We start from the raw sequence: 288,358 nt of genomic DNA, 5'->3' as shown, positions 1-288,358 counted from the left end.
TAGGTTTTGATTGATTAATATGTAAAATGCAGAATTTCTTTCTCCTGAGAATACTTAAGGTTTTATCAATATAAAAGAGGCGACATCTCGGTTCAAAGAATGCATCTTAGGAGTGAGGTTTTGTTGAGAGTTAATTTTGAATTTTAACTTTGGAAAGGCTGAGACTTGGAGGAGTCTTTCAATAGACTAAAATGACTGTTACTTGGAGATAATGGAAGTTAAAACAGTCTGGATTAAATTTCAGCCAAGTACTGTATTGCAATCCAATGTCCCATAAGTTTCAAAACTTTGTACTCAGGTTATTTCTGGCAACTGCACGGCCACTGATATACCTCATTGCAGTATTATTGTGCCAGCATAACAATGATTTTCATTGAGATCTAGAGATATTTGTGCTATAGTTTTGTGAATGAAGCACTTTAAAATTAAATTAGCTGTTCAGCTAGGCCAGAGTTATTCTAAATGAGTGGAATTGAGTCATCAGAATGGCAAAGTCCACATGGCAGGCAAGCTCAAACATAGTAAGATGTTTTAATCAAACAAAGTGTTACACACCACTCACAATTCAGCTTACAAATAAAATTCTGAAAGATTGTTGTGCGAATTATTACTGCACAAATTTGTAAAGCAACTAATACAAATTGGTGAATTTGCTCAAGGAAGTCTCCAGTACAATGATTACATGGAAATAAAAAAGCCAGATTATTATAACTGAGTCTAGATCAGAGTGGTGCTGGAAAAGCACAGCAGTTCTGGCAGCATCTGAGGAGGAGTAAAATCGACATTTCAGGCAAAAGCCCTTCATCAGGAATATTATAACTGCGAAACAAGCCACTGTACCGAACGAGGTAGAAATTATACAAAGTGCAAAAAACTTTGGCATCAGTTGATAGTGTTGAATGTGGAGAGCCATCTACATACTTTCTGGTCATTCTCAACTAACTTCTTACTCTACTAAAATGTTTTCTACTTTAGAACTGCAAAGTAGAAGCAGTCTGTGGATGCCTCAGATGTTTGGATAGAAATTTCATCTGATGGGACTATTCCCATTTGCAAAAATGCTTAATATTTGACATACAGTGGGATAACGCTTTCACCACCTCTCTAATCCTCTTTCTTGGGGCCTCACTGAAGTGAAGAAAGCTACATTTGCACAAATGGCATCATCTTCTTTGTCACATTATTCAGGCTGAAGTTCTGTGAAGTAGTACAGTAAGGAGAATTTGTAATTTCTTGAAAGTGTGTGCAGGGTATCTGTAACTGTTTTTGACAATGATAAACAGGATGTAAGAATTTGTAATAACTAAAGGATCAATTACAATTTTCCTGGATAATAAATAATTCTGATCCTGATTACCTAGCTACCTTGACATGGAGGCATTACCAACAGGAATGAAGAAAAAAGCTGTGTGGCTAGACACAAATGGAAGGTTGCAAGACAGAGGAGAATTTCTAGCAGGAGAGCTGGAAATTGAAGGTGATCAATACAGATGAAGACAAAAAAAAAGAGATAGACATAGAAAGTGGAACATAAGTAATTTTGTGAGGAGAAGCAGCAAATCTCTCACAGGAAGAGAACACGTTTCCTGCTTGGTAGAAAAAAAAACTTAGATAAATGTGCAAGTTGGCTGAAAAGACCCTAAATGTGGAAAGCTGTGTTAACAGTCCAGAGAGACAGCGAGGGCTGCAGATGCTGGAGAGTCAGGAGTCAAAAGGTGTTGCTCTGGAAAAGCACAACAGGGCAGATAGGATCAAAGGAGCAGGAGGGTCAACGTTTCAGACATAAGCCCTTCATCAGGAATGTGGAGGGGAGAGTAGAGGCAAGGAAGAAGCTAAGAGTTAAATTGGATACTCACAGATCCTTGTGGAAGGAGAAGGAGGAGACCTCCCGAAACACTGTTGAGTGGGTGATATTTGTCGTTGAAAGAAACTTTGGAAAGCTACAACATCAGGGCTGTCATGACCTAAGGGACAGAGGGATCATCGAAGCAAATCTTAATGATAAACATACACATGAACCTTAGGGGCAAATTGTCAGATAGGTCTCCTGACTTGCCCTTTACAAAGAACTGTTTACTGTGGAACTATATAATGTCATAAATACTGAAGGGGTGTGTTATGGTTTGGAAAGACAGGTCTCTGTTGCATCAAATATCTAAATTGAAATTTCTCTTTTTATTTGAAGTATTATTTGCCTATTACTTGTTTAATTTGAAACAGTTTGATACATGTTAAAAATTAAAAGTTGCAACAAAAATTTTCTTCAAATTTTTTTATTTAGATGTCACGTAGCAAATGTGGTTATTTTGGTTTAAGGATCACTCACTGGGAACATAACATGCGAGTTCACACCAGCAACTCAATTCACACAATGCACACATCCCACTCATGACATGGCAATAAGAGCCAGGCAAGTATGCTCCTTCCTAAAAACGAACCACAACAACAGCAATCAGGTTCCAGCTTGAAGAAGCACTGGGACTGGGGAAAGAAGCACCAACGGAAGCTATATATCAGGAAAAAGAAGCTAGTAGTTTATGAAACCGAATGGGCACTTATGTTGTGATCAGTTATTTGTGGAAATTAAATGCATGTGGAAACGGGTGCACTTTTTTGCACTGATGTGCTGAATAAAGTGAGTCGTAGAAATCCAAAACAACTCTGAAGTATCATAATAATCTAGGATGATTATTAGATTAAATAATTAGTTCTTTACTTAAAGGTGGTGATGGTGAAGATATTACCGCAGCAGTGATCGGCAGTAAAAAAAAAGCTACCTTAGTTGATATATCCTCAGATTTGCTACAGGTGTTCCAGTTGTATCCATTCCTAATGCTCTGCTCCAGACACCTCTCTGCCTCAAAAGCAGCTAGGCCAACTTTCCAGGGAAAGTGTTCACCCAGCCCTTTTTGAATTGGTAAGGCTGTGCACAGTACTACATGTTACAACTATATTCAACACACATGCTGCAAAATTACTCCTAGTCCATCAAGGCAGTGGAAATTCCTCATTCAGACTCTGGACATGCACTCCAGCAGATGTATCAGTCCTATTGTAACATGCCATCCACACAGTGCTTAACGCAATTCTGACCTATATCTGAGAGTCAAGACCTCATGCAACCACAGAATGCTCAGGCAGGGCTGAATTCGCAAGAATGGCTGCCTTGTGCAACCCCCTTGGTCAGGCTTCCCAGAGGAAGACATCAATTTGATCAAGGAATTCACCACAGGAATTTGTAAGTTTAGCTTGGATTAATTTAGAGTAACATTGGATAGGTTTTTCAGAAATATGTATTTAGAAATATAGTTTATAAAAATATGAGGTGTGAGATTTTCGCACACATGGGAAGAATATTCACTATGATCATTGTCAACATTCTCCATCATTGCAGGTTACGTTCCCATAATTTATCAGTTCACTGGTGGAAATTAATTACCAGTTGTCAGTCAGTCAGTCAGTCAAAACATCTCATGAAATCTTCTGGTGGTCTCACATTCATCAAGAGAAATAATGACCTTTTCATGGAGATTTTAAATTTCTTTCTTACTGGGACTAAATAAAATTCAATTTCTGTTGCTGTTCCTTCCTAAATTCTGACTCCTGATTCAAACTGGTGAATCGGAGAGGAAACTTGTGGGGGATTGCTGTGCATACATTGGTGGGCATTTATCCTGCATTACAACAGTGAAAATACTTCAAAGAGCCTTTGGGGCATCCTGCAGTCATGTAAAAATACAACTTAAATGCAAGTCTTCCTTGTCTTTTATTCAACTGAAAAACCAAATTATGAATTATTGTGCTGAATGCAATCCATTCTAGAGCATGCAGAGATTAGACCCCCAAAATAACACTGAGACAACATTTACCGGAAGAAGGCCTGCTCTTGAGATTCAATAAAATCAATGTTAATTGTGTTCATCTCTAGTTGCACTGAGCTGCTCACAAAATGGTTAGGAGTGTGTAAAGCTATTAAAAATGCTATCTTAAATAGTTTTCCAACCACATATTCCACTGTGCAATTACTGGCACCCAGTAATATGCATTAACTTTCCATTTCACTAGTGCAACAGAACCAGATCTACAGAGACATGCAAGTGCTCCTCACAATGGCAGATTTACAGCTCAATGATAAACCTATCGGTTTTCTTGTTGATGGTTCGCAAGACTGGTTATCTTTCAAAATCTCTTGTGCAAGCACCACAGGACAGATATTATTTGGTCACTAACTGCAACAAATACATACATATTATTTTACATTTCACTGCAGTTAATAAATCACGTTGGAAACAACTGAGAAGAACTCATGTTCTAATGAAAATTAGATTGACTTCCTGTATCACTCCCACACATAGGCAAAGTTAGAATAAATTGAAAATTCATAACAGCCAATTCTCTACAAAACACTACAGCAAGAAAAATCATCATCTAAACTAGACGTTGTCAAAAGACGACTAACAAAAAAAAAGTTAACGTACCATTTTGAATTAGAATTCGCTTTATTGGCATATGTACTCACCTGTAAAGTACAAAGTTTACAAGTTGCCACTTGTGGTGCCATCTTAGGTACATAAGGTGCGTAGGTGTAAATTCTTAAATATAAATTCTTAGGAGAAAGAAATTTAAAAAAGTGGGAGGCCTTTTAGGATAAAATTGTTGCTAATTGACCTTCTCCTGTATACTTGTTCTTACTGAATGCCAGAAATGCCTAGACTTCAAACTACAATTTACAATGCTTTAAACCTACAGTGTTTCATTCTACATTTATGGGCTAGTCTCAAGAACTTGCTAAATTCCCATGCCTCAGGAACAGGGCTAGTTTTCATACCAGGCCAAGCTTTGTTCAATTACTTTGACGGGTAACTTTTAAACGTTTGAGCATGAAGAGGTTTAGAGACACAAAAAAAAATGGTATGTATCTCGTTAATATATTTTACAATTAGCTCGATCAACTTGCCCAAACATCAGTATCCAACAGAACATACAATGACAATCCAATCCAGTCCTTGCTAGTCCAGCCAAGGTAGAACATGGAGATTTTTGCTGGTTCAGCATTTGAAGATTAGAACCTGCTGATCTCTCTGACATGCTGAATTCCATCCCACTCCACTTCAGCCATCAAATACAGCTTTGAAAATGCTTCCAAAACTGCAAAGACTGGTAGGTGTAGGGAATGCTGGATGACTAGAGAAATTGAGGTTTTGGTTAAGAAAAAGAAGGAATCATATGACAGGTATAAGCAGGAGAGATTGAGTGAATCCTTAGAAGAGTATAAAGGCAGGAGCATACTAAAGAGGGAAATGAGGAGGGCAAAAAGAAGACATTAGATAGCTTTGGTAAATAGGGTTAAGGAAAATCCAAAGAGTTTTTAATAAATACATTAAGGACAAAAGGGTAACTATGGTGAGAATAGAGCCCCATAAAGATCAGCAAGGCAGCCTACTCAGGAGATGGGAGAGATACCAAACGAGTATTTTCCATTAATGTTTACGGTGGAGAAGGGTGTGGAAGATATAGAATGTGGGGAAATAGATAGTGACATCTTGAAAAATGTCCATATTAAAGAGGAGATGGTGCTGGATGTCTTGAAACACATAAAAGTGGATAAATCCCCAAGACCTGATCAGATGTACCCCAGAACTCTGTGGGAAGCTAGGGTGTTGATTGCTGGGCCTCTTGCTGAGATATTTGTATCATCAGTAGTCACAGGTGAGGTGCCGGAAGACTGCAGGTTGGCTAACATGGTGCCACTGTTTAAGAAAGGTGGTAAGGACAAACCAGGGAACTATAGACCAGTGAGCCTAACATCAGTGGTGGGCAAGTTGTTGGAGGGAATCCTGAGGGACATGATGTACATGTATTTGGAAAGGCAAGGACTGATTAGGGATAGCCAGCATGGCTGTGTGTGGGAGATCACGTCTCACAAATTTGATTGAGTTTTTAACGAAGTAATAAAGAGGACTGATGAGGGCAGAGCGGTAAACATGACCTATATGGAGTTCAGTAAGGCGTTCGACAAGGTTCCTCATGGGAGACTGATTGGCAAGGTTAGACCTCAGGGAATACAAGGAGAACTAGCCATTTGGATTCAGAACTGGTTCTAAGGTAGAAGACTGAGGGTTGCTTTTCAGACCGGAGGCCTGTGACAGTGGTGTGCCACAAGGATTGTTGCTTGGTCCACTAATTTTCGTCATTTATATAAATGATTTGGATGTGAACATATGAGGTAAGTTAGTAAGTTTGCAGATGAAACCAAAATTCGAGGTGTGGTGGACAGCTTACCTCAGATTATAACGGGATCTTAAATCAGATGGACCAATAGGCTGAGGAGTGGATTTAGATAAATGTGGGGTGCTGCATTTTAGAAAAACAAATCTTTGCAGGGCTTATACACTTAATGTTAAGGTCCTAGGGAGTGTTGCTGAACAAAGAACTTGACATGCAGGTTCATAGTTTCTTGAAAGTGGAGTTGCAGGTAGATAGGATAGTAAAGGAGGCATTTGGTATGCTTTCCTTTATTGGTCAGAGCATTGAGTACAGGAGTTGGGAGGTCATGTTGCTGTAAAGGACATTGGTTAGGCCACTGTTGAAATATTGTGTGCAACTCTGGTCTCCTTCGTATCAGAAGGATGTTGTGAAACTTGAAAGGGTTCAAAAAAAGATTTACAAGGATGTTACCAGGATTGGAGGATTTGAGCTATAGGGAGAGGCTGAATAGGCTGGGGCTATTCTCCCTGAAGCATCGGAGGCGGAGGGGTGACCTTATAGAAGTTTATAAAATCATGACAGGCTGGGGTAGGATAAACAGATAAAGTATTTTCCCTGAGAGTGAGCGAGTCCAGAACTAGAGAGCATAGGTTTAGGATGAGAGAGGGGAAAGATATAAAAAGGGACCCCAGAGGCAAATGTTTTCACACAAGGTGGTGCATGTATGGAATGATCTGTCAGAGGAAGTGATGGAGGCTGGTACAATTGCAACATTTAAAAGGCATCTGGATGGTTATACAAATAGGAAGGGTTTAGAGGGATACGGGCCAAGTGTTGGCAAATAGGATTAGATTAGGTTAGGATATCTGATCGGCATGGACGTGTTGGACCAAAGGGTCTGTTTCCGTGCTGTACACCTCTATGATTCTATGAGTCTTACCTTTACCTACCATTAACCACAAGGTTGCACAGCTTGCTCCTAGATGCCACGAAGTCCCTTAATTGAGCTCCTATGAAAAGTGGTATTGGAAGTAATCATTTTAAATCAGGCTTCAATTTCTTCTGTCACTTACTTTCAAAAGATGAAGGAAAGACAAACTGCTGTTTTCAGGAATTAAAATAAAGTTTACTCTCCTAGCCAGTATACTGTGAACTTTCAGACATTCTGAAAAGTGGGAAACAGACAAACTGTTAAAAAATGGCTGCTGCAAATCATTCTGCCATTTGAGTTATAGCCAGTCAATCAAATCCCTAGTGAATACCTACTTAAATATAGACATTGGCAGTTATCCAAAGAATGCAGACATCTTTTTGTTTGAGGATGAGCCAACACAAAAAGACAATGGATTTCCCAGACTGCCTGACTCCATGTTCTATACAAGACAAAAAGGAAGATTGAAACTCAATTTATGGCAAATGGAAGTGTGAGTTCTCACCATCCCATGGTAGCGTGATGGCTTTCCCTAACCAAACTGGATTGGCTGTACCTCAAATGTTTTCCCACAATATAGGATGTGGAATCAGAGATGTACAGCATGGAAACAGACCTTTCTGTCCAACTCATCCATGCCGACCATATATCTCAACCAATCTAGTCCCACCTGCCAGCACCCAGCCCATATCCCTCCAAACCCTTTCTATTCATATACCTATCCAGATGCCTTTTAAATGTTGCAATTGTACCAGCCTCCACCACATCCTCTGGCAGCTCATTCAATACACATACCACCCTCTGCGTGAAAAAGTTGCCCCTTAGGTCTCTTTTATATCTTTCCCTTCTCACCCTAAACCTATGCCCTCTAGTTCTGGACTCACCCACTCCAGGGAAAAAACTTTGTCTATTTATCCTCTCGTTGCCTTTCAAGATTTTAAAAATCTTTATATTATTGGAATACCACTCCTTATTTGAAACAGGATCTTGAACGTGGAAAAAAAAACAATTTTCTGTCTGTTTTAAACGCATCACTGAGGAGTTTGCAGGCAGTTCCACCAAAGCCATCAGAACCATCAGTTCACCCAGCCCATGAACCATCCAGAAGTAGTCGTTCTAAATGCCTCACTCAAGGTGGGATATTTATGTGTAGACATTCACAATGGCTTTAGAGGCAAAATAAAGTCCACTCCCACCTCAAAAGGAGTGAGATTACATAACACAGCTTTCTAAAAGTGCACACATTCCAGACATGAAAGGTGAACTAACCCTCTGGCACACAAAACAGTGAGAAAACAATGCTAATTACGCTTAAACATACAGTAGCTTGCTCCACATCCATTCTGCCCCAGTGCATCTGCAACAACTGGGCCCTGTACTATGTAAAGTGCCATGCAATTTCAAAGTTCAAACAAAGAATACAAGAAATGAGATGGGGCTCTTGCAGCACAATGGTAGTGTCCCTCCCTCTGAACCAGAGAGGTCTTGAGTTCAAGTCCCACCTGCTCGAGAGTAGCATCACAGCACCTCTGAACAGTTTGACAAGGAATATCTATAGTATTCCTTGCAACTTTCAACCTCATACCTCTCTCTAGTAAGTATCACTGAAGAGAAGTCAAAGTCCATATTTCAGAAACACATCAGAAGAATAAAATATTTACCTGACACGCTGAAAGACTGAGAAATTGTTAAATTTGCCATTAATTTTTCAGAGGATTGTATAATGACTCTTGGAACACACTTAGTCATTTCAGTTACAAGAAGGATGTATGTCATGGGGAGGGGTGACTGCTGGCCATCAAAACTGGGTGTATAAACAGAAAAGGAAACCAAGGAGGTCCATGAATGGTGGAAACAACATCCTAGAAATTAAAGACAAAATTCCTGGGCACTGTTTCAAGCAATCCACACAAGTAAAAGAAAGCAACACAGTATTACAAATGTGTTTTCTTCATTTGCATCAAAGATTTTTCAGTGCATTAGTTATAAGAATATTGGATGTGGGTAAATGATAGGTTGTTTGACTTGTAAGGCAGTTGAAGGCAGGATGTCATGAAGTAAAACCTCCATGAATACAACACTGAGTTGGCAACTCCCCAGACTGGCAACATTATTGGACATATGGCACCTCCCATCAGGGCAGCAGTCTGAGAAAATCAGCCTTACAAAGGGTCAACTAAGAACTGAGCACAGTCCCTTTCCTTCAGAGTATGTGTACCCTTCACGGATCTACTTAATCTGTTTCAAAGAAAAAAAAAGTGTTGCTTTTCTGTTCTAGTTACATACCAGGCAAACTTAGAAATAGTGCAGCAGCAGTCGCAATTCTCTATTCATTACAATAAGAACATAAGAACTTGGAGCAGGAGTAGGCAATTCAGCCTCTTGAGCCTGCTCTGCCCTTCAATTCAGTGACAATTGATCTCACCTTAACCTCAACTCCACTTTTCTGCCCACTCCCCATAACCCCTTAACCTGTAACTAATTAAAACTCTCTCTCTAACACCTCCTTAAATTAATTCAAGGTCACAGTATCAACCATACTCCACGGACATGAAGTCCCACAGATTCATCACACTTTGAGGGAAGTTATTTCTCCTCTTCTGTTTTAAATCCAAATGCCTTTGTCCCAAAACTCTGACCTCTCACTCCAGCTTGCCCTCTTTACATCTACTTTGGCAATCCACTTTATATCTAATTGAGGTATGTAAGATGTTCTCATTTCTACTAATCTCCAGAGAATATAGGCCTAAAGTGCTCAATCTCTCTTCAGAAGACAAACCATTCAATTCCGGAATCAATTTAGTAAACCTCATTTGCATTGCCTCCAAAGCAATTATATCCATCCTCAAGCAGGGGACAAAAACTGGACCAATATTCCAGGTCTAGGCTCACCAATGTCTTGTCTAGTTCCCTATTTTTATACTCTATTCCTTTAACAATAAACATTAAATTCTGTTTGCGTTCTTTTATTACCTGTTGTACCTGCATATTAGTTTTGTGATTTATGAACAAGGACACCCAGATTCCCCTGCACCAAAGTGCTCTTATGTTTTCTCCGTTTAAAGAAGGTACTTTTCTATTCTTCCAATCAAACTAGATAACATCACACTTATCCACATTAACTCCATCTACCAAATTTTGGCCCATTAACCTAACCTATCTAGATCCATTTGTAAATTTCTTATATCTTCATTGTCACCTTAGTGCGATGGCCTGAGATGGAAATCTTGTTCATGTGGAATTTTGAGAGTTATGCTCATTGTATGTGGGCATATGAGAATAGTGGAAAGTTTACCCCTTAATTATTTGAAGAAAAATCCTACTATTTTCTTCTCACCTTTTCAACACTGAATTTAGTCTTTTCCATTACTCCCTCCCTAACTTAAAAATTGTCTTGGCTCTTTTCAAGGAAGTCAGCATTAACTGTCATCAGACAAGTCTGCAACAGGTTATACTGGGAAAAATCAACACCTCCTGTCAAAAGTAGCTTGAAACCTGTGAATTTTATACTCATTCAGAAATCTCATTGTGACTTTATTTATAGCAAGTCAAGCAATACCCATATAAATTGGTTTTAACCTTTTTTTTAAACCTACATTTAGATTGACATTTTTTAAAACATCAAAAAACATGGGAATAGTTCAGGAAAATGACGTTCACCTCATGACATGGAAGAACACGTTCAAGGGGTCAAGGGGTTGAACTGCCCACTCCTACTTCATATCTTATGTTTTACTATACAAAAGAGCGGTACTGAATGTGCAAGCGAATGGACATTCCTGTAACAGTACAAAATCTGAAACACTGATGGGTAGTGAAGTTCCAGGATGCAAAGAAAGGAAGGAATAATAAGTGGGGCTGTGGTAAAGAGATGAATTAAGTGAGTGAGTACTAAGAAGGCTTATATGAGATGGGAAGGGGGGACGGTGATGGAGGAAGAATGCTACAACACTGCATAGGCCAGGAAGAACAAAGTAAAGAAATAACACAGGGTCAACAGCAATGAAGTAAATATATGAATGAATGAACAGACACAGCTGAGATGAAGACATTTGAGTTGAACCACATCAGCATGGAAAATAATGCAATAACCCAAGGAGGAATGGAGCTAGCGGGGAATAAAAGGAATGCCTGTGGCTTAAAACAAATACAAAAAAAAGACAGGAACAGACTGGCTCAGAGTGGTGCAACCAGTTCCTTCCTGAGGACTGTGCTGACAGTGCCTAGTTTTCCCTCTCCTCTCTCACCTTGCAGTTCTGTAATCTGCGGGTATTACATACAGCCTCTACCTTCGGCAGCTTGGATAGAGTCATAAGGCACAGAAACAGAACCTTCGGTTCAACTTGTCCACGCTGACCAGACATCCCAATCTGGCCTAGTCTCATTGGCCAGCATTTAGACCATATCCCTCTAGAACAGAGAGATGGACAGTGTGGAAGAAAGCAATGACAGCAAAAGAAGCAAAATAGTCATGTGGAGTAAAAGGTTAATCATGCCTTTATTCAGAGAATAGCTACTGAGCAGCTACATGGAACTGGAACCAGGGTCTGTAGAATTTCAGCGATGCCTTCTCTTCACATCTAGTTTATAATTATGCCCATTAAATGTTTACTTACCTGGATGAAGACCTCATCTTACTCATGTCAGAGGTCAGTATTTGGGTGCAAAATACACTTAGAAAGGAATTGGGGCAATTTACTGGTTTATGTCACTTACAAAGTAGTTAAGTGACATTTACAATTTTAAAAACTGATTGAGGAAGTTTAAGTGGTTTGAAAGATAGCTTTGGTCTTAATATACAGTAATTCAGCAGAGTACATAATTCAGTAATTTAAAAAAGCAGTGAAGGTATTCTTTAATTGATGGGGGAATTTAGCCATAACAAATAGGACTGGTTTCATTATGAGTAAAGGTTACACATTTGGCTGAAAGCAAATAAAATAGATGAGGATAAAATAAAGATTAATTAATGATAATTAAGGATAAAATTAATGAGTTGTTGCTTTTAATGCAGTGTTTGTTTTTGCTGAATCATGGGATGAGGGTATTGCTCATTGGGCCAGTATTTATTTTCTGTTCCCAGTTGCCCTTGAGAAGGTGGTGGTGAGCAGCCTTGAATCACTGTAGGCCACTTGTTGTAGACAAACCCACAATGCTGTTAGAGATGGAGTTCCAAGATTTTAACCCAACACCGCTGAAGGAAAGATAATATGATATATTTCAATGTCAAGATAATACGTGGTGTGGAGAGGAACTTGCATGTGGTGGCCTTCCCATGGATCGGATGCCCTTGTCCTTCGAGCGGTTGTGGATTTGGAAGGTGCTGTCGAAAGAGACGTGGTGAATTTGTGTCAAACTAGCATAGCCCATGAAACCCCAATATGCAGGCCATTCCAAAATGGATGAGATTCTTGACTCATTATGGCACAATGATAAAGGAAATTGCACGAGAATTATAATCTGTCAAAACAAAATAAGACTTCTGTAAAATACATTCCCAAACTAAAGAAACTCTCAGTGCAAATAAGTCAAGAAATGAGCCAAGAAATCAACATTATATACATGTTGATAGGAGACCCAAATACAAATAAAAAAGTCCTGGCCAGACTCTTCTGCAAAGGCAATAATAAGCAGCAAAGGCAAGAAATTTGAAATGATCATTGAAATGACCAAAAGAGATAGTCCAAATTGTAAAGGAGTCGAAAATGTGTTGCTGCTTAAAGCACAGCAGGTCAGGCAGCATCCAAGGAATAGGAAATTCGACGTTTCGGGCATAAGCCCTTCATCATTCCTGATGAAGGGCTTATGCCCGAAACGTCGAATTTCCTATTCCTTGGATGCTGTCTGACCTGCTGTGCTTTAACCAGCAACACATTTTCAACTGTGATCTCCAGCATCTGCAGACCTCATTTTTTACTCAAATTGTAAAGGAGTTCTTTACCTGAGCTGGTAGGGGAGATCCACTGGATTTCAGGGACTTCCAGGCCATGCCAGCCCTGGTCACAGTCTCAGTCAAAAGTTTAGATGTCACCATCATTATTGAAGCCACCCAACACCGAAATGCCCCCATTTAATCCCTTGGTGCCTGTGGCAAGGTCAGTCACATTCAGTCTGCAGGCAGGAACGCCATGTTGATTTTATAGTCAGTCAATCTAAAGCTAATCCAGGAACCTGGAAGTCCTCAAATATGTAGATGAGAGATATGGCAAAATCAAAGTTGATATAATTAAGTGGGAAGATTAACAGAGATGAAGATTGTGGATGCTGGAATTATAAGTTAAAGATTCACAACTTAAATTTCATCCTTGATACCACAGCAGCTATTCCTGTTATCTCTAGGCAGAGTACAAGAAATCTATAAAACACATTTGCTTACACACACTGGTGTTAAACTGACTAATTATTCCAATAACATTATTCCAATGGTAGGTCAAGTTAGTGTTAGGGTTCAATAAAGTGATGTAACCCATCGTTTGCCATTAGGTAGTTGAAGGAGGAAACAAGTGTCCCTAATGGGAAGAAATTGGCCAAATAGTTAAACAGCGATATTTACAGGATGCATTAATAAAATGCATTGGACACTGAGAAAGTGCTAGAGTCATAGAGATGTGCAGCATGGAAACAGACCCTTCGGTCCAACCCAATATCCCAACCAATCTGTCCTACCTGACAGCATCCGACGCAAATCCCTACAAATCCTTCCTATTCATATACCCATCCAAATGTCTTTTAAATGTTGCAATTGTACCAGCCTGCACTATTTCCTTTGGCAGCTCATTCTATACATGTACCACCCTCTGCGTGAAAACGTTGCCCCTTAGGTCTTTTTATATCTTTCCCCTTTCACTCTAAACATATGCCCTCTAGATCTGGACTCCCCACCCCAGGGAAAAGACTTTGCCTATTTACCTTTTCCATGCTCATCATAATTTTGTAAACCTCTATAAGGTCACCCCTCAGCCTCTGACGCTCCAGGGAAAACAGCCCCAGCCTCTTCAGCCTCTCCCTATAGTTCAAATCCTCCAACCCTAGCAACATCCTTGTAAATCTTTTCTGAACCCTTTCAAGTTTCACAACATCTTTCCGGTAGGAAGGAGACGAGAATTGCACACAATATTCCAGTGACCTAACCAATATCCTGTACAGCCGCAACATGACCTCCCAATTCCTGTACTCAATATTCTGACCAATAAAGGAAAGCATACCAAACACCTTCTTTACTATCCTATCTACCAGCGACTCCACCTTCAAGGAGCTATGAACCTGCGATCCAAGGTCTCTTTCTTCAACAACACTCCCTAGGACCTTACCATTAAGTGTATAAGTCCTGCTAAGATTTGCTTTTCCAAAATGCAGCACCTCGCATTTATCTGAATTAAACTCCATCTGCCACTTCTCAGTCCACTGTCCCATCTGATCAAGATCCCATTGTAATCTGAGATAACCTTCTTCACTGTCCACTACACCTCCAATTTTGGTGTCATCTGCAAATTTACTAACTATATCTCTTATGCTCACCTCCAAATCATTTATATAAATAAAGAAAAGAAGTGGACCCAGTACCGATCCTTGTGGCACTCCACTGGTCACAGGCCTCCAGTCTGACAAACAACCTTCCACCACCACCCTCTATTCTACCTTTGAGCCAGTTCTGTATCCAAATGGCTAATTCTCCCTGTATTCCATGAGATCTAACCTTGCTAATCAGTCTCCCATGGGGAACCTTGTCAAACGCCTTACTGAAGTCCATATAGATCACATCTACCGTTCTGCCCTCATCAATTCTCTTTGTTACTTCTTCAAAAAACTCAATCAAGTTTGTGAGACATGATCTCCCCACACACAAAGCCATGTTGACTATCCCTAGTCAGTCCTTGCCTTTCCAAATACATGCCCATCTTGTCCCTCAGGATTGCCTCCAACAATTTGCCCAACGGCATTAGGAGAACACAAAGAGCTCTTTCACCAAGGAAAACCAAAATGATAAAATTATGGATTAGAAGTCAATATAAAGGACAAAGTACAGCCAGCAATTTGCAAGGTCAGGCTAGTGCTGATTGCAGCTGGACCCAGCAGTAAAAAGATGGGTAGATTAGAAAGATCAGAAGCAATTAAGATGGCGAAGAGAAGTGAATGGGATACTGAAAGCAAAGGCCAGATTTTCTCAATGACAGATGGCCCTAAGATGACTGCTGAACGCAAAATCATAAGATACACACCGAACATGACAACTTATCACTTTTATGAGGCAGGAATGGCAATGCATTGAGTTTTGCACTTTGAGCATTTCATGGGGGCAGCTGTCCTCATGAAATCAGCAGCCTCTCTGTAATTTTGTGACCCAGCTTAACTTTGTGAATTTGTTTCGAAAGACAGGGTACCCACTCAAAAGAGAAAAAGAAGGACAGATTGCACCTAAATTGGAAGGGGACTAATATGCTGGCAGGGAACTTTGCTAGAACTGCTTGGGAGGATTTAAACTAGTAAGGTGGGGGAGTGAGGGGAGAGAATGGGGTGGGACCCAGGGAGATAGTGAGGAAGGAGATAAATCTGAGACTGGTACAGTTGAGAACAGAAGTGAGTCAATCAATCAGTCAGGGCAGGCAGGGACAAGGTAGGACGAATAAATTAAACTGCATTTATTTCAATGCAAGAGGCCTAACAGGGAAGGCAGATGAACTCAGGGCACGGTTAGGAACATGGGACTGGGATATCATAGCAATTACAAAAGCATAGCTCAGGGATGGGCAGGATTGGCAGCTTAATGTTCCAGGATACAAATGCTACAGGAAGGAGAGAAAGGAAGGAGGCAAGAGAGGAGGGGAAGTGGCATTTTTGATAAGGGATAGCATTACAGCTGTGCTGGAAGTTATTTGGGTGGAACTGAGAAATAAGAAAGGGATGATCACCTTATTGGGATTGTATTATAGACAACCCCAATAGTCCAAGGGAAATTGAGAAACAAACTTGTAAGGAGATCTCAGCTATTTGTAAGAATAATAGGGTAGTTATGGTATTTTAACTTTCCAAACATTGACTGACTGCCATAGTGTTAAAGGTTTAGATGGAGAGGAATTTAAGTGCGTACAAGACAATTTACTGATTCAGTATGTGGATGTACCTACTAGGGAAGGTGCAAAACTTGACCTACTCTTGGGAAATAAGGCAGGACAGGTGACTGAGGTGTCAGTGGGGGAGCACTTTGGGACCAGCGACCATAATTCTATTTGTTTTAAAATAGTGATGGAAAAGGATAGACCAGATCTAAAAGTTGAAGTTCTAAATTGGAGAAAGGCCAATTTTGACTGTATTAAGCAAGAACTTTCAAAAGCTGATTGGGGGCAGTTGTTCACAGGTAAAGGGTCAGCTGGAAAATAGGAAGTCTTCATAAATGAGACAACGAGAATCCAGAGAAAGTAGATTCCTGTCAGAGTGAAAAGGAAGGCTGGTAGGTATACGGAATGCTGGATGACTAAAGAAATTGAGGGTTTGGTTTAGAAAAAGGAGGAAGCATATGTCAGGTACAGACAGGATAAATCAAGTGAATCCTCAGAACAGGATAAAGGAAGTAGGAGTATACTTAAGAGGGAAATCAGCAGGGCAAAAAGGGGACACGAGATAGTGTTGGCAAATAGAATTAAGGAGAATCCAAAGAGTTTTTACAAATACATTAAGGACAAAAGGGTAGCGAGGGAGAGAATGGGGCCCCTCAAAGATCAGGCTAAGATAAAAGGTAAGGAGGAGCAACTTGGGGGAGGGGCCCTCAGACTCAGCACCGCCTTCTTGACCTGCAATCTTCTTCCCAACCTCTCCGCGCCCCACCCCCTCTCTGGCCTATCACCCTCACCTTAACCTCCTTCCACCTATCACATTTCCAATGCCCCTTCCCCAAGTCCCTCCTCCTTACCTTTTATCTTAGCCTGCTTGGCACACCCTCATTCCTGAAGAAGGGCTTATGCCCGAAACGTCGATTCTCCTGCTCCTTGGATGCTGCCTGACCTACTGCGCTTTTCCAGCAACACATTTTTCAGCTCTGATCACCAGCATCTGCAGTCCTCACTTTCCCCCTCAAAGATCAGCAAGGTGGCCTTTGTGTGGAACCACAGAAAATGGGGGAGATACTGAATGTATATTTTGCGTCAGTATTTACTGTGGAAAAGGATATGGAAGATATAGACTGGAGGGAAATAGATGATGACATCTTGCAAAATGTCCAGATTACAGAGGAGGAAGTGCTGGATGTCTTGAAATGGTTAAAGGTGGATAAATCCCCAGGACCTGATCAGGTGTACCTGAGGACTCTGTGGGAAGCTAGAGAAGTGATTGCTGGGCCTCTTGCTGAGATATTTGTATCATCGATAGTCACAGGTGAGGTGCCAGAAGACTGGAGGTTGGCAAACGTGGTGCCACTGTTTAAAAAGGGTGGTAAAGACAAGCCAGGTAACTATAGACCGGTGAGCCTGACCTCAGTGGTGGGCAAGTTGTTGGAGGGAATCCTGCGGGACAGGATGTACATTCATTTGGAAAGGCAGGGACTGATTCGGGATAGTCAACATAGCTGTGTGCGTGGGAAATAATGTCTTCAAAAAACTCAATCAAGTTTGTGAGAAGTAACAAAGAGGATTGATGAGGGCAGAACAGTAGATGTGAGCTAGATGGAGCTCAGTAAGGCGTTCAACAAGGTTCCCCATGGGAGACTGATTAGCAAGGTTAGATCTCATGGAATACAGGGAGAACTAGCCATGTGGATACAGAACTGGCTCAAAGGTAAAAGACAGAGGGTGATGGTGGAGGGTTGTTTTTCAGACTGGAGACCTGTGACCAGTGGAGTGCCACAAGGATCGGTGCTGGGTCCTCTACTTTTTGTCATTTCCATAAATGATTTGAATGCGAGCATGAGAGGTACAGTTAGGAAGTTTGCAGATGACACCAAAATTGGAGCTGTAGTGGACAGCGAAGAAGGTTACCTCAGATTACAATAGGATCTGGACCAGACGGGCTAATGGGCTGAGAAGTGGCAGATGGAATTTAATTCAAACAAATGTGAGGTGCTGCATTTTGGGAATGCAAATCTTAGCAGGACTTATACACTTAATGGTAAGGTCCGAGGGAGTATTGCTGAACAAAGAGACCTTGGAGTGCAGGTTCATAGCTCCTTGAAAGTGGAGTCGCAGGTAGGTAGGATAGTGAAGAAGGTGTCTGGTCGGTGTGGACAGTTTGAACCGAAGGGTCTGTTTCCATGCTGTACATCTCTATGATTCTATGACTCTATGTGAAAGAGAGAGAGAGAGAGAGAGAGAGAGAGAGACAAACATACACAGAAACAGAGAGACGGAGACAGAGACACAGACAATAGATCTCATTTCTCTGTATTGCTCCTAGTCCTACACTGGGTCTACACTGTTACAATGCTCCCAGCTTAAGGCCAGTCCCCGTCCCCAGGTCAGATTCCTGGGGTCACAGATTCCTGAGGTCACTGGGGAGGACTGGATGAGCTCTCCAGCCATTTTTCAGCGAGTTCCATATGGGTTCTGCCTGATTTACAGCAGGGATCTGGCACAACACTATAAGGAATTCAGGACCAGTAGTTATTTCAGCTACTCCAAATGTAAATACAAAAATGGGACAGCTGCAGTGCTTTATGGATGCAGGCTATTAAATAATTTCAGTTCTATAAATAGATGAGTGTACTCACTGTCCAAGTTAAATAAATATTCCAACATTAAAGTACCTTGCCCAAAGCAGCAGAGTTATAAATCCTGCATGATAACATTCTTACGCTAGAGATGTTGCAGAATTGCTTCATATATATATGCATCTTCAATTAACCTAATAATGGCTAAAAGCATGAACATATGGCTCTCAGAAGGATATTATCATGGTGCACTAATAGATGAGGCAGTATAACTGGTTTATAAAGCATGGAAAGATGTCCCGCAGCACATATTAAACTTTAATAGCTCAAGAATACTTTACCTTAAAAGTTAATGAACTGGGACTATGCTGTAAACCATAAGGTCGTATTAATAGAGGGGGAAAAAAAAGAATAAAAACACAATAAATGGGATATATTTAGAAATCTTTATTTTGAATGCTCTGTTCTTTTATAAAAGCTTTTCTATTGCTTTGGCAATCTCAGTTCTAAGGAGAATGACCCAGTGGCCACTATCGAGCATCATGTATTGTGTAGAGTACAACAGCACAAATAAAAAAGGCACAGAGAGATCAGCAGCATTCCACCCCCACCCCCACCTCAAGTCCCAGTGACTACTTCAGGCAGACAAAATGGAAACAAACAGTTTGAGTATTCAAGTGGAAAAAAGGCCATAAAAAAACATTTAAAAAGTCACTTTCTCTATGGCAAAAGACCGATGTTTTCTCCTTAAAATAAGTGTTACATTCCTGCTTTTCACTCAAATTGATCCATATCATATGTAGACCTGTGGAGCCTCAAAATCCTAATACCCTTTCACCAGCAGTACTGCATACCTCTTCCTTGGCAGCACAAGGCTTATAAAAAAAGTTATAACTTATAAGCCAGTTACATCACCAAGTTGGACTTAATGCATCGTTACTGGCAGATACCTTTATCTGAGACGGCAAAAGAAATTTCTGCATTTTTCACCCCAAATGGGCTATATCAGTTTAAAGTGATGCCCTTTGGAATGAAGTATGCATCTGCCACATTCCAAAGATTCATGAACAGAGTTGTGGCTGGGTTAACAAACTGTGTAGTCTATTTGGATGATGTAGTGATCTTTAGTAAGTCCTGGAAAGATCACATGGTACAGTTTGAACAACTATGAGAAGCAAAACTGGTGATAAACTTAAATAAAATGGAATGCGCGAAAGTAGAGGTGACATTCTTGGGACGTAACATCGGTCATGGAAGGTTGACCCCCACGGAACACAAAGACAAAGGCCATCAAGGAATTTCCATGATCAACCTTGAAGAAAGAGGTGCTTTGGTTCTTAGGACTCAGCAGATTCTATCGGACGTTTAGATCAGAGTGGTGCTGGAAAAGCATCCAATGAGCAGGAAAATCAACATTTCGGGCAAAAGCCCTTCATTTCCTGCTCCTTGGATGCTGCCTGACCTGTTGCGCTTTTCCAGCACTACTCTGATCTAAACTCTGGTTTCCAGCATTTGCAGTCCTCACTTTTGCCTAGATTCTATCAGACGTTTGTTCTAAACTTCAGCAGTGTAGTGGCTCCGTTAACTAATTTGCTGAAGAAGAACACAAAAGTTTAGGTGGACGGAACAATGCCAGGAGGCATTCGATCATTTGAAAACAAGATGAACCAACAAACCAGTTTTAGCTCCAAACTTTTCAAAACCTTTTAAAGTTGCCATCGATGCTATTGACATTGGAGTTGGAGTTGTGTTCCTACAGGAAGAGGAGGATGGGATGAACTGCCATTTGGTTACTTTTCGAAAAGGATCAACATCCACCAGAGGAAATACTCTGCAATCGAAAAGGAACTATTGAGTTTGGTACTGGCCTTACAACATTTTAATATGTATATCACGAACAATGTGTCAGAGACAGTTGTGTACACTGATCACAATCCGCTTACATTCTTAAAATGTTTTAAAGGTAAGAATGTGACTATGTCGTTGGAGTCTTATGCTACAGACTTTTAATTTAAAAATAATACATGTTACAGGTTGGAAGAATGTAATCACAGATGCGTTATCACAGATTTAACGGAGAGTGTTTAGGTGAAATTTGTCTTTATTTAATGTTACATTATATATAATACACATGTATATGGGAAGAAGTTAAGGTAAACTTATATTAAAGTTATGTTAGGGTAATGTGTTTATAAAATAGAGGAAAAAAAATGAAGCCATCTTTTTGTTGTGAGGGTTCATTTTTTTCCTTTCTTCGGGTGGGGGGGGTGGGGGTGAGGGAGGTGGTGTTGTGAAGATGTGGGTGAACTATACTTTTAAGGGAAAATAAAAAAAAGAGAGTGATAGCACCAAGTCTTCTCAATAAGACACAAAGTAACATGTGCTCCTGCTACTAGAGTAGCTAGTTGCCTGGAAACGGAAAAAAAAGATTCAAAGTAGGCCAATGAGTTTAAATTATACCCTGAAGTATACCAAATTCCAATCAAATTTGAATTGAGTGTATTGACAATCTTAAAAGCCAATGACACAATCAGATGCTCTAGGGTATAAGACCAGGGAAGTATTGAACAGTTGGAGAAGGACTGCCAATCCCAGCATGTAAACATGCTGCCTGAAAAATAGTTCTCTTAAAAGGTTACCTTTTCAATCAATAACCTGTGATGCAGAAATTCCTAAGAAGAAAGGACGACACAGGAAGATCCGAACAGAAGGACCAAAAGCTGCCTGGTTGAGATAAGTAGTGTTGTTTTGTAAATCTTAATTGGGAGTTTTTTTGGACAGGTATTATAGAAAGAAAAGTAAAAGATAGTTTAGAGTAAGGACTTGTACATAGTTGTTAGTTAATTATTCCCTGTTATACTTTAAGAAATAAAGTTGTTAAAATTTTTACTTTAAATATTTCTTGGCCACTTGAATTCTTACAGATTACTGCATGGGAAAATCTTTGTGTTGCTGGTTTTAAATTAAGCAGGAGGGTTTACCCAGTGTCGTAACACCAAACATGCAGATTATTAGAAAGATAAAACAAGACTGTTCGGTGAATGACTCTGCCAAAACTGCTTCAACCAGATACAAAACAGAAATTGCTGGATAATCTCAATAGATCTGGCAGCATCAATGGAGAGAAAGCAGATTTAACGTTTTGGGTCCAGTAACCCTTCTTCAGAACCAGATATTTAGCTTATATGGAATTGGGTGCATCTTACATGGAACAGATTTTCCTTCCACCCATCATACAGATGTACTCTTTCTCTCAGGCCCAACTCAGTGTCCTCCATGCTGATTTAATGAACTTGAGGACACACTTGCATCCCATTTGAAAAGGGATGGGAAGGAAACCAACTGACAGTTCTCTAATGATCTTCCAAACTCAGCATTTGTTATTATCCCAGCTAACGGTCTTGTCAGACAAGTCAGATCCCAGAATATTGTTTAGTTGGTTAACATGGTGGCTAGTCATAGAGATATATTCACTTGAGATTGCAGACTCTCTCAATAAATGGAGATTTATTAGATAAAAGAATGAACAAAAAATTCTAAATATAGAAGACAGGGGGAATGATCTCACAGCACATACTATAATGAAGTTTCAACCTGACACTGTTACATTGGCTCAAGTTCAGAGAAATCACACCCATACTGTAACTCTTTAGATGCTATTAACTGTCTGATTACAGTTTATTTTCCACGGTATATGGACATTCTGGGATGAGCCCACGATCCTCATTCTCACGGGGGTGAAGAAATTGTTTCTTACGGTTTATGAATCACGGTAATCAGCAATTACTGTTTCCTGTCTAGCAGTTACAAGACTCGGTTATTCAAATGGGTTAAAAAACATCCTTCCAAGAGACGAATCTCTGAGAACTTTGTGATTTTGAATCCTATGGCTCATATTCCTCCAGTCAAAAGTACCCTTGCTTAATATTTTCAAATTCCATGTAGATCTGCCCAAGCTGTTTCCATAAATTTAGAAACTCCTACCTTTGTGCTTCAGGGATTAACTCACATGCACCCAGCACTGCTTCCTTTACAATGTTATAATCTTTAGAAACCTACCCGAGAGTGAAGCACAAATTTCCTGTGCTTTAACTTAATTTGCATGGGCAATGACCAATTTGTCATTGGCAAATTAACTTACTATTTCTTAAATAATGCAAAGAAAATCTCAACATCCCTTTCCCTCAATTCTTGGTACACTCTGTTCAAGCTGAAATTGGACTTTAATTAATTACTATAATTTTCCCTATTACAGCCTTCAACTTTTGAAGTCTCTTTTTCTAAATTGCATCACGTAAAGCTTATATTTTCCTTTCTCTCTTGAATCTCTCGTTCCAATCTGCTCGTTTCTTCCTGATCTGTACAGGTCATTTTCTTCTCTTCAAAGTTCAGGTTTTTAAAACTCCCTTTCCATCTCTAGCTCCTATATTTTTTCGTAATGCTAAAACAGCTTTAACTGTAACTAAATACACTGAACCGATTCCAATGTGTCACTGTTCAGAGTACCTGGTCTCTCCTGCATTTCTAATAAACCCAACTGTAATGCTAATTTTTCCAATCTCTGCCTTTTTAGCTCTAGCATGCAATTCCACTTCTAGCTCACTGATCAATTCAATCAGCTTGGCTTTTGGCATCTCTAAGTTTGTCAGGGACATTGCTTACACTTCAGTAGTTTCTAATCCTATCATATTTTTGATAGTACAAAAAAAAACTGGAGTTCCTTTTACCCCTTCACAATTCCACATCCAATCTGCCATTGCCTCTGTTCCAATATTCACAGTGGTTAGCACTGCTGCCTCACAGCACCTGAGACCCAGGTTCAATTCCCGACTCAGGTGACTGACTGTGTGGAGTTTGCACATTCTCCCCGTGTCTGCGTGGGTTTCCTCCGGGTGCTCCGGTTTCCTCCCACAGTCCAAAGATGTGCAGGTCAGGTGAATTGGCCATGCTAAATTGCCCGTAGTGTTAGGTAAGGGGTAAATGTAGGGGTATGGGTGGGTTGCGCTTCGGCGGGTCGGTGTGGACTTGTTGGGCCGAAGGGCCTGTTTCCACATTGTAAGTAATCTAATCTAATCTAATCTAATCTAATCTAATCTAATCAAACATATCCCCAAACTTTGTCATTACGCACCAGGTTGGGACTGGACATCAAGAGTCACCACAATGTGAAAAGATTTAGTTTGATTATTCAGTGTACCTGACAGATGGACTCAGGTTAACAGAAAACACTCACGACTCAGGTGAGTTCACGTTTATGGTTAAAGTAATAAGAAAACATCTGTTGACTACAAATAAATTGTCTTTAACCAATGACAATTAGGAAGTATGAATTGCTAACTTATAACTCTGCAACTTTCTTAAAGTTATTCCCTTCACAAACAGACAAAAAGACAATTGGGAAAAGAAAAATTAAAAATCAGGGAAACATGTTCAGTAGCACCAGTCTGGACTGAAGGATTCAACAAGTTATTTCCTTCTGTTTCTTCCAAATTTTTGTCGCCGGTACAAAATGTACGCTGTAGGGGCTTCCTCAGCCATCTCCAAGCTTTGTTTAATGTGAATTTGTGGGTGGCTCTGTGAGGAAGATGTGAATTGTGATGAAAACACTGATTTTTTTTCAGTCTTCAGATGAATCCACTCTGTCATCAATGCAGTCAAACATTTATTTCTGCGATTTCATGCTGTCTTGCAAAACCTTGGAATATCTCGATGGACTATGCAGCTTCAGTTCGGGAAACAGATGGGAGAGAGTGACTGGGCAGTCACTACTCTTCAGGGTAATGAGGGTAATCTTCCTTTTCTACCATTGATATTTTGTTAACTTTCCAATCCACACCTCAAAAAAGTGCTGGCAGACATCCAGGCAATTCAGTTAGCCTCACACTGTGTAGGTGAAATCTTAACATTCACTAAGCAATATGGCTTCTTGAATGTTCCACCACCAGACATGACAGCTGTTTGGTGCCACCCATGTTGGCACAGGTCAGAGCAGTGGCATGTTCCTTGCTTTGTTTCCTCATTATTTTTCACTGATAATACGCAGACTGGTGGAAAGCAATCTGTTTCACCCATGTTAAAAATAAATCCTGGTGCATATTCATTCAGGACATGGGCAAGACTATTTCGCAGCCATCACTAAGATTGCCCATAATTTTGCACTATTTGACTTAAGTTGCTTCGATTGGTTGACATGGTCATATACAAGTGTACATGGATTTGGCTAATCCAGAGTTAGTAGTCCAGGGCTTTGGCTTAACTTCATGGGCATCCTTCCATTGGACTTCCCGTTTGATAGTGGGAATACCATTGGTATGCTTGCCTTTATTTGTCAGAGGATTGAGTATAGGAGTTGGGCGGTCATTTAACAGCTGTACAAGACATTAGTTAGGTCACTTTTGGAATATTCTGTGCAATTCTGGGTTCCCTCCTATAGGAAGGATGTTGTGAAACTTGAAAGGGCTCAGAAAAGATTAAGAAGGATGTGGCCAAGGTTGGAGGGTTTGAGCTAAAGGAAGAGGTTGAATAGACTGGGGCGGTTTTCCCTGGAGTGTCAGAGGCTGAAGGGTGACCTGACAGGGGTTTATAAAATCAAGAGGGGCATGGATAGGGCAAATGGCCAAGGTCTTTCCCTGGTGTGGGGGAGTCCAGAACTAGAGGGCATAAGTTCAGGGTGAGAGGGGAAAGATATAAAAAAAAAGGACCTAAGGGGCAACTCTTTCCACACAGACGGGAGTGCATGTATGGAATGAGCTGCCAGAGGAAGTGGTGGAGGCTGGTACAATGACAACAACATTTAAAAAGGCATCTGGATGGGTATATGAATAGGAAGGGTTTGGAGGGATATGGGCCGGGTGTTGACAGGTGGGACTAGATTTACTTAGGATATCTGATCAGCATGGACGGTTGGACCAAAGGGTCTGTTTCCATGCTGTACATCTTTATGACAACTTCAGCACAACTAGGGCTTCATGTTTTTGGAATTGGACTCTTTGAAATTTCACTGTATAAGACAAACATTATATCCTACTTAAATCACTATCATTGTAGTCAGTTACATAGAAACATTGATTCTCTATATCTTTACTGGATAAGCAAAATAAACCACAAGGCCTGTACAAAGTTACACTTTTATAATGTAACTGAGTAAGCGCTGTAGAGTGTCACAATTGAATGAGCTATGATCTGGGAGTGTTAACTCCTCAGCCATTGTCACCTATCAGTTATATTTAGGTTGGAGGTTCTATTATCAGAGGAGGTCAGGTCTTGAGTATTCACTTCTGCATCCTAATACAGTATAGTAGTAATGTTTATGTCTTAAAAAGCAGTCAATTCATTTTGGTTCGGTAAACGTAGGAATAAAGTTCTGTAATCTGCTTTATTATTATGTAGTTCTTTCACACACTCCACACACACACCCCACACACACACTTTAAATATGAAAGTAGCTTAAGGATGCATAATGCACAACTTTACATACTTTTGTTATGTTTATTTAACCCAAAATCAAGTACTAACTGTTACTATATTAAAAAACGTGAAGTACATTTTCAGCCACAACATCAATAAGTCTTAATGAGAATTCTACGAACCTGCAATATGGAAAAATATTTTGGATCAACATCTCTGGGACCAGGCAGGGCTTGAACCCAGGGCCCTCCTAGCTCAGCAGTAGAGACACTACCATTGCACAAGGGCTGTTGTGGTGCAATGTGAATATCTGTACATCAGTTAGAGATTCAGGCTGGTGATCCCAGACTTAAATCATTAGCAACTGACACCACTCTCTCATGCTGGAAAAGCACAGCAGGTCAGGCAGCATATCAGAGGAGCAGGAGAATCAATGTTTCAGGCAAAAGCCCTTCATCATACAACTGACATTTCAGGGAGCCAAATCTGGAGATGACAGCAAGTGACACCCATAGGTGACTGCTATGCTCAGGAAACTAAGAGGAGACTGGTCACAGACTGTGCAAACCGATCATGATCATGGTCAGTGTGAGAGAAAGGATTCAAAAATCATCCAGCTTCTGGAAAACCGAAGAATCACAGACAAGATAGCTTCCCAACTGGGAACAAACCACAGAGGAAGAGACAGAGAAGGAAGACAATTTGTGACTTTGCACCTTTAGATAAAGTCAGGAGGCAAGGATCTTGTTGATCCAGAAAAGTTGCTGCCTAATTTTTATATTTTGTTACTTAATAAACATTTCCTATTATTAATGACACTCGTCACAGTCAAAAGAAAAGGACAACGGAGAACTACAAACCTGCGTATACAGAAAACCGACAAACACTGACCAAATACTTAACTACACCAGCAACTATCCCAACACACAAACAAAGCTGTATCAGAACACTATTCCAAATGGGCCACCACACACTGCAACACAGACAAACTTTGGAAAACAGAGGAGAACCACCTGTACAACGTATTCAAGAACCGATACTCAAAAAGTACAGTGTGCAGATTCCTCAAGAACAAACCACGACAAGCAGACCAAACACAGCCAGAAACCCTAATCACCTTACCATACATCAAAGAAGTTTCAGAAATGACAGCCAGACTACGAAGACCCCTTGGACTCCTAGTAGCACACAAACCCACTAACACATTCAAACAAAAACTAACAAACTAAAAAGACCCAGTACAACCCATGGACAAAAACAACGTCATCTACAAAATTCCATGCAAGGACTGCCACAAACACTACATAGGACAAAACAGGAAGAAAGTTAGCCACCAGGATACACAAACACCAGTTAGCCACAAAAAGACACGACCCTCTCTCCCTTGTAGCCCTACACACGGATGAAAAAACTACCATTTCAATTAAGACAATACATCTATCCTGGGATAGGCTAAGCAAAGACATGCCAAAGAATTCCTAGAGGCCTGGCACTCCACCCACAACGCCATAAACAAACACATAGATCTATATGCCATCTATCAACCCCTCAGAAAATGAACAGGAAATGACATCACCACAACCCCCAGGAACCCCATCCAGGAGAAAGATATAAATAGAAAGCAGGAGACAACAGCTTCGCTTCACTTGGGAGGTCACCACTGATGATGTTAGCTCGCCAGGTAATGAAATGTCTGGATATCAAACCAACAGCTCAGCGAGCAAACCTACACCCTAAACCTCAACCTGAGCTACAAACCTTGCATTAATGACACTGCAGGAACTCCCGTTACCTGTAGTGTCAAAGTCTAAAAAAAACAGAAAAGATTATTCAAATGGGGAAGATTCCGACTAACACAGTTGGAAAACCCAAAACTCACTTTGGGCAGTGGGAATGAATGTGAACTGAGAATGAGAAAGCAGCATTGCCGGAGGCAAAGAAACAGGCATTCCTACATTCCCTGAATATACAGGGGCAGCAGAAAAAAAATACCCCAGGAAGAAACTGCGTTTCACCATCAGAAATAAATACCTTGAACATGTGTCATATTTGCTTTCAAGCATCCACATGATCAGGGTGTTAAACAGTTCTGATCAAGTGGATAGCTATATCAGATTCAATTATATTCAGTCAACCTGAAGTAGAATTTCAGTCTTCCAGCTGACCTTTCACCACATTAATGAAATGGCAAAGTCTTGAAGTTCCAATTTCAATCTAATGACAGGTTGATCCCATAACAGTCATCACTAATCAAGTTCTGTTCTCTCTCTCAGGTTAAATGATATGGCACTTTGTCAAGAAAGTGCAACAGAGCATGAGGAAGTAGTAATTTACTAACTGCTTTCAGTGGTTTATGTGCTTCTATTGTTTATGGAGGTACCACCCAAACACAGATGTGGAATCATGAATGAAGGTTGATCCAAGTGTACAATGTCCTCCTCTCCCATCACTTGTTAGCTGTCATCCAAATAAATTCTGAAACACATACCCACATAAGCGGATGAGGCAGGCTGTCTACCCCTGGCCAAAGCCACCATGTAACTCAGGAACTCCGTATTCCTCCTGGCTCGGCAGTTAGGCACAGCCAAAACATCCCCGTATATACTGCCTTTTTAAAAGGGATTAAATGCGCAACATCAGTTAAAAAAAAAGCTAAAAAGGTGACCGTGTGCTTAAATAAATTGCTTGAGCACTGCAATCAGAAAGTATTAGATGGTATGCAGCTCAGGAATGAACACAAGTTTGTCACTCTTTGTTTGGTGACAATTCCAAAGAGTCTTGCCTCATTTCTTGTGGAGAAAGAGACAGTTCTGGCTATGCTTTGACACTATCCATAACTACTTTTAGCTGGGATGAAAATTTCTTTGATCATCAGAAATTGTTTGAAACAATTTCCCCAGTTTCCCCTGTTATTTTTTCTTCCATTAATGTTGATGCATTTCTCACTATCTGGTCCTGCTTCCTCCCCAAGTTATTTTATTCCCTCCAATTCAACCCCCAACTGTTACTTTCAGTTATACCGATATCATACTGGTCTAAGGTATCAAACAATGCTGGATATGCTTGTTTCAGAAACTCTGAAACAGATGTAGAGATGTAATGGCTGCTTCTATTTCAGATTCCCTGTGCATATAAACCTTCCACAGAAGAGGACAGATAGGAGGTTAATTTTTTATTTATTCATTCACAGGTTGATTCACTGACAAGGCTAGCATATATTGTCCATCCCTAATTGCCCAGAGGGAAGTTAATGGTAAACCACTTTATTGTGGGTCTGGAATCACATGTAGGCCAAACTACACAAGGATGACAGATTGCCTTCCCTAAAAAGGATATTAGGGAACTAGATGGGTTTTACCCAACAATTGACAATGAATTCATGGTCATCATTAAGAATCCTAACTCCAGATTTGTAACTGAATTCAAATTCCACCATCTGCTGAGACAGGATGCAAACAGGTCCCCAGTACAGTCCGGCCATAATACCACTAGGCCATTGCCTCCCACTCAAATACATTGCTGCACTATGTCGCTACCACCAAAGCACTACAATGTACAATTCACAATATGTAGAAGAATACTGGGGACAAGGACTATTGTTTGATATTTATGGCAGTTACTCATACTTGATCCATGCCTATGTTCCTACCCCAGAGAAGGCTGCTTGCAGCCTCTTCTTTTTTAGCCCAATCAAAAATGTCCTTCTATGCCAGTTTCCCTCAGTATCGCTATGACCTGGATTTGGGAGCATGTGGAATATGCAGAACACAGTAACAGTGACTCATGCCAAAGCCCTGTTGCCTGTGGAGAAGGTGGTGTTTGACTTTCTTGTACTGCTACAGTTTGTGTGGTGAAAGTGCTCCCACAATGCAGTTGGGATATTACAGGTGGAGTTTCAGATAGGAACCTCTAATTGTAACACCAGATTTGGACAGAATTACTCAATTCATCAGAACCTGGATATTCGCAATGTATGTACACATCAGGATTGTGTTGGAATTTTCTCCACCTACCAGCATCAGTGCAGTCCCCGACAATATTAAAGTGAACATCTTCCAAGACAAACCACTGTGACTGTGATTGTGACTGAATGTCCACGGAGCAGCAAAGATTATACATAAAAGAAGGACAAATGGAGGTAAGTGATTGCCATATAAAGAACTTACCTCGATGCCAACGGTCTTTTTGCAGCAGAGAGCGGCGGGAGCTGGGCAGAAGTTCAGGCGGAGCGCAAAGCCAGTCAGGAAGGTATGTGATTGCTATTAGAGTGGGTGTGTTCTAAACCCCAGGTCCTACAAAGTAGTGTTTCCCTCCCTCCCTCCTCCTCTAACCTAAATTAAGAGTCCACAGACTTGTCACAAAAAGAGGGTCTAAGGAAGTTTGGATTGAAGAGTGAGGCTTCAGCTCAGGAGTCTTTGACAAGGAGGTTGAGTGAAGTGATTACGCCACAGTTGAAGAGGGTGAAGACATGACTGCCCAGCTGGTTCAGTGCGCTACGTGCTTGATGTGGGAGGTCAATGACTCTGGTGTGTCTGGCTCGTATATGTGTGGAAAGTGTGTGCACATTCAGTTTTTGACCAAGCATATTGCAGCGCTGATGAAAGAACTCGAGGACCTTAGGCTCATCCAAGAGAACGAGATCTTTCTGGACAAGACCTTCAGCAAGGTTATTACACCAATCGTGCCAGAAGAGAGCAGATGATGAGGAAGGTAGAGAGGAGACAGGTGCAAGAGACCATGGGGGAAGTACCTGTCAGGAACAAGTTGAAGCTTTTGAAAACAGTAGAGACTGATGACACTGCCAGTTCACAAGGCGGCCAGGTCTGTCAATCAAAAGTTGGCACAGAGGCAGAGCGGAAGAGTCAGACATTGCACAGAGCCGTGGTAATAGGGGATTCCATTGTGAGAGGAACTGACCGGGGTTTTTGTGGCAGCAGACGGGATTTAAGGATGGTGTGTTGCCTTCCTGGTGCCAGGGTGAAAGACATCGCGGACAGAGTGCAGGAAATCCTCAAGGACGAGGGTGAAGAGCCAGAGGTGGTGTTACATGTCGGTGCAAATGATTCGGGAAGAAGAGGGGGAACATACTACAGCGGGACTTCGGAGAACTAGGAAGAAGGCTGAAAAGCAGGACGTCCAAGGTGGTTATCTCCGGTTTGCTTCCAGTTCCTCAGGCTGGTGTGGCCAGAAACAGGGAGATAATGGACTTGAACGTATGGTTGGGGAACTGGTGCAGGAAGCAAGGATTTAAGTTCTTGGATCACTGGGGTATGTTTTGTGGTCAGCATAAATTCTACAAGAGGGTCGGTTTGCACCTTAATAGGTTAGGGACCAGCATTCTGGCAGGTAGAACAAGAGAAGTCAAGAAAGACAACTGTATCAATGAGGCAGAAAACTCGGAAAGGGATCATGCTGTAAGGTTGAGTGAAATAGGGATAGATAGGAAGGGTGAGAGCAGTAACAAATTAAAAATACTGTATATGAACGCACGAAGCATTAGACATAAGATGGATGAGCTTGACGCGCTTTTGGAAATTGGCAGATACGATATTGTGGGGATAACTGAGATGTGGCTTCAAATGGACAGAGCCTGGGAAATGAATATTCAAGGTTACACGTGCTATCGTAAGGACAGGCTGACGGGCAGAGGGGGTGGGGTGGCCTTGTTGGTAAGGGAGGATATTCAATTCCTTGCGTGGGGGGGACCTAGAGTCAGGGGATGTAGAGTCAGTGTGGATAGAGCTGCGAAATACTAAGGGTAAAAGGACCCTCTTGGGAGTCATCGACAGACCCCCAAACAGTAGTCTGGATGTCGGATGTAAGTTGAATCAGGAGCTGAAATTGGCCTGTGGTAAAGATGTTACTACAGTTGTTATGGGGGATTTTAACATGCAGGTAGACTGGGAGAATCAGGATGATACTGGACCTCAAGAAAGAGACTTTGTGGAGTGCCTCAGAGATGGATTCTTAGAGCAGCTGGTGCTGGAGTCGACCAGGGAGAAGGCAATTCTGGATCTAGTATTGTGTAACGAACCAGAATTGGTCAGAGACCTCAAAGTGAAGGTGCCATTGGGAAGTAGTGATCATAATACATTAAGCTTCAATTTGCAATTTGAGAGGGAGAGGGTACAGTTGGAAGTGACAGTACTTCTGTTGAATAAAGGGAACTATGGAGCAGTGAGGGAGGAGCTGGCCAAAGTTCAATGGTGCAATACCTTAGCAGGGATGACTGTGGAGGAACAATGGCGGATATTTCTGTGTATAATGCAGAAGTTGCAGGATCAGTTCATTCCTAAAAGGAAGAAAGATCCCAGGAGGAGGCTTGGGCGGCCGTGGCTGAAGTTAAGGGAAATTAAGAAACATATAAAGTTAAAAGAAAAAAAAAATAACATAGCAAAGATAAGTGGGAAAACGAAGGACTGGGAAGCTTTTAAAGAACAACAGAGGATTACTAAGAAGGAAATTCGCAGAGGAAAAATGAGGTACGAAGGTAAACTGGCCAATAATATAAAGGAGGATAGTAAAAGCTTTTTTAAGTATGTGCAAGGCAAAAAAATGGTTAGGACTAAAATTGGGCCCTTGAAGACAGAAAAAAGGGAATATATTACAGGGAACAAAGAAATAGCAGAAGAATTAAATGGGTACTTCAGATCTGTGTTCACTGGGGAAGACACAAGCAATCTCCCTGAGGTAACAGTGGCTGAAGGACCTGAACTTAAGGGAATCTACATTTGCCAGGACTTGGTGTTGGAGAGACTGTTAGGTCTGAAGGTTAATAAGTCTCCGGGGCCTGATGGTCTACATCCCAGGGTACTGAAGGAGGTGGCTCAGGAAATCGTGGATGCGTTGGTGATTATTTTCCAGAGTTCGATAGATTCGGGGTCGGTTCCTGAGGATTGGAGGGTGGCTAATGTTATACCACTTTTTAAGAAAGGTGGGAGAGAGAAAGCAGGAAATTATAGACCAGTTAGTCTGACCTCAGTGGTGGGAAAGATGCTGGAGTCTATTATAAAGGATGAAATTACGGCACATCTGGATAGTAGTAACAGGATAGGACAAAGTCAGCATGGATTTATGAAGGGGAAATCATGCTTGACTAATCTTCTTGAATTTTGAGGATGTAACTCTGAAGATGGACGAGGGAGATCCAGTAGATGTAGTGTACCTGGACTTTCAAAAAGCTTTTGATAAAATCCCACACAGGAGGTTAGTGAGTAAACTTAGGGTGCATGGTATTGGGGAAAGTACTAGATTGGATTGAAAATTGGTTGGCTGATAGGAAACAAAGGGGAGTGATAAACGGCTCCATTTCGGAATGGTAGGCAGTGACCAGTGGGGTACAGCAGGGATCCGTGCTGAAACTGCAGCTTTTTACCATCTTCTCTTTCATTAACATATATTGTATCAGCAATAACATTAGCAAATTTGCTGATGATACAAAGCTGGGTGGCAGGGTGAAATGTGATGAGGATGTTAGAAGATTACAGGGTGACCTGGACAAGTTAGGTGAGTGGGCAGATGCATGGCAGATGCAGTTTAATGTGGATTAATGTATGGTTATCCATTTTGGTGGCAAGAACAGGAAGGCAGATCACTACCTCAATGGAATCAATTTAGGTAAAGGGGCAGTACAGAGAGATCTGGGTGTTCTTGTACACCAGTCAATGAACGTAAGCATGCAGGTACAGCAGGTAGTGAAGAAGGCTAATAGCATGCTGGCCTTCATAACAAGAGAAATTGAGTATAGAAGCAAAGAGGTGCTTCTGCAGCTGTACAGGGCCCTGGTGAGACCACACCTGGAGTACTGTGTGCAGTTTTGGTCTCCAAATTGGAGGAAAGACATTCTGGCTGTTGAGGGAGTGCAGCGTAGGTTCACGAGGTCAATGACTGGAATGGAGGGATTATCTTACACTGAAAGACTGAAGCGACTGGCCTTGTATACCCTTGAGTTTAGAAGACTGAGAGGGGATCTGATTGAGACATAAGACTATGAAAGGATTGGACACTCTGGCAGCAGGAAACATGTTTCCGCTGATGGGTGAGGGCCGAACCAGAGGACACAGCTTAAAAATACGGGGTAGACCATTTAGGACAGAGATGAGGAGAAACTTCTTCACCCAGAGAGTAGTGGCTGTATGGAATGCTCTGCCCCAGAGGGCAGTGGAGGCCCAGTCTCTGGATTCATTTAAGAAAGAGTTGGATAGAGCTCTCAAAGATAGTGGAATCAAGGGTTATGGAGATAAGGCAGGAAGCGGATACTGATTAGGAATGATCAGCCATGATCATATTGAATGGCGGTGCTGGCTTGAAGGGCTGAATGGCCTACTCCTGCAATTATTGTCTATTGTAATTTTAATCAATGAGCCACCCCCTACTAACTGTCCTGGCCTCACTCCAACATTGCTTCCTACTTTGTGGATGTATTTTTAAACTACACCACGCCCTAGGAAGCAGCCAGAATCAAATCCTGCACCATTTTTTCTTCCAATTTAAGTGAGCAGTTAAAAACAAGGTTTGATTGTTCGCTTCCTGTCAGGCTGGTTATAGTAAAACTAAAATGCTGGAGGTAGGAACTGTATAACCAGTACATTCCACTATGATAGCTCATCGAGCAATTAAAATAAACCAAGATCTTGGTGACACAGCGATTTTGTCCCACCTCTGGGACAGGAGGTCTAGAACCAAGTTCCATCATGATCCAACTCCAGACAGATACGTTCGAACAGATCATTTAAAAGGTAACTTAGAACAAGGGAAGTTCTCCACATCTAAGCAAAGGAACACTGATGCATCAATATTAATCAGTAAAAAAAGTCTAGAAAGTGTCACCAATAATCAATAACCTACTTATGAGGTGCAGTTTGTGTTCTGCCAGGGTCACGCAGCTCTTGACTTCATTACAACCTTGGTTTAACTGTGGACAAAACTCCAGGGGTGAGATGAGAGTGACAGCCTTGAGATCAAGGCCATATTTGACTGAGCGCAGCACCAAGGAGCCCTAACAAAAAAAACAAAGTCACTGGGAAGTAACTGCAAAAAAAAACCTTTCTCCCGATTGGAGCCATACTTGGCACATAGGAAGGTGGTTGTTGTTGTTGGAAGTCAGACACTTCAGCTCCACGACAGACATTTCGGCTCCATGATATCTCTGATCTTCAATAAGATAGAACCTAACTATCACCCCTTGACATTCAATGGCATTGGTAACACAGAATTCCTTGCTATCAACATCATGGAGGTCACCATTAACCAGAAACTGAATTGAACCAACCATGTAAAAACAGTGGCTACAAGAGCAGGTCAGATGCTAGGAATCCCGCAGTGAATAACTCACCGAACTTCCCAGAGCTTGTCCTACATCAACAAGGCATTAGTCAGGATTGTGATGTAATACTCCCACTTGCTGAGAGTGAGAGGCTGCAGTAAGATTTGGACAGGTTAGGAGATTGGGCAAAGAAATGGCAGATGGAATACAACATGGGAAAACGTGTGGTCATGAATTTTAGTAGGAAAAATAGAGGCATAGATTCGTTTCTAAATGAGGAAAAAATTCAAAGCCTCTTTGTGCTTCAGACTTGTGGAGTTCTAGTCCAGGATTCTCTCAAGATAAACTTGCAGATTGAGTCAGTAGTTAGGAGGGCAAATGCAATGATGGGATTTATCTTAAGAGGACTTGAATATAAAAGCAGCGATATACTTCTGAGGATCAACAAGGCTCTGGTCAGACTACATTTGGAGTAGTGTGCGCAGTTTTGGGCCCAAACCTCAGACAGGATGTACTGGCCCTGGAGTGTATTCAGAGGAGGTTCATGAGAATGGTCCCAGGAATGCAAAGCCTAACATATGAGGAACATTTAAGGACTCTGGGTCTATACTTGGAGTGGAGAAAGATGGTGGTGGGGGGGGGGGGGGGGGGGGGGGGGGGGAGGCTAGTTGAAACTTACAGAATACTGAATGGCCTGGACAGAGTGGATGTTGGGAAGAGGTTTCCATTGGTAGGACAGACCAGGACCCGACGGCATAGCATTAGAGTACAGTAAAGGGAAGACCTTTTATATGGAGAAAAAGAAGAAACTTCTTCAGCCAGAGAGTAGTGAATCTATGAAATTCATTGCCACAGAAGGCTGTGGAGGCTAGGTCATGGAGTAGGTTTAAGACGGAGATAGATAGGTTCTTGAGTATCAAGGGGATCAAGGGTTACTGGGAGAATGGGGTTGACAAATTTATCAGCCATGAATGAATGACGGAGCAGACTCAATGGGTTGAATGGCCTAATTTCTGCTCCTGTGTCTTATGGTCTTGCCTGGATGAGTGTAGCTCCAATACTCAAGAGGCTTGACACTATCTATCTAGGATAAAGCAGCACACTGATTGATAGAACAGATGGTTCCTATCATCAATGCTCAGTAGAAGAAGTGTGCATCATTTGCAAGATGCACTGCAGAAATTCGCCAAAAGATTTTTAATCAGCACCTTCCAAATCAACCACATTTAGAAGGTTGAGGGCAGCAGGTTTCCCTCCAAGCCACTCACCATCCTGACTTGGAATTATATCACTTGTTTTTCATGATCACTGGGAATTTCCTTTCTACTGGTACTGTGGGTCACCCTACAGCACAGACTGCAGCAGCTCAAGAAGACAGCTCACCACCACCTCCTCAGGGACATCCAGGGATGGTGGTAAGTGTTAGCCCAGCCAGTGATACCCATGTCCAATTGGGGAACCAAAGAATCTCCAAAAGCCTTTAGATTTCTAAAAATTTACAAGCAGGCTATTTTTGTTGCCAGGTGGTTAATTTACAAACACAAATAGCTCTTACAATTATAATACGTGTTTTATTTCATTAGATGACTTGGTCTTTTGAAAACTATGTCGTCTCAGGAGTATGTTAATATTTGCAGGTTGTCCCTACAATAATATTTGTAAATAAAGCACTGAGCCAAGGAAACTTACTGGGCAAGGGCAGCTCCCCTTTCTGAAAGTAAACTATCTTCAGTTACTACAGAGAGATCTAACAGAGTTCACAAGGCTCACTATATTCAACTCATTCATCAAAAGGGAAAAAAACTGTAAAAATAAGACAAGTGTACAACAAATGGGTTTGAACATTCAATTCTTGTGATAGCAGAACTATATATTCTTCATTTTCAATATTCCCAGCTGTGCAGCCAGAACTTCAGCTCCAAAGGAAATCACAGCTTGTTAAGTAAAGGGCATTGTCATTGCCTGGATTTCAACTTCCACCAAAACTCAGCAGCTTATCAGACAGCCACTGGTAACCTGAATTGTGGCTATAATTCATTATTCCCCTCCACAATCCCCAAAACCCCATTGCTAGCTGCATTTCTCTCCTTGCTCCTGGAATGGGATTTGACAATGTACTTTACCTTTCCATAGGCAACTGCTGCCTCTACAGTATTGTTACTATTCTGCAAGAAACGTATGACATACTGTAGCCAGATGGGATAAGCATCGGTCAAAATTGCAGAAAAAGCATTTTGCAACAAAGCATAATTTGTGAACTATAGGTTCCTTTTCAGGACTTCATTGAAATGTGCCATGAGTAGCCAGGAAGTTGTGTGATAATGATTCATTAATGGATTTTTAAAGGTTTAACCAGGAGGGTAGACCTTGCTGTCTAATACGGTGGTAAAGGGAGAAATCCTCAAGACATTGAAGATGAGTACTTGAAACACCAAAGTATACAAGGTTACAGGTGAAAACTAGACAAGTTGGAATGTAATAGATACATGCATGCTGCAGACACGATGGGTTAAAGGCCACTTCCCATGCTATAAAAACTGACTATTTCACTCTTGAAACACTTAATGCACTTTGATGGAATTCCTTTATCAGCCACTTTAGAGGAGCCATTAATCAGTTACAGAATATACAACCCTTGTGATTTTACAAGTAATTGCTAAAGTATTATTTACTGGAACAGGTAATGACCCATCTAAAATCCAAATGATTTTTTAAAAGTATTAAGTCTTTGATATTTGCAATATAATTGGCAGGCTCCAGCTATTTAAAACACTTTCATATTCCTCTTTCATTTTGGCTCCTATTCCATTTTTAAACTCATCTGAAGTTCTACGGACATGTCCCACCAAAATATTAAAATGTTTTCCTTTCTCTTCCACATACTATCTGGCCTGCTGCCTAGTTCCAGTACTTTAAACATTTTTGGGGAAAATGTTCTTGGTGGTGGGGGTGCTTGGTGCATCTTCCCCTCCCCACCCCTCTCTGCCTTCCACAAGGACTGCTCCCTCCAACAGTCCTTGGTTCACGCCACTCCAATCACCGAACCCCCAGGTACCTTCCCCAGCAACCAGAAAAGACAAAACCTGCTGGTACACCATTCCCCTCACCTCCCCTCCATCCAGGGCCCCAAACAGCCCTTCCAGGTGAGACAGAGGTTCTCTATTCCTGAGATGCTGCCTAACCTGCTGTGCTTTGACCAGCAACACATTTGCAGCTGTGATCTCCAGCATCTGCAGACCTCATTTTTTACTCGAAGATTTTAACCTACTGCGAATCCTCTTACAAGGATGCCTTCCTTGAAGAAGCTCTCTTCCTCCCTCTACAAGGATTTACCTTTTATCTCAGCCTGCTTGGCTCTCTCTCTCTTATTCCTGATGAAGGGCTTATGCTCGAAACGTCGAATTCTCTATTCCTGAGATGCTGCCTAACCTGCTGTGCTTTGACCAGCAACACATTTGCAGCTGTGATCTCCAGCATCTGCAGACCTCATTTTTTACTCGAAGATTACACCTACCTCACTTCCAACCTAGTTTACTGCATCAGGTGCTCCCAATGTGGTCTTCTCTACAATCGGGGAGACCAAATGTAAACTTACGGAAGGGATCACCGAGCATCTCAGCTGGGTCCGCAGGGGCTGGCCGGACTTCAGTCACCGCCCATTTCAATCCCGCTTCCCACTCCCTTTCAGACATGACGGCCCTTGGCCTCCTCCATTGCCAAAACAAAACAAACCAGCACCTATTGGAGGAACAACACCTCATCTTCCAACTGGGCATCCTACAGCAGAGGACTCAACACAGGGTTCTCCAATTTAAAATAACCTCCCTCCCCATCCCACAACTCCCTTCCCAGCCACAAACCGGATTCATTCTTCACATTGGCCACACCAGTCTCCACCTAGCCCCACTTCACTATCCTGTCCCTGCCACCCCCTTTATCTGCAGCTCCCCCCCACCTCCAACCCCAGTCCTAAAGAAGGGTTACATCAGAAACAGACTTCTCCAACTCCAGCTGCTGCCTGGCTTGCTGTGGTCTTCCAGCCTCCTGCCGGTCTACTTTGGATTCCAGTATCTGGAGTTTTATTTTGTCCCTTCCAATCAATAGGGCAGACAAATGCCAGCATTTTCTTCTTTCTTACTCATTCATGGGGAGTGGCTGTCGCTGGCTAGAAAACAGTATTTAGCGTTAATCATTAATTGCCCTGGAGACACTGCTGATGAGCCACCTTCTTGAATCGTTGCTGTGTGTGTGTGTGAGATATATAAACCTACAGCATTGTTAGGAAGGGTTTTGACCGAGTGACAATTGAAGGAATGGTGGTTTTCCTTTACCACACCAGACTGAACATGCCCTGTGAATCGTATTATAAATGAGCAGACAGCAAAAGTGACCACACAGTGAGCAAGAGGAGCAGATAGTCCCTTAGTGGTGAGGATTGCTCATATATCATCTGGCAGCACTATTGCGATTGTACTGTAATGCACTATACTCAATGCCATTGGGTCATTTCCAGGTCATATCATGTGAGTTCTGCCTGAATACAGCTCCGCAGCTCATTGTCTGTCAGGGTTGCATCTTGTGCAGATTTTTAAAAGGAAATCAGCAGGTGACTGGCCCACTTTACAGGGAATGCATCTAGAAAATCACATTAACATATGGCCTCTGGGTAAAGAATATTTGCCCCATCACCCATTGGATGACTATCTCCATAACAGTGGCCTGGATAAAAGATTGAAAATCTAATTAGGCACATAATACTACAAAGGCTGATGACAGGATCTTGGAGGGTAGATAGGCATTTTTAGTGCCTAGACAGGTTGAAAAAGGTTCGGTTTCATGCTCTAGGCACTTGCCTGGGACAAGTCTTGAGATGGCTCAGCTTTAAGATCCCAAAAGTTCCAAGGAGCACATCTTATGGTTTTTCTTATTACCACAAGAGCTGTGAAATGTTACAGCAATAATTTATCCCATGAACCCTCTTAGTGGAGGATCTCCTGCAAATAGCAATGACCAGTTACCAGTAAAACAGTAGGGATAAGCAGCGCTTGGGACAAATCACTGAGCAGCTGCACATCACCCTCATAAGACAATCCTTATGGTATTAATTTTAATAAGTTAAATTAAAAAATTAAATTGTCAAATGTACTGAGGCACAATGAAAAGCTTTGACCGAAAAGCAATACAGGCAGATTACAGAGCTAAGTAGCATAGATAAGCAAATAGGTAAACAGCAGCAAAAACAAAAACCCAGTACAGGCAAATATTAAAGAGTTTGCAAGTCCATTCAGTATTCTAACAGTAGGGTAGAAATTTGTTACGAAACTGGCTGGTGCATGTATTCAGGCTTTTGTACGTTCTCCCCAATGGTAGAGGTTGTAGAAAAAAATTGGCAGGGTGGGATGGATCTTTGAGAATGCTGGCGGCCTTTCCTTGACAGCGGTCCTGGTGAATGGATTCTGTAGATGAAAGGTTGGCCTTTGTGATTGTCCGGGCCGAGTTCACCACTCTCTGTAAACATCTCCAATCTTGAATGGTACAGTTGCCATGTAGTGATACATCCAGGCAGAATGCTCTCGATGACACACCTATAAAAGTCGGCAAGGGTATTCAGCATCATGCCAAGTTTTCTTAGCTGCCTGAAGAAGAAGAGACATTGTTGGGCCTTTGTAACCAGTGCGTCCACATGAAGAGTCCAAGAAAGTTTGTTGTTGGTGATCACACCCTAGAGCTTGACACTCTCCACTTGTTCCACCTCTGTGCTGTTAGTGTGTGTGAGAGAGTGTGTGTGAGTGTGTGTGAGAGTGTGTGTGAGAGTGTGTGTGAGAGTGTGTGTGAGAGTGTGTGTGAGAGTGTGTGTGTGAGTGTGGGGGGGGGGGGGGGGTGCGGGGGGCTGTGCATGAGTAACATCCTGCTGAAAGTCAGTAGCGAGTTCTTTTGTTTTGCCACTATTGGGAGCTAGGTTGTTCTCAGGGCACCATTTTTCCACGTCTTCCACCTCCCATCTGTAGTCGGTTTTGTTGTCATCTGAGATTCAACCAACTATGGTGGTGTCAGCAGCAAACTTGTAAATGGCATTAGTCTGGCATTTGGCGACGCAGTAATGGGTATACAGTGAGTACAGTAGGGGGCTCAGTACACACCCCTGGAGGGCTCCAGTGTTGAATGTTAGTGAGGATGATTGTGGCCTGTGGGTCAGGAAACGAGGAGCCAGTTGCAGAGCAAGATTTAGGCAGTCAGTGTGGCAGTCAGTCAGTATCTCGAGGGGATTAGTGTTGAAGGCTGAACTGTAGTCAATGAGTAGGATTCTTACATAGGTGTTCTTGGTGTCAAGATGTTCTAGGGATGAGTGAAGGCCAAGTGATATGGTATCTGACGTGAACCTGTTGGTCTGATAGGCAAATTGAAGTGGGTCAAGAGTAGTGGGGAGGCTGGAATTGATTAATGCCATGACCAGCCTTTCAAAGCAGTTGATGACCACCGAAGTTATGGCCATCGGGCAGTAGTTATTGAGACATGCTGCATGAACCTTATTAGGCACAGGGATGATGTTATAGAGGTAAAAACAATGACTGCAGATGCTGGAAACCAGATTCTGGATCAGTGGTGCTGGAAGAGCACAGCAGTTCAGGCAGCATCCAACGAGCAGTGAAATCAACGTTTCGGGCAAAAGCTCTTCATCAGGAATAAAAAAGGGATGATATTGGCCATCTTGAAACAGGCAGGGACAGTGGCTTGCTGCAGGGAGAGGTTGTATATGTCCGAGAAGACCTCTGCCCCAAGTACACGGCCTGCTACTCCATCTGGTCCCATTGCTTTCCTTGGATTCACACCAAGAAAAACTGATCTGATCGCTGATGCAATGACTGTTGAGATAGGTTTGTCAGGACTTGTCCAAGTAGGTGTCTGGGAGGGATGTGTCATTGTCTGCTATCTTGCACTGACTCTTTTTTGAACCTGTGATGTCATTCAGTCCTTGCCATAATTGCCGGATGCCCGTCTGGGTCTAGTTTGGATCAGTATTGATCTTTTGCCATCTTAATGGCTCTGCGAAGGTCACACTTGGATTCCTTATATTTGAGTGGGTCTCCTGATCTGAAGGCCTCCCGCCTGATCTTTAGCAAGTTCTGTACATCCCGATTCATCCAGGGGTTCCTGTTGGAGAACACCCAGATTGATGTCCTCTGTATGCAGTCCTCCGCACACTTGCTGATAAAAGTCCGTGGTGGTATATCCATCCAAGATACCTGTGGACTGTTTGAACATGGTACCAATCAGCCAAATCAGACAGCACCGGAGTTGATCCTCTGCCTCCTCCAACCAACACTGGACCTGTATCTAAGAGGGGGGTCTCCTGCTTGAGCTTTTGCCTGTCAGTGGGAGAAGAAGCACAGCATTGTGGTCTGAGTTCCGAAAGAAGGGCAGGGAATGGAGAGATAGGCATCTTTCACACAGTGGTGTAGCAGTGGTCTAAAAATGTTTGGGCCCTTGGTGGGGCAGATAATGTTACGGTGGTACTGGGCAACACCTTCTTTATGTTGGCTTGATGAAGTTGCCAGTTACAATAAACAGGGCCTCTGGGCGTTCAGTCTCCACTGTGTGGAGTACAACATGTCCAGAGCTTCCTCAACCTTTGCTTGTGGTGGTGTGTACACAGTTAAGTACAGTAGCGATAAATTCCCATGGTAGATAGAAGAGGTGACATTTGATGGTGAGGAATTAAAAGTTGGTTTGGGGAGCAATGGCTGCCCAGGGTTGCAATGTCCATGTACCACAAGTTGTTGATTAAAAAGTAAACTCCTTCAACTCTGTCTTACCCAAGGCTGCAGCACAGTCCATACAACAGATAGAAAAACCATCAGCTTGAAGTGCGCAGTCAGGAATGGATAGGTTGAGCCAGGTTTCTGTGAAGCGGAGTGCACAGCAGTCCCACAGTTCATGCTGGAAGCTGAGCAGTGATCGGAGTGAGTCCAGCTTGTTATCCAGAGATTGTACATTTGCTTGGAATAAGCTAGGAAAGCGGGGGGGTTCTTGAAACCATGGAGTCTCAGTCTTACTAGCAGGCTAGCACGCTTACCCCACTTCCTCACAGGTTTCTTGCATTTGAGTGGTCCGGTGGAGTGGATGGTGACTACTTCCAGTAAAGTGATTCTTCCTGGGACCCTGGGAAGCAGGGAGGTTGTCCCCAATGAAGCAGGTAATTTACTGTGTGGGTTTATTTTTAAAACCAGATGGAGCTTGCTTAGGACCCAGTGGAGAAAGTACGTTTCTTTTCATGCTCAGATCTGTCCAGTTAGTTACTGGTTTCAGTGGTTAAGTTATAAACTATTATGTCATGAAGCGCCTTTATATCAGTGTCTTATCATTACATTTTTGTTATTACATGTTGCCACCTTCAAAACAAACATAAACAGTGACCAGGTGCCATTATCACCTCCTCAAAAGGTCATCCTGCAAGGAGTACAAAGTTTCAGTGATGTTCCCAGCAAGGAGGATTGTAAACCACAGAGTCACAGCCAGGGGTGCCACAAGTCTTTGGTAACTGGTCTCCCAAGTCTCCCAAGAGACAGTTTTATGCTCAGTCTCTGCTGGAAAAGTGGGATATCTTCAACCATTTCCCACACCTTCAGCTCTTTCTCTTTACTTCTCCATGAAACACCCCATGCCACTTCGCCAACAGCAATCTGTCTCCACGAGGATAAGCTTCAAAATGATTGCATGAGGACAAAAGTAGTGACAGAGGCAGGTCAAGTTGGAATGTAGGAGTGTTGGGCAGGACTCCATTTGCAGACCACTGCCAACTCCCTTTCGCATCAATTCTCCCTTACCACTACCATAATGGAGGTAATAACTGTCACACTGTAACAATGAAGGGGGGAAAGAGGGAGAGGGAGATGATGTTGATGAGGCAGTGAATCTACAGGAAAGGGGATAAGAAGTGATGGATGAACATTAGCCCCTAATGATTGTGAGGGCGAACACTTATAGTTCACAGCAACATCAGGAAAACAAAGCAAGTGTACACTCACCAAGTTGGCATTCATCAGATGTTGAGATCTTGACATCTCCTGTAGCAAGGAGAAAGTGAGGTCTGCAGATGGAGATCAGAGCTGAAAGTGTGGCTGGAAAAGCACAGCAGGTCAGGCAGCATCCCAGGAACAGGAGATTCGACAGGAATTCCTGATTCCTGAAGAAGGGCTTATGCCCGAAACGTCGAATCTCCTGTTCCTTGGATGCTGCCTGACCCGCTGCGCTTTTCCAGCCACACATTTTCATCTCCTGTAGCAACCACAGATTTCCTCACCACGGTTCTTTCCTTGTACAACATAAAAAGGGTTTGATGGTGGTGGTGTGCTCCCCACACACAAACCCCAAATAGTGCATCTTGATGGGATTGCTGCTCTATTTTTTTCTGCATTACGATTGGACACAAGGGGAGCACAGAGAAAAAAGGAGATGTGTGTATCCCGAATTCACTCATCTCCATGGAAAACCACTCACTCCTAGCATCCATGCTCAATTATATGTTTATTCAAAGTAAATGACAATAATTTAGGAGTTCTGATAAAATTAGTGAGTTGCCATTTTATTAGAAGAGGATTTCTTTTTAAATGCCATTGCTGGATGCAGGGTTTGCACTACTTTCAATACTATACATAAAGGCTAATGTGTTGGCTATTGGTAAACAGTGAAAAAAAAAAAGCTGGAGCAGTGCAAAGCAATATTTTGAAATCAGAGTCCTACATCACAGAAACAGACCCTTCTATCCAACCTGTCCATGCTAGCCAAGTTTCCCATACCAACTAATCCCATTGGCCCGCATTTGGCCAAAGTCCCTTGAAACCTCCGATTCATGTACATATCCAAATATCTTTTAAATGTTCTACCTGTACATGCATCTACTTTCTTTGGCAGTTCATTCCACATATGAACCACCCTGTGTGAGAGAGCGTTGCCCGTGAAGTCCCTTTTAAATCTTTATGCCCTCTAGTTTTGAAATTCCCTACCCCTGAGAAAAGGCCTTTGCTATTCATCTTACCTATGCCACTGAAATTTTATTAACCTCTCTAGGGTCACTGCTCAACCTCCCATGCTCCAGTGAAAGAAGTCCCAGCCAATCCAGCCTCTCCTTATAACTCAAACTCCAGTCCCAGTAATATCATTGGGAATCTTTACTCCAATTGGTTAACATCCTTCCTACAGCAGGGCACCCAGAACTTTACATGGTACTCCTAAAGTGGCCTTACCAATGTCCTGTATAATTGCAACATGACATCCCAACTCTTACACTCAAATGGTCTGAATAATGAAGGCAAGCATGCCAAATGCTTTCTATGCCACCCTATCTACCTGTGACAGTGAGGACAATATCCTCTAATTGCAGCTGTAGCTGCATAGCTGAAGCTCTGTTAAAGTCCACCTATTAAAACAGAAAAAAAACAATGCAATCACCACTGAAAGTCAGGAAAATTGCAAGGCACTCCTCACACCATCACCAAACATTTCTCAAAAAAAAAGCCATAATCTTGAACATATTCCTCTGCAAAACAAACAGTTCAATAATAAGCCAAAAAAAAGTTGTTCATGAGATGTGGACACCACTGGCTGGACGAGCATTCTCAATTACCTATTTAAAACAAATTGGTGGTGAGCGGCCTCCAATAACTGCTGCAGTCTTTGTGGTGCAGAATCACCCTCCATGTTGTTAGGAAGTGCCAGGAATTTGACCCTGGAAACAGTGAAGTAACAGTGAGATATTTTCAAATCAGGATGGGAAGTGGCATAGAGGAACCTGTCATATCTGCTGCTCTTGTCCAGCTAGACAGCAGAGCTCATTAGATCTGGAATGTGCTGGTTAAGAAGCCTTGGCAAGATACTACAGTGCATCTTGTAAATGGTGTACACTAATTGTTACCAATGTGCATCTTTGGTGGGGAGTGAATACATATTGTTACAAGCAGAAAAAGGGGAGGGGGTGGTCACAGCTCCGGTCCTATTTTAACACCCTTCCTCTTGCATTGCAGTTTAAGCACCTAGTAATAAACAGTTCAATTAAACTTAACCAGTCAACAAAGAGACAATGCAAAGGTTTTCTTGGAGGGGAATTTTATTATCCATTAGCCCTCAAAGTATGCACCACCAAGAAAAACACAAACACCAATTTTGAAACTACAGAAAAGAGTGTCTATTACAGACAGGAAGATAAATGCAAGTGCAGTTATAGATATTAAGAGTATTTTTCGGTTGTGAGAACAAAAGAACCCAAGTCTAACTGTTTAGCAGTTCATCTATAACAGTGGTGAAGTTTGCAGATCTTAGTTCTGTGAATAATGATTTTTTCCAACTTGTTTTTACTTCAACTTTAATTGAATATGTCAGGAACACTCGAGAGCGAGTGAGCGTGCGAGCATGAAGCTGGATAGTTGTAGACAACATTTTACCTCTCAATATCTGCAGTTAAGAAAGAGAGTATAACAAGATGCAAATTTCCTCAAACTTTCACTGCTTTGATTAAAATAGCACTTTAAGGCAGCTGGTTTTATCTAGTCCATGCAGATTGCCTCAGCCTGTTAGGTGATCACAGAAGTCATTTTCAATCAGAAATGTCCTTTTATAAACATTTGTTGGTCTATGGAAGTCTCAGGTATTAAAGTCATACAATGGAAATTGATCATTGTGGCAAAAAAAAATGGACTAATGATATAAAAATACCACTTTAGACAGGAAAGTATAACACCTATACATGTTTGCTGTCCTTTGGACAACATACTCCTGATGGACAAAGTAAACAGAATTCATGAAGTCTTTCAGTTAAACTTTCACAGTAAGAGCCAAATAAATGCCTGGTTGGTGGCAGAGTTGGAAATTGTTACAGATTGATACAAATTGACATGATTTATGGGTGAGAATACTTTGTTTCTGCAGAGAGAAGCATACCAACATTAACAATGCAGATGAAGCGACAGGTAAATATTTGGAATGTTGGCTTGGTTTCTCTGGGGGCTCAGTTCGTCTTTGGGATTAAATGGTTGGTGTAGAGCTGTTGCAGCTTCAGATTTTACACAGTATTCAGATACTGTGGCAAATCTATTAATTCAGTCTAAGGATAACTTTATGGAGATTCTTTCACTTTTAATTCAAACTGTAAATTCAGTTTTGTCTGGAGTATGCTTTCTATGAATTAGAAGCAAAATTACTGATTTCACTTCTAAAAATGCAAGATTTTAAATTTTGAAGAAAGCTTGCTTCCTAAACAAAAGCGTCTTTCATTTCCTCAGAACTTTTCCTGTAACTTTTGCGGAAAGTCCACAGAAATTCCAGAGAAACAATGCATTCTGTGGATCTTCCGCCAAGGTGCTGCAGAAATTCCAGGTTATTAATAGTCGCTAAGCCTTGACCAATGTACAGTCTTTCCCATTTTTGACTTTTCTTGTAATAAAAAAAAGAGGAATCGCTACAGTTTAAAAAAAACTGTTTGGCTGTTTAAGTTGGAAAACTCGGCACAGCCTGCACAATGGGCGTGATTTCCTCAAATTTGTAAATGTTGGTGGTGTTCTCTTCCCTTGTGGTCTGTAATTCTCAAAAGTAGCTGTTGACAGAGCTACAGCGCATCTCCTTAACATGATAGAATGCCTCAGTATAACTACGGTCATGGTGTTGATGAATCCGGCTGAAGTTCTACATCAACATCAAGTATTATTGAGTATGCATTAATGCAAAATGCTCCAGTGAGCACTAAAGCCAAGTATATTTGAGAATGCCTCGACAATTCCACAGAATACTAATCTGTTTTGTGGCCAGTCGGAATATAGACTTGCCTAAAGTTGCTTTTTTAAAAACAAAATTGCTCAAAATCCCATTTGAGGCAATTTACAGACTCATTGAGCCTCTTCATTACAAAATGCAAAAAAGATTCTACTCGTACATTGCTAACAATAATAGCCATTATCTTTAGTGGTTACAATTCTACCTGTCAGAGGCCAATCATTGCAGTCCTTGGTCAGACTCAGAATTAATACAGCACAGAAGGATGCCATTTGGTCCATCAAGTCCGAACCAGCTCTTTGAATGATCCATCCAGTTAGTGCAACTCCTCAAGGCACTGATTTCTTCAGGCACTTTATTAGAAAGTGATGATCAAATCTGTATCAAATATCCTAAGTCCAAATCACTTATGGCTAACAAAAGGATATTACTCAGATTGTCAATCACCTTAAAGCTATTGCTTGTGGAATTACTTGAGGAATGTGTGAATTGTTCAAGTCAAGTACAATGTCTGTCCACCTCAGTGTAATTATCCCAGTTGTTACATCAGACAATAAAATGCAATGTTGACTAATTGTGGCAATTGTGTCTCTCGATTAATCTCCAATAGAATTAGATCCAAGGGAAGGAAACCCCAAAACAAACATGATCAAGGAACAAGAGTAGGCACTTAGCACTTTAAGCCACTTAAAGATTAGATCATGGCTAATCTGATTTTAACTTCAACTGTACATTCATGAATATCACTAATAATTTTTCATCCCCTTGATAATCAATCTGCCTTAAAAATTTTAACCTGCATCCACTGCGTTCTGAGGAAGGGAACTTCAAAGACTCATAACCATGAGGAAAAAAACTGTTCTAATCTCTGCTTAAAATGGGCACCCTTTTTAAAGGTATGAAATCTTTGGGAATATGTACCCATTCCTTCCAAGAATGCTGCACTTACCATAAATCATATCTCAAATTATTGATACTAAAAAAAAGTAATATTTTATGGAACGCAGCATTCCCAGTACAACCGCCTTCGGTTCCTAGATCAACGGCCTGCTCTCTATCTCAAATAGAATTGTGGTTACACAGTAGAAATACCAGCACCCAACACCACTCAAATCCTCTGAAGTTGTAAAATTTAGCACAGGACTTGGACTAAATCAGACACCAAATACATTCACCACTGACCAAAAGTTAAATTTGGAATATTAGAAAGCAAAAGGAATCTGAGCTGATTTCCTCAATTTTTAGGAGTAGCAATTACTGATGCATTATTTTGGAACTGTATGGGGAAAGAAAAATCAAAAATGATGGCACTTTTCAAAATGAGGACATTTTTCAAAGGCATGACCACATGGGCAGTGATTCAAACAGAGAGAAGAATCTGTTCTAAGAAAAGTAAGTAAAACAGCAAAATGCACAGCTTACCGAAGAGAAACTGGGGTATGGGAGCTCACAGCACAGGAGCAGTCAAGTGGCTTTTTAAACTGTAATCTTACTAAGTTTCTTCTGTAAATCGACAGCGAGTAGAAAGGGGTCTTTTTGATTACGTTATTGAGATCTGTCCCTTGATTAAAAAAATGTACTAAGCTAGTCTGAAGCAGTATTTTTACAGGAGTATGATGATGCTATTTTCTGATTAAGATGCATTGATGGCCTTTAGGAGAGATGTGATCTTCCTGTCGGATGGGAGATTAGGGAGAGTTTCCATGATAAATGGTGACTATGCCTGCAGGAAGTGTTTGGTTGTGAATCTTTTCAGATCGCATGGATTGGTTACAGCAGCAGCTAGAGGAAATGGGGAATTTAGAGGAGTAGGGGGTGTGATGGATGGCAGTTGCAGTGAGGGAGATAAATTGAACAAACAATCAGGTAGAGATGTGACCTCCAGGAAGGATAGAAGTAGACAACTAGTGCAGGAGTCTCCTGTGGCTATCCCCATCTCAAGCAAATATACAGTTTTGGAAAATGTAGGAATGATGGACTCACATGGATTTGGCACGGACAGCCAGGTTTCTGGTTCCAAGACTGGCTTTAATGTAACAAGGGGTACGCCGGATTCCAAGTGATCGACTGTGATGGGGGCCTCTCTATGGGATATAGACTTCTGCAACCAATAGCAAGATATCAGAATGGTTTGTTGCCAGGATCAAAGATATCTTGGACAGACATTCTCAAAAGGAAGAGGGATCAGCAGGAGTTTTTGTACACATTGTCAATCCAAAGTGAAAAGGGATGAGATTCTGAAGAGAGAATATATGAAGTTAGACAGGAGTTCAAAAAGATCCTTGAGGGTAGTAGTATCTTGGGGGGGGCATTGTTTTTCATTTTGGCAGTATTTAGGGAGAATATTCTTGGGAATATGTCGGGGAAAGTATTTGGGTGGAACTGAGAAATAAAGGGATGATCACATTATTGGGATTGTACTGTAGACCTGCCAGTACTTAATAGGAAAATTGAGAGACAAATATTTTTAAAGGTGATCTGAGTTATTGGCAAGAATAATAGGGTAGGAGAAAGTGAGGACTGCAGATGGTGGAGATCAGAGCTGAAAATGCATTGCTGGAAAAGCGCAGCAGGTCACGCAGCTTCCAAGGAGCAGGAGAATCGATGTTTCGGGCATGAGCCCTTCAGGAATGAGGAAAGTGTGCCAAGCAGGCTAAGATAAAAAGGTAGGGAGGAGGGACTGGGGGGAGGGGTGTTGGAAATGTGATATGTGGAAGGAGGTCAAGGTGAGGGTGATAAGCCAGAGTGGGGGTGGGGGCAGAGAGGTCAGGAAGAAGATTGCAGGTTAGGAAGGTGGTGCTGCGTTCGAGGGTTGGGTTGGAGACAAGGCGGGGGGAGGAGAAATGAGGAAACTGGAGAAATCTGAGTTCATCTCTTGTGGTTGGAGGGTTCCTAGGCGGAAGATGAAGCGCTCTTCCTCCAGCTGTCGTGTTGCTATGGTCTGGCGATGGAGGAGTCCAAGAACCTGCATATCCTTGGTGGAGTGGGAGGGGGAGTTGAAGTGTTGAGCCGCGGGGTAGTTGGGTTGGTTGGTGCGGGTATCCCAGAGGCGTTGTCTGAAACGTTCTGCAAGTAGCAGCCTGTCTCCTCAATATAGAGGAGGCCACATCGGGTGCAGCGGATGCAGTAAACGGTGTGTGGAGGTGCAGGTGAATTTGTGGCGGATATGGAAGCATCCCTTGGGGCCTTGGAGGGAAGGAAAGGGGGAGGTGTGGGCGCAAGTTTTGTACTTCTTGCGGTTGCAGGAGAAGGTGCCGGGAGTGGAGATTGGGTTGGTGGAGGGTGTGGACCTAACGAGGGAGTCGCAGAGGGAGTGGTCTTTTCCATACGCTGATAGGGGAGGGGACGGAAATATATCCCTGGTGGTGGGGTCTGTTTGGGGGTGGCGGAAATGGCGACGGATGATACGATGTATATGGAGATTGGTGGGGTGGTAGGTGAGGACCAGTGGGGTTCCGTCCTGGTGGCGATTGGAGGGGCGGGGCTCAAGGGCAGAGGAGTGGGAAGTGGAGGAGATGCGGTGGAGAGCATCATCGGCCACGTCTGGGGGGAAATTGTGGTCTTTGAAGGAGGAGGCCATCTGGGTTGTTCGGTATTGGAACTGATCCTCCTGGGAGCAGATGCAGCGGAGATGAAGGAATTGGGAATATGGGATGGCGTTTTTACAGGGGGCAGGGTGGGAGGAGGTGTAGTCTAGGTAGCTGTGGGAGTCGGTCGGTTTATAGTAAGCGTCCATGTTGATTCGGTCGCCCGAGATAGAAATGGAGGTCTAGGAAGGGGAGGGAGGAGGTAAATTTGAGGTCGGGGTGGAAGGTGCTGGTAAAGTGGATGAACTGTTCAACCTCCTCGTGGGAACACGAGGCAGCGCTAATACAATCATCGATGTAGCAGAGGAAAAGGTGGGGGGTGGTGCCAGTGTAGCTGCAGAAGATGGACTGTTCCACATATCCTACAAAGAGACAGACATAGCTGGGACCCATGCGGGTGCCCATGGCTACTCCTTTGGTTTGGAGGAAGTGGGAGGATTGGAAAAAGAGAAGTTGTTCAGAATGAGGAACAGTTCAGTCAGTCGAAGGAGGGTGTCGGTGGAAGGGTACTGGTTGGTACGGTTGGAAAGGAAGAAGCGGAGGGCTTTGAGTCCTTTGTGATGGGGGATGGAGGTGTACAGGACTGGATGTCTATGGTGAAGATAAGGCATTGGGGACCAGAGAAGCGAAAATCCTGGAGGAGGCGGAGGGCGGGGATGGTGTCCTGAACGTAGGTGGGGAGTTCTTGGACTAAGGGGGACAGAACCGTGTCGAGGTATGCAGAGATGAGTTCGGTGGGGCAGGAGCAGGCTGAGACAATAGGTCGGCCAGGGCAGTCAGGTTTGTGGATTTTGGGCAGGAGGTAGAAATGGGCGGTGCGGGGTTGTGGGACTATGAGGTTGGAGGCAGTGGATGGGAGATCCCCTGAGGAGATGAGGTTATGAGTGGTCTGGGAGATGATGGTTTGGTGGTAGGAGGTGGGGTCATGGTCAAGGAAGCAGTAGGAGGAGGTGTCCGCGAGCTGGCGTTTAGCCTCAGCGGTGTTAAGATCGGTGCACCAAACTACCACCGCGCCTCCCTTGTCTGCCGGTTTGATAATGAGGTTGGGGTTGGAGCGGAGGGAGTGGAGGGCTGCACGTTCTGAGGGTGAGAGGTTGGAGTGGGTGAGAGGGGTGGAGAGGTTGAGGCGCTTAATGTCATGGCGGCAGTTGGCTATGAAGAGATCGAGGGCAGGTAAGAGGCCAGCACAGAGTGTCCGGGTGGATGGGGTGTGTTGGAGGCAGGAGAAGGGGTCATCAGAGAGTGGACGAGAATCCTGGTTGAAGAAGTAGGTGCAGAGGCAAAGGCGGCGGAAGAATTGTTCGATGGCGCGCCACGTGTCGAACTCGTTAATCCGAGAACGTACAGGAATGAGGGTAAGACCTCTACCGAGGACTGAGCTATGCCTGCCTCTTCGTAGGATATGTGGAACAGTCCATTTTCCGCAGCTATACTGGCACCACCCCCCAATACATCGATGACTGACTGCATCGGCACTGCCTCGTGCTCCAACGAGGAGGTTGAACAGTTCATCCACTTTACATACCACCTTCCACCGCGACCTCAAAATTTACGTGGACCATCTCAGACTCCTCCCTCCCTTTCCTAGACCTCTCCATTTCTATCTCGGGCGACCAAATCAACACGGACATTTACTATAAACCGACCGACTCCCACAGCTACCTAGACTACATCTACTCCCACCCTGCCCCCTGTAAAAACACTATCCCATATTCCCAATTCCTTCGTCTCTGCTGCATCTGCTCCCAGGAGGACCAGTTCCAACAACGAACAACCCAGATGGCCTCCTCCTTCAAAGACTGCAATTTCCCCCCAGACATGGCCGATGATGCTCTCCACCACATCTCCTCCACTTCCCACTTCTCTGCCCTTGAGCCCCGCCCCTCCAATTGCCACCAGGACAGAACCCCACTGGTCCTCACCTACCACCCCACCAACCTCCATATACATCATATCATCCGTCGCCATTTCCGCCACCTCCAAATAGACCCCACCACCAGGGATATATTTCCCTCCCCTCCATTATCAGCGTATGGAAAAGACCACTCCCTCCGCGACTCCCTCGTCAGGTCCACACCCCCCACCAACCCAACCTCCACTCCCGGCACCTTCCCCTGCAACCGCAAGAAATACAAAACTTGCGCCCACACCTCCCCCCTTTACTTCCCTCCAAGGCCCCAAGGGATGCTTCCATATCCGCCACAAATTCACCTGCACCTCCACACACATCATTTACTGCATCCGCTGCACCCGATGTGGCCTCCTCTATATTGGGGAGGCAGGCCGCCTACTTGCGGAACATTTCAGAGAACGCCTCTGGGACAGCCGGACCAACCAACCCAACCACCCCGTGGCTCAACACTTCAACTCCCCCCTCCCACTCCATCAAGGACATGCAGGTCCTTGGACTCCTCCATCGCCAGACCATAGCAACACGACGGCTGGAGGAAGAGCGCCTCATCTCCCACCTAGAAACCCTCCAACCACAAGGGATGAACTCAGATTTCTCCAGTTTCCTCATTTCCCCTCCCCCCACCTTGTCTCAGTCCCAGCCCTCGAACTCGGCACCACCTTCCTAACCTGTAATCTTCTTCCTGACCTCTCCGCCCCACCCCCACTCCGGCCTATCACCCTCACCTTAACCTCCTTCCACCTATCGCATTTCCAATGCCCCTCCCCCAAGTCCCTCCTCCCTACCTTTTATCTTAGCCTGCTTGGCACACTATCCTAATTCCTGAAGAATAATAGGGTGGTTATCGTAGAGGATTTTAACTTTCCAAACATAAACTGGGACTGCCATATTGTTAAGGGCTTGGATGGAGAAGAATTTGTTAAGTGTTAAGATAATTTTCTCATTCAATGTGTGGATGTATCTACTAGAGAAGGTGCAAAACTTGACTTTTTTTTTTGGGGGGAAAAAAAAAGAGTGGGAGTGAGAAAGCACTTTGGTGCCAGCAACCATAATTCTATTAGTTTAAAATATAGTGTTGGAAAGGATAGACTGGATCTAAAAGCTGAACTGCTAAATTGGAGGAAGGCCAAATTTGATGTTATTAGGCAAGAACTTTCAAAAGCTGATTGAGGGCGGATGTTTGCCAGTAAAAAGAATGGCTAGAAAATGGGAAGCTTTGAAAATGACAGAGTGAGCCAGAGACAATATGTTACTACAAGGGTGAAAGGCAAGGCTAGTAGGTTTAGGGAATGTTGGATGACTTGAGAAATTGAGATTTTGATCACGAATAAAGGAGAAAGCATGTATCAGGTATAGATAGCAGAAATTAAGGATATAAACACAATAGGAGCATACTAAAGAGGGAAACTAGGAGGCCAAAAAGTAGACATGAGATAACTTTGGCAAATAGGGTTAAGGAGAATCCAGAGGATTCTACAAGTACATTAAGGACAAAAAGGTTATCTAGAAAGAGTATAGGGCTGGGCTTGTGCCCGAAACGTCGAATTTCCTATTCCTTGGATGCTGCCTGACCTGCTGTGCTTTAACCAGCAACACATTTTCAACTTTATCTAAAGATCAGTAAGGCCACCTATGTTTTCAACTGTAGGAGATGGGGGAGATACTATTTTACAGCAGTGTTCATGGTGGTGAAGGATATGGAAGATGGAGAATATGGCAAAATAAACAACATCTTGAAAAATGTCAATGTCAATAAACACAAAAGAGGTAGTGTCGGACGTCCTAAAACACGAAAACAAAAAGTATATAAATCACCAGGACTTGATCAGAAGTACTCCAGAACTCTGTGGGAAGCTAGGAAGGGGATTGCTGGGTCCATTGCTGAGATATTTATATCATCGATAGCCATAGGGGAGGTGCCAGAAGACTGGAGGTTGGCTAATATGGTGCCATTGTTCTAGAAAGGTGGCAAGGAAAAGTCAGGAAATTATAGGCTGGTGAGTAGGTTGGAGGGAATCCTGAGGGACAGAATTTACAGGGAAAGGCAAGGACTGATTAAGGGTAGTCAACATGGCTTTGTGGGGGAAATTGTGTCTCACAAACTAGATATAGATTTTTGAAGTAGCAACAAAGAAGATTGATGATGGCAGAGCAGCGACGTGATCTACTTGGACTTCAGTAAGGCATTTGAAAATGTTCCTCATGGTGGCCTGGTTTGCAAGTTTAGATCACATGGATTACATGGCAAACTATCCACTTGGATACAGAAATGGCTCAAATGTAGAAGACAGAGGGCGGTGGTGGAGGACTACTTTTAAGACTGGAGGCATATGACCAGCAGTGTACCACAAGGATCAGGGCTGGGTCCACTGCTTTGTCATTTATATAAATGATTTGGATGTGAACACAGCAGGTATAGTTAGTAAGTTTGCAGATTACACCAAAATTGGGGGTGTTGTGGACAGCGAAGTAGTTTACAACAGTGGTGCTGGAAAAGCACAGCAGGTCAGGCAGCATCTGAGGAGCAAGGGAAAAAAAAATAGACGTTTCGGGCAAAAGCCCTTCATCAGGAATGCATCGGCGCCACTTCATGCTCCCGTGAGGAGGTTGAGTAGTTCATCAACTTCACCAACACATTCCACCCAGACCTTAAGTTCACCTGGATCATCTCTAACATCTCCCTCCCTTTCCTGGACCTCTCCATCTCCAGTAATGATGACCGACACTATTCCTGATGAAGTGTTTTTGCCCAAAACGTTGATTTTCCTGCTCCTCGGATGCTGCCTGACCTGCTGTGCTTTTCCAGCACCACTGATCTAAACTCTGGTTTCAAGCATCTGCGTCCTCACTTTTGCCCAGTGAAGATGTTTACCTCTGATTACAGAGGATCTTGACCAGATGGGTCAAGTGGTCAAGGAGTGGCAGATGGAGTTGAATTTAGATAAATGAGAGGTGCTGCATTTTGGGAAAATAAATCTTAGCAGGACTTATACACCTTAATGGTAAAGTCCTAGGGAGTGTTGATGAACAACGAGACCTTGGAGTGCAGGTTCATATCTCCTTGAAAGTGAAGTTGCAGGTAGATAGGATAGTGAAGAAGGCGTTTGGTATGCTTTCCTTTACTGGTCAAAGTATGGAGTACAGGAGATGGGAGGTCATGTTGAGGCTGTACAAGACATTGATTAGGCCACTGTTGGAATATTGCATGCAATTCTGGTCTCCCTCCTATAGGAAGGATATTGTGAAACATGAAAGGGTTCAGAAAAGATTTACAAGCATGTTGCTAGGGCTGGAGGATTTGAGCTATAGGGAGAGGCTGAACAGGATGGGGCTGTTTTCCCTGGAGAATCTGAGGCTGAGGGTGATTTTAGGAGGTTTATATAATCATGAGGGGCATGGATAGGATAAATAGACAAGGTATTTTCCCTGAGGAGGGAGAGTCCAAAGCTAGATGGCATAGATTTAAAGGGAGAACATTTTCACAGAGGGTGGTGCATATATGGACTGAGCTGCCAGAGGAAGTTGTGGAGGCTGGCACACTTATAACATTTAAAAAGCATCTAGATGGGTATATGAATAGGAAGGGTTTAGAGGGATATGGGCCAAATGCTGGGAAATGGGACTAAATCCTCCAACTGGTCAGCATGGAGGAGTTGGACCAAAAAAAAGGGTCTGTTTCCATGCTATGAATCTCTAACTCAACTAAAGGAGCAAAAGAAGGTTAATCTTCTTTAAAAACTACTCCATCTACAAGGCTCAATCACACATGGATGGGCATAACAACAAGAATTTACTGTGTTCATCCAGGCCTCAGTATTCTGGCTTCTGTCACTTGCGTAATAACTGCTATTGTGTACCAGCCACTCACTTGCAGTTTATGAACTCAAAGCTACTCGGACAACACCTCCTAACACTGCAATTTCGCTCACCGAGAAGGCCAAAAACAGCAATGTCAAGGGAATTCCATTATCTCGATGTTCTGCTCCAAGTCACACATAATCCGAACATATACATGCATTATCTTATCATTGGCTGAAATACCTCAGAACTCTTGATTTAAATACTATTGTTGCAGTTCAATCATCTGTAATGATAATTGCTGACCAACAGGCAACCAACGTCTATATTCTTATGGCAACTAAGTGATGGAAAGAAATGTGCTCTTGTTCATACACATTCAGGGAATAAAGTCTTATTATTCAAACCTGACTATTAAAGAAATTGAACCGTAGTCTCACCAATTCCAGGCTGGATTTGCTATTACATCCTCATTAATAGCGATCATTTCTATTAATGCCAAATGCAGTAATATTGCTGCATATCTGCTTCTTTCCTTAACAACCTGGAAATGCTAGACTAATGGAAAGTGACTGATAAATTATCAAGACAGATTGCGGCCAGTTTTTTTTCTGGATTTGAGCCAACTCCAGAGCTATATAAAAAGCAGTAGGCAGGATCCAATCCATGCAGTTGCAATCTTCACCAGCATGGGGATAAGGTTGGTCAGTATCAAGCCACCCCCCAGTTCCAATGCAGGGGTAGGCATCTCAGACTTCCATAAATTTTCATTTGAGTTAGGCCAGATTCTCCACCATTCATGGGCCACGATGCCACATAGCTGTCACAAACCCACACAGTCTGGATTCAGGAACCTTTTGAAAGGCAAAACCCCAAAGATATTCCATGCCGCCTCGTGCCCCTTCACCCAGGCCACACTGTGTACAAAACCAAACAGCCATAAAAAAATGGGCAACTATTGAAGAGATGATGAGAAAGGAAACACCCACTGGGAAAAGAACAGTTTTTCCATAAAATGTTCAGACAGGCTCATTAAAAGAGCAGAAATGGAAGTTGCATCCACTTCACACTTCTTAATCTTGTATGAATAAACATACACAAGAAAAAATAAACTATAGCCTCAAAGATGTCAATCAAACAAACACACCAATTCAGTTTCTCCAGACACCTGCTGAGCTTATGCACTTGAGTCTTGGAGCTCAGCCAGGTATTCATAAAGAGCCCAAGTGGAGAATCAGGTGTCTGTTGTTGCTGTTACAGTTCCCAGATGGTTCATAATGAATATTTGACTGTGCTCCAAGATTCAGATGCTCAGGTAGGGGCCTTAAGGCCACCTACAATCTGCTTCTAGGTCAGTAAACTTGACTGTCCTGCCCAGAACACAAACTGCCCATAATGCCCTTTAAATAGAGGCAAATCTGCCAAGTTGGGAAACTTACTGACTTGACCCATGCTCCCTTGGTAGGAAAATCTAGCCCCAAGTCTCTTTCTCCTATATTAGGATTACTATTAATAATCTAGTGTCAAGTGATAAATGTTTACAACCAGGGTAAATATTAATTTAAGAAAGGTGTAACAGTTGTTAGCTACTGGATGCTTATGAACTTACAAACTTCACTTATCCCTGCTGAATCTAGAACTCTTGTTGGTTTATCAAGAGACAGAGACTTAATGAATTAATGAATTTCCTTACAAATTGCAGAGACTAACATATTAAAACATGCTCTTTAAATTTTGCAGCCATCATCTTTGGATATAGATTACTACAATTAAATGGAATTGACACCAGTTTGTCTCTTTACTTGACTATAGATGCAGACAATGGATCGATGTTAATAAAACCGCATAAGTGGTGAATGAAACCAATACATCTGAATCAAAACCATTTTTTAAAAAATTATGCAAATTATAGTGCACACGTTACATAAACCAGCAGTCTCATTAAAGGACTGCTACCAACTCCATGGCAGAAGAGAAATGGATCAAATACTGAAATGGCAAATGCTTCTTATATAGTCAAACCCAATCAGGTTCCAAGATAGACCAGAACGATTCTCAGCACATGATAGGTTTTGCTTGCTGACATAGACTTGTGCAGTTTTTGGAAAATGTGCACTTACAGTTGACTTCTCTGGACCATAGGGATTTCAAAGAGAGAATTTGCCAGTCTGCTGCTATACAAGTTTGCTCACCACCACCTGCCCATTCAGTCCGAAGAGACCGACAGAGTACATGGAATGTATTCCATCTATATTTGGTCAGGTACATTCCAATGTGAAATCATGGGTGAAGTACTGACAAAATGTATTTTTCTTATTACTTATCACATCAGCAAGGCTGGATGCCAAAATAATATTGGATTCTTGGCACAAAGCATGGCCAAGATGGCAGCGGAGGGCAAGAATTAGAATTATCAAGCCTCCTTGCCCAGTACAATTGGACACAGTCAGTTTTTAAAAACTCATTGTCACCCAGCCTTGATAGGCAAGCTATTTTTGCAGCAAATACTGTGTGGTCACTTTCATTTATCTTCAATCCAAGGCTGGGAACCAACAATGGCAGAAACACCACATTTTAATCTGAACGTGGAAGATTGAATAGTTTCTGCAGCATTCAGAAACAGGCTGATGCAAAATCCATACAACTGAACAGAAAATCTCTTTCTACAATATTTACAGCAGCAATATATTTCTTCCTCACAAACTACATCATGCACCACATCTCAACATAAGCCTTCAGTTCTTAGTTACCATTTTATTGCTACGTCATTTCATCCACAGGAAAGGTCAAGGAAGTCCAGCCTGTGATCAGGTACAATTGGATTGGAATTTTTGGATGGGTAATATAGTAAATGCCACTTGAACCAGGCACACACAACAGCAACAATACATTGGAGGGCCTTAAACAGAAACAAGCCACTAAATTCTGCTTGAAAATCTCAGAAACATGAATGGACCCAGGCTGAGCTTATGTAGAAGCTGCCACAAAGGAGTTGACAGGATCTTACAGCCTTGAAGCAAGACAAATCCTTGGGAGCACCCATAGTTTCTCAGCAGGTTGCTCTGTAAGTCAACAGGACTGCTTAGCTTCCATACAATTAAGGAGCTATTGATATGTGTTTTTTAAAAAAACAGTTATTTCAGAGGATACATCCTACTTGCAACTCAGAAGATTCAATTATAGCTACAGCAATTACTAAATGCTGTAGCACTGATCAGAAATGAATCCAGTATTCAGTCTGTGACAGCAATGCAAATTACCAATGAGACTTAAACACAGCAAATTAAAAGGAACAATCATAATGTTTAGGATTTGTTAAACAGGAAAATAACTCGCCCATGAAGGCTTTGCTCTGTGAATCTATAGTTAGCTGCTGAAGAAATGGTTTACAAATGTTTGTCGTGATTGCGGAGGTAAAGTAAATAGGGGAAAACACACCAGGAAATCACTAAATATTGATGAAAGGCTACAGGGAATGTTCTAAAGTTACGTTCATAGCACAAAAGCAAAAATGCCTATAAATAGATCTCTTTATTCCCACAAAATAATCAAATTCACACTACTTCCATTTCAAACTAATCTTCCTATGATTTGTCTATTATTCGCCCAAATTGCAGCCATCATTGGCCTCAGTTTCCAAACACACAAAGGAGAATTTGTTTGGGGTGGGGTGGGGGGGGGGGGGTGCAGAAGAAAGGAGACTGCTATTAACAATTCTTCTTCTTCCATGGAAACAATACTTTATTACAATAATTCCTGGGAAGTTTATTTACCCTGGCAGACTGGCCAATTAGAACAATAGAACTCCCCTACAGTGTGGAAGCAGGCCATTCAGCCCATTGAGTTCACACCAACCCTCCAAAGAGCATCCTATCCAGATCCACATCTGCAACCCTGTATTTCCCATGGATAATCCACCAAGCCTACACATCCCTGGACACTATGGGCAATTTAGCATGGCCAGTCCACCTAACCTGCATATCTTTGGACTATGGGAGGAAACATAGAAATAGAGAATAACAGCAGGTGCAGGCCATTCAGCCCTGTTCTACCATTCAGTACGATCATGGCTAATTATTGATTCAGTACTAAAGTCCCACTTTCTCTCAATACCCTTTTAACTGCAGGATCTATATTGAAGTCCTTCCTTGAAAACGTTGACCTCAACCATCATGAGGCAGAGACTTCCATGGGCTTACCACTCTAGATGTAGACATTTCATCCCCACTCAGCCCCAAACTGGAGGATCTGCAGGAAATCCACCCACACAGAATGTGCAAACTCCATAAAGACAGTTGCCAGAGGGTGAAATCAAACCCAGGTCCCTGGCACATTGAGGCAGCAGTGGTCACCACCGAGCCACCATGCCACCCCTAATTGTAGAAACAGCATTACTATGTTCAAGTACAAGCCTTCTGTAAAACTCATCAAGATAGACAAGAGCCCTTTCAACCAGTCAAATTTCATAATTTTGGAACTGCCTTACCACAGACTAATTATGGGATTGAGTAACTCGTTCTCAAATGAGTTTAGTGTTTCTAATCACCCTACCAAGTATCCTGAGGAGTCTTTGGATATAGTGATAACAACCTTGCCTCTAGGCCATGAGGCCTGGGCTCAAGTTCCACTGGAATATAATTGCATTGGAGGCAGTTCAGAGAACGTGCTCAATATTAATTCCAGAGATGAAAGGCTCCTTGTGAGGAGCGATTCAGCAGTTTAGAAGAATAAAAAAGGAGATATAATTAGAGGTATATAAAATGCTAATGGGGCCTGATGATGTAGATGTCAAGCAAATGGTTCCCCATGATATAGAGGAGATGATAGTTTTAGGGTAAAGGGTGGTAAATTAAAAAAAAGATGAGGAGAAATTATTTTTCTCAAAGAAAAGTCATGAACCTGTGAGATTCACTACCCCAAGAACGCGGTAGAGACTGGGATGCTCAATAAATTAAAGGTGGAGGCAGACAGATTTTTAATTAGTAACGGGTTGAAAGGTTATGGGGATCAGGCTGGAAAGTGGAAAGTGAGGCCAAGATGAGATCAGCCATGGTTGTGTTAGATGGTAGAGGAGGTGCAAGGCATTGAGTTGCCTATTCCTGCTCCTAGTTCTTATATTCTGCTCCAGAGGTACGCCACAGCAGGGCTAAACAGGTTGACTTAATTATGTCTGCCAGGGGTCCTGCTTTAGCTGCTAGCTAGTCTCTGCAGAGAGGTTATCTCTTTGAAATATGTACCATTGTAAAAAGGTTTCAAATGATCTCTGTGAGGAAACCTAAAACAGCGTCCCAGAATAAAAGGGCTGATCGTTTAGGAGTGGGATGAGAAGTTTCTTCACTCAATGAGTCGAGTGTCTTTGGGGCTGTCTGTTCTATTCTTAAATCTATTCCAGACTTGAATCTATTTTAGATTTCTCAGGGAAAAAAGAAACAACAGAAAGGAGGAAGTGGCAAAGAAGCAGAGTTGAGACAGAAGGTCAGCCATGATTGTAGACATTTAAGTTCACACATTCTAAAAAATTTGTGTTCCCCCCCCACCAAATTTACTTTCAACAACCTTGAATGTTTGCTCTCTTGGTCCTACTCATCTAAAAATATTATTTTGATTTCCCATTAAGTAGCCAGAGGTACATCTCGAGATGGCAACATCATCTTTATAGATGACAACTACCTTAAGCAAACAAACAATGACTGGGGGAAATGTAATGCTAAATTGAGGATTGAAAGTTCAGTATTTACTATTTTGGGGACCAAGTATAATATTAAACATGGTTACATTGTGATTTAACAAAAATTCTCTTTTACCGTGCCAAAGTTCCTCCATATTATCACAACTCTTCAGATTCCCCAACTGAAAGTGATCAGTTGGTGCAGCTGTGTCTGCCAGTTGTTATGCAGGAATACAAAGGATCAATATTAAGTGGGTATAATTGACAAATATAGCCCAGAATTGGAGAGACTACAATTCAATTTGCTGAATAGTCAATTGTGAATGGTAAAAGCCCCTCCCATCTTCAATACTACCGCTGTCATGTTCAACTATTTTTAATTCCTCCTTGAACACACATTTCCTTTGATAATCAATTTCTGAAACTCTTATAAAGATGCTATAGAGTGTATATTTAGAATGTGAAGCAAACACAGATGAACAAAGAGCAATGAACAAGTGAGTTTTGAATAAGGAGAGATCATTCTTTGAGTTGGGATGTGAAGGGGAGAGAAACCAATCCAGGAGATGATCTGACTATCTTCTGATAGACATGAGGCCACATCGGTGGCACAGTAGTTTGCACTGGAGCCTCATAGTGCCAGAGACTTCGGTTTGATTCCAGCTTTGGGAAACTGTGCGAATTCCACACATTCTCCATGTCTGCATGGGTTTCATCCAGGTGCTCTGGCTTCCTCCCACATTCCTCAGATGTGTGGTTAGGTGGATTGATTTTGCTAATCCAGAATTATGTACATTAGGTGGATTACCATGGGAAATGTGGGGTTACAGGGATAGAATGGGGTCTGAGTGTGGTGCTCTTCAGAGGGTCAGTGCAGACTCGATGCGCAAAAATGACCATTTTCGACATTGTAGGAATTCTATGATTATAAAATCCTGAATTCGGAAGAGGCCAGCTTACTGCACAACATGTTAATTTAGTCATAATGCCAAGCTGGTTAACACCATTCTAACTCATGAAAAGAATTAGTAGTTAGTGTGCTATGAACATGAGAATTTGAGGAACAAATTGCCTTTAGCCTCATGAGCCATTGTTTTCCGAGGATTAATCTCATTTCCTGCAGTTCTGCCATTGCACAATCCTTGCAGTTTCCGCTAATGCATCGAAGGGTCACTCTCAGTCATTATTATGCTTTAGATCTTCATTTTTCTTCAGTAAACCAGTTAGAATGGAAGTTTCCCCACTCTTAAAATCAGAAATTGCAGCAGCTGGTCCATTCATAATCCAGAAAATAAACCAGAAAGCATCAAATGTCAGACCATGACATTCCATGGGGATTCTGGCAGAAGACAGGTGGGAAAAACAAAGACAGAACTGGTCATTTATGTTGCTTGCCCTGAGATTTCTAAAGGCCCTCTGCATGAGTTGAGTGGCAGACTAGCAGAAACCGCTCAAAGGCCTTCTGTCTCCATTACTGGGGATCTGTCTGTTGTTCCACAGAAATATGGAGGTAGGTCAAAATTATGTGACATGCTAGGAGTTTGAGAGCAAATGTTGATTTTTTTTATACTTGAATATAAACAGGAAGCTTTAAATTAAGATTAAATCATTAAATTTCAGAAACAAACAAAAAGGGCAAGTTATTTAGCTGTCTGGGTGTTTTTTTGAAATCGGAGATTCGTAGAGGTGTAGGAGAAGGTGGCATTGGTAGGTAGAGGACAGATGCTTTTTGACACCGTGAGAAAAATTCTCATTACCAAAATATTCATTAAAAAACAAACAAGAACATTAAAAGAAAAGCAGGAGATTTCACGAAAATGGTTCTGACCCATGATGTACAACTGAATACAGAAGAATTAGTTCACTAATCAAGCAAAAACATATCACTGAAGTAAGTTTGCAAAACATGCTTGGGTTTTCTGTTATGTAGAAATAACTAGCAACTGAAATGTGTTGTGATTTTACCTGTTACTATATACAATACACCTCAAACTGGAAAATAGCTAATGATTTGAACTCCTTAATCTGCTGTACTAGAGACTAAGAGGGATACATATGAAAAAGACACGAAACCTGGCTGGTCCAGGGCTCCTTGGGAGAGGAATCCCGAATGAATACAGGTTTTGTTACATTTGATGTTAACATATTCCGAGCATGTATCTCACTACCCAATTTGTGTGTTATCCCTTGGGTTTTCTTTTCTCCTTTCTCTTATTTGAATAATGCAAGAGACTTAATTATACACTCTGGTTAGTTGTAGGTTGTAGTTGAGTTTTGTTTTTTTTCTTTTGTTACATTTTGGTTATTATTTATTTAAGATTTAATTGTATATCAATGTTTGTACTTGAGAGTTTTGTTTTTGTAAGTTTGTAAAAATGTTAAATTTCTAATAAAAATATCTATATAAAAAAAAGAAAAAGACACGAGTCACCTATCCTGATCTGAAGAGAATATTGTTACATCTTTGGTTACGATTCTAAGTATAAGATAGTGTAAGTGAATTCCCAACAGGGTCAGAAGCCAAGGCTAACTTAAGAAAGTGGCTGATGCTACTGAACCGGAGAAGGAATCTGTATCAGATAAAAATTGCTAGTCTCCTCTTTTCCAAAAGAAAGAAACCAACTTTCTCAACTAGAAAACAGTACTTGAGCTTGTAACTTTCAAAAAATATTAAAATCCATCCCACAATTAGACAACCAGGATGGTACACAGTGAGATTAGGCCAGCGATATATGTCACAATCATACAAATTATTACCTACTGAACGTTATCCATCTGTTAATGCAATCCAACAGTTCATTTACCTTTTGTACCAGAGTGAAGCTTTATGCTACAGCTTTCATAAATTATTCAATTATAAATAACCAAGACTTGTTTTTTCCTGATTACTCATCACAACTTTGCTCTGTATAGCAGCATTTGATTCTTTTCTCCGCATCCCATATATAAAATGCTTTATAAAATGTTAAAGAACATCAGATCTCCTCTCAGTCTTCTCTTTCCTGGGGAGAATGCCCCCAACCTGCTTAATAATTCCTCATTCCCAATACAGCTTCTTTGTACTTTCTCCTAAACCTCCGAAAGTCTCTTTTGCATCTTTTTGTATTTTAGTACAAACTTGCAAATTATTATCCAAATATCCAAGTTAGGAAATTGATGTGGATGGCAAACAATAGTCACCCCAGTGCTGATTTCTCTGGGTTCCCCTCTTCTTGTTAGTCTAAATCCTCTCCTCAAAGTCTACCCTTGGTTTTGTAGGAATTTTCCAATCCATTCTGTTACCTGGCTTCAAAAGGTGACCCATCAGTAATTTTAATCCTACTCAGCTTACATACATCATTTACAGACAAAAATAACTGCAAATGCTGGAATCCAAGGGAGACAAGCAGGAGGCTGGGAGAACACAGCATCGAGAGGTGGAGAAGTCAACATTTCAGTTGTAACCCTTCTGCAGCCTAGATTTGCATTCCCTATTTAGGTTGACTGAAGAATACAACAATCGCTATCTAGTACACACTGCTGCCAGGTTTACATTTCAATTCTGTGCATACATCTTATTGATACATTAGAATCATTAGATCTTCAGACTTGTTATACAAGAAACTACAGCTACATTCAAATGTTATTGTTATTTCAATAAAGCCAGCTGCATGTTGAATTGTGACCAATCACACAACTGAACTTTTGCCAGAAGCCAACTGAGATAAAAAGTAGGTCAAACGAAATGGACAGCAGAGAAAGTTGACTGGTTTTACTGGAATAAACAAATTTTAACTGTACTTTAATCCATCAGAATATAATTGTAAGCTCAGTGACAGGCCATCATGTCCAGGCCAACTCTTTGACAGACCTGTCCTGTCTTGGCATATTTGTGCCAGAACACAAGCATTGGGAGCAGCAGTAGGCATTCGGCCCCTCAAGACTGTTCCAACTTTCAATAAAATCACAGTTGATCTTCCTGCCTGCCCTCACAACCCTTGTCAATCAAGTTCTTCCTAACCAAGCCTTGAACATACTCAATGTTGCAACCTCCATTCCCAGAAGGGAAGAAAAATTCACCTCATCTTAGTTTAATATGAGCAGGTCTCCCACATAACACTGTCTCCTCATTCCAGAGCTCCCCACATGGTAAGCACAGGTAATGCTGGTTAGACTAAAATAAAATAAATCTGCATTTCATTTATTGGCATGATTAATTGTGTGGAAACTAAAACAGTCTAACAATCTTTACTGCTGTCATGAAAGAGTCATGCCTTGTTCTATTTAATTTACATTAATTTCACTTTAGTGGATGTAGCTAATCATGTCAAGGAAAGAAACTTCACATGATCTGTTACCTAATAATGCCACACCATTCCCTTTTTCTCTGTACTCGTGGCTATTTCTGCTCCAGGTGTACAGACACCATGCCTGAAATCAGACAGAAACCACTAACGTGTCTGGTTGCAGCTTCATGAGTAGCCCATCTCTGGTTCAAACCATTGTTTGCTTGGGGATAAAAAAAAGTGCAGATATCTTTTTCCAGCCTAATAACAAAGCTAGAAATCTCACAACACCAGGTTATAATCCAATAGGTTTAATGGAAAGCATTAGCTTTTGGAGCACCACTCCATCAGGTACTCCATAACCACCTGATAAAGGAGTGGCACTCTGAAAGCTAGGGCTTCCAATTAAACCTGTTGGACTATAACCTGGTGTTGAGAGATTCCTAACTTTGTACACCCCAGTCCAACACCAGCATCTCCAAATCATGACATAATAACAAAAAAAGGTACACATTAGCCAGATATCAGCAATGTGACAATTCTATGACTGGTAAATAATCCCTAACCAACCACACTGTGAAAGTTTCCAGTACATATCCAATAACCTGACACTACCACTTGCATAAGAGAATCAACAATTCCAGTTGTTTCCAGATCAAAACAGCAAGTGCTTGAGATTTATAAAAGGCAGTGTGAAAGAGAAAGGCTGATTAAAGCTCCCAATGAGGCCCTCCATCAGAATATCCCAAACACAGTGAGCCTTGTAATATGCTTTCCACGTCCTTCATGCATTTGAAATCTTAGCACACCATCAGCTGCCACTTTTGTCAAAATTCTGCTTCTGATGAGGGGCCCGTGGGAAAAGCCCTGGTCCTTATTCCTCACTGGCTGCCTCCTGAGCGCTTCTGTTTCTCAGGCGTCCAAATCAGAAGCCCCCAGGTCAGTTAAACAGAGACTCCCTCTGTATATACACATACACACGGTTTAGAAAATACAAATCAGATTACATATACGCAGACCAGGCAGTGACATAGCACATTGATGAACCATTTGCTCAGAATGAGAACGTCAAAAAGATTGCAGAAAACCATTCACTCTTCACGCACTCCAGTGTGTACTGTCTAATACTTGGCGGTTGACGGGAGAGAGAGAGAGAGAGGATCTGTTACAAGGCGTGCTGCTGTGTGTAACAAAATCTAAGAGAACTCCATGCGATAATAATACACAGATGCTAATGACCCTCTTGGAAGAACGCGATGCTTTCCTGAGGTAGGTGTAAATTGCTGAACTGGTTCCAAACAGAATCTGTACGCATCCCTCCCATCCCAGTGATCAGGTACTGCAGGGCTGTTGGATGTGAAAAAGAAATAAAAGCGGGGGGTGGGGGTGAAGCGCCCTTGAGATTTGTGAACTTCACTCCCACGCAGCAACAAGGGATTACGAAAAAGTCCTCTCTTTCCCATCCAATCCAATCCAAGCCCAGCACTCGGCCGAGTGTCCCTTGTTCTCCCAGACCGTCTCCTCATCCACCCCCCAGCACCTCCCATCAGGAGCCCAGGGATAGTACAGCATTGAAAACCTCAGGGCTGTATATAATTGCTGGACCAGTGTCCTAACCCGGAGCTGGACAGGACACTTCTCCGGGGCGTACCGAGGGCGGGCCGGGGAATGTTCACAGTCAAGAGGCTATCCCTGGGACCCTGGATAAGACCCTCTCAGCCAGAGCTGCAGCCAGCTTCATTTATAATCCGGCTAAATGTACACACACACACAATAACCCAACCCCACCTCCCCCCTCTCACGCCAAAAACCTCGAAATAAAACTTACCCAAACACCTCGAGCTTCGCACTGTGCTGAAACAGATTGACTGTGAGGAGCCAAGCACCTCTGGAGTGTTCACGCTGTCGAACTGCAGCCCAGAGAGAAATCCCTTACTTCTCCCCCACAGTGGCTCCGGCTTCCACAGAAATAGCAAAAGACCCATTGACGTCAGCCTACAGCTCCATGTGTGGCCAATTGGAGAAACAACTCAAGAAGTGGGACTGAAACATCCATTAAAACACACACAAGCAGAAATCCTGGTGGAAAGGATCACACATCAGCACGTATCCCGGTATGGGGATCCAGGGAGACAGTTTCTGCGACACTCTTCCCACAGCAGACAGCAAGTCTTCTCACCATGAGGATGATTTGGAGATGCCGGTGTTGGACTGGGGTGTAGAAAGTTAAAAATCACACAACACCAGGTTAACCTGGAGGAATGCAGTGGTGTTTGTCGAAGTTCGTCCCAAACAGTGCCGTGACACGGGACTCCATGCTCTACGGCCTGTTCCCCGGGACGCACACCGAGACGAACATCAACTGTGCCTGGAGGATCATCAACTCGGTGAAGGACGCTCTCTGGGCGGTCCAGTTGAAGGAGTTGACCCTGACTGAGTGTTGCAGACTGGCACATTCCAAGGTCCAGGACTACGTGTTGAGGGACGCGCTGAAGCTTGGGGCAACTGCCGCCAAGGCGCGGTGGGGAAAGACCACCGTGTAACATCTGCCTGCCTAACGAAGAACAGGGGCCCATGCAGTCATTTGGGCTCTGCTGACGTCTCAGCTAAAAAAATGTAATTGTACAGACCTGTAAATAGGAATGATTAATCTGTTTCAGTAGGCAAAGAAATGGAAAGTCTACATATGTATAGCATGTCCACTTGTATATATCATCAAAGTATTTTATGAATAAAGTATATTTTTGAAATAAAAAAAGATTTTTAACTTTCTACACTCTGAGGAAGTACAAGGGGAGTTCATTGTACAGGCGCTGGGTACTGGCACTTGGAGGAAAGCGTTGGAGTTCCTACACTCACTGCAGGTAACTCAGAGGCTGACTGAGAAAATAAACTAGCCTGAGGACAACAGCAGAGGGAGCTGACTGATTACCTGACTAACGGAAGCTCGACACCAGACTGCAAACCATATGGGTGCTGTATGAGTGGACAGGGGATGGGTCAGGCTAGCTCAACAAAAGGCAGCCAAGTAAAAACAGCAGACAATGGCAGAGGCATTTACCCGAGTCTCAGAAAGGGTCAGGGCCTAAACAAGGAGTTAATTTATTATTTCTGTCAGAGTTGATGCGAACGTTGTCCATCCCTGTATCACCCTTGAGCAGATGATGGTGAGCCACCTACTTGAATCAAAAACAGAAATTAAGAGTATGGTGCTACAAAAGCACAGCCAGTCAGACAGCATCCGAGGAGCAGGAGAATCGAAGTTTTGGGCATGAGCCCTTCATCAGGAATAAGCGAATGGCTTATGCCCAAAAAGTTGATTCTCCTGCTCCTCGGATGCTGCATGATCTGCTGTGCTTTTCCAGCACCACACTCTCGATTCTGATCTCCAGCATCTGCAGTCCTCACTTTCTCAAGAACAGAAATTGTTGGAAAAGCTCAGCAGGTCTGGCAACTTCTGCTGAGAGGTAGAATTCTGAGAAGCTAGGAAAGTGATTGCTGGGCCTCTTGCTGAGATATTTCTAACACCGATAGTCTCAGGTGGGGTGCCGGACGTCTGGAGGTTGGCTAACGTGGTGCCACTATTTAAGAAAGTTGGTAAGGACAAACCAGGGAACTGTAGACTAGTGAGCCTGATGTCAGTGGTTGGTAAGTTGTTGGAGGGAATCCTGAGGGACAGGATGTATGTGTATTTGGAAAGGCAAGGAGTGATTAGGGATAGCCAGCATGGCTTTGTGCGTGGGAAATCATGTCTCACAAACTTGATTGGGTTTTTTGAAGAAGGAACAAAGAGGATTGATGAGGGCAGAGTGGTAGATGTGATCTATATGAACTTCAGTAAGGTTCGACAAGGTTCCCCTTGGTTAGCAAGGTTAGATCTCAAGGAATACAGGGAGAACTAGCCATTTGGATACAGAACTGGCTCAAAGGTAGAAGATTGATTGAGCATGTTCCAATGTGTTCTGATATCGAGCAATAGCAGAAATTACATTGAAATAATAGTTATTCCTGTCTTTTCCTATTTTTGCAACCAGCCTCTTATTGTATTGTGTCCAGTTTCCATCTCTGTCCTTATTGTTCATTGGCATTACTCCTTGAGTAACCGCATTGTGGTTCCTACTTTTGAATACTTTTTAAAAATGGATCTCTCTGTTAATAAGGTTGCCAACCCAACTTAGGTAGTTGAGTGTGTTTCATAAAGGGGAGAGCTGGGCTGTGTATCAGACAGATGGAAACTTTATACTTAATGTGAATTTTTCAGTGGTTTGATTTGCAGAACACGTTTTGGATGCCTGACTGACCAAAAAGAATCATAGCAATGTGCAGCAGTCTGCTTGAGTGATCCACAGAGGCTGGTGGTGGAGGGTTGTTTTTCAGATTGGAGGCCTGTGACCAGTGGAGTGCCACAAGGATCGGTGCTGGGTCCACTACTTGTTGTCATTTACATAAATGATTTGAATGTGAGGATAAGTGGTACAGTTAGTAAGTTAGTAGATGACACCAAAATTGGAAGTGTAGTGGATAGTGAAGAAGGTTACCTCGGATTACAGTGGAATCTTGATCAGAAGAGCCAATGAGCTGAGGAGTGGCAGATTGAATTTAATTCAGATAAATGCGTGGTGCTGCATTTTGAGAAAGCAAATCTTATGCACTTAATGATAAGGTCCTAGGGAGTGTTGCTGAACAAAGACACCTTGGGGTGCACGTTCATAGCTCCTTGAAAGCAGAGTTGCAGGTGAAGAAGGCATTTGGTATGCTTTTCTTTATTGGTCAGAGTATTGAGTGCAGGAGTTGGGCGGCTGTACAGGACATTAGTTTGGCCACTTTTGCAGTATTGTGTGCAATTCTAGTCACCTTCCTATCAGAAGGATGTTGTGGAACGTGAAAAGGTTCAGAAACAGTTTACAACGATGTTGCCAGGATTGGAGGATTTGAACTAAAGGGAAACGTTGAATAGAGTGGGGCTGTTTTCCCTGGAGCATCAGAGGCCGAGGGGTGACCTTATAGAGGCTTATAAAATCATGAGGGTCGTGGATAGGGTAAATAAACAAGGTCTTTTCCCTGGGGTGGTGGAGTCTAGACCTAGAGGGTAGGTTCAGGGTGAGAGGGGAAAGATATAAAAGAGAACTAAGGGGCAACATTTTTATGCAGAGGCTGGTGCGTGTATGGAATGGGCTGCCAGAGGAAGTGGTGGAGGCTGGTACAACTGCAATATTTAAAAAAACGTCTGGATGCGTATAAGAATAGGATGGGTTTGGAGGGATATGGGCCGGGTGCTGGAAAAGGGACTCGATTGGGTTGGGATAGCTGATCGGCATGGACAAGTTGGGCCGAATGATCTGTTTCTGTGCTGAATACCTGTATGACTCTAAATCAGAGTTAACGTTCTGGGTTGAGTGACCCTTCCTCAGAACTGACTTAAATCATTTGATGAGCAAGCAAATGTTGTTAGGGAGGAAGTGCCTGGAGTTTCAACCAGTGACACTGATATATTTCCAAGTCAGGACAGTGAGTGTCTTGGACGCAAAGTTGCAGGTGGTGGTATTCCCCTGCATCTGCTGCTCTTGTCCCTCTAGATGGTACTGAATTTAGAAGGTATTTCTTGCAGTGCATCTTGTGGGTTATATATACACTGCTGCTACTGAGTCATGGAGAGAGTGAATGCTTAAAGTGGTGAACAATAGCAGGTTGTTTCCAGGCAAGTGATGAGTATTCCATCACATCCCTGACTTTTAGCTGATTGACAGGCTTTGAGAAGTCAGGAGAACTCCCAGTTTCTAACCAGCTCTAGTTGCCTGTCTGCACCACATTTCCAGCAGCAATATAGGTTGCTAACGGTCTTTAAACTTCATTCAGAAGGCCTCTTCATTTGCTGGGATCACTCAAGCAGACTGCTGCACATTGCTATAATTCTTTTTGGTCAGTCAGGCATCCAAAACATGTTCTGCAAATCAAACCACTGAAAAATTCACATTAAGTATAAAGTTTCCATCTGTCTGATACACAGCCCAGCTCTCCCCTTTGTGAAACACACTCAACTACCTAAGTTGGGTTGGCAACCTTATTAACAGAGAGATCCATTTTTTAAAAGTATTCAAATGTAGGAACCACAATGTGGCTACTCAAGGAGTAATGCCAATGAACAATAAGGACAGAGATGGAAACTGGACACAATACAATAAGAGGCTGGCTGCAAAAATAGGAAAAGACAGGAATAACTGTTATTTCAATGTAATTTCTGCTATTACTCGATATCAGAACACATTGGAACATGCTCAATCAATCAAGGTTGGGAGACACAAGCAAATTTTTAATAAATTCTGACTGGTCTAGTAAACTGAAGTCCAGCTAAAAGAATGGACTGGAATTTAAAGGGTTTGTGATGGTGAATCTTCACCCTTCAGTAATCACTAAAAACAGAAGATGTGGTGAGGCCACCATCTTTTTCATTCTCATATCACTGCCAGAAAGCATATTAAAAACTTAAGCCTTGTTCATTGAGGTTGAACTGGGGTTTAATATTAATGAGAGCAATAATCTCTCCTGAGCAGTTTATCTGGCCCTGGCAAATATGTTGAATGGTATTCAATGACTAATTGCGGTGTTCTTTTACAGCAATTTTAAAAATAATTGTTGAAAAGATCAAAAGATTTTCATAATATTTCATCTCTGGCTGTCACCTCATCTTAATCCTAATTTATCTCTGTACAGTGTTTTTAAGGAGTAATATGATATTGCTGCTAATCATTTCCTGTTTGGCTGCCTGAGGAGAATTCTTTAATGCAATTGGTGTTTGTACTGCTGACGATTCCCATTGAGGAATGCTACAACCAAATGCATAGTGAGAAAGTTAAGATTCTCACTGCAAAGATTATTGATGTCTCAGCAAGGTTTTCTTCAAGATCAGTGGCATATGCATTTGCCTCACTCTTGTAAAACCAAAGAGTGTAAAGAACTACAATTAGAAATTAACTGGCTGTAACTGTGCATCTCACTGGCCAGAAACAGAAACGTTTAAGCTTTTCCATTCTGTCTGTTGTGATATTTGTTTGTAGGATCATCTGAAACTGAGAAGGGAAGAACACCAACTATATGAGATGCATATATCAAGGCCCCTTTAAGAAGGCAGGCTGACAGATGTGTCATGAACAACGCCCTGGAGAAGCAAGAACCTGGCTGCCAGGTTTCATATTAAAAAGTATGCAAGAAAAAACTTCATTTGGAATCAAGCCTGGGGCCTGGCTGGTTTGCCTACCATAAAAAAATTGCAAATGTTCTTTTTGCTGTATATGCACAAAGATACGTATCTTGTGTCATTACCTGGACTACCCACAAAAGCCAGGCATCGTATTTAGTATGATACAGTGTAAAGAAATCATACAGTCTGTCATCAAATCTGATTTTTTTCTTTATTATTCTTGGATATTGAGTCAAAAAGTGTGGTGCTGGAAATGCACAACCAGTCAGGATGCATCCGAGGAGCAGGAGAGCCAACATTTCAAGCATAATCTCTTCATCAGGAGTGTCACATTCCTGATGAAGAGCTTATGCTCGAAACATCGACTCTCCTGCCCCTCAGATGCTACCTGACTGGCTGTGCTTTTACAGCACCACACTTTTTGATTCTGATTCCCAGCATCTGCAGGCCTCACTTTCTCCTATTCTTGGATATTCTCAGTTATAGAGTCAATGTACGTTATGCCCCATTAATCACCACATCTTCCACTTCCTCTTGAATTGGATTTAAAATATTGCATCTTAATAAAAGCTCACATAGTATTCATGTGACATTACTGGAGTTGTGCCTAAAGCAGTTCATGATAAAAAAAAGTATCTGTCAAGTGGAGCTCAATTTGGAGCATGTTGTTTGGATAAAAATTAGAAAATATTATTTAAGTTAATGGAATCTCTCCTATCAACCTACCTTGCTCTGCTGGTGAAATATCTGCTCATCACCAACTACTGAACCAAGAACTCCAAGAAAACCAAAGTTCAACAAAGAGAATTGCCTAGCACTGAACAATTATTGGTTGTAAGTTGGATGGGGATTTTAGCACAACTATACTCCTGAATATAGTTAGAAAAGTGAAGGACATATTTCAAACCCCGCCAAGGTAATTTGTTTGATTGTAGTTCAAGACATTGTTGGGTATACTTACTGGTCTGCCTATCCCTGATGTGCTAGCTACTATAAACTAAATCTAATTTCAACAGTTTGCATTAGTGTGCATCAGTCTGTGTTCCTGCTTAAAAAAAATGTTACTCTATTCATTAGCAGGGACTGAACAGTAGTAAATAATTTGTCTGTTTTAGGGGAACACTAATTCAGTAAGAGGAATAGTTTTTTTACAATGTCTTCTTTAAAAAAATAAATCTTCTAAATGATAGCAAGGCGATTAAGAACTCTACTTCGGTCTGTCTTTTCTCCTGCCCTTGTTTCCAAGTATTGGGCTATGGACTTCCATTGGATTGGTTCTTGCTTGTCAGCAAAGAATGAGAAGGGCGGACTTTGCCCAAAACGTCAATTTTTCCTGCTCCTGCTGTGCTTTTCCAGCACCATTCTAATCTTGACAAAGAATGAAAGTGGTTTGACATTGTCCTCTGCAAGGCAGCTGACTGGCAGGCTCTTCCACTTCTCCTGCCTGCTATCTATAGGTATGGAAGGACTTACAGGCTGACAATTTACCTATTTGGTTCCATTACCAAAAGCCTTCTGTGCTTATATGGGATGTAGGTATAGGATATAAACTTGGACCTTCTTGTGTATAGGGCAAACAATACCTCTGTGCCACAAGACCTCTACTGTACCTTACAGATATTACTACTCTTGAGGACCTCCTTTTTAAATTCCTGCCTAAATCTCTGTAATCTCCCTTCAGAATCTAATCCTTTTCCCTTCCCACATCGTTGTTTCCAATGTGAACAATGACCTCTTGCTGGCCCCTCTCCAGTAAGGCCTGGTAAATTATATTAAACTATGGAATAAGCTTTTAGTTGCATCTGTATCAGTTCAAAATGATGTTGCTCCAATGGCTAACATGTAGGAAAATGGCTAATGTTTCCTGTGAGAAGAAAATTCAGCAAAGTAATCTGGTAAAACTGAGACCACAACAGTCTCTCTATTAGCAGATTGGGCTTCAGAGACTTCAGGGAAGTTCATTCAGTAAAGGCACGGTCTTTTTAAAGAGATGTAAAATTGAGTTCCCATGATGGTGTGCTGGTTCAGTTACAATTTAAAGATCACTGTTTGGAAAACATTAGCAAATTCTTTCAGTGTCTTACACAGCACTGTGCAGTCAATCAATACACCAAATAAAATCTTCTCATCCACCCTGTTCCTCTTTTGATACCTTGCTATGCACAGTGTATTGTATTTCAAGTTATTGTACTTAGGAACACTCTTGTCAGGTTTCTAAGATGTAAAACCAGGGAATGTAGCAATCTAGGTCTGTATTTATCTTCCCAAACATGATAGTGTTAAGTTTCTGACAGACAGCTGGTGAAACTGGAGACCAAAAGCTAATCATTATTCAGTTTTAGATTTATTCGCAGTATGAAACATGACAGTGGCACATTAGTCACAATGCAATGTGAATGTTTACTGTTCTGACAGCAAATCCCTGTCTATTATTTTAATAGGGACATTTATCAATTCATTTAAGAATTGTTAGGATCAGCATTACAAGATCAACAAAAAAACTGGTATAAGCATGTTAAGTGTTTGTATCAAAACAGCACCGATTGGAAAATATGCAATGTTGTTTCTCCCCAGCTGGATTTCGTTCCATTTCTTTATCGTTAATATAGATGACTAATACACTGCTGATTCGTTTCTGCACAATGGTATTCTCGAGTAGCAAAATTATTAATATTTCTTTTAAAGAAAGGATATTTTTGGAAAAAGTAGGGGGTGATGGATTCTCAGGGGAACGTAGCTAGAACAGCCAAATTTCTGGTATTGAGACTGGCTCTAATGCAATGAGGGGTAGGTCAGGTTCCAAGGGATCAATTGTGTTAGGGGATTCTCTAATCCGAGGTACAGACAGACGTTTCTGTGGCCAGCAGTGAAAAAGAAGAATAGAGTGTTGCTTTCCTAGTGCCATGATCAAGGATGTCTCAGGATGCAGAATGTTCTCACGGGGGAGACGGGCCAGCAAGAGGTCATTGTCCACAGCAATGGAACCAACAATATAGGAAGGAAAAGGATGAGATTCTGAAGGGAGATTACAGAGATTTAGGTAGGAATTTAAAAAGGAGGTCCTCGAGAGTAATAATATCTGTATTACTCCCGGTGGCGTGAGCCAGTGAGGGCAGGAACGGGAGGATAGAGCAGATGAATGCATGGCTGAGGAGCTGGTGTATAGAAGAAGGATTCACATTTTTGGATCATTGGAATCTCTTTTGGGGTAGAAGTAACTTGTACAAGAAGGACAGATTGCACCTAAATTGGAAGGGGACTAATATACTGGCAGGGAAATTTACTACAGCTGCTCGGGAGGATTTAAACTAGTAAGGTGGGGGTTGGGGGGGGGTTGCGGGTGGTTGGGGGAGGTGTGGTTTGGGGGGGATGGTTGGTGGGACTGTGGGACCCAGGGAGATAGTGAGGAAAGAGATAAATCTGAGACTGGTACAGTTGAGAACAGAAGCGAGTCAAACAGTCAGGGCAGGCAGGGACAAGGTAGGACTAATAAATTAAACTGCATTTACTTCAATGCAAGGGGCCTAATAGGGAAGGCAGATGAACTCGGAGCATGGTTAGGAACATGAGACTGGGATATCATAGCAATTACAGAAACATGGCTCAGGGATGGACAGGACTGGCAGCTTAATGTTCCAAGATACAAATGCTACAGGAAGGATAGAAAGGGAGGCAAGAGAGAAGGGGGAGCGGCATTTTTGATAAGGGATAGCATTACAGCTGTGCTGAGGGAGGATATTCCAGGAAATACATCCAGGGAAGTTATTTGGGTGGAACTCAGAAACAAGAAAGGGATGATCACCTTATTGAGATTGTATTATAGATCCCCTAACAGTCAGAGGGAAATTGAGAAATAAACTTGTAAGGAGATCTCAGCTATCTGTAAGAATAATAGGGTGGTTATGATAGGGGATTTTAATTTTCCAAACATAGACTGGGACTGCCATAGTGTTAAGGGTTTAGATGGAGAGGAATTTGTTAAGTGTGTACAAGACAATTTTCTGATTCAGTATTTGGATGTACCTAGTAGAGAAGGTGCAAAACTTGACCTACTCTTTGGAAATAAGGCAGGGCAGGTGGCTGAGGTGTCAGTGGGGGAACACTTTGGGGCCAGCGACCATAATTCTGTTAGTTTTAAAATCATGATGGAAAAGGATAGACCAGATCTAAAAGTTGAAGTTCTAAATTGGAGAAAGGCCAATTTTGACAGTATTAGGCAAGAACTTTCAAAAGCTGATTGGGGGCAGATGTTCATAGGTAAAGGGTCAGCTGGAAAATAGGAAGCCTTCAGAAATGAGATAACGAGACTCCAGAGAAAGTATATTCCTGTCAGGGTGAAAGGTAAGGCTGGTAGGTATAGGGAATGCAGGATGACTAAAGAAATTGACGGTTTGGTTTAGAAAAAGAAGGAAGCATATGTAAGGTATAGACGGATAGATCGAGTGAATCTTTAGAAGAGTATAAAGGAAGTAGGGGTATACTAAAGAGAGAAATCAGGAGGGCAAAACAGGGACATGAGATAGCTTTGACAAGTAGAATTAAAAAGAATCCAAAGGGTTTTTACAAATACATTAAGGACAAAAGGGTAACTAGGGAGAGAATAGGGGTCCTCAAAGATCAGCAAGGTTGTCTTTGTGTGGAGCCGCGGAAAATGGGGGAGAAACTAAATGAGTATTTTGCATCAGTATTTACTATGGAAAAGGATATGGAAAATAGATGGTGACATCTTGCAAAATGCCCATATTACAGAGGAGGAAGTGCTGGATGTCTTGAAACAGATAAAGATGGATAAATCCCCAGTAACTGATCAGGTGTACCCAAGAGATCTGTGGGAAGCTAGAGAAGTGATTGCTGGGCCTCTTGCTGAGATATTTGTATTATCGATAGTCACAGGTAAGGTGCTGGAAGATTGGAGGTTGGCTAACGTGGTGCCACTGTTTAAGAAGGGTGGTAAGGACAAACCAGGGAACTATAGACCAGTGAGCCTGACCTCAGTGGTGGGCAAGTTGTTGGAGGGAATCCTGAGGGACAGGATGTACACGTATTTGGAAAGGCAAGGACTGATTAGGGATAGTCAACATGGCTTTCTGCGTGGGAAATCATGTCTCACAAACTTGAGTGAGTTTTTTGAGGATGTAACAAAGAGGATTGATGAGGGCAGAGCGGTAGATGTGATCTATATGGACTTCAGTAAGGCGTTCGACAAGGTTTCCCATGGGAGACTGATTAGCAAGGTTAGATCTCATGGAATACAAGGAGAACTAGCCATTTGGATACAGAACTGGCTCAAAGGTAGAAGACAGAGGGTGATGGTGGAGGGTTGTTTTTCAAACTGGAGGCCTGTGACCAGTGGAGTGCCACATGGATTGGTGCTGTGCCCTCTACTTTTTGTCGTTTACATAAATGATTAGGATGCGAGCATAAGAGGTACAGTTAGTAAGTTTGCAGATGACACCAAAATTGGAGGTGTAGTGGACAGCGAAAAGGGTTACTTCAGATTACAACAGGGTCTTGATCCGTGGGCCAGTGGGCTGAGAAATGGCAAATGGAGTTTAATTTAGATAAATGCAAGGTGCTGCATTTTGGGAAAGCAAATCTTATCAGGACTTAAACACTTAATGGTATGGTCCTAGGGAGTGTTGCTGAACAAAGAGACCTTGGAGTGCAGGTTCATAGCTCCTTGAAAGTGGAGTCGCAGGGAGATAGGATATGAAGAAGGTGTTTGGTATACTTTCCTTTATTGGTCAGAGTATTGAGTACAGGAGTTGGGAGGTCATATTACGGCTGTACAGGACATTGGTTAGGCCACTGTTGGAATATTGCATGCAATTTTGGTCTCCTTCCTATCGGAAAGATGTTGTGAAACTTGAAAGGGTTCAGAAAAGATTTACAAGGATGTTTCCAGGGTTGGAGGATTTGAGCTACAGAGAGAGGCTGAGCAGGCTGGGGCTGTTTTCCCTAGAGGGTCAGAGGCTGAGGGATGACCTTATAGAGGTTTACAAAATTGTGAGGGAAATGGATAGGGTAAATAGGCAAAGTCTTTTCCTTGGGATTGGGGAGTCCAGAACTAGAGGGCATAGGTTTAGGGTGAGAGGGGAAAGATATATAAGAGACCTAAGAGGCAACTTTTTCACACAGAGGGTGGTACGTGTATGGAATGAGCTGCCAGAGGATGTGGTGGAGGCTGCTACAATTGCAACATGTAAGAGGCATTTGAATGGGTATAGGAATAGGAAGGGTTTGGAGGGATATGGGCCGGGTGCTGGCAGGTGAGACTAGATTGGGTTGGGATATCTGGTCAGCATGAACAGGTTGAACCAAAGGGTTTATTTCCATGCTGTACATCTCTATGACTCTATGAATAGCCTGACCAGGAAAGGAGTGGCATCAATAAACTACATGACCAGATTCTTGGGCACACCCATTTTTGGTGATGGGAAAAATTATGATTTAAATTAAAATATGTGCCAGTGTATATTAGAAATAATGAACTTAAATTATAACATTCCTCTATTCTCAATTAGACCATTCCTCAAATGGATCAGTTTAAGGCATCTGGTATTTCATGAATACATTTACTGGCTCCTATCAGTATCAAGACGCTTAAGTTTCTGATGTGGTTATTACTATTCTGATCAGGACAGATATCACTCACTAACCTACATAATACTGAGGTAATCTTAGAGCTGTGTTAAACCTTCTCTTGTAATCGGATTCCTTCTGGTCAAATCAGTGACTTCTAAACTTAACCTGAATAAATCATACTTCACTAGCATTGACTATATTTAATAGACCATCTACATCGACTTAGCTTTCCTACAGAATACCAGTAAAGTTAACCACATTCAGACTATAGTATAAAAAGGAGGATAATCCACAGGGTTCCATTCCTGACCAACCCTGTTGAGAAGTATACGCTAAAATAACTCCACGGTATCTCATCACCAAGTCCCTCTTTATTTTTGTGTGCATAGTACATGTCACTGACCCAGCTAGCTCAGAGCTGGCTCCTAAAGGAAGCAGAAACCCTGATAATCCTGTTTGTTTTTTTTTCTCAAAAGGTTATGCTGTGTGATCAAAATGCACTGTATATTTTTTTATAACCCCTACACTACCGCCTAACTGCGGTAGTGCTTATTTTTCCCCAGCACCCACGATGTGACACTCTTGTTTTTTTTCTTAGCGCTTATTTATTCCCCAGCACCCATGGTATGTGTGTGCAAGGGTGAGACACAGTGAGAGACACAAAGTGCACGAATCTTTATTCAATTTCCACCACCAGGAGGATAGGAAAACACTCAAGTGGCCAGTGACAAGCAGTGCCCTTCACATCAAAGGGCAATGCTTTGTGATCAAACAGTGAAGGGGAGGTCAGGGACTAAATCAAAATAGAGTTGGAGGGGGAAATGCTCCTGTTAGTATCTGTCAACCGTTGCTCCCTGATTGGACCCGGTTAACAGCCCCAATCACGGAACTCATATTCTATGGTGTCCACCTGACTGACCTTTTTCTGAACAACACACATCAGGTACTATCAGATTTACTGTGATATCTTCATTTGTTAAATATCTACAGGCACCATTGTCCAGGCTCATATGTAACAAACAGTGACAAGATAACATAGTATTATTGATTGATTTATTTTCTTTATTCTTCAGGAAAGACATGAAGGCTTTGATGAGGGTAGGGAAGAGATTTGCCAGTTCTGAGGAATGGTCACTCGACCCAAAATGCCAGACCTGCTGAACTTTTCCAGTAATTTCAACTTTTTTTTCTGGCTGAGATTTTATAGAATAGGTTGAGCAGTGAGGGGTAAAAAGAAGAATTTGCATTGAAAGTATTTTTTGGAATCAGCAGGTATTTAAAAGTGCTTTATAGCGAGTGGAATATTTCTGAAGCATTGTAAGCGATGTAGTGTAGGTTAACATCCCTCTTCTTCCTCAATCAGGTATTGTGGAATCTTTCCATTCGCCTGAGACAGTGTCTCACTTTAACATTTTCACCTGAAAGACAGTACACCCTGAGTTGCTGCACTAAGGGAGCAGTCAAGTTATTTTGTGCCAAACCCACCACTCTGTGACAGAGAGTAAGAGTGTCACTAATTGAGTCACAGCTGACCTGCTTTCAGTTTGTGTGGATAAACTGTAGAAGTTAGAACTGTTTTCCATTGTGTAGAAAAGGAATTAATTTGGAAGAGGGGTTTGAAATTATAAAGGGTTTAGGTGAAGTTACTGAAGAGAAACTGTTGCCAAATCTGAAAGATGGAATAGAAACTACAGGTTTAAGGAGATTGGCATGGGAACCAGAGATGACATGAGCAGAACCATTATTAATACAATAAGTGTTTACAGTTTAGAAGAGACCACCTTTTAGAGTGGTAGGTACAGATTTGATAATAGCTTGCAAAAGAATTGAATATTTGAAGAGGAAAAAATGTAAAGGTATAAGAAAGGAAGATGCCAGTGGGGCTGAGTTGATTGGTCCTTGCAAAGAAGGTATGGACTTAATGGACTGAATGGCCTTCACTTGTCCTGTATTTCCCTGTGATTTCATAAGTCTATCCATGAAGTGGATGGAAAAGAAACAGCGGAAACAAAATTAATGTAAGAAATATATTTTATTCTTTTTTTGAGTTTGTCACATAGTGCAGTCCATTTTTGTACATACATAGGAAACTGCAAACTTGATTGCAGGATGTTGCATGTCTTCCTATCACCTTAGATTTAAACTTAATCAACAGCCAATCTCCCTTCTACTCACTAGAAATGTCCAATAAGATCATAAGAAATAGAAGTGGAAGTAAGGCCATTCGGCCCATTGTGTCCACTCCACCATTCAATCATGGCTGATGGGCATTTCAATGCCACTTGAAATGTAGCAATAAAGCTCCCTCTATTTACACTCTCAAAATCGGACTTCACAGTGATATTCTACACACACTTCCAAAATCAAGGTCATTTTATATACAGCAATTTTAGATGCTCCTTTTAAGTTTCCTATTTTTGAGAAGTGAATCCCTACCTGCTATTAATAGTCTTCTTACGGTGTGGTTTCCACTTTTAGATACCAAATCACATTCTGTAAGAGCTTAGTTTCCCAAACTCTGGGTCCACTGACTCACAAATATCTGTTATCTCTCATAGAGTCATGCAGCACGGAAATGGACCATTTGGTCCAACCCGTCTATATCGACCAAGTATCCAAAACTGAACTTGTCCCGGTTATTTGCATTTGGCCCATATCCCTGTAAAAGTTTCTTATTCATACCTGTCCAAACGTCTTTAAATGTTGTAATTGTGCCTGCCTCTACCACTTCCTCTGTTAGCTTGTTCTATATATGCATCATCCTCTGTGTGAAAACATTGCCCCTTTAGGTCCCTTTTAATCTTTCCGCTCTCACCTTAAATCTCTGCCTTCTAGTTTGGACTCCCCGATCCTGCAGCTATTCACCCATCCATGGCTCTCATGATTTTGTAAATCTTAGCTCTCATGATTTTGTAAACCTTTTTAAGGTCACCCCTCAGCCTCTGATTTCATGCTTCACTGTACTTTCAGATACAATCTTTCAAAGCAGCTTTGTTTGGTCATTAAGTTCAAGTACTGTCTCAATTGTCCAGTCCACAAAACATCGTGCCAATGAATAATTCCTTGCAAAAAAAGTTCCTTTTAAGAGCTTGGTTTTCATTGGGAAAGATCAATTATTCTTAAAAACAATAAATTTAGCAGATTCCCTATACTTGTTGTAAATTAAAATAAAAAGTTCATAGTCTGTCCACCCACGCGCTACATCTTCTGTGCAGCCTAAGTTTCTCATCGTAAATGCAGTTTTGTAACAGTGTATCTTACTTTATTGCTCTAAAGAGGTTAGATTTATTGTACGATGTGAAGGGAGATCAGCGCAGTGTCTCTGTGACAAATCGAGGGTGGATAAAAAGCTAAATTGGATAAGCAAAGCAGTGATGCTGTAAAATCTGATTTAATATTTATTATCTATGTGTACTTTGCATGCACACAGTGCCATGGCAACAAGAAGTGTTTAAGTTCAGTAAGAGAATCAAGGAAATATCAAAGCCAAGAAATTTAATAATAAGCCATTGTCTAATATTTGAAACCAGCAGATACATTTTGCAGACTATTATGAGAGCACACCAAAAAAGCATTACCTACTTCATAGCAACAGACAATTATTTTTGACCATTTTTGCACAACATTGACCATAGGACTATCTCATTTTGTTTCATTACCCTATACAGTGATATTGAGTGATTTTGACTCTGATCTCCAGCATCTGCAGTCCTCACTTTCTCCTATACAGTGACATTGCTTGTTGTCTCAGTGCTTTAATCTGGATGGATTTATTCTCGGGGAGGTATACTGTAAAAAAAATCAATACGAGGGTAACTTGTATTCACCAGCTTGAATATAACTAAATATAGTTCGTCCAACTTGTTTACATGCAGTTTGAGAAAACATCAGTCTTGAATGAAAAAGATGAATAAATTAATTAAGGAAAGAAGTTGCATAAAATACAGGAAAGAATAAAGGGCAAAAAAGAGGGTGGGGGTGGATTAGTCATGCTACACAAAGAAATGCCTGTTAAGAACTTTGAGAACATGGAAAATTCAAGTTTTTCTTTTTCTGTTTTATCAATCAGAGCCATGAATTAGGATTAATCTTGATTTGAACCCCTTTTCCTCATATGAGTAGTATGTTTACAAGAAAATTTCTTGACTGGAAAAGCAGGGAGATATAAAGGTTGCAGGAAGACCAGGTTACTTTAACTTGGGCACATCTATATCAGGCAAATGAAATATAAGTTTCCAATAAACTGATTTGAAATCCATATTGTAAGGAGAACACCCATAAACCACTCCAGTTGTGCTCTCATGAGGGGTTACAAGAAAAATGGCCACATAGGATGGAGTGTACAGACAAACAGAATCTTATGAAATTCAGCAGGATGCAACATAAACATGGTTCTTATGCTGTATGACTCTATATGCCTCTCTCTATGAAAGGCTATTGTGGAAAATGAAAGTTCATGGTGTAGTGGGTAACATCTTGGCACGGATAGAAGATGGACTGGCCCACAGGAAACAGGACGTAGGTATAAAAGGGTAAATTCTGCTTTATAAAATGAAATGAGTGGATTGTCAAGAAGGATGGGTCTCACCTAAAGTGGGAGGACACAAATATCCTGGCAGGAAGGTTTGCTAATAACGTTCAGGAGAGTTTAAACTAGTGTGGCAGTGGAATGGGAACCAGAAGAGTGGGTCTGCATGTGCAGTGATTGAGGAGAAGGTTAAGTGAAATAAGACTAACATGAAGAACAAGCAGGGTAAGGTTAATGAACATGGGGCTCTGGCGGTCTGAAGTGTATTTATTTCAATGTAAGGAGTAGAACAAGTAAGGCAGGTGGACTTGGAGTCTGGATTAGCACATGGAACTATGATGTTTTGGATATTATGGAAACTTGGTTGAGAGAAGGAAAGGACTGGCAGCTCAACGTTGCAGGGTTTACTTGTCTCCGACATGATAGAGAGGGATATAAAAGGGATGGGGGAGTTGTATTAGTGATGAAGAAGAATGTCACAACTGTACTAAGAGAGAACATCTTGGAAAGCTCATCCAGCCAGGCCATGTGGATATAACTCCGGAATAAGAAATGTGCAGTTACTATGATGGGGTTATACTACAGCCTTCCAATAGCTAGCAATAGATAGAGGAACAGATATGTAAGCAGATCATGGAAAAATGTAACACAATGGGAGATTTTAACTAGCCCGACAGTGACTGAGACTCCCTTAGTTCCAGGGCTTAGATGGGGTAGAATTTCTAAACAGGGTCCAGGAGAGTTTCTAGAAACAATATGAAAATAGTCCAACTAGGGAAGGAGCCATACTAGACCTCATTTTGGGGAATGAGCCTAGCCAGGTAATTAAGGTTTAGGTGAGGAGCATTTTGAGAATTGTGATCACAATTCATAGGTTTAAGATAGTTATGGATAATCCTTAAGGAGTAATTAGCCATCCTCCTTAAATATAACAGTAAAATAGACAGAAACTAGGAAAATTGGGACTGCTGTTTGAAGGTAAATCTACAAAACTGACCAGAATTCAGGATCAGCATGTTCCTGTTAGGATGAAAGTTTAGTCAATAAGAAAAAAAAGTAAGATTTACAAAATTGAAATCAGACAAGGCCCATGAGGAATTTAAAGGAAACAGGAAATAAATTAAACAAGGAATTAGGAGGGTTAAAGGGGTGATGAAATGTCCTTGACAAATAGATTAAGGATCATCCCATGGCATTTTATACATATATTAGAAGTGCGAAGATAGCTAGGGAAAGGGTAGGCCCACTCAAGGACCAAGGAGGGCATTTATGTGTGAAGCCAGCAGAGGTGGGTCAGATCTCCTTGATGATTACTTTGTGTCAGTATTCCCCAAGGAGGTGGAGATGGGTAATGGAAAGATTAGGAGGGCCACGTTGATGTTCTGGGGAATATCAATATTAAGAAGGAGGACATGTCATGAAAACACTAAGGTAGATAAATCCTCAGGATCTGATAAGATCTATTCCAAATACCAAAGGAGGTAAGGGAAGAGATTGCTGGGGCTTTGACAGATATCTTTGTATTTTATTTTGCAAAGTCCCAGAAGACTGGAGACTAGCCAATGTTGTTCCTTTCTTTAAGAAGGGCAACAGGGATAATCCAGGAAATTATAGGCTGTTGAACCTTACATCAGTGGTATGAAAATTATTTGGTGAAGTTTCTTCGGGACAAGATTTACTTGCATTTGGAAAAGAATGGACTTATTAGAGTTAGTCAGATGACTTTGTGCAAGGAGATCTTGTCTCACACATTTGATTGAGTTTTTCAAGGAAGTGATGAAGATGATTGATGAGGATAGTGTACTGGGTGTTATCTACATAGACTTTACTAAAGCCTTTGACAAGCTTCCCTCATAGTAGACTTATCTAGAAGATTAAGGCACATGGGATCCACAGTGAATTGTTAAGTTGGATTGACTTAGTAATGAATGACATAGATATCATAGAATCCATGCAGTGTGGATGTAGGCCATTCAGCCCATCGAGTCCACACCGAGCCTCTGAAGAGCATCCCATCCACACCATCCCTGTAACCTGCAATTTCCATGGCTAATCCATATAACCCACGCATACCTCAATACAATGAGATGTTTAGCTTGGCCAATCCACCTAACCTGCACATCTTTGGACTGTGGGAGGAAACCGGGGGAATGTGTAAACTCCATGGAGCCAGTCACCTGAGGTGGAACAGAACCCAGGTTCCTGGCGCCTTGAGGCAGCAGCGCTAACCACTGAGCCACCATGCCGCCCCAATTCTTTGGCGTGCAATGCCTTGAATGTGCAAGGCAGTCAAAATCAGAGCGGAGACAATGAAGATGACGACACGAGGAGAAAAAAAAGAAAAGACAGATGGTAATTGTGGAGAAGTGTTTTTCTGACTTGAAATCTGTGACCAGTCGTATTCCACAAGGATCATTGCTGTGACCTCTGTTGTTTATAATATCGAAATGATTTGGATGAAAATGTAAATGGTCTGATTCAGAAGTTTGCAGGAGATACAAAAATTGATGAAGTTGTGAATAGCGAGGAAGTTGAGCAAAGAATAAAGCAGGATAAAGATCAGTTGGAAAGTTGGATGGAGAAAAGGCAGATGGAGTTTAATGGAGTTGCATTCCTGGAGATCAGATGCAAGAGGACAGTATACAGTTAATGGCAGGAGCCTTAGGAGCATTGGTTTAGAGAGAGACCTTGGAGTGCAAGCCCATAGTTCCTTGAAAGTCACAACGTAGATGGATAAAGTGGTAAAGAAGGTGTTCAGATGTTTAACTTTCATCAGTCAGGGTGAAAGGGGTTTGAGTACAGTATGGTACCCATGTCCTAATGGGTAAAAGGGGGGTGTCAGGTCCTGATGGACGAAGGAAGTCAGGTTAGATCTGGGGCAGGCAGGCAAAGGGGATTGGATCCTGGGTCCCAGGTGCAAGATGAATGGTGTCAGGTCACAATGTGAGGGAGTGTAGAGTTGTGGGTGAGTGGGTTAACTATGGGTTTATTTAATAGTTACTCAGGATTTAGGCTATGAACTTAACAGTCTAACTTCTACTGAACAATTAGTTACTTATTTTAATCAGAACCCTGTGAATTTGCTGATTTAAATAGAGACATCCAAAATGCCCCAGGTTCAGGGAATTGCTCAGCAGGGCCTTCACTTTTCTGGGAGAAAGTGAGGACTGCAGATGCTGGAGATCAGAGCTGAAAATGTGTTGCTGGGAGAATGTGTTGTTTCCAGCAACACATTTTCAGCTCTTCACTTTTCTGGGTAAGTCTTTAGAAGTGTGTACTGATGGGTATTCTGCAGCACAACTACTATCTACACTGGGATAACTTCAGCCTGACTATAGGAGAATCCAGACCATTGATTTTAGGGGAGTCTCTTTTAAAAATAAGTAACTTTTAAAACCAAGGTGAGGAGAATGTCCCCCACCCCTTACAAAAGGTCTTTGAAATGCTGTCTCTCAAAAGACAATGGAAGTGAAGTCTTTGATTATTTTTAAGGCTGAGGTAGGATAGATTCTTGCAAGGTGAGGGGTTGAAAGATTTTCTGGAGGAAGATGGGAATGTGAAGTAATCAGCTTAACCTTGATCTTATTGACTAGCAGCAGAGGCCAAAGGGGCAGAGTGGCCTACTCTCATTCCTAGTTGGCATGGTTTCACATACTTTTGTGCAAAATACTTGAGAAAACTAATCAGTTTAAAGCCTAAGAATGTATAAAATTTACATTTCTTAGCAGAGGTATGAAAGTTTGCATTAGGAGTAACTGCTGAAGGATGGATCAGAAGCAGTCAACATTTTGTTTTAAAGACTAAGTGTGAGATCTCCACTCAGGGACAGGTTAGGTTTTCTCATATGTATTTTTAATCAGCCTGTTTAGATGTGTTATGGCATACCTCTGGAATAGGTGGGTTTTGAACCTGGGCTACCTGCCTCAAAGATAGGAACACTTCTGCTATGTCACATGAGTACATCCTTCCAAGCTCACTTACCAGTAAAATGCCAAATTGGATGACGAGGATGTTCCAGCCACCAGGAACAGCTGGGCTGCAAATTCCAAAATGTTGAGGGTAGCGTAGTGGTTCAGTGCTAGGGACCCAGGTTTGATTCCAGCCTCAGGCAACTGTCTGTATGGAGTTTGCAATTCTCCCCTTGTCTGTGAGGGTTTCCTCCCACAGTCCAAAGACGTGCAGGTTAGGTGAATTAGTCGTGATAAATTGCCTACAGTGTTCAGGGGTGTGTAGGTTAGGTGCATTAGTCAGGGGAAATGTAGAGTAATAAAATAGGGGAAAGGGTCTGGATGGGACACTCTTCAGAGGGTTGGTCTGGACTTGTTGGGCCAAATGGCCTGTTTCCACACTGCAGGGATTCTCTAATTCTATTCTATAATTCATAATGCATTTTGAAAGGGAATGGATAGCACATCACTCTCTGCAACCCAGGGACATCACTCACTCTCTGATCATCACCCCAACTGAATCCTGGAGATGTCAGAGACAAGGTAAAAGGCTTTGGAAGGCTGTCCCAGAGCAAATGGAAGATCTTTTCTCTAGGGATGGCAACAAAAGGTCATGATGAATGTAGCCGAGACGGAGGCAGCTGTAGAGGTCAGCACCTGCGCTTAGTAACAGAACCTGGTTCCAGTGTCATACGGCAATGGATGACCTGCTGCACTCCGCCCGGGTACGTACCTCAGTCTACTCTGTTGCAGTGGACAATAGGGAACCGGTGGATTTATCTGGTGTATCTGGATTCGAGAAGGCATTCAACAAGGTTCAGCACAAAAGGCTGCTGCATGAGGTAAATGTGCGTAGTGTTACGGGTAATGTATTAGCATGGATAGAAGATTGGTTCACTAACAGAAAGCAGAGTGGAGATAAATAGGTGTTTTTCTGGTTGGGGATCAGTAGCTAGTGGTATGCCTCAGGGAAGTGACCAATTGTAATGTGTCAAAGTTCACAGATGATACTAAGGTTAGAGCAAAGTGTGCAGAGGACAGTGAAAGTCTGCAGAGCGATATAGACAGATTAAGTGAGTGGGCAAGGGTTGGGCAAATAGAGTACAATGTTGGTAAATGTGAAATCATCCATTTTGTTTATTTTTTAGATTAGATTCCCTACAGTGCAGTGTGGAAACATGCCCTTCAGCCCAACCAGCCCACACCGACCCCCCAAAGGGTAACCCACCCAGAACCATTTCCCTCTGACTAATGCACCTAGTACTATGGGCAATTTAGCATGGCCAATTCACCTGACCTGCACATCTTTGGACTGTGGGAGGAAACTGGAGCACCTGGAGGAAACCCATGCAGACACGGGGAGAATGCGCAAACTCCACACAGTCACCCGAGGTTGGGATTGAACCTGAGACCCTGGTTCTGTGAGGCAGCAGTGCTAACCACTGAGGCACAGTGCTGCCCCTGTAAATGGTGAAAAAAATTGCAGCATGCTGTTGTGCAGAGGGACCTTGGCTTTCAGGTGCAGAAGATAATTAAGAAGACAACGGAATACTGTCCTTCATTGCTAGAGGGATGGAATTTAAAAATAGGGAGGTTGTGCTGAGTAGGGTGCTGGTGAGACCACACCTAGAGTACTGTCTACAGTTTTGGTCTCCTGAGAAAGGATGTACTGGCACTGGAGGGGGTGCACACGATGTTCACAAGGTTGATTCCAGAGTTGAGAAGATTGGTTTATGAGGATAGACTGAGTTAATTGGGACTAAACGCATTGGAATTTAGAAGTATGAGGGGGGATCTTACAGAAATATATACAATAATGAAGGGAATAGATAAGATAGAAGCAGGGAGGTTGTTTCCACTGGTGAGTGAGACTAGAACCAATTAAATCCTCAATCCAACATTTTAAAAGTGTAGGACCAGAAAATGCCACTGGAATATGTGGCTGAATGTTAGATTGGAAATTTACTGAAGAGAAAACTAGAATGTCATGGTGCCCAGTGTAATATGTGTGTCTGTTAGAGGTACTTCACTGCAAGAAGTGAAGCCTACCACATATATCCATGCTAATTATTCAATTGTATAGGACAGGGGTTTCGTTGACATTTGATTTATTGAGGGATGATTGCAAAATCTTTCATTAGATTATCCACATATAGTATTCATTAGATGGTGTTTCTCTTTGTAGACTACGATTACGAACTCCTTGCACCCCACTCCCAGCCAAAACCATCACTTCTGTGGAGTTCCCAAGTCCCACAAACCATCCTGCAAAACAAAAATGTTGTAATGATGACATGTGCACATACATGCAGCAGGAGGTGATGTGTTATACGCCTGAGAAATGAAAATGGAGCTGTGTCCAACGCTGCAGCACATCCATAATGTGTAATGAGAATCTGACACCAATTCCTGCCAATCCTCAAGCCTCTTGCTCCAGTGGCCTGGGCCAGTCTGAAGATCCATTGTTGCTCCAGCCTCAATGGAGCACCACACACATCGCACTCAGTAGAGGACAAGCAACAGTTTTATCTCTTCTTTCCTCTCTAAGCAATTACCCATCTGGGAACGGATCTTTCATGAACCCTGGAAGTATTAAAGTGAAAAAAGATTTTTGAAGGCTATAGGTGTCAACTTTTAATAGGTTTTTAGTTTGCAGTTTCTGCATGATTGCTAGAGATGTCATCTTTGTTCATTATAATTCTCTCGAAATGTTAAAAGTGTATGTTAAACCTACCCCCTTTGTATACTCTCACCCGGTTAGCAGGACTCGCACTGATATTTTCATGACCACTTGGCATCTAAAAGTGCTTTGCAGACAACTGTCATTAGGTAGTCTCTGTCATAATATAGGAAACACGGCAACCAAAGACAACTCCCACAAACAGCAAACTCATAACAGACCAGATAATCTGTATATTGTTCTGTTGATTGAGCGATGAATTTTAGTCAGAGTATTGGGAATAACTCCCCCATCTGAGAAATATTCCCACTGATTCTTTTACATTCACCCACACAGTAAATTTAACATCCCATCTGAAAGACATCACCTCTGGAGAGCAGCACTCCACAATTTGCCCTGGGAGTGTGATTTGAATGGAAACCTTTGCTGCCTCTGTCCTCATTTGACAAGCTCTCAAATTCCCTAAACCTCTCCACACCTTTACATCTCTTTCCATCTTTTGACTTAGCTTCTGTCCTAGCATTCTTCATGTGCTTTGGTATCAAGTTTTGTTTTTAAACCCTCTTGTAATGTGCCTTGGGATGTTTTATTATTTTAAAGATGCTATATTACAAGTCAATGTTATTTCCAGCATCTGAGAGATGGGAGCAGCTTGTCACTCTTAACCTGTATTTGTTTTTTGTTACAATGTGATGTCTGATACAAATGTCAAGCTCAACAGCTCTGAGCGGATAGAGCTGGTTTATGAAAATCCAGCCAAAACAGTGGCGCAGTTCGGAGAATCCTGGCTAAAGCCCCCCACCTGCAGGCTGACACAGGAACAGCAATTGATGTGTTGGAGTACTTGGAGTACAATGGATGGTACTGTATCCATTGAAAGTACAACGAATTCACTGAAAGGGAACCCAAATGATCGATCAATAATTTAGGCTCAATCGGCTTGAAACACAATGTTTTATTTGAACACACATAGTCTTTCAAATTGGCATGTATTGAGAAGTCACCTCATATCTACATGAAAATTACAATATATTCAGTTGCAAAGTTAAAAATCCACACAACACCAGGTTATAGTCCAACAGGTTTATTTGGAAGCACTAGCTTTAGAAAGGCTGCTTCTTCATCAGGTAGTTGTGGAGCAGGAACATAAGACACAGAATTTACAGCAAAAGGTCACAGTATCATCCAGCTGAAATATATTAAACAAACTCACTATTGGACTGTAACCTGGTATTGTGTGATTTTTAATTTTGTCCACCCTAGACCAACACCGGCTTCTCCAAATCATTATTCAATTGCAGGGGGACTGCTCACATATTAATATGGAGTAGAGGTTCAAGATAGCCAAGGAGACCACTGTGCAGCCCAATCTGTGTCTATTTTTCATTTGTTAATGTGTTACAAAGGCCTGACTTTGTACAATAAAAGGTGTGGAAGAATGTTGGGAGTTATTTCTTCATTTCTGCAGCAGGAATGGCGAGGGCGGAAACCATGGGGCTTTGGAAAGACAAATTCTTCATTTAAAAACTTATCAGAGTGCAGAGGCTTCTGGGAAGCCTGATGAAGAACCACCTGATGGAGCTAGGATGGAACTTAGAGCTAGAACAAACAGTGTTGTTATCTCCGGTTTGTTACCTGTGCCATGTGCTAGTAAGACGAGGGATAGGGAGACAGAGCAGTTGAACATGCAGCTACAGGGATGGCGCAGGAGGGAGGGTTTTAGATACCTCGATATTGGGGCTTATTCGAAGGGAGGTGGGACCTCTACAAATGGGATGGTCTACATATGAATCAGAGGGTATCAATATCCTTGGGGGGAGATTTGCTAATGTTCTTTGGGAAGGTTTAAACTAATTCAGCAGGGGGATGGGAACCTGAATTGTAGCTCCAGTGTCCAGGAGGTTGAGAGTAGTGAGATCATGAATAAGTTTTCAAGGTCGCAGGAGTGTACCAGCAGGCAGGAAGGTGGTTTGAAGTGTGTCTACTTCAATGCCAGGACCATTCGGAATAAGATGGGAGAATTTGCAGCAAGGGTTGGTACCTGGAACTTGGATGTTATGACCATTTCTGAGACACAGATAGAGAAGGGACAGGAATGGTTGTTGCAGGTTTTGGGGTTTAGATGTTTTAGTAAGATCAGGGAAGGTGCTTAATGAGGGTGAGGTGTGGCATTGTTAGTCAAGGACAGTATTATGGCGGCAGAAAGGAGGTTTGAGGACTCATCTACAGAGGTAGCATGGACTGAGGTAAGAAATAGGAGAAGAGAGGTCACCCTGTTGGGTGTTTTCTTTAGGCCTTCAAATAGTTCTAGAGATGTAAACGAAAGGGTAGCAAAGATGATTCTGGATAGGAGCGAAAGTAACAGGGTGGTTATTTTGGGGGAACTTTAACTTTCCAAATATTGACTGGAAACACTATAGTTTGAGTACTTTAGACAGGGCAGTTTTTGTCCAATGTGTGCAAGATGGTTTCCTGACAAAGTATATAGACAGGCCAACAAGGGGTGAGGCCACATTGAATTTGGTACTGAGTAATGAACCCGGTCAGGTGTTAGATGTGGAGGTAGGTGAGCACTTTGGTGATACTGACCACAATACAGTTATGTTTACTTTAGCGATGGAAAGAGACAGGTATACACCGGATGGCAAGAGCTATAGCTGGGGGAAAGGTAATTACGATGCAATTAGACAAGATTTAGGATGCATAGGACGGGGAAGGAAACTGCAGGGGATGGGCACAGTTGAAATGTGAAGTTTATTCAAGGAACAGATACTACATGTCCTTGACAAGTATGTACTGTCAGGCATGGAGGAAGTGGTTGAGCGAGAGAGCTGTGGTTTATTAAAGAAGTTGAATCTCTTGTCAAGAGGGAGAAAAACGCTTATGTGAAGATGAGACATGAAGGCTCAGTTAGGGCACTTGAGAGTTATGAGTTAGCCAGGAAAGACCTGAAGAGAGAGCCAAGAACCCCCAGGAGGGGACATGAGAAGTCTTTGGCAGGTAGGATCAAGGAAACCCTAACGCTTTCTATAGGTATGTCAGGAACAAACGAATGACCAGGGTAAGATTAGGGCCAGTCAACGACAGTGGTGGGAAATTGTACATGGAGTCTGAAAAGATAGGAGAGGGGCTAAATGCATATTTTCCGTCAGTATTCATACAGGAAAAAGACAATGTTGTCGAGGAGAATACTGAAATACAGGCTGTGAGACTAAACAGGATTTAGGTTCATCAGGAGGAGGTGTTAGCAATACAAATAGATGAGTGAAAATAGATAAGTCACATGGGCCGGCTGGGATTTATCCTAGGAATCTCTGGGAAACGAGGGAGGAGATTGCAAAAACTTTGGCTTTGATTTTTATGTCGTTGTTGTCTATAGGAATTGTGCCAGAAGACTGGAAGATAGCAAATGTTGTCCCCTTATTCAAGTAGGGGAGTAGAGACAATCCTGTAATTATAGACCAGTGAACCTTACTTCTGTTATGGGCAATGTTTTGGAAAGGATTATAAGAGATTGGATTTATAATCATCTCGAAAGGAGTAATTTGATTAGGGATAGTCAACATAATTTTGTGAAGGATAGGTCATGTTATGAAGATGTTAGTGTGTACTGGACCTTTAAGAGAGAGTGGAAGCTAGCACGGACTTAGAGAGGCACAGAGTGTGCTGAAAAATGTAAAAATGTAACATTTGATTGTGAAACAACTAGCCGGAGCTGCGTTGCCATGGTACACAACAAATTTGAATTTAGCCAATCAATTTAAATCATGCTCCAAGAGACCAAATTCCAATCGAATTTGAATTTTAATGCTTTGATGACATTAAACCAATGAGGCAGTCTGATAGTTTGGGATATATAAAATCGGGTATTTTGAACAGTTAGCCAGAGTGGCAAAGAGCACCAATAAAATCTGGCCTGCAGAGCCTGTCTCTGAAAGGCACCTTTTCAAATGAAATTTGTGAAACAGATGACTGAAGAAAAGACCTAGGAAATACAGATGCCAAGGGAAAAGTGGCAACTGTCTAGTTTTGAAATTTGATTTTTTTTTATAAACTTAATCTGCGCGGGGTGGGTGTGGGGGCTGAGCGGAGGGTGGGGAAGGTGGTGTTTATTGGATCAGTCTATTGTTGTAGAGTGGGAGGTAGATAAATTGATCAGACAAAGGAGGATTACTGTGGAGATAGTTGTTGTTAATTGTTCTCATATTTCTTGGTGTTAAAGAATAAATTGTTAATTCTTTCTCTAAACAGTGGGAATTTGTAGTTCTTTGTCATTCATCCCTTAACAGATTACAACACAAGGTAAGCTTTTCTGTGGGTCTGGTTCAAATTAGCAGAAGTGTTTATTCTGTGCCGTAACAGTCTTGCCTCACAAACCTTATTGAGATCTTTGAGATGGTGACCAAACATGTGGATTAGGGTAAAGCAGTTGATGTGGTGTATATGGATTTCAGTAAAGTGTTTGATAAGGTTCTCCATGGTAGGCTTTGCATAAAATACGGGAGCATGGGATTGTGGGTGATTTAGCGGTTTGGATCAGAAATTAGTTAGCTGAAAGAAGACAGAGAATGGTGGTTGATGGGGAATTATTCATCTTAGAGTTCAGTTACTAGTGGTGTGCCACAAGGATCTGTTTTGGGGTCACTGCTGTTTGTCATTGTTATAAATAACATGGATGAGGGCATGGAAGGGTGGGTTAATAAATTTGCAGATGACACTAAAGTTGGTGGAATTGTGGACAGTGCAGAAGGATGTGGCAGGTTATGGAGGGATGTAGATAAGCTGTAGAGTTGGGCTGAGAGGTGACAAGTGGAGTTTGATACAGAAAGATTTGAGTTAATTCACTTTGGAAGGAGTAACAGGTATACAGAATACTGGGCTAATGGTAAGAATAGGTGAGCAGAGAGATCTTGGTGTCCATGTGCCTAGATCACTGCAAGTTGCCATCCAGGTTGATAGGGTTGTTAAGAAGGCATATGGTGTGTTAGCTTTTATTGGTAGAGGGATTGAGTTTCAGAGCCATGAGGTCATGTTGCAGCTGTACAAAACTCTGGTGCGGCCACACTTGGAGTATTGCTTTGGAAAGGGTTCAGAGGAGATATACTAGGATTTTGCCTGGTATGGAGGGAAGGTCTTAGGAAGAAAGTCTGAGGGACTTGAGGCTGTTTTCATTAGAGAGAAGGTTGAGAGGAGACTTAATAGAGGCATACAAGATGATCAGCGGATTAGACAGGGTGGACAATGAGAGCCTTTTTCCTCACATAGTGATAGCTAGCATGAGGGGACATAGCTTTAAATTGATGGGTAATAGATATAGGACAGATGTCAGAGGTAGGATATGGAATGCCCTGCTTGCAGCAGTAGTGGACTTGCCTAAATTAAGGGCATTTAAATAGTCATTGGATAAGCATATGGATGATAATGGAGTAGTGTAGGTTAGATGGGTTTTCAAGGGCCAATGGGCCTGTACTGCGCTGTAATGTTCTATGTTAACGCTGGAAAAATTCAATAATTATTTTCTGCTAACTGCGCTGTCTTTGGACAAGTGATACCATCCACCATGTCATCAATGTCGTCAAAGATCTTTTCTGTGTTTTTATGCTGCAGTGCAAAATCCTGGAGCATCTCAATGGCCCTTATAGCTTCACTGGCTGAGCGACCAGGCAGTCATCACACTCTTCAGGCTCATCGGCCTCCTCACTTTCCTCAGTTGAAGAACATACTGCATCTATGATTACCTCATCTTTCAGTACCACAGTGCAATGTATGTTTCCATGGCTGCTCCATTGGAATTTCCATGACGACAAACAAGAAAAGCTTTGTCAGTGTTAAAAATACCCCTTGGCACTTGCTCATACAGGACATGGGTGAGACCATTTTGCAATCAATTATCTCTGATTGCTACCATGACTACCACATACTTAACATTGAAGATGATGCTGTGCCTTGTCTTGGAGCATTCATTGCCCAACTTAGAAACAGGACCAGAATCATAAAATCTTACAGTGCAGAAACCAACATTAGATTAGATTAGATTACTTACAGCATGGAAATAGGCCCTTCGGCCCAACAAGTCCATTCCGTCCCTCCGAAGAGCAACCCACCCACATCCATTCCCCTACATTTACCCCTTTACCTAACACTACGGGCAATTTAGCATAGCCAATTCACCTAACCTACACATTTTTGGACTGTGGGAGGAACCCGGAAGAAACCCACGCAGACACGGAGAGAATGTGCAAACTCCATACAGACAGTTGCCTGAAGCGGGAACTGAACCCAGGTTTCTGGCTCTGTGAGGCAGCAGTGCTAACCACTGGGCACCATGCCGACTACTAAGAGGCCATTCAGCCCATCAAGTTTGCACCAACCCTCTGAATTGCATCTCACCCAGACTCAGACCCCTACCTATCCCTGTAATCCTGCATTTCCTGTGACGAATTCACCTAGCCTGCACACCTCTGAACACACTAGACAATTTAGCATGGCCAATCCACCTAAACTGCACTTTTTTGGACTGTGGGAGAAAACAGGAGTATCTGGTCGAAATCTACAGGGAGAATGTGCTAAATACAATGCACTGCACTGTGATAGCAGTTATGTGTATGAGCATTTTTAGCAGCAGAAACTAAACACTTCACAGTGTCTACTTATTGTGTAACTAGTAAAATATTTGTATAAGTCCTCATTCCTGTCAATTGGGACACTTCACCACATACCTTTGTGGAGCTAGGCTACTGATTTTTTTTTAATAACAAGGATCATTTGTCCTGTAGGATTTTCCACTTTTAAGATGCTTGAAATTTAATTCTGTGTATTCAGTTGGATGAGATGCCACAAGGTATGAATATCTTTCTGATTCTAATCTTTCACCTGATAAACAGCACCAGTTCACTGCACTGACATAGTGGGAGTAGGGAAAAGACCATGAACCACTGGACTTTAAGTGACCCAGTGATCTTGGCTTAATAGACAACAGTCCTCCATAGCAATAGAGTGCGTTGATTTAGTTGGTTACCTTCCATTAGATCTCCACCCACTCCCAAACCTTGTCTACATCCGGCACATGATGTGTGCGTCCCTTTGAGGCTCATGATTCTGTAGACAGATTAAAGTATCAGTCCTCCATTTTTATATGACCTTTGGTTGCTTTTATCTGTATCTAGTTTTATCTTCAAATAAATAGCCCATGTTATTTTATTCCCAATTTTTGTTGTATATTTGGCATCTTTGTGATAAACAGAAGAACGCACTAGCCCATACTGCCACTCCACATTGTTTTTGTCTTCCCATGTCAATACTACAATTCAGAGAAACAGTTTTCAGGAAGCTTTCAAGGAATTGATGATTTTACAAAACACAGAGGTGTAATGTAAATGCTTGGGAACACATTAATGCACTTTCTATTGAGTCTTTCTTCAAGATCTCTCTGGGACCAGCAAGGCCAGCTGGAGACCTCTAGTGTTGATCCTGCTGAAGTGCTTGAGGAGCTCACACAAACCATCAGAATAAAACTGACTTGACTGGTCTCTCTGGCCCAGGACCTGCTAGTTGCCCAGCACTGACCTGAAATTAAGTACAAATGTTGCGTTCTCCAGTTAAAAAGCTGTCAGGATTTAAATTACTCGAGATACCCCAAACATTTGCAGGTGGGGAAGGTGTTCCCAGGCACATTTGTTGAGACTGGTTAGAATGGCAGCTGGCAAGACCACGTTGACTAGGTTGCAGCAATTATGCATCCATCAGTTCACTGGGATGACTTGGGCCTGAGTCACTGGGCATTTTTAATCAGCTCGAAAATTGATATTTCACCGCTTCTCATGTTTTTATGCAAATACTGTGTAAATCGAGTGAGTGAGACTCTCCACGCCATCTGCAGAGATTTGGTTTAATGCTCTCCTTCAGCTTACTTGCAAGTCCATGTGCCACCAGATGGTGCTGCAAGTCAACAAAAACATGGTGACTTAAATGCTGAAACTTGTCAAGTCTGCAATCTTCATGATTCATGTCAGAAACAATCTGGGGAGGAAATCATGCCTGGCAACTGTGGTGTCTGCACACATTTAAATGGACTGGCTACTTGGTAGGGCCTGGTTACAGAGCTAAATAACCAGAGTCTGAATCTCCAGTGACCCCACTGAGATCAGGTCAGAAGCTGTGTGGCGAGCCCAGGTCAGGGGCCAGTGATGGAACAAGGCTCAGATCAGGATCCGTGGTGGGGCAGAGGATCGGAGGTCAGAGGATCGGAGACTGGAGGCCGAGGTCATGTTCAGCACCAACTCTGTCCCCACCTTGGTCCATGGTACAACACAGGATTACTTACATAATAAACAGCAGAAGCAGCCTGCAACAGACAGAGCTAAGTAATCTCACAGCCAATAGATCAGTCTTCTATAGCCCTGCCACATCCAGACATGAATGGTGCAGGATAAGTATATAACTCATTGGAGGAGGTTCCACAAATATCCCCATCCTCAATGATGAAAGAACCCAGTACATCAGTGCAAAAGCTAAGGCTGAAGCATTCGCAGCAATCATCATCCAGACGTGCCAAGTGGATGAGTTATCTCCGCCACCTCCAGTGGTCCCCAGCATTACAGATACCAATCTTCAGCCAATTTGAATCACTCCACGTGATATCAAGAAATGGTTGGAGACCCTGGATACTGCAAAACCTGTGGACCATGACAACATTCCTGCAACAGTACTGAAGATTTGTGATCCAGAATGTGTCACACCCCTAGCCAACTGTTCTAGTACAGGTACAACATGATACACATATGACAATGTAGAAAATTTCCCAGGTATGTGCTGTACATAGAAAGCAGGACAAATCCAACCAGGTCAATTACCACCCCATTAGTCTACTCTTGATCAGGAGGTATCATCAATAGTGTTATCGAGCAACACCTGCTCAGCAATAACAGTGATGCCCAGTTTGGATTTCGCCAGGGCCATTCAGCTCCTGACATCATTACAGCCTTGATTTAAACATGGACAAAAGAGCTGAAATCCAGAGGTGATGTGAGACTCCCAACACTTAGCATTAACAGAACAGTTAACTAAGTGTGACATCCAGGAGCTGTAACAAATCTGGAGTGAATGGGAATCGGGGGTAAAACACCAGGCTAGTCATAGTCATATCTGGCACATAGGAAGATGGTTGTGGTTGTTAGAGGTCAGTCATCTCAGCTCCACGACATCTTTGCAGGAGTTCCTCAGGGTAGTATCCTAGACATAACCATCTTCTGCTGCTTTATCAATTACCTTTCTTCTACCATGAGGTGAGATGTGAGGATAGTCATTAATGAGTGTACAATGTTCAGCGCCATTTGCAAATCCTCAAATACTGAAGCAGTCCATGTTCAAATGCAACAAGATGTGGATAATAACCAGGCTTCAACCATTTAAATGCCAGGCAATAATTATCTCCAATAAAAGAGAATTGATAAATCCCCTAACCATCCCTTTGAAGTTAAAAGGCATTTTCTTCCTGGAATTCCTCATCATTAATATCTTGAGAATTACCATTGTTCAGAAACCGAACTGAGCCAACCACATAAATACAGTGGCTACAGGAGCAGGTCAGAGGCTAGGAATCTGATAGTGAATAACTCACCTCCTAATTCCCTGAAAGCCTGTCCATCATCTATAAGGCACAAATCAGGATTCCCCACATTCCTGGATGAGTGTAGCTCCAACAACACTTAAGGAGTTCAACACACTGCAAGAGCATGAGATCCTAAAAAACAGGATGGGAAGTGGTTCATTCAGCCCATCAAGGCTGCGCTGCCAACTGGACCTTTCTCCTTATCCCCCTCACCCTTGTTTCCCTCACTGCCTTTCTTGACTTTACTAACCATCCCAGCCTGAACAGCCCTCTGCTGTAAGGAATTCCACAGATTCATTACCCTCTGAGAGAAGAAATTCCTCCTCATCGCTGTTTTAAAAGGACAACTCCTTACTCCAAGATTATGCCACCTGGTTTTCAACTCTTCCACAAAGGAAACAACCTTTCCTCATGTACCATATTATGTCCACTGGGAATCTTGAATGTTTCATAGAACCAGAGAAAATAGGAGCAGGAGTAGGCCATTCAGCCATTTAAGCCTGCTTCACCATTCAATATGATCATGGCTGATCATCAACTCAGGGGCCTGTTCCCACTTTCTCCCCAATAGCTTTTGATCCTAAGAACTGTATCAACTTCCTTCTTGAAAATATCTAATGTTTTGTATTCAAACGCTTTCTGTGGCAGAGGGTCTAACATGCTTACTGCACTCTGGGTGAAAAAAATTCCTTCTCATCTCGACCTAAATGACTCGACCGATATCTTTGGGCTACAACTCCTGGTTCTGAACTCCCCGGTCATTAGGTATATACTTCCGTGTTTACCTGTTAGAATTTTATAGGCTTATATGAGACTCCCCCCTCATTCTTTTAAATTGCAGTGACTATAATCCTAACTGATCCAATCTCCATTCACACACCAGTCTTGTCGTCCAGTGATTTCACTACATGTCTTTAGCCATGACACATGCAAAGAGAAAGAGAATGATCAGTACAACCTATTTGAGCTCATTGATTAACCTTCAGCTGAGATTCTTCAGGCATCAATACATCTTGGTAAACAAAGAGCAATAGCAGATTCAAATTTGATGAGAATGAAACAAGGCAAGATCAAAAAGATATTTCAACGTGTCATCTTCCAGGAAGAATTATCAGTGCCAGTCATAGCATTCTTCAAGTCGTATGTTGAGGTCACTGGTAAAACAAATGTGGTGGATGAATGAAGACAATCAACTTGATTTTCAAATTGAAATGAACAAGTTACATACTCTTCGACACAGATGTATTTGCAGGTTGAGAATAAAGGTTTGTTTAAACAGATTGAAGGAGGATGGCTTAAGATTCCAAGTGAACCAACACTGAGAGGGGATAACTAATGCCTACAGATTCGGGAATAGACAAACCTATCTCATTAGAGCAGTCCACTTCCATGAGGGGAATTCAGGAGATTAAACCCCAAACGACGTTGCGCCACAACTACCTGATTCATCAGGGAAGAGTTCTGCCGCAAAAGAAATTAAGGAGGTTACAATCTTCAAGGTAAGGTAAAACATCAACAACCTGGTTGAAATGAAACAATGTCCTTAGCGAAGAACTTTTAAGAGATAAAAGGTCTCCTAGTAAAGAGAGACTCTACAGATCACACAGAGTCAAGAAAAAAAATTAATACCAACAGTTCTCATGTCAAAGATCTGCCAGTTATTCATCTCCAAAGAAAGAGTGTTCTAAAAGAATTGTGAACTCTCCAGACCATCTGAATTTGTGAAGTCAGAGTCTTAGAGAGGCTTGGGGTTGTAGTCATGTTAACTGTAGGGAAAAAGCTTGGGGCAAGATGCATAAGGTAATTATTCTGAAATTGCATTAAGCTCCACCAACCAGGTAAGGTCAAAAGGATCACGGTGGGGAAAAAGGCAAACAGGTTAGGATCCGCATACATGAACACCAACTAGCCACGAAACGACACGACTAGCTATCCCTAGTAGCCACACACTCAGACAACAAGCAACATGAATTCGATTGGGAAAACACTACTATCATAGGGCAAGCCAGACAGAGAACAGCCAGGGAATTCCTAGAGGCATGGCATTCATCCACAAATTCCATCAACAGACACATTGACCTGGACCCAATATACCAATCACTACAGCGGACAGCTGAAACTGACACCCGGAAGCGGCAAGGACAGACCACTATAAATGCCGGAAGAAACATCAAAGAAGCGCTTCTCAGGAGGCTCCACAGCACTGATGATGTCTCCTAGCCAGGGAACGAAACGTTTGCAACAAAAACTTCCAGTTTGGTGAACAGAACCACTACAACAAGCACCCGAGCTACAAATCTTCGCACAAACTTTGAAGGTTTGGATCCTGTAGAGTAGAAATCCACATTACATGTCTGCTTATAGATTGGATGGCTGGTTTGCAATGCAGCATAACACCAACAACACAGGTTCAATTCTTGCATCAGCCGAGGTTCTTATGAAGATCCCACCTCCTTGCCTGAGGTGAGGTGACCCTCACCACCAGTCATCTCTCTTGAGTGAGTGAGTGGAACTATGGAGATGTTACCTTTACATAGTTTTAGAAACAATGTTATCTTACTAATGTAACTTGTTCCATAATTACAATCATGCAATGAAGTACACCTTGTTTAAGGGCAAGAGGCTTGTTAACAATAATTTAACGGTAGGAAACTACCCCAACAACAAACTGGTTATGATTGGTAAAGCAAGACGTACAACAGTGTGAGGATGGAATTTCAGAGCCTAAGCACCAGGCGACTTTAGACATGGCCATCAATGGCGAACCAATTAAAATTGGGCTCAAGATACCAGAAACCCAGCAACACAGAATAGTTTAAGGGATGGTGAGGTTGGGTAGGGTTACCGAGAAGAGGAGGGGCAAAGACAGGGAAGGATTTTAAAGTAGGTGTGGCAATTGTGCACTTACAATATTTTATATAGAATGCTAATTGGTCTATAAATTGACACAAAAAATGTTACAAAGTGGCTTCCATGAGTCACATGACTATCCTTGTGGTTTCAGCTGGCACTGGACTAAACGTATCTCAAGAAGAAATTACAACAAACTTTTATAAAATCAATGGATATTTTCAAAGGTGAATAGAAACTCCTTCAGAATTGTTCCTATGTGGTGTAAGCAGTTTTCCCTATCTCACCCACAACCAGATAGAAGAAAATCACCAAGCTCATGGGTGAGGAATTAAAAAGGTTAATAACCCCATTGAAAGACAATGGATGGGACCCCTTGGGTAACCCAATACCACATAGAGAAGCATGATTCAACAGTTTCGGGATAACAGCCCAGTTATGCATCATATCTGGCTACTCTGTGACCATGTGAGAAGTATCTTGAAGCAGTTACTATGCTCAGCAAGGAAATCAGGAAGGTGTCCAGTTCTACTCTTCTGAAGCACACTACTAAGAACCAAAACCTGCAGTGTCTTCAAAGTGAAATAAAGGAACCTTCGCTCACTTCTGGAACTTATTTTGCTAAGGCACCTGTGGGAGAAACTTTTAACTGTCACTACATAAACCATCTCAGCTGCTAAATCTTTTTTCAAGTTTTCAACTCCTACAGTTTGGAAAGAGAATCTTCAAGCAAACCATGCCTGTGATAATATTAGAGACTTGATATAATTTTCAGCTTCATAAACAACTTGTATCCTTACTTACTTGAGAGTTATAGAGATATATAACATGGAAATAAACCTTTCAATCCAACTTTTCCATGCCCACCAGATATCCTAAATAAATCTAATCTCATTTGCCAGGATTTGGCCTATATCCATCTAAATCCTTTCTATTCATATACCCATTCAGATGCTGTAATTGAACAGCCAGTTGTCATGGTGCATATAAGCACCAGTGATATAGGTTTAAAAAAACGGGATAAGGTCCTACAAGCAGAATTTAGGGAGTTAGGAGCCAAGTTAAAAAGTAGACCTTAGAGGAAGCAATCTCAGGATTGCTACTCATGCCATGGGCTAGTCAGAATTGAAAAGAAAGAATAGGCAGGATGAATGCGTGGCTTGAGAAATGGTACAGGAGGAAGGGGTTCAGATTTTTGGGACATTGGGACCAGTTCTAGGGGAGGTGGGACTATTACAAATTGAATGGTCTATGTCTGGGCCAGACTGGAACCAATGTCCTTGGAGGTGCTTTTGCTAACGTTGTTTGGGAGGGTTTAAACGAATGTGGCAGGGGGATGGGAACCAAATGAGAAGGTCAGTGGACAGGGAGGAGGTAGTAACTAAAGCCTGTAAGTAACTAGATAATGAAGTCAGTGTGACTAAGCGGAAGAGTAGGCAGGAAGCAGAGAATGCAAAGGGACTGGTGGTCTGAGTTGCATTTGTTTTATATCAAGAAGTGTAGTAGGTAAGGCAGATGAATTTAGGGTTTGGATTAGTATCTTAGGAGTATGATGTTATTCCTATTACTGAGACTTGGTCGAGGGAAGGGCATGATTGGCAACTAAATATCCCAGAATATCGATGCTTCAGGCAGGTTAGAGGGAGAGGTTAAAGGGGTGGAGGAGTTGCATTACTGATCAGAGAGGATATCGCAGCTGTGCTGAAGGAGGGCACTATGGAGGACTCAAGCAGTGAGGCGATATGGGCAGAGCTCAGAAATAGGAATGGTGCGGTAACAATGTTGGGATTATACTACAGGCTTCCCAATAGTGAATGTGAGATAGAGGTACAAACATGTAGAGAGAGATCATAGAAAGATGTAGGAGCAACAGGGTGGTGGCAGTGATAGGAGATTTTAATTTTCCCAACATTGACTGGGATTCACTTAGTGTTAGAGATCTAGATGGAGCAGAATTTGTAAGGAGCTTCCAGGGGAGTTTTCTAGTGCCGTATGTAAATATTCCAACTCTGGATGGGCCATACTGGACCTGGTGTTGGGGAATGAGCCCGGCCAGGTGGATGAAGTTTCAGTTGGGGATTCGTTTGGGAATAGTGATCACAATTCTGGAAAATCTTTGAATACTCATGGACAAAGACGAGAGTAGTCCTAAAGGAAGAGTGCTAAATTGGGGGAAGTCCAGCTGTACCAAAATTCGGCAGGAGTTGGGGAATGTGGATTGGGAGCAGTTGTTTGAGTGTAAATCCACATTTAATACGCGGGAGGCTTTTAAAGAGAGGCTCATTAGAGAGCAAGACAGATATGTCCCTGTGAAAATGAGGGATAGACATGGCAAGATTAGGGAATCATGGATGACAGGTGAAATTGTGAGACTAGCTAAGAGGAAAAAGAAGGATACATAAGGTGTTGGTGACTGAAGACAGACAAAACTTAGGACGAATATCAGGAATGTAGGACCAATCTGAAACAAGTAATTAAGAGCGCTAAAAGGGGTCAAGAAATATCTTTAGCAAGCAGGGTTAAGGAAAATCCCAAAGCCTTTTATTCATATATAAGGAGCAAAAGGGTAACTAGAGAAAGGGTTGACCCACTCAAGGATGAAGGAGGAAAGTTATGCGTGGAGTCAGAGAAAATGGATGAGATTCTTAATGACTCCCTTGCATCATTATTCACCGAGAAGAGGGACGTGGCGGATATTGAGGTTAAGGATAGATGTTTGATTACTGAAGGTCAAGTAGGCAAAAGGAGGGAGGAAGTGTTGAGTTTTCTAAAAGGAGGGCCTAGATGGGATCTATCCCAGGGTACTGAGGGAAGCGAGAGAGGAAATAGCTGGGGCCTTTAGATATCTTTGCAGCATCTTTGAATATGGGTGAGGTCCTCAAGGACTGGAGAATTGCTAATGTTGTCTCCTTGTTTCAGAAGGGCAGCAGGGATATTGCAGGTAATTATAGACCTGTGAGCCTGACATCAGTGGTAGGGGAGCTGCTGGAGAAGATACTAAGGGATAGGATCTACTCCCATTTGGAAGAAAATGGGCTTATCAGTGACAGGCAACATGGTTTTGTGCAGGGAAGATCAACTTCATAGAATTCTTTGAGGAAGTGACAAAGTTGATTGATGAGGGAAGGGCTGTTGATGTCATACACATGGACTTCAGTAAGACATTTGATAAGGTTCTCTATAGTGGGCTGATGGAGAAAGTGAAGTCGCATAGGGTCCAGGCTAGATGGATAAAGAACTGGCTGAGCCATAGGACACAGAGAGTAGTAGTAGAAGAGAGTTTCTTAAAATGGAGAACTGTAACCAGTGGTGTTCCACAGGGATTTGTGCTGGGATCACTGATGTTTGTGATATATATGTGATTTGAGGGAAGGTATAGGTGTTCTGATTAGCAACTTTGCAGATGACACTAAAATTGGTGGAGTAGCAGATAGTGAAGGAGACTGCCAGAGAATACTGCAGAATATAGATAGATTGGAGAGATGGGCGGAGAAATATCAAATGCAGTTCAATTGGGCAAATGTGAGGTGATGCATTTTGAAAGAACCAATTCAAGACCGAACTATACGGTAAATGGAAAAACACTGGGGAAAATTGATGCACAGAGAAATCTGGGTGTTCAGGTCCATCATACCCTGAAGGTGACAACGCAGGTCAATAGAGTGGTTAAGAAAGCATACAGCAGCTTTCCTTCATTGGATGGGGTAGTGAGTACAGGGGTTGACAGGTCATGTTACAGTTGTGTAAGACTTTGATTCAGCCACATTTGGAATACTGCATCCAGTCCTAGTTGCCACATTACCAAAAAGATGTGGATGCTTTGGAGAGGGTGTAGAGGAGTTTCACCAGTATGTTGCTTGGTATCGATGGCACTAGCTATGAAGAGATGTTGAGTAGATTATGATTATTTTCATTAGACAAACAGAGGTTGAAGGGGGGCCTGAATGAGGTCTACAAAATCATGATAGGTGTAAACAGGTTGACTAGAAAGAAGCTTTTTCCCAGAGTGAGGAATTCAATTACTAGAGGTCATGAGTTCAAAGTGAGAGAGAAAAGGTTTAAGGGAGATATGTTCTTCACACAGAGTGGTGGGTGCCTGGAATGCATTGCCAGAGGAGGTGGTAGGGGCAGGAATGGTAGCGTCATTTAGGTGTATCTAGGCAGATACATGAATGGGCAGGGAACAAAGGGATTCAGATCCTTAGAAAATAGGTAACAGGTTTAGGATCAACACAGGCTTAGAGGGCCAAAGGGCCTGTTCCTGAGCTGTGATTTTCTTTGTCTTTTGGTCTTCTTTGTTGTAACTGTACCAGCCTCTACCACTTCCTCTGGCAGCTCATTCCATACACGCACCACCCTCTGCATGAAAAACTGCCCCTTAGGTCCCTTTTAGATTTTTCTCCTCTCACCTTAAACCTAGGCCCTCTAGTTTTGGACTCCCTCACCCCAGGGAAAAGCCCTTGTCTAGTTACCCCACCCAGGCCTCTCATGATTTTATATACCTCTTTAAGGTCAGCACTCAGCCTTTGACACACCAGGGAAAACAGCCCCAGCCTATTCAACCTCTCCCCATAGCTCAAATCCTCCAACCCTGGCAACATCCTTGTAATCTTTTCTGAACCTTTTCAAGTTTCACAACATCCTTCCAACAGGATAGAGACCAGAACTGCCTCAAAATTCCAAAAGTGGCCTAACCAATGTTCTGTACAGAAACAACATGACCTCCCAACTCCTGCACTCAGTGCTCTGACCAATAAAGGAAAGCATACCAAACTCCTTCTTCACTATCCTATCTACTTGCGACTCTACTTTCAAGGAACAATGAACCTGCACTCCAAGGTCCCTTTGTTCAGCAACACTCCCTAGGACCTTACCATTAACTGTATAAGTTCTGCCCTGATTTGCCTTTCCAAACTGCTGCATCTCACATTTATCTAAATTAAAAATCACAGAACACCAGGTTATCGTCTAACAGGTTTATTTGGAAGCACTATCTTTTGGAGCACTGCTCCTTCATCAGGTGGCTGTGGAGTATAAGATCGTCAGTGATGTAACTGAACTTATATATTGAAAAAGACCTGGATTGTTTGTTAAGTCTCTCATCTTTTAGAATGAACATGTTGGTTTCAGTATTATTACATGTGTAGGCCCCTTAACCAGAATGTAGGGCAGAAAATAAATTAGGAGGCAGAAAAAGCATGCCAGAAAAGCACTATAACCCAACACTGAAAACATAAGGTTTTTAGATGAGATAGAGAGAAAGGTAACAAAAAGGTGGGGGTAATTTTTGCCATAGAAATTATTTATGCTGTGAAGACGGTTCATGTATTGGAAAGGTCAACAAAGGAGGCCATATGGATTTAGCTAAGGAACAAAAATGGACAGCATGGTGGCTCAGTGGCTGGCACTGCTGCCTCACAGTGCCAGGGACCTAGGTTTGATTCCCACCTCGGGCAATTGTCTGTGTGGAGTTTGCACATTCTCCCTGTGTCTGCGTGGGTTTCCTCCCACATTCCAAAGATGTGCAGGTTAGGTGGGAGGGTTGGTGTGGACTTGTTGGCTGAAGGGCCTGTTTCCATACTGTAGGGAATCTAATCATAAAAAGGGTAGTCACACTGTATGGAGTGTACTATAGACTGTAAAGGACCATATATTTACTTTTTTACACTATAACTGGAATGGAAGTCAGACTGCTATGGAACTGATATGCCAGGAGAGTTTTGCTACTTGAAAAAAAATCAAGTGGTGTACGTTTGTTACTTATCAAAGCAGTGACAGAGACAGAGTGGCCTTGAGAGTACTTGACAACAGCTCTCTGATTGTAACTAACTGCAATTCAACCAAGGTTATAAATGCAGGGTCATCAGAGACATCCAGAGCCTGCAAGTGGAAAACGTCTCTATCTGTGGGGAAAAGACAGAAAAACCAAGAAAACTTAAAAGAAAGAATGCAAACAAGAGAAGACATACATCCACTAGATTCACTATTGAAGTGAAGGATGAGCATCACTATACAGGCAGCAGTGTGTCATCATTGCTGGAATCAAAGGAATTGTGAGAAACAATTTAACCCACCTTTGTGATCTGAACTTTGATCTTTTGAGTTTTATTTTCTCTGTATAAAACCATCCGTCATTTGTCTGCCTTAATTGTGAATGTGTGTAGATTTTGGGGTTTCCAAAGGGTATAATCTATGATAAATAGTAAAAAGCTAGGGATCGTTTCTATGCCATTTCTTAAAGTTGTGTGTGTTAGAGTTATTTTCTGTTAATGATGAAACCTGGTGTGAATTGCCTTTTTGCCCAACAAACAAGCAGTCAGGCAAATTGGTCATCTTAGTAGTTTGGGTGGAATTTTATACACTCAGGGACAAAGGGCTCTTGTGACATAATGGTAATGTCCATACTCTGAACCAGAATATCTGGTTCAAGTCCTACCTGCTCCAGATGTGTATAATAATATCTCTGATCAGGCTGATTAGAAAATATCTACATTTAGGGACTGCTTATGGAACAATGGGACATGATTATTGACACGTATTTCCTAGTTAGTTTATGACAAGACTCCCAAGCAGTCAAAAGGAGATGTAAGGACAAATCTGAGAATTGCAAACACAATAGAACATAATAGTCAGGAATTGTAACTGCTCCAATATTCGAGTAAAAAATGAGGTCTGCAGATGCTGGAGATCACAGCTGCAAATGTGTTGCTGGTCAAAGCACAGCAGGCCAGGCAGCATCTCAGGAATAGAGAATTCGATGTTTCGAGCATAAGCCCTTCATCAGGAATAAGAGAGAGTAGCCAAGCAGGCTAAGATAAAAGGTAGGGAGGAGGGACTAGGGGGAGGGGCGATGGAGGTGGGATAGGTGGAAGGAGGTCAAGGTGAGGGTGATAGGCCGGAGTGGGGTGGGGGCGGAGAGGTCAGGAAGAGGATTGCAGGTTAGGAGGGCGGTGCTGAGTTGAGGGAACCGACTGAGACAAGGTGGGGGGAGGGGAAATGAGGAAACTGGAGAAATCTGAATTCATACCTTGTGGTTGGAGGGTTCCCAGGCGGAAGATGAGGCGCTCCTCCTCCAGCCGTCGTGTTGTTATGTTCTGCCGGCGGAGGAGTCCAAGGACCTGCATGTCCTCGGTGGAGTGGGAGGGAGAGTTAAAGTGTTGAGCCACGGGGTGATTGGGTTGGTTGGTTCGGGCGGCCCGGAGGTGTTCTCTGAGAACCCAATCACCCCGTGGCTCAACACTTTAACTCTCCCTCCCACTCCACCGAGGACATGCAGGTCCTTGGACTCCTCCACCGGCAGAACATAACAACACGACGGCTGGAGGAGGAGCGCCTCATCTTCCGCCTGGGAACCCTCCAACCACAAGGTATGAATTCAGATTTCTCCAGTTTCCTCATTTCCCCTCCCCCCACCTTGTCTCAGTCGGTTCCCTCAACTCAGCACCGCCCTCCTAACCTGCAATCCTCTTCCTGACCTCTCCGTCCCCACCCCACTCCGGCCTATCACCCTCACCTTGACCTCCTTCCACCTATCCCACCTCCATCGCCCCTCCCCCTAGTCCCTCCTCCCTACCTTTTATCTTAGCCTGCTTGGCTACTCTCTCTTATTCCTGATGAAGGGCTTATGCTCGAAACATCGAATTCTCTATTCCTGAGATGCTGCCTGGCCTGCTGTGCTTTGACCAGCAACACATTTGCTGCTCCAATATTCACTCAATTAGTGGCAGGAATTGAGGGAGCAGAATTATTGACGTGCATTCAGGAGAATTTTTGTGACCATTGTGTAGTAAGTCCAGCAAGAGAGGGCACAGTCTGGACTTGGTTTAAGGTAATGAAGCTGAACGGAAGAAGGATTGGCAGTGGGATATATTTTAATGGTAGTGATCATGAACAAGAGTTAGAGTTCTAAATAAGGTCCATACCAATTTTCCTCAGGTAAGGAGTGATTTAGTGAGAGTAGACAGCAACTTGAAGGTAAATCAGTATTAGAGAAGCATGCATTCAAAGTGGAGGTTCAGAGGATTTAAAGTAAACATGTTAACACTACAATAAAGATTGAAATGATCAAAGGTGGAGCATCCTGGACCTCAAAGATTTTACAGAGTAACATAAGATAGAAATAGAGAGCTTTATATCTGCCAGCCTTAATCAGGAACCAATACAAACAATGCTAAATAGAGGACTTTAGTTCAATTAGGATGCAGCAGTTTTCAATTACCTTTTGTTTATGGTGGACAGGATGTGGTGGGCTAGGTAGGTGTGCATTAGAATCGTCACATTTACAGATTCCACCAAAGGTGTGAGTAAAGTATTTAGTAGCGTATGGTTGAAATACCTCATTACCACTGGTTGTCCTGCCCTTAAATCTGAGACGTGCTTTGCTCCTGCTCAGTATGGGCTCAAAGTGATATGCACCAATAAAACATGAGGGGCATTAATATGCAAAATTATCCTTTGAGAGTTTAAAATTTTGAACAAATAATACAACAAATGCCATATACCACATAGTACAAAAGTTCTCATTCAAAAGGCATAATCTAATCTCATTTTCTCCAATTTTTATAAGTTGTTTCAGTTGTCATGATGTTACAGGGAACTATGTTCTCTACCACAGATAATTCCACTGAGAGTCTAACTACCACACTTATGCCCAATTTCCTTTGTCTTCAATTCTGTTTTTAACTGCAAGACAAGCCAAGAAATCAGGAGAGTGACCATTGGCAAGCATTCAAAATTTTTGTGAACAAGGTCATTTGTCAAAACAATGGAAAACAAGACAGCATTATGTTAATTAGTTCAGATCCCAATGTCAAACATGTAAGGAGATATTACTTCAAATACATAAGGTGAAGAAGCATTCCTAGCATTTCCCAAAGGAAGATCAAACTGAATAGATGTCTACTTGTGGAGGTGGTTAACTGAGACACTTACAAATCAGACCATTCAGGTTGCTCTTGCAGAGGTGTCCTAAACGAGAGGGTTTAGGTTTAAGGTGAGAGGGGAATAAAAGGGATCTGAGGGGCAACATTTTTAATGCAAAGGGTGGTGTTTGTATGGAACAAGTTGCCAGTGGAGGCTGGTACAATTCCAACATTTAAAAGGTATCTTGATGGGTATCTGAATGGGAAGGTTTTAAAGAGATTTAGGTCAAATGGTGGTAAATGGGACAAGATCAGTTTAGGGTATCTGGTCAACATGGACGAGTTGGACCATAGGGCATGTTTCTTTGCTGTATAACTCCTTGACTCTATGACTGTATAAATGCAGCCCCAGTACTGATCCCTATGGCATTCCACTAGATACAGGTTGCCATCCTGAAAATGGCCCTTACCCCAAATCTCAGTCTTCTATTAGTCAGCCAATCCTCTATCCACACTGACATACTACCATTGGTTCTTATCTTATTAAAAAGTGTGGTCTGCAGATGCTGGAGATCAGAGCTGAAAATGTGTTGCTGGTTAAAGCGCAGCAGGTCAGGCAGCATCCAAGGAACAGGAAATTCGACGTTTCGGGCAAAAGCCCGACACATTTTCCTCATTCCTGATGAAGGGCTTTTGCCCGAAACGTCGAATTTCCTGTTCCTTGGATGCTGCCTGACCTGCTGCGCTTTAACCAGCAACACATTTTCAGCTCTGATCTCCAGCATCTGCAGACCTCACTATTTACTCGAAGATTTTAACCTACAGCGAATTCTCTTGCAAGGATGCCTTCCTTGAAGAAGCTCTCTTCCTCCCTCTACAAGGATTTCAGTGAGTCTCTCTCTCTCTCCATCGCCCCTCCCCCAAGTCCCTCCTCCCTACCTTTTATCTTAGCCTGCTGGACACATTTTCCTCATTCCTGATGAAGGGCTTTTGCCCGAAACGTTGAATTTCCTGTTCCTTGGATGCTGCCTGACCTGCTGTGCTTTAACCAGCAACACATTTTCAGCTCTTATCTTATTAAGTAGACTAATGTATGATATCTTATCAAATGCCTTCCGAGACTCCAAATAGATCACATCCACTGCTTTCCCTTTTTCTATTCCGATTATTACCTCTTTAAAGAATTCCAATAAATGTATCAGGCAAGATTTACCCTTCATGAGGCCATGCTGATGTTGCTTGATTATATAACGTATTTCCAAATGCTTTGCTAATCATATCCTTGTACATTTTTCTAAGGACAGACATTAAGCTAACTGACCTTTTTTTATGTCTCCTCCCATTTCAAATAAAGTTAGTACATTGACAGTTCTCCAACCCTCTGAGACTTCTCTAGAATCTATGGATTCCTGGAAGATTATTACCACTGCACCCATTATCTCTATAATTAATTCTTTTAATATTTTTGCATTTTCCCCATCAGGTTCAGGGGACTTATCAGTCTTTAACCCCATTAGTTTCCATATACATTTCCTCTCATGATAGTTACTGCATTTATTTCTCCTCTTTTTGACCATTGATTATTTTATAATTTTGGAATGCTGTCAATGTCTTCAATTGTGAAATCTGATGCAAAGTATCTATTCAATTCCTCTGCCATTTCCTGGTTCACCTAGTTCTTTAAGGGACCTGTGTTTTCAGTTACTCTCTTCTTTTTAATGCATTTGAAGAAGCTCTTGTTGTCCATATTGATATTACTTGCAATTGTACTTTCAAGGTTGATCTAGGCCATCTTTTTTCCCCCTCATCTTCTGGTTTTTGAACTTTCTCAATCCTGTTTTACCACTACACTTTTTAAATTCAATTTGACGCTCTTCTTCTCTGGTTAACCATGTCGAAAACTGTTTTAGTGACCTATCAAAGAAATGCAAGGATATTATCTTCACCTTAACCATTGATTAAAATCATGGTTCCTTTCAAGAATATAGAGGACATTGCATCTTCAAAGAGAGAAACTGATCTTTGGCATAATGACTTTTTCTAAAGAAGATGACACATTTTGCTTAAAAGAAGATTAATTTATAGAATCCTTACAATGTGGAAACAGGCCCTTCAGCCCAACAAGTCCACACTGACCCACTGAAGAGTAACCCATCCAGACCCCTTCCTCTATCCTATTATCCTACATTTTCCACTGATAAAGGCACCTAACCAACACATCCCTGAACACTATGAGCAATTTTGCATGATCAATCCACCAAACCCGCACAGAGTCAGAGAATCATACAGATGTACAGCATGGAAACAGACCCTTTGGTCCAAATCATCAATGCTCACCATTAATCCCAATCTAATCTAGTCCCATTTGCCAGCACTTGTCCCATATCCCTCTACACCCTTCCTATTCATATATCCATCCAGATGTATGGAGTGTATTTGCTCTTCAAATAATGTCACTGCATTTATTTTCTTTCCTTCCCTATTTAAATTTCACAACTTTATAAGTATATTCAACCTATTTCTAGAATCTTTTAGCGAGATTGCTCAATTTCCTCCAATTTTATGATCTGTTGCTTTCTAAAATCATTGATCCCTAGAAAGTGAATGGGTATATTTCATGTTCGCCTGGAATCTTCTCATTTCAACAACTTAACATATTTTACTAATTTTGTGGATTGGTCTATCTGTGATTTTATTAAATTAAGATGACAAATGGTTTGATTCATGCTTTGTGACAAAGCAGATATACATCATTCTTTAATTTTTCTTCTTACACATGAAACATCTCACATCACCAGGGTTTGTGTTATTTCTCCTTTTATTATTAATACAAGCCATTTATTATTTCCAACTTTGGAATCAAATCTAGTCTATTGCAATTGGCTGTGCTTTTAAAGATAGATCACATTTTTAAAATTATGTGTTTTAAATTCTGTGAATCACCAGTATTTTTGATTGAACTTAAATGGGAAATTCTCGAAATAACAGAATGAGAGTGATACTGGCTAGACAGCATTCATTTCCGGTCCTTAATTGTCCAGATGACTGCTATGGGTCTCAAGTCTCATGGGACATGGGTAATATGTGGGCTTTTCCCAACAATTGGCAATGGTTTCATGGTCATCATTAGACTTCTAATTATTTTTTTCTCTTCTAATCAGATTCAAATTCCACCATCTCCCACGGAGGGATTCAAACCTGAGTTCCCAGAACACACCTGGGTCTCCAAATTAATAGTCTCGTGATACTAGGCCATTGATTCCTCTAGGCAACGTGCTATTCATTTTATTCACATTTTAAGATGCTTAAAAATGAGAAGAATTTCAGGTTGAACAATGTTTTAAACTAAAATGGAAAAAAATATACAGAAATCATCAGCAAACACAATTTGTAAGAAAATCATTTTAATCAATTTGTTCAGAGACAGTATTATATATCTCTGGAGCAGGTGGGACTTGAACCCAGGTTTCGGGGCTCAGAGGTATTAACACTAACACTGCACAGGAGCCCAAACATTTCTCAAAGCAAAAATGGCTTTCAGACTAATACAATGCTGTCTATTATCTCATCCATTTTTACCTCGTCCACAACACTTTCCCACCCACTGCCTCATTTGAGGATTGGTGATGTAATTTTCAAATTAATAACCCCATACATTAAGGAGATTTTTGTTTTTCTGGTAAGCCTACTGATGAATCATAAATGTGAGAACACTGTCACCTGCAAGTCACACACCACCCTTACTTGGAAAATATATTGTCATTGTTGGAGTAACTCAATCAAAATTCTGGTCCTCCCTCTTAGAGCACAGTAAGTATTCCTACACATGGACTGAAGAAGTTCATCGTACTCATTACTACTGCGAAGGAAAATTATGGACATGCCATGAATGCTCTCCTTTGTTAGCAATGTGACATCACAAAAACCAATTAGAAATTAACTCAGAGTCAATGTTTCAATTCTCTCTGGTTGAGAAAACATAAAAGTAATGGAGATGGACTGTGTAGGTGCAACCAAGAGCAAAAAGTATGTGGTAAAACCTGTGTAGGATTACTGTTTTAATTGAAGGATGGAGTGGAGGTGGGTCTGACAGTTGAGGAAAAGGTGGTGGGTGCAGAGGGAAGGGTTGGAGGAGGTTTCAGGTCTAGTGGCTATGTAAACCAGCTTAATGAGTAATACCTGGCAAGCATATGTTCAAACCTGTTTTTTGAAAGGTTATGAAAGGCTATTTGCAAGGTTGAAAGGAACATTCACATCATTCAGCTTAAGAGGATTCTCCTCTCATTTCCAGGTTGTGTTATTTACAGTTAAACATTGCATAGTTACTAGACACTGGACACACGAACCACCTTCTGTTCAGTGTCACTGCTTCCAACAGTGACAGTACATCCAAAATAAACATCGCCTATTTCATAGTAGTAACAGGAATGTTTGCCTCACCATTCAATTTCTTCAACTGCTTAATTTAGCTGGATTCTGTATTTTTGAGAAGGTCTCTTCCAAACCTCCTTCAAGCTTTGGAACTGACACTGTAAGCGCTACCTAGCGAAGGAGAACTCTTTCTGACTCTTCATAAGCAAGTCTGTTACTGCTTACATTATTTACCACTCCTGTGGAATTCTTGCTATGATCAAGTATTAATGATATCAGAGCTTTTCATGCATAGTGTATCATCTGATCATCTCACGGGAACCAGGGCCTTAGTGAGACCACACACTTTAAGCATTGTCTGCAGTTTTGATCACCTTTTCGGGGGATGTTCAGATTATGGAGAGAGTGCAACGAAGCTTTACCAAGCTGATTCTTGGGATGGCAGGCTGAGCTATGAAGAATTAACTGGTTACAACTACATTCAGGAGCTTAGAAACGTATAAAATACAACAGGATGGGACAGGATAAATGGAAAAGGATGTCCCAACGATCAGGAAGTCCACAAGCAGGGGTCACAGTTTAAGGATATAGGTCAGGCCATTTAGGACCCAGATGTGGAGAAATTTCTTCACGCACAGTGGTGAGCCTTTGGAATTCTCTGCTGCAGAAAGCAGTTGAGACTAAGACATTGAAATGTTTTTGAGAAGTCCTTCTAGCTAAAAGAATCAAAAGATGTGGGAAGAAAGCAGGAAGAGGGTACTGGGTCAGATGATTAACCATGTTCCTAATGAACGGCAGAGCAGACTTGAAGGGCCAAATGAACTACTTCTGCTCCTATTTCCAGATTTTATTTTTTAAATTCAGGTGTGTTACAACACACCTCTGGAGCATGTGGGACTTGAACCCACACTTTCAGGTCTCCCATTTTCTATGGGCAAGTGCGAGGCTGCAGTATTTTATCACATAATCTGCTTTGAATACATGAAACCAAAGATTTCAAGCAATGTTTCGTTTTATGCACAGACCATTTAAATAGAAAGAAAAAAGTATAATGGTTCGTCAAAAAATGCTTCGCTTAAATGTTATAATCAAGATTTTGGATGCAGTTCAAAAACACTTATCCAGCCAAAGTTCCAGAAGCAGCCCAAATTATGCTTAAATGCCAGCATACTCAAACAATCTTTTTGGAAGCAGGGTTATAGAGGTGGGAATAAACAGCGACGTTGTGGGTAACCAGCAGGTGATGGTGAACCAGCAGCACATTTTATCTTTCTCCTGTTTATTTTGAAGATCCTCTTGACTCAACAATAGTAAGGTGGTACACTTTCGCCCTCATCTGACAATTACTGCAGTCACAAGTGGATCAGCTACTTTCTTAACAAAATTAAATGCAGAAGAATCACATGAGATTTGGGCACGCAAAATCTACATGCATCAGGTCCACAAAACCACCCAAAATTGAGTGGCCACTTTCCTTTTGCAGCATTCACAAAAGAAACTCAACACTTTGTTTTGGCTGTGCTTCCTGTGAATGCATGAAAGAAAAAGGTGTGATCATTATGTGCAGAACAATCCTGCAGCTCGTCCTGTCAGTCATAGGCTGGATCTGTGCATGTGAACTATCATATTGATCTTTCATTATTGACAATTATCTTTACTTCTTAAAGAAGTGAAAAGGGCCATCATGCTATTGCTAGACAACCATTTGCTCAGTCAGTAGGCTCAATGCAAGTTCACTTTAGAGTCAGACCTTTTGGGTCATTTCAAAATACCTGCTTTATTGGCGTTAGAGGCCTCTTCAAAGGAGGGAAAGAAAAGGTTAAATAATTTGCCCAATTGAAGAATATCTAACAGCAAAACCAGTTTACAGAACAAAATGTTCCATTAGCTGAAACGAATACCCAGCTCTCATGTCATCTCCACATTAAGGAATGCTTAGAATATTCCTTCTACAATAGTTATCGAACAAATAATCCCCCATCTCATTTTGGGAGGGCTAACAAAACAAGGGAATAAATAATAAATGGTGGGGAGGGAGGGGGGGGATGGGGGAAGAGGAGCAAACAAAAAAGACAAAAGGGCCAAGCAAATCATCGATCTGGACTACATGGCCACAGGTCTCTGAAGATGGAATACAGAGGTGGTGGTAAAGGAAGCCCCTCTGATGCTCTTCTCCATTGTGAGAGGCTTTCAATACAAAGCAGTAATGTAATGTTGGAACTGTATAAGACTGTGGTTAGAATACAGCTGGTGCTGCTTAAAGTTTAGGTCACCATTTTACAGGAAAGACATCATTATGGAATGTAGAGATTCGTAAGAATGCTACCAGGGCTTGAAGCCCCATGAGGAAAGATTGGATGGGCTAGGTTTATTGCCTTTAGAACAGAGGAGGCTGAGTGATGACAAAGTATAAAGCAATGAGTGACTTGGATAGGACTGGACAGGGAAGACCTGTTTGCTTATTGAAGACGCCAATCACTAGACGGCACAGTTTTAAGATGATTGTCACGAGAATGAGAAGGGACATGAGAAAAAGCCTTGTTTTTAAAAGCTAGTGGATGATGGGTGGCTGGAATTAAGGAACCTGGATCTGCACCTGAAGAGCTGTAGTCTGCAGCTCAGTTGCTTGAAAGTGGAATTAGAATAGGCAGCTTATTTATTCAGTGGACATAGACATGATAGGCTGAATGTCCTTTTTCTTTGCTGGAACTGTTCTCCATTTTCTATCTCTGTGCAATATTTTTATTCTATTGTAAAAGATGGTTACTGCTTCTAAAGATGTTAAGCAGCAAAACCCTGTCTCATACACAATTTCCCACAATCTCAAGATGACTAACCTTTCTAATTCTTGACTTTTCATAATTTATAGTCTTTAAAATACTAACTGAAGCACAATTTCCTATTTACTTGGTCTTCTCGCAGAATCTTTTCACTATACTAATCTTCTAGTCAACATTATGTTTGTCTTTTGAAAAGGTCTTGGAACAAAGTGCACAATGTTATCTGCAACCTAGTATTGAAAATCTATACAACTATTCTTTACAATCCACTTAATGTGAAAGAAAAATCACTCCAATTCCAAAAGAATTCAGGATGAATAAATGCAACTACTTCTTTGGGCAAACAGAATTCTGATACTAGTTTATGCACAAATTTAGATAGCCCTTAGACCACGGTAGTGTTTTAGTTTTGCAATGTGTGAAGAGGGGTTGGTCCATTACTATGTCCTGGTGCTCAGTTTATGCTACTTGGAGATACCAGAGGTTAAGCATTTGGAACTCAAACATGGTGCACAAACTGATGAAAAATTGAAATCCCAAAACCGCATATTTAAACTTTGAGTAGACTAAGGAACACCTCTACAAGTATAAGATTGAAGATAGAATAAAAATTTCACATACAAGGTCAAAATCAACACAACTGATGTTGCCATATGTTTTCCTACTATATATTGGCCTTGCACTATTTAAAGACTATGTGGATACAAGCATAGGGTCATCACAGAATCCCTTGTCGTGTGAAAGTAGGCCATTTGGCCCATTGGGTTTACACTGATTCTCTGACCACCCAGACCTTCCCCCATAGCCTTTGCCTGTAACCTTGCATTTCCCATGTCTAATCCATCTAGCATACACATACCTGGACATTTCAAATAATTTAGCATGGCCAATCAACCTAACCTACACATCATTGGACTGTGGGAGGAAACCACAGCACCTGGAGGAAACCCAGGCAGATACAAGGAGAATGTGCAAACTTCACGGAGACTGTTGCCTGAGGGTGGATTTGAACCCAGGTTCCTGGCGCAGGGAAGCAGCAGTGATAACCACTGAGCCACTGTGCAGTTTGTGTTCCTATTATGTAGATTACAGAAAAAATTGGATTACTTCTATTATGATTCTCGCACACAGCAGAAATTGTAATAAACACTACAACTCTAATAAGTTGTTAGTTGGCACAAAAGTAGGGGAATAAGGTTTGCAATTCTAAACATGCTAATGAAGGAAGCAACAGGAGCGTATGGACTGCAGCAAGTACAATGAACGCAAATTTCTTTTATTTTAATACAAAAATGCATTTTTCCACATGTGCACTGGTTTGCCAACTCTTTGGTACAGTACACTTTGATATTTGGAATCTCAATTTAATAAACCATATTTGTTAAACTGAACACGATTACCCAAACCAAACCAATGATTTGATAAGTAGTTTGGATAAACAGAAGCATACTGTACAACCTGCTCAATAGCAGGCTCAGTTTTACATTGTGACTGAAATGTACTGTGAATACCAAACTAAATATTCTTATAAATTAAATGAGAAGATCTATATACCAGTTTTAGATCAGTTTAACAATGGCTTGGCAGAATGAGGGAGAGACTATATTTCACCTCTGTTAAAATTAAGAAATCATAACATTTAATTTAAAATTTATCCAATGATGAATGGATGAGGCAAACAAAAGGGCTTTTCCCATCAGGTTTAATAGTCACACACAAAATGTAAAGCATTCTCTGGTTTTATTCGGAATTTCCCTACTTCCCTCTATACAAGAACCTTTGATGAAACTTTTGACAAAGGCAGCAGTGAAATTTCAGAAACATTTCAGTTCTCCTAGGCCAAATGACCATAATCACAGTGTAACAATACATGATCTACTGTCATCTTTGGCTGGGGTTAGGCTAACAGGATACTGACTAGCCAAAGCCTAGGAGGTTACGGTCAAAGCTACTACAGCCTGTGGTTTGGACTTCCAGCTACAAGCCAAATACAGGAATGTTTACCACCACTGAACCTCCAGGTGTGTGACAGCATTACCTTCCATAAATTTTATAGACAAATGAAAAAATTAATCTACAAAACCTGGACCTAGTTATATTATTACACACAATTACACACATTTTATTATATTCTACACAAAACCAAAGTTCTTCGTCTTAATGGCTAGTAACAGTTTTTGTTTGAGAATCTGTTTGGAGGAATAAAGTGGGACATATAGACGCGAGATGCAAGTGTTTGCTGTTGGAAGATGTTGATCGTCTGGTGGTCGAATGGTGATTGATGGCATTGGTTGGAAACCCTCCTCACTGGCAGGCAACGATGGGCTCGATGTCCAGAAATACACCTAAAATCCAGAAAGAAAACCAATCACATCAGTCAGCAAATTACTCCCATAAGTCACTCCTCAGCACTATTATTATCTGATTTATCAAGATTAAATGTACTTATCCTTGCTTAAATCTGCATTAGTTTTCCAAACACAATTTAAAAATAAATCAGAAGTTGCGAGAAAAGCTCAGCAGGTCTGGCAGCATCTGTGGAGAGAAATCAGAATTAATGTTTTGGGTCTGGTGACCCTTCCACAGAACTGCAGTTCTGAGGAAGGGTCACCGGACCCAAAACATTAATTCTGATTCCTCTCCACAGATGCTGCCAGACCTGCTGAGCTTTTCCAGCAACTTCTGATTTTGTTTCTCATTTACAGCATCCGCAGTTCTTTCGGTTTTTATTTTAAAATAAATTGCTTTAGAGTCATACCAGATCCTGTCTTTCTGTCATGCTCATCTTCTCCACAATAGACCAGAACCACCGTTTAAACTGTAGCAATTTCTCAGCATTTTCCCCTGTCATAACAAAACAAATGTTACATTCATGCCTCTGGGACTAACCTGGAAATACCCACTCAATGCTTTAATTGCTTAATGGTGCCTCTTGTGAAAACAGCTGAACTTAAGAAGTCATAAATAAAAAAGAATGTAACCACCTTTCTCTGGCGGGGAAGAATATTGTAGTGATTGGGGGGGGGGGGGGGGGGGGGGGTGGGGGGAAAATGAGATTAAAAAATCTACAGTATAACTTACCTGTGAGTTTGACAGTGGTGGGTAAGTTGTTGGAGGGCATTCTGAGATATTGGATTTTTACACCTTTTGGAGGGGGAAGGACTGATTAGGGACAGTCAGCATGGCTTTATGCTTGGGAAATAAGGATGTAACCAAAAAGATTGATGACTGCAGAGCGGTAGTTGTCATCTACATGGCCTTTAGTAAAACCTTTACAAGGTTCTACATGGTAGACAAAATTAAGGTTCGATCACATGGGAATCAGGGAGAGCTTGCCAACTGCAGAAAAAAATTGGCATGATAATAGGAGACATAGGGTGATAGTGGAAAGCATTTTTCAGTCTGGTGACCTGTGACTAACAGTGTTCCACTGGGATCTGTGCTGGGTCTGCTTTTGTTTGTAATTATGTAAACTATTTGGATGAGCATGGGTTAATAGATTTGCGGATGACATCAAAATTGGTGGTATAGTCATCAGTGAAGATTACCCAAGACTATAAAGGGATTTTGATTAATTGGGCCAATGGGCTGAAGAGTGGCAGATGAGTTTAATTTGGATAAATACAAAGCATTGCATTTTTGTAAAACAAACAAGGGCAGAACTTATACAGTTAATGGTCGGACCCTAGATTGTGTTGTCGAACAAAAGATCTTGGGGTTCAGGTACACAGTTGTTTGAAATTTGCATTAGATGTAGACAGCATGCTTGCCTTCACTGCTCAGACCATTTTGAATGAGAGAGTTTGGACATCATGTTGGAGGTAAATACAGGATATTGATGAGGCCACTTTTAGTGTATAGTTCTAATACCCCTGCTATAGGAAGGGTATTATTAACTTGGAGAGGGCTCAGAAACGAGTTACCAGGATGTTGCTGGAAGGTTTGCATTTAAGGATAGGCAGGGACTTTGTTCACTGGAACATCAGGAGGTTGAGAGGTGTATATTTTATACAGGTGTATAAAATTCTGAGGGGCACAGATAAGCAAAGGTCTTTCTCCTAGGGTAGGTGAGTTCAAAACTAGGGGCCATATTTTTAAGATGAGAGGAATAAGTTTTAAAAGGGACCTGAGGAGCAACGTTTTCAGACTAGGGTGGTTCATATGGGGAATGAACTACGAGAGGAAGTGGCGGATGCATGTACTGTTACAACATCTAAAAGACATTTAGATAGGTACATGAATAGGAAAGATTTAGAGGGATATGGGCCAAATGCAGACACTGGAACCAACTTTGATTGGGAAACTGGTCGGTAAGGATGGGTTGGACTGAAGGGTCTGTTTCTGTGTTGTATGACTCTATGAAGGGACAGCAGTATTTGACACAAATTGAAGCAGTGGAGTAGCAATTCCACAGGCTTGTGCCTGCAATTCCTATAATTAAACACTCAACTTCAAGCTTGTAGAAGGGAATGCTCACCTGACCACTAAATAGTCAGATACCTTCCTGTCAGGAAGGAAAAAGTTCTAGTCACTATTTCTTGGCAGGCCAATAAGCTGTGCTGTGTGAGGGACTTTGACTTGATGCTACCTTAAAAATGACCAGAAAACACTAAGCTTAAACCATATCATTTGTAAAGATTTACTAAATTTAAGAGGTTACTACTGAAGAGTTTCTACTAAAATGACTTCAGAAAATTTATATGAAATCCTAAAAAAGCTTGAATATTTTGCTTCATACAGGATATATACAAACTTAGGAGCAGTAGGCCATTATTCCTCTCAATAGGGCTCCATCTTTTGATAAAATCATGTCCAATCTGTGGCCCCAACTCCACTTCCTGCCTACTTCCAATATCCCTTGTCAGTCTATCTAATCTGCCTAAATAATGTTCAATGACCTTACTCTTGCTGTCTGGGAATGGAAGTTCTATACACCCAAGTACCAGAGAATAAAAAACACTCATCGCCCCAAAGGGAGACCCTTTTTTTTAAAATACAAAATTTAGTCCTAGTCTCTCCATTGGATCTCATGTGTTCCAAAGATAATCTGCCAATGTTCTAAATACTAAGGAACACAGACTCAATGCGTTCAAACTTTCTTCATAAAATCCTTCACACAAACCTTCAAACTGTTTCCACCACAATTCTGCTCTTTGTTAAATAAGGAGACTAAAACTGTCCAGAAGTACACAACATAAGGTCTCACCAATACCTAGATGGCTGCAGAACGATACCCGACTTGTATATGCCACTCCCTTTGTAACAATTTTTCATTTGTCTTCCTAAATAATTTGTTGTACCTACAAAAAAACTTGTGATGTCATCCCAGGACATCCAAATCCCCCTGTATCTCAACTTCTTCAGTTTTTCTCCATATGAACATGCTGCTTTTGTAGTCTTCCTGCCAAAGTGGATGAGTTCACTTTTATCCACATTATATGCTATCTGCCAATTTTTTTGCCTACTTGTGTAACATGCCAGATCTCTTTCCAACCTTTGTGTCATCAGCAAATATTTCAATCATAGTTTAGGTCACTCAGAGTCTTGTGATTCAGTGGTGTCCTTATCTCAAGGCAAGGAGGCCCAGGTTCAAGTTTCACTTACTGCAAAAAAGTGTGTCAGACATATCTGAACAGACTGATTAAAGATAGCTACACATTCTGTCCCTTCATCTACATTATTAATAGAGACTGTAAGTAGTTGACACTCCAGCATGTATCCCTGTGGTACACCACTCTTTATATTTTGCTAACTCAAAAATGACCCAAGTATGCCCATTGCTTCCTGAGATAACCAAGCCTCTGTTCATGTTATAATCACTGGAGTTGAAAAGAGTGATTTTTGACTTGATTGAAGATTCTGAAGTTTCTTGGCAAGATGGACAGAGAAATCATTTTTTCTCTTGTTGGTGACATGTTAAAGTTGGGATTGTCCCTTTAGGTCAAAGCTGAGGAGAAATTTTTTTTATCTCAGAAGAGATGCTACTTTGGAACACTGCCTCAGAAGGCAGTGTCATTGAATAGGTTTAAGACAGAGGTAGTTTTATAACGTTAAAAACAAACTGCTGGCAAAACTCAACAGATCTGGCAGCATCGATGGGGAGAAAACAGAGTTAGCTTTTTGATTCCAGTAACTTTCATGAGAACTGCTAAGTTTCACCAGCAATTTCTGTTTTTGTTCCAGTTCTCCAGCATTTGCACTTGTTTTAAAAACATAAGGTGATCTAGAGTAGCTGGGAACATAAATTTTTAAATATGAATAGATTTTTAATGATTTACTGAATGGTGGAGCAGACTCGAAGCAAATGGTCTACTTTGCTCCTGGCTCTTCTGTTTCTTTGGTACCCCCTACACCGTGAGCTCATGTAGAAACCTTTGATGTGTCTTCTGGAAATCAAAAGGACACTTCACCCACAGGTTCTTCTTCATCTACTTCATACTTCCTTAAAAGAACTGCAATAGATTAAATCAACACAACTGCTCTTTCATAAATCATACTGACTCTGATTGCACTGAGATTTTCTAACTGTTAATTAACATCCTCTCTATTTCAGATGTTAAGCCAACTGGCCTGTATAATTTTCTCCTTTTTATATCACCCTTTCTCAAAGGAGGTGTATTCATTATTCGCCAATGTGATTATTTTCTTACTGCCACCTTGCTCTCTTCCCTTGTCCTTTCATTAACTTATATCTTCCCACAACATTTAGTTTAAAGCCCTCTCTCACTGCCCTAAAAACAGGCCTGATTACATTGTTAGATAAGTATTATTGCACGCATTCATTGTTCTGTACACAAGACTGGTATCCCAATGTTAAAACATCCACCAGCATTTAATCATCTTAATTTCCCTACACAGCCCAAAGCAAACAGTTAGTCCTTACCAGATTCATCATTGAAAGATGTGTAGCTAATCAACATTTGAACATTCACTTCGCCACATCCATTGACTAAGAGCCTAAAATCTTCTGCTGTCAGATCTTCTAGTGAATTCTTAGGAAGTACATCCAGTAGTCCTTTTCGCATTGCCTGTAAATTAACAAAAATCAATATACATTAAACACAAAGCAATTGATCACTGAAAGTGTACAAACAGCAACATTTTAAAAATTATCTATAATTTAACCCAGAAACAAATGGTTTTAGACAGGCCTTTACAGGAGATGGAGCTTGGATTTAACAGCTCATTTGATAATGCAACATTTCCCAAGGTTGAACAATTATGTCTATTCTCAATCAATTAGCACAAGAAATAAGTGAAAACCAAAAAATAAATCACTCTTCTGCAAATAATTTCCTTCCTATTGCCTTCTCATCTACATAAGTAAAGGATGCAAAATGTTACTGTATTTAAGTGATCAAATCAGGGTTCAGCTGAGCCAGGCCATGGACAAATAGAGCTAGCCAAATTAAGGGATGAATTGGAGGCGAGTAGAAGATGGATCAGAGGAAAAAACGCGGAAAAACATATTCACCCAAAAGGTGGCGTTTGTCTGGAATTCATGACCCAATTTGGTGGTCAAGGCGGAAACCTCAACCTACTTAAACGTAATGTATGGATTCTCTGTGCTTTTCTAAGGTTCAACATGAATTGAAGTACGTCCTGCTGCATGACAAGGTTTAAAAATTGCTTTGCCATGAGTCTTCATAAAAAGACCACAATGGTGAATTACCAATAGCACACTGAACATTAAAGTAAAAAGATGTCAACAGATTGGCCTGCTGGTCCCAACATATTCACTAGAGAAAGTTAAAAGAAATGGGAGCTGTGTTCTGTGAGCACAGTATTTGTATTTAACAGTCTGCTGAAGTTAAGAACTGTTTCCACTTCATACAGATATATATATAATATATATATATAAAAAAAAAGAGTCAGGAACAAAAAAAATCTGTGGTATAGGTGCCATTATCCTTCAGAATGTGGTGATGAACCAATTAGCTTCACTTGGAATGCAAATTGCTGTCCAAGATTATAATTTGTTGTAAGAGATTATTAATGTACAAATATCATGACAAGATGCCATCTATTAAATAACACAAATACTGTGGGATTAAAGGGCAGATTTTGGGTAAGGTAAAGTTTTGGTTGCATGTTTGTGTAAGTTGCCATTAGTCGTAGTCGGTTTGCTTCTTCTAAGTGGCAATTAATGCAGTCCTAAAGAAATAAGTTTTCGTGCAATTAATTGCCACAATCTGCATCAAATGATTTGATTGAAGCGTTTCATGAAAATAAATTATGCAAAAATATCACATGGGGACAGGGAAATAGATTTCAAATGTAAAATGCACAAATTAATGAAGGGTTTTGACAAAATAAGAATGGAGAAATAATTTACACAAGTTACCATTGAGATGATGCAAAACCATTATCAATAACCACCTTCCTAAAAGAATGCAACTAATTCCTGTATAACTCTTGTCCAAGAGAAGGATGATCTCATATCCCACTAACGTCATTTAATTTCAATTAAGGCTCAGTTGTATGCCATGGAGAGTTGAGAAAGATCTAATCATCATAATCCAGAAACATCTGAAGTTTCACCCAAAGTCCCATGAAGTTATAACAACATCACATAGGAGTGATCTTCCTCACAATACTTCATTGTAAACAGAAATACTCTGCTACCCTTTAAGGCCTCATGTGAAACACTATGTCCAGCTTTGGTGTTGTCATATTAGGGAAGAGAGTGGGAGATGTCCTGCAAAGATTCAACGGTAGCTCACCAGATTTAAACTATGTATTAAGGCCTTGGTTAGCATAGGGTGCAATCTGTGGTGCTTCAAACTCTAGACAATTAAAGAGATTTAATATAAATTTTCAAAGAACTACAAGTATTATCTTCTGTCCAATCCATAGAATGAGTTGGTTGGTTTAGGAAATACCAGACAGTACAAGAAAATCTAAGTTAGATGTAAGAAAGGATTCTTCTCTTCAAGCACCCCACCCCACCCCCACCTCCACCTGCTGCTTGCAAGATTGCTTTCAGTCATTAGAGAAATTCTTCAGTTTTGTTTAAAAAGCATCACATGAGAGATTCTGTGAAGGTATAGCGAGGGTGGGGGAAGGAACAGATTTCCACACTTGACTTTTCACATGCAGTAACTGAAGCCTACATACGACCAAAGGATTATGTTGTGTCATTTTTTACTTAAAGAATTTCACCTGGTGTCAGTTACGTTCTTATTGCCTTCAACTCCAATGGAGCAAACTTCATTATTAAGAATCACATTTTCTGTGCAACAGCAAGTGTTTCCATAGCATCATAACTGATTTACTTTCACTGCAGTCTCAATGAATAACCTAATAAGTAATCTTTCCAACAAAAGTAACAAATTTGCATTAGAAATAAAAGGGACTCACATGAAGGGGCTGCTCAGCAACCACCAACATTCGATATTCTGCATATTTCCTAACATATTCGTAAACATTCAAAGGAGTGACTGGGATGTTGGCTCCGCCCGGAACAAGTTCGACCTGGAAAGAAAACATTTTTTTAAAACTGAGCTACAGTTACTGAAAAGACATTTGGGCTTTAACCTAAAGTAATACTGTATTAGAATGCCTTTTTTCAGGCAGCTGTCACATGAAGGTGCAACATTAGGCAGGGGGTGAGAATCAAAGCATTATTTGCATTACAGTGCCCAATTGTTATCCTTGCACAACAGAAAAGGTAGTTGGAAGCTTTCACAAACAATTCTGTAGTCAGAAGAATGTTTAATCTGTGAGGCAAATGCCAAGTAGTATTGCTCTTGATGTGCTTAGACTCATTTCTATTCCTCCCTTCTAAATATATTGTAGTCCACTCATAAGGATATTGTAATGCTCAAAGGGTAAGAAGAAAAAAAAACTTGTAGGGAAACTAACTACATTGATTATAAACTCAATCAACACTGTAAAGGTTGGCACATTGCATGATTGTGTCAATTCGACGAGGTTATTTTGTGAAAGCGATGGGGTTAAAAGTTTCTACTTTGATAATATTTTTGTCAGACCTTGTAATTAATCTGTAGAATTTATTTGCTTTGAATGGTTCACACCCTGTAACCAATTTTGCATCTTGGTCTGGCAGTTTAGGAGACTAATTTCTTCATTAGCTTGAAATGTGACATTGTGCAAAGAGGAATCAAGTTTTTTTTAAACATACAAGTATGTTTGTCTTGCACACTATGACAAGGTGTGTAACAAAGAAGGATAGGAAAGGCAGCAACTGGTGGTCATGATCCTCATGTGCAGCAATGAATCCTTCAGCCAACGAATGCCACGGCATTATGAAGAATCATTTCAATCATCTGGCACATAACTGGTGAACCACAGAGAATGCATCCCAATAATGTTTTTACAAAATTGTACCAAATTAATGAAATGTACTTTAAGAAAAGACTTTTTAAAGAAGTGACATATGCGGCACTTGCATCCTACAGTCATAACTGGAATTGCAGCTGGGAAGCATTCTAATATAGTATTACTTCAGGTTAAAGTATAAATGCTTATTCATCTACTCAAAACCAAACAAGGTTTACTAGTTGTGAGGAGTCACTGAGAAAACATACCTGACCTCCACCTTCTTCCTTACATAGATCAATAGCAAAAGCTAGGTCCATTGCTGCAAAGACTGCATATGCATCCTGGCTCTGGGAGGCGAGGATTAGTTGGCGTAAACTTTCATACATCACATGATCAAAGAAAGCAAAATCATGCCAATTCACCTGGAAAGTTAAGAAATTATTTCCAAATCAAATTAACTCCTAATAGTATACAAAAATAGAAAAAGTCAACAAATTAAGCATTCAATAGAAGCACATTCTTACTTTTCTTCCTAGAAGAATTTTAATAACATGCCTATTTAGGGTTATCGGGCAGAGTTCATTTTGTAGCAGACATAGACCCAATATCCTGAAAAGGAACAGAAGAGTATACTAATGTAATTAAAGTTCAAACTAGTATTCCAACATGCACAATAGATTCACAACTGATGTCATAAAAACTTCATGATTGCATAGCACCTGACTTTACCTGCCAATATTACGGAAACAATTGAGACGTGCTTCTGTGTTTTTGCCTGGCCTTGGTGAATAGAAGCCTCTCTTTCCAGGCTGGTAGAAGAGTGGCGCATTGTCATCACCATCATCTGGCTCATCCAATTCCATATCGACTACACTTCGGCTCGAGCCATGTCGTTTTCTAGTGTCCTGCTGCAGAAGAATAAAAGAAATCACCTATAACTTGTAGAAGCTTTGGTTGTAGCAGGACTACATCTGTACTGACTGAACTTTTGCTTTTCTCTTTTGCTGAAGCAGAACTATGAAACATCATAGTCCAGGGACTTGCAGCAAAGTGTGCACAGATTATTACTTATTACAGGTAGGCATGTGCACATATAGACAGACAACTTGATGGAGTTTAGAATTAGTGACATGTTCGAACCTGATATGTTTCAACATAAACATGTAATATTCTAAGTTCTGTCAGGGCTTGAAGACTAAAATCACGCTGTTTTCCCTGCTTGAGTTCAGACCCAGGGTGTGTCCCCGGATGTGGCATAGATGATGTGGTTCTGTTCGCCGAGCTGGGAATTTGTGTTGCAGACGTTTCGTCCCCTGTCAAGGTGACATCCTCAGTGCTTGGGAGCCTCCTGTGAAGCGCTTCTGTGATCTTTCCTCTGGCATTTGTAGTGGTTTGAATCTGCCGCTTCCGGCTGTCAGTTCCAACTGTCCGTTGCAGTGGTCGGTACATTGGGTCCAGGTCGATGTGCTTATTGATTGAATCTGTGGAAGAGTGCCATGCCTCTAGGAATTACCTGGCTGCTCTCTGTTTGGCTTGTCCTATAATAGTAGTGTTGTCCCAGTCGAATTCATGCTGCTTGTCATCTGCGTGTGTGGCTACTAAGGATAGCTGGTCGTGTCGTTTTGTGGCTAGTTGGTGTTCATGGATGCGGATCGTTAGCTGTCTTCCTGTCTGTCCTATGAAGTGTTTTGTGCAGTCTTTGCATGGGATTTTGTACACTACTTTGGTTCTGCTCATGCTGGGTAATGGGTCCTTCATTCTGGTTTGTTGTTGTCAGAGAGTGGTTGTTGGTTTGTGTGACAATGGAACAAGGACATGCCACAACCCAAAGGACTAGCCACACTACCATACATCAAGAGCATATCCGAATTGACAGCCAGACTATTGCGACCACAAGGACTCATAACAGCACACAAACCAACAGCCACTCTCAGACAACAACAAACCAGAACGAAGGACCCGATACCCAGCATGAGCAAAACCAATGTAGTGTACAAAATCCCATGCAAGGACTGCACAAAACACTTCATAGGACAGACAGGAAGACAGTTAACGATCCGCATCCATGAACACCAACTAGCCACAAAACGACACGACCAGCTATCCTTAGTAGCCACACATGCAGATGACATGCAACATGAATTCGACTGGGACAACACTACTATTATAGGACAAGCCAAACAGAGAGCAGCCAGGGAATTCATAGAGGCATGGCACTCTCCCACAGATTCAATCAATAAGCACATCGACCTGGATCCAATGTACCGACCACTGCAACGGACAGCTGGAACTGACAGCCGGAAGCAGCAGATTCAAACCACTACAAATGCCGGAGGAAAGATCACAGAAGCGCTTAACAAGAGGCTCCCAAGCACTGAGGATGTCACCGAGACGGGACGAAACATCTGCAACACAAATTCCCAGCTTGGTGAACAGAACCACAACAACGAGCACCCGAGGTACAAATCTTCTCACAAACTTTGAATGGCATAGATGATTTAGGACTGATAGGAGGAAAGATTTCCTTACTCAACCAGTAGTGATCCTGTGGAATTCTTTTCAAAAGATGGCTGTGAAGGCCAATTCACAGAATATATCGAAGAAAGAAATAGATAGTTTGTCAATTTTAAAGGCAAAAGGTATGGGTGGAAGCAGGACATTGCGATCAGCCATGATCATAAGGATTGGCAGAGCAAACTCAAAGGGTTGAATGGCATTTTCCTGTTCCCAGTTTGTATGTAAATAGAATTCAACATAACATGGATAGACAACATTATAAATAGACAAGTGGCAGACAATTTAATACAGAAGAAATCTGAGTGACACATTTTGTCTGAAGGGACAGAGAGGCAATGTAGACTTATAGAACATAACAATGCATTGTAGGCCCTTCGGCCCTTGATGTTACACCAACCTGTGGAACCAATCTGATGTCCACTTATCCTACACTATTCCATTTTCCTTCATATGTTTATCCAATGACCATTTAAATGTCCCTAAAGTTGGCAAGTCTACCACAGATGCAGGCAGTGCTTTCCACGCCCCTAATACACCGAGTAAATAAACTCCTCTCACATCTGTCCTTATCTATCACTCCTCAATTTAAATCCATGTCTCCTCATGCTAACCATCACTATCTGAGAAAAAAGGCTCTCACTGTCCACCCTATCTAACCCACTGATCATCTTATGTTTCAATTAAGTCGCCTCTCAACCTCCTCCTCTCTAATGAAAACAGCCTGAAGTCCCTCGCCTTTCCTCATAAGACCTTCCCACCAAACAAGGCAACATCCTAGTGTATCTCCTCTGAGCCCTTTCCAAAGCTTCCACATCCTTCCTATAATGTGGTGACCAGAACGGTACGCAATACGGCTGCACCAGAGTTTTGGACAGCTGTAGCATGATCTCATGGCTCCAAAACTCAATCCTTCTACCAATAAAAGCTAACACACCATACATTTAGGCCTACTTAACAACCCTATCAACCCTGGTGCAACGTTTTTCTAGATCCATGAATATAGACAACAAGATTTCTCTGCTCATTTACACCATCAAGAATCTTATCATTAGCCCAGTACTCTACATTCCTGCTGATCCTTCCAAAGTGAACCAACTTGCATTTTTCCACATTAAACTCAATTGTCCACCTCTCAGCCCAGCTCTGCAGCTTATCTATGTCCTTCTGTAACCTGCAACATTCTTCAAAACTATCCATAGCTCCATCGACCTTCGTGTCCCCCGCAAATTTACTAATCCATCCTTCTACGCCCTCATCTGGGTCATTTATGAAAATGATAAACAGCAGTGGACCCAAAACAGATTGGTACACTACTAGTAACTGAACTTCAGGATGAACATTTCCCATCAACCGCCACCCTCCGTCTTCCTTCAGCTCGCCAATTTCTGATCCAAACTGCCAAATCACCCTCAATCCCATGCCTCCGTATTTTGTGCAATAGCCTACCGTGGGGAACCTCATTAAACACCTTACTGAAATCCATATACACCACAATCGTTTTATCCTCATCCAACTGTTTGGTCACCATCCCAAAGAACTCAGTAAGGTTTGTGAGGCACAACCTACCCTTCACAAAACCATGTTTACCAGTCCTAATTAACTTATTCCTCTCTAGATAATTATAAATCCTATCTCTTACCACTTTTACCAGCACTTTACCCACAACTGAAGAAAGGGTCACTATAATTCCCAGTAGACATATGACGACATAAATCCCTAGGACTAGATTAGATTACTTACAGTGTAGAAAGAGGCCCTACGGCCCAACAAGTCCACACCGACCCGCCGAAGCGCAACCCACCCATACCCCTACATTTACCCCTTACCTAACACTACGGGCAATTTAGCATGGCCAATTCACCTGACCCGCACATCTTTGGACTGTGGGAGGAAACCGGAGCACCCGGAGGAAACCCACGCAGACACGGGGAGAACGTGCAAACTCCACACAGCCAGTCGCCTGAGTCGGGAATTGAACCCGGGTCTCAGGCGCTGAGAGGCAGCAGTGCTAACCACTGTACCGCCCACAAACTCTGTGGAAAGCTAGGGAAGTGAATGCTGGGCCTCTTGTTGAGATACTTGTATCATTGATAGTCACAGGTGAGGTGCCAGATGACTGGAGGCTAGCTAACGCGGTATCATTATTTAAGAAAGATGGTAAGGACGAGCCAGGGAACTATAGACCAGTAAGCCTGGCATCAGTAGTGGGCAAATTGTTGGAAGGAATCCTGAAGGATAGGATTTACACCCATGCGGAAAGGCAAGGCATGTTTAGGGATAGTCAACATTGTTTTGTGCATGGGAAATCATGTCTCACAAACTTGATTGAGTTTTTTGAAGTAGCAGCAAAGAGGACTGATGGGAGCAGAGTGGTTGATGTGATCTATATGAACTTCAGTAAGGTGTTCAATAAGGTTCCCCATGGGAGACTGGTTAGCAAGGCTAGATCTCACGGAATACAGGGAGAACTAACCACTTGGATACAGAACTGGCTTAAAAGGTAGAAGACAGAGGGTGGTGGTGAAGGGTTGTTTTTCAGACTAGGGGCCTGTGTCCAGTGGAGTGCAACAAGGATCGGTGCTGGGTCCACTACTTTTCATCATTTATATAAATGATTTGGAGGTGAGCATAAGAGGAAGCGTTAGTAAGTTTGCAGATGACACCAAAATTGGAGGTATAGTGGACAGCGAGGAGGGTTACCTCAGTTTACAATGGGATCTTGATCAGATGGGCCAATGGGCTGAGAAGTAGCAGATGGAGTTTAATTCAGATAAATGCGAGGTGCTGTATTTTGGGAAAGCCAATCTGAGCAGGACTTATACACTTAATGGTAAGGTCTGAGGGAATGTTGCTGAATAAAGAGACCTTGGAGTGCAGGTTCATAGCTCCTTGAAAGTAGAGTCACAAGTAGATAGGATAGTGATGAAGGAGTTTGGTATGTTTTCCTTTTTTGGACAGAGCATTCAGTATAGGAGTTGAGAGGTCATGATTCAGCTGTACCAGACATTGGTTAGGCCACTTTTGCAATATTGCATGCAATTCTGGTCTCCTTCCTCTTGGAAAGATGTTGTGAAACTTGAAAAGGTTCAGAAAAGATTTACAAGGATGTTGCCAGGGTTGGAGGATTTGAGTTATAGCGAGAGGCTGAATAGGCTAGGGCTGTTTTCCCTGGAGCATCAGAGGCTGAGGGGTGACCTTATAGGGGCTTTAAAAATCATGAGGGGCATGGATAGGATAAATACACAAGGTCTTTTCCTGGGGTGGGGAGTCCAGAACTAGAGGGCAAAGGTTTAAAGTGAGAGGGAAAAGATATAAAAGGGACCTAAGGATCAACGTTTTCACGCAGAGGGTGGTACAGGTATGGAATGAGCTGCCAGAGGAAGTGGTGGAGGCTGGTACAAATGCATTATTTAAAAGACACCTGGATGGATATATAAATAGGAAGGGTTTAGAGGGATATAGGCTAAGTGCTGACAAACGGGATTAGATTAGGTTGGGATATCTGGTCGGCATGGACAATTTGGACTGAAGGGTCTGCTTCCGTGCTGTACATCTCTATGACTCTATAAAGATCAAAGCCATAGGCTCTGCAGTCTCCTTCCTGGCTTCCCAGAGAATCCCAGGATAAATTCCATCTGGCCCAGGGAACTTACCTATTTTCATAATTTCCAGAATTGCTAACACCTTCTTATGAACCTCAATCCCGTCTAATCTAGTAGCCTGTATGTCAGTATTCTCAACAACATGGTTTTTAACAGTGTGAATGCTGACAAAAAAAAATGGATTTAGCGCTTCTTCTATCTCCACAGACTCCATGCACAACTTCCCAGTACTATCCTTGATTTGGGCCTAATCTGTCTCTAGTCATTCTTTTATTCCTGGTATACCTGTAGAAAAGAAAGTTTAAGAGTTTTCCTTGATCCTATCTTCCAACAACTTCTCACGTCTCCTCCTGGCTCTGCTTAGCTCTCTCTTTAGGTCTTTCTTGACTAACTTGTAATTCTTAAGCACCCTAACTGAGCCTTCACATCTCATCCTAACGTGAGCCGTCTTCTTTCGCTTGACAAGCGATTCAACGTTTTTAGTAAAATACTGTTTTCTTACTCAACCACTTTCTCCCTGCTCAACAGATACATACTTATCAAAGACACAAAGTAGCTGCAACTTGAGTAAGCTCCACATTTCAATTGTGTCCATCTCCTGCAGTTTCCTTCCCCATCCTATGCATCCTAAATCTTGCCTAATTGCATCATAATTGCCTTTCCCTCTGCAATAACGCTTGCCCTGTGTTATATACCTATCTTTCTCCATTGCTAAAGTAAACATAACATGGCATTGTTCTGAGATGGATGGTCAGGGATAGATGGACCTGAGTGGTGGGATATTCTGAGAGAGCAGTTATTAAAGCATATTGAATCTTGAGCTTCATAAATATGGAGTACAAAAATAGGGAGGTAATGTGGAAGTTTCATGAAGCTCTGGTTAGACCATAATTGAAGTACCATAACCAGTCATAGCCATTTCACAGAACGAAGGATATATCCCGTGGAGGCAGAAAATGAGACTCACACATTTCCAGACATTTAGGATGAGATACTGGCAAATTGGTAACATCATTGGATTCTAAATCCAGAGACTATACAAATACTTCAGTGAAGAATAGATTCAAATGCTACCACAGTAATCAGTGGAATTTAAGTTCAGTGAACTCATCCAGAATTGAATGCCTGTCTTAATAATAATGAACATAAAACTATCAATAGTTGTAAAAACTGACTTGGTTCACAAATATGCTTTTAGGAAGGAAGTCTGCCATCCATACCTTTTGTGACCTACATGCTCCTCTGGACCCACAGTAATGTGGTTAGCTCTTAATTAACTTCTGAAGTCATTCAGTTCAAAAGCAATTAGAGATGGCCATTATATGCTGGCCCTTGGTAACAACGCCCACATCTCAAAAGAAAAGCTGGGGTTGCACCCCCTGGAGTGAAGGAGATGAGGGAAGGTTTGAGAGAGGCATACAAGATTCTGACAAATTCAGATATGGTACACAAAGAAAAGCTGCTCTCATTCGCTGAAAGTTTAATTACAGCACACAGGTTTAAGTTTTAGTGCAGAAAACACCGGCAGGTGGGGCAGTGAGGAAAAAGGCTTCTGCATAAACACAGGGAATGGCAATTACCTAGAACGTGCCAACCATCAGGATCTTAAGGAGAATACCATTCATGATGTAAAAAAGGAAATTGGATCACCACCAGACAAAATAAATCTGCAGGGCTAGACTGGGGGAAACAGGATTGACTGGATTTGTCTGCAAAGGGTCAGCATAGACCAGATGGGCCAAATCATTTTATTCTCAGCCAAAATAATAGAATAAAATTGAAAAGGCTAGCACTGGAATTCTGGAAATCAAAAATTTTTGCTGCTCACAACTGTTAGATTATCAGCAATAAGAACATATGAAAACAAACATAACATAGAAGTCATGCAAAAAATACCACCAGGTAATAATATTTGCCACGTACTTATAATTATGAAAAATTTTCCTCTACTGCAAGCCCATTCCATAATCTCAAACCCAAATGATTAGATTTATTCAAAAGTGCATTTTTTTTACCTGAGATTTATCTGATGAGTCGAGCAATCCTAAGTCCAATATACTATCAGCACCATTTTCCCTGCAGAAAAATTGCAATTTTTAGTAGGACAGATTTTTACAACACAAATACAGGATTAGAGAGAATCATGGTTTTATGAATTTTCTTTACCTTCCATGTGCAATTATGAGTTCCATGGCCTCATCAACTCTTGCTCTTAGTGAGTCTTCACTAGCTAAAAGTAGCAAAAGCTGTGCAGGAGATAATTCTAGTAGCATTCCTGTAATTTTACTGGCAAATGCCTGAAATTTAAATTTAAAAAATCAATTAATGCATTACAACTTTTATTTCAAGCTCAAATTTTCTTGCCAAAATAAATCAAACTTGAATAAGGTTCTACAGGTAGAGATTACACCATACTTGACAGTATACTTACTGGTTGCATCGCTTGAACCCGAGGGTACAGTCGCTCTCCAAGTGCTTGTCGATGGGCTGGCAGCGGATCTAGATCATCACTAGGATTTCCTTCTGATGCTGGCCGGAAAGGTCTAGTATCTATGGAAAGTTGCCTTCTTGATTCCCTAAGAATTAAAAACAAATACTAACTTTATGTCCAATCGTTATTGCATTATATCTGAACAATCACCCACAGAATTGCTGCATTATTTCTTCAACACATGATTTACACTAAACTGGAAATGTGAGTGGAGCCATCCTCGACTTTTAATTATTTAAATAATGTGGAAATTTATTTAAGCAGTAAACTTCACATCTGTATTTAGAACACACTAAGTTCTTTCAAACAAAACTAATCTGGAATGTCTTTTTACTGCACCATGTGAATTTGTTACACAGTTTTTCAAGTTGAAGTGGAAATAGGAAATTCATTTCACCAAGTTGTTTTTCAGGATCTAATCTGATTATTCAGTACTGTAAGTAGAGAATGTGCTAACTTTTCAGTATTTTCTTGGTATTTGTAAGTTAGTTCTATAGTGCCAGTACTTGATCTGTTCAGGTGCTTGACAACCATTCCACAATTAAAACGTATGAAACTGACCTTTGAAGTGACATGTCAAGTTTGATGTGAAAATGTGAAAGCTGATTAAATGCCTTGGCTTTGTGAGAACAGCTCCAAATCTCAATTTGATATGAACGTATTGAAATAATTTGATCGTTGAAGCAGACTTGTAACAAAACGGATTAGAAAAGTTCCATGTTTTAGATTTTCCACAAACCCTGGTCGCAGCAACACACACCAAGCAGCATGACTGAAAAAATATTGGAGTTTGCAAGATAACGAACTGCAATGTTTTACATATGACATTCCAGGGAACATTTTTCACAAAGGAATCTGGATTAACCGATTCCTTGGCAAATCCAAGTACAATAAATTTCAAGCAGTGGTTAGTGATACATTGAGAACACAGGCTGGATAGCAAACATTAAATATTTTTCAGCTTAGTAGACAAGGCTGCAGTGCATAAAAACTGTCGCAAATGCAAGCTGGAATTGGATTTCACTGATCTGATAAAATTCAAACTCCATTTATATCACTGACATAAAATCTTGCCTTTGTTAGCTTCCTCAAAGTTGCAACTTGCAGGTAAACCTAAGCAAACTGTTTGTTTACATGAACAAACAGTTATATTGATTTAAATGGAATTTGAACGGAATCGAAATGTGAAGTCACAAAACTGTCTAGGATTGAACTATAGGTAATGACAATTCTCCTCTCTTCAATCAGAGATCTGAGTCTATGTAAATACCAGAGTAAGACCAGGTCTATAGCATAAGCAGTTTTTTTTTAAATAAAGTAGGACAGGAGAAAGTACAATATAAAATTGAACCACATCTTTCTTTTTCCTTCAATTGTTTGTGTATATACATAAAGACATTATTTCAATTGTGCTTCATATCATGCAAAGCCTTTTGTATTTAACAGCTGATATAACAGTTTGCACTCACCTATCTCTGTCTCGACGAGAGCCTGCTCTCATTCCACCACTTCTCCTCATTTCCCTCTCTCTCTCTCTTTCTCGCTCCCTCTCTCTGTTTCTCAACCGTTGCATTAAACCTAAGGCAAAAACAACTGATCAAAAACTTTGATATTCGATTTTATTAGTGCTATTAAAAGATACATTGAAGACAGCTGTACCACTGATTAAATTAATTTTAAGGACCACAACATGGTTAAATTTTACAAGATTTCAAAGCTCTTTTGAAAATCTACAAATGTTAAGAATATATTTTGGATCTAATCGTAATATTTAATGCTACTTCCAACATAATCGGAACCCATCTCTCTGCATATATATATCTAAAAGCTCTAACAGTATAGGCTTTGGAAACCTTGCCTTACATAACGAATAGAAAAATACATTAAAAACTAACCCTACAGTTAAAAGAGCACAGTAAGAATGCATTACTGTTTAGCACTCTACATAATCTTTCATAGAAAATAATACCAACGAACTGGAAAAATAACCTTCATGAGGAAGATCAGTAGCTTGCCATCATATGCGTTAAAAAAAGAGACTTAGTTTCAACAAACAGCTCTCTCAAAGACATCAGTGAGTTATTTTATCCTTTTATTTCCACTGTTCTGGGTTTTGATAATTCGCTCCTTTGATGTAATAATGATCAGTAGGGTTGGAGGCTATGTGATGTGAAAAAGACATGCAGTCTAGGATTAATCATGATTGCATTAGCTTGCCTGATCTGAGTGTAACAGTTAGACGTTATGCCACCAAATTTTCCTGTTAAGTATTTTGAGATGGTGACAACATTAAGTTCTATTGAAAGGTTCCTTCAATTTTCCAAATACAAGTTAAGTGGTCAGTGATTTAGGAACTACATGCATATTAGTTTCTTGAGGAGTATTCAAAGATGACATACTGGTTTGTAATCCCTTGCTAGCATTCTGTATACAGTCCAGGTTTGGCAATTTTTCACTAGATAGAAAGGCTTGTGCAATTGCAGTGTAAAAACTTCGAGCCACTCCACTGCCCTCTCCTGGTTCATCTTTGAATGTAACCTTCACCCTGTGTACAGTCATTGGAGTTGTAGTGCATCGACGGCCAAAATGGTTATTTAGCTGCCTCATTGTTTGCTGAATCAAGAGGTCACGATCTCGATCAACCTGAAACACCACAGAAATTAAACATGAACAGCCTCTTCTCATCAACATCCAAAAAATGTCAAGACATATGTGAACTAATAGAGCAAATACTATCCAAATAAAACAGGAAGTTGCCATTTAAAAAAAGTTTAAAAAGACTACTTGATGAAGACAAACATAAAATAGCAAATATATATTCATTTCATCCTAATAATCAGGATGTTTACATGTCAATTAAAGCTCGCTAAGACTTCGAAGGACTGGCTAAACTTTACATAACCCAGAAAATTCCAGGTTTAATGTTTATATTGTATGAATGAATGATTGTAACCAGCCAAGATGCAGGCAGTCTGATTGGTGATAACATTTGAAGCCAGGGAAGAGAACATACAACCCAGGTTCTCAGCATTGACTGTTACCCACTTGCAAATACACACATGGGAACTTCAGTCACATGAAATCAGCATCAACTGCAATGTTCCTGATAATCAAAGAAATTATTGCCCATGCTCACTTATGCAAATGACTACCTGAATAAGGACAGAGGTAAAGTCACCAACATCCCAAAGGACCTTGGGCTGCTCTCTAATTAGAGAGATGCAACTGATGGTGGGTTTACCCTGAGGGAAACCACACCTCAGGCCGGGGGAAAGGTTGAGAAGGTGTGAACTCTGTGGTGACATCAACCAGCTCAGGAACTGAATCCACACTGTTGGTGTCATTCTGCATTGCAAATCTGCCATCCAGTCAACTGAACTGACTCCCTGCCCCGAGTAAGGGATAAAGCACTACCAGATCTCATGCAAAAGTGCCCAGCTTCTTAAGACAGTGGTTGTAAGAATACAAATTCATGTAGGACTTGCTTTTACTACAACAAAATGCAGTTTGATTTAAAATAAAGACTAAAATGCCCATACCAGCTTCCAAGGAAAAAAAAACCTCTTATCCTCTCCCACCTTAACTGCTGGTTCTAGAAGTCACTGGCTCATACAGGCCTCAGAGGCCCAGATTGGTGAAAAGAAAATTAGAGGGATATGTCTGCTTATTACCTCTAAAGTTAGGTCTCTAGACTGAGCATTTCTTAGTTTCTCCATTTCTCGTCGGAATTTCGACTCTTTAACTTCAAAACCACCAAGTTCAGTCAAAATCTGTTGAAAGAAAAGTCCACTCTACATTATTTGAATTGAAATTATGTTCAGCCTGAACACAAAATAATCATAATGGTCTAGTATTTTAAAATTTTAATGTTGTAAGTTAAATATCCTTACTGATCCAGGTTCAGCTCCTACATCCTCCATAAACACTCTTCCAAAGAGTTCTAATGATAGGCGCCAACGCCCCAACAACATGTCATGAGAAACCACCATACCCATGAAACTACACTGCGGCCTGATAATCAATAAAAACAAGGAATTAATGATACATTTTTAACACCACAAGCAATAACAAAATATAAAAAAATTCAGCAGAGCTTTGTAAAATTTTACACTATTTGAAAGACAATTAGAATTTAATAAAAACATCAAGATTACAAAGGAATGGGAAGAACAGTTACCTAAATGAAGTAAGTGGTGGTCCTTCACTTTCAGTAAGCCCAATCTCAGCCAGTAAACTGCTTTTTAGTTGTGCTGCAAGGTCCTGAGCAGATGGTCCTATTCGTGAATTTTCAGATTCATCTTCTGGTAATACTTGCTCATCCGTGGCCTTCCTCTGACGATTTTGCATACTCATAACATTCTTCAGGTTAGAACAGTAAGACATTTTTGTGGGAAGCACCTAAGGAATAAACCACAACATTCCAGTAAATGAGTAATGTTCAGCTTAAAAATACTTCTGCAACTACGCTCAGTTTAACATTTTGACACGAACTGCGTTTACAGTCATCTTGGTTTCCTTAAGGCAAAAGTGAAATGTTAGATTAACCAAAAGCATAAAACAAGATCACTTCTGTAAGTTTTGATAGAATGTAAAAGAAAGCTAAGTGTTCAGCTAGTGAATATGCAAATGTACTTTTGATATTGTGAGTACAACAAGATCAATGTTGTGTACCAGCTGCTTTTTCTCGAGTATGTTGAATTGATAGTAGAATTAAAAGCACAAGTGATCAAAAATAGCTTCCTGGAGAAGATCCAAGATGGCGGCGACCCAGCAAGTCTGAATCTATAGTGCTCCTCCCAAGACTTGGGCAAAGTGGGCCAGCTGCCTCTACCACACTTACCAAATCATTTAAAATAGTTTTTACTTAATGTAATTAGGTGCTCAGTACTAAATTTAAACAGTCTAGTCTCCTGTAAAAATGACTAGGGAAAAGAGCCCGCAGTTCTCAACAGGCAGGAGCCCCTCCCCAAACCTCCCCAGCTGCAGCAGAGGCATCCATAGCTGCCCCGGAGGACTTATCTACGGTGGTGAGCCTCACGGAAATAATCTCCAAACATGACGTGAAGATCGACGTCTTCATCCAAGAGTCCCAGAAACATCGAGGAAATCGAGCACCGAGTCAGAGGGGCAGAGCTAAAGGCTGCGTACTCCAAGACTATAGCAGAATCGGTCGTGGATCGGGTCCGGACTCTTGAACAGCAAGTCCAGACCGTAGAGAATCACACTGACGACCTCGAGAATAGAGGTCATCGAAAAAATATTCGTTTGCTGGGCCTTCCCAAACAGGAAAGTGTTCCTCGAGCAGTGGCTTCCACAGCTGTTAAATCTGGAGGCTGGATCAGACCAAGTAAGGGTGGAATGGGCCTACCGGGTTGCAGTGCGCGGGCCCGACTTGAACCAGTGCCCCCACCCTGTCCTGTTCCGGCTGCAGAGCTATAAGGAGAGGCAGATGCTCTTGGAAGCTTCCAGAAATCTTGGGAAAGACCCCAAGCCATGATTTATAAAGGATCTAAGATTATGTTATTCCAGAACTTTCCCCCAGCTTTGGTCCGAAAGAGGAAGGCGTTTGATGAAGCGAAGAAGCGTTTAAGGGACTTAAAAACATTCAGTACTCCTTGCGCCACCCAGCTACGCTACGCTTCAGCCACGAAGGGTCCGTGTACAACTTCGGATCACCGGAGAAGGCCAAGGAATTTTTGGACTCTCTTAGATAAATTGTAAGAGTTAATTGATGTTGTTTTGTCCTCCTCCCACCCCGGTTTATTCCCTTTATTTTAAAGCTTTCATTACATTATTATCTCTGGGGGGTGGGGAGAGGGGTTTATTTATTTGTTCTCCACTTCGGGATTTTCTCCCCCCTTCTTTCTAAAAATATATATACAGGCCAGGGGGTCTAGTTAATGTAGGTGGGTGGGGTTGGGGGGAAAGAGAGGTGGTTACCTTATCCTATTTTATCTGTTTTTAGGAGCGTGGTTATTTTCTCCTGTTATTTTGTATTACTATATTTAATTATTACTTGTTTTAGTTCTATAATTTTATAGTTCTACATGTTCATACATGGTATTAATATTACCAAATATATCCAGATGTTGGTGTGGGTAGGGTACTCATTGTTAACTCTAGCTCAGTAGTATATTTGAAATTTTTTTATCCTATCATGGGGTGCCTGGGTCAAGGGTGGGACACTGGTTAAGAGGGGATATGATGGGCTTTTGGAAAGGAAGTGATGCCCCCTGGGAACAAGGGGGAAAATCTCAGTTTAAATACATTTTATATATTTTTAAATTTGGAAATACCTTTTGATTATACTGATCTGAGTGTATTAAAGAACCTTTATTTTTGTGAATTTTATATGCTCTATGCTCGGAATATTTTGGATAGGGTTTCTTCTCCCCGAGGTGTCTCGGGCTTGCCTGGTGATTATGGTTAATCAGTCGATTAAATGGTGCACCTGGAATGTCATGGGGAGTAATTCACCAATCAAAAGGAAGAAAATATTATCAAACCTCAAGAAAGAAAGGGTTGATATAGCTCTCCTACAGGAGATATACTTATTGGATAAAGAACACTTGAAATTACGACAGGGAAGACATTATTTTCCATTCTCTTTCTGTGCAAGGAAAAATATTTTGGTAAACTGGGTGGCTGAGGGCCCTCATGCACTTGCGAATTGGCACAGAATAATTATGGAATATATTCCCTGACTTTCTTACAAATATGGTGCACCAAAAAACCAAATTATTCCATAAAATATGGCAGCCCTTCTTGAATTACACAAATACAGATATCTTGGTCATCCTAACAAGGGCTTTTATTTAATTGAGATGGTGAATCTGGCTGGTCCGGGACCCCTTGGGAGAGGAATCCCGCACGAATATGGGTTTTGTTATGATCTGATGTTAACACATTCCGAGCATGTATATCACTACTCAATTTCTGTGTTATCCATCGTTTTTTTTCTCTTGAATAATGTAAGAGATTTAATCATACACTCTGGTTAGTTGTAGGTTAGATGAGTAGTTAGTTGAGTTTTGGTTTTTTTTTCTCTCGGTAGTTCTTTTTTCCTATTTGATAGATTTTGGTTATTATTTAAAATTTAATTGTATATCAATGTTTATACTTTGGTTTTTTTTTTAGTTTTCTTTTGTTACCGTGTAATAACATGCTAAACTTTCAATAAAAATATTTTAAAAAAAGCTTCCTACATACTGGATGTAAAGAAAGTGGACTTCTAACTGAAAAATAATTTTCAAGATGCTCAATAATTCCAAACCTTCTGAACTTGAATTTGATTTCCTTTACCTGCAGGAAAACTGATAAGTGCATTCTGATGCATACAACCTAGCTTACTATGTCCCATTCCTGAACTACTTATGTTCACTGACTTACAGCGACTCCTACTTTAACAACAAAACTAAAATTAGCATTGGTCCATATTCAGTCATGGCGTCATTTCTTCTTTTCCTCCAACTGCATAAATCTCTGTGATAGCTGCACTCATTTCATTCTGCTTTGGGTATCTTAACTTTAACTCTAACTTTGCCATGGTTGGTAACCATGCCTTCAGTTGCCTGGGTTCATAGCATTGGAATTTTCTTCCTAAACCCCTCTGCCTCTCTGAGGTCCATTAAGACTCTCCTCAAAATCAGTCTTCTTGACGAAGCAGTCCAAACATTTGATAACGAGGCTTAGAACCAACTTTTGTTTTAGAGCACTCCTGTGAAATGACTTGGGAAGCGTTATTATATTGTACTACTATATAAATACAAATTGTTGCTATATTCCACTGGCTTAAAAACAAGGAAAAACTGCAAGCAAGGAAGGAGAAAAGTATTTTCTAATACATGAACATTTACTTCATTGGCATCTTCTACAAAAGAAGTACAAGAGATTGAATGCTGCAGCAGGAAATGGCAGTACTGAAGGAGTAATACATTTCTGCACACAGTCCCTTACCATACATTTGATGAGAAAACACTTTGTATCTGCAGATCTTACCTCTAGGCAGTTTCTATCCACAGTTACTTCAGTTATACCTTTCCCAAGGCCTGAAAAGGAGGAATATAAACCTTGGCTTGGGCGACCAAATAAATCTTCTTTTCTAGCGTTGGGCTGGAGAAAGAGAAAGACCCAAAACACAATTTAAAACAATTTTCCCTAAAGAACTAGTAAATGAGCATTCTAATTTGAGTCTTCCTTCAAAGCTTGAGCACAGAATATAACTTGCATAGGCAGTCATTGCAACATGATTAACAGTAAAGACATCATCGTCTTACCAGATCATAGGTCTGCTCTCTTATTAGACAGAGATGACTGGTGGTGGATTAAACTGAGTCATCACACCCCTGGCAAGGGGAAAGGTTGAGAAGGAGAGTCCTTCATGGTAACCTCAGCTGGTGTAGGATTTGCTGATTCCACAATGTTGGTGTCACTTTGCATTACGAACTAGGCACCCAGGCAACTGTGCTAACCAACCTCCCAGAACCACATTCCTGATGAAGGGCTTATGCCCAAAACATCAATTCTCCTGATCATCAGATGCTGCCCGACCTGCTGTGCTTTTCCAGCAGCACATTCTTGTCCCAGAACCACAGCAAGAAACTTATAAATAAAATGCCTGAGCAGACTATTCAGTGCTCTTATGCTTACCTGTAAAAGGTGTGGTTGGTCTGCTAGAGGAATTGCTTCACCTAGAGAAACTTCAAATGGATTTGGGGGAATACAGCCAAGGAAGGTCATGGAATCAGAACGCCGAAAGAAAGGATGATTTTGGCCCGCTTCTGTGGAAAGTGTTTCATCATCTTTGTCATGCAGGCCAGAACCTAAAATGGAAAAGTCTCAGCTTTTGATCACAGCACACATATAGCCATATCCACTACTAACAAACCAAATAGTTCAATAATGAAATGCAAAAGAAATGAACTTGCCTAGCAGAATTTTAGAAACTGGAACTATGAATAATGGATACAAAAGCTGTCAATTAAATTAAAATGACTAAAGTCAATATAGATTATGTAAAGTTCCAATGACATTAATTGACATAGCTGGTTTTAAAGTGCGATGGACACAAACAGCTGCTGCATTTCATGCTCAGCACTCCTAGAATAAATTAATCTGGGGTCTTCTGGTGCATTGATTGCGGTCATACTCTGGGCCAAAACATCCAGGTGTAAGTCCCAAGGACCAAAGAGTTGTGACATAACATATCTAAAATAGGTAACTGACAAATTAATTGGTACATCATTCTTGTCAATCCAAATACTTATCAAACAAGGAAAGTATTTAAGAAATATAGGATCGGTGGCTTTGGAGAAATCTCATTTATAACCATAATCACAATTAAACACACCGAGTTAGTCCCCGAGTCAGGATCACTAGCATGTCCATTTCTGATTAGGACATGAGTGAATGAACAGGACAGTTGGCAGAGCCCTGTAAGTCTAACATAACTAACGTCCATAAAAAAAGTGAAGAAAGTAACACTTCCCTTAAAATAAAAAGACCTAAAAATAGCGTGGAGAAAAGTCCATAAAATTGCAACCACGTTGAACATAAAGCTAGAACAATGTTGAACCAAAAATAATGTCATGTTCTAACTGATACTCAGAATAAGTAATCAAACTCAATTGTAAAAAGAACAACGTGTGCCAACAAAGAATCAAAAACACAACTAACAGGTACTACAGGTTCTACAAATGACTGAAAGTTCATTATGCAGATAGGAAAAGGTAAATAAGGAAACAGGTACCAGTAACAATGAAAGATACAACTGAGTGGAATATAGAAAAAAAGTGGTGACTGCAAGTGTGCATTATGAACAGTTCACTTATAGAACAAACAACAAAAAGCCTATCCCTACGTTTAGGCTCGTCACTGTGCAAAGCCTGCATGCTCACAAACAGGTGCCAGATAGCTGCCCAAAATTGGATCTTGATTCTTATGCAAATAATTGGTGAATACCAATTAGCAACTCTTCCCAGTTTATATTGACTAATTTGAAATAATTTATTCAGTGACAGCAGCATTCTTGGAAGTGTTGAACAAAGAAAGTGAAAATAGAAGAAAGGAACACAGTGGGGTTTCAGGGGAAATGAGCCAATGCCACAAAGAGCTTTGCAGAGCTCTCGGTGCCGTGTCAATTTTCTCTTAAAGTCACAAAACAGGTATTAGGTTGTTATTAGCATTTACAAGGGCTCCACACCTTTTGTTTTTAAAAAGGAAAGACCTGTAAAGTGTCCAGAACAGTGCAGAACAGGCCCTTTGGCCCTCGATGTTACACTGACCTGTGAACTCTTCTCAGCTCGTCCCCCTATACTATCCCAAAATCATCCATGTGCTTTTCTAAGGATTGTTTAAATCTCCCTAATGTGGCTGAGTTGACTACATTAGCAGGTAGTGCATTCCACATCCTTCCCACTCTCTACATAAAGAACCTGCCTCTGACATCTGTCTTAAATCTATCATCCCTCAATTTGTAACTATGCCCCCTCGTACAAGCTGATATCATCATCCTTGGAAAAAGACCTTCACTATCTACCCTATCTAATCCTCTGATTATCTTGTATGTCTCTATTAAATCCCCTCTTCGCCTTCTTCTTGCCAATGACAACAGGTCCAAGTCTCTCAGCTTTTCCTCATTAGACCTTCCCTCTAGATCAGGCAACATCCTGGTAAATCTCCTCTGCACCTTTTCCATTGTTTCCACATCCTTCCAAAGTATGGGGACCAGAACTGTACACAATAGCCCAAGTGTGGCTGCACCAGCATTTTGTATTGTTGCAGCATGAGATTGCGGCTCCGGAACTCAATCCCTCAACAAATGAAATCTAACATATCGTATGGCTTCTTAACAGCATTACCAATCTGGGTGGCAACTTTCAGGGATCTATGTACATGGACTCCCAGATCCCTCTGCACATCCACACTACCAAGAATCTTTCCATTGACCCAGTACTCTGCCTTCCTGTTATTCTTCCCAAAGTGCATCACCTCACATATAGCTGCATTGAACTCCATTTGCTACCTCTCAGCCCAATTCTGCAGTTTATCCAAGTTCCCCTGCAACCTGTAACATTCTTCCGTACTCCACCGACTTTAGTGTCGTCTGCTAATTTACTAATCCATCCACCTCTGCCTGCATCTAAGTCATTTATACAAAAGACAAACAACATTGGTCCCAAAACAGGTCCTTGTGGCATACTACTCGTAACCGGACTCCAGGCTGAATACTTTCCATCAACCACCACTTGCTGCCTTCTTTCAGAAAGCCAGTTTCTAATCCAAACTGCTAAATCGGCCTCAATTCCATTTCTCTGTATTTTCTCCAACAGCCTACCATGTTGCAGTGTGCTAATTCTTTGATCTTCATATTATCTCTTAGACTCCTTTTAATTAAGCAGAGAGAGGTTCAATTTCTTCCCCAAAAAATCTATATTTTCTCATTATACCATCATTTTAAAATAAGTTCCGAGACATAGTTGAGAAATTCTTATTTCTGCAATATATTACAGGTCAATTACCTAGTATGTGTTATTAAAAGTCCATTCATAGATGTAAAAAAGAATTTAAAATTACAGTAAATGAGAGAATTAAATAGTCCATTCAATAATGCACAGCTCATTAAGCACAAAAGGACTCACTCTGATTTGTATCATCATCATTTTCATGCTCCGAATCCTCATTGTCAAGACCCAGCTCCAACAACTCTCGAGTCCTATGAAGATTGGCACATTACAGATATCGTTCCAAAATAAAAGTTTTAATAACTTATTTCTGGTAAGACAAACTCCATTTAATATTAACACACTAAACATGAGATAACAATTGCTTTTAAAGTTATGGCAGATGCCCACTTCCTTTAAATACCACTCAACCCTTAAATCGAAGAAAAATGAGATTTTATGCCAAACTGCTTCCTACTGTGGAATCCTCTTGAAAAACAAAACTGCCATTTGAAATAATATGATAGCACCCATTTCACCCATAGATTTCCACCCTGATGAAAATTTACTCAAGGAGGAAATATTTCGGTTACAAATTAAGCAGCTCAACAATTTGTATTAGATTTTGCATTTATAATTTAAATAGCAACATAAGGTAAGTGAACATGTTTAAAGCATTGTTGATTCATTCCCACAATTTACACAACCTAATTTCAAACAACAATGAAGCATCTCGTTCACAGTAGTACAACTCCATCTTAGAGTAGCAAAGTGACTTTATTTTCTTATATATGAAGGTAAGGATTTGACATCCACATCAAAAACTGCATTATTTTTGAATACTCAAGTATTTAAACTAAATACAGCAAATTTTTGTGAATACAAGCCATGGTCTCTTTCAAGTCATAAAGCAAAGGAACACAACCTCTGGCCGCCCATCTCTAGGCTGACCATTAAACACCAAACTACATTAATCCCATTTACCTGCATTGGCCTACAGCATATTAGGGCCTGGCATTTTAAGTACTCATCCACATGTTCCTTAAACATTGCAAAAGTACTTGCCTCCACCACCCTCACAGACATGTTTCACATGTCTACCACCCTCTAGGTGAAACAAGTTTTCCTCCACTTTCCTCCAAACCACTTAGTCCTCACTTAAACTTATGCTCTGACTTAAGACAGACTGCTGCAGGGAAGAGATCTTCACAATCTACTGTCTACATCTCTCAATTTTGTTTACCTCAGATACCCCTTCAGCCTCACCTGCTCCAAGGAACAAAATAAGCCCAGCCTAACCATTCTCTCCTCATAATGGAGACATTTCATCCCGGACTCTGCACCCTCTCCAGTGCAAACACATTCTTCTGATGGTGTGGTGACCAGAACTGCACAAGGAATTCCATCTGTGGCTTAACAGAAGTTGTAACAAGCGATCCTTGCTCCAAAATTCTATACCACTTTGTTTACATGTGCTGAGTCCTTTAGGGATCTATGGACTTATACACCAAGATCCCATCCCTAAGCACCAGATATCCTTCCCTTACTGAAATGCATCATTTTACATTTAGTCAGGTTTAAGTTCAACGCCATTGCTCTCCCCAATCATTATGCATAGCAACACTAATTTTCATGTCACCTGCAAACTTAATTATACCTTCGGCATTTACATTCAAGTCATAACGTACACCAACAGTACGGTTGCAGCACTGAAGCCTGTGGTACACCACTGGTCACAGGCTTCCAATACAAAAACAACCCACCACCACCCCCCTTTGCCTCCAGTTTGTAAGCTAATTTTGGATCCAGTTTGCCAACTTGCCTTGGATTCCATGGACTCTTATTAGATAAGTTTTCCACGTGGGACCTAGTCAAAGGCCCTTACTGATATCCATGTAATCACCTCAACTCATCAGTATATTTAGACACCCTCTCAAAACTCAAATGAATGGGATAGGATTCTCCTTTAACAAACCCACACTGACTATCCCTGATCAACTCCTGCCTTTTCAAGTATCGATTAACCCTGCCCTTCAGATTTTCTCTATAATTTCCTGACCACTGATATCAAACTAATTGGTCTGCAATTACCTGGTTTATTCCAGTTGCCCTTCTTAAATAAACAAATCACATTAGCTATCCTCCTGCCACTTCACCCATGGGCAGCAAAGCATGAAATCTGTCCAATTCTCCAGTATATGTTGATTACTTGGTTAAGCTATCAATCACACCGTAGCATAATTACTAACAAGTATCAGAACAATGTTGTTATCGGAGCTGGGAAGAAATTGGATGCTCTGCAGTTAATGCATTAGTTTCGTCCCCTCAAACCTTTATGCCATCTGTAAAACTGAAGTCAAAAGTGTGACAGAATCATCACCAGTGGGATAACTATAACTTCAAGAACATAAGTAACTCTACATCACCCAGGACAGCAATCTAGTAGCTGTCCCTTCCATGAGATTCAATACACATCTCCTCGACCATCAGTTCACTGTGGTCACAGTATACAGCAGGATTCACTGCATAAGTCCTACTTCTGCAAACTCCATTCACAAGACAAATAAGAGCAACAAGATCAAAGGGATACTGAGATCTTGCGTTATAAACTCTCAAAGACATATTTATACTGTTACCCATTCATCAAAATACCACTGTTTTGCTGCACTGCACTGGCACAAAATACTGTAGTATCATAAGCAAGACTACAAGACAGTCAATTAGGTATATTAAGGGTGGACAATAAAGTAATTTTTCTATCAACACAATGCAAAAATAGTTTTTAAAAACTGAACACAAAGTACCGTTTTCGATCCAGTTGTGGTGTATCCAACGTTGTCTGCTGGTTCATTGCTTTAATCCAGTAAATAAGTGCCTGGAAGACGTATGCTACATGCTTTAATGAGCAAACGTCCAGCACTGGCAGTACATCAGAATGCTCATCATTATGGGAACGCATGAGAGAAAGGGCATAATTGAGAAAATCACCACGTGCAGACATCATTCCTTGACGAGCATTCAACAAAGTAGCACGTCTGGGAAGATAAAAAACATTGGCAAAATTACAATGAGCATCAACATCTACAATTCATCCACAGCAAATTAGCTCAGTGCACAAGTAAATCAGACCAAATAAAGCATAAAAGCCTGCCTTCTATACTACATTTAGTTTGATAATGATTAGATTAACATTTTGTGCTCTAGAACTTGAAAATTTAAAATTTTGATTTTTAAAAAGTATTATTCTTCTGGACAGATAACATTGCTTGCTATGCATGCTAATAATACTTCTGCTTGTTAAGCACAATGGCTCCATTGAGATAATTGCAATCAAAATTAAACATGCTTAAGTAATCCATTTACAAATACGTCAACACCATAACATCAAATCAGGTCCAAGTGTGAATTCCAAAACCATAAATTTAGATTCTTACTTTATAGCAAATAAAATATTTGATGGAATATTTATCAAATTGTGTTTAGAGGCTAATGCACATGATAGGAGTGTGTAATGAATGGATACTAATGCATTCCAATTCCTCCAACTATCAAATACACAAGCTTTGAATTGAATCAGATAGTATTGATTAGCATAATTTTGGATTTCCCAACATTTAAAGGATGTTGCACACTTATTTTCCTACTTCACATTCATTCTGTGAGAATGCCTTGTCTGCACATCTAACATGTCACATCTAACATGTAATTGGGCAAAAATGAAAAACATATTCATGTTAAGCAATCCAGAATAAAAGGGGTTGCTGAGCCCAAAGTGAAATCATCCAGTTGGTGACAATTTTTATTCAACAAAAAATAACAGACTGGGCAGAAAGTTCTTCAATAACATGACACCAATGCTCATTACAACTGGTGGTCAACTACCCTCTTCATACACTTCAAAATGCCCTAATTTGCGTCAGCGCTCCCTTCCATTATAGGAACAGATTGTACAGATTAAAGTGTGTGCACAGTACTGTATCAAATCCACCTTATGCATTTAAAATTTAACACAATACAAAGTTAACAAAACTTAACAAAAATCTCTTCATGCAGAAGGGGCAGTGAAGTGTTGTCCTCCTGGAGGTATTTATGGAAATTTTATGGATAAGCGATATGAATAAAATCTTGGGGGGAGGGAACAGGTTTATATAAAGAATATTTTTGGTAGACTTTTCCCACAAAGCCAATGGCAGATTATCTCTGAGTAGCTCTACAGAAACCAGGTCACTAGCCTGAAAAGCTGTCAAAGCAGCCGGAGAACTAGCTTAATTGGGAAATTGACATCTATAGCACATAGCATTTCCAAGAATGGCATTACTCTGGAACAAACTACCTGAATAAAGTACACTATGACTTTAGCAGTTCACCTCAACTAAATGACAACATATCATTAAAATGCAAGATTCCAGAAAGTGAGGGGTTACCTTCTTCCCTCTAATGTTCTCAGACTGGCTTCTTCACGTGCTGTTAGTCTCTCTCGCCTGGCAGAATTTTGAGAAGCATGTAAAGGATGGCTGGGGTGACCAGGATCCCCTGCAGAGGACAATGCTGAACCGTAGCGTAACTGTGCCTCAGTGGAGTCCATGATGCTAACCATCCAGTTCCACGTGGGCATCAGCTTTTCCTCCACATAATTCTGAAGAAACAACCAAACAAAATCTTAAGCAATTTCCCAGTCTCGGCCTTAGCTACAAATCGAGTATGGGGTGCTGGAAAAGCACAGATCAGGCAGCCTCTGAGGAGCAGGAGAGTTGAAGTTTCAAGCCTGATGAAGGCCTTTTGCCCAAAACATCGAGATCCTGCTCCTCGGATACTGCCTGACCTGCTGTGTTTTTCCAGCACTACATTCTATTCTCTAATCTCCAGCATCTGTAGTCCTCATTTTTGGCTTAGCTACAAGTCTGCAATCTAAAATTAGTTCAACTTCCGCATTTGAATGCCATCTAATTGGGACTGTGGAACCAGAAGAGAAACAATAACCTGCCCTTCGGAGCTTAAGAACATTCAGGTAGTCCTTATGCAGAGGTGGTCCTTGTTCTATCAACCTTTCATGCTTCTTTCAGAAAACTGCAGTAACATGCTAGTTGTGGTAAGAAGAAAGTTTGGACACAGAAACTTTATATAAGTAACACGTTATATGGCAAACTGAGGGGGCAGGTGGTGAGGCAATTATTTGCATGCAGAATTAAGTTCAACTTTGAACACAAGTTCAGTGATTAATTAAGGAGGTGAAAGTGAGGACTGCAGATGCTGGAGATTTGAGTCAAGATTAGAGTGGCGCTTCATCAGGGCTCCTGCTCGAAACGTCGATTTGCCTGCTCCTCGGATACTGCCTGACCTGCTGTGCATTTCCAGCACCACTCTAATCTTGATTTGGAGATACCGGTGCTGGATAGGGGTGTACAAAGTTAAAAATCACACAACACCAGGTTATAGTCCAACAGGTTTAATTGGAAGCACACTAGCTTTCAGAGCGCCGCTCCTGATGAAGGCAACCACCTGATGAAAGGTCAACATCAGTACTTCAAACTCTTAACACCTTGTTACCACATTAAGATTGCTCAGGTTTGCAACATCTCTCTCAGTAAAATACAGAAATAAGGTCAAGAAAACATTGATATCAAGTTATGTTACTGCAGTAACACGGCAGGAGACTTAAAACAATTTTTGTGGCTTAAACAAAAGTAAAAATTCCATCAATGACAATCTGTGACTTAGGTGAGCTGGGCTACCAAATTGCCTTTCAGAAGACAAAGATTATTGGTAAGGTTTCAGTTGCTATCATGAGTGAGTGTAATTTTCTTCACAAATGTGGGACTTACAGTGGAGTAAGTGTGTGCTGGAACACTTCAAAATCTTTTAATCATTAGCTAGGAGAATCTTAGAATATTAGATTTATTCCTAACTTAAAGGAAACAACGCACCGACGTGAAGAAAAATGGAGGTTCAAATACCACAATGTTTAAAACTTGTGGCAAAATAGGAGAACTCAATAGTATTTCAATATAACTGACATTAAGAGCATCTGGAAGGAAATTTAGAATATTCGGCTTTTTTTCCACATTATGTTGACGTTTTAATCCAGAATTTTATGTATTTATTCCAAAATCTCAGACAGACACTACAAATGGTGATTAAACAGCACTTGTGAAACAGAAAAACATTTCAAAGTGCTTCACATCTACATAATTACAAACCGACGCGAAGGCAAAGAGTGAAATTCTAGGAAGGGTGAATAACAGCTTGGTAAAAGGTGGGTTTTAAAAGCGTAAACGTCAAGTAAGGCAGACAAGCTGTATGGCTCATGATTGAATTCCTGTGGGAAGATCCAACAGCTAGATGCCAGCAGTGCTTTCTAACAAAGGAATCAAAGCTTCCTCGTGTGAACGAGAAAATGAAGAACAGTTGCCATCCAAATAGAATAAGATCTTCTGTTTTAGAAAAAATGAAACAAAATGATGAAAAAATTACAAATTCATTGTTGAGCTGGTAAAGCGGTGAAGGGTCTATTCAACAAAAAAAAAACAGGTGCTCTTCTTCACACTTGCGTTGATCAACACTGGAGAAGCAGGAGACAGAGAACAGAGGTTAGTGTGAAAGCAAAGTGGTGATTTAAAATAAAAAGCAACTGGAAACTCAGGATCACCCTTACAGATTAAAAAGGTAGAGTTGCCAGTCCTACCCTACCACAGGGTTGCTCTGTCATCAGAGAGAGATGAGGAGTGGTGAATTAAGTCGAGGACAGTCCTCCATAGTAACCTCAGCTAGAGCAGGAACTGAACCCACACTGTTGGCATCACTCTGCGTCACAAACCAGCCACCTAGCCAAATAAGCCAACAGACAACTTTGTTGCTCCACAAAGCAATTACCATACTGGTGTCTTGCCTCTCCAGCATAAAGACAATTGCACTGGATGCAGTGAACACTGAATTGAAAAAAGTACACCCCATTGTTCCATCTGAAAGCAGTGCTTGTGACTTTGAACAGTGAGGATAGAGAAGGTAAAAGGGTATGTGCTGCATAAAAAGTTGCTGTGGAAAGGAATGGGCGGAAGGGTTTTGACTGAAGAGAGTTGAGCCTAAGGATATGTGCTGTATGACTCCAGAGGACCCTTTGTGTGATCTGCTAATTCTAGCACATATTAATTAAAAAGGATAATACGTGAGTAGAACCGGCATATAATGGGGTACAGGGCATAGTATATCTAATGAACAGAAGGAGTGTAGCAGATGTACACCTCTTGCCAGCACATTGAAATAGATGAATTTGAGGCAATGAGCCATTGATGCATTTTTCAGCAAATGGGTTGAAGCAGGATGAGGCTTCAATGATTTAACTGAGGAGGAAGCAACCAGTCTCTTTCTGTATCGGAGAATATGGACATGAAAGTTCAGCTCAGGATCAAAAAGGACACAACTTGAGAAGAGTCTTGTTTAGATTAACAGTAGTTGGTGATCTAGTTCTGCACCCACAGGGAGAGGTATAGAACTTAGACCACATGCCGTAGTTGTAGGTATGTTCGCTGAGCTGGGAAGTTGATTTGCAGACGTGTTGTTCCCTGTCTAGGTGACAGCTTCAGTGCTTTGGAGCCTCCTGTGAAGCGCTGCTGTATTGCGAGACACAGACAAGCAAGGAAATGGAAATACGGTGCCAACCGCCTAAGCACTACCTATCAATAGACCCAAATACAGTATAGCAGCACTTCACAGGAGGCTCCAAAGCACTGAAGATTATGGGCAATTTAGCTTGGTGAATTCACCTAACCTGCACATCTTTGGATTGTGGGAGCACCCAGAGGAAACCTATGCTGACACGGTGAGAATGTGTAAACTCCACACAGACAGCCACCTGAGGCAGGTGCTGTGAGGCAGCAGTGCTAATCTCTGAGCCACTGTGCCAAATGAAGATGACTAGCTTTCCCTTGGTTTGGCTGTAGGAAAATACAAATTGTCAAAGACTGGATGTCAGAAACTCAGTTTGCCAAAAAAAAGCATTGAAAAATTTAAGAGGCAGTGGAGTGTTAAAGCTGGCTGTTGGCAATATATGCATACATAAGCATCAACTCCATATCCATGGATAATATTGCCACAGGAAGTAATTGTGAGAAAATGGGTGATAGGGACGAAAAACAGATCCTGGAGATAACAGCAAGAACAACAACTGGATAAGTAATGTGATGTGGGTGAAATGAGATGGCTCTGTTAAGCTGCATCATTGATAAACATTAGGAGTATGATGGCAATGTTAATAGCTACAAACAGGGAAGGGAACAACTGATGAGAAAAGTCAATCATTTCAACTTTAGCTGGCATGGGAGTAAGGAAGAGAAGCTGATCTCATGGATGAGACGAACACTCACTTTGCATTGTCTGATGGAATGGAAAATCATGAGAGGCAGCCCTGTTGCACAATTTCTTTATTGTGTATATATGGCAGCTTCTTGTGACTTTCCATTCCGTCAGTCAATGCAAAGTGAAGAACAGGGTTGAAAGTCGTCGAGGAAATTAAACCCAATAGGACTGAATGGAAACAAAAAGCAAATAATATCATGGAAATCATGAAATCTGGAGCAAACAAGGTAAATACTGGATCAGTGGGTACCTGAATACAAGGAATTATAAATTAGGGAATTAGAGATTTCTCAAAAAATCATTCTAAACAAAGACACCAAAAATGCTTGCTACCTCTATTTTGTTAGCACATAACAGTACAAACCTGCAAGTTCATGGCATCCTGATATGTTATTTTCAAGGCAGCTGGTATCTGAGAGTACACCAAGTGATTATACTTTGGAATTAAACCCATGAGGTCAGAGATCTGCCGTATGACAATACTATAAGCTCGTGCCAGGCTACTTGCTGATGTGAGGTAACTGCTGGAATTGCTTGCTTCCAGAGCTGCCGCTGCCGCTGCTGCACTAGTACTGATGGTAGCACTGCGTCGCAAGGTTGAAGGATCAATATAAATTAAACCTGCTGAGCCCCCTGAAAGACAGATATGTGAAGAAATTACTGTTCTCTAAAATATTGCCAATGAAATTTATACATCAAGTACAATTAACCATATTCTCTTAAACCTCTCAAACATAAATTGAAGAAAGAATGAGAGCCAGCTCACAATTAGAATGAGCCACATTTACTGGCATGTGCTTGGCTCCCAATATTGAGATCATATGGGGATTTCAAGTCTACACAGGTCAATAATGTGCGCAGCATAGCCTTTCTTGAGGCAAGTTTCTAGTTAGCCTGTGTTTGCCCTTTTTAAGAACAGCAGATGCTTCCCAAAGCAACAGGCCCAAGAGAAACCAGAGAATGGTTATCAACCTGATGAGGAGAGATGGGCACCGTTGAAGCGAGGACACTCCAACATCGAAGAGCTCTTGGCCATTTTGTGAAAATTTGAGAATTAAAGAAGTGTGGATTGGGAACCTTCTCACTGGATTAGTTTTGCTTACTTCTATGGGCTGCAGCTCTTTTTTTTTGGAGCATGGAGTCCTGGATGCTTCTGGCTTGAACCAGGAATCTGTTTCTATGGAGTTCTAGGCTTTGCCATTAGTAGGGAGCCACTACCATGATAGGACATTTGAAAAAAAAGATAATGATCTCAAGGTGGACCTTAATTGGCAGTCTGCCCCAACAAAGCAACAACTCTGCTTCCAGCTCACCTCTGGAAAACCAAGCACAATGGGCAGACTGAATGTGGCTTCTCACTATTTTCCTACTCCCTTTGTCTAAACTTGTCTCCACAGGGTCAAGAAAACACAGCCTAATGTTTTGCTTTGGTGTTTTCAAATTAATTTCTTGCGGAAATTTCAAATTGAGTCACAAATAAAAAGATCTTAATTTAGCCTTTTAAAGGAAATCTCATTTAAAATTTGAACACTGTCTCCGGCAAGTATGTCATCTCTAGCATTGTGCAATAACACTGCTACTGACTGCAAAGTGTTTTACTGGGCATCCATAGTGAGCAGCTAGGGTAATGTCACCAGGCTCAAGATTAATGTGGTGCTAGAAAAGCACAGCAGGTTAGGCAGCATCCGAGGAGAAGGAAAATCAACATTTCGGGCAAAAGCCTAATTTCCTGATGAAGGGCTTTTTCAGCACCACATGAATCTGGACTCTGATCTCCAGTCCTCACTTTTGCCTAATGTGACCAGGCTGTCCAAACTGCTGGTCACATGAAAAGATTTTGACAGAACCCCATACAAGTAACGAAGCAAACGGAAATCACATTTTACATGGATGAGAAAACACTGAGAATCATATGGAATAACGACAGAAGCTAAAATATTCCAATGTGACACCAAAATTGTAGTGGACAGCGAAGGAGGTTACCTCGGATTACAACATGATCTTGATCAGATGGGTCAATGGGCTGAGTGGCAGATGGAGTTTAGTTCAGAAAAATGCAAGGTGCCGCATTTTGGGAAAGCAAATCAGGGCAGGACTTATACATTTAATAGTAAGGTTCTAGGGAGTGTTGCTGACAAAGAAACCTTGGAGTGCAGGTTCATAGCTCCTTGAAAGTGGAGATGCAGGTTGATAGGATAGCGAAGGCGGCATTTGATATGCTTTCCTTTATTGGTCAGACTACTGAGTGCAGGTATTGGAGGTCATTTTGGAGGTGGACAGGACATTGGTTAGGCCACTGTTGGAATATTTCGTGCAATTCTGGTCTCCTTCCTATCGGAAAGATGTTGTGAAATGTGAAAAGGTTCAGAAAAGATCTACAAGGGTGTTGCTAGGGTTGGAGGATTTGAGCTATAGGGAAAAGCTGAATAGGCTGGGGCTGTTTTCCCTGAAGCGGAGGCTGGGGGTGATTTAATAGAGGTTCATAAAACTATGAGGGATGTGGATAGGGTAAATAGACAAGGTCTTTTCTCTGGGGTAGGGGAGTCCAGAACTAGAGGGCATAGGGTTTAGGGTGAGGGGCAAGTTATATAGGTAACCTAAGGGGCAACCTTTTCACACAGAAGGTGGTGCGTGCGTGGAATGGGCTGGCAGAGGAGGTGATGGAGCCTAGTACAATTGCAACATTTAAAAAGCATCTGGATGGGAATGTGAACAGGAAGGGTTTGAAGGGATATGGGCCGTATGCTGGCAGGTGGGACTAGATTGGGTTGGGATATCTGGTCGGCATGGACAAGTTGGATCAAAAGGGTCTGTTTCCGTACTGTACATCTCTATGACTCTACAAATAGCCCTTTACAGTTTTAAAATTATGCTTTCCAGGCCAATTCTACTGTTCCTCAAATTTTAGAAGGCACATTAAGAACATCCAGTTGAATTAAGTAATTTTTAAAGGGGCTTACAGCAGTTAAAGTGGTACAGGAAAATTAAAATTCTCACGTATTTCAATGACGGCCAGCTCTTCAACAGGCCAAAACACAGCCTACACTGGATATTAAAGTAGCAAGCCACAACTTTGGACTTGTACTAATCCACGATTGCAAAGTTGCAGTCAGTATCAAAATGATTATTAACAGCAAGGGCTGACTGCACAAAGTCAACCACCCATCCTCAACCTCCACACTCAAAATCTCAAGTAATTTTCCATTAAGACTCACCTGCAGGAGTGCTAGTACTAGATGGAGTAGTATTAGTTGACCTTTGGTTCTGGGTACTGCGTACAGCCCATTGCATGGAGCGTGGTGCCTGAGCTGCACTGTTTGCATGAGAACTGCTGGTGGTTCTCTCCAAAGGTTCATCCTGCAAAAATGTATCCTGTTCTTCATCATCACTCTGGCTGCTGCTACTATCAGAATCACTAGAGTCATTGGATTGAGAGTCATCCTCAGAGAAAAAGGCTGGAACGCTGCTGGCACCTTAATAATCAGGCAAGTTACTAGGTTAGAAAGACAAGTAACCATGATTACAGAGGAACCTCGATTATCAGAATATCGATTATCAGAATTTCAGATTATCTGAAGATTTCAAGGTCCCACAAAAACGTTACAAAGAGGTAAATGTATTTGATTTACCCATACTGAAGAGCATGTGAAAACACTGGCAAAAACAAAGAAAGACAAGCAGCTCAAGCATCAGCAACTGGATATTTTTAGGTAGGGGTTGTTACACTGGCCTTCACAAAACTAAGTGGTTTACAGTATTCCTGTCACTTTACCAGGCTGGTCATTAAAAAACAGGCTGACAATGTAAACGCATGTGCGAGGCGGTACTTCTGTGTTTCTATTGCATGACTGGGTTCCCGAAAACTGACAAAAGCTCTTACAATCGCAGCTGCTGCTCGGGACCTTGTTTAATGCTGGGATTTGATATACAGTATTTATATGATGGCAAGTACTTCTCATTTTAACCCATAATTGGCAGACTGCAAGGATTAGTTTAAATAGCAGACTCATTAAAATTATATTTAAACAAATTCTGTGGTGGAGCACAGTGTTGGATCAGTATGGCTCCCTTGTTTAAGATAAAATCGATTACCCAAATAATTGATTATCCAAATGAAATAGTGCCCACCCATCTCGTTCGGATAACCGAGTTTCCTCTGCAATTACATGTAGACAGCCAATGTATTCTTTGTAGTTTGGTGAAGTAGTGACAATATTCACATGAAACAGGTACTCTCAAGTTAAGCAATTTAGGATTCAAAAATCATGCTAACAACAAAGGCTGAGAGAAATATAGTGCAGACCTTCTGATTAAATCTGCTTTTGTATATAACAGTGGTCATTACAAACCACCATTAAAAAACAATCTTCATTAAAATATTGCAATATAAATACACTTGCTACAAATAAGCTGGTTTGAACAAAAATTTGAAGCAATTACTGCTCTAAGCGGCCCATTTATATAGTAAACAAAGCAGGAGCTGGGTAAGATTTTGAACTTTATTATTTGAAGAATTGTAACTGAATCACCTGCTTCAGATCCTGCAGTAGCTGCAGTGACAACACTCCTGCGTCCACTGGCATTGTCCTGGTTGCTATGGTTGCTTTCGCTGTCACTTTCAGTCTCTGCTGCTGCCAAGAGATCAAGTTCCATATCACTCCCTGAAAGGAGTCAAAACAAAATTTCTCAATATAAATCATGAATGAAGCACAACAAAATGATGATTTATTTTAGGTTGAACTTCAACCATCATTCTTTTAAACAACCTTCTCAACTATTGACTACATACACTAATATGGCTCAACATAAACACAAGCAGAAAATAATCAATAATCCTGGATGAACAGGAAAGAGTCTCTCATGCGAAACAAAATGTGCAAAGTAAATGTTCAAGCTGCGTTCACTAGACAGAACTTTGCAGAAGGAGCCCATTATAATTAGTGTTTAAAAAGGCTACCTCTGCTGACATCCAAGAGTATGTGTAGAAGAAATAAAAGGTCAAACCTTTTTAAAGCAAAAGTTAGTGAACACAAATATGAAAGCAACCGAGCAAAAGTATATTTGACACATGTAAAAATTGTCAAGTGAAGTACTTTTTCAAAGTTTTACTAAAAAAATTGGCCTTTTATTGTTCATGCTGAAAAGGTCAGAAGTGAGTATGCGCAGCTGGAAATGCACAACACGAAGAAGTGGTACCCGGATAAATGACAGGACATAAATACATGTTCCATACCATCGTCATCATGTTCATCATGTTGCCCCTCAGCTTCAGTATTTTCTTCACCCTGCTCTTCTTGCTCATCATGATGGTCTTCTTCTCCAGCTACCCCTTCAACGACCTCAACCTTGAAGATGGTACAAAGAAATTACTGAAAAACATTTCTAGAGTGCATTTCATATTTTCAGCACGTCACATCACGTTTCACAACTCTCAAGTTAAACTTTTGATAGTCATTCTCATGTAAGAAAACCAAAGTCAATTTATCTGCTGCTTTTGAAGCTTTTGGTTATAGCAGTGATGCAGAATACATAAGGCACTAGCACATCTGGCTTACTGGGTATCTGGACATCGCAAATTATGCCTGAGTATTTTGGTTATGTGCTTTACTTACAATCATACAGCTATACAGCAAGGAAACAGACTCTTCAGTCCAACCCATCCATGCAATTCAGATACCCAAATTAGTCACGCCCGATCTGCCAGTATTTGGTCCATATCTCTCTAAATCCTTCTTATTCATATGCCCATCCAGATGCCTTTTAAAGATGTTGAAATTGCATCAGCCTCCTCTGGCAGCTCATTGCATACACGCACCACCCTCCGTGTGAAAAAGTTGCCCCTTAAGTCCCTTCTAAACCTTTCCCTCCTCACCTTAAACCTATGCCTTCCAGTTTTAGATTCACCAATCCTGGAAAAAACACCTTCACTATTCACTCTATCCATGCCCCTCATGATTTTATAAATCTCTAAGGTCACCTTTCAGCCTCTGATCTCCAGGGAAAATAGTCCCAGTCCATTCAACCTCTCCCTATAGCTCAAATCCTCCAGCCCTGGCAACATCCTGGTAATCTTTTTGAACTCTTACAATTTGATGACGAAAAGCAGTGGACCCAGCACCGATCCTTGTGGCCCACCAATGGCCAGAGGCCTCCAGTCTGAAAGTAACCCTCTACCATCACCCTCTGTTTTCTATCTTCAAGCCAGTTCTGTAGCCAACTTGCTAGTTCTCCTCGTATTCTACGTGATCTAACTTTGCTAACCAGTCTACCCTGAGGAACCTTGTTGAATGCCTTTTTGAAGTTCATATAGATCATGTCCATTGCTCTGCCTTCATCAATTCTCTTAGTTACATCTTCAACAAAAATCTCAAGTTCGTGAAACACGATTTCCCACAAAGCCATGTCGACTATTCCTAATCAGTCTTTGCTTTTCCAAATATATTAAATCCTGTCCCTCAGTATCCCTTCCAACAACTTGCCACCACTGATGTCAGAGTCACAGGTCTATAGTTCCCTGGCTTCCTTACCACCTTTCTGTAATAGTGGCATCACATTAGCAAACTTCCAGTCTTTTGGCACCTCACCTGCAGGTATCAATGATCCAAATAACTCAGCAAAGGGCCCAATCTCTTCCCTAGCTTCACACGGAGTTCTAGGGTACATCTGATAAGGTCCTGGGGATTTATCCACCTTTATGCATTTTAAGGCATCCAGAACTTACTCATCTTTAAAATGGACATTTTTAAAGATGTATTTGGAGAAAGTGAGGACTGCAAGTGCTGGAGATCAGAGTAGAGGGTGTGGTGCGAGCAAAGCACAGCAGGTCAGGCAGCATCTGAGGAGCAGGAGAATAGTAGACATTTCGGGCATAAGCCCTTCATCAGGACCCTGATCCTGACCTGCTGTGCTTTTCCAGACCGCACTTCAGGCATTTTTGAAGATGTCACTATTTATTTCCCCAAGTTCCCTATCTTCCATATCGTTCTCTACAGGACACACTGATGCAAAATATTCATTTCGTATTCAAGGTTTGCGTTAAGATTTGTGGCTTGGGTGCGAGCTGCCGTAGTTGTGGGTATGTTCTGCTGGGAAGTTGATTTGCGGACGTTACTTCCCCAGTCTAGCTGACAGCTTCAAGTGATTTGGAGCCTCCTGTGAAGCCTTTGGTGAACATACTCGCAACTATGGCAACTCATTTAGAATCACCCCTCTGCCATCTCCTGCGGTTCCACACAGAGGTGGCCCTATTCTCATCCTAGTTACCCTTTTATCCTTAATGTATTTGTAGAATCCCTTTGGATTCTCCTTAACCCTATTTGTCAAACTACTCTCATGTCCCCTTTTTGCTCTCCTGATTATCTCACGTATACTCCTATTGCTTTTGTAATCTAAGGATTCACTTGATCTCTGCTATCTATACCTCACAAACGCTTCCTTCATTTCTTGACCAAAACTTCAATTCCTCTAGTGATCCAGCATTCCCTATCACTACAGCCTTGCCCTTCACCCTAACAGGAACACACTGTTTCTGGACTCTTGTTATATCATTTTTGAAGGTTTCCCATTTTCCAGCTGCCCCTTTACCAGCAAACATCCGCTCCAAGCAATTTATGAACATTCTCGCCTAATACTGTCAAAATTGGGCTTCCTCCAATTAAGAACTTCAGTTTTTAGATTCAGTCTATCCTTTTCCACAACAATTTTAAAACTAACAGAGTTATGGTCGTTGACCCCAAAGTGCTCTATCACTGACACCTCCGTCACTTGCCCTGCCTTATTTCTCAAAGCTGGGTTAAGTTTTGCACCTTCTCTCGTAGGTACATCCACATACTGAATCAAAATATTTTCTTGTACACACTTAAATTCCTGTTCATCCAAACTCTTAAACACTATGATAGTCCCAGACTATATCTGGAAAATTAAAATTCCCTAGAATAACCACTCTATTATTCCTAAAGATAACTGAGATCTACTTACAAATTTGTTTCTGAATTTCCCACTGACTATTGGGGGGTCTATAGTATAATCCCAATAAGGTGACCATCCCTATCTTGTTTGAGTTCTACCCAAATAATTTTCCTGGACATACTTTCAGGAATAACCTCCCAAAGTACAGCCAAAATGCTATCCATCATCAAAAACGCCACTCCACCTCCTCTCTTGCCCACCTTTCAGTCCTTCCTTTAGCACCTATTCCCTGGAAACAAAACTGCCAGTCCTGTCCATCCCTGAGCCACATTTCTGTAACTGCTATAACATCCCAGCCCCATGTTCCCAATCATGCTCTGAATTCATCTGCCTTCCTTGTAAGGCCTCTTGTACTGAAACAAATGCACTTTCTCAGTCCTACCTTGTTCTCTGCTTTATTCTTGTCTACCCTGACTGCTTGATGTGCTCCTTTTCCCAACTGCACTTGTCTCAAAGTGATCACTTTTCTCACCATTTCCCAGAAAAAGGTGGGTTCTTTTTTTACAAAAAAATTAATGGAACAGGCCCATTTCTAATTGCTCAGAGGGCAGTTAAAAGTCAATCACTTTGCTGTGGGTCGGGAATCCCTAAGCCAGACCAGGTTAATGATACGGTTTCCTTGGCTCAAGGACATTAGTGAACCAGATGGGATTTTCCAACAACCATCAATGGATTCATTGTCACATCAGACTCCTAACTCCAGGTTTTTATTGAATTCAAACTCCACCATCTGCCTCAGCAGGATTTGAACCCAGGTTCCTCGAAACTGGGAACTGGGTTTCGGTTAACAGTCCAGCAATAATACCACTAGGCCACTGCCGCCCCATTTTATTATCCAAAATATCATCAGATGCTACGAGACTGAAATAGTCACCACAAAGGAAGCAGGTTAAAATATATGTTTCTTAAGAATATTAAAGGTTTAAGGTAAGCACATTTACAATACTTTCACCACTCATCATAATTGTCTCATGAAAGCATTGAAAGATGTATAACTGCAGCTCCAGTCGTGTACGGATAAATTAAAACGACCTTCTTGCAAATTAAGACAAGACTAACTACCACCACCCAGCCTAATTGAAGTCTATATCAAAAATATGTTGAATTCGTATCTTGCAGAATCAATTATGTCTATTTGGTGAGTTATGTTCATTTCTCTATGCCAGTTTTGGAGAGAGTCAAAAAAGAATAGGTCTGAATAAACAAAGGAACAGAAAAAATTCTTAAAATAAAAAAAACCTGCAACACTTAAGAGTCAACCACTGTGCTGTGGGTTGGGAGTCCTTAAGCTAGACCAGGTAAGGATGGGAGTGTTTGACTTTTGAGGGGGAAGAATCTATAGCAAATTATGTACCGAACAGACTTACCTCTTCCACATCTGCTGTCACAATATCATCTTGCTCTTCATCTCTGCCACGAACAGGTTGAGACTGGCTAATGTGTCGCTGCTGAGGATTGCGAATGATGTACGAAGACTGAGACTGGCTGGAACTGCAAAAGATGATGGATTACTAGAGCACAACTTAGCTGCAAAATTAATGGCTCAAGTCAGCATAAAATGACAGTTGTACAGTTACCTGGTAGATTGATCAGATGACTGCCTTGGAGGAAGTGGCTCAACTGAGAACAGCTCTTCACTGCCTTGCATAGCATCTAGACTGGTGCTTGCCAATGTAAAGGGAGCTGTTGGGCGTGCAATGCCCATTCTAACAGGAACAATAAGCGATTCAGCCACATTACAGAGTTCCTCTACAGCATAGGGTAACAGAGCCTGGAACACCCGTTTACATTTGCCAATTGGTTGAGGTACAAAGTTGCTACAAAAGAATGGGAAACAATTGTTAAAGTAGATTTACGAGGTGCTATAAACATTCTGTAAATCTGGGTACAATGTAAATTACTTAAAGTACTTATATTTTCTCAAAATTTGAGATTTGACAAAATGGTTGAAATTGTTAGCTTAACAGAACATTTTGTAGTAAATCAGATGAAGTCTAAGTAGGCTAGGGCAAGGCAAACAGATCTTTTAGTTTGGTAGGTGTAATGTTTTTGTCTGAATTGCACATTTAACTAGACAAAACTTCTGAGCATGTTTTTGAGAAGAGTAAATCAGAAGATGTATCCTAAAGTAATTAATTACAGTGGAAAGGTTGTCATTATTTCTGTAGATAAACATTTGCTTACTTTTTTTTCTTTGATGAAGCCATTTCTACACTAAGTATGACAAACACTCTTGCTACTGAACGTAGAAATCTCATGGTGACGGTAATGGCCTCTTCTCGACGTCCTGGAGTATATTTATTCTGTAGCTCCTTCACCAGTGTTCCAAGTAAAGTATCCAAAAGCTGCAAAATATTTTGAAAAATTTTAAATACATTTAAAAAATCTGCTTACACTTTTGATACACATTTGAAAGCATCATGAAGGAAAAGCAAGAAAATAGCTTTGTCTGAAAGGGTGACATTTAGCAGAAAAGCAACTTACATCACTATATCAAAAATTCTAACTGGAGAATTTCTCGATGTCAAAAATATAGCATCCAAACACACTTGTATAACGAGAAGATGCCACAGTCCAACTGGACCATAGGACTACTCTCATTAGAGGGAGACAACTGATGGTGGTTTTAACCTGACGGTTGCCATGCCTCAGGCAAGGAAAGAAACTGTGAAGGAGAATCCTTCACGATAGCCTCAGCCGGTTTGGGAACTAAAACCGCGCTGGAGGTGTCACTCTGCATCAGAAATCAGTCATCTAGCCAAACGAGCTGACTGGATAGCTCATTTTAAATAACAGTATTCCATATACCACCTAATAAACATGTGACACATGTTGATTAAATACATCTTAAATAATACTGGTTTGTTGCTTTGAATTTAATTAAGCTACAAGATATTGAAGAACTAGTTAACTGCTCTATAGTAAAACAATTATCTCACTGCTCGATCTTCTATGACATACGTACCAAAATGTCAGCTGTACACTTCACAATGAGACAATGTGTGAAGCAGTCTAGACGAATTGTGCCACTTTGCTGAGAAAGGTATACCTGCTCTTCTGGGAGGAGATGAGCTATCCTACTGCTTGCACTAAGCCTAAAAAATAGCAAAAGAAAATTTACTGTTTCTTTGCTTTCATGTGGTTTAAATGCATCAAAAAGCATCATGTGTGCATTTACTTACGGGTCCTTGCTTTCTTGCGATCCAAACATTATCATAGATTTCAATGCATTCCAGTCCTGAAGGACACGCTCCAAAGCCAATTGGGCAAATCTAGGAGGCTCTAAATCATGATCAGGCATATCAGAATCTGTGACGAAATACAGCAAAAGTAATGCACTGCTCTTAGTAATGCACTTCTGCTCAAAACCTAGTGTCTAAAGACAGCAACTACCCTTACATCAAAACTGTGGCAATCAATAGAACAGTAGTGTTTTAGATAGTCAAAGTGTGAACTGGTTGCAGGTTGAAATCATACACTCAAGTTGAAAACATAAAAGTAGCACAGAACGACAATTTGCAACTACAGTCATTTAAAATAATCAATTATCAAAATTTATTTTGAATGGCAGTGTTTTGAGTTACATTCGAAAAAAGTACTTAAGATTTGATGCAAGCAAATAAATGTGATTCCTTCCCTGTACATATTATAAACATATGGTTAGAGATGAGAAACCATAGCAAAACAATTCTAAACCGAACACCAAATTGTTCCCTTCTTGATGACTAAATACTTAAAATCCACCTCAACATATTTCTGGTCATTTTCCCGTTTTGTTGAACAGTGGCTTGGCAGCTGATTTTGTTTGATTATACATTTGAACTGCCTGGGAATGACTTGAGCATTAGTAGCATTTTTTTTTCAGCGAATCAGTGCTGGGCAGATTAAGGGCATGCTTTCTGCATGTCCATCAAGTAGTTAAATTACTGCAACTAAACACCTGGATGGCACACTGCACTTTTTAATAATGCAGATTATTGGGATTCTGTGAACACAGCATCATTAACTTGGACCTTGGAACTGGTCCCCTGCTTGCAACAAAATGTTAAGAGAATATAGAATGAGAAGTATACAGTTTATGAGAAGCAAAACATGTCAAATAAGGGTTTTTGTTCTGCTCTCATTATTCTGCAGCTTAGTTGCTCATACACTAATAATTCAATCAAAAATCAAAAACTGCGGAAAAATGAATAATTAAAGCTTTAAACAGCAACTAAAAGCTCACAGTGAATCATATTTACTTAAACTGCAAACAATCTGGTTATTTAATTAGAAATCATCTATTTAAAGTTGGAATTGTACCAGCCAGTGCTGGATCAACTAGTCACTGGTAACTCCTGAATGAGAAGGAAGGAACATGGGTTTCATTTACCTCAAATGAAGATATTCTATTAGTTTCAACGAAATGCAAACATCCTCAAAAAGAAAATTCTAAATACTAGAACAAAATGTTAAATAATGCAAAGTGTATTCAGGATATTATTTCTCAATTGCAAAATATGTCAATAATCAAATCCCACTATTCCACTCGCCTTCACAAGTGTGTAACTACCCAATTAAATTACGAAGATGCCAGAAGGACTATTCAGAACAAAAAAAATCAATACCAAATTTTGTTATGAACAGGAATAATGCTTAATTGTAAACGAACTTTTCTTGAACAAATGGCTAAGATAACAGATTATTAACTTACTATAATGTCACAAACGACTCCCCTTGAAACATCCCATATTTTCATTCACAAATAAGAGATAAAGTAGTTTAACAAAAACATTGTTTGGAAGAAATATAAAAAAAACTTCTGCAGAATAAATGATCTGACTACAAAGATTAAGTTATTTTTCATTGGAAAGTAACTCTCTGCCTCAGTGCTTAGGTTTTCTTAGCTCCTGGTAAACCAAATAACTTTGTTGATAGATTTGGATTTTTTTTAAAAAGCTGCTGCGCCCTCACCTCCACCTTCACCCAAGCCCCTTAAAACAGCAGGTGGATGGCCACCTTGACAAACAGCAGCCAACTCTTGCTCTCTCTCCCCTACTGTCCTTAGCTACAAGCTCTCCCAACTCCCCTCTCACTTATGCCACTTAACCAACTTCCTCTCTGCCTTTCCAATCACCGGTTGACAATGAGAAGCTCACTAGTGAACAGCAACAAGCAAGGAAGAATAAAAAGACTGCAATTGGACAAGCTATCCCTCGTTGTTCTCAACATTCTATTCACGTGGGTGAATGTGCTCTGAAGGCAATTTGGGGATTTTGAGGGCAGATTTGCCCACTGCCCCCAGTTATGTTGAGAGACGCAAAACTCCAACTGCAAAATCCTTCAATCTGTTCATTGGATCTTTTAAGTAACAACTTAATCGGTTATTTCATCTCCACAATTTTACAAGCAGTATGAGCAGCTCTCAAAGCAACACGAAACAGGACACAAACATTCAGACTTTAATTCTCAAAGTGGTCCACAAATTGTACAAACCTTCAACACTTGCAGTCTTGCGGTTTCTATCCTCTCTTATCCGAGGTGGCCGATATTGGCAGTGCTCCACAGTTTGCCTAGCAACTGTCTGAACTAAAAAAAGCAACAGATGCTCTCCCCTGAAAAGAATTAAACAATCAGATGAAAATTTGTGAAATATAGAAGGGACATGAATACATTGTGGCAGAAATCTTTTCAGAAATTTGGAAAAGCTGATAATTAAGTAATGCTGTGGCAGTTTTCACTATAGGAACAATCAGCAAAGTTAGTTGCAGTTTTCATGCTTTCAAACAAAATGCAGGATATCTTTGTTCCTAAAAGTCACTCATGTCCACAATATTAATTTTTTTAAGCCTTCACTGCATGTTTGTGGAGAAAGCACACAGCTTATGCATTTAAAATAACTAGATGAGTTGAACTTATTGTTCAAGTCAGCTTCTGGTAATTCTGTGTCCTTCAGATTGCTATCAATTGTGCTTCAGAGTTACTTAATTGAGACTAGAATTTTAAGAATTACTCAATTTCATGCAGTTGCATTCAAATGGACCAATGAATCCATCAGGTCAAAAGAATCAGTTTTTTGTTATGGGAGCTACAGTAAAATTTGCATTATCTGGCACTTCAAAAACTGGAAAACTCTACCAACCAGTATCTCCGATACCTACTGTTCAACATGAACACAATATGATTGATTTATTCCCAGTGGGTTCGCAGAAATGGTTTTTAATCTGTTGCCAGGCTACAAAATGTAACATTCCTGTGAAACCCACATGCAGTCACTTGCGCCCACGTTCAACATAAGCACTTTGTGATGCTCAAGTCCTCATAAGGAACTTAACAGTGAAAATCAAGGACCAGGTCAAAAGCAAGCTCAAGTCTTCACTGGACCTAATCATTATTATGACAACTACATCAAGTATTTGCCAAGATATTTACAGTCACAGGACCACAACTGCATTTGGAAATATAGCAGTTTTTAAAATTAAAGTGTCTACATTACTGTAAAAAAAAACTAATGCTTTCCTCTGCAACTGTAAAAGGACTGGCTGCAAGCAATCCCTCCAAAAGCTTAATTATTAACTGCTCATTAAACTGCCTTTTTTCAATTTACTGGTACCACCTGATCCTGCACATGCCAGGTCAAGTGATTCGCCTGGAGAAGCTGTGCTAGTTAAGCATCTAAACACCTTTCTCCCAAGTCAAATTAAATAAGGCCTTGGCTGTACTGTGTTGTGCTTTACTTTAAAGGAAACAGAATTAGGTATCTTTATGGCACACCAATATTCTTGCATGAGAATTATTTTTCAGCAAATCAATTAGATGAATCTTTATGCCTTTGGCTTTGATCGTTATGTCGTCATTGTTTACAAGAATAGCACCAGAAGACTTGACAGCAAACATTATCCCTCTGTTCAAGAATGCAAGTAGGGAGAACCCTGGTAATTATAGACCAGTGAGCTTTACTTCGGCTGTGGTTAAAGTGTTGGGAAAGGTGATAAGAAATAGGATTTATAATCATCTAGAGAGGAATAAGTTGATTAGGGATAGTCAACACAGTTTTGTGAAGGGTAGGTCATGCCCCACAAACCATACTGAGTTCTTTGAGATGGTGACTAAACAGTTGATGTGGTGTGTATGGATTTCAGTAAGCATTTGGTAAGGTTCCCCACAGTAGGCTATTGCCCAAAATATGGAGGCATGGGATGGAGGGTGATTTGGCGGTTTGGATCAGAAATTGGTGAGCTGAAGGAAGACAGAGGGTAGTGGTTGATGGGAAATGTACATCCTGGAGTTCAATTACTAGTGGTGTACCGCAAGCATCTGTTTTGGGGCCATTGCTGTTTGTCATTTTTATAAATGACCTGGATGAAGGCATAGAAGGATGGGTTAGTAAAGTTGCGGGTGACACTATGGTCGGTGGAGCTGGAGATAGTGCTGAAGGATGTTGCAGCTTACAGAGGGACATAGATAAGCTGCAGAGCTGGGCTGAGGTGGCAAATGGAATTGAATGTGGAAAAGTGCGAGATGATTCACTTTGGAAGGAACAACAAGAATGCAGAGTACTGGGCTAATGGCAAGATCCTTGGTAGTGTAGGTGATTACTTACAGTGTGGAAACAGGCCCTTCGGCCCAACAAGTCCACACCGACCCTCCAAAGAGGGACCACCCATACCCCTACATTTACCCCTTCACCTAACACTATGGACAATTTATCAAGGCCAATTCACCTAACCTGCACATCTTTGGACTGTGGGAGGAAACCCACGCAGACACGGGGAGAATGTGCAAACTCCACACAGTCAGTCGCCTGAGGCGGGAATTGAACCCAGGTCTCTGGCGCCGAGGCAGCAGTGCTAACCACTCTGTCACTGTGCCGCCCATGATCTTGGTGCCCATGTTCATGGATCCCAGAAAGTTGCCACCCAAGTTGACAGGGTTGTTAAGGCGGCATACCGTGTGTTAGCTTTTATTGGTAGAAGGACGGAGTTTCAGAGCCACAAGGTCATGCTGCAGCAGTCCAAAACTCTGGTGCAGCCGTAGTTGGAGCAATGCATCCAGTTCTGGTCACCGCATTATACAAATGATGTGGAAGTTTTGGAAAAGGTTCAGAGGAGATATACTAGGATGTTGCCTGGTATGGAGGGAAGGTCTTATGAGGAAAGGCTGAGGGACTTGAGGCTGTCTTCATTAGAGAGAAAGTGATTGACAGGTGACTTAATTGAGACACAAAAGATAACCAGAGGTTTAGATAGGGTGGACAGTGAGAGCCTTTTTTCCTTGGATGGTGAAAGCTAGCACGAGGGAACATCGCTTTAAATTCATGGGTGATAGATACAGGACAGATGTCAGAGATAGTTTCTTTACTCAGAGTAGTAATGGTGTGGATGGCAGTGCCTGCAACAGTAGTAGACTTGCCAACTTTAAGGGCATTTAAATAGTCATTGGATAAATATATGGAGAAAATGGAATGATGTAGAATAGACACGCTTCAGACTGTTTCCATAGGTCGGTGCAACATTGAAGGCCGAAGGACCTGTACTGTGCTGCAATATTCTATGAATCAAACTTTAGAAGATTTCCATATAATAAAGTCAAATCTTGATCTGTTTCTGTAATCACTAATGCAGCTCAACTACACAAATTATTGCTAACAATGAAGTTGCTCAGCTGCACAAATTTCACTGTTTAATATGTAAAATTATGCAAAGCAACCTTAAAAAAATGCATTTGTTACGAATAATTATTGGACTTCCCCTACCTGGTTTAGATCAAATTGTACAGTTTCATCATTTGAAATGCTTACCTGCTATTTGGTAGTGTGACGAGATTGGTTGTGGTAAGGAGCCTGTAGAGCAAATCTAGACGAGCAGACTTCTGCCCTGCAATCAACGTTTTGCATTTGCACTTTTCCCAGCAGTCACAATATGCAGTAGGGGATGTCCTTTTCAGCCTGGAGATGGAGTTCCACATGCACAAAATTTTATTTTATATTAGGCTTCTGAATCTTAGGAATGCACTGAACTGATGACATATCTGATTAATGTGAAAGATGTCGCTTAGCCAGATTTGCAGATGCTACAAAGACAAACTTAACACTAGTACTGAACTAAAACTGAATTACTATTAGGCTTCATCATTGGATGACATATGAAGACATATTTACGATTTCCTACACAGCAAAAATGTTAGTCATGGCCATATTTGAGTGTGAAAATTGCAAGTCCATTCAAAATTAGAGAAGATGACAGTTAAATAGTAATGTTACCATGTTACTAATACAGGGGCAGAGGCTAATCCTCAGTTGGAGGGTGTGTGGGGTTTGGGGAGAGAAGCAGTTGATTTTATATTAATAAAATTTGGATTCTAAAGCTATTCTGGGCAATGGTGACTGTGAAACAGTAAATTATCACAACGATCCATTTGGTTCACTAACATCCTTTAATGAAAGGAAGTCTATGGTCCAGGCCTGCATGAGACTTCAGGCCTACAGCTATATGTCTGACACTTAAATGCTGTCTAAGATGTGTAAGCAGGATACACAGTTTACAAGTAATGAGGGATGGGAACAAATGCTAACCTTGCTAGCCAAGCCCACAACAAGAATAAATAAATAAGCTATTCAGGTGTCTCATAAGGAGCTGGTTACTCAGCATTCCCAGGAAGTATATGGCAACAAGTTGCACACCAACTCAGATAGTTGACAGTTAGAAACATAAAAGGGCAGTAAAAATAATTAGCTTAAAATACATAATTAATTATTGTCCGGATATAAAATTGCTTTCACAGAATCTCTACAGTATGGAAACCAGCCATTTGGCCCATCAAGTCTGCTCAGACCTTCCAAAGCGCATCCCACCCAGACTCACCCCCACCCTATCCATGTAGCCCCACATTTACCATGGCTGAGCCACCTAACCTGCACTCTACGGGGCAATTTAGCATGGCCAATTCACCTTACCTGCACATCTCTAGATATCTTCACATCTTTCACAACAGTTATTGTTGGCTTTTGAAAAAAAGCACAAAGATGGAGACAATATTCATCCTATTTATAACTGCGCGGTTACTCACTTGCAGTCATGTCCTTTATGACATACTCTTGCACACTCAGTACAGCAGCAGAGAGACTCCAGCAATCCACATGTCCGGCATTCAAAAATATCCTAGCCAAATTTAACACAAAGTTTCAGTATGCACATCGAAAATAAGTGATAGTAAAATGTACTTAAACACAGGGCATTGCATAAGACGCAGGCAGGGAAAGACTTGCACAGGCAACAAAAAGTAACTTGCATAAATAGATGCTTTCTGGTAGAAAAGTCTCCAAGATTATCCTGATATGTATCAGTAATACAAGTGATGGGGGGAGTGGGGGGTGGGGGGAGTGGGGGGGGTGGGGGGTGTTGTTGCTTATTAGGTACATCCAATGTGAGATTGGTCATCCAAGCAATGTGAATTCTTCTTCATTGAGTTGAAGCTTATCGGTTCTCAATACCTGGTTAATATGTTCTGCTCCAGTCCAGGTAAAACTACACGTATCATTGCAGCACAAGACATACAATGGAGAGTCATCAGGATTTGTACCAGGCGGACAAATCATGCTCATAAATACATCCTCTTCCTTTTCACCTGAGACATCGCCTGAAGAGAAAAAAAAAGCCCTTTATAAACCACAACGAATTAGCCAAAAATCACTCAGGGCAGAAAGCATTATGCAACTAGAGTTGGGGGAATAAAACAAAGGACTTTAAAATATTTGAACCCGATGCCTACAAATGTAAATTCAACAATGCATGTACAAGGTAAGACATTTCAGTTGTGGCCCTGAACAATCAAATGAACCCTATGACAGTCAGAAGAGTTTTTAAAAAGAACAAAACAGTAGTTGCAATTTTATTGCTCAAGCTATCAGCTGCATCCTTTATCTTTTTTTTGCCCGTACTATAACAAAGGCAAGCAGTAGACTAGTTTGCCAATGAAAACAATTGCTGGAGAAACTTAGCAGAATTGGCAGCAACTGTGGAAAGAAAGCAGAGTTAACATTTTGGACCCAGTGACCACACCGCACCGCCCCCCAATCACCAACAGCTTACAAAAGTGGACTTGTTTTTGGTTTCTACTAGTTCTCAACACAACTTGGATCAGTATTCAAGAATGAAAAAAAAAGTGAAAAATACAATTAAGGCACTCACCAACAAAGACAAGTACTGCCAGCTTTGGAGCACTTTGCCGAAAAAAGCTTCAATATGGTTGCAAATGTTTCTGAACTGAAACTAGTCTGGTTTGTTATTGTGCTTGCTTAGATTGACTCAGTTACATGCATGAAACAAGCCCCAATTAGTTCCCAAAAAAGAATAACTCCATCAACTTGATTCATAAGTTTAAGCCTTCTGGCTCGCCTAGTCTGGGGAGTCTTAAAACACACTTCAAAATATAGAACTCACTACCCTCAAAAAACATTTTGAAGTGTATATGAAGTCATGACTTATTTCAATTATTCCAAATCCATACAAAACTAACAAAACTGCTGCAATATTGGCATGTATTTGAACTTCGAGTAAAAAGTGAGGTCTGCAGATGCTGGAGATCACAGTTGAAAATGTGTTGCTGGTTAAAGCACAGCAGGTTAGGCAGCATCCAAGGAACAGGAAATTCGACGTTTCGGGCCAGAGCCCTTCCTGATGAAGGGCTCTGGCCCGAAACGTCGAATTTCCTGTTCCTTGGATGCTGCCGAACCTGCTGTGCTTTAACCAGCAACACATTTTCAACCATGTGTTTGAACTTGCCTTGAGTTTTTATTTCAGAGTGCAGAGTTTCTGTAAAGTACAAAGAAACATGACAGGCCAAAGTAGCACAAGTTAAACACAGCACGGTGGCACAGTGGTTAGCACTGCTGCCTCACAGCACCAGAGACCCGGCTTCAATTCCTGCCTCAGGCAATCGTGTGGGGAGTTTGCACATCCTCCCCGTGTTTCCTCCCACAGTCCAAAGATGTGCAGGTTAGGTGAAATGGCTATGCTAAATTGTCCATAGTGTTAGGTGAAGGGGTAAATGTAGGGGAATGGGTCTGGGTGGGTTGCTCTTCGGAGGGTCCCTGTGGACTTGTTGGGCCGAAGGGCCTGTTTCCACACTGTAAGTAATCTAATCTAATAAAACCTTACGAACAATCTTGATTCACACTGGAGATTTCCCCTTCAAAAAAGCCTCTTGTTCTAAGTAACAGACATAGAAAACAAAGATCACCAAATGTAAGTCTGATCTCAGGTCAACAATACAAGTTTCTGTTCCTTAAAACATGACTATCAAAGGAAGGTGCTCCTAACTATCCAAACTTGCTCAAGCTTTGTTCAGTGCAGGTAAACATCAGAACATGTGTACAGAGCCAAGCCTCAAATTTTCAATAAATTGCATACAAACCATTCTGAACTGAGCAGACAACTTGAAGACAAATTCAGAAATCAGTTTATGATTCTGTACTTGCTCAACATTAGTAAACTGATTACCTTTGGCTATTTTTTGAGCAGTTTCTAGAATTGTAATCGCAGCTGGATAAGCTCGTCCGCCAACAGCCAGCATAAAAGGCGTCATTCCTCTTGCATCCCTGAAAATGATTATGAAGTTAAACAAGAAAGTTATGACACTATAAGATTTGTAATTTAAAACAAAATATACTTGGTACAAAATTGCATAAAGAATTTAAAAATTTACTACATGCAAATGAATGTTTTACTTTTAAAAACAACAGTAATTATTTACTGCAGCATCTCCTTGCTGTAGGGAGGGAAAAAAAAACCTATCATATGACTGCTATCTTGCCCTACTCATAAGTGTTTGTGGGAACATGGGGTGAGTTTACAAGTGGACTCGACATTTCTCCATGTCCTCTGTCCTCTACTACCTTCTCATTCATGACAGCTTGGGTTGGAATTCAAAACTGTAGCTAGCTATTGAAGTATGCTTCCAGAAGCTACATAAATAAAAAGAGAAAAGTATTCACTCATATGGAGTCGAAGTCAATGTCAAGAATCTTAGCGTTACATATAAACTTATGAATTAGGAATAGGAAGCAGCCCCTCAGTCCTTCAAGCCTGTTTCATCACTTGATAAGATGATTGATCCAGTTATTGCACATTCTCACATCCCTGCAATATTCTTTCTCTCCCTTGCTCATTAAGAATCTATCTACCTAGAGCTCAAAAATATTCAAGGACTCTGCTGTCTCCACTTATTCAGGAAGTGTTCCAAAAACACCCAACCTCGCAAAATGTACTTAGTCTTACATGGGCGACTAATCTTTCCAAACGTGACCCTGATCAGAAAATAACCGTAATTTGTTTATTTGTACTGAGTACAGAATCATTCTTTCCACATTCAGCCTGTCAAGACCCCTCAGGAGCTGATGCTTCATTCAAGTCAACTCTTACTCTTCTAAACTCAGCAGTTATAAGTCTCAGCTGTTCCCCCTCCCATTCTATTCTATTTATCTAATAATCTTCTCTGATGCACTTCCGATGCATATAGACTTTTTCTTAAAAAAGGAAAGCAATGCTCCAGATATTATGTAGTATGCCATATGTGGTCTCACCATTGCCCTGCATTCTGAAGCATAAATGGTTTACCATTTCTAGACTGCACTGGGAGTTTTCTATCTCTGCTAATGTCTGAAATACAATACTGAAATAAAGGATGCAACTGGGAACAGGAAGTGTTTATGGTTTTGCACATGTACATCTTACATCTGCATTGATTATAATTACACCAAACTACGATCTTCAGGTATCAAAAGAACATACTCCAAGACATCGGTAAATAGGTTTTTAAAGATATACACAAACTTTCATTAAAAAACTTAAGTGAGGCGCTTCCTCAAAAAAAATGTTTTTTGAACAGGATAGTTTTTTTTTAAAAAACTGTTTGATTACTACATACAGACTCACTATTTGTTCCTTGACTGCCCTGCCCCAAACCTTTATATTATGCAATAATGATAAAGCTCCAAATTTCATCAAAGCCAAATATGGAGCTTTACCATTACCAAATTGAATGCCTAATATGACCATTTATGAAATTACAAAAAATAAAATCAGCTAGCTTGTCTTATTGTACCTATGTACAACACACTTCAAGCTAAATTTTAGTTTCGATATTGTATCATTGATTATATATCATATTCCTAGTCTCAAGTAATTTTCTTTTTTTTAAACATGTTGTTAATATCAGATTGAGATCTTGAGTTTCATATTTATTTTTAAAACAGTAAACATTACACACTACTTACTTGGCTGAAAGCAATTCGCGAAGGTACGGTCGAAGTACTACACTTTCACAAAGTAATTTTAAGATCAAATGTGCATTAGCTTTTCTATCCTTTGATTCCACGACAGGTGGCTCAGATGAAGGACCTACAATTGAAAATGCAAAACTGCTTTAATATGGAGAAAGACACGTTTTATACTAGATTTTTCTCATCTTGCATAGTTTATTCACTGATACAAATTAAACCTTACATTTAAGCAAAATTTTAATTCATCATGGCTTGCATAAATCTAATGGATAAAGAATTATACTTTCAGGAAACAATAGCTTCCTCATGTATGGCCAAAGCATTTGAAACATTATGCTGGAAAATAAAATGGTCTCCAAGATGAATAATTTTTAAAAAGATACACAAATTTATATACAAAACACGAAGAAAAAAGATCATTCAGTCCAACTAGTCTATATCAGTGATTATACCATGTTTGAACTGTAAGAGATATATGTTAAAACTGAAATTGCTTGCTTTTGGAATATATAGAAACATAGAAAATAGAAGCTGGAATAGGCCATTCATTATGGTCATCCAACTTAACAGCTTGTTCCTGCTTTTCCCCAAACTCTTTAACCCTAAGTGCTATATCCAACTCCTCCTTGAAATCATAAAATGTTTTGGCCTCAACTACATTCTGTGGTAGTGAATGTCATAGCCTCTCCACTTTGGATGAAGAAATTCCTCCTCATCTCAATCTTAAATGCTTTACCTTGTGTCCTTAGATTGTGACCCCTTATTCTTGCCTCCTCCATCATCAGGAATGTCATTCATACAATGACCCTGTCTCACCCTGTTGGAATTTTATAGGTTTCTATGAGATTCTCTCCTTAACCTTTTGAATTCCAGTGAAAATACTCCTAACTGATTCATTCTCTCCTCATATGTCAGTCCCACCACCCCAGTAATTAGTGTAGTAAACCTTCACTGCACTCCTTCCACATAGCGGCAGCTTCCATTCTCAGATAAGGAGCACACAATATTTGCTCCTGTATTCAACATTTATAAAATCATGAAAGGCATGGATAGTGTAAATAGACAAGGTCTCTTCCCCAGGCTGAAGGAGTCCAAAACTAGCAGATGTAAGTTAAAGGTTGGGGGGGGGGGGGGGGGGGGGGGGGGGGGGGGGGGGGGGGGGGGTACCCAACGGGCAACTTTTTCATGCAGAGGGTTGTGCATACATGGAATGAGTTGTCAGAGGAAGTGGAGGAGGCTGGCACAACCATAAAATGTAAGGGGCATCTGGATGGGTATATGAATAGGAAAGGTTCAGAGGAATACGGGCCAAATGCTAGCAAATGGGACTCGACTTATACAAGATATCTGGTCGGCATAGATGAATTGGATCAAAGGCACTGTTCCCATGCTGTAAATCTCTGCTACTCTATTGCTCTTGCTAGAAAAGTTAAATACCATTTGCCTTCTTGACTGCCTTCTGCATGGTTACCTGTAGCAACTGGTGTATGAAGACACTTGGGTCTCACTGCACAATTCCCATTCATTGCCCCACTCACTAAGCATGTCCAAACCACACTGAAGTGTCTCTGCATCCTCAAATCATCCTCCCAACCAGCTTTGGGAGCTCTGAAGATATTACATTTGAAGATATTACATTTGAAGATATTACATTTAGTGCCTTCATATAAATCATTGACATACATGGCGAAATCTGGGGTCCTGGGGCCCGATCCCTGAGATACCCAAGTCTCTGCCTGCCATTCAGAAAATGACCCTGTTTATTGTTTTCATCTGCCAACCAGCTTTCTAAATATCTCAACACAGTATCTCCAGCTCCGCGAGCTTTAATTTCACACAATCTCTTATGTGGGACTGTCTTGAATGCTCAATGTCCAAATAAACCACATCCATTGGCTTCCCATCAACCTCTACAATCGAAATCTTCGAAGAATTCAGTAGATACATCAAGCATGATTTGCCTTTCGCAAATCCAGGGTAACTGTCCGATCCCATATTTAAAACGTTCAGCTATTAATTAGTTTATAATGGACTCTAGTATTTTCCCCACTACTAACGTCAGGCTGACTGGTCAATAACTCCTGGTTAACTGCTGCCCTATAATTGCAAAAATTAGTATTTTCCTCGTCCATTTGGAATTTTTAATTTACTTGCTATTGATAAATTCATACTGGTTTAATGCTCACATTGATTTCTAAATTAGTAACTTGATTACAGATGCATTCCTCATATTTTACTTTTATACTGCAAAGTCCATTCCTCTGTAGTACTATCATTTCAGTTTATATCAGCCACTTTTATTTGCTCTTAATCCTACAATTTTAAAAAGTTACCAGGTTTACAACCAATGGCTAAGAATGTCTTAAACAAAAAACTTGAAGGAACATTTGCCTTTAAATAAGACAATGGGACACTGCTCCCATATTAACTGGCAGCCAAAATGACTCAATTAGAACACAAAGGAGCAATGAGGAGAATTAGGTCAGGTTGTTTCTCAAAACAGACAGCAGCAAGATTACTGGGGTATTTCTGTGAATTTAACTGGGCCTGTATTATCAAGTAATATTTAAGTGTTCCTTTTCCCTCTTTCCTCATCAATGGCAGAAAAAAAATACTTAGATCAAAAGGGTTCATAAATTATATCAAGAGCTCAGCAAAATCTGCACAGATTCTAAAGTGACATGTAAAATTATTCATCAGATTGTTTTATTTTGAAAGATTAATGGAACAGTTCAGTTTTATACACGATTAAAGGTCTAAGCACAAATTATGTTTCATGAAAAATACAGAACTTAGTATAGGCCACAGTATAAAGGCATTTTTTTGTATAATTCCCTCCAGCAAATTAAAAGAGCAGTGAGTTCTGAATCTTAATCTAGTTCTGGATTGCAAACACTGTAAAAGTTAATTAAATGAGTAGTTATGATTGGACAGGTGATATGCTATAGCTGTATGATGTGGGAGCTGGTTGATCCCATTGTGAACGGCAGTGACCACATCAGTGTAGGTTGCTGGAAGAACTCCAGATCAGAATTATGATCTGGAATCTGAGCTTTAAATTCTGCAGCACATTTGGGAGGGGGAAAGAGTTACTTGGACACTGTTTCAGGAGACAGTCACAGCCGGTAGATTAAGTAATTCAAATTTAGTAAATGTTCAGGGATCAACTGGGTGTAAGTGAGGTAGGTAGGCAGGATTCGGAGTTCAGGAGTGCAGGAGCCTCAGCCCTTGACCTTGTCCAACAGGTATGTGATTCTTGCTCCCTGTATGGATGAGGGAAAAAGCCGAGGACAGCATGAGCCAGCTGACCACAGCAGCATGGAACAGATGGCCGTTCAAGAGGGGGGAGCAAAAAGACAAGTAGTTGTTATAGGGGATTCTATAATTAGGGGGACAGATAGTATCCTATGCAGGCTGGATTGGGAGTCCCGCATGGTGTGTTGTCTGCCCGGTGCAGGACATCTCTGACCAGCTGGAAAGAATATTGGAGGGGGAGGGAGAGGATCCAGTTGTTGTGGTCCACGTTGGGGCTAACAACATAGGCAAAGCTAGGGTGGAGGACCTGTTGTGGATTATCAAGGGTTAGGAAGGAAATTGAAGTACAGGTACTTAAGGGTCATAATCTCCAGATTACTGCCAATGTTATGTGCCAATTGGCATAGGCATAAGAAAGTTAGGGAAGTAAACAGGAGGCTAAAGGATTGGTGTGGGAAAAGAGGGAATCCATTTTATGGGGTATTGGCATCAGTTTTGGAACTGGGGGATCTGTACCAATGGGACGGTCTCCACCTGAACCAATATGGAATCAGTGTTCTAGCAAAAAGGATAAATCGGGTGGTCAGTACGACTTTGAACTTGAGTCAGGTGAAACGGAAAGCAAAAGCGATAGGGAGCATGGAGTTAAACGGAAAGTTAAGCAGCAGGACAGCATGTGTGCAAGTGGGTTTAGCGCGAGGCAGACTTGGAAAGCAGCAAAAAGGAACTTAGGACATCTTATGATTTCCAATATATCTAATAATGGTAAGAAAGTTGGTATTAAGGCACTTTACTTGAATGCTCGTAGTATTCGTAACAAAGTCGATGAATTGATGACAAATCATCGTGAATGATTATGATGTGGTAGGCATCAGAGACATGGTTGCAGGGGGTTCAGGACTGGTAGTTAAACATTCAAGTATTTACAACTTATCGAAAAGACAGAGGGGGGAGAGAGGATGGGTTGCCTGGTTAGTTAAGAATTAAATTAAATCTAAGGCACTGAACAACAGAGTCAGAGTGGGTAGAGTTGAGGAACCACAAAGGCAAAAAACCCAAAAACCTCCTAACAGTGGTCAGGACCAGGGCGCAAGACGTCCAAGGAAATAGATATGGCATTCAGAAAGGCACGGTCACGGTGATCATGGGGGACTTCAATGTGGTGGGAGGTAAGGAAATAGCTGAAAACTTAATAAGTACTTTGTGTCAGTCTTTATAATGGAAGACATGAGTAATATCCCAACAATTCAAGAGAGTCGGGGTAGAGTTGAATATGATAGCCATTACAAAAGAGAAAGTGCTAGAAAAACCAAAAGGCCAAAAAATTGATTAATCTCCTGCTCCGATGGGTTATATCCTAGAGTTCTGAGGGAGGTGGCGGAGGCATTGGATATGACCTTTCAAAAGATCACTGGAGCCAGGGAAAGTCCCAGATGACTGAAAAAAAAAATCGCTGTTGTAACCCCTTTGTTCAAGAAAGGATCAAGACAAAAGATGGAAAATTATAGGCCGATTAGCCTAACCTTGGTTGTTGGTAAAATTCTAGCATCCATCGTTAAGGATAAGATTTCTAAATTCTCGCAAGTGCAGGTTCAGCTTAGAACAAGTCAGCATGGATTTAGTAAGGGGAGGTTGTGCCTGATAAACCTGTTAGAACTCTTTGAAGAGGTAACAAGTAGGTTAGGCCAGGGAAACCCAGTGGATGTTTATCTATCTAGACTTCCAAAAGGACTGATCAGGTGCCTCATGGGAGGCTGCTAAGTAAGGTGAGAGCCCACGGTATTCTAGGTGAGCTACTGGCATGGATTGAAGATTGGTTGTCTGAAAGAAGGCAGAGTGTTGGGATAAAAAAAATTCTTTTTCGGGATGGCAACCAGTGACAAGTGGTGTCCGGCAGGGGTCAACGTTAGGACTGCAGCTGTTCACTGTATATATTAATGATCTCGATGGAGAGACGGGGGAGTATTCTGGCAAAGTGTGCCAATGATATGAAGTTAGGTGGACAGGCAGGTAGCACTGAGGTGGTAGGGAGGCTGCAGAAAGATTGACAGTTTAAGAGTGTGGTCCAGGAAACGGCTGATGAAATTCAACGTGAGCAAATGGGAGGTTTTGCACTTTGGAAAAAACAATACAGGCATGGACTATTTTCTAAACAGTGACAAAACTCTCAAGAAGCCAAAGTTCAAAAGGGATCTGGCAGTGCTAGTCTAGGATTCTCTAAAGGTTGAGTTGATGATTAAGAAAGTGAACACAATGTTGCATTTATCCCAAGAGGGTTGGAATATAAAAGCAACAACGTGCTTTTGAGATTTAGTAAAGCTCTAGTTAGGGCCCCATATGGAATAGTGTGTCCAATTTTGGGCCCCACACCCCAGGAATGACATACTGGCACCAGCATGATCCCTGGAATGGTAGGCCTAACGAGCGGCTGAGGATCCTGGGATTGTACTCGTTAGAGTTTAGAAGGTTGAGGGGAGATCTAATAGAAACTTACAAGATAATGTATGGCTTAGAAACAGTGGATGCTGGCAAGTCGTTTCCGTTAGGCGATGAGACAAGGACCCGTGGGCAGAGTCTTAGAATTAGAGGGGGTCAATTTAGATTGGAAATGAGGAGATATTTCTTCAGCAAGAGAGTGGTGGGCCTGTGGAATTCATTGCCACGAAGTGCAGTGGAGGCTGGGACGTTAAATATCTTAAGATTGATAAATTTTTGATCTCGCAAGGAATTAAAGGGCTACGGGAAGAGTGTGGGTAAGTGGAATTGAAATGCCCAGCCATGATTAAATGGCAGAGTGGACTCGATGGGCTGAATGGCCTTACTTCCACTCCTATGTCTTATGGTCTTATAGGAGACCATAATAAATTAATATTTAAAAAGACTCAGCAATATTACATGAATAAATACAAAAGCAAAATGTAATCTGAGAATACAACAAAAAGGCACTTTGCTCTCTTAGTACACCACAACTAGTTTTTAGAGGAGGAAGATACAAAATAGAAAATGGTTTGAAAAAACCCAGGAACATGATGAGAAATATTTGTTCCACCTACTCCTGTTTCAAGGAGCCTGATTTTTGATGAAGGTGGCTTTAGAGGAATGAGAGTCGATAAAATGGCTGTTATTGGTTTCAAACTTATTCCCTCCAGAATGAAATTCCAGAAAAGAGCAAAACCTTAAAATTAATTAGGTCATTTAGAAATTAAGCCAGCTAGTTGTGTGAAAACCACTTCTACAAATTAAGACTGAACCCTACAGAAGAAAAAAATATTTTTCTTGTAAATAGGGGCTATTAATGTTTAGGAGATAAAATATCATATTTCTGCATTTAAAAAGAACACCCTGGATATGTACAGAAATTAAAAAATATAGACACTTCAAAATGGCATCTTAAAGTTAAACCATGGTTTATGAATATCTAACTTTGTAATGTGCAGAAACAAGAAAACGATTACATTCTCCAATTAAATTGGTTAAGACTGTAATTGGTGACAAAGTCGACAATTATTCCTAGCTTTGACGACTAATAAAATGTGAACCATTCCCATCAAGAGGTGCCGAGAGTTAGGTGATCTAAGCCAGACCAGAGGTGCTGAAAGGTGTCAGTGTCCATGGTTAAGAGTGGAAATCATGAGTGCTTCTTAGATATTCTGCATAAGTCCAGCTATTTCTTCCAACTTGAATGATGAGAAAGTTTAACATCGCTTTTCACTTGGCAACTTTTAAATTCTCTCTTTTGCATATAAGCATTGCAATATATTAATAGTAAGATTTTAAAAATAATATCTAAGTAACAATACAATTTGTTTTCAGTAATATATCTAATGACAGGTATATAACTAAAATAATTTTAATCTACTCCATTCCCCAACATAGCATTTCCATTCATAAAGATCTGATGTCTCAGGAAAATTGGCAATAAGGACATTTATAAGCTTGATATCATATGACCAAAGCTGTGAATTTTACACATGATTTTTTTCCTCGTGATTATTATTTATTGACATTTGCTAGAAACAGGACAGGTCAAGTCAGTTTGGAACAGGGTCAGATTTAACAAACTTTCCCTATGATCACAAGGTTTGCAAAGCTCAATCACTTGTTGACTAGGATTACACAATAAAGTTGATGGCAGCAAGGTAACTAACACCAGCAGAAATCAAAACTCTCCGACAGAGGTAAAGAAAATGTTATAGAAAGGTAACCTTACCTGGTATGGTAGACGTGCTTGGCCCTTGTCCAGTACCAGATGCTGCTGTGGTAAGAGATCCCACAGCAGGAGCGAGGATAAAATCAATGTCACCATCTTTCAGTAAACAGAATAGCAAATGATCATCAGGTCAAAACAGTCCTCTGCCTAAAACACTTTACAGCTTTCAGAACTGTGAGGATACCAAAATGTTTCACACGATAACTGCATGTTGCTCTGAATATTTAGTTAAAAAAATTTAATGCAAAGATCTCTTGACTGCCAAAAAAAACAAACTTGGTTCTGATGTTTCTAAAATACTTTATATCGCATCAAAACCAAAATCTGAAATGGAAGTATAAGTGACTTCAACTGAAATAATAAAAACCTGTGCCTCTTGTATATTGACTTTTCGATGGATGTGAATAGTAAAAGTAGTTAAACTTTTGTTTACAAAACTAGTACTATATTTATTTTAGTAAAAACCAGCAAAAACCTATCGAATTGACTTGAAAACATTGGATGAAGGATGCCCAAAGGATAGGACACCACCAGATGGACACCTTAAATTTTCTTAACACTTGGGAATCTAAAACTAAAGGTATCAGACATAAGTTGTGCCTTGCAGCGTGGTTTAATATCCTCACTCTGAAAAATGTATAGTTTTGATTGCTCCCAAAGTAGTCTTTCAGCAAAAAATGAAGCCAATTTCCAACCTTGTTCCAGAAAAGCACAATAAACTGATATCTTCATGTATGCTTCATCCTTTGCTTCAAATCAAATTTGGTGAACAAGGTGCAACTCAATATTACACATGGAGTAGCAGCCCAAATAAGATATTTCATGTTGTGAAGCAATTAAAACTGCTATTTGTAGGGAGCCGTGCTACAAAAAATGTGTCAGTTTGTTACCAAGAAGCTATGAGAGCAAAGTACATAAGCACTGTAAGACAATGGAATTGGGATGCATTTTTAAAGCATCAAGAGTATGGCTGCTTGGGTGTCGTAAAAAGTATTATCAAATATAGTGTGATGCATACAGTGAGCTATCAAGACAAGCTTTAAAGTAGCATCATACAGGAAGAGAAAAAGGAAGGTGGGGAGCACGCACAGAAAAAGATGGGGAGAGTGAAGAAGAGAGACAGTGAGAGAGAGAGGGTGAGCAAGCATGGGAATACAAATGGCATTGCCTTAAATTATTGAGAACAATGCAGCTAGAGAGTGTTAAAAGCTAGATGCTCCCTAATTTCAGTCGTGATTAGTGGCGATCAGATTTCGCAAATAATGAACAGATTGTCCTGTTTATGGTACAGGTTGAGAATGATTATAGTCATTGGTGACAACTTTTCCTGGTTATAAATATGTGACAAATGGGTGGATGCAGCATGACGGTTGCTAAATTGGACTACAGTGAATCTCAAATACTTGATCTCCCAGCGAAAAACTTCAACTTCCAAGAAGTCTCATCAGCTTCCCAAATCTCTTACAACATCCACACTTGTCAACGTGGAATTCAAGATCTATTTATAACTGATCATTTCCATTGCGCTCAGAAAAACTTACAAAAACATAATAAATAGCTTTCCCATCCTAAGCAAACCCTGCATTACAGCTTGAGAAGGCAAACTGTAGACTTGGGTTTTTGCCTATTTGGTGAATGCCTGCAGTGTTCCTTCTTCTGATTTTGGAATAGTTCTTTGGTTAGTGACTGAGACAACTTTGTGTAAGGCTGAAATCATTCTCAATGAAGAACCAGCAGCTAAATACTCTGATAACATTTCTACTTTCCAAGTAATTAGGTTTGAAGGTTCAAATGTTCATTGGTAACAGTCCTTTTGAACGTACAATTAATCCTTTAAACTACCCACTTATTCTAGTGAAACAGAGAAATTAGTTTTCTCTTACAAAGCTATTCATGTATTTTGGATCCCTTTTGGCAACCTCTGATAGACAGTCAAGTAAAATTAATGCCAGGACATGAGAATAACAGCGTCAGTGAAGGGTCAGTTCTGGACCTTTGCCTGGCTCTTTTATACTATTGAGAAACATCCTCTGAAAGGTAAGCAACTTGCTTCCCAGAGTATAGCATGTTATCTTAAAATGTGCCATTTAAAATCTTAAAAGTCCTGAAACTTTTAACAGCAACTGGAAAATTTCACAATCTAACATTTCTATTCCACAGACTAACATTTACTGAAATGGATCAACTTAATTCCTTGCATGAGTGTTTAAAATATCCAAAATTTTAAACCAGGTGCACATGCAGTAATCCAGATCAGAAGTTATATATTTAGACCAAGCGTTGATAACGGATTTTCTTTATCACTGATGTAATCTAATCCACTAATAAGTTAAATAAACAACAGCAGTCAAGACTTGCGATTTGAATATACATTCAACATTTTTGGGATCATTGATATAATTCAACATTCTTTTTTGCCTATTTGCATTTGTATACCTTACTTGGTTGATACACAAACATGCTGAACTAACGCAAAATTGGAAAAAAATCAGACTTGGATGCTGGGAACCCGGAAAATAAAAAGAACTTTCTCCATTGCTGATACAACCCCAAACTCTCAATCAACCATAACTGAAATCAGTAACCAGAGTTTTCCATGAGTTTATGGACAGGAACAGATGTTTACTGATTTAGAACACAATACTTTGGCAGTAACTGTTGCTGCTGCTGGTAATACAATACTATTAGACTTAATACAGCCTTTTCCAAACACACAAGCACATCATCTGGAAAGACAAGGGCAGCAGATATATGGGAACACCACCATCTACAAAGCTCCCCTCCAAGTCACTCACCATCCAGACTTGGAAATATATTGCCATTCATTCAGCATTGCTGATCATAATCCTTGAACTCCCTCTCCAGCAGCACTTTGGGTCTATCTTTGGCAAAAGAACTACAGTGATTCAAAATGGTAACCAGCCACTATCTCAAGGCTAAATAGGAATGGACAATAAAGTAGCTAGTGACCCCCCACATTCTACAAGTGAATAAAAAAAGACTAATCTTCCTATTCCTAAACATATTATATCCATATTCTTTCAGCCACTCAGAACATGAAAGTTTGCACAACTAGAGAGATAGGAACCTTTATTATACATGGCGCAGTTACACAATATCAAATGGCAGTGTCAGTCAAGATTAATTCAATTAAACTGTGCTCTGGTGCCAGCAAATGGTAGCATTAGCTTTCTCAAGTTTTAACAGCAATAGTGTGGTTTCATTGAAATGTCCTGAATGAGCACAATATAAAATTTCACTGCTCATTGATTTAGACGGTCTTCTGAACAGTCTCACTCAGACTAGTTACCTGCTCTGAAGGTGGTTATTATTTTTGTTTCAAACCAACATTTTAAAAAAAATTCAACTCAATTTATTTCCGTACGGTGGGATGGCAAGTTGTTTGTGATTTCCTTCACTAGATCTCTACAAACTAGTCAGTGCTTTGGAGATGTTCTGATTCATGAAAGGCATTATATGGAGTCCAAGTCTTTAATTCTTATTCAGATGCTTCTTTCTTACTCTAAGAATGAGAACACTTGTCATAATATCAAGTTTAAAATGGGCATTCACAAATTTTCTACAACTGTATAACTGAATATGTGAGTCTGTAGTGAAAAAGAAATGGCCATTTTCTCTCCTCAGTATGACCAAATGTTTTCTTTTCTACATGCATGAACTACAGAGATGCTGCTCTTGTCGGAGATGTCTGTCTGCTTTGTAAATGTACACATAAGAATACCTATGAAATGAAATTTGGTTTTATTGCATCTAAGACAAAATAATTTGTGTGGCGAAGTTACTCTTCAAATCCTCATATGTTGATGCTAACACAAAGCAGGATAAGTGGTTCAGCAAGTTATTTTCTAGCAACATCAGGAATCATTCTAACCTGGATCAATTGCAGGTGGATCTGGTGCCCAGCTAAGTGGGGCAATAGGAGGAGATACTGGATCCTGATGGTCACTGGATGAAGCACCAGACTCATGACGACCCAAGCCTGCTGCTCGCAGGGAACGCCTCATCATCTCGCGCAATCTTAAACTGAGAGAAGAATGCAAGACTCATTACTTACTTTGGGGTCAAAAAACATTTACCTCCGACTATGATCCAACAAGTTTCTACAATTATTAGGGATGTTAGGCTTCTGGATTTGCTAAAAGTTAAACAAGTAGTAACAAATAGAATTTTAATCACAGAATACATAGACTGCTATGCCAAGAAAGTTGAAATCAAATTAGTTTCTCTTGTAGCAACAATGTCTTATGTACCTATTGGCTTATTGATGACATCATGGTAGTTCAGCTATTTACAAACACTCAACATTTTGGAATACAGTTTAAGTACTATCTTTCTTTCTATGAGCTAACACTAAACCATCTAATTTGAAGTGCCATGATAAAGTATCAATTAACAAAAAGTAAAAATTTACATGTTTAGAATTACTCAACAGCTACCTTTAACAATCCCACTCCCAAGAAATAAATGATAACAACTTGTATAATCTTGCTTCTTACCCCAGATTCTTCTTCCTACCCCAAATAAAATTGGTCAGCACTATGGCTTCCAAAGATGCCCAGCTAAGGTAATTAGGTCAGGTCATATTTGCACATACCTACGACTGCTAGATGGTCCAGTCCTGTTACCACTACTATTACTCGACACAACTGAAATTGCATTTGCAATGGCCTCGACTGCTGATAACCTCTCTGCAAACGTATTCCTCTCGGAGCGCTCTGCTTCTGTGGGACAGAAATACTTAAGTCACTAGGTCTCAGTAACAATGCCACAAAACAAACTGACATCAAGTTACAAGACAAAAACCAAAAGAACCGTGGATGCCATAAATCAAACAGCTGGAAAAGTTCAGCAGGTCTGGCATCACCTGTGGAGAGAAAGAGTTAACATTTTGGGTCAAGTGAGGCTTCCTCAGAGTTGGTGGTAGCTAGAAAAATGTCAATTTATATGTAGAATCTGCATATCCCTATTTTCTGCGTACAAATCGACATTTTCCTAGCTACCAGCAGTTCCAAGGAAGGGTCACTCAACACAAAGATAAATGATTTCTTTCCATAGGTGATGCCAGACCTGCTGAGGTCTTCCACCTACTTCTGTTTCAAATTACAAGACTCAACACTGACCTGAAATGCAGAAATCATTTTTGAATTCACCTCATTCAACCTCAATTTCTTGATATGAACAGGTACAGCAATTCATTGAGAAATAAACTTTGCACGAAATGTATTTGCGAGTTTAAAAAAAACTGTTCAAAAGCATCTCCCCTTTATTTCAACTCTCTAGTTCTTTCAAGATACTATAATGAACGTCCCATACCACAGAATTCTGGATGTGCCCTCAGTATTGCTGAAATTCACATATAAAATGGCCCTTCATTGTGATTAATACAGATTATGTATTCTCCAGTGTAATGTTTTGAATCTCATCATGACATATCCTGAAGTTAGAATTCAATAAAAACTGGAATTCAAGTTAGTTTAATGGTAACCACGTAACCATGGCCAATAAAAACCTATTATTTTTACTGATGTACTTCAGGGAACAGAATCGTCCATTCTTATTTGGTCTGGCATAGGTGTGGCACGAGATCTACAGGGATGATGCTTAACTACCTTCTGAAATGATCCTAGCAAGCCATTCAGTTCAAAGGCAATTGGGGATCGGCAAGAACTGTCAGTCATGATTAGCTAAAAATGTCAAATACATTAAAATGAATCATGTAATTACTGCATTAAGATCAGGACTCACTGATAAGGAACCACTTAGGCCATCAAGTGAGAGAACTACACAAAAGTGTCAATGTCTGTTTAATTACTTCAGTTTTTAATGAAAAATCAAAATGCTATCCTGAAACAAAGTTTAAACACTGAAGCCCAAAGCCTGCATCATTCCCGATCCCTGGATAATGGTTGATTAATTCTTCTTTGTTATTCATTTCTGTTTTAAGTTTGTGTGCCAAGAACTTCAGAAAAGAATTGTTCTAGCTACACTGGATTTTATACTGATTCACTGGATACATCCAACTCTTACCTGCCAATATCTGTAACCTAAAATGTATGATATATTAAGATAACCAAGATTTATAAACTTGTATGCTCTCTATAAGCCTCCATGAATATAGAACTCAAAAAACATGCAAGCAAGCTTCTATGATGGGTAAAAGGATTACAATTCAACATTTTATTTGGACACCTTACTAAAATTTAGACGTAAAGCTGTTTACAAACAATGATGTGTTTTTACTCTATAGTATCTTTACCCTTTGTAAGTTATGAACACATATGGATAATGGAATTGTTAGGGGACTTCAGCAAACATTGGCCCAGAAATTTCAAAAGGGTATATGTCAGTGCAGTGGCACAGACTGAAGTTAATCATTAAGATAACTGAGATTCCCAACCACAGTTGACTGTCAGAATGCCCTAGAAGATTTTTTTGAGGCAATTACTGGCTTCTGGAACCCTCCAAAAGTGTCCTTTAGAATTTGAGATTTCAGAGGGTTTTGAAGCATTTAAGCTGAACAATTACCGAGGAAAAAAAGTGTGCACTAAAACCCTCCACAAATTGGCTCTACCCCACTGGATCCTCCCCTGCCCCCTGACAAACCCCACCATTAACTCTACTTTACTGTAGCCCACAATCCTCACTCACCTGCCACCCTTCATCCCTTCCCTCTAGCCCCAAACATACCTCCTTTCAGCAGTTTTCAAAATGGCCATTCAGCCTAAAAATAAAATTACTTGCAACTGAAAAAAAGGGTATAATTTCCGCGCAGACCTGCTCCACTCATGTTTTCATGGATTCATCGATTCTTCTACGCTACATTAGAAGACACTGCTCCTGGCTAGGAAATTTGCAGCAGAACACAGCTAATGTTAAGTGCCCATTATTTGTCCAACAGTTTCAGTAACAGGATATTGGACCCTGATTCAAAGAACTAGGCCAACTCAAGGCAAAAATCAGAATTTCTATAATGTCAGAAGCAACCTGGTTAGGAGCTGGATACCCAATGATTTTTCAACAAAAATTCCTCAGGGAAATTGTAGAGATTCTAGAAAACTAGGACTTCTTAAAAAACATTTAATAGCTCAACCACCTAAACTTGGTCGAATGGGAAGTGAGCCAAACTGCTTTTAGAAAGCAAGTCAGGAATGCATTCAGGGCTAAATCAGGCCAAGGTGAACTAATTGAGCAAGAAAGATGTGAACTACTCTTCTTCATCTGGTATAAAATATTTGACTTGCTTTGAAAGATATGCTCTTAAAGAGATCACAACCTGAGACATATTGTGCAGTTACATATTTACATTCAGTTTCAGCTTTATTTAAGACGATATGATGTTTAGTAGAAAAAGTAGATTTAAATGAATTATAATTTATTAGATTTGCAAACAGTATGGTTACAGTATTCTCAAATCACTGTGGACATTGAAGTGTCAATTATTGGTATTACTAGTTATTAAGATTTTAAGACATTATTATTAGCCTGAACAGTCACTTTTTAAAAAGATATGCATGGTAAGAAACTCATCGGACTTCAGATGCAGAAGTACTTTAGCAAAAGTGAAAATATTGATTTGAGGCAAACTTTCCTGATTCAAGTATCTCTAAATACGCCAATATTTATATAAATGAACACATTTTAATTAAGCGAAAGGAAATTGGCTTTTTGAGTCAGTGCAGTGAAGTTATAATTATAAGTTCTGGGAATCAATTAGAAACAAAGTGAAATTTGAGCTCCATTTGATCTACCTAGCAGAAGTCATTCACTATAATCGAGATATTTCAAAGCGTGAATTTGAAGTTACAAGAGCATTATTGTAAGACTGTCATGCTAAGTTCACCATGAAATTAATCTTGTTGTTCTCAAATTTCTAAACCTTATTTCCATTAAGTGCATTAAATAATGTCCCAAAGGCAGTCAAGATCCTTTTGAAAGAAAATAAACTCTAGGACCAAACTCCCACGTTCTCAGGCAAAAAGATTTCGGATTATTGATACATATTCCAAAATAAGGTTTAAACAGATGGTGTCCTTGTCAGCTTGAGGCTGAACTGCACGATATTTCACAAAATCTTAAACCGCGTACTATTTTATTCAGCCTCTGAATCTCAAAGAGAAAGAAGAGATAAGCAGCCAAAACTAAAATATTCTCATCCTGACTGGTGAGAGGCAATCAATTTTGATAAAAGCTGCAATCTCCACTCTCAAAGTATATTGGGTCAAATTTTGATTTTCTGTTCATTAAGCAAAATGTTTGGAAAGGTCCATTTTGTAGGAATGCAGAATTATTATAGAAACATAACAATAGAGGAGTAGCTCCATCAACCCTGGGAGCCTGCTCTACTATTCATTATAATAACTGTTGACATTCTACCTCAACTTTAGCTTACGCCATTCCCATATCGTTCAGGGGATCTCGCAATTACAACAAAACCAGTTTTTTGAGAAAAAAAGTGTTCACTGCATCTGCAGGAAAAAAACTTAATATTTAATCTGCACTCTTCTTGGAAAGACTGATGGGAATGGACAGGCACTAAACAAACCAATATTTGAAGCAACTACAATAACAGAGCTGAGAATATTTATGATTCGTTTAGTTTTATATTCACACAAGTGGCTTTCCTCTAAAGAAAATCATGGTTTTAAACTCACCTTCTTCCTCTTTAGTCTCTTTATTGCTTGTAGGGAAACATACAGACACACAAGCATGTAAGACATTACGATTCCCATCACATCGATTGCTGAGGAATGTATTAAGTGCTTGCGGTGTTTGTTCAAGCAAAACGGCCTGCTCAAGATTCATCAAGTACTGCCTGGAAGCTTCATAATCACATCGCAGTATGTGCTGCATTAATGCTTGCTTCTGTAGAATGGGATAAATTTTTTAAAAATTAGTTATTTTAGGTGACATTGTGCACAATGTACACAATAGTACGCGACCATTCCTGGTAAGAAAGTGTCATGCACACAGCTAAATTCCTCTGGCTCTTCATACAATGTAAAAGAGATCTCCCTTTCAACAATATTGCACTAGAAGACCAAGAAAGAAGGAATTCAAAAGTATTTGAATGCATCAGAAATAATACTTTGGTTTCCTTTATTCTCTTGTGGAATGTCAGATCACCAGTGAGTTGCCCGTCTCAACTGCCAGAGTAGCTTGCTGGGTCACTACAGAGGGCAGTTGAGAGTCAAGCACACTGACTGGGGAGCTTGTTGGAAAAGCTGAGTCACTGATTTAAAACTTTAAGCAGCGGCAGCATCTCAGAGAGCAGGAGTTTCTGGGAAAGGACGGACTTTTTTCTCCCCTCAGCTATATAAATGAGTGTTTTCTAAACCTAAGATATTACCCTTGTCGGGCCTCCCACCCAACCACCTCCTCTAACCTTATACACCAGGGACACATCAGGTAAGGTTTGTATTTTACTTCCTGATAAGGGGAACTAGCAAGGAGGGTAATGCAGGGAGAGGAACGTTCCTCCTGTTTGAGGTGAGGGATGCCACTGGTGCCCCATCCATCTGCCAGAAGCGCATCCAACTCTTGCTGCTCCAAGACTGCGTCAGGGAACTGGATAGGGAGCTGGATGAACTTCAGATCATTTGGGAGGCAGAGTCCGTGATAGTTAAGAGTTACAGAGAAGTAATTACTTGTAGGCACAAAGAAAGCTGGGTAACTGTTCAAAGAGGGGGGAAAAAAGTCAGCCCACAGGGTCGTTCCCCTGAAAAACAGGTATAGTGTTATGTTTGAGTTTAATCATTGGGGAATTTATAGTTAGTGGGTCAGATAGAAGGTTTGTTGGGAACGAAAGAGACTCATGGTTGGTATGTTGGCTCCCAGGTGCAGGGTCTGAGACGTCTCGGATCGTGTCTTTGGAGTCCTGAAGGGAGAGGGTGACCATCCCCAAGTTGCGGTCCACATAGGTACCAATGACATAGGTAGAAAGAGGGATAGAGACTTCACCTAAAAGAAGGCAGGACTTCAGGGAGCTAGGGTGGAAGCTGAGAGAGAGAACAAAGAGTTGTCATCTCTGAAGGCTAAGAATAGGGAGAAATATCAGCTAAATACGGGGCTGCAGGGATGGTGCAGGAGGGAGGCTTTCAGGTTTATGGATAATTAAGGCGCATTCTGGGGAAGGTGGGACCTCCATAAATAGGACGGTCTTCATTTGAACTAGAGGCATGAATGTCCTGGATGGGAGATTTGCTGGTGCTATTTGGATGGGTTTAAGCTAGCTCAGCAGGGAGATGGGAACCCGTGTTGTAGTTCCAGTGCACAGGAGGATAAGAGTAGGGAGGACACGGACAGGATTTCACGATCACAGGAGCGTGTTGGCAGACTGGTTTGAAGTGTCTATATTTCGATGCGAAGAGTATCCGGAATAAGGTAGGTGAGCTTGCAGCATGGATAGGTATCTGGGACTTCAATGTTGTGGCCATTTCTGAGACATGGATAAAGTAAGATCAGGAATGGATGATGCAAGTTTTAGGGTTTAGATCTTTCATTAAGATCAGGGAAGGTGGTAAAAGAGGGGGAGGTATGGCTTTGTTAGTCAAGGACGGTGTAACGGTGGCTGAAAGAACTTATGATGTGGACTCGTCTACTGAGGTAGTATGGGCTGAGGTTAGAAACAGGAGAGGAGAGGTTACACTGCTGGGAGTTTTTTTTTAAAAATAGGACTCCACAAAGTTCCAGGGAAGAGGTGGAGGAGAGGATTGGCACACTGGATCTAGTACTTGGTAATGAACCAGGCCAGGTGTTTGATTTAGTAGTAAGTGAGCACTTGAGAGACTGACCATAAGTTGGTTATGTTTAGTTTAGCGATGGAAACGGATATGTACGTATCACAGGGCAAGAGGTATAGATGGGGAAAGGGCAATTATAATGCAATTAGGCAGGATAAAGAAGGCGTAGAATGGGGCAGCAAAATGCAGAGGGTGGGGAGGCATGGGACTGAAGTTTGGATTAGAAACTGGCTTTCTGTAAGAAGGCAATGAGTGATGGAAAATATTCAGCCTGAAGTCCGGTTACTGGTGGTGTGCCACAATGATCTGTTTTGGGACCACTGCTGTTTGTCATTTTTTTTAAAAAACGATTTGGACGGACATAGGTGGATGGGTTAGTAAGTTTGCAGATGACTAACTAAAGTCAGTGGAGGGGTGGACAATATGGAATAATGTTGCAGGTTGCAGGGAGACTTGGATAAACTGCAGAATTGGGCTGAAAGGTGGCAATTGGAGTTCAATGCAGATAAGTGTGAGGTGATTCACTTTGGGAATGGAAAGATTCTTGGTAGTATGGATATGCAAAGGGATCTTGATGTCCATGTAATAGATCCCTGAAAGTTGCCACCAGGTTGATAATGCTGTTAAGAAAGCATACACCGTGTTAGGTTTTATTGGTAGAGGGATTGAGTTCTGGAGCCATGATGTCATGCCGCAACTGTACAAAATGCTAGTGCAGCCTCACATGGAGTACTGTGTACAGTCCAGTTGCCCCATTACAGGAAGGATGTGGAAGCATTGGAAAAGGTGCAAAGGAGATTTACCAGGATGTTGCCTGGCCTGGAGCGAAAGCGTTATGAGGAAAGGCTGAGGGACTTGGGTCTGTTCTCATCGGAGAGAAGGTGGCTAAGAAGGGATTTAATAGAGACACACACGATGATCAAAGGATTAGATAAGGTGGACAGTGAGAGTCTTTTTCAGAGGATGACGACAACTGCTTGTACGAGGGGCCATGGCTGCTAGTTGAGGGATGATAGATTTAAGACAGATGTCAGAGGCAGGTTCTTTATTCAGAGTGGTATGGGCTTGGAATGCCCTGCCTGTCAATGTAGTTAACTCAGCCACATTAGGGGCATTTAAACAGTCCTTGGATAAGCACATGGATGACAGCATAGTGTAGGGGAATGAGCTTAGATTAGTTCACAGGTCTGCGCAACATCGAGGGCCAAAGGACCTGTTTTGTGCAGTACTGTTCTATGTCCTATCCAGGAATGGGTAGGTTTTACAACAACACAAGTTTAATTCATGGTCACCATTACCAAGACTAGCTTTCAATTTCAAATTTTATTATTTGAATTTAAATGTTACCAGTTGCCATGGTGGGATGTGAACTCATTCTCAGAGCCTGGGTATCCAAATTGCTAGTTCTGTGACATGGTAGGTTAGTGACAATCTCCCCTTAAACATGAACCTCCCTGAGTGCAACACTAACATCATTCCCAAAGAAGATTAAAATAAAACAACAACAGGGTAAAAAGCTTAATTTATCACACATTTTAAAACAGATGAACTTTGTAATAAGATATAAAAGTAAACATCTTGACATTTGATGAAAATATTCCAGTAAGAGGTTTATTAAAATGGCTTTGACAAAATTAACAGTTCCACAAATCAATTTTATTTAAGTGACACTTCCCTGGATGATGGCCGCTTCAGTACAAGACAAGCACTCTTACATTGCTAACATCAGATACAAACATACGAAAAAAGAACAAAAGTAGATCATTCAGCCCCATGAGCCCGATTCACCGTTCAACAAGACCATGAACTGGTTCAAACTCCACAGTCCCATCTATCTCCAATTATCCTGGATTCCCCTGCCTTACTATAACACCTCCAACTCTAAACTATTACAGGAGATGCCAGATTTTTGAGCAATTTATGAATGCAATCCCAAGTGCATCAATATTAATTTTAAAGGTCCAACATACAAACATTTCCTTGTACTTACAAAGAGCAATTTTATATAATTCTGCACCATGTTCCTACTTTTGTACAACTCAACTCACGAATGGAATCAAGAATGGAACTGTTGCAACCTGAGTACTGTCAGTATATGGCTTTCCCTTACTCACAGGCATTACTCCTTTCAAGGACACCAACAAATTGGTCAAACGTTATTTTACTTAGACAACAGTATGTTGACATTTTGATTAGCTCCACATGTAGATATATCATCTCTTTATGACACTTTGTACATGACAGACATCAAATTAACTTGCCTATGGTTTCCTCTTAAATATAATCTGCTGTCTGATCAGTTTCAAAATGTACGGCTCTAAGAAGCTTTCCAGACAGCATTCTACAAACTCAATTACAAATCTCAATTTTGTGTACTCAATCTACGTGAGACTCCAATAATTGTCCACAGGTTATAACCTTAATTCACGGTCCATCTCCTCATACTCTATGAAAACACCAGTTTAGTTCTAGTTTAGGAGTGGCACAGTGGCTCAGTGGTTAGCACTGCTGCCTCACAGCACCAGGGTCCAGGTTCAATTCCAGCCTCAGGTGACTGCCTGTGTGGAGTTTGCACATTCTCCCCGTGTCTGCGTGGGTTTCCTCTGGGTGCTCCAGTTTCCTCCCACAGGCCAAAGATGTGCAAGTCAGGTGAACTGGTCATGCTAAATTGCCCATAGCGATAGGTGCATTAGTCAGAGGAAAATGGGTCTGGGTGGGTCACTTTTCAGAGGGTCGGTGTGGGCTGGTTGGGCCGAAGGGCCTGTTTCCACACTGTAGGGAATCTAATCTAATCTAAACTATATCATTGGTATTACACAGATCATTACAACTAGATCCACCTCCTCGTACTGCAAGGTCCTTTCCAAGCCTGAGCAGAATGTCTCAATCCCTTGCACTGGCAAGCAACATCACTGCCTGGACTCTTGCTCTTTACAGTGGAAAACAATATCAATCCCCCTCATTAAATTAGCACCAACTGCTGGTACGTTCGCAGCTGCTCTCCCCATTTGACTGGATTCCCACAATCAATTTTGAGATCCATTGTGCAGTTCTCAGTTTCATCCAAGCCTTGTTAAAGTGACAATTTTGCCCAAAGGGCCCCCTTATCTGTCTCACTTAGCTACAATGCCTGTCTTCAATCAATTCAGGAGGCCGTCTGGTGCGGTCGTCTCCCGCTACAATGCATTGAGGTAATCTTCTCCATTCCTGATGCATTGCAGTTCAGCTTCCAGCTTTCAAAATCTGAGCTCAAGTTGCTCAAACTTTGTTCATCAGACTTGTTAGCCCTGGATCACAAGGGTATCCAGGAGCTTCTACATGTTGCAGCCATGACATATCATCTGAACTATCATCACTGACTAGTTTTAATCATTATTCAGTTGTCTTCTTTCATATTTTTTTTAAAACATTACCATCATTTTACGCTCAAAGTTACAAGCTGGAATGGAAAAGACCTTAATACTTCCCCTGTACTAGAGTGTATACATATTCTAATTCATCAAGGAGAACGTTTTAAGTGCCAATCATCAGTGTTCATTTTAAAATTCAGAAGTTATATAATTTGAGTTTTAATGCAGCATGATACTTAAGAATGTCAATTTGCTGGAATGAGGGAAAATACTATTTCAAAACAAAACATTCCTCTAAAGGCCTCAGATGACTTTTTTAATAAAAAGTGGTTTCTAAACTGGAAGAAATTTCCTGCAATTATATTTATTAGAAAACTAGTCCACTACCTCCACACTAGAACTCAAGCAAAACTCTGGCATTACATGCATCTTAATTCTGACCAAATTACCTTCATTTGTCCTCTGTGCACTGACAAATATGGACTCCACATCTAGCAACAGCCATAGTTTAAAAATTCTCATTCCAGCTTTCAAATCCCTTGATGACCTCCTCTCTTACCAGCACTACAATTTGCTGGTCAATTTTTTTTCCCCCAAAATCATTTCATCAACTTTTGGGTGCCTTTGCCTAGAACTGCAATCTCCTCCTTTGCATAGCTTTAACCTTTAAATCGATCTTTAAAACCTTTTTTTTTCCCATTCAAACACTTGCTTACTTGTCAAACTAATTCTGGAGGTTCAGTGTCAAATTTTAAATAATACACTCAGCACCCAGTCACTATGGAGCAGGTGACTGATATTATATTTACAGCCTCAAGTTTTGGTCTCCACCACAAATGAAAACATTTTTTCCACATCTACCACATCAACACCCTGCATAAATTTGAAGACCTCAATGTTCCAGTTGTGTCTTTTCCAGAGAAAAGGGTTTCATTCCGTTGAGCTTTTCTTAACAGTTATACTCTCTCAGTACTGATATCAAACTTCATAAACTCTCTTTGCATATTTCCATTGCTCTCGATCAAAACCATACATAATGCTCCAAGCCTGGACACTCAAAGGTTGTATACAAATGTGCATCAATTCTATTCCATTAGAAATGAGACCAGCATTCCCACCCCCCATACCACAACCCCTATCCTAATCAAATGCTTTGGTTTGTCGAGCTCAGCTTAAAAGCTGCAAATCCAAAGTAGATCATCACATGCTACTGGCACAGTAAAATCTCTCACTGCTAAATTCAGACAAAAAACTTAGATTAATTCAAATTAAATTGAAGCTTACATTTTGAATGCAGATCCTGTTTTAAACGTTCATCTCAATTCACATTGATAATTCCTATAGAAAGTGGAATATTTTGCCCGAGTAACTTCCACAAAACAATACCTAAAAATAATTTATTAACAATACGTTCACTGTTTACTGATTGTGGTTGTACGTAGGAGCTGATTGTTAGTGACTTATGGCTATTGCTGTCGTTCATCACTCTTGTCAAAGGCTAGACGAGGATGTTGGGATAGTAGAGGAAATTCTGCAACTTATAGCAGGTGGGCATCTGCAAATTTAGATCCAATTATGTCCATGGTAGACCTTCTTCTGGCAGATACATATATAGCAATGAATCCCAAAATGTTTATAATACCAGATGTAAATATTTAAATTTTATTATGCTCATTACTCCGATCAACATACCTCTACAGCCATTACAATGACAGCTGCTTTTTTCTTAATGGATGAATTCGCAGGAAGATTTGTCAAAGAATGGATCCCCATTCCAAGGCTAGTAATTGGTGGAAGGTCTAACCAGTCAGGATCACGGATTCCACCCATACAATCTTTAGCCATGGGGTATATAGTGCCATTTCCATCCCTGAGGATGATTGGAGATTCCTGAAGATCCAAGAATATGCAGTCAGAAAAATATACGCTAAACTTAAGATCTACACAAATTTCATAGCTGACTCAGATTGTGCCCACATTACAAACAAAAAATAGCTCTAAAATATACATAGATTACAAATTTGAAGTAAAATCTTTTACATCATTAGGTAGGTTAGCCTGACCAGACTGATTTACAGTTTAATCTTACTACCTATATGAAATCAAGCAGACTCTTCAAACATCTTTGATCAGCAAATTTCAGCTGAACTTAGGAGTGTATGGCAATGATTGGGGCAACAAAACAATTTTATTAACAAGAAACAGGGTGTTAAATATCTTAAATGATCTTTTAAACGTACAAATACCGGTCAAAAATTAAAAATCTCTTCACTAAAGTTTGATCCCATTTTTTGGAATTATTTGTAATCGGTAATGTTGACAATCAATGTGCCATTCAATGTCGTCACATTAGCCATCTTTGGATACTCGATGGCTTTAGGTAGGCTTACTCCATCATTGGTGGCCATGCCTTCAGCTGCCTAATCCAGAAGCTCAAGAATTTCCTTCCTGTAGCAGTCAGAATTTTTACAGCATATAAAAGGGCCCTTCAGCACATTGCGTCTGTGCCATTCATCAAACATCTGTATATTCTAATCCCTTTTTAGAGTACATGGCACATAACCTTTAATATAATGGCATTTCATATACTCATCTAGTTTTTAATGTCGAGAGTTCTTGCTTCTACCATCTGCTTAGCAATGGGTTTCAAATCGCAACTTCCATGTGAAAAGGTTTTCCTTCAAATACCACTAAATCCCTGCTTTATACCGTTAAATGACAGACTTTTTCACTTAATAAAGTCAATAGGCATGTCCCTGCTTGTTGACTCTATCAAGTGAAAAAGCCTATCTACACGCGTAAGTGTTCAAAGTTTGAGAGAAGATTTGTAGCTCGGGTGCTCGTTGTTGTGGTTCTGTTCGCCAGGCTGGGAATTTGTGTTGCAGATGTTTCATCCCCTGTCTAGGTGATATCCTCAGTGCTTGGGAGCCTCCTGTGAAGCGCATCTGTGATGTTTCCTCAGGCATTTATAGTGGTTTGTCTCTGCCGCCTCTGGTTGTCAGTTCCAGCTGTCCGATGCAGTGGCCGGTATATTGGGTCCAGATCGATGTGTTTGTTGATTGAATCGGTGAATGAGTGCCATGCCTCTAGGAATTCCTTGGCTGTTCTCTGTTTGGCTAGTCCAATAATAATACACCCCTCAGAACTTTGTACACCTCAACTAGGTTTAGCCTTGGCCTGCTCTGCTCTGCTCTAAGCAAAATAACCCCAATCTCTCCAGTGTCTTCATAGTTGAATCCCTCTAGCCCAAACAACATCCTGATGAATCTCTTCTGCACTTTCTCTAATGCAATTACATCCTTCCTATACTATGGTGACCAGAACTGCACATAATACTCCAGCTGTGACCAAACAAGTGTTAGACACAGCTCATCATAACTTTCTTACTCTGGTATTTAATAGCAACTAATAAACATGCCTTCTAATCTACCACAATTCCTTCTTCTGCTGCAGTCAAGGATCCAAGGACATGCACATCAAGGTTCCTTTGGCCTTCCGTACCACCAAGGGTCCTACGATTCAACATATACTGCCTTGTCTTGGTTGTCCTCCCAAAATGCATCACCTCTCACTTTTCAGGTTTAAGTTCCATTTGCCACAGTTCAACCCATCTGGCCAGCTCATCTATAATGTTCTACGGCTTTCCCCTCACTATTTACCACACCACCAATTCTCATGTCATCTGTGAACTTGCAGATCATACCTCCTACATTTCTGTCTAGATCATTAATGTACATTACAAACAGCAAGTGACCCAACACCAAACTCTGTGGTCTGGCATTGGACATAGACCACCAGTCATAAAAATACCCTTTGACTGTCACACTCTACTTCTTGCCACAAAACCAATTTTGGATTCAATTTGCAAATTGCCCGAGACCCCATAGTTCATAACTTAACCAGGCTGCCGTGCAAGACCTCACATATGGCTTGTTAGTCCAGTAACAACTACCACTACGATCATGCGATTACATTAGAATGGTGAAAAAAAAGAAATTTACAGTAATACATACCTGCCCAGCTGTATAAATTGCCACACTCCGCTCATTCTGGCCAAGAAAAGAAACACTGTTTGTAGGGAAGTTGTGTTCCTGTTCGGCCTTTCCTGTAGCTAGGTCAAAGATACAGTAGCGGACCCAGCTACCTGTCTTCAGCACAGTATGAACACCTGTTAGTTTAGTTATAATAAACATTATTATATTAGGTAATTATCTATTAAACAAAATAATAGATCCAAATTACAAGTTGGAGCCTTTGTTTTTCTTGTATTTTGTTGACAAACTTCAATTATTCACCAAGAAATAAGTTTTCAAACAATTGGCCAAGTCATTCTAGAAGCTTGCACATAATGTATATGGCTGTTCCAGCCAGGCATTTCAAACCTGTGGCAGAAACCACTTTTTTTTGGAGAGAAGAGTCATAGAGACATACAGCATGGAAACAGACCCTTCGGGTCCAACCTGTCCATGCCGACCAGATATCCCAACCCAATCTAGTCCCTCCTGCCAGCACCTGGCCGATATCCCTCCGAACCCTTCCTATTCATATACCCATCCAAATGCCTCTTAAATACTGCAATTGTACCAGCCGCCACCACTTCCTCTGTCAGCTCATTCCATACACGTACCACCCTCTGGTGGAAAAGTTGCCCCTTAGGCTCCTTTTATATCTTTCCCCTCTCACCCTAAACCTATGCCATCTAGTTCTGGACTCCCCGACCCCAGGGCAAGGACTTTATCTGCTGGGAAACATACAAACCATGCTGCAAAAATGCAGGAATAAGTTTAAGTATAATGCCATTTCTGGTAGAATTATCAAAATTCAATTTCTAAGAGCTCCGCAAGCCTATGACACCAGAGCTTTTGTCTTCTCTTTCAAGCAGTCAAATGTCATATTTCATTGTACACACTGCATGTTGTTAGCTTCTTCAAATTTAGAAGATAAAACAGGTCAAGAAAATATCAATTCTCATTCATGAAGGTTTGCTCATAGGGATGACGAAGCAAGAGTATTTCATAGAGTCAGAGATGTATAGCACGGAAACAGACCCTTCGGTCCAACTCATTCTTGCCGACTAGATATCCCACTCCAATCTAGTCCCACCTGTCAGCATGCGGCCCATATCCCTCCAAACCCTTCCTGTTCATATTCCCATCCAGATGCCTTTTAAATGTTGCAATTGTACAAGCACCACCAATACTCCAAAAGTGGCCTAACCAAGGTCCTGCACAGCTGCAACATGACCTCCCAACTCTTGTACTTAATACTCTGATCAATACAGGAAAGCATACCAAACACCTTCTTCACTATCATATCCACCTGCGACTCTACTTTTAAGGAGCTATGAACCTGCACTCAAGATTTCTTTGTTCAACAACACTACCTAGGGCCTTACCATTAAGTGTATAAGTCCTGCTAAGATTTGCCAACTCAAAATGCAGCACTTTGCATTTATCTAAACTCCATCTGCCACTCCTCAACCCTTTGGCCCATCTGATTAAGATCTCGTTGCAATCTGAGGCAACTTTCTTCGCTGTCCACTACACCTCCAATTTTGGTGTCATCTGCAAACATTCTAACTGTACCTCTTATGCTCACATCCAAATCATTTATATAAATGAAGAGAAGTAGTTGACCCAGCACCGATCGTTGTGGCACTCCATTGGTCACAGGCCTCCCTTCTGAGAAACAACCCTCCACCACCACCCTCTGTCTTCTACCTTTGAGTAAGTTCTGTATCCAAGTGGCTAGTTTTCCCTGTATTCCATGAGATTTAACCTTGTTAACCAATCTCCCATGGGGAACCTTGTTGAAAGCCTTATTGAAGTTCATATAGATCACATCTACCGCTCTGCCCTCATCAATCTTCTTTGTTACCTCTTCAAAAAACTGAATCAAGTTAGTGAGACCTGATTTTCCACGCACAGTCATGTTAACTATCCCTAATCAGTCCTTGCCTTTCCACATACATGTACATCCTTCCTGTCCCTCAGGATTCTCTCCAATAGCTTGCTCACCACCGACATCAGACTCACTGATCTATAGCTCCCTGGCTTGTCCTTACCACCTTTCTTATCTTAGTACCCTAAACTTTACTGCAGATCAGGGGCTTAAATGCTGATCTACCTAGTCTCTCCAGCTCAGTACTATTACACATGCTTTCTCACTAAGCCAATCTTGTGGAAGAGGAATTTGATAAAGACTCCAAAATCACATAGGCCAAATAGCTAATGAGGGATGTTACACTGACAAAAAGATCAAGAACCAGAGATCATCGATTTAAGGTGAACAGTACACGAACCAAAGGCAACATAAAAAGTATTTTATTAAAATATGTGGTTAGGATTTGGAAGGCACTGCATGAGAACGTGGTGGAGGCTCACTCAGTCAAACCCTTTAAAATAAACTTAGATAATTATCTGAAAAGAAATTTGCTGCAAAATAAGGTTCAGGAAAGGGATGGACAAACAGAGGGGGAAGAAAGACCGAGTTTGTTTTGCAGAGAGCTGACACAGACATGATGGCCTCATTCTACATTGTAACCACTTTATGATAGGTTAAACATTAAAAATGTGCTTTGAATTGCATAATGAATTGCGAAATGTTTAATTGTCATTAACTGCAAAGAATCTAATCCTTTTAGAACAATTATATTAACCACATTCTTTTAGATCTTCCATGCTTAATACAGAATTTGTCCCACTATCACGAAAATATTATTAAGAATAGAGCGATTGAAATCGCACAAATAGCATTAGAAAATGATTATGAGTTGAAGTTATTGGGGATTTGTAGATTGCAACATAGTAATAACATACTTGAACTTGTGCTTCACATACTCATAAACAATAGCGAAAGTCTTTCACTACTGCAGAAAAACCAAAGACATAATCAACAGATTTACAGAGAACAAAGATGTATTTACCCTTGGAATCCACATTCACTGCAAGGATTTCTGCTTTGTCTGGAATAGTAAGCTTTTTCGGGGTGCGCTGGAAACAGTCTGGAATTTTTGGTGTCCCACCTGTTTTCACCACCTGAGTTAACAGAAAGAAGGAAGAAGAAATGGTTGAATCAATATATTGAGAGAAGCACCACTACAGTTTGATTCCAATAACTTCATATGACAACATAAAATAATAATTTCACGTGCATACTTTACAACCTCTTTTTTTTTTCCGCTCCACAAAATACCGCACAATTCTGCATGATATATCTATCAATATAATAGAAGAAAGAATAAGTAGACAGTGTTGGTTACCCTGGAGATGCCCAGAGAAAACACAAGCAATACCAGCTTGAAGCGAGTGAGTACTGCGGTGGAAGAAGAGGTGAGCCAAAGATATAGTAGCAGTGAGATTCAAGGAAAGAGGAAAGAAGTGACAGGGTAAAAGATGGAGGTAAGTAGATAAAACATATGGGGAGCCAAGAGGGATGAACAGTTTGACAGGTACTTCAAAATGTAGATGATTATAACATTTGCCAGATTAAGCAGACAAGAGATTTCAGGAGTAGCAACAAGGATAATGATACAGTCAAGTGGGAAGAAGAAAGCTTTACATCCATAGATCCATTTCACCTGAGGACAGGATTTGGTTCTACCCCTCATCTGCAATGCTACAGAAAATCAGCTAGTTTGAAATGACATTAAAACTTACCAAAGATAATGTAAGATGGCTAATAAAGAATTTAGTATAAATCCAGAGACCAGACTATGTAATTACAGTGCAAACTTAAGAGTCACAAGGCAACAAAAAACTGAAGTGTGAAAGGAATAGCAACGTGCCGAATGAATGCCATGTGATGCATATTTTACTTTTACGGTAGAGATAAGTTTTGTAAATAGAAGATTCAAAACGTTGAATGACAGCAAGCTATTAAATACACAAAGAATACTGCATGAAGGCTTTATTCAAGCTCATTAAGCAGCAGCACAGGTTGTCAGGAGATTGCCTTTCAGAGGACAAAAATGAAAGATTAACTCAGTTTTCAAAACAGATGTAGACGAAAATAATTGGAAAAATGCAAAGAGGTACATGAAGAATTGTTAGCAGAGACTGCTTTTCAAAGAGACAAGATAGTCAAAAACTTGAGAAAGACAAATCACTGGGATCCAGATATTCACACTTCAAGACCTCAGAGAAATTAGGAAGGAGTAGCAGATGCATAATCTGTTCTTCACAAGTCTATGGAAAAGGAAACCTTAGTCAGAGTACTGAACAGTGGCAATGCAACTTTTTTTTTAAAAAAAAGAGTGGTGTGAGGCTAGATCAACAGAAAATTACACATTCCAATTGTTAAGAAACTGCTGACAGATCATGCTTGACCACCTGTGAAATTTTTGTAAGAAAAACAGAAATGCTTCGAAATGCAGATCATTCTGAGTATTTTCAAAAAGCATTTGATAATACACAGAAATTGAATCACAAAATAATGGCTAGAGAAACAAATATAGCCAGAGGATGGGAAGCGAAGTGCAGTGCAAAAGAGGTTTCTTGAACTGGAAAGATCTAGTTCATGATTCTTTGGGCATCTTTGTGTGACAACATAGAACTACATTTATTAATATCATAAAATGACCTAAATTTCATAAAAGGGAATATGGATTTTGCTCATAGTATGAAGTATAGTTTGCGGTGGGGATAGTGAAAGATTGTAGATGAGCCTGAGTTGACAAGTGGTTAGATGGAAAGTACAGTTCCATTCAGGAAAATATTGAAACAATGTATTGTTGAGGAAGACAGATAGAAAACAAAAACGTACACTGAACGATAATATTTTAAGCTGATTAAAAGGAGCAACTTTGATCTCAAATACACAGATGACAATGAACAGTATCATATAAAGCTAATGCAATTCTTGGCTTTACATCCAGAACATAAAAGCAAAACCTTAGTAAGGCCATAGCTGTAGAATGATGTAGAAATTGCAACACATTATTGTAAACATGTCATAAAAACAATGAAAAAATTGCACTGTAAGTTCACTAATACATTTCTTGGGATCAGAGATCACTGTAATGGAATAACTTATATTAGGATGCTTTCCACTGCAGATCCAAAGGGTAATATGACAAAGGGATAATAAAAAAAAATCAATTGTTCGTCTGATAAATGTCATAGCAACAGGGTAGCATTAATGTTAAAAACCAAAAAAAAATCTTATGGGCAATTAGGAGATGTAGTCAGAGAGGGTGGTTAGAATTTGCATTTCTCTGACATTGATCACTTATTCTTTTCAAAAGGAAATTAGATGGATGTTTGAGGGTAAGGCAGTAAAATTTAGAAGAGCTGCCTAGCATGCACCAAAAAAGTAGACCAGAGTTGATGATCTAATGGCCTGTTTCTGTACTGGCATATTTGACATATCTAGGGACCTATTTTGATATACTAGTGTAAATGAGTGCTAAACTTCAGAGACTGGTGAAAATTGCACAAGCAAAGCAAATGTGTGGACACAACTCAAATTGTATGCCATCAGCCAATTTATAATTACTGACGGCTCCAGGTGCTGACATGGACACCTTCAGGAGACGCAGTGGCGGGGGAAGATATTACCGTACAAGTGAGATTTTAAAACTATGCAGATGTCCAACAGAGGAAAACTTACAGCGCCTAAAAAGTGCTGAAAAAGGTAGTTCAATGCATTTGCAGGCTTTGCCTAGGGTAAATAAGAGATGGGAACAAGTCTGCAAGAAAGTGACATATCAGTCTAGTGCCTGAATACATTTCATGGCTACCAAAGGAAAGATTGTGTTGCAGAAGGTGCCAGCAAGAGGCATTATCCTCCGTCATTCTGTAATGTGATCCTAAAGGGTATATAGCATGCCCAGAAGAAACTTGGTTGCACAGTCACTGAAGGTAACCCAGCAGATAGAGTTTTACATCTGGCTCTGTAATGGCCCAGATCTGGCAAACAAATTTCCTACTACCTTTGCCATGAGGTGTATTTAATGCCTGAAAATATGCTTTGAATGCCTCCTTTCAAGTACCATTAAACCTATGACAATGTGATTGGGCTGCTTCTAAATATCTATTTATATTACAGGTAGTCAAAACATTAACATGTCAATAGTACCATTGGGTTGGGTATCCCAATTTCTTATGGAAATAGGAGCCACCACATGCACTAATTATCTGCCAAAGCAAGGTCTAATCACCTCTGTCTGCAGATTCGGGTGTGAGGGTACTGCTGGGTGGGCACAGAATACCTCACGTGCAGTCTGACCTGGTTGGCATCCTTCCGTTGGTCCTCGTTTTCCAAACACGTTAGATAGGGAGGATTCCCACTGGAGAACCCATTGGTACCAATAATAGTGCTGGGAGTAAAACAAAAAATACTCTAATTGTCACAAAGACTCAAGATTTCCTAATTGCTAGCAGAAAAAAAAATAAAACCGGTGCAGAGATGACTTTAAATTGTTGAATGCTTTTTCAAATTACTGGTCAGACATAGGTCAGCACACAACAGCCCTATATGCCGACTAAATAGAAGCAGAACTTGAGCCTAGTGCTGACCCAGTTTGATAGCAAGAAAATGCCATAAAGGTTCAATAACAACCAAAGTGTGTGCCACAATGGGTCAAGAACCCACATAACAGACACCAATTCATCTTCCATGACATCATGCTTTGTTTTAAAAAAGCCTCATTGGATCCACTGTACAGAGAAAAATTCTCTGCTCAGGCTAATTGGTTGGTTCAAATTTCTGTGCAAAAAAAATTCAATTTAAATTTTGATCCAATCAACAGTATCAAACGCTTCGAAGTTTTCATTGATTGTTTAAAACTTGAAGCTGTGTTTATATTAATTTATTTGGTATTTGAGAAACTTGTTTTTCATTGGAGAGGAAAGATATGATCGAACAGTGTTTATAAAACAAATTATCAAGTTCTGCTTTGTGTTGGTCTTCTTCAAAATTAAACCTCTCAATGCTTAAAACAAATTAAGAGCGGTTATTTTATGGAATAGGTCTAAATCTAAAGCAATAAGAACTAATCTCATTGGCAAATTATAAAGTAGAAAAACAGATTTGAGATGAGAAAGATCACAAATGCTAGACTGACTTTAAAGAGATGACATGAAGGTCATTACACAATATTTCAGTCTTGAATACAATTTGTCTTTTTGGAGGGGCAGGGGAGGGGTGACTGAAGTGAAGGTCCATATTAGGAATGCATACAGCTGATGGTCTGACAGTCAACTGGTAGATTCTCACACAAATTGTTTGGCATTGAGCCACATAGATGAGGATGGTGAGTTGGTTCCATCAAGCAGTGACAGATATGGAGTGCTACAACTGTATTAGCACATGAACTTTCTGACTGGGGAGTGTGAAGAGGAGTTGAAGATAAGAGGCAAAGTGCCCAATTTGATTCAAATGGGCAAGTTTACACATTTGGCTCCGTTGTGATTTCTGCTACTGGTCGCATCATTTAGACCAGTATAAAGAACAGACATTTAAGCAAGCTACCAAAGTCTTGATCTTGGACTCCTTTTGCTTGGCTCAACTGATAATATTTATTTAGTTTATCCAAATCAAAATAGAGAAAGTTACATCTTGCTTTTAAAAAATACCTGAAGCCACAGTTCTTAACATCTGAACTTGTTTAGACAACGTTGTAAAGGAAGACTGCGAATCCAAGCTATGAATCTACAACTCAGTACCCACTTTGCTAGTAATCCCACATATATACGAGTTTGGAATATTTAAAAATTGTTTTTAAGAATGCTTACTTGAAGTTCATCAATTCGAAGTAGCCTACAATCTTGCAGCAGAGAAGTTGGATCAGCATCTGTACTAGTACAGTTCTGATTACTGACACTGCTGGAAGTCCCAGGAAATTTCACAGCAACGTAAGCACCATCCACTTTCAATACCTTTTGGAGAAATTAAAGTGCATTTTGTTGACAAACACCACTGGAATTATGATGAGCATAATGAAGGGCCAGATCTTGCTGGAAAAGTAATGGTATGTTAAGATCATATAATGCCATTTTTAAGATTAGATTCTCTACAGTATGGAAACAGGCCATTTGGCCCAACAAGTCCACATCAACCATCCAAACAATAACCCACCCAGACCCATTCCCTGACCCTATATTTACCCCTGACTAATGCATCTAACACTATGTGCAATTTAGCATGGCCAGTTCACCTGACCCGCACATGTTTTTGGATTGAGGGGGGAAACCGGAGCACCCAGAGGAAACCCATACAGATATGGGGAGAATGTGCAAACTCCACACAGGCAGTCATCTGAGGCAGGAATCAAACCAGGTCCCTGGTACTGTGCGGCAGCAATGCTAATCATAGAGTCACTATGCCGCCCATTGATATAGATTAGCTAGTAGTTAAAAGGTATGTGCAAATTTCAAACAAGTTCATGACTTATGCTACAACACTTTTTACTTCACACAAATGGCACCTTAACCTTAGCATATTTTTAAAAACTTGTTGGTTTATACGTTGATTATCCATTAAACCTGATGCCTGAACATAACTACACATCAACGATTTTTAATGCAATGGTGATCAATCTCTGTGACCCAATTTGAATGGTTTAATCTCATTTTGATGTTTAGTTTAGTGTCATGTTTTTGTTACAAGGCTCTTGTGGTACAGTGGTAGTGTCACATTCGAGTCCCATGTGCTCCAAAAGCATGCAAGAACATCTTGGGCAGGTTGATTCGAAGTGCCTACATTTTGTTACTTTTTCTGTCGTCCCTTCCACCTATTCCTGCACCTGATTTGACACTCATTCATCACTTGTTCAGTCATTGCCATTTCTTTCACAATCCATAAACCCTACTGGTTAAGGAGCACACCGCAACCTTTTACAAGGCCCTCAAAGAACCATCATCGGCTTGAATTTCCACTAGTTTCTTTGTTGTGCTTGGGTTTGTGTGTGTGCTGAGTGCAGAGAAACAATACAACAAATGCACTATGTGAATATAGCAAGATCTGGCCCATGAGACTATTTTAAAGATTATTCATAAATATTACATTGGAATTCCAAGTTAAACACTATCTTACCAATGATGATGATTTTATTGTAACTGCAATAACTTTCAAGTTATGATTCAGTAACAGTAGGATGTCAACTCAACCAAAACATACTGAACTTGTTCATTGTTCTGAAAATCAGCTGCTAGATTCTTAGCTTTATGTTTCTTGCTTTGCTTCAAATTGCCAAATGATTTCCTAAACCAAATTTTAAACTATGAAAGGAAACATAGATCAATGTATCGAATCTAGCTTTTTATGTCTGGCAAGCTGTGTTCCACTGTTACTTCAAGAATTAAAAGTGACTGCAAATATAGATTTACGTGTTAAAAGCAATGTAATTCTGCGTACAAACAATAGATAGGAGAAATTGATATTAATTGGCTTTCACTATAACAATTGGAAGGTAAAATATTTATTGAATAGATTTAAATCAACTTGTATAATTTACATACACCACTTTGGCAAACAATTTAACTTGGTGCTCGAGTCTCAAAGTACACTTTCATATAAATAATTATATAGTTGAAGTTATCCTATTTACATCTCTCGCACTTAATTTTATAGAACTTCAGTAACTTAGTCTTCAGCACTGCTGCAACAAGAAATATTTCTCTCAAGTTCCATACCTTCCCCACTGGCACATTTTTAACATCTTCAACAAATACCACTTCTCTAAGTGGCCACTGCTCTTCATTTACTTTCTCTTCCTCTTTCGGTGCTGGAGTGGAACGCCTGCGTTCTGTATTGAGAGAAATAATTAACCAATCATATCTGAAGAATTAAACAAGGTAATAAAACTGATCAAACATAACTCATTAATGCTGAATAAAGAAACACTACAAAACAGAAATAACATGCAAAATTATTTTATCTTAAAGCTGAAGTCAACTGAAGCTGCCCATGCCAGCTCTTGGGACAAGCCAAGTAGCCCTGGTCTTTACCTACGTGTAGCCTCGTGGGAATGCTGTGAATACTTATGTACCTTTTCAAAAATTACTATCAAATCCACTGCTACAATCCTTTTGCGGAATGTATTCATAACATTACTGATCATTTGAAAGTAGGGAAATTACAGAACCTTTTCTGGGAAATACTTACTGTAGGGTAGTGATGCACTACTGGCAATAGAAGATGCATCACTGCACGTGGATGCTGGAGATGGTGGTGGGCCCATCTCAGTCTTCACAGATTCTTGTTTGCTCTCAGTCCTGTACCAGAAAAATGACATTAACTACATATTTCAAAATATAAATGCAGGTTATTTCACCATGAAGTTAGACCATGAGTAACTAGTTTTGAGTAGTTTATCCAGATACAGGCAAATGAAAATCAAGCTTGAAGCTTTCAAAATAAACCAAACCCTTTATTAAAAAAACATAGCTTAATTCAATCACCACTGGAATGGTTATTCATAAAGTTGTCACTTTTCTTCATACAATGATGTACACTTGATATTACAAGTTGTCACCAGAATAAAGCTGAGCAAATTGATTTACTCAAAAACAAACTTAAGATATTCGTACAATTTTAAAATCACTGAATAACAACCATTTACTTCAATAAACATGTTCAAGCGGAGAAGTAATGCACCAATTCTTGCAAAAGTAGAAATTATGCCAATAGCATTCACTTTTTGTTACCAGGAAATCAGGCAGCAAATTCCACTGTGGGCATGTAGTTAAGTAAGAAAACCTGGATGCTGTTGTATAAAGTATGCTGCTCCAGAAACTCTCAAAACAAATGCATGTCAGCATCTGATTCAAGCACCTTGAACAAAGACAGCTTGGTGTACCTACCAGAAATGAAAGCGCTAAAACCACTAGGAAAAAAATTCTTTGCACTTCTTAATGACTACTTAAAACAAAACTCTCTAATCTTGAAATATAACTTTTACAGTGTGGAGTCTAATTTCTTTAGTTTATTGTTGAAAACAATTATATTTCTCAATACAATTTTTCCCCTTCCTTTTCATTGCTGTCCGCTGACATTAAATCTAGTACTGTAGAATATATGGCATATAATTCAAACAGAGACTTGGATTTGACACTGTACATCAAATGCTTCTACAATCTGACTAGTTATGGAGCTGTAGACCTGCTTCTCCGGTGCCTCGACTTCATAATACTCCGTCTCTTATCGAAGTTCACAATTAGTTAATGGGCAAGTACAATGAATGACTGGTTCTGTTCACTCTCCACTAAGCAAAATTTGATTTCAAGAGATCATTTTTCAGATCTAACGAAACCTAATAGTTGATGCTAAGTACAAATACCACTGCATGGAACGTATGCAAAACTTTTTAAACTTGAAAGTAAGAATGCTACTTGCTGAACGAAGCTAAAGAATTAAAAATGTAGTATTAATAATTGTCTTTTTAAAAAAATCAAAGCACTGTAGCAGAAAAACAACAAACTTCACCATTGACAAAATCAGAGTAGGGTTTACAAAGCACTTTATCAAGTCACATTTACTTATGCTTTAGATTAACGAGATTGGGCAGTGACAATGAATGACAATTCTTCAGGGTTTTGAAGAACAAACAAAACTAATTTTCATTCAATTAGCATTTACGCACATATTGTACTTCAATCTACACAAGGATTGACAAACAGGAGGAAAGTCAAGAGAACTACCAGATCGAGACATTTCAAGTATAAACAAGATATAGCATTGCATTAGTGACTTACTTATTTTCAGTGCTTTTGGACAATTTTTCCAAGTTTTTCAAACTTTCTGGTGATCTCAGCTGGAATCGACAGCTATCATTCATATTCCAAACTGACTCCATCAGCACACCAACTTTTGGAATGCCAGCACTAATGGAAAAGGCTACTGCTCCAGCATGGTAAAGTGGATTATTTCTCAAACACACCTAATAAAATAAAAACATATTTCAAGTAATTTGGAAGTAATTTGTTAATCTAATTTAACTTCGATTTGCGTTTAAAATAGAAAACATTGCTTCAATTTGAAGGTACACAGTTGAATCATCTGCATAAAAAGCACAACTGAAGTTTGAGTTAAATATTCCTTCCCTCCTTTCTGCAGCACAAGCACCTTATTTAGTCTGTGCATTTACAAAGATAAACAATAAAAAGTATCAAAGTCTCATATTACAACAACGTAAATTAAGATTTAGATTAAGGCTAAAGAACCTTTTTGGAAACAAATGATTCTCCTTACTTGTGTTCCAACAGTAATATTGGGCATCGATGTCATGCCTGTATTGGACTTTGGTTTTTTGTTTTTGGCTCTTGCTTTCTCGAGCATTTTTTTCCGTTGGCTGAAAGGCACTACTCCCCTAAAGAGGGGAAAAAAGATCACCGGATTCAGCAAGTTTAGGTAAAATGAAGTTCATTATTACATCTAAACTGTTTCAATAAATTGGAGTTGAAGCATGCATTTTAAACAACATTCTGGGTAATATAAGATAAAAGACAAGAAAAAACGGTGGTTATAAGATCTGCTCCTTTTTTGAAGTATTTTAAGTGTTGGAGATGTTTGCCTCCAATTCCAGGAGTAGTAATTCCTGTTTTTTAAGCTGTTGCATTGTTTTGGAACTTTGGGGTAAAAAGATCAAAACAACTGCACTTTAAAAAATAAGAAAGAGACACAGATAGAGACCACATGGTCTGACAGCAGGGAATCTGCATAGTTACTGCCTTTGCCGTTTGAATTCAAGTACCTCTGGACATCAGAGTACGTCTAAGAAAAATTAACAATCAGCAAGATTCACAGCTGACCTGGGAGGAACTTGCGTAGGAAACTTCTCCTGTGCTGTGAGGTTAAGTGCATAGTTTTTAAGCATAACCTTGATATAACTCTACCTTGATACACCTTGGTAGAGTGCATTCTTTTTTGATTGCGTTTTATTGAGATGGCCCTTGATTAAATTTTAAAAATATAAAATGTAGATACTAACTTAGCCTGGAACAGTATTTTTTTTAAGAGCAATTTTCTGGGTCTATAGATTGTTAAGAAGCAAGAGTGGCCTTTGGTAGAATGATGTGCTCTTACTGTTGGATGCAAGAGATACACGGGATCTTGAGTTCATGTTACAATACAGGTGACCCCATTACACTACACACACTTTACCACGCGTACACACACACACGCGTACACACACACACGCGTACACACACACACGCGTACACACACACACGCGTACACACACACACGCGTACACACACACACGCGTACACACACACACGCGTACACACACACGCGTACACACACACACGCGTACACACACACGCGTACACACACACGTACACACACACGCGTACACACACACGCGTACACACACACGCGTACACACACACGCGTACACACACACGCGTACACACACACGCGTACACACACACGCGTACACACACACGCGTACACACACACGCGTACACACACACGCGTACACACACACGCGTACACACACACGCGTACACACACACGCGTACACACACACGCGTACACACACACGCGTACACACACACGCGTACACACACACGCGTACACACACACGCGTACACACACACGCGTACACACACACGCGTACACACACACGCGTACACACACACGCGTACACACACACGCGTACACACACACGCGTACACACACACGCGTACACACACACGCGTACACACACACGCGTACACACACACGCGTACACACACACGCGTACACACACACGCGTACACACACACGCGTACACACACACGCGTACACACACACGCGTACACACACACGCGTACACACACACGCGTACACACACACGCGTACACACACACGCGTACACACACACGCGTACACACACACGCGTACACACACACGCGTACACACACACGCGTACACACACACGCGTACACACACACGCGTACACACACACGCGTACACACACACACACACCCCATAGATTGTGTATTTGCAGAAACATTCTATTTTGCTCAAAAACTGGACAAACTGCAGGCAGTCATTACACGTAATATTTTTAAATTCCCCTTTGGAAATAGGACGAGTCTGGCTCAAGATTGGGATACAGACAAACTCTGACTGAATGCATTGTCTGAGCTGAGATGTCACTTTGTGTTATAAAACCTCAAGTTATCTCAAGAATGTGACTTAAACGTAATTCTGTAATTTACATATTAATAAACCAAAACCTGCAACCCAGGTTTCTAAAAGATGAAAGACTTAACATTACAGGTTTGTTCAATATATCATTGTATGACACTGTAATCTTCTGCTATAAATTCTGCATCTGATGATCTTACAGTCCACAACCACCTGAAGGAGCAGCACTCAGTGCTAGTGCTTCCAAATAAACCTGTTGGATTATAACCTGCTGCAATGTGATTTTTTACTTGATTGAGGTTCTTGAAGAATTAACAAAGGGGATTGATGAGGGCAGGGCGGTGGATATGATCTATATGGACTTAAGTAAGTTCCTCATGGTAGACTGGCTAGCAAGGTTAGATCACATGGAATACAGGGAGAACTATCCATTTGGATACAGAATTAGCCTGAAATAGAAAACAGAGGGTGATTGTGGAGGGTTGCCTTTCAAACCAAAGGCATGTGACCAGTGGTGTGCCACAAGGTTCAGTGCTGGGTCCACTGCTTTTTGTCATTTATATAAAATGATTTGGATAGGAGATATAGTTACTAAGTTCGTATATGATATCAAAATAGAAGGTATAGTGGACAGTGAAGGAGGTTACCTCACAGTACAACAGGATCTTGATCAGAGGGCCAAACAGCTGAGGAGTGGTGGAGGGAGTTTAATTTAGATAAATGTGAGGTGCTGCATTTTGGAAAGGCTAATCTGGGTAGGACCTATACACTCAATGGTAAGGTCCTAGGGAGTGATGCTGAGCAAAGAGACCTTGGAGTGCAGGTTCATTGTTTCTTGAAAGTGGAGTCGCAGGTATTTAGGATGATGAAGGCCGTGTTTGGTATGCTTTGAATATAAATGTTATTTCCTTTGAATATAAATGTCTGGTTGTTATGTTTTGGCTGTACAGGACATTGGTAGGCCACTTTTGGAATATTAAGTTCAATTCTGGTCTTCCTATTGGAAGGACATTGTGAAACTTGAAAGGGTTCAGAAAAGATTTTCAAGGATGTTGCCAGGATTGGAGGATTTGAGCAATAGGGAGAGGCTACATAGGCTGGGGCTGTTTTCCTGGAGCTGTGGAGGCCTTATAGTGATTCACAAAACCACAAGGGTGGTGCACGTATGGAATGAGCTGCCATAGGAAGTGCTGGAGGCTGGTACAATTACATCATTTAAAAGGCATCTGGATGGGTATATGAATGGGAAGGCTTTAGAGGAATATGAGCCACGTGCTGGCAAACGGGATAAGATTGGGTAGGACATCTGGTCGGCATGGACAAGTTGGACTGAAGGGTCAGAAAAGTTTCTCTGCTGTACACCTCAAAGACTGTAAGCGTGGAAGAGCAAATATCCTAAAAGACTTTACTTACAACAATAAATCAAAGGATTGAATTTTACTCTTCTACGGGAAGTAGAGGGCAAGAACACTAAAGAATCAGAAGGCATCTAGCTGGCAATCTGATAGACATAAGAAATGTTGTCAGTCACATCCCAAGAAATACTCTCTGTGAATTATTAGTTATAATTTAAGAAAAAACAGCATGCGTTTTAAATCCATAAAATTTAAACTAATTCCCTGGGAAGTATAGGCCTTAAAAATTGTGAAATAGAAACATCAAGTCAAAGCTTTTCATCCTGTAGCAATCAAGATCGAAATACAAGAAAGTCAAATGTAACTCTGACTAACTAGAATTATACACCAGCCATTTTGACATCAACTTCAAAATAAGTTTTTTTTTCAGGATAAATTTAAAGTAAGAAATGTTAGATGTTGCAAAAAACAAAAAGTAGACCAACAGTATATTATGAAAAGACAAGTTGATCAACAGTAGGGTATTTGGCGTTTCAAGTCTGCTCCACTATTCAATAAATTGCGTTACCTCATTATAGTCTAAAATCCACTTTCCTGTCTGACTTGTAAAACCCTGAACTCCCATAAAGATTACACATTCGCCCAATTCAGTCTGGAGTAAGTTCAGTGATCCAATCCTCACTGTCCTCTGGGATGGAGTACAGTATTTTTATGATTAATCACCCTTTGAGGAAATAAATTGCTAACTTCAACCTTAAATGGGAGATCCTCATTTAAAATTGTTACCCCTTGGCTCTAGATACCCCCAAAAGGGAAATATCATCTCAGTATTTACCCTGTCAAACCCCTTAGAATCTTGTATGCTTCAATAATATCACCTCACATTCTTCAAAATCAAATGAGTACAGGTTCAATTATCAAGGAATTTAACATTGTCAGAACTATCTCCAAAGTACATGCACCCCTCCTTAAATAAGGCCACAATTGTAGATTTGATCTCTTTGGTGTAAAGGTCAAGACTCCATATGGCTTGCTACTTGACAGCACGTATGAGCACAGAGATTTGCTCAAGTTTATATTTTGCCATGTAAAGAAAGGAGGGTTCTGAAGCAGGTAAACATTAGATCGAACCTGCAGAGGTTTAGCTCACAGGATAACAGCCTTGAGCTTCAGAAGATGACTCATCAGGAATCAGTTCACACAGAATTTACAGCACAGAACCAGGCCACAAAGCTCCACAAGTCTCTCCCAATCATTTCATTTTGATCTAGTTAAAGATTATAGCCTGCCGCCATGGCAAAGGATAGGCAAGTTAGTTCCCATGCTACAAAACATACTGAATTTGCTCAAACAATAATTAGTCAACTGTAAAAGTCAATCCCATAATTCTGTCATAAAAAAGCAAACTTTCTATGCACTACTCATTTGCTGCCAATAAGAATAAGAATAGCACACCAGTGAAGACGGCTGCTCCGTTTTTCATATCTGCACGTCACCTCATTGTGTCCACTAGGTTTCCACCAATCCATTCTCTAATATGACAATATGGTGTTAAGATGGAACAGCAGTTATGCCGCCAGATCAAACTTAAAGTCATTGAGTTTGCAATGGAGACAGTAATTGTGTACCACTGAAGAACATAAGGTATTGAAGAAGAATGTTAAAGATTGGAGGAAATTTGTTTAACAGCTTAGCCAGTCACCTAACAATAAATGTGAGAAGACAGGAACATTTAGCACATGGCCACAATTGAAAAACACAAGAATAGAAACTGGAAAAACAGATGTTCTCTCAAACATATCTGAATTTCTTCCTCAAACTAGACAATTTGAATTGCAAATTTAAAGCTGGTCCTGGATGGTATTGCAATTTTGGAGAGAACCAATTTCAATCATGATAGAAGACTAAAGATATCTCAGTGCCTCTCATCAGAACACAATACAGACCCATTGCATTTCAAAAGTTTGTAATGAAATAATCAACAGAAAAATGGATACAGAGAACCTTGCATTCAGCACTGGAAAGAGATTCACACGATTTCCATCAGGTTATCAAACTGGGAGCAAAGCTAAAGAGAAAGCAGCATTTTTGAAGTCATTGGCCATTAAAACAGTAAATTCAACATGCAACATCTTAAAGCTGAAGCCAGTGGTGATAATCAAGAGAAAAGCTATCCCAAAGCAGCAGCAAATCCATTGTAGTCACCCACAATGCCATTGGCGAGGGAACTCTAGGATTTTGACCCAGCAACCCCAAAGGAATGGCTATATATTCCAAAACCAGGCAGTGACCAGATCAGGTGAATGGCTTGGAAGGGAACTTGCAGACTGCAGTGAAACTGGTTGTGGCTTTGGAAGGGACTGCCCAAGGATCTTAGGAGAATTTCTGCAGTGCATTTGTAGGTAGTACAATTCCTGTTGCTGAGCATCAATGGTGGAGGGGGTGTCTATCGTGCTAATCAAGCAGGCTGCTTTCGTCATGCCTGGTTTCAAACTTCTTATATGTTGTTGGAACAGCACTCACCCAGGCAAGTCAGGAGTGTTCCATCATACCCCTGACTTGTGCCTTGTAGATGGCGTCCAGGCTTTGGGAGTCAGATGGTGAGTTACTTACTGCAGTATTCCTAGTCTTTGAACTGCTCTTGTAGCCACTGCACTTTAATGTTGGTTCCAGACGAGTTTCTGGTCAATGGTAACTCCCAGGATGACAGAGTGGAGGAGTTTAGCAAGATCAATACCAATAACAACATGAGGTGGTGATTAGATTGTCGCTTATTGGACATGGTCACTATCCGGTAGCTGTATGGTGTGAATGTTATTTGGCACTTTTCAGCCCAAATGGCCATGTCTTGTTGCACTTAAACACGGACTGCTTCAATATCTGACGAGTCACAAATGTGCAACATTCAGCACCAATCAGCAAATCTCCCCACTTGTGACCTTATCAAGTAGGGAAGGTCATTGATGAAGCAGTTGATGATGGTTAGACCTAGGACATTAACTTTGGATTTAATCTATAGGATTTCCTAAGAGGAGGAATACAAATTGGACGAGAGAGAGAAAAAAAACAACAACAGGCTTGAGGGCTGGGAACAGTTTGGATTCTGATAAAGGAAGACAGACAGACTTAGTATGAGCATAAACTTGCCAGGAACATATAGACAAAATGGTAAAAGCTTCTATAAGGTATACCAAGTGAAAAAATGAATACATGCCACAGACTTTAGGAAAACTGATAAGCAGAGCATGCATGCTATTTATTAGGGCTGTAGGAAGCTTTCAACAAGATCCCACATAACAGGTTAGCTTGCAAAATTAAAGTGCATAGGATTAGACGTTGTGTACTGACATGGACAGAGAACTGAGATATACAGCTTGGAAAACAGACACGTTGGTCCAACTCACCCATGCCAATCAGATCTCCTAAATTAATCTAGTCTCATTTGCCAGCACTTGGCCCATATCCCGCACAACCATTCCTACCCATGTAACCATTCAGATGCCTTTTAAACGTTGCAGTTGTACCACCCTTCACCATTTCTTCTGGCAGTTCATTCCATGCACGCACCACACACTGCGTGAAAAAGTTGCCCATGGGTCCCTTTTAAATCTTTCCCCCCTCAACCTAAATCAATGCCCTCTAGTTCTCTACTGCCCCATCCTTGGGAAAATATCTTGCCTGTTTACTCTAAACATGCCCCTCACGATTTTATACACCTCTATAAAATCACACCTCAGTCTCTGATGCTCCAGCAAAAACAGACCCAGGGTATTCAGATAAATGGGTCTTTTTCAGAGTGTAAGATGTTTTTGATAACCAGGGGTTACAATCTAAGGACAAGGGAAACACCTTTCTGGACTGAAGTGGAGGAATTTATACACCTAGTGACTGACAAGCCAGTGGAATTCCCTGGCACAGGACACTGCTAAGGGCAACACGTTGAAAACTTTCAAGATAAGTGTAGATACAGCTTTTCGGACAGACGAAATCCAAGGATATGGGGAGAAAGTGGGAGTAGGGTAAAGTGGGATGATCAGTATGATCATTTTGGATTGCAGAGCAGGTTTTACGGGCCAGATGGTCTACTTCTGCTCTTATGTTCAATGCTTCTATGTTCTTAAAACAAGAAATCTGGGATTGTCATTGTATTTGATGGGATAACAGAATATTTGTTGAATGATACTGTTCCTGACAACACGATTGCCGATGATTCAGATGACTGCACAATTCATGAAGCAGACTGAGATGCGTTCTTTGGTTCTGAAGCTGAGGAAGACTGTGATTCTTAACTAACTTGAGTTATTCAGTGCACTTTTTACTGCTCAAAGCATTCTTTTCTATATTGTACTATTCTATGCTGTATGCAAACAAAGAAATTGTATACATTTGCCTGCTATTGCATTTGATTAAATTGATTAGATTACTTACATTGTGGAAACAGGCCCTTCGGCCCAACAAGTCTACACCGACCCACCGAAGCTCAACCCACCCAGACCCATTCCCCTACATTTACCCCTTCACCTAACACTACAAGCAATTTAGCCTGGCTAATTCACCTAACCTGCACATTTTTGGATTGTGGGAGGAAGCCGGAGCACCCGGAGGAAACCCACGCAGACACTGGGAGAATGTGCAAACTCCAAACACAGTCGCCTGAGGCGACAATTGAACCCGGGTCTCTGGCACTGTGAGGCAGCAGTGCTAACCACTGTGCCACCCGCTGCCACTGTGCCGCCCAGTTTGAATTATTATATGGGTTGACAGGTACAATCTCATCATCAGCTGGTTTACCTCTAAACAGTTTGTGAGAAGATGCAAGAGGGTGCTTTCCAATCAGACTATACTACTGTTGAGTCCTCAAAAACATCAAAATTATATATTTTTTTCCCAAAAGGGTAAAACACTTGCAGAGGGGAGTAAAGTTCAAGTAATGTAGCCATGACAGTCAGTTTCTTCACATTAGAATTGTGTCATGTATATTATATAATGTGAATAAATTGACATGGTAAGGGATGGAAGACATGCAGGAAAATGCAGCTATAGCCACAGGCAGATCAGCCATAATCTCAATAAATGGTGATGGAGGATTGGGTGAGTGAAAAAGGCCTCTTACTCCCTCAATTTCTTATGAATCAACAGTAAATCAAATCAAACAACTGTCAATTATGGAACATTTAACAGTATACATTCTCAATGTTCTCTCAGAAATGGCTCTTAAATTGTTCCCAATACCAAGGATGCAACTTGTTATCAACAGCATTTCATTGTGTTGCTAATGTAGGTCAACGCATTCCCCAATTAATGCCAACTAGATTGTAAGGAAAACTAGCAGCATTATTCTAATTTGAAGCACTTCCCCTAAGTGCTCAGGACTAGCTCCTGCTCAATCAGTGAAATCACAAAAATCGTGGTTGTTTCATGGACTTATTTGATAGAACGTTTGGAGTTTTGCACAAAATGCTATTGATCAAAATAAATTAGTTGATCATGCAAACCACCAAGACTTCAGTAAAGTGAGATAAAGAAACACCACTTTGCACAAACAAAATGGTATTCTAAAAATAAACAGTTCTGTTGAAGCTACCAAGAAACTGCACAAGAAGGTTCCCCATGGGAGACTGGTTAGCAAGGTTAGATCGCATGGAATACAAGGAGAACTAGCCATTTGGATACAGAACTGGCTCAAAGGTAGAAGACAGAAGGTGGTGGTAGAGGGTTGTTTTTCAGACTGGAGGCCTGTGATTGGTGGAGGATCGGTGCTGGATCCTCTGTGTTTTGGTATTTATATAAATGATTTGGGTGCGAGCATAAGAGGTACAGTTAATAAGTTTGCAGATGACACCAAAACTGGAGGTGTAGTGGACAGTGAAGAAGGTTACCTCAGATTACAACAGGATCTAGATCAGATGGGCCAATGTGCTGAGAAGTGGCAGATGGAGTTTAATTCAGATCAATGCGAGGTGCTGCATTTTGGGAAAGCAAATCTTAGCAGGACTTATACACTTAATGGTAAGGTCCTAGAAAGTGTTGATGAACAAAGATACCTTGGAGTGCAGGTTCATAGTTCCTTGAAAGTGGAGTCGTAGGTAGACAGGATAGTGATGGCGGTATTTGGTATACTCTGACCAATAAAAGAAAGCATTAGTACAGGTGTTGGGAGGTCATGTCGCGGACGTACATGACATTGGTTAGACCACTGTTGGAATAGTGCGTGCAATTCTGGTCTCCTTCCTAGCGGAAAGATATTGTGAAACTTGAAAAAAGTTCAGAAAAGATTTACAAGGATGTTGCCAGGGTTGGAGGATCTGAGCTACAGGGAGAGGCTGAACAGGCTGAACAGGCTGGGGCTGTTTTTCCTGGAACGTCAGAGGCTGAGGGGTGACCTTATAGAGGTTTACAAAAATTATGAGGGGCATGGATAAGATAAATAGACAAAGTCTTTTCCCTGGGTTGGGGGAGTCCAGAACTAGAGGGCATAGGTTTAGGGTGAGAGGGGAAAGATTAAAAGGACCTAAGGGGCAACTTTTTCCACGCAGAGGGTGATACATGTATGGAATGAGCTGCCAGAGGAAGTGGAGGAGGCTAGTACAATTGCAACATTTAAGAAGCATACGGATGAGTATATGAATAGGAAAGGTTTGGAGGGATATGGGTCGGGTGCTGGTAGGTGGGACTAGATTGGGTTGGGATATCTGGTCAGCATGGACAGGTTGGACCGAAGGGTCTGCTTCCATGCTGTACATCTCTATGACTCTAAGAGTTTGAGAAAAGAATGCACACAACAAAAAAATTAAATCACCGGTAGGAACTGTTGTAATTCCTGCCATTTTATAATAGAAAAAAGGAAGTGCATGATGAAATGGGATGAGAACAACATTGACCAAGACTGCTTTTAAATCATTTAACATCTGAAAAGAACAGGACTTAGAATGGTTGATTGTGAAGCATTATCTGCAGAGAGTTGTCTGAACATCCTTGTCTATCGTCCTTAATCTAGTTTATAGCAACTTACATGAATAAAATATTAATCTTCTCCAGAATTTCTTGGATCCTCTATTTTGCTAAGTAGTTCTTTTAAAAAGCACATAGCACTTAAACATTTAGCCATTTAGACAAACTCCAATGTCAAATTCAAAGCAAGAAAAGTTGATAAAAGTTACATTGTATTGTAGTGTTTAATTAACTAATTAAAGCCTAATACACATACTTTGCCAATATGAGATTTTAAAAATGCATTCAACACTTACCACCAATAAAGGCTATTTTCCAGTTGGACGCACGTGTATAGGGCACAACAGTGCAAAGATATAATCTTTTCTCCTTGCAACTCTGGAAAAAATTGTGCACTGTGTTCTAGTTTAGAAGCTACTGAACATAATGTCTCATCCACCCACGTGGCAACCTAAAACAAGAAGAACAAAACAACCGAGATATTAACAGCCTCCCATTGCATTAAAAAAACTGCCACAATTAGGCTATCTATACATAATTTGGTCCATTCCACATGTTTTTCTTTTAAACTACAACATGGTATTTAATTTGGTTGCATAGTACTACTGAGAAAAAAAAAGTTACTTTGTCAAAAATTTTCATCTTGTTTTCATCAGGACTTTTCACAAGAATAAAATATCAAGAGAAAAACCAACATTTACATTGCATCCGAGGAGAATTTTGATTGGTCAGCAAGTAGACTATGACTGGTAGAGACATTGACATGAATGGGAAACCTGAGTATTGCTTAACTCCAGTCATTTAAAGCAGACAGGTCAACTCTGATTGGTTAGACATTGCCTTACGAAATGAACCAACAAACAGCTGCTAACTATTTTGGCGAGTTGAATAACTGGATTAAATCCCCTCTCAGCTTCAAAAAAGCATGCCAACATAAAACAAATTAGTGGGAATTTATGAACTGATCATTTTCAGCCACCAAAAAGCACAAGTGAAAATATAAAAACGCTCAACATATAGAGCAGCCAAGATTAATTATTTAAAACCAGAGCTGTATACAAGATTTGGAAGTTAAGTACCTAAACAAGATTTGCTGACACTTTGAAACAAAAGTATATTTTTAATCACGTTTCAATTTAATTATACTTACCTTGCTATTTTCTGTTGTAACTGTAGCTCTAATACTATTGGCAGCCAGAAGGACAATCTTCTCATTGGTTAAACTTAGTTGCGTGGTTCGAGGATGGTGCACAGAGGGATTCTTTAGGGTATGAAGATTTAAAAATTCAGTTAGCACAGAAACAACATATCATTAAACACTAATTAGAGGGAAATAAAATTAGACATATTCATACCTGTGCATTCCTGTAAGGTTCAGATTCATTCCACTTCCATTGATACAATTCACCTTTGCTGCTTACAGCTATAAGCTCTGAGTACAGAGCGCCAATAGCTCCAAATTTAGTACCATCCTAGGGAGAAAAAAGGGATTTGAACGGTTTTAGCTCTCATGGACTTGCTTCAAATGTTCTCTAGAACCCACTTTTCCAGCAACAACATTTGAACTAGTCATTGTGGCATATCGTTTGACCTGGCAATGTTGTTAAATCTATACATGCATGATACAGGTTGAAACTAAAACCTGCTACAAATTTTAGAGGAAGATTATAGATTCTATTGCAGATTTAATTCTAATGAAGTCTACTTCATTAATGAAATTAATCCAGTCTCATATTAAACAAATATCAATTTTCCCTGAAATTTATTGACCATATAAGAGATCCAAAGCATTTTTCTATAAAGGATAGTAAAATAAATTTGCATTTTCCTTTCAATCCTGAGAGACCCACACCACTCAATTCCACTAGAACAAAACTACATAATTTATTTTCCACCTCAAATAAGAACAAGCATCAGTTGGACTCATCCTAAAAAAAAATCATTTGCCATGCTCGCTCCAATTTTGTTATACTAAAAATTAATTGACGTTTTATGCTTTTCAAGTGGCTCATTGATCACTCATGGAACTGAATAAACAGACCTGCACATTTCCAGCTGTGATCTTCCTAGAACTCAAATCATGCACTGTAATTTAGGTACAGAACAGATGAAATTAAATTTAGAGGTGCTAAATTATGCCAAGAAAAGTTTGTACACTTTTGGTTTTCTGCCAATTGTAAAATGATGGAAATGAAAGGAAAGTTTAAAAACATCAGCAAGAAAATTACTTCATTGACAGTTGAATGTCAGAGTTCAACTTCATGCTTGCATGCTCAATTTCCCTCAATTAGAACATGACACGAAGCTAGTAATATTACTCAAACTGCCAGCCATGTTTCAAATTAGCAAATAAATAAAGTGTATTAGACTTACAGCGATAACACTTAATAGGAATTTAACTCCTTTACCCAAACAAATCTTGGTCAGATTGTTCACAAATTTATAAAATGTTACTGCATCATACTGCCACTACCAAAACCTAGTATAAGCTTCAATTTCTTTTTAATAAACTCACCCGATCAGGCCACCACTGCAACTCTTCTCCCAAGGAGACAGGGCTTTGGACCGGGAGGCTTTTCTTATCCAAGTTTGATTCACCTTCTCTGCTTGTGGAGCCTCGTTCATTATCAAATGAGGAACCATCAAGCCATCTCCTTTCACGTAAACGTAAAACTGACTCACGTTCACGCAACAGATCGGAGTCTCTCTCTAAGGGAAGAAGGAGAACTGGTATGCAATGGGGTCACACCAGTGGAATAAAAATAAGCCAATCTCTAGGAAAACCCTCCACAGTACAACTAAAAGCAGTGTTACACAAAACAAGTGCGTAACAACTCTGCAGTACGCCGAATTGAATATAACGAGGACTACCACTGAATGGACAGTCACTTCTGATTTATGTTGTGATTGCTCTCCCTCCCAAAATAAAATTTATGCTCACCCAAACTACCTACCATTCCAGGTCAATAGAACACTGCTTGTTAGTATAATGTCAATGTCTACTGGTAAATGACTGCTAGAAGGCATTCAAGAACACTGAAGTTGAATGTTGTCCAGTTACACACACTTCTTGGAAGGAAGGCCTTCAATTCCACACTCACTCACTCCTTTTATTTTCGGCACAAGTACTTAATTTTAACTTTGAATGCAAGATTACACAATTGAATGCCAAAATGAAAAAGTTAACGTTTTAAAAATATACAAAGTATTGGATGTTCTTGCAGCTTGAACATATTGCACAAACTACAAATTTCTTGCTTTGCTCGTTCACTGACACCTTTTAATTTGGATCAATTATTGTCCCACAGTTCATTACTTTCTTCAGCAAGGAAACAGCATATTCAACCTTGGCACCAGATTTCAAAAGTGTACTTGCGCATTTTAATTTAAAATGCGCAACGTGCAGCAGTTTGTTTTAACCCTGGAGCTGTACATTTGAGTGGAAATGAGGACAAAACCAAACATACTGATTCATGAAGGTTCATCTATCACTGCATTGACTGAAGTAAAGGTTGGCTTTATAAGTGATTAACAACAGTTCAAATTTCACTGCTATACAACGATCCAAAGGTATGAAACCCTTTCTTCCTGCACCTTGGCAAAATCATGGATACATCACTTTTAAAACACTAAGGTATCAACTGTTATATAATTTTGACCTGGTTTGGATCTACACCTGGGTAAAATTAGAGACCTACCTGACCTGTTCTGAAGTCTGCCTGACAGTGGTCCTGAATCAAGGGCAATTAAACACTTGAGAAAAGTTTAATTTATTTTGCTAAGAAAGTGCAAATTACAGTAGTTGAATTGGAAGTCTCCAAATCCCAGGAAGATGTAGAGAATATCGTGTTGTAAACAACTGAACTTTAAACTGTCCATTTAAATCTTAGACAAGAATGTTTCAGCATTGAAAATCTCAAGGATAGCTAATTGCCATTACTACCCAAATAAAAGACCCATGAGATTCATGTTGTTTCTGAGAGGGGAAGGGTTTCAAAAGATATCCCTGAAAACTGTCAAGACGGTTCGTCTTCCAGAATCCAGCAGTTAGAGGTCAGGAGTCTGAATGCAGGAACATAGCTAAGAGCTTGCACTCAGATTGAAAAGTTCAAATTCAATACAACTTAGTCTGCGTTAGAGGGAGAATCTCTAGCAAAAAACATTTACTTTAGCAGATAGTACTGGATTTAAATACTACCGGGCTGAGAAAGGAAAATGAAGAAGCAAATCCTCAGAAGCCAAGAATCATTTTGGACAGGCCCCAGGAGCATTGAGTGTCTACTTAAAGGATAGCATACCATATACATGAAACATGGATCGATTGGGTTATGTTCCAAGCAAAAAACAAAGTTCTGTGTTTTAAAGTATAAGTTGGCCACAAAAAAAAAGCTCTTACTACCTTGTTTGCATAGTAAAACATGAAATCTTGTCACATCATTCTTTCATATATGAACTGAAAGTTCCAATTGTTATTTTAAAAGTTGCCAGTTTCTATGCAGGTGAGGAAATAGATGCTCAGAATAGTTTTATTTTGTTAAACCAATTACATAACATAAACAGCCTGTACATTTAAGAGAACAGCTTAATGAAAATTTAGAACATTAAAGTGTGTAAGACTCTTTAATTGATCATTTGTCTTCCCCTTAAAATTTCTATTTTCAGACAAAGCACACTATTTGTCCTGATACAATACCTTAGTGGACTTCAGTCAGAATACAGAATACAGTTTTGGTCGTCTCATAATGGAGCGATACCAGCATGTTATCAAAAGTACGGAGGAAGGGTGCTAATTCCCAGTTTAAATCATCTTATTTATCAATGCAGCTGAAATGAGTTGAGACGTTATATTTTAGAGGAACACTAGCTAAGGGAGATCTGATCAAATTTTATATGAATGATTGTGTCTGAATTCACAATTTGCTCCAACTTAACTTAATGGAGATAAGGGAGAACTGAGTCACAACTGGAAGTCACAAAATTGAGATAACATGAAATGGCTGTTTCCATATTCGAATTAACACAAGTTTGGACATGGCACTATTAATGCCTTCATGCAAATCTGGATTGGTTTCTGGCAGAGGCAGAGATCACTTCCACTGCATAGATCACATAACACCAGGTTATTAGAGTCCAACAGGTTTATTTTGAAGTACAAGCTTTCGGAGCGCTCTCTTTTGTCACAAAAGCTTGTACGTCCAATAAACTGTTGGGACTATAGCCTGGTGTTTAACTTTTTAAGTTAAATTTTTAACTTTTGGTTAGTCCAACACTAACACCTCCATCGCCACATCACTGCATAGACCAGCATGGCTAAAGCTATCTCCTTTTCAAGTTTTAATTGTATGGGGGACATGGGTCAGTGAAGAATTTTCCCAGTTTTTGGAATACAACACACAAGATGCACTGGGTTTTTCATTCCTTCTTGGAATATATGGATTGGTATCATAATATTCTTTGAATGGACCAGAAATATTAAAGGATCTTTTCCTGTCCATTTACTTTCCACATGATCACCTATGAAATACCAAGCTTTTTAAGCCTTTAACATTAATACCAAATAATGCTGAACAAAAGTAGTAAAGAATGCAGACCAATTGATCAATTGCAGTTAAAGACCTAAATAAATGTAGGAACTTTGATAACAAAACACTGAACTTGAATCTTCTAGCAATATCATGAGGAGTGCAAAAACCATGAAAGACTACGACTGGGAGAGGTAATTCTCTCAAGTCTGTGTAAGATTTTAAAGAAAAAAAACATAGATGGAGTTGCAAATTCAAAGTTTTTATCTACAGTTGCTATGGAGATATGCCCAGTCATACAGTTGGCCCACATTACAACTAAGAAATAATGCCCAAATTCATTCGCTACTCTTACCATCAGAAGCAAAGTGCAATTAATTTTTGAAAGTGCAGCATAAGGAGGAAAAACACCTAGAAAGATATAGAAAAGCTTGTAAAATTATCTTGGCTTCAAAATACCTCTTGATGAGCCTAGTCTGGAGAGAGAAGAGCGACGGAAGGAAGGATAACCAAAATAGCTGATATCTTCAGAAAACATAGCATCAGCATCTATGATGACACTCGGATGCGCAGAATGGATATCTGCATCCAGTAATGACATAAGATCCTCTGAGAAGGGAACACAGCAACATCAATAGTACAAATCTAATGCAAAGTAAATTTGTTCACAATAAAACTAAAATGAGGAGCATTCGTTCCTTCAACAATAGAGAAAACAACCTAGCACTGGAAATCGTGAATGGAACACAAGGGATCTTTGTGACATTGTCCATGGAAGGATGCACAATATCTTCTATAATTTTAGCACAATGCCGTTTCAAATAATTAAATATGACCAAGTATTTCTTAAATAAAATTATTAGGTGCCTATCTATAGAAGATGTAGGATCAATCAAGAACATTTGATAAAAAAAGGAAATGATATCTGAAAGCCTGCAGTTATATTACAAAGAATGGATGACAGACAGCATTTGCAAAACAAAATTTTGTCAGAATATCATCATCCTGAGGGGGGTGAGGGGACTGGGGAATTTGGGATGGGAGGAATCTGATTTACAAATTTTTTTCAGAAACAGCAATTTGAGACAGTTGTGAATTACTTGAAATATGGGTATGCGCCTGACATGTGAACGTTAGGTTCCTTGATACACACTTGAGGCCTACAAAAAATAAAAATCTGGACATGGTCCAGCAACATACTCCTATTTTGTTAACTCTTAAAATGCTAATTGGTCTATCAGAATCAAAGCAATCTTAACCTGAAACCAGAGTATCAAGCTCACAAACCTCCAGGTAAATATGATTCACTTGCTGTATCATCACCGTCATCTCCGTCTTCATCATCACGGCTGAGTAGATTGTTCACAGCAAGGTTGACATCCAAATTAGTCCGTTGTAGTTCCCGAATAATAACACTTCTAGACTTGCCTTGCAATACAACTTGCGCCTTTTGACAAGGTAAATGATAAAATTAGTTCATATTCCAACAAATGCAAAGCAACTTTTAGAAATCCACTGATACATTACACAGTACAAAATGGTAACATTGATAGCAGCTAACAGGATATCAACTATCTCTTACTTCCACAAGTAGGAGGTTGCAAGTCTTTGCCCACGCAAATTATTAAAAACAATTAACGCAAGGCGGTAAGGACAAGCCAGGGAACTATAGACCATTGAGCCTGATGTCAGTGGTAGGCAAACTGTTGGAGGGAATCCTGAGGGATAGATGTACGTGAATTTTGAAAGACAAGGACTGATTCGGGATAGTCAACATGGGTAAATTTGACTGGGCTTTCTGAAGAACTAACAAAGAGGATTGACAAGGGCAGAGGGGTAGATGTCATCTATGTGGACTTCAGTAAGGTGTTCAACAAGGTTCCCTATGGGAGACTGATTAGGGAGGTTGGATCTCATGGAATACAGGGAGAACTAGCCATTTGGACACAGAACTGGCTCAAAGATAGAAAGGATGGTGATGGTGGAGGGATGTTTTTAAGCTTGGAGGCCTGTGACCAGTGGAGTACCACAAGGATCAGTACTGGGTCCGTTACTTTTCATCATTAACATAAATGATTTGATGTGAGCATAACAGGTATAGTTAGTAAGTTTGCAGATGACACCAAAATTGGAAGTGTAGTGGACAGTGAAGAGGGTTACCTCAGATTATAATGGAATCTTGATCAGATGGGCCAATGGGCTGAGGAGTGGCACATGGAATTTAGTTTAGAGGCGATGCAGTTTGGGGGGGGCAAATCATAGGACTTATATACTTAATGGTAAGGTCCTAGGGAGTGTCGCTGAACAAAGAGTGCAGGCTCATAATTCCTTGAAAGTGGAGTCACTGGTAGATAGGATAGTGAAGGCGGCGTTTGGCATGCTTTCCTTTATTGGTCAGAGTATTGAGTACAGGAGTTGGGAGGTCATGTTGCAGCGCTACAGACATTGGTTAGGCCACTTTTGGAATATTGAGTGCAATTCTGGTCTTCTTCCTATTGGAAGAATGTTGTGAAATTTGGAAGGGTTCAGAAAAGATTTTCAAGGATGTTGCCAGGATTGGAGGATTGAGTTAAAGGGAGAGGCTGGGGCTGTTTTTCCTGTGGCATTGGAGACTATGGGATAACCTTATAGAGGTTTATAAAATCATGAGGGACATCGATAGAGTAAATAGACAAGGTCTTTTCCCTGAGGTGGGGGAGCCCAGAACTAGAGGGCACAGGTTTAGAGTGAGGGGGAAAGGTTTAAAAGGGACCTAAAGGGCAACCTTTTCATGCATGGGTGGTGCATGTGTGGAATGGGCTAGCAGAGGAAATGATGGAGGCTAGGAGATGAAGAGGAAGCGTTTGGAGGATATGGGCCGGGTGCTGGCAGGTGGGACCAGATTGAGTTGGGCTATCTGGTCGCATGGACGAGTTGGACCAAATGGGCCTGTTTCGGTGCTGTACATCTCTATGACACCTGTAACAGTCATAAGAATATATTAAGTGGTTTATTTTGGACCCTTACACGACTACAGACCTTAAATATCTCTAAAATAATTATTACATTCAACATATCCAATTCATATTTAGCACATTTACATCACAATCTCATTGCTTGCCATCAATATCTAAACTCAACTATTCCAGAGCAATGAGACAGTGAATTTATAAATCTATATGTACATTAGAACAAAACGCATTTTAAAATTCTAAACCCAACTAAAAAACAAAACGTTGAACTGTTTCATATTACATTTTGACTTTTATTTGTTGTTCAAATGTAAACATGAAATTTCACCATTCGGAAAATTTGCCATAGTCTTACCAGACAATCGGACTGCTCTCTTATTAGAGAGAGTGGAAACCGATGGTGGTGTAAGCTGAGGGTTACCATTCCTCAGGCAATGGAAGAGGCTGAGAAGGAGGGTCGTTCTTGGTAATATCAGCTGGCCAAAGAATTGAACCCATGCTGTTGGCATCATTCTGGTTTACAGACTAGCCATCCAGCCAATTGAGGTAACTGACATATGAACCAGGATCATAAGAGGTATTGCTAATCTTATCAATATTCATTTCATATGGAATTTAATACTTAATTTGCCAAACACTCTAAATCAGTGCCGACTGATGCTCCTTCTTCGCGGCGTGGATCAACAGCAATCTGTACGGTACCGTGCAGTACACTAAAATAGGCCACACACTACAGAAGACCATAACAAGCTAAATGACATTCTTCAGCACAATGGGACAAAGCTTCCTCTTCAAGGCAATACTGTCACATTACCTGTGAGATAAGCTCCTCTGGAATAACCGATGCTGGTATAACTGGTTGTGGCTGGCTTCCCAAAAGTCCAGATCCTCGATCCCGTCCAGTACGTATCACTCTAGTCTGCCTCCTTGAGTCTCTTGCTCCTGTTGATGATCTTCCAGAAGCACCACCACTCACTCCAGAACTCCAACGGCTCCTAAATGAACAATTCATGGAGACTGAATTAGCTTAAATTAGTTTAACTGAAATTAGAAAGGGATGAATGTGAAGATTCATACAAGAAACCTGTAAACAGCATGAGAGATTACAAAGTATGAATCACCTTCAGAGCTTCTCCAGGAGTATTTTATGCATAATAATTCACTCAAGTTTTATAACTTTTAAATAGCAATGAATAGAAGGGTTAAAGTAATGCATCAGCCAATTGCAGCTTCAAACAAATGCTTTATGTAGCCTGGACAAACGAACTGCAAATATGACATTCAAACATGCATTAAATAATGGGGAACTTTGGTCAAATTTCTCTGAACAATTGTCAGTGTATGTTGATAATGAAAATTCCAATAGTAAAATCATACAGCTTTAAGATCGGCTGTAGTCAGGAGGGAGGGAAACAATCTTACAAAAGCCTTTTTCCAAGCAAGATGCTGACTGACCATACTTTTGCAAGATGCCCAGCTGTAATACGCATTATATTGATAATTATCCGCAATACATCTGAGGTAGTTCTTTCAGACAGAGGGGAAATCAGCCTTAATTGGGAAGTGGGGAGGAATCATGGCCACGCTTGGTGGACATCTCTAACTGGTAGGTAAATTTGCTCCCAGATCTTTGGTAAACATTGATTTGACTATTTTTATGAAATAATTCTGGTTTGATTAGAAAATATTCAGGTGCACGGAACCATGGGCATGGTAATGAGAAAATGTGTACAGTAAACAGCTGTTTGAACTGCCACTGTATATCAGATGACACTCAATGATATTTCCCAAAACTCCCAAATTACTTTGCCTTTATAAGTGTGTATTATTGTAGTTATATTGTCAGGATCCCAGTACTTTATACTGTTCAAAATTACAGTATATATTTTAGCAATTGAAATTGTTCACATTAGTACATCATTGACAAGTATACCCATTATTTTATAGACATGTTAAATCCTATTTCACAGATCATTTACAAAGTTTTACAGTTGGAATTGTTAATGGATGCACAGTAAACATTAAGTCATCTGCTTACAAATGAACAAAATATAATATTTATTGCTCTGCAAATCTTAAGGTGTGTGGCAGTGTTAGAAAAGCAATCACCAGGAACCCCATTCATGAATTCAGAAGAATATGCTTGTGCAAGTACCACTTAATTGTCACTCCACACCCAAATGAATTGTTGACAAGTAATTGGTAAGGTACACTAGCAACATTTAGCAGCAGAAAGCCCATACACAAGGGGAAACCAAGCATCCCATTTTAGCTGTGAGGAATGGTAAGTCACATTCCTAAATGCATCAATGACATGCGCTATAAATAACAGCTAAAAATTACAGCAAGCAGTTTCAAAACAATTTTTAACCACCCTAGTAATGCATTTTTTTTGGCACATGGGTTGACTTGTAGGTCATGTAGACCTGGAACCCTGCCAAAACTTACCCAAGGGGGTTGCCTGCCAGTCTGCCCAGAGTATCAGAACCAGACAGAAACCATGGGGAATCACTACTCCTGCCTGGCCTGGAAGTCCTTCCTGTGCCTGAACCACTGCTCAACTTTGAACTGGAAACAAAGATGGGAGATGGGTTATAACACAGGTATCCCAAGCCTTGCAGCTCAGGGACTTTATATTTGCTGTAACTGGTCAATGACCAGCCAGAGCAACACCCTTGGGCAATTTTTAGCTTACTCTAATTTTTGTTTAAATTTTTCATGGCTCAGTCATGTGTAAAAAAAATTTTAACACATGAAAACAATTTCTGCCTTTGCGTTGAAATGGATAGTTTTCTTTCTTTCCAGCTCAGAGCAATGTTACAAACTAAAATTAAAATTTAGAACAACTCACATTAAGCTTAGTTTTTTTTTAAATCAAAAGGAGCATAGCTGGACAGAATGGATTGTATAACTACGAGAAATTAACTAAACTTAATTCAAATGCTGGTTCACGCAAAAAAAAAATTCATTGTCATTAATCGTTTCATCATTATGGTTACATTTTTCTAATGCCACCACTGCCTTAGAAATCTTGATTCATTGCGAACTTCATTAAACGTTATAATTTTACTTTTTTTTGAAGACAGAAATCCATCTTCAGAAAAGGCAACCTTCAAAAAGAAACCAAAAATACTATTTTGATTATGCTTCATTTTCACAGATCAACAGAAAATAAAACCTATTCAGAATCAAAGTGTTTGGAGCACAGTGTTATCACCAGTATTTTGTGCTTATGGCAATGGCAAAGGCAAAGATCCATCTTGAACTTTTTAAAAGCAACACAAGATTGCTATGGATATTATAATAAGTGGATTGCTGCAACGACCAGTTGCATATTTAACTAGATATTACAATCCTTCATGGAACAAATTTAGTCAAAATATGTCATTTAATTTAGTTCTAACAATTAGGACAAAAAAAAAGCTCAAAAGCTGACCAGAAAGATTCTCTTAAACCAAAATACAGAATTCATAATTTCAATCACTCTTAGTCAGATTATTCTGCATCTGCTTATCAATTAAACACAAAATATGATGCTCAACTGCAAAGCTTTGCAAAGAAAAGCTATACAATTTGTCTCCCTGCAGTGTATATCCACATAAAAAGTTACTAGTCTCACCATCAAAAACGTCAACACTGAATTTGCATGCAAGTGGAATTAGATATTCACATGCATGCCTTAAACAATACTCTCTCACAAACTGAGTATATCACAGAACTACTCACCCTTCACTAGTATCTGGTTTCCCCAGTTCCAATCTGTCTGGCTGAACAGCAAAGCTAATTCTGCAGATGCGACCGTCCTGGTACAGTTAAGGAGTTGGGATGGCAAAACAAAACATTCCAGCATGAAATATATTGATCTTTGTAACATACATAAATAATAAAGCCTATAAGAACTGCATAAAAAAACTAAAGCTAAAATTCACTTTGGTGAATAATGGTGAAAATGGATGAATTATTAATTATTTAGTAAAATAATTACAACCTATTTATTCATTCAGGAAATATGGGCTTTGCTAGCTGGACCAACATTAATTGCCTCTTCCTAATTATCCTTGGAAGGGTGGTGATGAATCTCTGGAGATTTAGTGTCTGCACAGCCACGTGATTGTTAGGAAGAGTGTGTGTTCCAGAACTCTGACCCAGCAGCATTGGAGGAACAGTGATGTATTTCCAGGGGAGGAGAGCAAGTAGGGAAATTTAGATTGAGTTGAATGTATGTCACACAAAAATCAGTAATTTTAATTTTCATGACATTAATCTCGCAACGTCAGCAGTTCAAAACCAAATGACCTTGCCTCAAACATGTAGACTATAAACATAGTCCTCTAGTGCAATCATTTTATAGAGTAAAATTAGCAAATCTTTATTAGTAAATCTATTATGCCATTAAAATAGCAATGGACCAAAAAGCAAATTTGTTTTCTTTCGTATTGAACATCCATTATGTTTGGAAAATCATTTTACCAGGGCAGGGGTGAAACATATTGTAAACACTGCACCTTATACCCCAAAGTTGACAGGCTAATTTTATCCATAACCAATTCCTAGACCAAATAAAACATTCAGTTTAAGAACTCAAATTGTCATGTGCTCTTTCCCACTAAGAATTGAATGAAAGATCATCTGCACTCAACTTATCTTCACCAGTTGGAACTTTCAGAATATGAAGGTGCCTGGATAAGGTGAAACTGGAGAAGATATTTTCACTAGCATGGGAATCTAGGACCCAAGGGCACAGCCTCACATCCTTTCGAACAGAGATGATGAGGAATTTCTTCAGCTAAAGGGTGGTTAATTTGAGGAACTCATTACCACGAAAGCTGTTGAGGCTAAGTCATTGAGACTAAGATAGTTTCTTGACTGGTGAGGGAGTCAAAGGTTCCAGGGAAAAGGCAGGAGAATGAAGTTGAAAAATACCAGCCATAATTGAATGGTGGAGTAGACTCGCTGGGCCGCATGGCCTAATTCTGCTCCTTATAGTCTTCACAGCTACGTTGGTCTGGTTTTTGAGATAACCTTACTGCTATTTAGAGACAAATCAAAAATTACCCAGCTGAACCTAGGGTGAAATAGCAACCTGGTGTGACAAATTGTACTATACAACATCCTAATATCTTCCATTTGACATGATGATTTTATAACAAAGAGCTTTTCTGCACTTGAGGGAGAAAGGCTATTCTGATGACATTTTAGTTTATGCATTTAAAAAGAATGTACTCAATCAGATCTCTTTTACACTGCTCAGACTACACTGAACAGTATACTGTTAAGATAGAAGGAGTTATAAACCATAACAGAAAATCTACTGTTGTTAGTGAATTCAAGATGACAAAATCACAAAAAATAATTCAATTTCTCTCCAGCCTACATGGTAAATAATGCCCTGACTCTATAGTATTTATTTTTTATTGACTTACTACGAAGTAAGTCAATCCAGTATTTCAATTGAAATGTTTCTCTGTATTACAAATGGCATCTCTCTGTTGCAAAAGGAAAATTGTGCAAGAATTGGAGCATGACAAAACCATAAAATATGCTCCACACAACTTTTTAGCACACACAATGAATGTATTGTTATGGTCTGAGAGTTATGTTTCCAAGACCAAATTTAAAGAGGTGTTCAGAAGAAATTTGTGCCAACAGAAAAACCGAAGCTCACCTATAATCTTCTGTTGTCCCGATTGCAAAACAAAATCGCCTTGTGATTTCTAGAAAAAAATTCTATCCTCCTCCGAAATATTCTTCTGGAATGAGACTCAGCACTTATCTGGGTCAGTGAAAATCCACAGAGATCAGACCAAGAATAGGATCAGTTAATAAAGTTTGCAGTAAAAAAAAACTGCAAGCTCACTTCTGCCTATTGAAGAGCTATAATGTGAAAAGAACCAAACAAGATAACCAAGTTGTTTTCCTAGTCGATTACTTTCTGCCAAGTAGCAGGAACGCTATAACACCTGCATCTGAAGTAAACAGGGAGAAACCACGGGGAAGTGCAAGTGAATAGAAATTGAAAGACAGTGGGTTTGAATCAAGCTCTGATACCCCTTCAGAAATAAGTTTGCTGAGACACCATATAGATTTACAAGAATCATCGCTTGATAGGATATCAGGGCAGGGATCACCCACAGGCCAGCTACCCAGATGTCTACATCTTTTGGAAAAACAGGACATTTTAACATTCATGTCTTTTCAAGTAGATTCATGAGATTCATTTATTAAATAAAAAAAACTGCTACTCTCTGATTAATGCTCACGTTTTTCACTTCAATAGATGACTATTTTAAATAATTAGTTATCTGAATAAATCATAAATAACAATTAGCTTTATCAATCTATATCGATGAATTAGCTGAGCGGAATAGAATATACTCAAGCAAGTAGGTTGTGAAGAGGATGCAAGGAGGACACAAAAACAGAAACATAGCTATGGTAAGTGAGTGCATAAGATCTGGCAAATAGGGTATAAAGTGGACAACTGTGAAATTGCATATTATTTAATGGTCAAAAGGTTGCAGAGCGGAAATGAGGAAATTTGGGTGTCTACTGAATTTAAAATGTCTCCTGTAACTCCAAATATCTCATTGAACTGCAGCATTCATCCAGGAAACAGAAATATAGGCCCTTTACTATAAATACTATTAGCAGAATTATATTTGTGCATTCTACTGCTTTTTGAAAAGGGACTGAAAATCACTCCAGCTAAGAATAATGATTACTTATTTTTGTGTGAAAAAACAATTTCATATTTAGCTTACACAGCAAGATTCACTGATCTCTTGCCAGTCTCTGTGCCAATCTAACTCATTCAGAACCTAACTTCTTACTTAATACAGCAAACCGTTGATTAACCAGCACCTATGGGACCAGGAGTATGCTGGTTTATCAAATATGGGATTGACGAAGAGGTCCACATAAAGATTAGATTCGATTACTTACAGTGTGAAAACAGGCCCTTTGGCCCAACAAGTCCACACCAACCGGCCAAAGCGCAACCCACCCAGACCCATTCCCCTACATTTACCCCTTCACTTAACTCTACGGGTAATTTAGCAAGGGCAATCCACCTACCTGCACATTTTTGGACTGTGGGAGGAAACCCACGCAAACACGGGGAGAACGTGCAAACTCCACACAGTCAGTCACCTGAGGCGGGAATTGAACCCGGGTCTCTGGCGCTGTGAGGCAGCAGTGCTAACCACTGTGCCGCACGTAGTGCAGGGCTTATACATATCACTATTTAGTTACAGCATAAATCACAAACAGTAATGCAACTTCACTTCAAATAAAACTTACTGGCAGATAGCCTTCTCACTTGAACCTTCAATTCACTACTCTGAGATCATGATAATAAAGTAAACTTCCAGTTAATGCATATAATTTTTGCTGGTTTCTTTATCAGAGGTAGTACAATCGGAATATTTAAAAAGGCATCAGGATGGGTGTATGAATAGGAAGGGTTTGGAGAGATGTGGACTGGGTGTTGACAAGTGGGACTAGATTAGGTTGGGATATCTGGTCGGCATGGACAAGTTGGAGCGAAGTGTCTGTTGCTGTGCTGTACATCTCCATGACTCTACAAGATACCGATTAAAACCAAGTTTACTGCACTAGATTTGTTTTCCAAAGTTACCTTTGCCAACACACAATGTCCAACAATCAAAAATACAATGTCACTGCGCTAAACCGCGAATGTACTATCCATTCCAAATCTAACTTTCATTGCTATATGTATAGGTACGCTCTAATTGGTCAATTAGAAAGAGCACACAGTTGCTATATCTCAGTTGGAGCTTTGTGCTGATGCCAATGCTGCCTCAATTCATGCCCAGGATTTCAGCTCTCAATCCTACTTGAGATCTTGACTCCACTTTGGGAAGCCCTGCTCTACAGAACCCATTGATACTCATATTTAATTTTTCTATTGCACCTTCAGGTGCAGAGTCCCAGTGAGGAAACTGTTTTAATTATATACAGATCTACAGAAAAGGTTCCACCGCTGACATTAACAAGCCATTTTCTCATATACCTGTTGTGTGGCACACTACAAAGCAAAGCAATTTCAGAATAATTAACTATGAAAATAAACACTGCCCAAGTTACCTAACAAGTACTATCACTCAGCCGAGTCAAACAATTCTCTCTCCCATTTACAGTCAGCTCATGGTCTACATTCTCCTCTCTTTCCAGCCCCTATCCATCATAGACTCAGAACCATTAAATCAACAGATTTTTCTCCTGTTCAGAAGAATGGAAAATGCTCAGCTATTTTTCTTGCCATCAAAAATTTAAACTGCTGAAAGGACCATCCACTTTTGCAAGCCTTGAACCATAAATATTTCAGCTCAACTCTGCTCAACATACAAAGATCATTTAAAAGCATAAACCACTAAAATGGTTCTTTTTCCCTAATGAAATAAACTGCTCCTTTCCTGGAACATGGAGGTCAACATTAGCACAGAGCCAAAGTAGTCCAATGATTCTTGGAGAAGATTCACTACATATATTTTTCTCTACAATCCATATAGCAACCATTCCAAATGCAGTCAGACAACCTGAACAAAAAGATGCTCAACTAACAGCCCACAGTTGTCTGGCACAAGGTTGTCATTAACATACCCTTTAAGCAGCTAACACGTGGTTGCACAGAAACCCAGCTTTCGCAGGGTGCTCTCAAGTTGTTCCCTTTGAGATAACTCAAGCATAGCAATGCAAAAGAAACTAAACAGTGTACATTAAAAGGCCCACGATATGAACATTGAAAATATTTATGGGGGACACTGATAGGAATTATTAACTTCTAGGGACAGACTAACTACTGCTTCCTGTTTCACTGGAGTTCAAGCCATCAAGATACACAAGGGATATACTGTAGTCTTAAAGCAATGCGGACAAGAATGCAGACGATTGAACAGTAGCATAAAAGGCCCAATGTAAATAGGCAGACACAGAAAAGGGACAATTCAGATGATTCAAATAAATACAGTAGGAGAGATATCAAACAGCACGGAAGATTAAGAATGGAAAACATTAACAAATAATAAATAACATGTTTCAGTGCTTTGCAGGAGCAAAGAACAAAGAAATTATCATCACTAGATTTGAATTTTGGCATGGTGCTTTTGGATGATTTTGCTAAGGAACAGCATACAGGAAGAACTGATGAGGTCAAAGAGACGGTGGTATTTTCTTGGCAGTGCAGTGAAGGCAAAAAGTTCCAATCATACATGATCTACTGACATTAATAGTTAAATGTCCAGACCTGGTTGCTTTTTGAATCCGAATTTAGGTTAAGGCCATTAAGATATGCCTAAATGCATGATATGAACTAGCTGAGGCACCGAGCAAGCTCTTTGCTGATGCAATCAATTATCTGATTTTTTTTTAAATTCACAGAATGAGGGTGTCACTGGCTAGGCTAGCATTTATTACCCATCCATAATTGCCCAGAGGGCAGTTGAGAGACAACCATATTGTTATGGGTCTGGAGTGACGTGTAAGTCAGACCAAGTAAGAATGTCAGTCTCCTTCCTTAAAGGACATCCGTAAATGAGATGGGTTTTTCCAACATTCAACAATGGATTCATGATCATTAGACTTTTAACCACAATTCTTTTCTTTTAACTGGACTCAAATTCTACCATCTACCCTGGCAGGATTGGATCTCGGGACATCAGAACATTACAAGGGTGTCTGGATGAACAGCAGAGCAATAACGCCACCAGGCCCTTAATTTGCAGTCTTGGCTATTACTGTTGTGCAACATAAACAGCGTGCCATAGGTGGTGATAAAGCTAAAAGAACTGGTTACTTAAGACAACAATTTATGATTTTCACACTTTAAAAAGCAGACCGGTCACCAAATTAAGATGATTCCCTACAGTATGGAAACAGGCCCTTCCGCCCAACAAGTCCACACAGACTCTCTGAAGAGTAACCCCTACAGTTACCGCTGAATAACGCACCTAACACTATAGGCAATGTAGCATGGCCAATTCACCTGACCTGCACATTCTTTGGATTGTGGGAGGAAACTGGAGCACCGGAGATGTGCAAACTCCACACACAGCCACCGGAGACTGGAGTCAAACTCTGGTCCCTTGCACTGTGAGGCACCACTGAGGCACTGTGCCTCCTAAAAGGTTCCCCCCAAAAATAAGACAACCACAGCTCATAACTCATTTATAACACTGCACACAAGCTGCTCAAAACATTTCCGTTTAAATCAATTTATAACTGAAGATGGATCTTATTCAATTTTCCTGGTTATTGCAAACAAATTTCATTTTAGTGACATTTGACAATAGTTATATTGATTTTATACTTGATTCGCTATCCCCTCAAAAACAATACACCATAATATTTAAACATGAAAATTCAAGTACATGATATCACTTCAGATAACCATTCTTGATTTAATCATTTAATAAACAATTTTAATAAACATACACTACCTCTAGAAGAAATGCTGCATGGTTTGGTCCCACCACACACTGCTTAATTGTGGCCTGTTCCAAAACATTCAGAGGCGGGTGACTGGAAAGAAATTACAAAGTCACTCAAGATGTAAAATGCTGTACAAAAAGTTTAAAATTTGTTGTTCTAATTTCCATTTCTGAAGCCTATTTGGACAATGTTTTTCGTCAACAAACTGGAGACCTAGCCCCAAACCTTCAATTTAGCTTAATACCGACCCAAAAGCAAATCTCCTGTCCTCAAGAGAAATATCTGGCTTCATAAGGCAGCCCTGCAAACTTGCACTCATGAAGACTGAAAAATCCTAAGTGCAGATCTAAAGATTTATTTTTACAATTCTACGTTGGATTTCAAACACACTGCATTATTCCTAAATGTGTAATTTAAACTGTCAACTGCTGTGACCTAAATTCATTTATCCAGATTTAACATGCAAAATAACAAACATCCATATTAAAGCAGCAGCTCCCTTTTCATTCTTGCATAATGATATGGCACAGCCAGCATCTGTTGTCCATCCTGAATTGCTTGGCATGTAATTTCAGAGTTGAGTGTGTGTGTTGTTGGAAATGCAGAGCAGGTCAGGCAGCATTCGAAGAGCAGGAAAATCAACGTTTTAGGCTGAAGCCCTTCATCAGGAATGCTGGAGGTCAGAGTTGAGAGTGTGCTGCTGGAAAAGCACAGCAGGTCAGGCAGAATTCACTGCCTCCATGTCATTTCAGAGGAAAGTCAAATACATTGCTGTGGAAACGGATAACATTTAGGCCAGACCAGATAAAGACAGTAGATTTCCTGACAGTAGATTTCCTGACAGTAGATTTCCTGACAGTAGATTTCCTGACAGTAGATTTCCTGACAGTAGATTTCCTGACAGTAGATTTCCTGACAGTAGATTTCCTGACAGTAGACAGCAGCAATGACAATTTCACACCCACTGAGACACAAGCTTTCAATTCCAGATTGATTTGTTGAATTTAGATTCTGCTGCTATGATGGAATTTGAATCCATGTTTCCAGAATATTATCCTGGATATTATCCCTATATTGTGAAATTTTAGTAAACTATTATCGATTATCTGTGAAGATAAAACAGAATTAGCGTTTCAAGTTCAGTGGCCTTGAAACATTATACTTCTAATTTGCACCGAGCTCACAAAAGCACTGCAATAGGTCCCAGACAGAAATGTTGGCCAGAGAAGTGTGTGTTAAAGTGGGAGGCAGCTGGAAGTCTGGGATCATTTTTGTAGATGGAAGTCCAGTCTGCGTTTCATCTCTCCAATGTAAAGGAGACCACATCATAAGCAGCACTAACCGTAAACAAGATTGAGTGAAGTGTGAGTAAATCATTGCTTCAAAAGGAAGTTGTGACTGAAGCCTTAGATAGTGAAGAGGGAGGCCATAAACAAGCAGGTCTAATCTTCAGCAATTGTGCAGGAAGATGCCATGTCCACATAGGCATGTGTTGGGAGTACAGGACAAGTGGACCAGTGGCTCCTGGAGGAAATAGTCCCTGCTGACAAGGGAAGGCAATGAAATCTGTCTGGTGAGGGCATACCACTGGAGCTGGCAGAAATAATGGCTTATAACCCTCGATGTTTCCAGGTGAAGCAGCAATTTACCTGCACTTCACTCAATCTAGTCCACTTCTTCACTATTCACACTGGTCTCCCCTTAATTGGGGAGATGAAACAGAGACTGGGTGACCACTTTGTGGAACAGATACATTCTGCTGCAAAAAGTGACTGAGTTCTAGTTGCCTGCCAACTCAACACCACCCTAGTCTTGGTCCAACATTTCCATCTCAGACCTGTAGTGCTCCAGTGAAACTCAGTGCAAGTTGAAAGAATAGCATCTCATTTTCCATTTACGGACCCTGCAGCCTTCAGGACACAAGATTAAGTTCACTAATTTTAGAACCCGAACACCACCTTCCCCGAGCTTTACCCACTTGCCACACCAGGCCATCGATGACATGGGCTGCTTTCAGTACAGCCAAACTATTTTCATCTAGTTATGGTTCTCATTATCAGTTTTTCTTTCTCCCTGACATGTCTCCCCAACTGTTCATTCTGTGTCTCTGGTTCCAGCTCTGCCACATACACCCACTGTCTTCAACATACATACCATCTTTTCTGAGATGCTATCAGCTCCAAAGGAGGGTCACTGGGCTTGAAACATGAACTCTGCTTTCTTTCCACAGGTACTGCTAGCCCCGAGTTTCACCAGAATTTGTTTTTGTTTCAGACTTAGACTCTCTCCAGGTTTTTGTTTTGTTAAACGAACAATTATGCTTTACTTCAAAAGCAATTCACTGTCACAGGGCATTAGTGCATGGAAGCAAATCAGTTTAGCTTTAATGCAATACACTATAACAAATTTTGTCACAAATGAGAGAAGTCTATACAAATAAATCATTATGAATAGGGAAGATGCTGGTGTAGCGGGAACGTCAGTGGTCTAATAATTTAGTGGCCCACCCTAATGTTCAAACCTCACCAGACAGCAAGAGGAATTTGAATTCAATCAATAAATCTACAATATACTGCCAAGTCTGAGTATTGGTAACACAAAGCCATCAATTTTTACTCTGCTAAAGGAGAATCAACTGATTAATAAATTATTCTGTACTTGCCAATTAAAGTTCATTTCTAAGGTTCCTCAGAATTGTGGCTGGTGATAAGGTTAATACGATATATATAAAAAAATTCAATAAAGTAATTAGTTCATTCCTAAAAACGCATTAAAGAGGAACCTCGGTTATCCAAAGGACATGAGTGAGCAGTATTGCGTTCGGTTAATTGTATTCCAGATAATCAATGCCAGATAACAGTTTAGCCAAGCAACAGGACCTTGCGATCTTGCCAGAAAATCAGATAGGTGGACAATCGAACGCCAGAGGACCAAAATGTATCAGGCCAGATGATTTATCAGTTGCAGGATTCGGGAGCTTGTGGTTACCAGTTTGGTCCTGAGCAAAAGAGCTTGCAGCAAATATTTGAAGAGTTGCTCCAGTTCAAACTTTATGAGCTAGCTGTTGAACAAAAGATGTGAGGCATTAGGGATGGATATATTACAGGCAAGCTGTGTGGGAAATCATGTCTCTCAAATTTGATTGAGTTTTTTGAAAAAGTAACAAAGAGGATTGATGAGGGCAGATGTGATCTATATGGACTTCAGTAAAGCATTCGACGAGGTTCTCTATGGGAGACTGGTGAGCAAGAATAGATCTCCTGGAATAAGGAAGAACTCAACATTTAGATACAGAACTGGCTCAAAAAGGTAGAAGGCAGAAGGTTGTTTTTCAGACTAGAGGCCTGTGACCAGTGGAGTGCCGCATGGATAGGTGCTGGGTCTACTACTTTTCATCATTTATATACATGATCTGGATGAGAGCCTAAGAGGTATAGTTAGCAAGTTTGCAGGTGACACCAAAATTGGTGGTGTAGTAGACAGCGAAGGAAGTTAGCTTAAATTACAACAGGATCTTGACCAGATGGGCCAAATGTGCTGAGAAGTGGCAGATGGAGTTTAATTCAGATAAATGCGAGGTGCTGCATTTTGGGAGGGCAAATCTTAGCAGGACTTATACACTTAATGGTAAGGGCCGAGGGAGGGTTGCTGAACAAAGAAACCTTGGAGTGCAGGTTCGTAGCTCCTTGAAAGGGGAGTCACAGGTAGAAAGGATAGTGAGGAAGGTGTTTGCAAGCTTTCCTTTATTGGCGAGAGTATTGAGTACAGGAGTTGGGATGTCATGTTGCAGCTGTACAGGACATTGGTTAGACCACTGTTGGAATATTGCGTGCAATTCTGGTCTCCTTCCTATCGGAGATATGTTGTGAAACATGAAATGGTTCAGAAAAGATTTACAAGGATGTTGCCAGGGTTGGAGGATTTGAACTAGAGGGAGAGGTTGAACAGGCTAAGGCTGTTATCCCTGGAGTGTCAGAGGCTGAGGGGTGATGTTATAGAGGTTTATAAAAACATGAGTTGCATGGATAGGAAAAATACAGTCTTTTCCCTGGGAGGGGAGAGTCCAGAACTAGAAGGCATAGGTTTAGGGTGTGTAGGGAAAGATATAAAAGAGACCTAAGGGTCAGCTTTTTCATGCAGAGGGTGGTACGTGTATAGAATGAACTACCAGAGGAAGTGGTGGCGGCTGGTACAATTGCAACATTTAAGAGGCATTTGTTTGGGTATATGAATAGGAAGGGTTTAGAGGGATATGGGCCAGGTGCTGGCAGGCGGGCCTAGATTAGATTGGGATATCTGGTCAGCGTCGACGAATTGGACCGAATGTGTCTGTTTCTGTGCTGTACATCGCTATGACTCTAAAGAGATAGATAGATCCATTAAAGATAGTGAAATCAAGTGTAATGGATATTGATTGTGAATGATCAGCCATGATCATAATGAATGGTGGCGCTGGCTCGAAGGGCCAAATCACCTACTCCTGCACCTATTGTAAGTTTGCTCAGAGCTGGAAGGTTCATTTTCAGACGTTTCATCACCATAGTAGATAACATCATCAGTGAGACTCCAGTGAAGCACTGGTGTTATGTCCCGCTTTCTATTTGTGTCTTTGTCTCAAGGTAGGCGATATCATTTCTGGTTCTTTTTCTCAGAGGATGGTAGATGGGGTCTAAATCGATGGATTTATTGATGGAGTTCCTGTTAGAATACCAGGCCTCTAGGAATTCCCGTGCGTGTCTCTGTTGGCCTGTCCTAGGATGGATGTGTTGTCCCAGTCAAAGTGGTGTCCTTCTTTGTCTGTTTGTAAGGATACTAGTGATAGTGGGTCATGTCTTTTGATGGCTAGGTGGTGTTCATGTATCCTGATGACTAGTTTGCTACCTGTTTGTCTAATGTAGTGTTTGTTATGGTCCTGGCGTGGTATTTTGGAAATGACATTCGTTTTGTTGGTTGTTTGTATAGGTCCTTAAGGTTGATCAGCCGCTATTTAAGTGTCTTGGTAGGTGTTGGGTTATCACGACGCCAAGGCGTCCGAGTAGTCTGGTAGCCATTTCAGACCTGTCTTTAGTGTTTGATAATGTGGTTAGAGTTTCTGGCACGTTGTGTCTGTTTGTTTGGGTTTGTTGCTGAGAAATCAGCTGATGATATTTATTGGGTACACATCCTTCTTGAATACGCTGTATTTTTCTAATGCTATTCGGGGTTCCTGGGTGCTGCAGTGTGTTGTGGCCCATTGAAATAATGTCCTGTTGCAGATCTGTGGGTGTTGGGATGATTGCCTCTGTAGCCATCAAAAGATATGACCCACTATCACTAGTATCCTTACAAACAGGCAGAGGAGGACACCACTTCGACTGGGACAACACAACCATCGAAGGACAGGCAAACAGACACGCACGGGAATTCCTAGAGGCCTGGCATTCTAACCAGAACTCCGTCAATAAACCCAAGGATTTAGACCCCATCTACCATCCTGAGAGAAAAGAACTGGAAGTGATATCACCCACCTTAAGAAACCAAGACACAAACAGAAAGCAGGACATAACATTAGGGCTTCACCAGAGGTTCACTAAGGATGTCTTCTGGTTAGGCCACTGTTGGAATATTGCATGCAATTCTGGTCCCCTTCCTATCAGAAAGATGTTGTGAAATTTGAAAGGGTTCAGAAAAGATTTAAAAGGATGTTGCCACATTTGGAAGATTTGAGCTACAGGGAGAGGCTGAACAGGCTGGGGCTGTTTTCCCTGGAGCTTCGGAGGCTGAGGGATGACTTTATAGAGATTTACAAAATTATGTGGGGCATGGATAGGATAAATAGACATGGTATTTTCCCTGGGGTTGGGGAATCCAGAACTAGAGGGCATAGGTTTAGGATGAGAGGGGAAAGATATAAGAGAGACCTAAGGGGCAACCTTTTCACGCAGAGGGTGGTATGTGTGTGGAATGAGCTGCCAGAGGAAGTGGTGGAGGCTGGTACAGTTGCAACATTTAAGAGGCATTTGGATGGGTATATGATTAGGAAGGATTTGGAGGGAAATGGGTCAGATGCTGGCAAGTGGGACTAGACTGGATTGGGATATCTGGTCAGCATGGATGGGTTGGACCGAATGCTCTGTTTCCATGCTGTACATCTCTATGACTCTATGACCCAGTATGGTGACGAAAAATCTGAAAACCTTACAGCTCAGTGAGTAAACTTGCAACCTGAACATCAACCTCAGCTACAAATCTTCTCAAAAATCACAAATGGCTAAAGTTACCTGGATTATTTATGCAAAAAATGCAAATTAACCTGCATACAGAGATTGGGGAAGATAAGTAAACTGACCATGGCACCATATTACTACCCCACCTTGAGCAGGTTCCTGCAAGGAAGAATGTTGCGCAAGTAGACAATCAGTACAATAAAAGATGGTTGTCACTGTTCTCTAGAAATGTTAACCTGATGATGCATTGCTTGTCACTTGCCAGGATTAGAAACACCAGCACAGGGCTGGAGAGGAACTCAGTGGGACAGGGAGGATCTAGCCATCATGGCCTATGTCGATAAGCAGAACAAACAAAAAGATTCTATACAGTCAGTATGAGGAGCTAGGCACCAAAGTAGAATGTGTGGGCAAGTATTATAAACCATTGTCAATTATAACAAAAATCCATCTGGTTCAATCATTTCCTTTAGGGAAGGAAACTGCCATCATTACCATATCTGACCTACGTGTGACTCCAGACCCATAACAACATGATTAACTCTTCACCACCCTCTAGGTAATTTGAAATGGAGCCAACAACATCCATGTGCCGTGAATGAAAAAACAACCTGAAAGGCCGTAAACTCTGCACGTGGATCAGGTGCTTAGGCAAAGTGGCACGGGACAAATCAGATTAGGCAGGTAAATATGAGCCTCTGATGAAGCCCTGATGTTATGTCCCACTTTCTGTTTGTGTCTTGGTCTCTTAAGGTGGGTGATATCGTTTCCGGTTCTTTTTCTCAAAGTATGGTAGATGGGGTCTAAATCAACGGGTTTATTGATGGAGTTCTGGTTAGAACGCCAAACCTCTAGGAATTCCAGTACGTGTCTGTTTACCTGTCCTTGGATGGATGTGTTGTCCCAGTCAAAGTGGTGTCCTTCTTTGCCTGTTTGTAACGATACTAATGATAGTGGGATTTCTATCATGAGGATTTCTATCATGAGGACTTCTTCCACACAAACCATGGAGTGGCTGTTATTCTTATCAATTTCCTATTATGGAATCAGACAGGATTTCTAAATGAATACTGGGGGCAAGGGATCAAATTTGCGAAAGCATGGTAAACTAAAAAGCAAAGCAAAGGTCAAAGAGAGAAACTAATACAAAGAAATGATAAATAATCTGGATGGAACAGATTGACAGCATGAATCCAACCAACAGAAAAGACTAGATACTACAGAGAGCAAAATGGTCAAAATAGAGACACTGCATCGGCATGCACTCAGCAGTCAAAACAAAATGGATGAACTGAGTGTGCGAGTGGAATGGCTTATGATCTGGTAGCCATTACAGAGACATAGCTGCAAGATGTCATGGATTGGAATCCGAACCTTGACGGCCACAGGAACGTAAGAAAAGATTGCAGGGGTAGCTTCATTAGTTAACGATGGTATAGAGAGTGTAAAGGAAACCAAGATGTGAAAGATTTGGGTAGAAATGAGGAATGAAAAATGCAAGAAGTCACTTGTCAGAATAATACACAGACACCCTCACGTAAACTACATGAAGTAGTATGGAATTAAGTCAGAAGTAATAGAAGTAAGATGCAGATATTTATGATTATAATTGAGAATATACACAAAAATTCACTCAAAAAAAGGAAGAAAAAATTTCAAATGACAGACTAACCATCTATGGCTAACTAGAAATATTAAACATAGCATCAAACTTAAAGAAAAGGATATTATGTGCAGAGGTCAGAAGACCTGAGATAATGTAAAAATAAAGAATGACCCAAAACATGATCAGAGTAAAGAAAAGGCTAGCTGGAAATAGTGGACTGAAAAGTGGGAAGTAACATTTATGCAGCACAAATGCAAGGCAATGACCATTTCTAACAAGAGAATCCAGCCACTGTCCCTTGACATTCAGTGGTATTGCCATTACCAAATACCCCACTTTCAGCAACTGGGGTTGACCATTGACCAGAAACTGAACTAGACTGGTCATATAAGTACAGTGGCTACAGGAGCAAGTAATTCATCCCCTGACTACTAAAAAGCAGTTTATCACCAACAAGACACAAGGCGTATGATAGAACACTAAACTAAAATTACTGCAATTGCTGGAAATCTTGAACAAAAATAAACTGCTGGAAAAATTAAGGTATTACAGCATGGATCACTGGACTTGAATGTCAACTCTTTTCTCTCCGCAGCTACTGCCAGACCAGCTTAATTTTGTACTCCCCACTTGCCCAAATGAGTGCAGGTCCAAAAATACTCAAAGCTTGACAAAATGCAGTCCACTTTACTGTCATCACGCCCACACCACCAATGCTCAGTAGCAGCATTTAAGTACCAAGTACAAGATGTACTGCAGAAATTTAAAGATCTTTAGACAGCATCTTCCAAGCTCCCCTCCAAACCATTCACCATCCTGACTTGAAAGTCTATCATTCTTTCAATGTTGCTTGTTCAAAAGTTTGGAATTCCCTCCTTCATGGCAGACAGATGGCAGCAGTTCAAGGTGTAAACATATCATCTTCAAGGCCAAGTAGGGCCAGGCAATAAATGTTGGCCTGCCCATCAATGCCAATGTCTCATGAGCCAAAGATTCAAAGGGCAGAGCAGGTTTAAAAGGTTGAATTTTATACTCCTGCTCCTAGCTCTGATGTTTACAAAGTAAATACTGGTTCTTTAGCATTATTAGTTCTCCAGCCTGACTTTGTAAATAAGGAAATAGCAGGTGAATTGAACATTTTCCACTACAATGGATAGAAGTAACAGTGATAGATCATGAAATGGGAGGGTGGTGGGGGGTGTGGAGGAATGACTCAAGCAAAATCACAGTGATATCAAAGATATTGTTGAAGCTGTGGATTGGCGTGTTTCTGGATCTTGATGGACTGCATCCTAGATTCCTGAGAATGACAAATGAGAAATTTGATATATTGATTTTAATTTTCCAGAAGTCCCATAGAGGATGCTCCCTTTAAAATGGATGATGGCTTATATAACTCCTTTACTCAACAGTGGAAGGAGATAAGGCACAAAACTACAGGTCAGTTAGCATAACATCTTTCACAACATTAGAGCTATTAATGAAGTTATACAGGGAAGTTGGATAAGTTCAAAGTAAACAGGAAAAGACAACCTTGCTGTCTGAATGGGCAACCATGCTTGACCAATCTATGGGAGTTCTGAGATGGTAAGATGAGATGAGAAACAGGCCCTTCGACCCAACAAGTCCATACTGACCCTCCGAAGAGTAAACCACGCAGACCCATTCCGCCAAAATTTACCCCTGACGAATGCACCTAACACTATGGGCAATTTAGCATGGCCAATTCATCTGATTTGCACATCTATGGATTGTGGGGAGGAAACCGGAGCACCCAGAAGAAGCCCATGCAGACTTGGGGGGGAAATGTGGAAACTCGATACAGACAGTTACCCAAGGCAGGAATCGAACCGGGATCCCTTGTGCTGTGAGGCAACAGTGGCTAACCATTCAGCCACTGTGCTGCAGATAAGAGAAACTAGTGGATAGACCGTGCTTAGATTTTCAGGAAGTATTTATCAAGGTGCCACATCAAAACTAATTGTGGAAATAAAAGCTCAAAATATGGTGAGTAGCACATTGGCATGGAAAGAAGACTGGTAGATCAGTAGCATGTCTCAACTCCTGTTCCAAGAGGCCTGGGTTCAAGTCACAGCTGCTCCAGAGATACGTAAAAATATCTCTTAACAGGTTGATTAGAAAAAAAATAGGTTAAATAAAGAAATAATCTTCGAAGAGAAAGTGAGGTCTGCAGATGCTGGAGATCAGAGCTGAAAATGTGTTGCTGGAAAAGCGCAGCAGGTCAGGCAGCATCCAAGGAACAGGAAATTTGACGTTCCGGGCATAAGCCCTTCTTCAGGGCATTCCTGAAGAAGGGCTTATGCCCGAAACGTCAAATCTCCTGTTCCTTGGATGCTGCCTGACCTGCTGCGCTTTTCCAGCAACACATTTTCAGCTCTAAATAAAGAAATTGGCACAGTGGTTAGCACTGCTGCCTCACAGCGCCTGAAGACCCGGGTTCAATTCCCGCCTCAGGCGACTGACTGTGTGGAGTTTGCACGTTCTCCCCGTGTCTGCGTGGGTTTCCTCCGGGTGCTCCGGTTTCCTCCCACAGTCCAAAGATGTGCGGGTCAGGTGAATTGGCCATGCTAAATTGCCCATAGTGTTAGGTAAGGGGTAATGTAGGGGTATGGGTGGGTTTCGCTTCGGCGGGTCGGTGTGGACTTGTTGGGCCGAAGGGCCTGTTTCCACACTGTAAGTCTAATCTAATCTAAAAAAATAACACTGGTTCAGCAACAGGAAGCAGAGAGTAGGCATAAACGGGCCTTTTCCAGTTTCGCAAGATACAACAAGCGAAATCTAAGTGAAAACCATCACAGCCTATCCAATCTTTCCTCACAGCTCAAACCTTCCAACAAAGGCTGCATCCTGGAAAATCTCTTCAGTGCCATCACATCACATCCGATAATGTGGTGACAAGAACTGCAGCTGTGACCTAACTAGCATTTTAAGGGTTCTACCACTTTCCAGAGTTCTACCACTCACAGTGCTTGTCCGAGGTACTCATCACTCCATCTTCACTCTCCCACTACACATCCTCATGTGTACGCATTTCCCCTCCTGCTGCTTCACTCTGTCCACCCTGCCTCCCATGATTCCCACTCATCCTTACTCTCCCCTACTACCATGCATCTCCAACCCCACATGCTGTCTGCAAGTTTCATAAACTGAACTATTCCCACTTGCCTACATTTAGCCCATTTCCCTCTAAATCTTTCCTATATGTACCTTTCCAAATGTTTTTTAATATTGTAATTACACCCACTCTATCACTTCCTCTGGCAACTCACTCCATAAATGCACCATCTTCTATGGAAAAAGTTGCCCCACAGATCAGTCTTAAATCTTCCTTGTCTCACCTTAAAACTATGTTCTCTAGTTGAAGAGTCCCCAAAGCTGGGGAGAAAAAAAACCTTGGCTTATCTAAGCCCCTCAATTTTATAAATCTCTAAGATCATGCCTCAGCTTCTTTACGTTCCAAAGGAAAAAGTTTCATCCTATCTAGCCTCTCCTTAAGAACTCAAACTTTCCAGTTTCAAACTTCTTTGCAAATTGTTTTCATCCTTTCCAGCTTAGTAACATCCTTCCAATAACATGGTAACTAGAACTGCACACAGTAATCTAAACATGGCCTTACTAATAGTCTTGTGCGACTACAATATGACTTCTCAACTCCTGTGGTCAATGCTTTGACAGATGAAGACAGCCAAATACCTTTTTCACTACCCTGTCTACTTGTGATGCCACTTGTACCGCTCTCTGTTTAATACTCACTAGGGACCCATCATTAACTATGCAAGTCCTGCCTTGATTTCTCTTGCCACAAACTAACCATGCCTGCCATGTTCTCATCCAAACCATTTATATAAATGATGAACAGTGAACCCAGTACAGATCCTTACTGCACATCACTGCTTAGACCTCCAGTTTATATAACAACCCTCTACCACACTGTCTGTCACCCAATGTCAAGCCAAATTTGTATCCAGTTGGCTAGCTCTCTCCCATGTGATCTAAGTGCTGCAGTAGTGTCACTGAATTAGTAATCTAATGTGTAGAGGGGAAAGAGTCACAACACAGCAGTTGGTTGAAATGTTAAAGGGCTAATTTGTTCTGCTGACATGTAAGAAATTGAATGCCCCGGGTGTGTGGGTTTCTCTGTTTTGCAAGTAGGATGCGACAACCTAACCATAGGCTATAAATGCTGCAGTTTGATGGGATGGGCCCGATCACGCACTGTATTGAGGGATTAGATTATTTCCAAAAACATTGTTTTTGGTGGCATGTGACAACAGGGGAGTGGCAGGAGTTTGTGTATTGTGTGCATGACTGACTGATGCAAACCCTGTATAATGGGAGAATGGATCCCTGGTTCAGGAAGCCTCGCTTGACAGGCTCTGCAAGCATGCTCCTCCAGCCACTGATTTGCTGAAATAAATCATGGCTGTTCACAGAAGTTGGCGTCTTGCAATTGCATCAAGCATGTAAGAATGTCAAGAAGGGAATCTAACATTTGGCGATGAGAGTGGGATTCCAACATATGGAGCTTCTAGACGGACTGAGTAAGCGATTGCTTGTGGGCCCATCCATCTCATGTTACCGTCACACATGGAAGATTTACCTTGGATCTCTCCAAGCATATGTCATATGCATATGTCAGGTATAGACCAGACAGATCGAGTGAATCCTTAGAAAAGAACAAAGAAAGTAGGAGTATACTTAAGAGGGAAATCAGGAGGGCAAAATGGGGACATGAGACAGCTTTGGCAAATAGAACGAAGGGAGAATCCAAAGGCTTTTTACAAATATATTAAGGACAAAGGGTACCTAGGGAGAGAATAGGGCCCTTTACTTCTTGTCATTTCCATAAATGAAATGGATGCGAGCATAAGAGGTACAGTTAGTAAGTTTGCATATGACACCAAAATTGGAAACTTGGAGGTGTAGTGAACAGCAAAGAGGGTTACCTCAGATTACAACAGGATCTGGACCAGATGGGCCAAATGGGCTGAGAAGTGGCAGATGGAGTTTAATTCAGATAAATGCGAGGTGCTGCATTTTGGGAAAGCATATCTTAGCAGGACTTATACACTTAATGGTAAGATCCCAGGGAGTGTTACTGAACAAAGAGACCTTGGAGCGCAGGTTCATAGCTCCTTGAAAGTGGAGTCACATGTAGATAGGATAGTGAAGAAAGCATTTGGTATGCTTTCCTTTACTGGTCAGATTATTGAGTACAGGAGTTGGGAAGTCATGTTGCGGCTGTACAGGACATTGGTTAGGCCACTGTTGGAAGATTGCGTGCAGTTCTGGTCTCCTTCCTATCGGAAAGATGTTGTGAAACTTGAAAGGGTTCGGAAAAGATTTACAAGGATGTTGCCAGGGTTGGAGGATCTGAGCTAAAGGGAGAGGCTGAACAAGCTGGGGCTGTTTTCCCTGGAGCTTCGGAGGTTGAGGGGTGACCTTATAGAGGTTTACAAAATTATGAGGGGCATGGATAGGATAAATAGACAAAGTCTTTTACCTGGGGTCAGGGAGTCCAGAACTAGAGGGTATAGGTTTAGGATGAGAGGGGAAAGATATAAAAGAGACCTAAGGGGCAACTTTTTCATGCAGAGCGAATGAGCTGCCAGAGGATGTAGTGGAGGCTGGCACAATTGCAACATTTAAGAGACATTTGGATGGGCATATGATTAGGAAGCGTTTGGAGGGATATGGGCCAGGTACTGGCAGCTGGGACTAGATTGGGTTGGGATATCTGGTCGGCATGGGCAGGTTGGACCAAAGGATCTGTTCCATACTGTACATCTCTGACTCTCTCACTAACCTATCATTCAGTTGACCTCTCCTTCCCTCTGACTCTGCAGTAAGGAGCTCTCTATCATAATGTATGCACTTGTACGCCAACGAATCCATCCCAGGGAGATTAGTGTCCCCCTGGAATTCGGAGGTTACAGTCCTCTAAAAGCAGGATTTGAGGCCCCGGAACATAGTACATAAGATACAGGATAATTACTTTGTCTGTCTCAATCACCCTACCTTCAACCAGTTGTTAAAAAGGGGAAATCTCCCATGCAAAGGTCAGGACCCTGAAGTGGGTGTGGAGACTGAGGACACTGAACCAGTATATAGAGATGGGTTAAGAAGTTGAGACTTTAAAAATGTCTAATGACAATATTTCTAATGACAGTGCATTAACAGCTTTAACCTGGTACATTAACGTCTTTTAGAGAAGCAAATAAGCTGCCCTCACTTGGTCTGGTTCACATGACTCCTGACCCACACAGCGTGTGTTTGAATCTTAACTCGTTTTAATTAAACTAAGAAACCATTTAGTTGCGAGACATGCTGAAGACATGCTGTATTGTCCTAGCACCAAAAACAACAGGAGCAATGATGACCCTGCATTGTTATCTTTACCAAGAACAGGGACATATGCAAAAATTAGAGCTGCTCCAAAGAACAGAACAGCAAAGGATCATAGTTCACTTGATCATACTTGAGACCCAAACACCATCACCACTCTTGGGGATATTCAACTGACAGGAAGGTGGGTATTGCCTTGGTAATGGTCAACATTGACTCCAAAAGGAGAAGACAACACTCAGTCAATTGTCACCTATCACATATTCCTCAGGTGATCAATTAGCACCCCATAATATTGAACACCAACAGAAGGTGACCTGGCACAATGATATTGAAGTTCCCCGTCAGAGTACAATCATCAAAAGTGGCTCAGTAGTAGTACTACTGACAGAGCCCTAAAGGACACAGCTACCAGGCTGGATCTGCAGCAGGTATTAAGGTTTCCAAGAAGAGGGAAAACCTGTCCCAGGTATATACCTTCATGACAGTAATGACCGGTTCATCATAAAGTCCTTGGACAGGAGAAATCTCATCTTCAAACGGAGGATAACTCCTCCATTGGGTTGTAAACAAGAAATTTTGAATAGTTTGAGTAATTTAAAATAGGGCATCCATAAAGCCTACTGGTCATCAGAAATAGCAAAATTACATTAGGCTACAATATGTAAACTTGCAGACTTTTCTCCACTCCACCATTACCACCAAATCAGGAGATCAAGCCCGGTTCAATGAAGAGTGCAGGACAGCAGAAGCAGCAGGTATACTGTAACTAAAAATGATGTGTTAATCTAATGAAGTTACAACATAGGATTACATGCATGCCAAAAAGTAGAAACAGCATGTGACAAACACAGCTAAACAATTTGACAACTGATAGATAAAAAACAAAATCACTAATCTTCAGTCCTTCAACATGGTGGACAGCTAAAACTAACTGCAGCAGAAGGCTCCACAAATATCCCCATTGTCAATGACATAGGAATCCAGCAAATCAGTGCAAAAGAAAAGGCTGAAGCATTTATCAACACCTTCAGCCAGAAGCAACAAACGAATGATCAGATCTCAGTCTCATCCTGAAGTCCCAGCATCACGGCAGCAGTCTTCAGTCAACTTGATTTAGTATACGCTATCAAGAAATGGCTGACTGCATAGATATTGCAACAGCTATGGTCAAGAGCATTGATGACTTTGTGGTCCAGAATTTTATACTCCCCTAACCAATCGGTTTCAGTAAAGTTATAACACTAGCACCTACCCAGCAACATGAAAAACTGACCAATTATGACCGTCCACAAAAGCAGGATAAATCCATTCTGGTCAATTACACTCTATTCGTCTACATTCAAAGCAATGTAAGGGGTCATCAATGGCATAAAGTGGGGGCACTGCTGCCTCACAGCACCAGAGACCCGGGTTCAATTCCCACCTCGGGCAATCGTCTGTGTGGAGTTTGCATGTTGTCCCCGTGTCTGCGTGGGTTTCCTCCCACAATCCAAAGATGTGCAGGTTAGGTGAATTGGCCATGCTAAATTGCCCATAGTGTTAGATGAATGGGTAAATGTAGGGGAATGGGTCTGGGTGGGTTGCCTTTCGGCGGGTCGGTGTGGATTTGTTGGGACGAAGGGCCTGTTTCCACACTAAGTAATATAGTCTAATTTAAATTGCAGTAACCTGCTCACTGACTCTCAGTCTGATTTATGCTAAGGCCATTAAGCTACTATCTCATGTAGCCTTCATTAAAACACTGAATGCAGGTCAACTCCAGAGACAATACAAGACTGACATCAAGGGTGCCCAGCACAAATAGAAATCAGAGGGAAAGCTCTCCGCTGGGTAGGTCATAAATTACCTCAGCTCCAAGGAAACACTACACAGTTCCTCCAAATTGAATCCTCAGTTGAACTATAACTAGCTGTTTCATTAAAGAGCCTCCACCCGAAGGTCAGACTGGGAATGTTAACTGATCATCGTGCAACATTCAGCAATCATAGTTTTTCAGATACTGAAGCAATTAGTGTTCACGTGCAGCAAGATCAGAACATAATTTAGACTCAAGTTAAATGGTAAATAAAGCTCACACCATAGAAGTGCCAGGCAATTACCAGCTCAAACAAGAGGGAATCTAACTATTTCATGGTTTATATAACCATCAATAATTTGGTATTAGCATTGATCTAAAACTAAACTGAAATAACCAATATGGCTACAAGAGCAGGTCAAAAGATAGGAATTCTTGGACAGGGATATTTGTCATCGTCCAATGCCTGCCCACTATCTACAGAGAAAAGTTAAGAGGTCGAAGAAATGCTCTCCACTTCCCTGACTAACTGTAGTTTCAACAATATAGGTCGACACGGTAGCTCAGTAGTTAGCACTGTTGCCTCACAACACGCGGGTGTAATGCTCTTCAGGTGGTCAGTGTGGACTCAATGGGTTGAATGGCCTGTTTCCACACTGAAGGGATTCTATGAATGCACGATTACCTTCATACCATCTGAAACAAAATCAGACTGTTTGATTACTACCTCATGCAGCATATTACAACTCTACCACCGTGGCATCTACAAGACACACTATAGCAATTCATCAAGGCTCCTTCAATAACACCATTCCTACCAACAATTTCCATCACTTCAAAACTAAGGGCCGCAAACACTTGAAACTATCAGCTTTAAGTCCCCTCCAACAAAACACTACCCTGATTTGCAACTTCAGTGTTATTTTTCACTATCACCCGTCAAAATTCAGGAACTTCCTCCTTAATAGCACTGAGTGTACTCATCACATGACCTTAGTGATTCATGGAGGCACACGTAGATAATTTGAGATGGGCAAGAAATGCTAGCCGATTAGTGAGCCCCATTCCCAAAAGCATAAAAATGTCCTCAAGTAGAAAATAATCTCGTAGGGTTACAGAGATTGAGCATGGCATGAAGACTGACCATAAGACTTAACAGCAGAGGTTGGCCACTTGGGCATTAAGCCTGTTCTGCCATTCAGTGAGATTTGATAATCCATAACTTCATTATCCAGCCTTTTCCACATAATACACAACTTCCTTGCTTTAGAAAAATTGTCTCAGCCTTGAATGTGTGCAACCACCCAGAGTTCCACAGACTGAGTACTCTCAAATAATTCCTCATGCTTCTTAAATGGGCATTCCTTACTTTGAGATTATGTCCCTTAGTCCTACACTCTCTCACAAAGGGAGCAATACACAGTCCACGTCTATTCTGTTCAACTTATATAGGGAGGAAATTCTGAAGAGGGCATAGGCTATATAAAAAAAAAAGTGGGCAAATTGAGTAAATGTGGGAAAATGTAAAATGTCCATTTCTACTCATACAAAAATGCAGCATCATATCTAAAGAAAGATTACAGACCTGAGAGATAAAGGAATCTGAGTGTCTTTATACGTGAGTTGCAATGTCCCCTAGCTCAGCGACAAATACAGCAAATAATCGGGAAAGCTAATAGAATATTAATCATATGGGGAATTGAATAAAAATTGGTGCATATGCTTCAGTTATACATGGCAATGATGAGATCACATCTTAGAGTACTGTGTACAGTATTGGTCTCCTTAACGAACAAAAAATGCAAATGTGCTGAAAGCAATTTGCAGGTTCACTAGGCTATTAATTCAAATGGGCAGGTTGTCTTATAATAAAAGATGGGATGGGCTAGGCTTGTATCCACTGCATAAAAGAGGTGACTTGATTGAAACAAAAATCTGAAAGCTCTTGACAGGGTACATGTGGAGAATATGTTTCCTCTTGGAAAAAAATTAAAACTAGGGGTTAGTGGCATTGAATACAACTAGGTGGTCAAGTTATTGAAAATGACAGCAACGTGGCTACGATGGAGCTGTACATAATGTTAGCTCAAAGCTGAAGTACTGTGTGCAGATCTGATTGACACACTAAGATCTGATTACACTAGTTTACAGAAGAGATTCACTAGGATCAGGATGTTGTCTGGACTACAACAATTCACTATGAAGACAGATTAGATAAACTGAGAAGTTTTCCTTAAGGCAGAGAAGACTGGCAGGTTGAGGGAGGGGATCTGACTAAGGCATGTAACGTTCATGACACCATAGACCTTTTCCATAGACTGGTCAATAACCAGGGAACACATTAAGACAGAGAAAGGAGGTTTATGCAAATAAATTTTCACCCAGATGGTTATGGGTATTTAGAACTCACTGCCAAACAAAAGGAAACAGAAGTGGGTGCTGTCAAGACATTTAACAATTATTTAGAGGAGCAGGTGAAATACAATAGCATATGAGGTGACAGACCAAGGTGTTGGAAAACGGGAATAGAAAAGATCAATCCTTCCATACCATAAAAGCTCTAAGACAATTGCAAAACGAGAGGTCGCCCATAAGATTAGCAGAAATTCTGAGTTCAGTGTCTTTGGAACACTCTTCCTAAGACAACAGTGTAAGAAGAGACCTTTAACTAATTTTTTGAAGACAAAGGAGTAGATAGATTTTTGATAAAGGGGTAAAAGGTTATGGGGGTAGGCAAGAATATGGAGAAAACAAGTCAACCAAGATCTTATATGGCATAGTAGTCTTAAGAAGCCAACAGACTTACTTCACCATGTGCAAGTGCAACGTTGAATTTTCAGAATCATCCTGGACAAGGCTTCAAAGCCTTTAAATATAAAAATTTCACTGCGGTCTTAATTATACATTCTATTTGTCACCTGTGCCAAATGCCAAATGTTGATATTCTTATGTCAAGAGATATTGACAATTTTTTTTGTAACCTATTCCCTAGTTGATAGAATTGTATAACACTCATCTACCAATGTCTGTAAAACGCTAAAGGAATACAATGTTTCCCACTAAATTCATGAAGGAGGAAACACAAATCACATGAAATGAAGTCAATAATGATCTCCAAGACAGTGCTATGCAAAATAATGCCTTTCTTTGCTTTTGCACGCATGTAGTTTAGTAACAACAAAATTCAAGTTTTCACTGTAAATTATGTTACAGAGCAAATATGAAATATATCTGAAATTTACAGCACTTTAAAAAGGTAAGACTGTCATTAACTTGGAACTCAGAATTGAAAAGGACAATGGAGAACTATTCATTGAACCCGACATATCCCGGTTTAACAAACTAGTGCACATTATGCTGCAGCTATGGGTTTAGATATTCTGGTCTAAGAATATTACCAAATTCTGGAAGGCAATAGAACCATAGCTGCCTTACTACCTGTCCATATTCACTCCAAATAAGCTTCAGGTTTATTTCACTTGGGGATGGTACCCTTCTTCAAGCTCCACCAGATAGACACCCTTTGCTAACAAATTACGTGACAAATAAAGTAACACGAGCCAATTTTAGTGAATGCAGAGTAGGGTCCCAGAATGGCAACATTAAGCAACATGAACAGCTACCAGTTGAGGTGACATGAGCAAATGAATATGTAATATAATCAAAATTTAGGTGGATTTTTGATCCTTCAATAAGATGATGGCTGGACTAATTGTTATCTGGATTCCTTTTTCCTATATGTTTCACCAAACATAAACCTAGACTCCCTTAACTATCAAAGATCCATCCAACTTGGCCCTAAAGACATCAAACAACCCAGCCTCAACTGCTTTTGGAAGAAAATAATTCTGCACTCTATGCTCACAGGAGATCATCTGTCTTAATTGGGAGACCTCCTAAGTGTTGATATATAGAAATTCTTAGGAATAATTTTCATTTTAAAAACGCTGGAATTCCAATTTCCAGTGATATGTCAAATATGCATTATAGCTTTTTTTTAAAAATTCACTCATGGGTCTTCCCCATTGCTAACTGGGCCAGCACTTATTGCCTCTACCTAAATGCCCTTCAGAAGGAAGTAGTGCTGCCTGTTTGAAGCACTGCAGTCAATGCTGATATTGTATAATGTTCATCTCCCATCTCATGGTAGTGGATTCAGCTGTAGCTTAAGGCTCCAATTTCAATGACTGTCTAGTGGCTCACTTTTAAAAATGAACCCATGAAGAATGACGAGCAACAGATGTCTTTCAAGCTCCTCCACCGCCCCCATTACTGTAAATTGACCATCACGACACAGGTAAGTGCGCTGCACACATCAGTATCACGTCAACTGGGTAAACGAAAATACATACATGCCACTAAAGAGATACATGATCACTGGCTATACACTTGTGAATTTAAACTCCACTTGTAGTTTTAAAGTCTGTCTCACATTGTCCCAAAGCATTTTACACCTATACATTTCTGTTAGAGTGAAGTCACGTATGGAGACAATAACAATTTCCTACAGCAGTGGCTTCAGAAAAGTCAAATTAGATTAATTAATCTCTTAGTAATTATGACATACTAGTAGAATACCTTCTTTGAATAATGCTATAAGATCTTTAACATCTACATAAAACGGGCAGACAATCCTCTAATTAAACGTAATATAAGAGCCATGGCCCACAAAGCACAACAGACATTCTTTAGCAATGAGAGACAATTGGTTAAATAAAGCTTGAGGGTAACCATTCCACAAGTGTGGGACAAAGAAGAGGCAATATCAAAACAGTACGGTGTTGATCTCACACTGTTGGCTTTATTCTGCATCACACCCAAGGTATCTAGCCAACTGAGCTAAATGACCCAATCGTTTAATGTTCCTATCACCAAAACTGTAGCACTGTTTCAAGTCTGCTTTTTGTGTCAACCTAGTCTTTGCATTCACATCCTGTAGGTTCTCTCAAACCCACAACCTTGAAACACAGCTAAGATTGCTAAAGTTGAACGACGTTGGACTGGACCAAGATGGATTTGATAAGATAGGGGGAAGACTAGAGACAATTCAACCAATGGCAAAAACATTAAAGTACTTCAAACACTAAATAATTGGATTTATTAATACTGACTGAATTTAATAGAATTTGGTTGGCTGACATCAAGAAAAATTCAAAAGATTTTAAATAAATCAATTAGCAATGTAAACTCAGTATAGAAATCTTCTACAGTGCAATGCAATCAGAGACACTAGTAATGAATTAATGTAAATGCACAGAAGATTGTCAAATCCAAGATAGTTTACAAAATCACAAAATGTACATGACATTTAACTGCCAGCAGATCGAAGTCAAATCAGGGTTAGCAGTCTCCAGCCTGCATCTAATCTGGATAGATACCCTGCAGACTACAGATCACGGAGATTGGAATAGAAAGCAAAGCATAATACCTCGCTGGAGTTCCAACATTTGGTGCACAGACTAAATTACTCCCAGGAAATTAACTAGATTTGGTGTTAACATTTCAAAAACAAATTTTCTAACTTTCACTGGACAAAAATGCACTCAATTAATTTAGTTCTACAAATTCAATCTGTGACAGCTGCTTAAGTATTAGTCAGGTTAAGAAAATCAGCGAAGTCAAAGATTTAAACTCACAGATCACAAGCAGAACAAAGTACAGTTTAAAAAAACTGAAATTAAATACTTCCAATACCTGCTTAGATTGAATTTGTTGAGTTTTTCAGATACTTCCCGTAATCTGCAAAGATAATAAGCTTAATTAAGCATTGATAAAATATATTTGCCATCCTGCTTAAAGCAGAAAGTGTCTACAGTAAATTATAGTAAACTGTTACATAATTTTCGATCATTTAAACAATGCTATAAAGAACCTTAATTTGCCTTGTACATTTGCAGTTGGAGCCAGACAATTAGACATTTTAAAATAATTTCACAAAGTGTTCAGTGTATAATTGTTTTAATATTCATTCACAATTTAATTTTGAATAAACAGGTGCTATTTAAAATAAATCAGCAACACACATCAAGTGCAAATATATTTACAGCAAGCCTCTACGGCACACAAGATAACCCACGCACATTGTCACTTACTTTTGCAATTCTCATTTTAAATTCTGGTGTAGATTCTCAGTAGCGAGATTGAGGCTACCTGTAAGCCAAACCATTAGAACCTTTTCTAACTTTATTAGCCTACAAGTTGCAAAGAAGGCTGTTTCAGATTTGATGCAATCGTGTCACAGTGATAATGACCCTGCTCCTGGATCAGGAGATTAGAGTTCAGGTCCCATCTGTTCTAGAGGTGTAGAATAACACCTCTGAACAGATTAATTACGGAAAAAAAAGTTATGTTGTTTGATCTTCATCACTTACCCTCAAAAAAATACAGTTTTATGTATAATTTGTAACTGGTATATAATGCAAACTTGAGCATACTGCAAATTTTTAGATCTTACATCTTACTAAGAATTATCCATCTCATCTCTTTGCTCCTTTTGTCCTTATAGAATACAGCCATCTATAAGTTAGTTCCTTGAACAGCCCCAATCACTAACACAGGTTATATCCGCATTCTCATACTTCTGTTTCTCCAAGCGTCTCTGCAGCCACTCATCCTCATCCAACACATCCCTCCCACCTGCAAAATCTCCCTATATGCAATAGACTTTACCTCTGAAATGTTCTTCAGTTCAGTAGTGCCAATTTACAGAAGAGTAATCAACTAGGAGAAAGTGAGGACTGCAGATGCTGGGGATCAGAGCTTAAAAACGTGTTCCTGGGTAAGCGCAGCAGATCAGGCAGCAAAGAGAATCCTGAAGAAGAGCTTATGCCCGAAACGTTGATTCTCCTTCTCCTTTGATGCTGCCTGACCTGCTGCGCTTTTCCAGCAACACGTTTTTAAGAAGGGTAATCAGTCAAGTAAAATGCCTTGGCCGGTTTAGTAAAGAGCATTATTCATACAAGTTCAGTGAAAGACACCTATTTCAAAACTGTCATTTCCAAAAATGAAAGTTATAGTTGGTTCTTTCAATATTGAATCTCACATGTAAGCAATGAGCACAAGCATAGTTTGGAAGCGTTTTACAAAAACTGGCAACGAAAACAAGTTGCATACAATGAATAGATGACATTTAAGCATAATCACAAATATGGCTGAAAAATTATTCTTTAGAAACTACTCCAAGTTGTGCAGTCCAAGAATACCATTCTCTTCAATGATATTGCTGATGGGTAAATAACTTCCACCACTAATACTCTATTTCTAAGTCTATACGGTCACTTGGCCAAGAACAAATAAGATTTGCTTAGAGACAGCATGAGTCCTAAAAGCGCAAAATCTGCAAAGTACACCTGTTTCAGTCTGGACTCAAATGAAAAGATCATTATTATAGTTAACAATCTCATGAGAACCATCCTTGTGATCTGTTCCTCAACTGGTGTATATCAACTTAAAATTAATAATTTGGTGTTTCACAATTAGAATTATTGTGCAGAGTTCTTACTGTAGAGAACAATGGCCAAACTGGTTTTCAAAATTCTTGTCCTAATCAACATTTTTAAAATGTTTTATGGCAGGTTATGTCCATTATAATTTTCTCCAGTACACTGTACTATAATTAGGTCTTGTGAACTTAAATACTCTACAAAAATCTGATGTCAAACAAATTCGAGATTCTAGTTTTCAAATACTTTTCTATTGAGATATAATGTACAAAGATGCATATTCCATCAATGAATACACATACATATCAGAATAATCAATTGCAATTACCAACTCAAAATCACGAAGTGATGAACGTCTTCAAAATAAATCGCATTTAAAAAGATGCACAAATCAAAATTTTAAAAAGTGCTGGAAATGGAACGCTGTGAAAAGAAAGCTATAAGTCAACAGTTCAGGTGCTTTGGTCTCTTTAGATTTGCAACATTTCCTTTTTTATAAAAAAAGTCCACTTAACAGACATTAGATTGCAATAAAAAACACTGAACAACAAAATTAACTTAACCACGTAATACAAAAAGATAAAATTGTATTAAAGAATTCATCAAGAAAAATAAGCATCACTGGTTATATAAATGATGGCGTAAGTGGTCAATTCTGTCACTGCTGCACAACTGATTTTTTTTTCCTCTTTGAAATTATCATTTACTAATTGATTTAATTATATTGTGCACTGTACCTGAAAACTACAAATTTTCACATGACTCAAATCCCTAAATTACTACTTCAAACAACCAACACACATTGGGCTACTTGATAACACTGCCGTGTTAGAGGTAGCATATTAGCAATAATAGAAAATTAACTAAAAAATATCACATAACAAGCACTACAGCTGATGAAGGGGCTGTGCTCTAAAAGCTTATGTGATTTCAAATAAATCTGTTGGACTATAATCCAGTGTCATGTGACTTCTGACTTTGCCCATCGCAGTCCAACACCAGTACCTCCACATAAAAACTAAAATAGAAGAGAGTGAGTTTGAATATGGGTGGAATTTTTAGGATGGCTGTACCTTGGGTAAGGATCACAACTTTTTGCAATTAATGACTTGGATGAAGAAAGACACTGTAACCAAGTGTGTGGATGACACAAACACAAGTGGTGAAGGTTTAGCAAGCAATTGCTTGATAAATGGAACAGAAATGTGAGGCTATGCACTTTGGCAGAATGAATAGAGAAGCTGAATATTACTGAAAAGGAGAAAGACTGCAGAAAGCTACAGAATCAAGGAATTTGAGAGTGAATAGTCATGAACCACAAAAAGCTATCATCTATGATCAATGGGTAACAGGAAAGGAAAATGTATGTTGGCCTTTATTTCAAAGTGAATGGAATATAAAACGAAGGAGGTTTTGTTAAAACTATACAAGGCACTAGCCAGTTCATAATTGACATATTGTGAACAGTTTTGGCCTCCGATCCAAGGAAAGGTATTGGAAATTGTCCAGAAAGGTTCATTAGGCTGTTATCAGGTATGGAGGAATTATTGAGGAGAGGTGGAGTAGACTGGGCTTGTATTCAATGAAATTAAGAATAATGACAGACAACCTTATTGAACAATATAAATGTTCATTTCAATATATTCAAGGCTGAGATGGACGGATTTTTAAATCAGTAAGGGAATCTAGGGTTATGAGGAAAAGGAAGGAAAGTGGAGTTGAGCACCATTAGATCAGCAGTGATCTCACTGAATGGCAAAGCAGACTCAATGGATTGCATGGCTTAGTTTTGTTCATATATCTTATGGTAAAAATCTGACTCAACATTTCAAAAGGAACAAAAAGTTCTTAATTATTTTAAATTATGTAACCACAAGATCAAATTTGCAGCCTCTTTGTTGATAATTTGCTGAAAATTCACATAACTTAACAAAACTAGCTTGGCATTATGTGTTAAGTACTGAAGGGAGCTAACAAATTCAGATCAAGCGCCTAGTTAGCATATGATTCCCTCAATAAAGAATTCTCACTAGGATCACAAGTGCAAACATCACAGTTTGCAAGAAAACAACATAAAAATTCTCAGAAGTGTGTTAAATGTTTGGATGAAAGCAGTCAAATCATACTGAGTTTTGTGCATGCCAATCCAGTCATTTTTCTCAGTTTATTGCACTTATGTAAAATTTAGTTTAGTCTGAATTCCTAAATTAAACAAGCCAAATTAAAAAGTCTCCAATCTAGGATGGAATAGAAACTATAGGAATCTTTGTGCTACATAAAAACTATAATCACTGTTTCACTATATTTTCTCACTCCTTTGTTCAACAAATTAGGAAAAAATGACACTGTGTAGTAGAGCCGACCTAATGGAAGTATGAGTCTCAACCATTTTGACTTCTTGTTGGGGCAGCCATTGCAAAGTAGATAGTTTACAAATCTTCTGAAAAGGGCATCTAAAGAAAACTACTGTGTAGGGGTATGAATCTTTCTAAAACATTAAGACCAGTAACATTATAAACACCTTAGCATAAAAGTCAGCATCTAACATAAACCACCCTTCATAATAAAAAAAATCTGCCTTTGGTTCCACATAAGAGCTCTTGCTGCACCATTCAGGGTAAGCCTGAACAAAACAAAAAGTTGTTAAATTTACTACATTTGGTCTAAGATTAAGATCTGTGAGAATGCACAGCAAAAATTACAGGTTTTTGCCAAGCATTACCCAGTGAGCAGAATACACAAAGTGCAGAATTCCTGAAAAGAACTGATCCAAGAACAAGTTAACTGGAAATAAACAGAGATGGGAATAGAACAGAACAAAAATTAAGAAACACTAACCAGAGGTGATAAAGATCTGTATAACAGATGACCACCAAGTCAAAGCCCTTAGGAAGAAAGGGAGTGTGGCAGGATAGATACAAAGTTAGCTGAATGACATGGAACGGTAAAAATGAATGCTTTTTTTGGATGAGGAGAAGGTATATGGCACGAGTGCAGTGAGTCACACCAGATCCACTGGCTTTTGTTGATTTTTATTTATTAAATTATTGGTATACAGCTTCAAATTTTACAACTACAGAGGACCACTAGACTTTAAGGAAACACAGTCAAGGGTGTGGTGCTGGAAAATTACAGGTCAGGCAGCATCCGAAGAACAGGGGAAATCAACATTTTGGGCATAAGCCCTTCATCAGGAATAAGGCTTGTGAGCCATTGGGGTACAGAGATAAATGGGAGGGGAGGTGGGACTGAAAGGAAGGCAGTTGAGAGTGTGATAGATGAGGGGGGGGGGGGGGGGGGGGGGGGGGGGGGGAAGAGATGGTGATTGGTCAGAGAGGAAGTAGAGCAGATAGGTAAGAAGGAAAATGGACGGATGGGACAGGTCATGAGGCCTGTGCAGAACAAAAAAGGTTGGATCTGGGATAAGGTGGGGGAAGGGGAAAATGAAGAAACTGGTGAAATCAACATTAATCCCAAAGCAGAAGGTGAGGCCTTCTTCCTCCAGGCACTGGATGGTTCGGGTTTAGTGATGGAGAAGGCCCAGGACCTGCAAGTCCTTGGCAGAGTGGGAGGGGGAGATGAAGTGTTTGGCCATGGGGCGGTGAGGTTGCTTTGTGCGTGTGTCACGGAGATGTTCTCTAAAGTGTTCTGCAAGTGGGCAGCCTATCTCCCCAATGTAGAGGAGACTGTATTGAAACACAGGCTGGTGAAACAAGCAGTCAAGTGACAGTGTAATTTCATGTAAAGAAGTGTAAAGTAATCATGTTTGGGTGGACAAACACAGAGGCAATATAAAATAAATGCTTCAATTTGAAGGGAACATGGATTGTATGCACACAGCATAGAAGATAGCAGAGCAAGATGTGCTAATGGGCTTTACTGAAAATACTGGTTTGGGCTCAACTGAATAACTGTCTATTTCAAGGTACCACATTGCTGAAATGATACCAACACTTGAGAGGGGGTGCAGAAAAGACTTACAGGAACTATTCCAGATAAGGAGCTTCAGTTAAGTTGTCAGATTGAAGACACCAGGCATGATTTTGTAAGAGGCATTCAAGAGATAATTTGTTAAAAGTGTTCAATGTCATGACAGATCTCGACAAAGTTAATAGAAACCCTTTCCTATGGCAGAAGGTTAACAAACCATTTAACAAAGATTTAAATATAATACAGAGAAAAATAAATCACTGACATGAGGAAAACATTTTCTTTAAATTTAGGTGACTTTACAAAGCAAACAGTTAGGATCTAGAATGCACTGCCAGAGAATATGGTGGAGGAAGATTCAAACATTTTTTTCAAATGGGAATTCAATAACCAACTGGCAAAAAGGTTTGCATGGTTAAATGGAAAGGGCAGGGGAATGGGACTTCTGAATTCTTCTTACAGAAAGCTAGAATAGGCTTAAGTCAAATGACCTCCTTTCATGCTGTGTCTGTTCCATAATTCTACAAAGTGATGTTACACATCCTACTAATATTTCTCTGCATTACATAAATAAGCCTAATCTGAACCTAAAGTCTGCTACAGCTTCATACAGGTCTTTATGGAAGGAACTACTTATACAAGTTAGACAGTTTGAATTTTACAAGCAGGTATAAAAATTCATATGCTTGGAATGAATCAACTGACATATCATTGTCACTGGGTCCAAAATAAAATTCTGGTTTCTTAATCTACAAAATTTTCAAACTGGTTTTAGCTCACTATCTCAACTGAGATTTTCTGGAATAGAAGCACAAGTAGCAACCACATAACTCAAAGAAATGTTTTGAAAGTAAAAAGAAAAAACCCCATCCGCAAATCAACACTTTTTCACCAATAGCGTATCAGCTTCTGAAGATGCAGGATATGAAGAGATCTAGGATATAATAAGACGGAGTACAAGTGAGTTTCTGGTTTACTATCACTCATGCAATGAATCACAGTGTACCTTATCTGCTCTACAAAAAATACAAACACCTAACAATATTTTGCATGATTCATGGCCACAAACCTAATATCAGTAGGACCACCAGATACAAACAACAGTTGTATGATCTGTAACATTCAGCTGGAATTACAGTATATTTTAATATCAAATTCAGCAATTCATTAACAATAGTCAGAGCTGTCAATGAAGTTTTTCCTATTGATATGTATATTAATATCAACGAAGGATCATCACTTCTGAGAATCAAGGGATATGGGGAGTTAATGTGAAACTTTAGTAGAGGGAAAACAGCCACAATCGTAGTCAGTGATAAAGCAAACTCCAGAAACCAAGCAGTCTACAGTTGCTCCTGTTTCTTATGCAGCAATCTTTGGGAACAGGAGACGTGTCAGATCAACGAAAGTGACCAGTTAAGATGTATATATAAATAGCAAATTAGAATAATCAATTTTTCCAACTAATGTGTAACATAACTCATTTAGACTGAATAGGGCAAAATGAACAAGCACAACTGACCAGGAAAAAAGGTAAATACAACCATAGCATTTGGTCTTATAGAAAGATGTAAATGTCTTTCCTACAATTAAATTTTGCTTTATGTTCACAACTTGCCTATTTAACACAGCTTCAGGTTGCATTTTGAACAGTATTAATACAGCCAGGTACAAAATCCATTTTCAATAGGACAAACACATCCAGATCTAAAATTCCAATTGATAAACTTTAAGTGAGCAAGTAGCAAACAGATCTTCTACTAGAAAGAGTAAAACAATGGAAATGACCTCTGGAACTACGCAAGTTAAACGTTTGAATCTCAAAAGCACTAATTTCCAATGAGAGCACTATTCTTCCTAAAAAACACACCAAAATGGAGAACACAGCAGTAAGTACAAGAAACTAACAACACAAAAGATAAGCTTAGGGTAGAAAGTAAGTAACAAAGTATGGAAGAAAATGAGAATGAGGTACAGTAGCTCAATCTTCTTTCACAGATAGGAAACAGCACAATAGACTAACGGACAGGTGATGCAGAATGTATTGCTACGTCTTTTCAGAAAAAGTGGAGCAAGTTCATGGTGATTTCAAAGAGGTACATTCTGGGAGTTACAAGAAAGGGAGAGATTGTCACTGGCATGATCAGCAAACACATGGGCCTCAATAAACAGAATGGGAAACTAATCATGGAAACTGATGAGTTGGTAGTTTCTGTAGTCTGCAGCTCAGTCAAAAAAGCACATCACAAAAGTCTGAGCCTTGATTTGATAAAAACAAAGATGAAGGTTTTGGTTGAGGTGGGTTTTTTTATGCTTCAAAAATAAGCAGTTCTGATACTGGACTAAATGTAACATTGGTAGCTCAGCTAAAGACAGCAAGATTTTAAAGTTGAGTGTCCAAATGGAGTGAGGAACCCCAGAAGGGTAAGGAACTTAGACGGAGACAAACCTAACAGTATAGTGTGGCAAATAAAGGGGAAAAAAAAATCTGATTCAAATCATAAAGTCCTATAACATAGGAACAGGAGCAGGCCATTCAGCTGCTTGACCCTTACCCATCTTCCATAAGCATATTCTCCCTTGTCAATTTAGCTCACCCCAGAGTTGGAACAAACTGCTGAACCTTTTCTCATAAAGCAACCACTTCTTCTCAGAAACCAACCTAGTGAACTTTGAAGCAATTATGTCAACCCTAAAGCTAGGAGACCTAATTGAGCTTGGTTAAAAAAACCAAAAGAACTGCGGATGCTGGAAATCAGAAACAAAAACAGAAATAGCTGTAAAATTTCAACAGGCCTAGCAACAACTGCGAAGAGAAATCAGAATGAATGTTTCGGATCCAATACCCCTTCTTCTGAATTCTCAAGAAGGGTCGCTGGACCCAAAACGTTAACTGATTTCTCTCCACTGATGCTGCCAGACTTGCTGAGATTTTTCAGCAATTTAATCTTTTTTTGATTCTGAGCTTAGTGTCAGTTAATTATGGAGAAAGGATGAAGACAATAGTCAAATATAGAGCAAATACAAACAGGTAGCATTTGGAATTATCAGCAAACATCTGGAAACAACCCAAGGCTTGGAGGGAGTCAAATACAAAACTGTGGGTCACATTTTGGGGCAAATCATAGTGACCACATCCAAGTCAGAAATGTGACTACTGGCACATTAAAATAGATAATATATATTACATATCTAATTGAATTGTATTAAATGACCTTTTCATCACTACATGCATTTTCTTGCTTGATTTTAGACATCAGTACAGTTGTCCTTCTATTGCCATAAAGGGTCATTTTTCAGAACGGTTTAACTTGATTCCACTGTGTTTAGGAAAAATTTAAACCGACTCATTAAGATTAGCCAATTCTACACTATTTGTCACATAAAACAATGCATGAAAGCTTAAAACCACAGCAGTTTTACTTGAACTGCATGATGAAAACACATTGGACATACCCACGAATAATCATTAAACTCTATCTTCTCAATCCAAGTAAATTTGTAATATGTTAAAATTTACTTGGACTATACTACAGTAAAGAGTTCAATTTTCTTCACTGAATCATTTTCCTCACATGACAACAACCCTGTGCTTTGCCAAGTGCTGTGCTTGATTTGATAGCATGTCTGTTAACCATTCTCCACATAGAATGGAATGAAAAAAACCTCAAAAGCTAGAAACACCAAGACTAACTGTGGTGTAATGATAATGAAGCATGTCAAAAAGTTATAAAACACCACATAATCAGACTAACCAAAAAGAACTCTATTGCTTTAGAATATGACTCTTAAAAAGATTTTAAGCAAATCTGTTGTTGAAAAAAAATGTTAAATGACTTACTTCCTAAAGAAATACTTAGGCATTTTAGTTCAAAAGCTATATTCTTAACTTCAGATGGCTCCAATAGGACTTGAATGTTGAATTTATCAAAATTACATGTTATGCACAAATTGTAATCTGACCGTATAACATTCATATTGAACATCTGAGAAGACTGGTTCTGATCTTGTCAATATTAAGTTTTTCTAAGATGCATTAAGTATTTTAATCCAGAGAACATTTAGGATGAAGTAGTAGTCAAGAGTTCAATTCAGGCCCAAGTTTATACATTATAATAAGATAAGTAACACATTAAAGGCAAACTAATCTTACAGAATATTGGTGACGTTAGAATATATATGCAACAATATTAATAGCACCAAAGATCTTTTTGCTTAAAACGAGACAATTTACTTTCTAGTAAAGAAAATTTAAATTTCTTTCACCCTCCTATAAGACGTTAAGACAAAGGTCGGGAATTGGTAGTGAAAAATCTACCCAGATTTGTGGGATGGGTGTACCCGGATGATCAAACTAGACAGCCGGTATCACCAGCTCCATTAACAACGGGGAGGGGAGACAGGGCAACAATCGCTCTGCAAATGACGCATCAGCCAACACAGCACTGTCTGGCTCCCAAAATATTTCACGAACATGTGCTTCACGAATTACTTCAGAACAAAACATAACATATTTACAAAGCACCAAGCTCCTTTCTTTCCATGCCCAGCGAGACAGGAAAATGACAAATCAGTCTTGGTGCCAGGCACGCACCCTCGCCCCTTTCCCAAACACTGATGACTTTTTTTAAGAAACAAGGTACCAAATCTTTTTGTGCTCGAGCCTGTTAAATCATATGGGAGATAAAGGGCCTCGTTGTCTTGAAACAATCAACTGCCCCCATCCACCCCGGCCACTACATCGGCGACAGTTCTCTTCATCACCTCCGCCCTGCCCCCAACCATTCCCTTCTTGCTGATCCCACTCGAAGCCGCATTGTCCCGGCAACTTTTCCGCCAGGGCTGCCTCTCGTTCTGGCAGGAGAAAGGCTACCTCCGCGGAAACATCGAACTGGCATCCGTTTCCCCTCCTTAGCTCTCTACCCACTCTTCCCAAACCACCAACTCCCCACTGCCGACCCGACCCGACCCAACCCCCCCCCCCCCCAAACAAAAAGCCTCCGGCCTAGGCAGACCAATGTTCCGGGAGGTGGACCAATACCAAGTCCCAAACATTGGCGCTCACCTGTCGTTGAGCTGATCCTCGGTGCCTGGTAACGGATGAACCACAAAGTGGATAGACGTCATGGTGGGACTGAGATTGAGGAAAGCAAAGCGGTCGAACCCGCGCCGCGGCAGCAAACCCAGAGAGATAGCGAGGGGGAGGGGATGGAAAACCAAATAAATAAAACTCCGATTCAGCAATTCTTTCGATCTCTTCTTTTTTTTCTTTCAAAAAAAACGACAAAAAATCCTTAAGCGTTCGGAAACGGACAGCTCATTATATTTTCTTTCCTGACACCCGCCACTTCAGCGAGGAGTAGCAGCTGCACCACCCGCTACCGCCACCGTCGCCGCCATCTTACTGTTGATGCACCCGCACGATCAAAGCCTCACCGTGATTGGTCGCGGCAGCACGACCGGCCGGCAGATAGAACCAATCTTCCGATTGGCCGTCAGCGCTAGACAGCGACAGACAGTGATTGGGCGTACGTCACATGATGTGTGGCCCTCACACGTCATCGCGGGTCAGTTGGAGGCCATTGTTAGGTAGCGGGCACGTGATAGAAGGAAAACCCTGCTCAAGGCCAAGCCCAAGCAAGTTGAACCTTTTTGTCAGTAGGACTTATTCGCTCCTCTTCAACCATTAATAGAGGATTCATCCTCCTGATTCCACCCTCATCATGGATACAGGACTCGTTTCCCCTGCACCATAGGTATGGGTCTCATTCCCCCGTCTTTGCCCTTGCCATTGATGTAGGATTCATCTCCTTACCATGAGTATAAAACTCGTTTTTTGCTGACCCTCCCCTCACCATGAATAGATGTCTTGTACCCACCCCACTCTCAGCATGTATTTCGGACATATTCGACCCTGACCCTCCCCATGATATTGGACTTATTCCCTCACCATACAAGCAGAGCTCGGGTCAATTCAGCCCCTCTAGTCTGCTCTGCCATTCATTCATCGCTGACAAGATTCTCAACTATATTCTCCTGCTTTCTCCAGTAAACCTTGATCCCTCTGATACTCAGGGACCTTTCTATCTCAGTCTTAAATATACTCAATGACCTAGCCTTCTGTGGCAATGAATTCCATAAATTCACCACTCTCTGGATGAAGACAGTTATCCTTATCTCTATTATAAAAGGCCTTCCCTTAATTCTAAGGCTATGTCCTCAGGTCCTAGTCTCTCCTACCAATGGAAACATCTTTCCGACATCCACTCTGTCCAGGCCATTCAGTATTCTGTATGTTTCAGTTAGATCTCCCCCCCCCCCCCCCCATCCTTCTAAACTCCATCGTGTATAAACTCAAGTCCTTCAATGTTCTTCATACGTTCAGCTTTTCATTTTTGGGATCATTCTCATGAACCTCCTCTGAACACGTTCCAAGGTCAGTACATCGTTCCTGAGGTATGGGGCCCAAAACTGCAGACAATACACCAAATGTGGTCTGACCAGAGCCTCAGAAGTACATCCCTGCTTTTATATTGAAGTCCTCTCAAAATAAGTGCCATCATTACATTTTCTTTCCTAACTCAACCTGCAAGTTAACTTTGAGAGAATTCTGGACTAGAACTCCCAAGACATGAGTAACCTCTCGGAGTGAAAGATCTTGGCGGAACCATTCAGGTATAGCTGCTCAGCTATTTGATTACATCATGACCAATATTATTGTGACCTCAACTTCACTTTCCTGTATTACTCCCCTGTCCTCTTCACCATGAGTATAGGACTCAATCCCCAAACCTGCCCTCACCATGCATATAGAACATATCCTTCACATCCTCACCATGGATGTATGATCCAAGCCACTTATTGTGAATATGGGACAAACTGCGCCCTTACCCTGACCCCATGCCCCCACTATAGAATTTAGAATCATACAGTACAGAAGAGACCCTTTGGCCTGTCAAGTCTGTACTGCCAAATCTATGCTACTATCTTTATCATGTATACAAGACTCATCACCCAGATTCTACCCTCAATATGGATTGAGGACATATTCCCCTCAGCATTCAGCCCTCACCATGAGATAGGACTTCCCACAAAACTCCCCACCACCCCAGCCCAGCCAGCCCTATTCTTGACCTCACCACAGATATAGGATGCATTGCAATCCTTCCCTCACCATGATAAGACTCATTTCCCCTTAACAATGGATATTGGACTCATCCTCTTCATCCCACCCCAACCATGTACATAGGATTAATTTATCCATTCCTGCCTCAACATGGATACAGAACTCATTCCTGATCCCTGTTACCCACCCAACCCTGGTTGTCCACAATATTGTACACAAACCTCACCCTTACTGAACTCCCTTATCAATCAAAAATCCATCTACTGTGTTGGCTACACACAATTCTATCTTCTGTAGAAGAGACCAATTGCTGACTGAGTGATTACTATATGGAACATCTCAGCTCAGTCCACAGGTTTGAGCTGCCCTTAATTCCATTCTGTGGCTACTGTAGTGTTTCAGGGAAGAGCAACTTGAGCTGAGGAACAGCACATTATTGTCAGCAACTCGAAACCATAAACTCTGTTCTCTGTTTTGGATATTTTTCCCACATTACCTATATCCTGTTTTCATTTTATTTTTGCTTTCAGTCAAAGTCACAGAGTTTACTGAAAGAGAAAGAGATCCTTTGGTCCATCATGTCTGTACTGGTTATCGAGCACTTATTTACTCCATTTTCCAGCACTTGGCCCATAGCCTTGAAATCTATGACATTCAAGTGATCTAAATATTTCTAAACTGTTTAGATGGTACTGCCTGGCCTTTATTCTGCTAATAACATACACTCTAGATCAATCTTTTGTTTTCGCTATAACCATTGTCACTTCCTTTACCTTTTGTTCACTGAAACCTTTGCTCACTAGTCTCACTCCTCCTCCAGCCTTTCCCTGACCTTCCCTTTTTTTCGAATTGGCCTCCCCTTTTATTCAACAGCATAAAAGCTATCGCATTTCCACCTCTCTTCAGCCATGAAGAAGAATCAGATTGAGTGGGAGACATTGCCTCCATTTTTCTCTCCACTGATGTTGTCTGACTGACTGAGTTTTTCCAACACGTTCTGTTTTTATTAAAAAATCTAAGTCAACCTTTAAAATATAGAACAAGCCTGTTCTCTTTTCTGGATAAGGGAATTTCACCGTCTAATGACCCTCAGAAAGAAAAAAATGTTTCTATCATGGATGGTTAATTACTTATTCTTAAATGGTATCCCCTATTTCTAGTCTCTCCCACAAGGGGAAATATTCTGTGTAGATTAGATTACTTACAGTGTGGAAGCAGGCCCTTTGGCCCAACAAGTCCACACTGACCCGCCGAAGCGCAACCCACCCATACCCCTACATTTTACCCCTTACCTAACACTACGGGCAATTTAGCATGGCCAATTCACCTGACCCGCACATCTTTGGACTGTGGGAGGAAACCGGAGCAAACCCACACAGACACGGGGAGAACGTGCAAACTCCACACAGTCAGTCGCCTGAGTCGGGAATTGAACCCGGGTCTCAGCCGCTGTGAGACAGCAGTGCTAACCACCGTGCCGCCCACATTACTTACAGTGTGGAAACAGGCCCTTCGGCCCAACAAGCATCCACTTTGTTGAGGCTGTTCGGAATCTATGATTCCATACAACCATCTTTTATTCTTCTAAACTCCAAAGTACACAGGACCAACCTGCCAAACATTTCCTCATAAGACAACTCCTTCATTCCAGGAATCAATCAAGTGAACTTTTACTGAAATGCTTCCAACACAAGTATATATTTTCATAAGTAACAGGAGAAGATGTGGAATCACTAATGCCATATACAACTGTGGCAAAAATTCCCTACTTTTATATTGCAACAACCTGTAATAAATAATTCCATTTGCCTTCTAATTAATTGCTGTTCTTGCATTCAGATTTTTAGTGCTTCCTTCAGAAAAACACCCAGATCTCTCCTTGCTTTGAAATTCTGAATTCTCCATTTTAAAAAATATGCTACTGGTTTTTCAAAATTTTCTGATCAAATCATGCAATACTGAAAAAGAGTATTTGTTCCATTGTGTCTGGTGTTTAAAGGAGCCATTTAATTAGTCTTAATTTTCATTTTCACATAACTTTGAAATTTTCTACATTATACATCGAGCAATATGTAAATGTCAAATTTATTGATGATTTGTTCTCCTCACATATATATCTAATTATCTTTGGCTGCCAACTATCAGTCCCCAAATACATTAATAATGACCCTTACATTTATGTATTTATTTATTTGTAGATGAAAGACATTAGATCAAGAGGGATTAGAAGGAATAGTGTACCATGGTCACATAGGATGTAATTCATGGTTTTGATAAGAGTTGTTTCAGTGCTGTGCAGAAAGTATATGATACAGACAATAACACCAGCACATGGGAGTGAGTTACAACATTGTAATCTAATCAAGGATTATCTTCCTCTCATGATTTCTTCATTATTATCATCAGATCCCTTTGTCAGACTGAACTACTTTCCTGACATTTAAGGATACAATTTTCTTTGAGATAATTATTAATTAAAATTTAACTGCTCCTAGGTTGCTGCAGGGTATCAGTCTGCGCCATGTTAAACAATAAGAAATAGGATCAGGAGAAGGCCATTCAGTCACTCAAGCCTGCATTCCATGAGATCATGGCTGATCACATTCACTTTCCTGCTTCTTTCCTTGATTCCCGTACTGATCATGCAAAAGTGATTCTGTCACTGATCAATCAATTAATAATCTCTCTATCTATCTATTCTCTATCTATGTATGTCTCTGTGTATACATCTCAATCTCTCTTTCGCTATCTATCCCTTGAATATACATGAAGACTCTGCCTCCACAGTTCTTTGTGACGAGGAATTCCAAAGACTTAACTCTCTGTGACACAAAATTCCTTATTATCCCTGTAAATCTTTTCTGAACCCTTTCAATGTTCACAACTTCTTTCCAATAGGAAGGAGGCTAGAATTGCAAGCAATATTCCAACAGTGGCCTAACCAATGTCCTGTACAGCCACAACATGACCCCCCAACTCCTGTACTCAATACTCTGACCAATAAAAGAAGGCAAACCAAATGCCTTCTTCACTATCCTATCTACATGTGACTCCACTTTCAAGGAGCTATGAACCTGCACTCCAAGGTCTCTTTGTTCAGCAACACTCCCTAGGACCTTACCATTAAGTGTATAAGTCCTGCTAAGATATGCTTTCCCAAAATGGTGCACCTCGCATTTATTTGAATTAAACTCCATCTGCTATTTCTCAGCCCATTGGCCCATCTGGGCAAGATCTTGTAATCTGAGGTAATCCTCTTTGCTGTTCACTACACCTCCAAGTTTAGTGTCATCTGCAAACTTACTAACTGTGCCACTTATGCTCACATCAAAATCATTTATGTAAATAACAAAAAGTAGAGGACCCAAGACCAATCCTTGTAGCACTCCACTGGTCACAGGCCTCCAGGCTGAAAAACAACCCTCCACCACCACCTTCTGTCTTCTACTGTGAGCCAGTTCTGTATTCAAATGGCTAGTTCTCCCTGTATTCTCTGAGATCTAACCTTGCTAATCAGTCTCCCATGGGGAATCTTGTCGAACGCCTTACTTAAGTCCATATAGATCATGTCTACTGCTCTGCCCTCATCAATCCTCTTTGTTACTTCCTCAAAATACTCAAGTTTGTGAGACATGATTTCCCATGCACAAAGCCATATTGTCTATCCCTAATCAGTCCTTGCCTTTCCAAATACATATACATCCTGTCCCTCAGGATTCCCTCCAAAAACTTGCCCACCACCAGGCTCACTGGTCTATAGTTCCCTGGCTTGTTTTTACCGCCCTTCTTAAACAGTGGCACCACGTTTGCCAACCTCCAGTCTTCCGGCACCTCATCTGTGACTATCGATGATACAAATAACTCAGCAAGAGGCCCAGCAATCACATCTCCAGCTTCCCATAGAGTTCTAGGGTACACCTGATCACGTCCTGAGGATTTATCCACTTTTAACTGTTTCAAGACATCCAGCACTTCCTCCTCTGCAATCTAGACATTCCGCAAGATGTCACCATCTATTTCCCTACAGTCTATATCTTCCATATCCTTTTCCACAGTAAATACTGATGCAAAATACTCATTTAGTATCTCCTCCATTTTCTGCTGCTCCACACAAAGACTGCCTTGCTGATCTAGGGGCCCTATTCTCTCCCTAGTGACCTTCTTGTCCTTAATGTATTTGTAAAAACTCTTTGGATTCTCCTTAACTCTATTTGCCAAAGCTATCTCATGTCGCCTTTTTGCCCTCCTGATTTCCCTCTTAAGTATACTCCTATTTCCTTTATACTCTTCTAAGGATTCACTCGATCTATCCTGTCTGTACCTTACATATGCATCCTACTTTTTCTTAACCAAACCTTCAATGTCTTTAGTCATCCAGCATTTCCTATACCTAGCAGCCTTTCCTTTCACCCTGACAGGAATATACCATCTCTGGATTCTCGTTATCTCATTTCTGAAGGCTTTCACCTGCGAACACCTGTCCCCAATCAGCTTTCGAACGTTCTTGCCTAATACTGCCAAAATTGGTCTTTCTCCAATTTCTAACTTCAACTTTTAGATCTGGTCTATCCTTTTCCATCATTATTTTAAATCTAATAGAATTATGGTTGCTGGCCCCAAAGTGCTCCCCCACTGACACCTCAGTCACCTGCCCTGCCTTATTTCCCAAGAGTAGGTCAAGTTTTGCACCTTCTCTACTGGGTATATCCATATTCTGAATTAAAAAATTGTCTTGTACACACTTAACAAATTCGTCTCCATCTAAACCCTTAACACTGCAGCAATTCTAGTCTATGTATGGAAAATTAAAATCCCCAACCATAACCACCCTATTATTCTTACAGATAGCTGAGATCTCCTTACAAGTTTGTTTCTCAGTTTCCCTCTGACTATTAGGGAGTCTGTAATACAATCCCAACAAGGTTATCATCCCTTTCTTATTTCTCAGTACCACCCAACTAACTTCCCTGGATGCATTTCCGAGAGTATCATCCCTCAGCGCAGCTGTAATGCTATCCCTTATCAAAAATGCCACCCCGCTCCTCTCTTTCCTCCCTTTCTATCCTTCCTGTAGCATTTGTATCCTGGAACATTAAGCTGCCAGTCCTGCCCATCCCTGAGCCATGTTTCCGTAATTGCTATAATATCCTAGTCCCATGTTCCTAACCATGCCCAGAGTTCGTTGCCATGGTTAGAAGATTTGAGCTATAGGGAGAGGCTGGACAGGCTGGTGATGTTTTCCCT

The 288,358-nt window shown here is 40.5% G+C and overlaps 2 protein-coding genes across 16 annotated transcripts in view; both read right to left on the bottom strand.

The window, feature by feature from the left end:
• Positions 1-69,387, bottom strand: part of LOC132815383 (neurocalcin-delta) — a 313,099-nt gene extending 243,712 nt beyond the window's left edge. For 4 of the 7 annotated variants that reach the window (XM_060824272.1, XM_060824270.1, XM_060824276.1 and 1 more), the window contains exons 1-2: positions 69,266-69,387; positions 1,857-1,964 (exon numbers count right to left, since the gene is read on the bottom strand). The gene's annotated coding sequence lies outside the window, so the exon portion shown is untranslated. The remainder of the gene's footprint in view (positions 1-1,856; positions 1,965-69,265) is intronic. The other 3 variants (XM_060824273.1, XM_060824271.1, XM_060824278.1) reach the window with 1 other exon arrangement.
• Positions 69,388-122,102: 52,715 nt separating this feature from the next.
• On the bottom strand, positions 122,103-281,378 carry ubr5 (ubiquitin protein ligase E3 component n-recognin 5). Of its 9 annotated transcripts, none has more exons than XM_060823253.1 (60): positions 281,054-281,378; positions 270,311-270,355; positions 248,649-248,730; positions 241,918-241,994; positions 240,640-240,759; positions 239,006-239,186; positions 236,528-236,687; positions 235,700-235,849; positions 232,234-232,445; positions 231,074-231,190; positions 230,869-230,979; positions 230,015-230,169; positions 219,529-219,646; positions 219,033-219,217; positions 217,444-217,553; positions 216,972-217,084; positions 215,073-215,216; positions 213,497-213,655; positions 210,263-210,374; positions 207,351-207,505; positions 205,030-205,227; positions 197,900-198,110; positions 193,843-193,969; positions 193,120-193,271; positions 189,228-189,323; positions 181,757-181,880; positions 179,982-180,079; positions 177,974-178,119; positions 177,550-177,641; positions 176,282-176,428; positions 172,978-173,096; positions 170,685-170,811; positions 170,468-170,597; positions 169,687-169,847; positions 169,080-169,319; positions 168,870-168,993; positions 164,768-164,879; positions 164,064-164,195; positions 162,750-163,007; positions 159,899-160,167; positions 155,607-155,818; positions 153,987-154,217; positions 151,381-151,454; positions 148,391-148,563; positions 147,740-147,853; positions 143,919-144,139; positions 143,632-143,752; positions 143,413-143,511; positions 142,141-142,384; positions 141,211-141,319; positions 139,682-139,826; positions 139,417-139,547; positions 139,266-139,326; positions 131,861-132,039; positions 131,656-131,740; positions 131,398-131,553; positions 130,208-130,321; positions 127,731-127,875; positions 123,606-123,691; positions 122,103-123,192 (listed from the first exon to the last, which is right to left on the bottom strand). In XM_060823253.1, exons 1-60 carry the CDS (start codon positions 281,113-281,115, stop codon positions 122,980-122,982), a joined length of 8,544 nt encoding a protein of 2,847 aa, XP_060679236.1. In that variant the 5' UTR covers positions 281,116-281,378; the 3' UTR covers positions 122,103-122,979. The 9 variants fall into 9 exon arrangements, with proteins under 9 accessions (XP_060679236.1, XP_060679237.1, XP_060679240.1 ...); XM_060823254.1 differs by having other exon boundaries at positions 131,861-132,036; XM_060823257.1 differs by having other exon boundaries at positions 170,685-170,784.
• Positions 281,379-288,358: the final 6,980 nt, after the last annotated feature.

The sequence above is a fragment of the Hemiscyllium ocellatum genome, chromosome 4 (assembly GCF_020745735.1).
Source record: "Hemiscyllium ocellatum isolate sHemOce1 chromosome 4, sHemOce1.pat.X.cur, whole genome shotgun sequence".
NCBI lineage: Eukaryota > Metazoa > Chordata > Chondrichthyes > Orectolobiformes > Hemiscylliidae > Hemiscyllium > Hemiscyllium ocellatum.
Note: the sequence above shows the minus strand (reverse complement) of the source record. Positions and strands in the feature narration are given on the sequence as shown.

Bases quoted from the DNA above. Each gene is read 5' to 3' on its own strand.
- ubr5 (XM_060823253.1), bottom strand. From the start codon at position 281,115: ATGACGTCTATCCACTTTGTGGTTCATCCGTTACCAGGCACCGAGGAT. The intron at 248,731-270,310 runs GTATTGGAAGTA...ATTTCTTTCCAG, and splicing joins AACAAATTCAATCTAAGCAG to TCACCCGCCTCTGAATGTTT. The intron at 178,120-179,981 runs GTAATCAGTTTA...TTTTCTCTTCAG, and splicing joins TGCTCAAAAAATAGCCAAAG to GCGATGTCTCAGGTGAAAAG.